The 254,086-nt window shown below is 41.6% G+C and overlaps 5 protein-coding genes across 7 annotated transcripts; 3 read left to right on the top strand and 2 right to left on the bottom strand.

Moving 5' to 3' along the window:
• Positions 1 to 58,259: 58,259 nt before the first annotated feature.
• On the top strand, positions 58,260 to 106,481 carry LOC134542474 (protein ovarian tumor locus). Its single transcript, XM_063386781.1, has 15 exons — positions 58,260 to 58,526; positions 60,707 to 60,907; positions 61,893 to 61,976; positions 69,049 to 69,146; positions 70,384 to 70,538; positions 71,721 to 71,865; positions 74,713 to 74,885; positions 75,953 to 76,109; positions 76,656 to 76,789; positions 78,834 to 78,972; positions 79,547 to 79,869; positions 89,581 to 89,621; positions 103,419 to 103,542; positions 104,318 to 104,497; positions 105,111 to 106,481. Exons 2-15 carry the CDS (start codon positions 60,782 to 60,784, stop codon positions 105,437 to 105,439), a joined length of 2,208 nt encoding a protein of 735 aa, XP_063242851.1. The 5' UTR covers positions 58,260 to 58,526; positions 60,707 to 60,781; the 3' UTR covers positions 105,440 to 106,481.
• Positions 106,482 to 115,943: 9,462 nt separating this feature from the next.
• Positions 115,944 to 119,727, top strand: LOC134542216 (uncharacterized). The gene is made up of 2 exons (XM_063386295.1): positions 115,944 to 116,177; positions 116,674 to 119,727. The coding sequence occupies exon 2, from the start codon at positions 116,674 to 116,676 to the stop codon at positions 119,284 to 119,286; it is 2,613 nt and encodes an 870-aa protein (XP_063242365.1). The 5' UTR covers positions 115,944 to 116,177; the 3' UTR covers positions 119,287 to 119,727.
• Positions 119,728 to 120,395: 668 nt separating this feature from the next.
• On the top strand, positions 120,396 to 144,586 carry LOC134542215 (replication factor C subunit 3). Its single transcript, XM_063386294.1, has 7 exons — positions 120,396 to 121,002; positions 122,043 to 122,180; positions 123,849 to 124,014; positions 124,731 to 124,930; positions 127,532 to 127,650; positions 127,968 to 128,136; positions 144,262 to 144,586. The coding sequence occupies exons 1-7, from the start codon at positions 120,916 to 120,918 to the stop codon at positions 144,460 to 144,462; spliced, it is 1,080 nt and encodes a 359-aa protein (XP_063242364.1). The 5' UTR covers positions 120,396 to 120,915; the 3' UTR covers positions 144,463 to 144,586.
• Positions 144,587 to 150,397: 5,811 nt separating this feature from the next.
• Positions 150,398 to 187,818, bottom strand: LOC134542213 (endothelin-converting enzyme homolog). Of its 3 annotated transcripts, none has more exons than XM_063386289.1 (17): positions 187,595 to 187,818; positions 185,970 to 186,084; positions 185,438 to 185,666; positions 184,283 to 184,384; positions 183,285 to 183,390; positions 178,720 to 178,885; positions 177,839 to 177,982; positions 177,597 to 177,689; positions 176,940 to 177,061; positions 175,870 to 176,221; positions 164,214 to 164,323; positions 164,026 to 164,090; positions 163,774 to 163,890; positions 158,352 to 158,479; positions 155,279 to 155,440; positions 153,778 to 153,854; positions 150,398 to 152,519 (listed from the first exon to the last, which is right to left on the bottom strand). In XM_063386289.1, exons 2-17 carry the CDS (start codon positions 186,063 to 186,065, stop codon positions 152,360 to 152,362), a joined length of 2,229 nt encoding a protein of 742 aa, XP_063242359.1. In that variant the 5' UTR covers positions 186,066 to 186,084; positions 187,595 to 187,818; the 3' UTR covers positions 150,398 to 152,359. The 3 variants fall into 3 exon arrangements, with proteins under 3 accessions (XP_063242359.1, XP_063242362.1, XP_063242360.1); XM_063386292.1 differs by having other exon boundaries at positions 177,003 to 177,061; XM_063386290.1 differs by having other exon boundaries at positions 185,438 to 185,663.
• A 269-nt stretch (positions 187,819 to 188,087) lies between these two features.
• LOC134542214 (plasminogen activator inhibitor 1-like) lies at positions 188,088 to 252,617 on the bottom strand. Its single transcript, XM_063386293.1, has 9 exons — positions 252,560 to 252,617; positions 216,764 to 216,923; positions 208,446 to 208,546; positions 203,573 to 203,746; positions 199,537 to 199,753; positions 197,992 to 198,203; positions 195,078 to 195,263; positions 192,068 to 192,206; positions 188,088 to 191,750 (listed from the first exon to the last, which is right to left on the bottom strand). Exons 2-9 carry the CDS (start codon positions 216,771 to 216,773, stop codon positions 191,620 to 191,622), a joined length of 1,170 nt encoding a protein of 389 aa, XP_063242363.1. The 5' UTR covers positions 216,774 to 216,923; positions 252,560 to 252,617; the 3' UTR covers positions 188,088 to 191,619.
• Positions 252,618 to 254,086: the final 1,469 nt, after the last annotated feature.

The following is a 254,086-nucleotide window of genomic DNA, read 5'->3' as shown; positions in this document are numbered from 1 at the left end:
CTGTCTTACCATCCCATTTACACCTCCATGTAGCTAACTGGAACTTGCCCTGTGGATAGCGAGGATGTGTGTTAGGTTGGTATATTTTTGACAGAGATATTGAAGAAACGATGATTGTGATTGGCCCTCAGATTTTTATTCTATCTTGCTAAACATTAGAGTACCGAAGGCTTTGTGTATTTACATTGTGATGAAAATTTGCCCGGTAATTTGGGAATATAAATAAACACTTGTCATGGAAAAGAGGTTGAGGTAGTTTTAATTAGAATTTCCTTTCTCTTTAAAACAATTCTTGTCAAATAAGGCTACAGCTGTAATTCACACTGTGACCATAGTTTCTGTTTACCAAGTGCAACAAAGGGGGGCAGCAAAACGTGCAAAAAACTAAAGCTCATGTATACGCAAACTAATGCCCTATTATAGTAATGAAACATGATTTTTAAAAAATACCCACCTGGGGACTTAAGTCTTACATGTGTGCAAGCAATAGCACCAACTACTTTTGGAAACTGGGCCATTTCGTAGAAATTTGTCTAAGCATTTCTTATTTCTTGCTCAGTCGATGGCATCCTAATATATGCAGGTCTCAATGAAGCAATTCCAAATGTCACTTGTTTAATTATTCTACAAGCTGTTGCTTTACTGACACCTACAAAATCTCCAACACTGGATAGCATTGTTCCCAGGGCATAAAATTGCAGTGTCAGCAACAGTTTGTTCAGTGGCGAGACTGCATGATTTATGGGGGAAATAAAAGCAACAAGATGACAAACTGTTGTTTACATTTAGGTTAGGACACTGAGGTATGAATACAAATAGGCACTTTGAGAATTCAGAACAGCCAAAATAAAGCACTGACGACGTTAGGGCCGTTCCCGTGGTTCGGAGTCGCTGCCCAGCTGCTCCGGTAGAGAGGGTACGTGCCACGTGGCAAGGGAACTACCCTAACTTAGGTGGATTAAAAGAGTTTTTGACGTTAAGGTGTGTTTAATGCCCACGTCACACACTGTACATGGGCTGTCACGGCTCCCCTCTGTGACAGTCCATCAGGGCGAGGCCCGGCTCCACGCACCTTGAGCGCGACACGACACTACCAGTGACCTGACTGGCGGTGACACGACAGTGACGCGACTGACAGTGGCGTGGATGACGGTGACGTGACTGGCAGTGACGCGATTGACGATGACACGAAAGACTGACGTAACTGCCGACGCGAACGACGGTGACGTGACTTTCGCGTCCGCGCTCTCTCATGCCACTTGGCGACTGACTCGACCCACGCTCCGCGACGTCTCAGCGGCCTCCCCCCTTGCCGCGTGCACATGAATCTCCCCTCTTTCCTTCGTGTGCGAGTGCGTGGAGCCACATGGTCACAGGCGGGGAGACGCGACTCAGTCGCCCGGGAAACACATTTTATCCGTTTTGAACTCAACACAATATCAACACAACAAGACAAATAGATATTCACACCCTTACATAATTACATAAACAAAACCTGTTACACTTTTGCGCACGGGCGCCGGCGCACACGCAAGCCTGAAGCAGCGACGGGCAATAATGGCCTCAGCGAGCCGGAGGAGCACTTGGGACGACGTCAAATGCTCCCCCCTCCCCGAGGTCATTTTGCCTGCTGATGCTACGATCACACGCACTTCACCATTAACACTCGGCACTCGGGTGTTCATATTGGCATCCCATGGGCGGAAGTAGGAGTAACCTGCTGGGTGAGTACCCATGGCCAATAGTCTAGCAGGTAGGAGGGAGGCCTGCGCTGACGAGTGGAATGGCGGGCTATTTCCGGAACCTGGGGATTCGGTGCAGTGTCTGGGTGCATAGGTGGGGATCTGTCCCCTTCCTTCACCTCATCAAGGAGTTCAATGATGACCCCTTCCTCGGGACCACAGGGCCCTTCAGGTGGATAACCTATGTGGTGGTGGTACCCATCCCCGTTTAACCCTTCCATTACTTCCTCGGGGAATACTATTTTAGGGATGGTGTCAATGGTTGGTAACTCAGGGTCCTCTTCATCAGGGATTGGGGTAAGGGATGTGTTAAAGACGGAGTTTTGGGCATCCCTGGAGTCCAGCCTGTCAGCAAGCTCATCCAGGTGGTCCATGGTGAAACCGTTGGGCTCATACCCATATGCTTGTTGGGTGGGCGTAGCTTCTCGGGAAAATACTGGAGCTTTGGGATTTAAAGAAATCTCGCAACCTGCTGGGTTGGTATTGCCAGTGACCATTTCGTCACCGAAGTTCGTCGGCACCAAAGGTGAGTCCGATCTCCTTCCTTCCCTACTGCAGTGGTTTCTTCCAGGGTCGGTGTCTAGGGGCATCGGGTCAGAATTGGCACAATGGCCTCCTCGTGGTGTCTCTGGTTGGTCCCTGGGGCTGTCCTAGTCTGTAAAACTATCTGCGGCTCCTACGGTTGACGGCTGCTGCGGCATCGGGACCGTGGCTAGCCGCAAGGCATCACGGTGTATTTTGGCCATTCGGCCATTCGGCTGCCGCACCAGGTAAGTGGTCATCCCCAAGCGAGCCACCACCTCCCTGGGCTCGGACCACTTGGGCGCGAGGCCCGCGCAAAACCCACGGCCCTTGGCTGACAGATGCTGGAGCCTTACATGCACAAACTGTCCTGGAATGATCTGCGGGGGTGGATTTAGGGACTGGGGTGTTCGATGATCCAAAAACTGGGCCTGATGCCTGCGTGCCCCAGCCCTTAGGTCCTCTACCGGGAAAGGTTCTTCTGTGTGAATGACGCCCAGTTCGGCTGGCAATGCTAAGTTGTGACCATGGAGCAGCTCAGCTGGAGAATATCCCGTTACCTCGTTCGTGCGCCGGCGGAGGCAGTACAAGAGGGTGGGGAGGTGAATGTCCCACTTAGTGTGGTCCTCATCAAGGCGGATACGGAGCTGGGTCTTAATGTCTTGGTTGCGGCGTTCAGTTGGATTTGATCTGGGATGATAGGTAGGGGTGGTGTGATGATGGACCCCCCACCGCCCACATGCCTTCCGCCAGCTGTGACCCGTAAATTGGACTCCATTATCCGTGAGCAGCACTCTCGGATACCCATACCGTGGGAACACCTCTCGGTCCAGTAGGGCGATGATTGTTCCCGCCTTGACATTGGCGACAGCAAACGCCTCGGTCCATCGCGTAAACACATCAGTGACTACAATGATGAACCGCTTTCCCCGGGAGGTGCGTGGGTAGGGGCCCATAATGTCAAGAGCCACCTCGTGGAATGGGTGGTCAGGGCGTCGGGGAACCTGTTGCTCCACGCCATCAGGTCGACGCGCCTTACACTGTTGGCAGCGTTGGCACTCACGCACGAACTGCTTAACGTCGGCCGTGACCTCCGGCCAGTGGAACGTCCTGCGGATTTCTCGCAGGGTCTGTTCAGCCCCAGGGTGCCCCGCCAGCTCATGACTGTGGAAGAACAGTAGGATGGCTGGCCGTGCAGCAGGGGGTGCATGAATACTCCAGCGGCTTCCTCTGCGAGCACCACGGGTCTGAAGCATGCCATCGAGACTACGCTGATAGGGAAATGCTTGGTCGCCACACTCGGCCAGTCGGGCTCGTGTCTGTGGGTCGTCCTGCTGGGCGTCACGCACGCAAGTCACCAGCTCTGCCATGGTGGCGAATTGGGTGGCCGGCTCTGGTGTGCTGGGCCCAGGCAGCATGTACAGTAGGGCATCGTCGGGGGCCGGGTCCGAATAGTTGGTAATCGGAACCGGGGGTAGGAGGTTGTCCCACCCCTGGTCATCGTAGACTATGGTTCTGGGGTCTGGGTGCCGGGAAAGCTCGTCAGCGAGCTCATTTTCCCGGCCGGGAACATGTTCCACCGTGAAGTGGAAGCTCTGGAGGAGAAGGGCCCACCGGGTAAACTTTGACTTGCCCTCCTGCATGGAATCCAGCCATTTGAGGCACTGGCTGTCCGTGCGGAGAATGAAGGGGCGCCCCTCGAGGTAGTGTCGGTATCTTTTTAGTGCCCACACCACAGCGAGGCACTCTTGCTCATTGACATGGTATCGTCTTTCCGCTGGGCCAAACTTGGCACTCGCGTACTCGACGATACGTCTCTGACCTTGGCCGTCCAGCTGGTACAGCACCACCCCCATGCCTTCCTGGCTGGCATCGGTCTGCACGAACAGTGGTTCGTCAGGCACCAGCCGCGACAGGGTGTGGCAGTTGCGGAGCTGTTGTTTTACCTCGCCCAGGGCCTGGTCGGCGGCCTGGGTCCACCGGAATTTGTGCTTAGGTGAAAGCAGGTCGGTCATCGGCGCGGTAATCGAGGCGAAGTGGGGAACAAATGACCTCAACCAATTCAACAGCCCCATGAGTTTCTGGAGCTGCTTCCGTGTCTTGGGTGCCTGCTTGCCCTCAATAATGGACAGCTGTTTGGGCAGCGGGTGGCATCCCTCTGCGTCCACAATATGGCCCAGAAACTCGATCTCCTCCGCCCCAATGTGGCACTTCCTCGGGGCTCACGTCAGCCCGTGCCTGGCGAGCCGCTCAAACACCAAGGCCAGATGGTGTGCGTGTTCCTCCCACGAACATGACCAGATGATCACATCATCCAGGTAGGCTTGGGCAAACTTGCCGATGTAGCCATCCAGGACACGGACCATCATGGTCTGGAAGGTCGCAGGAGCATCCATCAGGCCGAACGGCATCGCACAGAACTGGAAGCGCCTGCCGTCTGGGGCGGTAAAGGCTGTTTTGGGGCGGTCGGCGGGGCATACTGGCACTTGCCAGTACCCCGACTTGAGGTCAAGCTTTGAAAAGATGGTGGCTTTCCCCAAGCCAGCGAGGGCAACCGTGATGTTGATTAATGGTGGTGGTGCCGAAATGGTGAGGTGATTTATTGCTTTGAAATTTACGCAAAATCTCAGCGTTCCATATTTCTTGGTGGCCATTACGATACAACTATTATTAGGTGAATTACTAGGTTCTATGATGCCACTCGCCAGCATCTCCTCGATTTGCGCCTGTATGGCATCCTGTTCACGGGGTCCGAACCCGAACACTTTCTGGAACGGAGGGGTATGGGGCACCAGGGGTATGCTATGCTCTATAATTGTAGTCCTCTGTAACTGGTCCGCAGCTGCAAACACTTGCGAATGAGCCGTTATCACCTCATCGATGTCGGCGTGGTGCTCGGCTGGAACTCCGTGGGTCAGCTCATCCAAACCTACAACTGTGAGAGGTGGGGATGGAATAGGCCGGTGGATACCATAGACAGTCCAACGGCCGCGGGTACCAAGGTACAAGCGCCCGGCACGGACTTCGATTGTGGCATCGACCTGTGCAAGCCAGGGGGCTCCCAGGATAATCTCCTCTCGTAGCTCATGCAACACTATGGCGTCCGTTTGGCTAACATGGTCCCTTATGTGAATTTTTACCAGGGCGCGCCCAGACGTGGGCGCGCAAGCTCCCCTGGTGGCCAGCAGGACTGTCCCAGCCTCAGCTGTCACGTCAGCACCGGCGACGAGGTGAGCGGCAATATAGCTGTGGCTGGCGGCGGTGTCCACCAGCGCCTCCAGTTCCCGGCCGTCCACCCGGACAGGTATGCGCAGTAGACTGCCTTCCTCGGGACCCATGCGCCCGAGCCGGGACAGCGTATCCTCTAGCCCCGCATCTACTGTCGAGGCCCCCAGCGATGTAGGGCGAGCGGCAGAGCTCACCGAAGACTCGGGGCACGGCACATCGGGCCGGTGCGTACCGCCCCCGCCGACGTCAGGTGGGCGGGGCGGTAGCTCACTGGCGCCCTTAGCTGCTGGCGGGGACGCCGATGACATGGGGCGAGCGGCATAGCTCGCCGATGACTTGGGGCACGGCCCGTCGGGCCGGCGCGGACCGCCCCCGCCGACGTCAGGTGGGCGGGGCGGTAGCTCACTGGCACCCGTAGCTGCTGGCGGGGACGTCATGGATGTGGGGCGAGCGGCATAGCTCGCCGAAGACTCGGGGCACGGCCCGTCGGGCCGGCGCGGACCGCCCCCGCCGACGTCAAGTGGGCGGGGTGGTAGCTCACTGGCGCCCGCAGCTGCTGGCGGGGACGCCGACGACATGGGGCGAGCGGCATAGCTCGCCGATGACTCGGGGCACGGCCCGTCGGGCCGGCGCGGACCGCCCCCGCCGACGTCAGGTGGGCGGGGCGGTAGCTCACTGGCGCCCGCAGCTGCTGGCGGGGACGCCGACGATGTGGGGCGAGCGGCATAGCTCGCTGAAGACTCGGGGCACGGCCCGTCGGGCCGGCGCGGACCGCCCCTGCCGACGTCAGGTGGGCGGGGCGGTAGCTCACTGGCGCCCGCAGCTGCTGGCGGGTACGCCGATGATGTGGGGCGAGCGGCATAGCTCGCCGATGACTCGGGGCATGGCCCGTCGGGCCGGCGCGGACCGCCCCCGCCGACGTCAGGTAGGTGGGGCGGCGTGGCTGGTTGGAGTTTCGGAGAGCGGGGCCCAGCTGTCTCATCGCCCTCACCTAGGCGTTTCCCGATGGTGTTGTGTCACCTCCGTTTCCCCCTTCTCCGGCGGCCTAAACGGGGCATTCACAGTGCCAGTGGTACATTTCTGTTGGACAGTACCTGCAGCGGGGAGGCCGCTCTTAGCGGGCTGTCAGGCCTCCGCGTCGCTCCCCTCGGTCAGCCTGCCGCCAGGTCAGCCGCGACTGGCCCTGTGGCTCAAGGTTGCGTCCCCGCAACCCCGGCGACTGGGCGGATCTGGACGGCGGTGCTGGCGGGCCAGTGTACCACACCATCGCTCCAGCATCTTCTGGTGACAGCACCGCCGGGGTGGGGTTGGGCCTCCACGGCATCGTGGTCTCCGTTGCACTCTGTATGGCCTGGATGTCTCTCTCTGTTTCTCTCGCCATGGCTAGGAAATCGTCCACGCTTCTTCCCGCGGCGTTACGCATGAAAGGTCGTAATTCCGGTGACAGTAGCTCTACAATCACTGGCAGTATCTCGGCGACTGAGCCGCTTGTCGTCAGACGTCGGTGGAGGCGTAGCTTTTGATAAATAAAGCCTTCCACGCTTTCCCCGGCCCGCTGTGTTTGACAGTACAGCTGGTACCGACAGCTGGCACGGGAACGCGCGTCATCAAAACGGGATTCGAACCGGGTAACGAATTCGGTCCAAGACATCCGGTATTCGCCTGCCATCGCCCACCAGGCTTGGGCACTGTCCCAGAGCTGTCCACTAACTCTGTCCGTGAACTCGTCCTCGGGCACCGCGTGTCTTGATAGTCTGTCCCAGCATGCTTGCAGAAATGCATGCGGATCTTCATGTGCTCGCCCCGTGAATACAGGTAGTGACACTGCCACGCTTGCATTTCGCGGTACCGGTTCCGGTTGTGCCTCCCCATGGCGCCGCACACCGTCGTTACAGGTTGCGCATTGAAATAGTCCGTCCCTGAAATCAGCGAATTCGCGTGCAGTCGTGCAAATCCGGTGTCTGACAGTGCCGCACACATAGCACCGCGCCGTCTCGCCTGGTCGCCCGGGACAGCCTACCATCGCGCACGTCACGCGCTCCCTTATCACGGCCCACTCTGTGCCATGGTTATATATTTCCTTTTTTACAGTATTTTCCTTAGGGGTACATGAGCACCATAGTGTAGTGCCCTCCCCTCGCAAGCTGCCCTCTCCGTGTGGCTTATGACACACCTGGCAGACCCCGTAGATATTCACGCGCACAGGTGTGTAGCATTCCGCGACCTGCGCGGCTGACCGGCCGTGCGGCGGACCGGGACGTCAGGTGGCGGGGAACAGACAGGCATGGCCCGCCTCCCCCCCTCCACTGTCGGAGGTCCCGTTTCCGCACGCTCTTCGTCCCGCGGAAGTTGACCCGGCGGCGCGGTGATTTTGAATAGTCCGACTCGGCTGTACTCGTCGTCGCTCGGCTGGACTCGGCTCCCGCTCGACCCGAAGGGCGCAATTCGCCTGCGCTCATCCTGCGCGATCCCTTGAAGGGGAAAAGGGGGAAGAGCGAACTCACTCGCGCGGCCGAATAAAACCCGATACCTGTGTGACGCGCTCTTATCTCTTGACGGCGCAATCTCACACCATTTTGGCGCGTCGGCTTCCGCTCCCGCGCCGCTCTTGTCCACGCTCGACTCCCTGCAGCATTCTCGCGGCTCCCGAAAGTTTTGAAAATCCGCACTTTTCATGTCCGTTTATATGTAAAAGCTCATGGTCAGCCACACTAGTTGGGCGCCATTTTGACGACGTTAGGGCCGTTCCCGTGGTTCGGAGTCGCTGCCCAGCTGCTCCGGTAGAGAGGGTACGTGCCACGTGGCAAGGGAACTACCCTAACTTAGGTGGATTAAAAGAGTTTTTGACGTTAAGGTGTGTTTAATGCCCACGTCACACACTGTACATGGGCTGTCACGGCTCCCCTCTGTGACAGTCCATCAGGGCAAGGCCCGGCTCCACGCACCTTGAGCGCGACACGACACTACCAGTGACCTGACTGGCGGTGACACGACAGTGACGCGACTGACAGTGGCGTGGATGACGGTGACGTGACTGGCAGTGACGCGATTGACGATGACACGAAAGACTGACGTAACTGCCGACGCGAACGACGGTGACGTGACTTTCGCGTCCGCGCTCTCTCATGCCACTTCGCGACTGACTCGACCCACGCTCCGCGACGTCTCAGCGGCCTCCCCCCTTGCCGCGTGCACATGAATCTCCCCTCTTTCCTTCGTGTGCGAGTGCGTGGAGCCACATGGTCACAGGCGGGGAGACGCGACTCAGTCGCCCGGGAAACACATTTTATCCGTTTTGAACTCAACACAATATCAACACAACAAGACAAATAGATATTCACACCCTTACATAATTACATAAACAAAACCTGTTACACTTTTACGCACGGGCGCCGGCGCACACGCAAGCCTGAAGCAGCGACGGGCAATAATGGCCTCAGCGAGCCGGAGGAGCACTTGGGACAACGTCAGCACATTCTGAATGTAATTTACAAAATAAAAGCAGGAATATTTTATTGAAGCGATGTTGACAATGTAAACATTATGCACATGTTATGGTCCGATATAACCTATAAACCTATCAGTTTCATTCAATTTTACAGAATATAGAGCATAAGCATACATTTGTAATGTAAAAACGAATGCATTTTTTTGGTAAAAGCAATCACCTGTCTGTTCGCGATCTAATCAGTGGTTCAAACTCTTCCAAGTGCAGAACTGTATCTTTACTTAGCCTGAATCTCGCTGAAAACTCGTTTTTATCGTTCCATTGGTTCAAATGGTCTGTTCTTTCTCTAAAAATACGTGGACCTCTTGCTAAAGCATTGATTACTTCAATGATCTCTTCATCGTCGTCATCGTCTCCAAAAATCTTACAACATTATTGACGACATCGACGAATCCTGCTTCGGTCAATTAGATAAACGAGGGAAGAATATTACAGTCCATGCACCACGTTTTGTCAAATGAACACAATTCAACACATTGCAATAAACGCGCCACGATGTGGCGCACAGATTATATAGTTATCTGCCGGGTAGCGATTTACCCAGAGCTTCAACCTCCCGGTAAAATCGACAATTATTTATCTTCCGGGTACGCCTACTCATAGGTGGTAAGACGCATTTTGTAATTTGCCAAGGAGATAAATTTGACCCGGACCTTGCCAAGGGATGGTAAGACCGGCCCTTGTTAAGCACACTGCCCTATTGACCCGAGAGAGCACTGACAATTGAATTTAAAGTTGACGCCAAACACTAGTGCTCCTCGAATCCGCACAGACCGCTATGGCGCATCACCGCCTCGCCCCGAGCGTGTGCGACGTGAACACACCTGGGTGCAGTGTGGTGCAACGCCTCGAACGTAATCTGCCTTGCCTAATCGACTGTCGCCCGCGCGAAAGTCGACCACGGGGGTACTGTTAGGTGACCTGATTACCTAGACTTTGAAATTAAAATTCAGAACTCTAAAAAACAATATTAATTAAGTAATGACTATGCTTAAATATTAATTGTAATTCTGGACTTTAGCGCGATCAGGCGGCGTGCATGGCCCAGGATTACTTTTGCACACGACACGTTTTCGCGGGAGCGAGGCTGGGCAGTCGTGCGGACGTCACAGCCATCGCCAGTTAATCACCGCCCTCCAAGGAGAATAGTCGCGAGTCGCCCGCGGAGCCTCTCGACCTCCGCCCTTGCCATCTCTACCGGAATTGCGGCAGTTTTCAGCCCATCAGAAACGTGTCCTGTAGAGCGCGGCTCCCAGTAAGCGGGTCATGCACGACGCAGCGCATGTATAGCATGCCTGACAATAAATCACTTTAAATTCAGCCTCTGCATATTTGTCAAAACGCCCGTAGTATAGCGTCCCTGGTGGCTAAAACAGCCGGGGGTAACTCTGACGGAACGACCCTTACTGCCTGCCGGCCACGTGGCGACGTCACGCCCTGAGTCAAGAGTCTCGGCTACGCACTAGCACGTAGCTATTATTGCTAGTTGGCGCCCAGAAGCAACACCACACCCTCAACATCACCTTGGCAGAAGGCAGAAGGCGTCAAAGTACACAATAGCACTCAAAAAAAAATTTCAAAGCAGTCATGAGGACTGCCGACAAAATTGAAAACTTAAAACTATAAACAAACAGTTGTTATTTTCAATTTTCTTGTTCTGTCATCTGAATACATCTTTAACTGACGTCGTCCGGCCGGAGGCCGATTCAAGACCGACTTGCGACCGCCCGCCAGTAAACCCACCTCTTTCCGTTCCGTTTCGGATTCTGTTACGACCCTGGAGGTGTCGCCTTTGAGCCTGAGGCTTAGAGTCCTATCAAAAAATAAACAGGAACATGGATAGAAGACTTCGATCTGAACCCTGCAGTTCCGCAGTTCAATCGTATGGAATATTTTGGTTGGATGAGTTCAGAACTGTCAAATTATTCCTATGTTCACGTTACATTACAGGGGCTGCGCGGCGAGGCGCGCGAGTGGTGGGCCCAGGCGGGCAGCTACGACGCGGACTGGGAGGACTTCGCCCGCCAGCTGGAGGCGCGCTTCAATGACACCCGAGCCCTGAACACATGTTGGAGTGAGATGTTCAGCCGTTGCCAAGGGGACGGGGAGGCGGTGGAGACGTTTGTTTATAACAAGCTCAGACTAAACCGCCGCCTAACACCGGGGGGTCAAACTAGCGACATACTGCCCTTCATAGTGGAGCTAGTGTCCCCCGAACTTCGCCCATTCTTGCGCGAAGCGGTGACTCGCGGGCTGGATGTTTTTCTCGCACGAGCACGAGCCGTAGAGCATGACCTCCAATAAGCTCGCAGCGCCAAGGGCGTCGCGACGCCCCGGTCAGCCCCGTCCACCAAGGGGGCGGCGCGCGCAGAGGACGAACGTGCCGTAGTGCCGTACATGGGCCCGCCGCCGCCGAGGGGCAACTACCGGCCCACCGACCCGTCCCCGATGGGGGAGGGGATGCCCCTACCGGGCCCTCCTCACCGTGGCGCGGTACAGACGCGTCGCGACGACCACCGCGGGGGAACACAGGGCGCCCAGGACAGCCGGCCACCCCGCTGCCGCTACTGCGCGACAGAGCAGTACCACTGGCACACGGTGTGCCCGACCCGCGAAGCAGTCTGGCGAACGCGAGGGGGCGAGGTGAAGCTCCCGGGAAACTCCGTCTAGGGGGCGGTGACGCAGCTGGCCACCACCCCCCAATTAACAGCCCAGCTCCACCGAGAGACGCACCCCGGCGCCGCGGAACCACCCAGCTGCCACCCCGCCCACCTATCACAGCTGGAGGGGGCCCGCCTCACCTGTTCGCGATGTTCGCGGCCTGCCCCAGGTCGCCGGCGAGCGACGCCGTCCACCTGGCGTCGGCGCCGCCCCGGCACGCAGCTGCGGGGGCCACTCAGCTGCCGTCTCACCCACCTGCCGCGGGTGGGGGCGGCCCGCCTCACCCGTTCGCGGCCTGCCCCAGGTCGCCGGCGAGCGACGCCGATCACCTGGCGTCGGCGCCGCCCCTACACGCAGCTGCAGGGGCCACTCAGCTGCCGTCTCACCCACCTGTCGCGGGTGGGGGCGGCCCGCCTCACCTGTTCGCGATGTGCGCGGCCTGCCCCAGGTCGCCGGCGAGCGACGCCGTCCACCTGGCGTCGGCGCCGCCTCCGCACGCAGCTGCCGGGGCCACTCAGCTGCCGTCTCACCCACCTGGCGCGGGTGGGGGCGGTCCGCCCTACCCGTTCGCGGCCTGCCCCAGGTCGCCGGCGAGCGACGCCGATCACCTGGCGTCGGCGCCGCCCCTGCACGCTGCTGCGGGGGCCAATCAGCTGCCGTCTCACCCACCTGGCGCGGGTGGGGGCGGTCCGCCCCACCCGTTCCCGGCCTGCCCCATGTCGCTGGCGAGCGACGCCGATCACCTGGCGTCGGCGCCGCCCCTACACGCAGCTGCGGGGGCCACTCAGCTGCTGTCTCACCCACCTGGCGTGGGTGGGGGCGGCCCGCCCCACCCGTTCGCGGTCTACCCCAGGTCACCGGCGAGCGACGCCGATCACCTGGCGTGAGCGCCGCCCCTGCACGCTGCTGCGGGGGCCAATCAGCTGCCGTCTCACCCACCTGGCGCGGGTGGGGGTGGTTCGCCCCACCCGTTCCCGGCCTGCCCCATGTCGCCGGCGAGCGACGCCGATCACCTGGCGTCGGCGCCGCCCCTACACGCAGCTGCGGGGGCCACTCAGCTGCCGTCTCACCCACCTGGCGCGGGTGGGGGCGGCCCGCCCCACCCGTTCGCGGTCTGCCCCAGGTCGCTGGCGAGCGACGCCGATCACCTGGCATCGGCGCCGCCCCTGCACGCTGCTGCGGGGGCCACCCAGGGCTGTCGGCCCAGGCTGGGCCGAGTGGGGCCCGAGGCTGTTGCGCTGATCCGCATACCGGTGGAGCTGAACGGCCAGCCCATCACCGAGCTGGTGGACACCGCGGCCACGCATACCTACGTCGCTGCCCACCTCATCCCTGAGGCGGACCTGGTGCGGGAGGTCGACATCGTCCAGCTGGCCACCACTGGGGCCAGCACGTTCACGACGGGGCGTGCCCAGGTAAGGGTCGGCGTAAGGGATTTTGTTAGTAGCACCACTGCCCTAGTGGTGCACGACCTCCGCGACGACCTGATCCTGGGGCTGCCCTGGTTGGAGCAGGAGGACGCCACAGTCGAGGTCCGGGGGAAGCGGGTCCATGTGGGGACCAGGGGCCGACGGACGGTATATGGACTCAACTACAGGACCCCACCACCGCGGGGCGAGCCCCTCCACCTGGTGGACCTCCGCCATGGTGTACCCCCCGTACATGTGCCCATGTTTGATGCGGTCTTGGGGCAGCAGCCCCAGGTGTTTGCCGCCGCGGACCTACTGCGCCGCACCACGATCACAGAGCATTGCATACCAACCATACCACACCGGCCCCCTTTCGAGAAGCCCTTTGGGTTTGGACCTCGTGAGCGGCTTGCTATCAGGGATCAAATCACAGAGATGTTAAAGGATGGCGTCATCGAGCCAACAGAATCCCCATACAACTGCCGGATCGTCATGGCTAGCAAAAAGGACGGATCTCTCCGTTTTTGCATTAACTTCAAGCCCGTCAACGACATCACCATTCCAGCACCACCACCCCTCATTAACATCACTGAGGCACTCACCGGGCTGGGGGACGCCCGCATATTTTCGTCTCTCGACCTCAAGTCGGGGTACTGGCAAGTCCCAGTACGTCTCGAGGACCGCCCCAAGACAGCGTTCACGGCCCCCGATGGGCGGCGCTTCCAGTTCTGTGCGATGCCGTTCGGGCTGATGGACGCCCCCGCGACGTTCCAGACCATGATGGTCCGCGTCCTGGACGGGTACATCGGTGAGTTTGCCACCGCGTACCTGGACGACGTGATCATCTGGTCACGGACGTGGGATGACCATGCCCACCATCTCGCGCTGGTCCTCGAACGGCTCGCCACACACGGACTCACGTGCTCGCCGCCCAAGTGTCACATCGGTGCCGCGGAGCTGGAATTCTTGGGGCATATTGTCAGCGCCGAGGGATGCCGGCCCATTCCCGCCCAGCTCAATCTCATCGACAGCAAACAGGCACCCCGCACCAGGAAGCAGCTCCAGAAACTGATGGGGCTGCTCAACTGGTTGCGGTCGTTCATACCCCATTTCGCCACTATCACCGCACCCATGACCGACCTCCTATCGCCCAAGTCAAAGTTCCGGTGGACGACCGCCGCCGAGCAGGCCCTGACCGCGGTGAAGCAGCGATTCAGAGAGTGCCACACCCTATCACGCCTGGACCCAGACGAACCCATCTTCGTCCAGACGGACGCCAGCCAAGAGGGCATGGGGGCGGAGCTCTACCAGGAAGGGGGGGACGGGGAGCGGCGAGTGGCCGAGTATGCCAGCGCCAAGTTCGGCCCTGCAGAACGCCGCTATCATGCAAACGAGCAGGAGTGCCTTGCGGTGGTGTGGGCCCTAGGGCACTATCGGCACCACCTCGAGGGGAGGTCGTTCACCCTGCGCACTGATAGCCAGTGTCTGCGGTGGCTGGACTCCGCCCAGGGGCGGAAGTCCAAATTTACCCGCTGGGAGCTCATGCTCCAGGGCTTCGCATTCCGCGTCGAACACGTCCCTGGGCGGGAGAACCAGCTGGCAGACGAGCTGTCCCGTCACCCTGACCCCACTACTGTCTTCCAGGACCCCCAGGGCTGGGAGGAACTCCTGCCACCACCTCACCCACCAGCCAGCGGCACCACTGCACCCGCACCAGCGGCCCTCTACGCCATCCAGCGGGCGAACCCTACCACCCAGGCAGACACACCAGCCACCCTACTCGCCCTAATGGAGCATTTGAGGCAGGCCCAGGTCGACGACCCCGACACGCAGCGCGACCTGGCCGCGTGTGGGGAAGGGGTTCAGCCCCATCAGCGTAGTCTGGACGGGGTTTTGCAAAATCGGGCCCCAGGTGATATGGACAGCTGGCAGATCCATGTGCCCCCTGCGGCGAGGCAAGGGGTCCTTCAATTTTTTCACGACCATGATCTGGCCGGCCACCCAGGGGCTGAACAGACCCAACATGCACTCCGAAAGCTGTTCCACTGGTCAGGGGTAGCGCGGGATGTCCGCGTGCATGTGCGCAGCTGCCAACAGTGTCAGCAATGCTAGGCGCGCCGTGCGGACGGGGTAGAACAGCAGCGCCCCCGACGACCAGAAGAGCCCTTCCATACTGTGGCCCTCGACGTCATGGGGCCCTACCCCCGCACAACCCGGGGAAAGCGCTTCCTCGTTGTGACCACTGACGTGTTCACGCGATGGTCAGAGGCGTTCGCCGTGTCCAACGCACGCGCAGGGACGGTAGTGGCCCTCCTGGACAGCGAGGTGTTCCCTCGCTATGGGTACCCAAAGACGCTACTAACAGACAACGGTACCCAGTTTACAGGGAGACGTTGGGCAGCAGACTGCCGACGCTGGGGAGTTGAGCATCACACTACCCCGACGTATCACCCGAGGGCGAACCCGACGGAGCGACGCAACCAGGACATCAAAGTTCAGTTGCGCCTCCGCCTGGGGGATGATCACTCGAAATGGGATGTACACCTGCCCAAGTTGCTCTACTGCCTGCGCCGGCGAGTCAATGCCGTTACTGGCCATTCCCCCGAGGAACTGCTCCACAGTCAGAACCTCGCCCTACCGGGCGAGCTGCGGGTCGCTGAGGCAGCAGGGGCAGTCACCCGCCCACCAGCCATTGACCTAAGGGAAGAGGCACGACGGCACCAAGCCCAGTTCCTGGCCACCCGAACCCCGCAGTCAGCCACTCCTCCAACACCACTGGAGCCAGGGCAGATGGTCTATGCCCGGTGTCACCATCTGTCGTCCGGCAGAAAGAACTACTGCGCGGGGCTGAGCCCCAAGTGGGCAGCCCCCCGGGAGGTCTTGCGACGCCTAGGCCCCACCACATACCTCATCAGACTCCCAAATGGTAGGGCCACAAAAATCCACAGGGACGACCTGCACCTCGTTTCCACTGCCGAGGATCCCTCTGAGGGTAGGGAGTGCCCAAGGGCCCCCACCCCAAGCGCACCAGCCTCACGTGCCACGTCACCAGTCGGCCAATCACCCTACCACCAACCCACCACCATGGACACCACATCACCGACATCACCACCCCCATCACCAGCTCCCCATCCTACGCCACCAGCCATGCCACCAGCCACACAACCACCCATCACCTCACCCGCCGACACGCAGGATGTGTGCCGACCCACCATCAGAGCTGACGCACCATCACCGATGTCACTGTTCGCATCACCAGTCACACTCCCCACGTCACCGACCATGTCACCTGTCACGACTTCCCGCCATCTTAGCCGAAGTGCGAGGAGCGAGCTAAGGAGACTTGGGCGTCTAATTGACCGGTTGGACCCAGGGGGCGAATGCCCCAGCGGGCCAACTACCATGACCGCTCAGCCATGCCCCGAGGTATTTTACCCCCCCGACCAGCCTGAGATCAGGCAGTCCCACCGAGCGCGCAGGGCGCCGACAAGAGGATGCTGCGAGGGCAGCAGCCAAGAGGTACCCATTGCTCCCCCCGGCAAGGGGGAGGGTGGTGACCAGACAGCTCCCGGAGTGGGAGGGGGGAACATTAGTGCCGAGGGACCACGACAGTCCACCCGGGTCCGCCAAAATCCAGGGCACCTCAGGGAGTTCATTTGGCGCCCACTACGACCACCAGTAGACCGGAAACCACACCCCAACGTACCCCGCCTCAGTGTCATGTCTCTGCTTCCCCCGTTCGCCCAAAACACAGCAGCCCCGGAACCAATCCCCCAAGACAGTGTTGGCTTCTGTGCAACGAGGCAATGCGTGTGATCGGGGCGTCGATGACCATAGCGGCCTCAGGAAAAGGGGGGCATTTGACGCCAAACATTAGTGCTCCTCGAATCCGCACAGACCGCTATGGCGCATCGCCGCCTCGCCCCGAGCGTGTGCGACGTGAACGCACCTGGGTGCAGGGTGGTGCAACGCCTCGAACGTAAGCTGCCCTGCCTAATCGACTGTCGCCCGCGCAAAAGTCGACCAAGGGGGTACTGTTAGGTGACCTGATTACCTGGACTTTGAAATTAACATTCAGCACTCTAAAAAACAATATTAATTAAGTAATGACTGTGCTTAAATATTAATTGTAATTCTGTACTTTAGCGCGATCAGGCGGCGTGCATGGCCCGGGATTACTTTTGCACACGACACGTTTTCGCGGGAGCGAGGCTGGGGAGTCGTGCGGACGTCACAGCCATCGCCAGTTAATCACCGCCCTCCAAGGAGACGAGACGTGAGTCGTCCGCGGAGCCTCTCGACCTCCGCCCTTGCCATCTCTACCGGAATTGCGTGAGTTTTCAGCACATCAGAAACGTGTCCTGTAGAGCGCGGCTCCCAGTAAGCGGGTCATGCACGACGCAGCGCATGTATAGCGTGCCTGACAATAAACCACTTTGAATCGAGCCCCGCGTATTTGTTACAACTCCCGTAGTATAGCGTCCCTGGTGGCTAAAACAGCCGGGGGTAACTCTGACGGAACGACCCTTACTGCCTGCCGGCCACGTGGCGACGTCACGCCCTGAGTCAAGAGTCTCGGCTACGCACTAGCACGTAGCTATTATTGCTAGTTGGCACCCAGAAGCAACTCCACACCCTCAACATCACCTTGGCAGAAGGTAGAAGGCGTCAACTTATATCAATATAAACATTCCAAACTGTTACAAAATTCCATTTTCATCTAGGCTGTTATGTGTCATGCTGCGCCGCCCCCAGCTACTTGGCGCCCTAGGCGGTTGCCTAGTTCGCCTATATGGACGCGCTGGCCCTGTGGGCAGTGTTTAGTAAAGATTGTTTTTCAAGGGTTATAGTATGAGCGACTCCAAAACGAAGATTTACTAAGATTAATTCTGGAGGGTCTTTGTATTTTTTCTTGTGGAAAGGGCAGCATGGCAAATGGAAGTGCTCCATGAAATACCTAACTAGTACAGTAGTACATATGATTGAAAGCTGTATTTTGACGCCAACCGCTGGTGCTCCCTCTGGTTTGCACAGGCCGTTACGTCCCAACAACACTTACTCGTAAGCAGAAACTCCCGCGGGTCCTCATTGTCTCTCCCTGCAAACACTGGCAACTTGAACTGCGCATTCACGTATCGCACTACCGGCCCCTCAATGTCCGGGGGTCTGTCGCTCTGTTCCCGCTTGCAGCTGTTGTCTGTGCTGTCCATGCCGTCTGCGCTCTCGACCGCGCCACCGGACCCGCACACTACACTTTTCACGTCAACTTTCGCAGAGTCCCCTTCCTCGTACATGTCTGTCTCGAAACTGATCAGGTTGTTTCTGTCCTGTTCTGTCTGTCTCCCCGCCATCCTACACGCCGGCTCTACTGATCCGGAATGCAATCGTAAACTCCCCCAGTAATACAGTCCGATCCTTCCCGTCGTGTTATCTTCAGCCACTGATCCCGCTGCGTCGCTGTCTTGAATTCCCGTTGCTCCCACGTCGCGCTATCTCTTGCCGAAATGTCTCGGGTTCGCGCCGTTCCCGCGCCGCGATATCTCTCGCCGAAACGTCTCGAGTTCGCGCCTTCCTGCGCTACGTTATCTCCCGCCGGCGCGCCGGTGCGACGTCTCGGGTTTGCGTCGCTCTCACGCCTGCGGCCGCACCTCCGTCCTGTCTGTGTGTGTTTACGTGCGCTTACGTGCGCTTCCGTGTGCTTCCGTGTGGTCGTGTGTGTTTACGGCCACACTAGTTGGGCGCCAAATGTCGTCCACCGGCCTATGGTCCCTAATTTCCTGTCTGCGAAAATGTCCTGTTTTGCCCATGTAGCTCTCGTCGGTGAGGAAGTTAGTTCAGGCCAACGTGGCCGGGACCGGAAAATTTGGGACCTGGAGGGAATGTTACGTGGGTAGGAGGAACGGTAGGCAGTTCAAAGGACAAGGCGATGATGTCCGTTTTCACGAGCCCCGTTTTATTTCCGTCTAGAAATCCTGCCGCAGCATGGCCGGCACATTGCGGAACGAGCGTCCTCCCCACCACGACCCGGACTCCCGGAAAATAAGTCTCGTCCTTAGGATGCGACCCGAAACGAACAGAGTAGGTAGCCCCATAGCTAATCGTACTGGTTACGAAAGTTCCGTATAGATACACAGCGCAAATGCGGCCCGTCACGTGAGTGGAAGGTCCAGTGATTACTCGTACTGACTGAGAGTTTCGGCGGTTCGAAGAGGCACTTACACGGCTTGTGACGTATGCAGTTAAAGTCCCGAAAGACACATAAAGCTGAGAGTCCAGCGGAATAACGAACGCTAAAGAAGAGCAGCTCGGCTGCAGACAATCCCGTGACGTTTCACTGACTACGAACTCAGAGCTCAGAAAACGCGTCTCTCGAGCGGAGCGGAGCGGAGCGCACATCTTCTCGCTCTCGCGTCTGGCTCACCACTGCCCTCCTCCGCCCGCTGGCAGGCTGATGCCCGCGGGCCGCGGAGGAGGGGAGGGTAAATCGGCCGGCGTGGGAGAGGCCCGCCTCGCGAAGCGCCAGGCTGCAGTTACATGGCTGACATAACACTTGAACGAATTACAGAATTACTATAACGATATAAAAATAGTCAGTTAATAAAATACAAACACAAATGGCTCAGTTAATAAATTACAGAATAAAGACGAAGTATTTACATAACATTCATAATTCACTAATCCAGACGTAAGTTATATATTTGCGGAGGCTCGTGGTTATTTAAATGTATTAATAGAACATAATTATTTACAACACTCCTGACATCCGCTGACGTATTAGGGCGCACGCGGGTGCGTCCCTGCTCGCCGCACTTCACAGTCGGTGCACTGGGGGGGAAACATATCTCCCTTAGGTCCACGTCGGTGGACAGGTACGGCCTCTGCATCTGTGAGGGTACGACGACTGTCGTCAATATATTGTTGTCATTATATGTTTAACTTCATTCACCATATAAACAGTTGCAGTATATCAACTCCGCGATAATTTGCCGCAGCCTTCGTGTTAGTAATGGTTACAGGATAAGTCATTATACACGAGTTTGCAACCTATCCTGTTCGCGCGCAACATCAATGTGTTGAACCAATCGTGAAGCGACGGTCTGACAACAGACTTGGCCAGGCATTGGACAAACAAGTGTATCAGTCTTAATAAAGCGCAGTATCTATCCAATCGGTTTTACTTTTATTTCCAAGGCATCCTGGGTGGCCTGAACAGCCCAGGTAGTTTAAAATCGCGACACACTCCTGCCTGCAGCCACGAGGTTGAACCCCCTTTTTGCCCCCTGAGATCATTTTTAACTTAATATTCACTAAAATCTTAATCAGGCAGTGGGAGTGGCGTCAATTTATTTATGAATATGCCATCGTGGCCTAGCTACCAGCTGTGTAACTGCTTCATTTGTTTATCTTGTTATAAACACTATTTTTAAACATTCGTTTATTTTTGGACAGAAATTATTTATATTTAGAGCATTTAAGAGCAGTTCATGTAATTACATAACATGTGTTTATATAATTAAAAAACATTTAGGTCTCTGGTGATGTTTCTGAATGGCTTCATGTGATTGGCCATCGCTCCAGCAGTGCAGCACTTCCAACTTAGGGCGCGGTTACACGGGACCCTGAACTACTTCAGGTGAACATGTTTAAGTAAACACGTTTACAAACGCGAAAGTGTACGGTTACACGGTAGTTGCTGAAAAGTGTGTTCAGCTCTAAAACCTATTGTCTACTGTCAACGAATGACTGTTGTTGATCTTCTCTATTTTGTATCCAGAAAACGCGGGATTTTCTCACTTGTTTATACAGTATTATCAGCAGAAATTTAATGTGTTTTCATATTACCTACTCAATATTTTTTTTACAAATCGGGAATTCAAACAACATACACAGTAAATTTTTTTAAACTTATTTTTTATTATTTTTGAGAGAGAGTACCTATCTCAGTTTTAAGATAATTAATGTCAGGATCAATTTTAAAAGAGTAATATAATTACCTGTTTTTTTTTGTTGCATTCGGTAAAATATTACTCTACTTGTGCCAGGATACTTTCCATCTTGGATTTCTGCAAAGGACTGTTTATATTCTAAACAGCCAATCAGAGGCTAATGTAGAAGATATGTCGATCTGAACTACTTTGCCAACCTGTTTAAGTTAAATGGGAAATGGCCTCGAACGAAACATGTTCAGACTGTGTGTAACCGCACTCAACAGCTGAACATGTTCACCTGAAGTAGTTCAGACTCCAGTGTAACCGCGCCCTTACAAACAATTATAATTTTTGAATATTTTAGGCATTCAGTCCATTGCTTTGATGGGATTTATAACACTGCCACAAAAAAATTGTTTGGTCTATCCCAGGTGGGGAGCCTATTGTTATTACTGTATTCAACAATCTTAAATGAAAAAAAAAAATGAAATTTTATCAGTGACCAGATTTGAACCACAGCAGTATCATACATCTGTAGTTGAAAATGCACACATTACTTCAACTTCAACAACTGTTACTGGCCTACATTTCGGTTTGTAGCCATAAGCAAGTCTGGTCTCTGGTGCTCCGAAGATCAAAAATACGGACAACCGAAGATTCACGGACAGCCTAAGTTTCACCCCCATAGATCGACAAGCCCTTCGGGCTGGTTCGTATATGTTCGGGTTTGTTTTTTATTTATTTTTTATCTGTACGTTAAAAACAAACATTGCATTATTGATTAAAAAAAAATTGTTGACTAATGTTATTTTATATTTTTTTAAGAGTAAAACAAATGTACACAAATATTTTCTTGTTATTAATTATGAGATTTTCAGGTAAGTTATTGAGCTATTTCTGTTTGATTTGTTAGGAGATTAGTTTTGTCCGTTTGCAAGTTAACATTGCTTGTGTTATTCTTTGCAAGTAATCATTTCGGTAAATATGTACAGTCGCGGTAGATGCCAAAAAAAAAAATGATAAAAATCTGAAAATACTTTTATTCTGTGCTCTTTCACTTCCTCTTTTCAAATCAACCGGCGGAGGTAAGAAATTCCAAATACTTTAGGAGATATCGAATTTTTTAATTTTCATCACAATACCAGCGTAGTATGCGGCGATCACCATTGTTTCTTGTCATAGATAATAAGGTTTCTTGTTTACGAGTATCATATTTCTTATTGGACAATTTTGTCACGTGACTGTTCCGTGATTGGCCAGTATTCAAATGAACCAATAGGTGATTATTTTTTCCGTGATTGGTCAGTATTCAAATGAACCAATACTTGATTATTTATTCATTTATTGTTCAATACGATGTTTAATTAATCGGTCAACTTCTGCCGTGAACGTCTACATCATTTCCTTTTAGTGGCAAAGGTAATGTACCCGCCTCCAACTTAGGTGAGTTTTTAATGTTTCTAATTTTAAAGTATTATTTTTTTATTTGTATATTGTTGCGCAAGTGATAAGTAAAAAAAAAATTACGTGAGTTGTTAATGTTCATCATTTGTCCGGGTTTTGTTAGGTCAGGTCAGTTACATTATAAATAATTTAAAACTAAAGAACCATTAAATTAAAATCACATTATTTTTAATGTCCACTTAGTTTGAAAGTATTTATAATGTAACTGACCTAACCTAATCGACCATTTTATTTATTACGCATTCACTAACACAAGTCAAAATAAAAAATGGCGACGTTCGAAGGGTTAAACGGGCGTTGTATTGCTAAATTAAAAAATTCGATATCTCATAAAGTATTTGGGTAAATATGTACAGTCGCGGTAGATGCCAAAAAAAATGCTAAAAATCCGAAAACACTTTTATTCTGTGCTCTTTCACTTCCTCTTTTCAAATCAACCGGCGGAGATAAGAAATTCCAACTACTTTCGGAGATATCGAATTTTTTAATTTTCATCACAATACCTGCGTATTCATGCGGAAAAAAATGCTAACAATCCGAAAATACTTTTATTCTATGCTCTTTCACTTCCTCTTTTCAAATCAACCGGCGGAGGCGGCCCGTGCCGTATGCTGAAGAGCGACCCTCCGCACCAGGTGTGGTGCGGGGCGTCTTTACGTCTACGCGGTCGGATTAGGTCCTGAACCGTAAAAAACGGACCGGGCACGCATGGAGAGGTGAATAGAAAAAGGTTTGGTTTATGCTAAATGACTATATTTACCGGACGTTACTTGCGATGAAGACAATGGTTGTGGTCTCTCCGTGGGACATAGGTCCGTCCCGGTCCGCGAGTCGAGTTGAACTGCCGAACTGGCATGACGTCCGGTGGCGCGTCGGCCCCTGCCGCGCCAAGCTTGACCTCATTACGTTAAAAACTAAATGACTGCATCTGGAAGAGATTTTAAGGTCGCAAAATTCGTAATTAATTGTTTGAGGGGGAATGGGTGTGGTTCGTCTCTAGTCCACTCGGATTTAGTGTGCTTTATAATAATAATGTCTGGTTTGGCCGTTCGGCTCGGTGGCTCGCTCGACTCGGGTGGGCCACGGCCAGGGGTGCGTTCCGTTAGCGGGAGAGTATACTGGCGGGTGCAGGTCGGGCTTAGGGATGGTCGTCGGTCGGACGACGTCAAACGCCCCCCCCTCGAGAAGCCCGACCTTGCGCCGCTTATGGTCCCGCCATGTGGTAGCACCCCTAGCTCCGGCAGCCCTGTCCAGTTGCGGTTCGCGGCTCTGCAGCTGATAAGCCCCGCGTTCTGGAGCAGGTGTGGGCGCCCGTGGGTCGGCAGCTGGTAGGGTCGGCGCTCTGGACCTGCTGTGCACGCCACCCCGGCTGCCGCGGTGGTGGACCGGCCGGGGGCGGCGTCGTGGCGCCTGTGGTGGCCAGCGGCTGATAGGGTCAGCGCCCTGGATCTGATGTGCTCGCCACCCCGGCTGCTGCTGTGGCAGGCGGGCCGAGGGGCGGCGTCGTGGTGCCTGTGGAGGCGGGAGTGTTGCCGCCTTAGGGGTGGCAGCACGTCCGAGCTGGCGGGGGCCGTGGCGGCCGCAGCTGGTACACCCTGTCCCTTGCGGATGGGTCGTCATGGGTTGGCGGCCCAGAGTGATGGGTGGTGGTGTTTTGCTTTGTGGGTCTCCCGAGGTCGTACTCAGCCAGATACCTCGGGTGTCGCCGGTCTCTTTGGGGTCTCCCCGTCTGTGGGGTTGGTGGCGCGGGTTCTGTTCCGTGCGTTGAGTGTGTCCTTGAGTCTGCCGGCATGTTCGGTTGGTCGGGCCTCAGTTGTTGGTCCCTGACGTCACCCGCTTGCGACCCACTTGCGTAGGGCTGCCTCCTGCACTCCGGGATACCTGGAGCTTCGCTTGTCTCCGTGTCGTTGGGGTCGAATAGCTGGCGTGGCTCCGGTCCTGGGCGCGGTGCAGGGTTTCCCTCATCGGGTTCGTCTACGAACATCCGGAATGTGGCGTCCGCGAGAGAGGCCGTGTGTCCCCATGCTCCACGTGTCGGGCTTACTAACTGGTCCGCGTCAAGTTCCTCTGGTTCCACTGCGATTGCCCTCACGTCATCCGGTTGCGGTGTTAAGTCCCCAGTCGTCATTTCGGTGATCGTGGCATGTTCGTATTCTGTCGTTCGTCCTGGCTGGTGCGGTGTCATTGCCTCGTGCGGGACTTCTGGCGCGGGTGATAGTAGGTCTTCCGTGTTCTGTGCGTTCGCCTCTAGTGTCGGTGGTGCGTCATCGCGGCCGTCACCTGCGGGTGGTGGACGGTGACCCTCCTCCGGTTCGTCGTATCCTGGTGGTTCGTCAAAGTTCTGGTCTCCTGGGGGAGGTTCCCCGGGAATCGAGGCGAGGCGTAAGTCGTCGCGGTGGATTTTACGCACTCGTCTGCCCCCGAGTCGGACCAGGTATGACGTCCTCCCTAGAGGTTTCTGCACGGTGTAGGGCCCCCCCCAGCGGGGTGCCAGCCCGGCGCAGTAGTTGCGAGGCGCTGCGGACAGTGGATGTACGCGAGCGTATACGCGATCACCTGCTCGCACCGCGGGGGGCTCCCGCGCGGTTTTGGGGGTGATTTCCTGCGTATAGTTCGTTTGGCGCTGTCTGGCGGCCTCGTGCATTGCTGTTAGGCGCCGTGCACGCTCCCTCTCTCCTTCCCCGGTGTGTGGGACGCCGTGAGTGGCCCACTCGCCTGGTAGTGGGAGGTTGATCCCCTGTACCATTTCCGCCGGGATTCGCCCGATCGCGGCGTTTACGCGGCGGCGGGTACAAAACAACGCGTCGGCGACGAGCTGGTCCCACTGGGTGTGGTCGTCGCCGAGTCTGAGGCGGAGTTGGACCTTCAAGTCCTGGTTCCTGCGCTCCGTGGGGTTGGCCCGGGGGTGGTAGGCTGGGGTGGTGTGGTGCTGGATGCTCATCCCGTTACACCACTCCTGCCACTGTTTGCCAAGAAATTGGCTGCCGTTGTCCGTCAACGCTGATTGCGGGTAGCCCCACCGAGGCAGGAACTCGTGAGTCATGAGGTGGATGATGGTGTTGGCCCTCGCGTTGCTACAGGGGTAGGCTTCAGTCCATCGCGTAAACATGTCGGTCACCACGAGCAAAAATCGCTTGCCTCTGGGTGACCTGGGGTAGGGCCCCATCACGTCTAGCACGATGGTCTGGAATGCCTGTGTTGGTTGGCGGGGTTGTTGTTGTTGTTCGCCGTCCCGTCGGCGTGCTTTACGCACTTGACATACTTCGCATTCGCGCATGTATTCCCTGATGTCCCTTGCCATCCCGGGCCAGTGGTGGTGTTGTGAGACCGCTCTCTGGGTTTGGTCTGCCCCCGGGTGGCCTGCAAGGTCGTGGTCGTGCACGAAGCGGAGTACCGCCTCGCGTGCTTCGGGTGGCACATATGTCTTCCAGCCTCCCGCGCCCCCTGGGGCACGATTTAGGATTCGGTTAGCTTCGACCCTCCAATTTGCGTGGGGTTCCTCCAATAGGCGATGTCGCCGTCGGTCGGCCTCAAGAGACTTGTTGGGCTGCTAGTACCCGGAGGTCCAGGTCAGCGGCAGTGTTAGGTGGTGTGTCAGCCCCTTCCTCATCCGTGATTATGCGTGTGCACGTGGCTGGTGAGTGGTGCCAGCTGTCCTTCGGGGAGGGGGGTAGCATCTCCTCCCACCCTTCGGCATCTGTTACTTCGTGCTGATCGCTAGGGTGTCTGGATAGCATGTCTGGCAGTTGGTTTTCCTCTCCGGGTACGTGTTCCACTACGAAATCGAACGACTGGAGAAGGAGGGCCCAACGGATCAGTTTCCCCTTACGCCCCTGCATGGTCTGGAGCCAGGTAAGGCAGCGGTTGTCCGTGCGGAGGGTGAATGTCCGCCCTTCGAGGTGGGGACGGTACTTTTTCACGGCCCATATCACGGCTAAGCATTCTTGTTCATTGCTATGATATTTCCGCTCAGCGTACCCGAATTTCGCGCTGGCGTACTCAATGACCTGCTTGTTCCCCTGGTCATCCGTTTGAAATAGTACCGCTCCTACCCCTAGCGCGCTTGCGTCGGTCTGGAGGATCAACGGGCGTTTGGGGTCAATGCGTGCTAAAGTATGACACCTGGTGAACGGGCCCTTTACCTGTTCAAATGCCTGTTGGGCCCAGGTGTTCCAGCGGTAGCGGGACTGGGGGGACAGTAAATCTGTGAGTGGTGAAATTACGTGGGAGAAGTTTGGTATGTAGTTCCTTAACCAATTCACCAGGCCGATGAATCGCTGCAATTGTTTCCGTGTGCGCGGGGTCTCTGCCGCTGCGATTTTTTGCAGGTGGGATGGTTGCGGGTGGCTCCCTTCCGCATTAACCATGTGCCCTAGGAACTCTACTTCCCGCGTGCCTAGATGACATTTCGCCGGGTTGGCTGTTAGGTGGTGGGTGGCGAGCCGTTCGAGGACTAGGGCAAGATGGCGACAGTGGTCCTCCCACGTCTCCGAGAAGACGATGACGTCATCTAAATATGCGAGAGCGAACTGGCCAAGGTACCCCTCCAGCACTCGGGTCATCATGGCTTGAAAGGTTGCTGGCGCGCATTTTAGGCCAAACGGCATGGCTCGGAATTGGAAACGTCGGCCATCGGGGACCGTGAATGCCGTTTTCTCCCGGTCTTGCTGCCGTATGGGCACTTGCCAGTACCCTGACTTGAGGTCTAGGGTGCTGAATATCCGGGCTCTACCTAGACTGGCTACAGCGGTCTCGACGCTGATCCGTGGGGGTGGTGAACTGATTGTCACAGCATTTAGTGGGCGGAAATCCGCGCAAAAACGTAATGTGCCGTCCTTCTTAGCGGCCAGTACTATGCATGCGTTATATGAGCTGTTGGAGGGCTCTATTACTCCGCTGTGTAGCATCTCCATCACCTGTTCGCGTATTACCCGCTGTTCGCGAAACCCGTACCCGCGAGGTGACTCGTAGATGGGTTGATCGGTGGTGGTGGGGATGGAATGTTCGGCTACCGTGGTGCGCCGTAGGGGCTCGGTGGTCGTGAACACGTCCCGTTGTTCGCGTAAGATCTTGTTCACCGCGGCTTCATATTCTGGGGGAACATTATGACGCAAGTCGGCGAGAGTCACGCATTCATTTGCCGGTGTGGGGGCTCGTCCTATGGCGTAGACTACGAACCTTTCGGACTGACCGACATTCACTTTGGCGGGGCCTAGTTCCAGAACGGCGTCGTGTTCGGCCAACCAGGGCTGACCTAGCACGAGCTCTTCACTTAGGTCACTCACAACGATGGCGGTCACGTTAGTACTTAGCTCTCTTAGGCTTACCTGGACGTCAGCGTACCCCACCATTAGGCCGGCGTGTGTGGCGGTGGCCAGGCGTAGCTCACCCCGGTGTGGGCGGAGGGAGCCGGGGGGTACCAGCGAGTGGTGGATGAACACGTGGCTCGCTCCCGTGTCCACGAGTGCAATGGCTGGTGTGTTGTTGACCTCTACCGGTATGCGGAGCAAGTTGTCCGGTGGTTGGGTCAGCTGCCCGAGTCTTGGGGGTTTGTGCCCCCCGGGGGTCGTGTTGGTCATCGCGTTTGTTGGGTCGGCGCGGTGGTTCGTTACCAGTGCGTTCGTGTGTGCGGTAGTTCCCGCGGCCGTTGTTGTCGCTGGAAGGTGGGTGGTGGTCACTTGGGGGGTTGTGGGACTCTGTTTCAGTTCCCCCTTGGCCCGTTTCCCGCCGGTTGTGTGTCGCGCGGCCCTTGTTGGCGGCTCTCCCTCTGCGTATTCCCCTTCCGTGGGCACTCATTGTGCCAGTGGTAAGTGCCCCTTGGGCACCCCAGTTGTCAGTGAGGCGGTCGGGGGGCTGTGTTGGCGTCCGCTTGAGGCGCCTCCAGCGCGTAGGGCGGGCGTCGGTCGTCGGGGTGTGAGGGCCTGCGTTGTTGGGGCGGTGGTGCCCCTTGGATGGCTAGTGGGCGCCGGTCGTTCGGCGGGTTGGGGTCCTCCCGGTTTGTCCTGCGCGGGTTTCTCCACCAGGCTCTCTGGAAATTTTGTTCCGTGGCTACTGCCAGTTGGACGTAGTCTTCGACGGTGATGGCTCGTCCTATGCGTAGGAAGGGCTGGAGTTCGTCTCTGAGGAGTAGTGTGATGGTGGGTAGTGCCCTGGCTGGTTCTACGAGTGGTGATATCCGGCGGAATAGTTGTAGTTTGTGGGCTATAAAATTTTCCACTGGTTCCCCCTCTCGCTGCGTGCTACTGTAAAATTGTGAGGTGCATTGTACCAGTGTAGCCCCGGCGTTGAAACGGTGGTTGAGGGCCTCTGCAAACTCGGGCCACTCCATGTCGGCCCGTCCCCATAGTTGCCACCAGGCGAGGGTGGGTCCCCGCAACCGTTCGCTGGTCCTCTCAGGCCACTCGTCGACGGTTATCCCGCTGACGGTTATCCCGCTGCGTGCCAGGTGCACTTCGCATTGGTGTGTGTATGCTAGGGGGTCTTCGTGGGGTGCTCCGCTAAACTCTGGTAATTTCGCCATGTAGTTCGCTGTCCGCGTCGTGTAGGTACGTGTGGCCTCGGGTTGGGTGATGGCCCCGCCCTCGGCAGCGGTGTTGGTGCAGGTTGCGTGTCCGCACTCCTGGCGCAGTTGCGGTTTCGTATCGGTTGCGGCGGTTATTGGTACAGGTTGTAGTGGTACGGTTAGCCTTGTCTCTATTTTTCCCTTCCAGATCTGATCCCAATTCACTTCCCATTGTTCGTGTTTCGGGTCGGTCTCCGGTGGTGTTCTGTTCAGTGATCGGCATTGGCAGGTGTTCTGCCAAGGTAATGGTCTCGTTAGTTGGTCCATTGTTCTCGGCCGTTGGCATTGCGCGCAAGTCGCGTGGGCTCCGTGTGACAGCATGGTGCGTGGTTATTGACAGCTGAGCTCTGTTGACGGGGCGGGCGCACGTGTTGTCTGTTCGCCAGCGGCGCAGTCTGTGCTGTTAGGCTGTTCCACGCGCGGGCCGCGCTGGCCGGCTGGATGGGTGCCCGGACAGTCGCACAAAGCGGACGGGTGGAGGATTGAAAGGGGAGGGGAGCTGTCTGGATGGCCGCGCGAAGCGGAGAGTTGTTAGGGGGTGGATGGGTGGGGGTTGAGCGCCCGGATGGCCGCACAAAGCGGAGAGTGAAGAACGAGGGTGGTTAGGTGGGAGGGGGGGAAGAGTACTCTGACCACCGCGCGAAAGTGAAAGCGGGCGGGTGCGGGAGTGACGGTGGGTTGGGGGTGGTGCTGGGCTGTGATGTTGTTCGCCTGCGTCGCACGCTCTGCTGGAATGTCAGCGCTGGGGGTGGGGGTTGATGGATCCTTTGTCCGCCGCTCTTGGCGCGTCCAAAATGGCCGTTTTCTTGCCGTTTGCTCAATTTTCACGTTTTTTGCTTAAAATTTTGCCACACGCAGGGGCGCCATTTGCCGTCGGCTGCGGTCTCGTGTTCGAGTCCGGGCGCGAGTTCTAGCGGGGTGGCTGGTCTGGTTAACGTTTTATGTTCCGGGAGGGCGCCAGGCTAGCTCGGTGTCTAACCAATTGGGGGGGGGGGGTCGTGGTTCGTTGCCCCAGCGTGGTCCGCTAGAACCGTCGGCGGTATTGCCTGGGAAATTACGTTAAAGAAGAATGCGTGGGATTGCCGTAGTAGCGACGTGCCTTTATTCAAGGGGTTGACGTCACACCATACAATTACTGAGCACAGACATGCCCCTGAGGGCTACTTGTCCGTTGCGAGGTGCAGGCCGGTACATGTTCAATGTTTCGTGGCACTGGTTACTCGGGTAACAGTATGCAGGCAAAGTACATTTGATGCATGAGAGGCGCGCACAGATGACGTTGCGCAAAGTTACATTAACAAAGTACACTTAATGAAAATTAGGCGCGCAGAAATGACGTGGCGCAAAGTTACGTTAACAAAGTACACTTAATGAAAATTAGGCGCGCACAAATGACGTGGCGCAAAGTTACGTTAACAAAGTACACTTAATGAAAATTAGGCGCGCCCAAATGACGTGGCGCAAAGTTACGTTAACAAAGTACACTTAATGAAAATTAGGCACGCACAATTGACGTGGCACACAGAGTTTGTGGGTGACTGGAGTCGGCCAGTCCCGTAAGCGATTGTTTCTACGCGGGTGCCGTGCCCACTGGGGTGGTACACGCACCGCCACTAAACTTGGCGAAGTTTCCCTTGCGGGTTTGTGGTCAGCGCGAAGGCGCGTGGCCTTAAGAAAAGTTCTGTGGTTTGCGGGAGGCGGCCCGTGCCGTATGCTGAAGAGCGACCCTGCGCACCAGGTGTGGTGCGGGGCGTCTTTACGTCTACGCGGTTGGATTAGGTCCTGAACCGTAAAAAACGGACCGGGCACGCACGGAGAGGTGAATAGAAAAAGGTTTGGTTTATGCTAAATGACTATATTTACCGGACGTTACTTGCGATGAAGACAATGGTTGTGGTCTCTCCGTGGGACGTAGGTCCGTCCCGGTCCGCGAGTCGAGTTGAACTGCCGAACTGGCATGGCGTCCGGTGGCGCATCGGCCCCTGCCGCGCCAAGCTTGACCTCATTACGTTAAAAACTAAATGACTGCGTCTGGAAGAGACTTTAAGGTCGCAAAATTCGTAATTAATTGTTTGAGGGGGAATGGGTGTGGTTCGTCTCTAGTCCACTCGGATTTAGTGTGCTTTATAATAATAATGTCTGGTTTGGCCGTTCGGCTCGGTGGCTCGCTCGACTCGGGTGGGCCACGGCCAAGGGTGCGTTCCGTTAGCGGGAGAGTATACTGGCGGGTGCAGGTCGGGCTTAGGGATGGTCGTCGGTCGGACGACGTCATTCTGTGATACTGTTTAAAAACGCCAGAGGCACGAATTGGTTTAGTTGAGGAGGCGGACCACACATGTGGTCGCCTCAAGCCTTTACTTAGAACACGGGTGGTTAAAAAGTTCGGAGAGTATAGAAATCACTAATTAAACAGCCTCACCGACCGAGAGAGACCCCGAGGGTGAAGAGAAAACGATTTGAATTAATTAAATGAACAGAACTACTTATCGGTGAGACAACGGTGATGTCCTCGGGGTGTCTGCAGAGACGTCTGCTCTCGGCTGGGGACTGAGACAAGGGCTTGCGGCAGGCAACATGGCGCCCTTTATAAAATTACCAGATACACATCCATGACCAGACTGTCTGTAATAATTACTTATGTGATAAAATATAGTTTGAATAAAGTTATGTGTTGGTTCCGTCGTCGCCCGCTAGGGAGCGTTCGTGGCCGTGCTTGCACATACTTTATTACAAAAATATAACATATTAATAAAACAAAAGGCACTCACTTACTGAATCGTCGTGACACTATTTTGGGGCGAAAGAAAAGGGTTACAATAATTATTAATACATATAGGGGTGCGGCGCACTGCAGCTAAGCGCCCTCTTGCCGGGCTACCAACACACGCACGCACTCGCTGGCGGGAGGTTTGAATATGAACAGAGGATGGAGGTGTTTGGGCAGTGGCATATCGGATTCGAAAGGGGGCCGCAGGCCCGGACGACGTCAAGTGTATTATCAACAAAAGAAAATAATTTTTTTTAAATAACAGTACAGTAGAAACTCGCATATCCGACCATGACGGGACCAGGCCATGGTCGGAACGGCCAAAAGGTCGGATATCGGGAGGAGCAAAAAAAAAACGACTTTCTCAGATAGAAAAACAGCTATATCGTACTGTAATACAACTTTATTGTAAAGTATGTACTTATAAAAATGTTGCAGTATATATTTCAAACATTTACTGTTTTAAATTAAATGAGATCAATAAAATCTAAGCATACCTTATTTAAAGAATTCAGTAATGAACTTTTGTTTTAATTTTGTCAATCTTGACTTTGCAGAAGTGTCCCTCCACTTTTTTGTCCACAATACGTCCATTGGGTTTGCATTTGGATGTTGCTCAATGTATTTCAGCGCAACTTCGAAGGCGTCCTTAGCAGCAGAATGACTCACTACGTTGTCACCGGTGGTTTCGTCTTCATCCGAGTCTATATCTTCTTCCACTGCTTTGATCTGCACAACAGCAATAATTTCGTCGTCAGTTAGTTCTTCATTGGTGTCTTCCGAAACATCAGCTTCAACAAACCACTCTTATACATCATTCATCTGGAGATCATGCTGAAACACTTGTAAATTTTGTAATACTTCTGTGTTGTCTGTCTCAACTTGTGCTTCTGTCTCAGGTTCTTCTTGTTTCAATGATGGCCAAATCTTTTTCCAAGCCTTCTGAAGGGTAGTTTGATTAATTTCGTCCCAGGCTGCAGCAACGGTGTAGATTGCGTCTTTTATGTTGAAACTTTTCATCGCCTCAAAAAGGTTACCTCCTTCTTCTGTTTTGTCCAGCAGAGAGCTTACATATTTTCTTCTGTATCTTCTTTTTAACAACTCGATGACGCCCTGATCCATAGGTTGTATTAAAGGTGTTACATGGGGCGGTAAAAATAAAGCCTTGATGTTTCCTTTATTTAATTCACATTCAGAGGGGTGACTAGGAGCGTTATCTAACAGCAAAACAGCACGAGCAGGTAAGTTTTTAGACTTTAAATGTTTTTTTACTGCGGGGACAAATTCGCCAAAAAACCACTCCTTAAATAAATCGCCATCCATCCAAGCAGATCATTGATTCCGATAGAAAACTGGAAGTGTTGCCATGTTTAGATTTTTGACTGCTCTTGGTTTCTTAGATTTTCCTATGACGAACAGCGGCATTTTGTGGCTTCCCGTGGCATTGCTACAAGTTGCAATTGTGAGCCTGTCTTTAGCCAGCTTTGTTCCTAACACAGGTTCATTTTTAGCAGCTAGAGTGGTTTTTGGAAGCATTTGGTAATTTAGGCCTGTTTCATCTACATTGTACACTTGTTCGGGTACAAGTTTCTGTTCTGTGACCAACTTCTCAAATGTTGCTACAAATTCTGTAGCAGCATTATCATCAGCTGAGATTTTTTCCCCCGCAATAATAAGATTTTGTATGCCATGACGCAACTTCCATTTATGTAGCCCCCCTTCGCTAGCGCTAAATTTTTCTAGATCACCTCCCAGCTTTTCATGCAATTTTATGGCTTTTTCCTTTACGATGGGGCCTGACAATGGTATTCCCTTGAGCCTTTCCTGACAAAACCAAACCCATAATGCTTCATCGACAAGTTCAAGTTTTGGTTTTTTCAACATTTTTCTACTTTTTAAGGCATCTTCTGTCTCAACTGTTGTTGAGTACGTTTCCAGATCTTTACGGGTTTTTTCCAATCTTTTATCGTAGTCACCCCTACACCCAACTCAGAAGCTAATTTAATAACAGACTCTCCATGGTCCAATCGTTGTAAAATCTCAAGTTTTTGTTGCAGAGAAACACAAACACGTTTACGTTTTTAAGTTGCCATTGTCACACACGTAAAGCACTACGTATTGCACACTTTAAATTCTGTAGTCGTGAATAAATAATGGGGAAAAACACAAACAGTATTGACGTTAACAAACACAGAGCTGTACAAGATTATAGTCAGAGCACATTACACATCAAGATTCACGGCTGAACTGACAGTTTTTGATACGAAAACAAAGCATATCGTAGATGAGTCACTCCTTCAAGCCTAACAGGCTCACCAACCGGAAGCGCGTGTGAATCACCGACAGTCGGACACTAGGTCGGATATCGGGAGGAGTCGGTTGTGGGAAGGTCGGATATGCGAGGTTCTACTGTATTTCGATATGAAGGAAAATCTGTATTCTGAAGTTCTTTTATATGTATGGTATCAATCAATGTAAATTAATCAATCTTTGATTAACAAAAATCCCAAAAAATGATTAATAAATAAAAAAAATTATTGCCAACCAGCTCTGGGTTTTGCATGAGGGTTCAACTTCTCTGACTTCTGAGATTACAGACAAGATTTTAATTAATGACACTATTGGCTTCATTACTAGATTATCTTTCAACCTATAATTTATTAATTGAATCAGTTCATTGAACTCAAATATTTGCAGCAATTTGTTTAAATGTTCATGAACTTGGATTATTTAACATACAAATGTAGGTAGGCTTACTAGACCTTTAATGCTAGTAGATTGTAATCACATAGGCCTAATTTCACATTTACAACTTAGTCTTGGAGCTGATTTACATTAATATTTGTGCTAGACTTTGTAATACTTAAAATTTTATTTTCTGCAATGTTCCAAAGAGCATTGCTCTATTTTGGAACAAAACAATTTAATCTGACAGTTTGTTACAACACTATTCTTAATAAAACAATGCACATTAGCCTGTATAATATGAATTATATCTAACATAACAACTACAAACTGCACATTAGCACTTAAAATGATCATCAAACAGTTAGGGAAAGATATTAAACATAACATTTAACTCTTAAATCGTCATACTTCATTTTAGTTATCACACTTACCTATGCTTGTATGTGAACGGGTTTCGATATTAGCACTGCAAATGCACATTTAACACTAATAATTATATCAAACACAAATGATATCAGTAACATCATACTGTACTTCATTTTTGGTGTTACAGTAAGCTTCCGTAAATGTTTCTTTTTCGCAGAACATCAGAAAACCTTTCTTGAATTTAAACATTACAATAAATTTTTAAATAATGATTTGTTACATAGCAAACCTTCAAAATGTGATTTACTTCCAATTTTTGGATAAACGCCATTGAAGTTTTGCATTGTTTGCCATGGAAAACTATGGAAATAAATAAACAAATAAATAATTAAAAATATAAAGACACAATTGAATCAGCTGTAGTTGAACATACAGAACCAGCGAGGGGAATAAAAATATAATAAAATATAATATGTTCACTAAATTTATGCAATGAATGGAGGATGCCCTACATTAATAATAATTAGTAACAGAGAACAAAACAAATTTGTAGAGAAGAGACTTTTAACAGTAGTAGAATAATAAAATTCCGAAAAGGGCTGTTTCAAAAATTGCAAACATTCCTACACATAAGAAGCCCTTTATCTCAAAGACTTCATTCAGTATACTAGTCATTACCTGCTGCTCACGATCTGTAAAGGTAAGGTAATTAAATTAATGGGGGGAAAGGTAAAAAGCATTTGGTTTGTGGTCTTATAAATGTGGTCATTAGAGGCAAACATTAGGTCTCTGTGTTTAAGTGCTCAGTTTCCTGTCACCAATGTGATATGAGTTTGATTCTCAGCAGGTTCATTAATGGATATTTTGATAGTGGGGAACATAGCAAACATTGCAGTTGTTAGTTTGTTTTCTCAGAGTTCTTACTTTACTTCACCCATACATTCTGTCATATCATTAGCATTTTATAGCCCTTCATTTTTTTGTAATGACCTAGAGGTCACCAAGCTGAAAGCTCAATTCATTTCCTTCATTGACAGATATAGGGGTTGAGGATTTGAACCAAGCAAGATAAACATTTTAATGTTGCCTGCTTCGTCTTCTATAGAAAATTAAATATAATATTTTGAATTGCTCGTGTGCTGCACTACTGAGAACGAGTAACCTGCACTTTTTAAGGCATCAAATAAATTGTTATAACCGGTTTCACTGTCTACATATCCCGCAATAGTGTTATATTTATCACTTTTGGTACAATTTTGCAATTTATCTCTTGCTAGCTCAAAAAACGATGTCATTGTTCACGTTCAAAAGCTGTAGCTATAGCGATTTCAATTTTTTTTTCCTAACCTAACTAAAACTAAGTGTATTTTGGAGGGGTCCGGGTTAGGGAGGGACCTAGGTGCGTCTCAGGCCGAAGCCTATACGCCTAGTCATGCTGGGATTAGCCATGCAGGGAGAGGGTCGCATGCATCATGTGCTAGGAGGGGATTGGCCAGCCATGGCAGCGATTGGCGCCATGACTAACTCCCCTCACTCTTAAATCTAGACTATAACTAGAGATAGGTTGGGCCCAGGTAAAACCTGCATAGACACAGAAAACCCTGGGCACATTCATGCGGGATGCAAATTGGCATGCATTATGTGTAGGAATTTACAGGAGACAGAGGATGGTCTGGATGAAGTGTTGGACAGAGTAGAAAAGAGTCTACCATGCGGGGGTTGAGCACTTGGACTCGTGGTCCACTTTGCTAATTGTTCAGTACTGGATTTAGTGACCAGGGACGCAAGCGCCCCTGGTGGTGAGTGGTTGCACTGACCACTCACTCCGCCGCCAGTCAGCACGTAGGTATAGCCCGCGCTTTTCTATTACCGAAGTTACCCGATCGAGCGACGTACTTCGGAACTGTTCGGGCATGTCGATCTAAGAGGGTGAATCTTAGCTTTGAATATATATACTGTATAGAAGTCGCCAGCCCAGGTTAAAATTTCTAATACGGTTTTGAGGTAGTTGGTTAATTCACCGCCGCAATCGCCACCATCTCTAGGGCATCGACTTGTGGTGGTCCCTAGCGGACAAGTGTCGAACTCTTCAAACACCCCTTCCCCCTCCTGTTGAACGAACTTGAGCTGCAGTGAATGATAGGTGGGGGGTGCGGGGAATGACAGCGGGTGACAGCGCTGCGCTCTTACGTGTAAATAACAACTAAGACGATACAGGGCTTTACGGCAGCGCACTGCAGCGGTGAAGTTCCCAAGCTGCCTATCATGCGCTTCTGAAAAAGTAGAGTAAATCCTATCCACTCGCGACTTCTATACAGTTTATATATTCAAAGATCTTAGGCTGTCCCTAAAATACTCCTGGGCAAAGATATCATCGTCACGAGAGAGAAGATGCAGCTACAGCATCACGAGATGCTGCGTGGAGTACGGATGCTGTAATGTTTATATTGACATTCTCAATCAGGAGCACATGGAGTAAACACTGGACCCGTTGTGCTTCGTCGTAATGTAAATAGAACATGCGAGATACGCGAATGGTGCCCATGCAGAAATATGTATCATAAATAAAATTTGTTCACTGGAAGAAATTCATATATAGCTTCATACACCTGTAAGTTCAGGAGTGTCAAGACAGATTCCCTGTTATACGGAGGGTATATTCCGCTTGCGATAAGCTTGTGAAACATTATGTCGCGAGCATGGAGAAGAGGACATTGATACAGAATGTGATTAATATCCTGTTGTTCGTACCCACAATCACATGCTGGAGTATCCAGGAGATGAATTTTGAACAGGTGTTGTTTGTATCGACCATGATTAAGGCGTAACCGTACCATCGTTGTGACAAAACCTCTTTTCCCAATCATTTTACAAAACCATGCTTCCTTCTGCAATTGAGGTTGAACATGCCTGTATGCCCGGCCTGTCGTTGAAGCGTCCCATTCCTTTTCCCACAGCTGTCGAATTTACATTGCAAGAAGATGTTGTAGTTGGGACAGCGTCAAATCCCCAAAAGGGTCTCCAGACAGGGTAGCCATTTTAGCAAAGTTGTCGACGTGCTCGTTGTCGGTTATCCCCATATGACTCGGTATCCATATAAAGCGAAAATCCCCTCCATTCTTACAAATAGTAGATACAAGATATTTGATTCTCAGTATTAGATCCGTATCATCAGTTAGGGATTTCTGGATAGACGTAAGCGCGGAGACTGCACTATATGAGTCAGTACAAAGACAAACACGTACATGCGCTCTGGAGGAGAGGTAGTTCACTGCTTGGTGAATAGCATACATTTCTGCGTAGAATATGCTGCTGTATGGGGTAAGCTTGTAGAGACCAGATACTTTAATATCAGGAATGAAGTAGGCACACCCAACTAGATGACCCACTTTTGATCCATCCGTGTATACGTGCAGATATCCTGGAGTAGCCGCAACATGTATCTTGTGCAGACTGCATACTTCAGTAGCGTGGAGCCGGTGTTTTGCCGCAGGAAACAATTGTGGAGCAGAACATTGAAAGAATGGTACCCCATAAGGTAACATAAAAACGGTAGCGGTATTTTGTACTGGAAAATGTTTAGCACTGGCCCTTAACGTGGGTAAAACGTCTATGCCCACATTATTAATAACGGTGCGAAGTGGACTCTTCAGGTAGTAACTTGCCTTGAGCCAAAGTCGGTTAGATAGTAGTAACCGGCAGAAGTGACATGGCTCAACATTGGCTTCAACATGTATTCCTGAACTTGGAGATGAGTTCATCACTCCGAGACACATACGGAGGCATTGATTTTGTAATACCTGTAGTTCAGATAGCCTGGTTGGGGAGAGAGTCGTCATAAACATGCAGCCGTAATCCATTTTAGCCCTTATAATGGCTTTATAGAATATTAAAAGAGTAAAAGGATCACCACCCCAACGAGTGTTACTAACCATTTTGAGTAGGTTGATAGATTGTAGTAGGTGTAGTTTGAGTCGTTGCGTTTGCTGCTTCCAAGTCAGTGTAGAGTCCACTATCATACCGAGGTATTGGTGGTGTTGCACCACAGGTATTCTGATGTTAAATATGAAAAGATTGATTAAAGTTAGATCTAGGCGTTTTCTCGTAAAAAGTACGATTCGAGTCTTCTGAGGCGAGATGGTAAGATGATTATCCGATGCCCATCGACCCAAGTGGAGAAACGAACCAGCCATACGTTCCACCGCATTTGTGACATTTTCCGCCAGATAATAGAGGAAGATATCATCAGCATATGCCACTGATCGAACATAAGGCCCAATGTGAAATATGAGGTCTTGCGTGTATATAATAAAAAGTAGGGGACTCAACACCCCTCCTTGTGAGGTTCCTTGACACACCCACCTGCCTGATGTGTGACAGTTTCCAACTTTGATATAGGTGGTTCGGCAGGCGATTAACTGATGCATGACGTCAATAAGTAGACTCGGGATACCCAAGGCCCCTAACTTGTACACCAGGCGGGGTATATGGACGGCATCAAATGCAGCAGATAGATCTAGAAAAGTGGTAACGAGAATCTTCTTACTATCCAGAGCCTCCCATATCCAGCGTATTAGAATAGTTATGGCATCAATAGTGGATCTGCCATGATGTAATCCAAACTGTTCCCTGCGGAGAAGATGGTGTACTTCCAACCATCATTCAAGTCTGTTTTTGACAATGCGTTCAAAAGTTTTGGAGATACAGGAAAGGAGTGTTATGGGCCTATAAGAGGCAGCCAGAGTGGGATCTTTGTTAGGCTTTAGAACCATGACAACAATACTCTCTTTCCATTGCAGTGGTATATAGCCATAAGTTAATAGACCGTTAAACAGGTTGCGTAAAAAGTTGTGAGCAGTTTGCGGGAGATTGAAAATATGTAAAAATGGTGATTCCCATCTTTTCCTGAGGAGCTTTTACTAGTGCAAAGTACTGTCGCGGCCTCGTCTCTGGTGAAGATGTGGAGACGGGGTGGATGTCGCTCGGTCGTTCAGTTGTTGTGTTGTTGTGTTGTTTGCCCGGCGCCAGCTCTTGGGTAGAGCAGCCTCACACTCGGAGGCAGGAGTGGACCGTTCGGCCCAGTGCAGCTGACCGAGGACGTGCTGACAAGGAGCAGCTAGCAGGAAGATTGGGTGTAGAAGAGAGGGATGCCCGCGGTCTCACGAAGAGTCGCTAGCGGAAAGGTTGGAAGTTGGAGAGAGGGATGCCCGCGGTCTCACGAAGAGTCGCTAGCGGATGGGTGGGCAGAGAGAGGTAGAATGAGAGAGAGAGAGAAGGAAGCCCGCGGTCTCACTAGGAGTCGCTAGCTGAGGAGAATTGGAGAAAGGTAGAATGAGAGAGAGAGAGAAGGTAGCTTGCGGTCTCACTAAGAGTTGCTAGCTGAGGAAAGGAAAATGAGGAAGGCAAGCCAATAATACCATTTTTGCCTTGTCAATATTTCTTCTCCCAGATTTGCTGGGAGAGGAGAGCTGTCTAGGCTTGTTAGCCCGCACAATTTATACAAGTTTCTTCTAGAACCATTTGTGTTAAAGTTTTACATATTTCTATCTCTTTTGATCTTTTGCATTTTACAATATTATTTCCACATCTACAAAACATACTTCCAATATACACTTAATAATCTACCTAAATATTTACAATAATAACATATATAAAATAACTATAATACATTGTCTCTTTATATTTACAACTGCCATCTGGTGACGAGTGGGGGCACTACCAGGGCCATGGCTGGAGTGTTGCGCCGCGGACAGGATTGTGACCCAGGTTTTTTGTTTAATAAAGAGGAGGTACGACGTCAGTACCAAACTATATTCATCCGCTGTGATAGGTGCAAGTAACATATCGACATCGCTGGAACCTTTTGGTGTAAGGTTTCCCATGATGTTACTGTCAGCGTAAAATCCGACTTCATCAGCTGATGGCACATAGGCAGGTGCCACGGAACGATGAAAATCATAGATCACACCTTCTGATGGCATATGAGTAGTAGACTTTACGGTCCCCTTTTTCAACGTGCAGATGACACGCAAAACGTCAGACGAAGGATCTCTATTCAAAAGTGAGCCACAGTATGTCCGCCAGTGTCGCCGCTTGGTGGTTTTGACTTCCAACTTGAATTTTGGCTGAGCAGATAAATAGAGAAGGAAGTTTGCCTTGTTACTGCATCGTCGATAAGCCTGAAGAGCCTGTTTACGAAGCACATTCAAGTGGTGACAGTCTGCCGTCCACCAGCCGCAGTATGGCCGTCGGAACTTTGAGAGGTGGTTGCACTGGTTTTTGAGAGGTGTACTCACTTTGATGGCCGATGTGATGACCCCCTGCAGAGTATCATAAGCCGCCTGAACATCGTATTTAGAGTCCATTCGAACGTCAGTGAGGTTGTGTTCTATGTAGGTTCGATAATCCTCCCATAGGCATTGCTGATGTTTATAACCGGTGTACCATAGGACAGAAAAGTCAGCTGTGAGCTGTGGTTGGAAAGACCGCAGTGAGTCATTGTTCATTTCTATAGGGAAATGGTCACTCCCCAGTGGATCGCTTAGTAGAGCCCATGTGAAGTCTGCTGCTATGTCTTGCGTGCAGAGAGTAATATCAATGGCAGAGGACCGTAGCTGATGAGTACCCATATAAGTGTGGCTCCCATCATTCATAACCACCTGCTGAGATGCCACAATGTATGCAGCCAGGTTTTTCCCTGCAGAGTCTATTTTCTGGTCGCCCCACATAGTGTGATGAGCATTAAAATCCCCGCCTATAATCGTGGTAGTACGCAGCGATCCAAATAGGCTTTCCCAGTCCGCAGTGATAATGGAATGTTGGAGCCGAGCATAAACAGAGAAGCAATGCAGTTGCTGCCTGTTGTATGTTATAGTAGCACCTGCTATCTCAACATTGGGGCAAGAAGGCAGGAGATGGGCTTCCTGCGACGGCAGTGCAGAATTTACCAGAACAGTGACTCCTCGATGGACAGCGGATGTATTGTGATAGACCTGGTAGCCCGAGAACTGCATATTGTCAGTATAGGTTGTCCAATTGGTTTCTGCAACAAGATGATGTCCACTGGCGTTTTGTACAGATACTCTTGCAGAATCCCTCGTTGAAGAGAGAGCGAGCGACAGTTCCACTGTAGTAGTTTCATACAGGCAGAGAATGGAGAGTAGGAAGTGTTAACTATGCAGGCCAGGTAAGGCACTCCGAAGGAGTAAGGGGATCAATTAGTGGGAGCTGCATTTGATTTGATAGGTTGAAGTGCCTCTTGAATGGCAGGCGTCGTTTCCACCACAGTTTTGTGGACATGAGAAAGGAGGCAAGTAAATCCTGCAATCAATTTGTCAGTCATTCCCAGCATATGTATTATCCACACAAGGGACTGTGACACCCGATCCTGAAGTATTGGCAATGGGTAACGCAAGACCATTACCAGATGTGTCAGTGTCTGGTCTAAATTGTGCATAGAATGACGCAAGGGTTTTTCTGGGACATGGGGACAGTGGTGGTGTGCCATGAGTGGTCCCTCTCTTGTGATGTGTGGGCGATGGGAAGTCTTCATTCAGGCCGGACAGACGGTGCTTCCGCTTGTTTGGCTGAGTGATAGATCGAGCGTAGGAATGTTCATAGATGGTAGTCATCTGCGGTGGATTATCGTGCTGCGTGTTATTCGTAGAGACAACTTGAGTCGCTGTGTTACCAGTACCCAGTGATGGAAAGGTATCCACATATCTATTGGTACCAGGGCATACAGAATCACATAACTGCTGTGGTGCATTATCGCAATGGGTATTGGCAGGTCTGTCAAGCACCACCTGTTTCGCAGCATGATATGAAATGTTGCGGTTGGCCATCACAGTTTTGATTTCTTTCTCAGTCCACCATGCAGGACATTGATCCCGGTCCGTAGATAAATGTGTACCTTGGCAATTTGGGCATCTTAAGTGTGAGGTTTGACAATCCTGGGTATTGTGATTTTCGCCACATCCAGCGCACCGTAGTTGCTTTGAACGGCAATGTTTTGCCGAATGTCCAAAACGCTGACATTTTGAACAAAGGAGAACAGACTGGACTTTGGGTTTTACTATGAATAGCGTCTTATAAATTACGACTTTGTCCGGTAGCAGTTGGCACTTAAATGTAAGACAAATAAGTTTTGTAGGTACATACATGTTCTCGCCCTCATTAATCACTCTTAGAGTCATACGTTCAACTTTAGATATATCATAAGGCGTTTCAATGCCATCACGAATTTCTACCTCTGTGAATTCTAAGGGGATCCCATACACCAATCCCTGTCGTTGGATCATAGAAAGAGGGATAGTGCCTCGTAGGTTATGTGTATTCAGTATGTCCTGTGTCACAAGCTTGTTAGCGGCCGAGGCCGTTTTCATAGTAACCTTGAGCCGGTTGGGTCCCGCCCTACAAATTTCAGTGATGTCATTAGAAAGATTGTGTAATTTTTTTCCCAAGGAAATTGGATGTAAATTCCCGACATTTTTGTCGACGCTCTCCACAAAAACAACATACGGTCCTAAACTAGCTCGACTGTAGACTGAAACGGGCAGATTCGGTGCTTTATTGGAATCCAAGTCATGATCATAGACATTAGCAGGGAATTGCTGAGGTAGTTCCTGCTGTGAAGCTAGTGGATGGTCTTGAGCTAGGGAATGCTCCGGTGGAGAAGTCGTGCCTTCAATGGATTTACATACCTGGACTTCCATGTCGCCTGTTGTATCCCCCATTTTACTGGGGGTTTCAGACCTCTATTGCTAGGTTCCACCTGTCAGATCCATGGTCTCTGGCCGATGTCAATCTGCAGTGTCAGTTGAAACGACGATTTGGTGAATGGATACTCTTGATCACTCGTAGCGAAATTAGACACAACAGTAGATCAAGAAAGGAGCACCAGACTCGCTATATCTGTTCGTACAAACGTCCGAACCCAATCGCGAACTCCGATGGAATGATGCACACATTACATTTGTGCGACCGAGGCTCTGAGGAAATCATGGCAGAGATTCCGTATTATCAAAAATGTAACACCAGTTGTTTTTATTACTATTTTAATGGATACTGGGCATCACGAATGTAGATTTTATTTTTCTGAAGTTCATATATGTTATCAACCACAATTAAATACATCTTCCACATTCATTGTACTCTGTTCTGTAATTGATATGTAAATTAACAGGCCTGTTTAGTACTTGAAAATATAACCACGAGTACCAAACACTAGACTAATTTAACATTTAACAAATAAAAAAAAGCTTCAGCACTTCCTGCGGGATTAATGTAAGTTAAAAAATACGAGGTTGACGAGAATCGGCCATTTTCTACAATTGCAATCTGAACAAGCAATTGCTTGAAACAAGTCTGCAACGATTTTGGAAAAGATGGTTTTATAAGCCACTATGAAACTTGCTTCTATGATAGTGTTCTCAAGCAACGACTATGAGACAGAAAAATGCCCTCTCTGAAATTAGAAATATGGGACTACATAAGAGGTTCTTCATCAAGAAATTATTATTTGCAATCACTTGAGACAATTTCTATGGCACACATGCATATAAGAGATTTTTGATGAAGGTCTTGCTCAAGACATTAATGATGAATACCACCCTAGATATCTATACAACACACTCCAAACATACCTTCAAAACTGTTTCACATGGTTAAACAGGTGGTGGCGGCGGGAAATTATTTGGCAGGCTGCAGTCAGACCTGCTAGTGCGGGGAAGTCAGGCGGCCGAGGCTCATGCAAGGAATGGACACTCACCATTGGAGGACCGAGCATGCTGCATCACTGTGATGTTATCAGACTGCTGTGAGCAAAATTCGAGCATTGTGCAAACTACAATTCTTCTATAAAAGGGACAAAGCCCCCTAATCGTTGGTGAATAAATTAATATATAACTCAATTTATAAGGAACTGTTCAAATATTTTGTTTCTAATCATACAAAGTCCTTAAAAAAATAAAGCTGAAAAATATTCTGAACGACTGTTTTGTAGTTTCGTTTATAGCACTACTTTTAAAATAAACAGTAATTACACATGTATACTACACATGTACACATAGGTACTATGTAAATAATATGTATTTTGCTATATAATTAATAGGACACTCTATAAATGATTCGGAGTATATTAAATTATTAATATGTACTGTTTGTTGTATTGTGTAAATTGTGAAAATTGTAAAATTTGTAAAATTTGTGATTATTTCTTGAGAGTGTAAATTATCAAAATTCATTATAATTGTAAACATGATTATTTTATCGCAATTTTAACTATGTTTAATTTTTGTTTATAATGTGACAAGGCCTATATCCCTTGACCTGTTGGTTCATGTGGGGATCTGCAGGTGGATTGAAAATAAATAAATAAAAATAAATAAATAAGTAAATAAGCAACAATTCGAAATTACTCCAGCAACTTTTGCTGGCCATGCATCAACCATTCTGAATCATTTGTACCTACATAAATTTTAGTTTGCAGTTTTTCCTTTAAATTTCTACCACTACATTGCCGTCGTCCGGGGTCTCAGGTTCGAGTCCCGGTGCGGTTCCTAGCAGGAGTGGCTGTTGCAAATGTAATGAGTCCGGGTGGGCGCCAGACTAGCTCTGGTGCTAGTCGGTAGTTGGGTCGTGGGGTCGATTGCCCTGCGTGGCCCACTAGGACCATCGGCGATGTTGTGTGGGTTTAAGGAATTCCCTACTCGGCGGTGATTGGGGATAGCAGGTTTAAAGAAGCATACGCTGAAATGAGGTAATAAATGACGGGCGTCATTTATTCAGGCGACGGTGGCTCTGGTGTAACTTTGTTGGTTACACGCCACGTCGTACAACAGGTGACGTCACAAGATACAAAAACTACACAATTACACGCAACTAAGTCTGAAAGTTACTTAATTAACGTGGCACAAGTTTACAAAAGGAATGTTACACGAGGTTGCGTTACACAAGTTTACGAATGTTACGTGGAGAGATGCGTCGCACAAGTTTACAAAAGAAATGTTACACGAGGTTGCGTTGCACAAGTTTACAAAGAAATGTTACAAAGTCACTAATTGTTCCGTATTATCGTGTCCCTAGCCGTTTCTGAGCCTGGCTGCTCAACGAGGGGTGAGGGTGATTGGAGGCGGCCAATCCCGTAAATCTGCGTATCGAGGCGGTGCTCGCGTCCACGGCAGTGGAGCGCGGACCGCAGCTAAATTCGCTCAAAAGTTCCCTTACGGGGAGTGTCAGTGCCGGAGCGACTGAGTTTAACCAAAGTTCTGTCCTCGGGAGGCGGCCCGTACCGGATACTAAACCTACCCCGCGGACCAAGTGTGGTGCTGGGGGGGGGGGGGGGTTAGATTTATGCGGCCGGATTAGGTCCTGGACCGAAAAACTGGACCGGGTACACAAGGAGAGATTATTAAAAAGGGGTTTTAAGAATGACTATATTTACCAGAAATGAACTCGGTGTGGACAAAGGATGATGTCTCTCCATGGGACGTGCGTCCGCCCCGGTCCACGAGTCGCGCTGTACTGGCGTCATGTCATGGCGTCCGGCCGAGGCTCGGTGGCCTTCGCGTCAGGGTTGACCTCATTACGTTAGTTTCTGATATGATATGTTAATAAGAGAATTTAATGATGTTAAATTCTTACATTAATTATAAAAGCTGAATCAAGGTCATTCGTCCCTTCTACAAATGAAAGTTATTATATTTAAGAATTATTATGTTTGAATTTTTACGTCACACCAGCGACTGTTCGTCTCTTGTCGGATTGCTCTGGTGGGGTTAATGACGCAACACAAGGTTTGAATAATTATGTCATAAGGTCTGATTGACTGATTCAGGCAGAAGGCCGCCAGGGGAACATTCACACGCGTATTGCTGTAGTTACACACGTGAGTGCCCGGGCACTCCTACGTCGCACTTTCGTTGACCAACTTCAAATAAATACGTAACACTGTTTAATAATCTATGTTTGTTTTTTAACGTGGTTGTTTTTAATGACGGTCTGTTTATTTTGGGGGGGCCGGGTTCTACCTTAGTTGCTGGTGGCTCGCCTGACTCGGGTGGGCCATGGCTAGGGGCGCGTTCCGTTAGCGGGGTTGCATACTGGCGGTTGCAGGTCGGGCTTTAGGGTGGCCTTCGGTCGGACGACGTTAAACGCCCCCCCCTCGAGAAGCCCGACCTTGCGCCGCTATTGACCCCGCTACGTGGGGGCGCCCCTAGCTTCGGCAGCAGCTCCAGCCAGGTGGTGCTCGCGGCGGCCGCAGCTGGTAGGGCCTGCGTGCTGTGTCCAGGTCGTCCCACGTCGAACAGCCGGGTGTCGGTTCGTCGACGTGGTCCGGCAGCTGGTAGGGCCCGCGCTCTGGACCTGGGTGGTCCCGCGTCGGATGTCCAGGGTGGGCCTGCAGCTGGTAGGGCCCGCGCTCTGGACCTGGGGCGTCCCGCGTCGAGTGTCCGAGGTGGTCCGGCAGCTGGTAGGGCCCGCGCTCTGGACCTGGGGCGTCCCGCGTCGAGTGTCCAAGGTGGTCCGGCAGCTGGTAGGGCCCGCGCTCTGGACCTTGGTGGTCCCGCGTCGGATGTCCGGGGTGGGCCGGCAGCCGGTAGGGCCCACGCTCTGGACCTGGGGCGTCCCGCGTCGAGTGTCCGAGGTGGTCCGGCAGCTGGTAGGGCCCGCGCTGTGGACCTGGGGTTTCCCGCGTCGAGTGTCCGAGGTGGTCCGGCAGCTGGTAGGACCCGCGCTCTGGACCTGGGTGGTCCCGTTCGGGAGTCCGGGTGGTGGGACGTTGGCAGAGGCCCGTGGCGCCTTCCCCCGTACGTAGTCGTCCAGGTACCTGGGTGGTCGGCGATTCCTCGGGGGGAGGTTCCCTGGGGCGTCTCCCGGGCCCGGGGGCTCGTGGGGCGATGTGGTGGCGTCTGGCCGTAGGTCGTCCGGGGCTGAAAGTGGGGTAGTGTGGTACGGGCGTCTCTCCCGCTCTGGGATGCCAGGCGGTCCCAGGTCAGTGGCCTCGTCGTCTGGTTCCGTCACCACGGGGATGGTCTCAGCCTCGCCGTCCTCTCCCGGGGTGCTGAGGGGGTCCAAGAGCTCGGTGATTGAGAGTGTCTCGATGCCATCCTCTGGCGGTCTCGGTGTAGTCGTGGGTTCGTCAGTGTCCGGAGGCCACTCGATGAGGGGTCCTTGGGGCTCGTCTTCGAGGGTAGGTGTCCCGCTGGGCTCGTCGGCTACCTCTGGTGCCGGTGTGGCCGTCGTGTCCTCGTACACGAGCGTCTGTGGTCGGCCCTGACCAGTATGTCTTCGTGCCGGGGTGGTCTCGGCGGGCGTGTCCCCCTCAGGCGCTCCCTCGGTGTCCGGTGTAGGTGCTACCTCCTCGTCGGGGGGGGGTTCTCCCCGGGTAGGTGGGCCAGCTGCAGATCGTCGCGGTGTACCTTCCTGTCCCGTCTCCCGCTGGTGCGTATCAGGAAAGTGGTCCTCCCGAGCCGTCGGCGTACGGGGTGGGGACCGCTCCAACTTGGGGCGAGTCCAGCACAATAATTGCAGGGCGCGTTGGAGAGGGGGTGCACGCGGACAAACACCTGGTCGCCTACCCGCACCGCGGGCGGGGGGTGTTCGGTCGTGGGTGTTATTTCCTGGGCGTATCGTCTCTGATGTTGTCGAGCCTCGTCGTGTTCGACGGTGCGCCGTTGATCGTGGTCGGCTGTGTCTTCTGTCGGGTGGGGTGGTCCGTGTGTGGTCCATTCCCCTGGCAGTGGCAGGTTGTGCCCCTGCACCATCTCTGCCGGTGTGCGGCCGGTTACGGCGTTGGTGCGTATCCGGACGCAGAACAGTGCGTCTGGCACGTGGGTATCCCACTGAGTGTGGTCCACCCCCAGTCGTATGTGCAGTTGCGCCTTCAGCTCCTGGTTCCGTCGTTCGGTGGGGTTTGCCCTCGGGTGGTAGGCTGGCGTCGTGTGGTGTTCGACCTCGTGGTCAGTGCACCAGGTCTTCCACTGACGGCCCAGGAACTGGCTGGCGTTGTCTGTTAATATGGACTGGGGGTAGCCCCAACGTGACAGAAACTTGTTGGTCAGGATGTAAAGTAGAGTGGTGGTCCTGATGTTGCTGCACGGGTACGCTTCGGTCCACAGCGTGAACAAGTCTGTCACAACAAGCAGGAAGCGTTTCCCGCGGGGCGTGCGGGGGTAGGGGCCCATCACGTCCAGCGCGATGGTCTGGAAGGCGGTGGTGGACTCCCTAGGTCGTTGTTGCTCCTCCCCGTCCCGTCGGCGTGCCTTTCGTCTCTGACAGACCTCACACTCGCGTACGTATTCACGGACATCGTGGGTCAGACCTGGCCAGTGGTAGTGTCGGCCCACTTCGCGGCGGGTCTGGTCCGTCCCGGGGTGTCCGGCGAGGTCGTGGTCGTGATGGAACCGCAACGTGACCTCTCGCGCCTCTGTGGGGACGTAGGTTCGCCAATCGTCGTGGTTGCCTGGGGTCCGTGTCATGACTACGCCGTCCTGCACGCCCCAGGTACCGTGTTCGGCCGCGGGGATCTGTCGACGCCGGCGGTCGGCGTCGGGTGACGTCCCCTGGGCCTGGCATACGCGTCGATACAGGTCGGCGGCAGTGTTGGGCGGTCCTTCCTCGTCCTGGGCTTCGGCCGTGAGGCGGCTACACGTAGTGTCACCGTGTTCGGGTGGGTTTGGCGTGACTGGGGGTAACATGGCGTCCCAGTCGTCGTCGTCCCGCAGTTCGGTGTTCTGGTCGGGTTCTCGTGATAACAGGTCGGGCAGCTGATTTTCGGTGCCGGGGACATGCTCTACCTCAAAATCAAATGATTGGAGAAACAAGGCCCACCGAATCAGCTTGCCCTTCCTGCCCTGCATTGTGTGCAGCCACGTCAGGCATCGGTTATCCGTCCTAAGTGTGAAATTCTTTCCCTCGAGGTGTGGCCGGTACTTTTTCATGGCCCAGACTACGGCTAGGCACTCCTGCTCGTTGCTGTGATATCGGCGCTCCGCCGAACCGAGCTTTGTGCTAGCGTAGTCTGTGACCTCACGCTCACCGTCTGGGCCTACGTGGTATAGTACCGCGCCCACCCCGAGGTTACTCGCGTCCGTCTGTAGGTAGAGGCGATGTTCTGGGTTTACCCGCGTGAGCGTGTGACACTGTGTGAAGGCGAGTTTAACCTCTTCGAATGCGCGCTGGGCATGGTCGTTCCGCCGGTACCGTGACTGGGGTGACAGGAGGTCCGTCAGGGGGGCTATTGTCCTCGAGAAGTTAGGGACGTAGCACCGGAGCCAGTTGATCAGGCCGATGAAGCGTTGTAGCTGTTTCCGCGTTCGCGGTACCTCGGCTTCAGCGATCTTCGTGAGGTGGCTCGCTTGCGGCCGGTTACCCGCGGCGCTCACGACATGCCCCAGAAACTCGACCTCCTGCGTCCCGATGTGGCACTTGTGGTGCGCGACAGTCAAGTGGTGGGTAGCGAGGTGTTCTAGGACTAGTGTAAAGTGCCGGATGTGTTCCTCCCAAGTCTCCGAGAATACGATTACATCGTCGAGGTACGCTAGTGCGAAGCGATCGACGTAGCCCTCTAGTACGCGCGTCATCATCCCCTGGAACGTCGCGGGGGCACATTTCAGTCAGAATGGCATCGCTCGAAATTGGAATTTGCGGCCGTCGGGAATGGTGAACGCGGTCTTCTCGCGGTCCTCGGTCCGTATGGGAACCTGCCAGTACCCTGATTTAAGATCGAGGGTACTGAACACCGTTGCTCGTCCTAGTCCTGCTACCGCGTTCTCCACGCTGATCTGGGGTGGCGGGGCGCTAACTGTGATAGTGTTCAGTGGCCGGAAGTCCACGCATTACCGCAGTGATCTGTCCTTCTTCGGCGCGAGTACAATGCAGGCGTTGTAGCGACTATTCGACGGTTCAATAACACCATCCCGGAGCATCTCCGCGACCTGTTCCCGGATGGCACGTTGCTCCCGGAAACCGTATCCTCTGGGGGGCTCGTACACCGGTTTGTTGTGGGTGGTCGGTATGTGGTGCTCGGTGACCGTAGTTCGTCTGAGGGGGTCGGACACCGTGAATATTTCCTGTCGCTCTGCTATTACCCGGTCTACGGCGGCGCGGTACTCGGGTGGGACGTCGTGACGTACCTGGTGGAGTGTGACGGTTTCATGAGCCCGTGCGGGTAGTGACCCGACGGCATAGACTACCAGCCGCTCTTGTGTGCCGATGTGTACCCGAGTGGCCTTGGTCTCGATTACGGCATCCTGCTCCGCTAGCCAGAGCTGCCCCAGGACTATCTCCTCGCGGAGGTCCTTGACTACGAGGGCGGTCACGGTGGTGGTGTAGCCCCTTATGCTAACCTGGAGTGTCGCTCGCCCTATGGTCAGGCCTGGCCGGGTGTTCGTGGCTAATTGCAATTCCGTCTGTTGTGGTTGAAGTTTCCCGGGCGGTACCAGGTGGGGGGCTACGAATACGTGACTCGCCCCTGTGTCGACTAGAGCAGCCGCGGCTCGCCCGTCAACCTCCACGAGGATGCGCAGGAGGCTGTCCCGCGGGCGGGTCAGCTGGTACAGTTGGGGGGGTCTTTCCCCTCCCGTGGCAACCGGGAGCGGTGTTTCTAATGCTCCGCCCCCGGGCTGGCGTTTCCCGGCGGTTTGTTCGCGCGAGGAGGTGGTAATGGGCAGTCCTTGTGCCAGTGGCGTGTACCATATGGGCAACCTCGCTGGCACAGTGGTAGCCCCGGTACGTCCTGTGTTGCCGACCTGGTGGGTGTGGCGTTGGTTTGGGACGTGTTTTCGATGGCTCGTCGCCGGGTCGGTGGCTGGGTATCAGCTCCCCCCTGTTGTGATGCCTGACTGAGGCGTCCCCGACTCGTGCCCGGTGTGCCCCGTTGCCAGAGGTCGCGCAGGTTCTGTTCGATGGCCGCTGCTTGTTGCACGTATTCCTCTACCGACTGTGGGCGACAACAACGCATGAAAGGCTGGAGGCCGGTGTGGAGTAACGCTGTAACAGTGGGTAGCGCTGTCGTGGGTCGAGCGTGCGGGTTGACGCGCGCGAAGAGACGTAGTTTCCGTGCTACGAATTGTTCGGCCGTCTCGCCGTCCTTCTGCCGCTCGCCATAGAACTGTGAGGTGCAGTCGACTAATGCCTGTTCAGTGTCGAATCGGCGGGTTAGTGCGCCGGCGAACTCCAACCACGGCATGCCGAACCGTCCCCATATGTCCCACCATTCGTGGGCTGTGCCTCGCAGTTGTCCGCTGGCCTGTCCCGACCACTCGTCTACGGGTATACCTGCTCGGGTCAATCGCACTTCACAGTTTTCTACGAAACTTCATGGGTCCTCATGTGTGAGGCCACCGAATTCAGGTAGTGTGAACTTGCCCTGATAACCTTGGGGGCGGTTGTATGTAACGAGGTTTGGGTCGGCGAGTGGCGTTGGCTGTTGTGCATGGTGTTCCTCTTTCGCGGCGTGTGTGCATGTCGTGCAGGTGGTCGGGCGAGTGCTCACCACGGTGGTGTTAGTTACTGTTTCCGTCTTTACGGTTGGTGCTTGGTTCTTCCCCGGGAACTGTCCGTCCCACGGCTGCACCCATGAGTGGTCGTGTGGGTCCTGACTGTGGGGGGTGCATTGGCAGGTCATGTACAATGGTCTCGATCCCGTCAGTAGATCTGTTCCCCTGGGCAGTAAGCACTGGGCGCATACAACGTCGGAGTTCCGGGTTTGCATGTTGCTCTAGTTATGGTACGTGTTTAGCGGTGTTGGTCTGTGCTTCTAACTCGCGGCTCTGTGTGCGCGGTGCAGGCCTGCGCGCGGGGTCGCGTTCGCCGGCTGGGCAGGTGCCCGGACAGCCGCACAAAACGGAGGCCGAGAATGGCCGCGGCGGAGGTGGTGCGCAGATCGTTGTGCGCAGCGACGGCCGAGAGCGCCCGGACAGCCGCACAAAACGGAGGTCGAAAACTGTCCGCGTTGGGGAGGGGGTACATATGAGCGTGCGAGGCAACGGGCGAGGGCGCCCGGACACTCGCACAAAGCGGAGGCCGATGATGGCCGCTGCGGAGAGGGGGGTCGGGCTGTGACGTAGGCTTCTGCGTCGCGGCTGGCGCTGGAGTGCCGAGCGTGGTGGGGGGGGGTTGAAGCCCCTTTGTCCGCTTGCTTCGTCGCGCCGGCCTGTCTGACCCTAATTACTTTTGCCTGTGCAAAATGGCCGTCCCGTGTCCGTGCTGTGGCTTGGCGTGGCCGGAAAAAAAAAATTATGATTTAATAATGGCTCAAATTTTCCGTGTTTTCGTGAGAGTTCTTGTAATTTTGTGTGGAGAAAATCTTGATTTTTCTATTTCGCCCCACGCAGAGGGCGCCAAATGCAGTCGTCCGGGGTCTCGGGTTCGAGTCCCGGTGCGGTTCCTAGCAGGAGTGGCTGTTGCAAATGTAATGAGTCCGGGTGGGCGCCAGACTAGCTCTGGTGCTAGTCGGTAGTTGGGTCGTGGGGTCGATTGCCCTGCGTGGCCCACTAGGACCGTCGGCGATGTTGCGTGGGTTTAAGGAATTCCCTACTCGGCGGTGATTGGGGACAGCAGGTTTAAAGAAGCATACGCTGAAATGAGGTAATAAATGACGGGCGTCATTTATTCAGGCGACGGTGGCTCTGGTGTAACTTTATTGGTTACACGCCACGTCGTACAGCAGGTGACGTCACAAGATACAAAAACTACACAATTACACGCAACTAAGTCTGAAAGTTACTTAATTAACGTGGCACAAGTTTACAAAAGGAATGTTACACGAGGTTGCGTTACACAAGTTTACGAATGTTACGTGGAGAGATGCGTCGCACAAGCTTACAAAAGAAATGTTACACGAGGTTGCGTTGCACAAGTTTACAAAGAAATGTTACAAAGTCACTAATTGTTCCGTATTATCGTGTCCCTAGGCGTTTCTGAGCCTGGCTGCTCAACGAGGGGTGAGGGTGATTGGAGGCGGCCAATCCCGTAAATCTGCGTATCGAGGCGGTGCTCGCGTCCACGGCAGTGGAGCGCGGACCGCAGCTAAATTCGCTCAAAAGTTCCCTTACGGGGAGTGTCAGTGCCGGAGCGACTGAGTTTAACCAAAGTTCTGTCCTCGGGAGACGGCCCATACCGGATACTAAACCTACCCCGCGGACCAAGTGTGGTGCTGGGGGGGGGGGGGGGTTTAGATTTATGCGGCCGGATTAGGTCCTGGACCGAAAAACTGGACCGGGTACACACGGAGAGATTATTAAAAAGGGGTTTTAAGAATGACTATATTTACCATAAATGAACTCGGTGTGGACAAAGGATGATGTCTCTCCGTGGGACGTGCGTCCGCCCCGGTCCACGAGTCGCGCTGTACTAGCGTCATGTCATGGCGTCCGGCCGAGGCTCGGTGGCCCTCGCGCCAGGGTTGACCTCATTACGTTAGTTTCTGATATGATATGTTAATAAGAGAATTTAATGATGTTAAATTCTTACATTAATTATAAAAGCTGAATCAATGTCATTCGCCCCTTCTACAAATGAAAGTTATTATATTTAAGAATTATTATGTTTGAACGTTTACGTCACACCAGCGACTGTTCGTCTCTTGTCGGATTGCTCTGGTGGGGTTAATGACGCAACACAAGGTTTGAATAATTATGTCATAAGGTCTGATTGACTGATTCAGGCAGAAGGCCGCCAGGGGAACAGTCACACGCGTATTGCTGTAGTTACACACGTGAGTGCCCGGGCACTCCTACGTCGCACTTTCGTTGACCAACTTCAAATAAATACGTAACACTGTTTAATAATCTATGTTTGTTTTTTAACGTGGTTGTTTTTAATGACGGTCTGTTTATTTTGGGGGGGCCGGGTTCTACCTTGGTTGCTGGTGGCTCGCCTGACTCGGGTGGGCCATGGCTAGGGGCGCGTTCCGTTAGCGGGGTTGCATACTGGCGGTTGCAGGTCGGGCTTTAGGGTGGCCTTCGGTCGGACGACGTCAACATACCTTTTAATTGTTTATTATAAAGTGCTGGTTTAGTTTTAATTTTTTCAATAACTCAGTGTATCAATTATTACTGTTAATATTCGTCCAGCGTCACATCCATTAGATTAGTTTGCCGTCGTCCGGTTTCTCGTGTTCGAGTCCGGGCGTGGTTGTGGTTGGAGGGAACCCTGGCTACTAAAATGTTACAGGCCCTGTGCAGCATTGCCATCACCCGGGTTTTTGTGGTCGCAACCCGGGTAGGACCTAGTGTGTAGTGAGTTGTTTCTATGCCGAATTTACCAAGTGGGCGCCAGGCTAGCCCGTGTGTCTAGCCATTGTTGAAGACATGAGGTGGTAGAGCAGGGTGTGGTTCGTTAGCCCCAGCCTGCTAACTAGGTCCGTAGGCGGTGAGTTGGTTTGCAACACACCATATGCGGAGGGTCGGTTGAGGTGATTACTGGTTTGAGTGAAATAATTGATGCAAGATCCGGTTGGTGGATTTTATTACGCTCTGTGCGTGTCACTTAATTTTGCTATGCCGCAAACACTGTTTACAAAGTACACAATTATATTCGATACGTTGCACTAACACTTTACACTGACACGTTAATTAAAATAAAGTACAAGGCAGAGTGCCTACTCTGCTTACGCTAATTGTCCACGTTTCCTAGCGGCAGTTATGTTGTGTTTCGGCTGGTGTCGGCCAGCCCCGTAAATTATAATTAAATTTACACTTCACGTGTTCGCTAATTACTAAAGTTTGTGACCGGCAGGCATTTGCGCGGTTGTATTAGCAAAAGTTCTGTGGTCTGGAGTCGGCCCGGTCCGTTATGCTGTTACTCGCGTGGCGACATGAATGCGTCACGGGAGTGAAATGAAAAGCGGCCGGGTTAAGCCCTGCACCGTAAATGGTCTAGGGACTCGCGGAGGGTGACTGAAAAGGGGTTTGAAGAATTAAATAATTACCAGTATGACGATCAGTGAGACAAAGGTGATGAGACTCCGCGGGACGAACACGTCCGCCCTAGACCGCGAGTCGCGAAGAACTGCCGGGGAAACATGGCGCCAGGGAGGGAGTCATTGTTCCCTCGCGCCAAAATCTAGAATTTACCGTTATACAATATAAACTGGAAAACTTACGTGCTAATTACATGTCACTCTTATTTTAATTAGATTTATGGCTACTCTCAACTGGTTCTGTGTCTATTGAATTTGTGGCCACACAATTAGCCGATAAAACATTCAAAAGTGGGGCTCAAGTTCGCAACTGTTCGCTTATGATTCAGACCCTTCCCTTTGCTGCACATTTTATAATTAATTACGACTATGATGCACTCACGCGGTTTTCCGCTATAATTAAGGCCCCAGGCCGCACGGGAAAGAATTTGCATTAGCGAATTGGGATGCCCTTAGGGGGCCAACACACACACACTAAGACGCACCATTCCCGGCACTTAACTTTGGGTAATTATACCTGATGAGTTTAATGGGGCTTAATTTTCTAGCATCCTTGCTAGGTGAGTATGTTTAAGTTACAGGGTGCTAGGGCTACTTGCAGGAGGGTGCTTCCTTTGACTCGTGTCGGTTCGGCGAGGGGTGAGTTCCACCAGTGGGGGCCAATACTGGCGGGTGGAGGCCGGGCTTTGTGGCCTTCGGCGGTACGACATCAGCATAACATGCTGATTCCTGGCTGGGTTAGGGAGACTCACACAATAACACACACGGATTCGGTTTTGTACTGTCGGTAACACGTCGCGCATGGAGTATGCGGAGTGGACGTTTAATTGGTTCGAACAGTTACAATTGCAGTTTACATTTACACGATGCATTTTGAATTACCCTACGAAATTAAATTAAATTAACACTGGGCGCTGTGAGGCGCCGTCACTAATCTTAACCCTCAAGCCAGTCGAGATTAAGGGGGAAGTCGGTTGGAGGCGGGCAATCCCGACAATTGCAAAAGCGGCAGTACTCGGGTCCATCTGTGTGGACCGCGGCTCGCAGTTAAATGAGTTACAAGTCCTATGCGTCGTTGTTGCCGGTGCCTGTGCACTCGACGATTATCAAAAAGTCATTGGTGGCGGGAGTCGGCCCGTGCCGTATACTGAACTGCCCCGCGTAATTCTTTTGTGCGGGGAGTTTATACTTAAGCGGCTGGGTTAGGCCCTACACCGTAAAAAGGACCGGGTACGCACAGGTAGTTTAAGCAACGAAAAGGATTTGAATAATGACTATAGTTACCAGTAGTGAATTTCAGTGTAAACAAAGAATGAAGACTCACCGTCGAATGCACGTCCGCGAGTCGCTCGGTACTGGCGTTTGCCCTTGGCGCGAGGGGAGGCCTCAGCAGTCTCTTGCGCCAAAGTTTCTTAAGTTCCGTTATTCGGAAATTATTTAATTAATAAGAGGTTGAAAGTGGCTCTAAATTCGTACATTAAATAATAAAGATGAACCTAATTTGGAGATACTCTCTAAGAATTAGATTTAACAAATTTTCATAAATTAAGTTTGAATAATACGAGTCACACCAGAAACTGTTCGTCACTTGTTGACTGCTCCAGTGGCGAGTTATACACAAAAAATGGGGAGGTCATAATTACGTTACACAATACTCTAATTAATTTAGGCTGAAGGCCACAAGGGAGACACTCACAAATGTATTCACGTAATTTCACACGTGTGTGACCTGCGCACTCCTATGTCGCACTTTCCTTGGGCGGGGTCTTTAATAAAGAGTGGTGTTACTATTAATTTGTGTCTGATTTCTAATGAACTGGGGTCGAGGTGGCTGATTAATTAGGGCATGTTCCTTGATTCTACCTGTTGCTCTGGTGCTCGCCTGACTCGGGTGGGCCATGGCTAGGGATCCTTTCCGTTAGCGGGGTCGGATACTGGCGGTTGCAGGTCTCGGGCTTTGGGGTGGCCTTCGGTCGGACGATGTTAAGTTGTCAGACTTACAAGTATATATTTTCAGTGTTATAAAATTAGATCAGAACAAGATCACTTCAGAACTGCTATTCAATTATCAGAGATGGGTACGTGGCCATTCCTCTCCTCTTTGGGGTAGAGCCACGCAGATTCGTTACAACGAAAATAGAAACGTTGTAATTTTTTAATAGCTGTTTGTTTTTCTAACAATGAGTTTTATTATACATTGCGAATGAAAAATCGGTCAAAGTCAGCAGTCTGGAACTATAATGTCTATTTATACCGATTCTTTATTGAAGTGCATATTCTGTCTTGCCATTATAACGAAAAAAGAGCCATCATAATCACAGAGTTAAAATTTTTAGAAAAATACGTGACTTACTTCAGAGTTATTTTTTTACACAATGCTAGAAATAAAAAAAAAAATCAAACATTCAAGAAAATATTTTCATAATGTACAATCTTTACAATTATGAAATACTTTTATCGATTAATCGAATAAAATTTGAAAGTTCACCAGAATTTCAGCCAAAAATATTTTATCATTGTAGCTTCTTGAAAATTACATGACTAATTTTAAATTATGTATGAAAATGTCACAACCAATACTTACAAAACACATGATTGTATAGGTTTTCGTTGTCCTCATTTTTAGCAAATATTGTAATATTTGTTTTTAGTTTTTTGTACGTTGTCACTTCTGTGTAGTTGACCGCAAAGTATTTTAAAATTGGGAGTCAAATGGACCTCGTGGAAATTGTATCGAATTGCGGAATATATTGTAAAGGTAATGATTAGAATTCTAAAAAATGGATGAATCCCATATATAACCGTTATTTTAAGATTTTCTTATGGTCATATAATATATTGTTTGTGACACAAATGTTAGCTAGTATGGCCTGGTACATGTACTGGCTAGCAATACCATGCTAAGCAATTGATGTGAAATATGCTAATGTTCGTAGTGATTACATGACATTAAGTCTTTAGGTATAAATGCTAGTTATCAACTTTTGCATAGTTTCATGTGGATAGCAGGAGCATATTAAATATGTACGAAGTTTCACGTTGAAAATAAAAATTGGGGATCATAGGGGGCTTTCTTCATATAACTTTATTTTTTCCCATTTCTTTCCCACTCCCCCCTATGAAAGTTATTTTACCCATTGTTAGTTTTGGAAGATATCTTGGTAGACATCAGACATTTATCTCATCACAGATACAGTTTAGTTAAAAAGAAGTCATGAATTTTTAAATCTTAGAAAATTAATTCATAGTACAATGGGTCTTTGGTTGCGAATAGGCAATGTTTTTTGTAGGAAGTAGATTTCTAGATTTTATTATCTGGATTGTGTTTATCAACAGTCATTTATTTCATAATTTTTGTATAAAGTACATTTTTTTCTAGATGTATTCAACATTCTCTTGTTTTCTATTAATGACAAAATCCTGACAGTATGAAATGAATCCAGCATTGCTTGTACTGTAATTCAAAAAGTTTAATTTTGTTACTGCTGAGTAATGCATGTTTCACCACAACCAGGGGTGCAACAACAGGGAGGGGGGGGGGGCAAGGGTATTTTGCCCTCCCTCTGAAACCTTGAAGTGGGGGCAAACGGGGGCAAAGAAAGTGTTGTGTAATCAATTTTTAGATAATAAAACTGCTTAAATAGTACCATTTTCCACCAGTGGTGTAGCCAGGATTTGTGTATGGGGGGTGTTAAGAAGCATGCCCCCCCCGTATTAAAGCGGGGGGTCCGGGGGTCCTCCCCCGGGAAAATTTGGGTTTTAAGGTGTAAAATAGTGCTATTTTAGCAGTTTTCGGTTCTTAAATTTAAATATTGTAATGGTAACATTTTTATTAATTTGAATGTGAAATTTTTTTGAGTGATGAATAAGAAATTAATTAAAGATTTGGTGCTAAGGGGGGGGGAGGGGGGTTTGAACCCCTAAAACCCCCCCCCTGGCTTCGCCCCTGTTTTCCACCTTGAAATACAAATTTTCCCGGGGGAGGACCCCCGGACCCCCTGCTTCAATAGGGGGGATCGATGATTCTTTATAAAAAGGTATATTCCCCCCCTCCCTCTTTGGAAATCTAGTTGTTGCACCCCTGACCACAACATTTTTTTTTTTTTAACTAGGAATTTTTTTAAACATTACACTGTACACTGTGTTCAAGTCATTAATTCCTCATTATTATTTTATGCTTACAAAAATTAAATCATACAGTTTTTCTTAGAGTAATTTGTCTGGAAGTGTTTAAACCTTTATTATCTGTGGCAGTGGCGTAGCCAGGATTTGTGTATGGGGGGTGTTAAGAAGCCTGCAAACCCCCCCCCCCCCGTATTAAAGCGGGTGGGTCCGGGGGTCCCCCCCCCCGGGAAAATTTGGATTTTAAGGTGTAAAATAGTGGTATTTAGCTGTTTTCGGTACTGAAATTTAAATATTGTAATGGTAAATTTTTATTAATTGTTAATATGAAATTTGTTTGAGTGATGAATAAGAAATTTAATTAAAATTTGCTGCTAAGGGGGGGTTTGAACCCCTAAAACCCCCCCCTGGCTACGCCCCTGATCTGTGGATACTTTTTGATTGCCACTAAAGTCAGTCATGTAGCTCTTTGCTCTACATTTTGTATATGTATAGGTGATATGTTGTTTTTAGTATGAAGTAACATGTGATAATTCTGTTACCTAATCACTTTCGCAATAGTGAAATACATAAAGTTATTTGAATTGCTGTAATCTCATGTAGAGGTTTCAGCCATACAATTTTATTACTACACTGAAACTGAAAATTGATCAATAATTGGAATAATTTTGAAAGAAAAATTATTTTGGTCTTTATTAGTGTTTGATATGCATTTTTTTTTTTATTTTTTTTTTTTTACCATTTCATTCCATCCATTTTCCAAATTATGAGAGTTTCTCTGAGTAGGTAAATATAAGAATTTTGTTTCTTGTTCAGTTGCACATAAATTAGAAAATTAGAGGCCTAGCAGTTCAGCCCTGAGGTTTCCACGGACAGTCTGTGTTGACGTCAATGAGGCAGAGGAGGATCCACGCAATCACGATGGAGCCAATGGACCAGTGGTTGGAGTCTCAAGGACTGTTCCGCAAGCACACAGCGCGAGATGCATCATGTTTGTTCCGTGCCGTGTCCGAGCAGGTGCGTGGTGATCTCTCCCCCCCGCAATAGCAATGTCCCAAATTGTGTCCGACACTAATTGCTGATTGGTCCACGTGACCCTCTGATGTCATGGATGGATGGATGGTAAGGACAGTGATCCTAATCTCTCTGGTCCAAATGCATTGGTCAACTTGAATGTTTTGTCCAACTCTGTGTCCTTTGGTAGCATAGAATAAGAAAAAGATTTTTTGTGGTTCTCGGTTCCTGTTTAAAAAAAATGTGCTTTAAACGTAAAGGAATGACTAAATATTGTTGAACTCCCACAACTTTCTCAAGTAATTAAAGTGAATACTCAAAACTGAGCTGTATACTCAGTTCCAATCTATGAAAACAATACACAAAAATGATTGCAAAACATTTATTTTGCCACTCTGTATTTACTGCCATCTGGTTACTACTTTAGAAATCAATAGATATGGACATTGCAATAATTTTAGATTGCAGTTTCTTGTGCGACAATGTGGCGTCATTCACATTAGTATAAGGACACAGATGACCCACAATTTCGGACTGTTTTAGACAGGCCTTTAATGAAAAAAATTGTCATACTAATAGATTTGTGGCCCGTTTGACTTGTTAAACTACAGTTATCTTAAACTGAAGTTATTACTTATGTCCAGGCCTGCACATTGTGGTTATAATTGTCAATAAGATGTAATTTAATTAACTGGTTTTCAATAAAATTTTTTATTAGTTTAGAGAATTTGGTGTCTATGCTGAGATTTTTTAAGAATTGGTTCAATAGTCTTCAGTGTTTTTAAATCAACATGTTTGTGTCAAGTAAATTGCTTTAGTTCAACCACAAATATGAATTGTTCTTAATGAGATCAGAGTTGGTGTGTACCCAATTATTGAGCTATCATCTTTAATATATACTGACATAATGTTGCAGCTTTAATTTAACGTATCATCTACTTTTCATTTTCAATGTCATTGTTTTCAAAGAATTTTTTTTATGTTCCAGATATTTCTGACACAGGTTGTTCATGCTAAGGTTAGACAGCTGTGTCTGAATTTCATCAGAGACCACAAGAATCTCTTCCAAGGGGTAAGATACTGTTTTAATTTAAATTTTGGGGTTTGGAACTAAGATTTAGGATAGTACTGTGTTGCTTGGTCAGTTACCCATTTATATATACCGTCTCACGCTTAGATTGCAGTACACTGCTTATAGTGTGTGCTGTTGACAGATCTCGAAGACGTTACGAAGACGTTCAATGTGATGTACTCATTTGTAATTTTGAATGCATGAGAGGCATTTTAAGAATCCATTTTAGTAATGTTTTATACCTGTACCTATTATCATGCTCATTAATTTGCTAAAAACTGCCTCTTCAACTTAAAATAAGAAACAATTCACACACATTCATTGATGTGAATTCATAGGAAAATTGTAATGTTCACGTGATAAATAAATAAATAAACAATATCCAATACCTTCAATTGCAAAAACCTATTATAATTGGCAACAGCGCGCACAGAATCAAGGACAGTGATTATGGCAGTCGGTGTGTTGGAAAGAGAGAGAAAGTGCCCATTTACTTCCACACTGCAATCTAAGAGTGGGATGCTGAATAGCATAGAAGTTAGTAGGTAAGCCAGTTGAGCAAAGTTGGCTTAAAAAGTTTGGTAAATAAGTAAGTAGTAGGGATTTTATTTCATTGAAAGTATTTTATCATTGCACTGCCATGTTTACTTAGTATGTTAATTTTTTAAATGTTCCTTTATCATCATCAGCTGCACTGTAAAAGCTTACCACATACGTGCAGTCGCATTGGTCTGGTCTGTCTGACCGTGATGTCCCACCATCCTGTCTGATTCGTTTTCTGTAGCAGCATGCCACATTCATATGTCTGGTGCATCTGGTTCACATGATCATTCATAGAGGGCAGCACTGTTGACTTTACTTGAGAGATATTTTTACAAAATAGAGATTAAATGAAATCAGCAAGGTATTAATGGAATTGAGATACATTTTCTGAACAGTTCTTTGATTTTAATGTGATTTTGGGCCCAACCTGTTAACTTTATGTGTACACACTTTTTTTTTATGTTTTCAGGTACCTACTTAATTTTTTGTTGTAAATCAACTTAACAGAAAAATAAATGCAACAAAATGGTGACAAGATAAAATTATTAAAACCTAAAATGTTTGTGTACTGTTATCTTATGCTAGGAAAGGAAATGACACAGATCAGTAGTACTTCACTAGGCCGTTCAGCCATCTTGTTTATTTACTGGCTTTCCCGCCTTTACATCCTTCCTCTCAAGCAGTCCCTTATATGAAACAATACTCTTTACAATTAACCTGATACATATTAACCTGATACATTACTTAGCTTTTATTTACTGGCTTTCCCGCCTTTACATCCTTCCTCTCAAGCAGTCCCTTATATGACACAATACTCTTTACAATTAACCTGATACATTACTTAGCTGTCCAGACTGTTCTCTCCTTTCCAATGAAAATTACTCAACCAACTGGGTGGCTTCCTCTGTCTTTTTGATGTCCTTGCATCCGTCTCCCTTAACTCTATCCCTCCAGAATTATCCTCTATTAACCCCCTTGCATGATTCTGTGAATTTCTGGGTGGCTCATATTTCTCACCCTGTAGCCCCTGCAAGTCCTCCTCCCCAAATCCTCTAAACTCCTCTTCTCCTTCCCTCTCGTCCCTCCTGCTGGATTTATCTTGCTCTTGTACTACGTCCCTATGATTTTCCTTGAACTCTATGTTCGACCCCCCTTCTGGTACCTCTTGCTCTTGTACTACTTCCCTATGATTTTCCTTGAACTCTATGTTCGGCCCCTGATTTTCCTTGAACTCTATGTTCGACCCCCCTTCTCGTCCCTTCTCTGCCTGTGTAATTTTCCCTGGGAATGGTGCTGGCACTAAAATCCTTCTGTTTCGCCTATACTTTCGCTGGCCTAATTTCACTATGTAAGACCTGGGTTCCTGCCCCACTGCTTCAATTTCCCCATACTCTCTGCGATCCGAAACCCAAACCCTCTCTCCTACTACTAGGTCCGGTAATTTTCTAGCCTTGTGCCTGTAGTTATAACTGTCCGCCTGTTGGATTTGTCTCTGTTTTTCTTTCTGTACCACCTGCTCATGGTTGATCTGCCTAGATAGCTTAGATGGCATCATCGGAAGGGTAGATCGCAAGCGCCGTCCCATGAGTAATTCGCCTGGGCTGAATCCATTAGCTAACGGCGTTGTACGGTACACCAACAGTGCCAAAGTAAGATCCTCATTCTTCTTTATTAATTGCTTGGCCACTTTCACCGCCGACTCCACTTCCCCATTAGACTGGTGATAGTTTGGAGATGATGTGATGATACTAAAGTTATATGAGGAGCTGAATTTTCTGAATTTCTCTGAGAGAAATTGTGATGCACTGTCCGCTCTAACGACGTTCGAGATACCAAACCTTGCAAAGACTTCCGCGAGACTCTTGATGACCAATTCATCCCCCAATGAAGACATAGGTATGATTTCAAAGTAACGCGAGTAGTAGTCAGTAACTATCATGTACCATCGCTGCTGCTTAAAGAAGTCAATCCCCACTTTCTCCCATGCCCTGGACGGAAACTGCTCCTGCAATAATGGTTCCCTTGGGTTCACCCTTTCCTCTATGCATCTAGGGCAACTTCTTATCAGTTCCTCTAGCTGCGTGGACAATCCTATCCACCACACCGACATTTTGGCCCTTTCCCGACATTTTGTTATTCCCTGATGTCCTGCATGTATGAATTGTAAACATTTCTGCTGAAGAGGGAGTGGTATAACCAGACGGGTACCTTTCACTAATAACTCCTCTTCTACCGTAATCTCATGCCTGAACTGATAATATGACCTCATTTCTTCCGATACTTCCCTCTTCTCCGGCCATCCTGTCTCAGCATATTGCCATAGTTTTCTACAGGTGGGGTTCCGTCCTTGTTCTTGTCTGATAACCTGCAAAAATTCGTCCTTTACCGGACACGCCTCTATCATGTACCTTACAAAACCCTCTACCTCATTTGTCAGTTTTTGCTCTTGTTCCCTCTGGGATGAATTCCCCGGATTACGGGATAAGGAGTCAGCTACCACTAAATTTTTTCCTGGCACATACTGGACTGTGTTGTCATACCGCATTAAGCGGATCCGAAAACGCTGCAATCTAAGTGACAACTCATCTAAGGGTTTCGTATGCAAGATTTGTAATAACGGCTTGTGGTCAGTTTCCAAAATAATGGGTATGCCTGTCAGGTACTGCCTGAACTTTTCCGCCCCCCAAGTCAAAGCTAGAGCCTCCTTTTCTATCTGCGAGTACCGTTTTTCTGTTGCTGTGAGTGTACGCGAACCATACGCTATAACCTGGCGTAAATCTCCCGATTGCTGAAGAACACAGCACCCCAGCCCAAAAGAGCTGGCATCTGCGCTCAAGATGATCTGCATGTTGGGATTAAAAAAGGCCAAGGTGGGTGCATTGGAAAGCATTTGCTTGATTTTGCTAAATGACGTTTTCTGGGCTTCTTCCCACACAAAATCCACATCTTTTTTTAGAAGTACGAACAATGGCTCTAACACCTGCAATTTGTTTGAAAGAAACTGCGCTGAAAAATTTACTAGCCCTAAAAACTGCTGAAGTTCGTTCTTTGTAGTAGGTTGAGGGAAGTTACTTATACCCTCGACTCTTTCAGAGTCTATTTGAATACCCTCCGCCGACAACGAAAATCCTAAATACTTTACCTTAGTGACCCCGAAACAACTCTTGCTGGTATTTAGCGTGATTCCTTCTGTCTCCAGCCTCCCCAAAACCTGTCTCAAAATGTTATCGTGTTCCCTTATAGTTGCCGCGAATACCAATATGTCATCCATGTGAAAGACCACCCCAGCTATACCCTCTAACACCTGAGCAATTTTTAGAGAAAAGTTTTCCGGTGCACTTGTAAGCCCGAATGGGAGCCTCTTGAACATATACCTTCCGAATGGCGTGATGAAAGTTGTTAAAGGCTGACTTTCTTTGTCTAGCGCCATTTGGTAGAACCCGGAGTTGCAATCAATTTTTGAGAAAAACCTTGCCCCTTTGAGTTGTGCTAGCTTGATTTCTACCCCTGTTATTGGAAAATGAGGACGACTGACATTTATTTAATTCTGAATAATGACCACAAATGCGCACTGAGTCACCCTTGGGAACAACCACAATAGGAGCCACCCAATCAGTTGGCTCAGTTACTTGTTCTATGATGTCTAATTTATTCAGTCTGTCCAGCTCCTTTTTGAGTTTATCAAATAGGGGCAAAGCCACCACCCTTGGTAGTGACTGTACAAAAGGTTGAGCATTCTTTTTTACTGCTAACTTCACTTCCCCCTTCATTTTCCCTAGTCCCTTGATCACTCCTGGAAACTCCCTAAACACCTGTACTTCAGTGTATACTGCTTTATCGGGTGCCGATATTTGTGATAACATGCATTGCTTACCCGTGAACTGAACAATTTCAAGACTTATCAAAGACCTTCTTCCTAAGATAGGTGTTTTTAACCCCTCTATTACGTAAACCTCTGACATACATTTTTTACTGCTACATTGTAGTTCCAGAACCAACCACCCCAGAACCGACAACATACTGCCATCCGGTCCTGATAGAGTTTTCGTGCACTGTTTCAACCGTTTTCTGAACTCTTCTGGAACTGTTTCTGGAGGAACACAGGTTATGTCTGCCCCCGTGTCAATTAGGAATTCTACTGTGGACTTAAAATTAGTGATGCTAACCGAGGCAGTCCACTTGTTGGTGCCCCCAGACCCAAGTACTAAACTACCCAAGAAACATTCTTTCTCCATTTCCGGTACTGTGCCTGTCTCTGACACCAGACGCACTTGAGAACTGCCACCTGGCTTGCTTGCTTTACATACCACCGCCCAGTGACCGCCTTTATCACACTTAAAGCACTTGACATTTCTTTCTGGACACTTAGAACGCTCATGGTCTTTCAAACCGCAAAACTGGCACTGACCTGAGGGCCGGATCTCACCCCTGGCTGTTGACTGATGCTTAAAGGAAATGGGCTGTTGATGTCTATTGTCCTCTTGGCGATGTCTATTGTCCACTTGAACTCGGTGAACCTCCCCACGACGATTCTGCTGTTCCTTGTATAACACCGCAGAATGGCTACTCTGCAGTTCCGCTTGCTTTGCTGCTAGAATCGCTTGCTCCAGTGTTAAATCTGGCCTCAGCTGTAACTGCTCACTTGTTTTGGTATCCGCCATACCCACGACTATTCTGTCCCTTATTAATTCTGGTTTCAACTGGCCATAGTTACAATTGTCTGCCAACTTGTGTAATGCGGTGATGAAATCTGCTACTGTCTCTCCTGGCATTTGTGACCTCGAATTGAACTGAAAACGCTCAAAGATAATGTTTCTCCTGGGATTAAAATACATTTCAAATGCCTTTAACACCTGATCATATGTTGTAGGTTGAGGTTGGAACTGCGCCCATATTTCCTCTGCTCGGTCACCCATGATGTAAAGCAACAGATCAATTTTTTCGTCATCCTTTTTTTGACTATGGCCTGCCACCGACATGTATCTAGAAAATCTTCTCTCCCAAGCTTCCCACGCCGCAGGCACTGCAAAATCCAACGCTGGGGGTGGATGGAGGTTAGGCGTTCGCCCAGCCTGCTGGTCTCCCCCTTCTCTTTCCATTCTTTAAGTGTTCTCCACGATTCTGGTTGCTACAATGACGTGTTCCTTACTCGTCTTTAGGTCCGAAGAACTACCGCTGCCACCATGTACTGTTATCTTATGCTAGGAAAGGAAATAACACAGATCAGTAGTACTTCACTATGCCGTTCAGCCATCTTGTTTATTTACTGGCTTTCCCGCCTTTACAGTTTGTGTGGAAATTATTATTTTTGCGCTATCTTACACTTTGTTTGCCTTTATCATACTTCTCATTGGTGAATATTGTTCATGATGTCAGATGCAGATGCTGTCTGACCTGTCGGACCTCGAAGTTCAAGTTGGCCGGCTCTGGTTAGACAGATCCATTCTGTGGGATTATACCATCAGTATATGATGCAACAAGTAATAAGTTATGTTTAACAATCAAAGGCCATACCCGCATATGCACCATCAGCTCTGACACATCAGAATACACATGACTGTGAATGTGGGAGGCCCTGAAAGGTACAAGATCACCAAGTCTGAGTCAGTGATATATTGTCACTGAGAATTCCTCCTTTCCTGTCACTAGTATATTATTCCTCTCAATATTTTCATTTTTATATTGCACATATTTAGGCCTAAGCTTATCAAATTTTGATGGATGTTCAGACCAGTATAACATTACATAAACATGTAAGTAAATCTTCCCATTTGAAAAGTATTGTTTAAGTGGTTAGTCATTGCTTGTGGTATGTTAATAGGATGGCAATTTTAAACATTTGAACTCTAAATGCAATTCATGTCATAAAATACCTACTTCAATAATATTTCTGGTTTTACTATATAATTTTTTGTTTACCTTTTAAAAGAAAGAAATAGAGAACGAAATTATGCCTATGTGAATAATGTTCAGTATTAAAGGTGAGATTATCTGTTTACACACATGCACTATACAAGAATTAATCACTTAATTTTTGAAGAGGAATTTTTGTGTCAAACATTTATTATTTTCTGTTTAATTGTTTCATGAAGTTTGTGACCAACATTCAATTTGTCACCATTTTTTTTCTATCTGCATGAGTGACAAGAGGTAATAGAAGAGGACACATTTACAAAAGATTTCTATAATTTAATTTGCAGTGTGAAATTGCTGCAAGATACACAGACTATGCTTATACAAATATGTTCAACACAACAAAATATAGTATTACGTGATCAATCCCTTGGTGGGGTTGCACCACTGTCAATGTTTGCCTTGACAGTGCTTGCTGAAAAGCTGAGAACCACATAGTGACATGGGATTTACGAGATTTCTGTGGTGGAAGAATCCACAATGAATACACTTCCTTAAAACCATAAAAATTGAGTATATATGTACTTGTATAAAATCCAGTTTATACACAGATCAGATGCTATTGCATTACCCATGGTATTAGCATGTAATATTTTATGCACATTTATTTTTCCAGCTAACTAGTGAAATGCTGGATGCTCATTTAGAGCGAATGAAAAACCAAAACGAGTGTGGTGACATGGTGGAACTGAGTGCAATATCAATCATGTACAGGTAAATTCCTGAGATTCATGCATTACAGTCCTTTTGGCCCCCTTGCTGTGTATTTTTGTGTGTGCAAATGTCTTGCGTAGAGTCATTCAGTACAGGTCATTGTGAGTCTTGTGGAAGAATATAGTTGTGTATATTTTCAGTACTCTTTGTTAGTTAAGTGCTGGTTTATGACTAAGCTAGGTGGCTCAAAGGTGCATCAATCTACTGTAGACTTCCAATAATCTGGCACGTTTGCAACACTGCAGGTGCCATATTACAGAAAATGCCAGATTATCTTGCTGTATTTTTCGCAGTCTCTAAACGTTATGTTTTTGAGCAAATATAATTGTAAAATGGTGTTTGGCACCAATGTATTATCAGGAATATAAGGATAAATACCTATTTCAACATTAATACGGGGCAAAAGTAAATTTGCTGTCATCAACTGCCGAATTCTGCTGAGGAAACAACTAAGTGCACAGATAATTTCTGAACGCTTCGAAACCGTGCCAAGCGCTCCCAGCTAAGTCTCGTGTTACGCAGAAAGCTTCCAACTACTACTTATGCGTGCATTGCAAAAGCATTTTTGTACCTTGGCTAAAAAATGATAGGTTTTCAACTTAAGTTTCCGTAGTTGACTCATGTCCTTGCATTCCTCACTGGAGCCAGAACATATGACATTCCGGACTCTTGGATGCCAGGTTATCTGAAGTTTACTGTACTCTTTTATGAAGAACACAGTCACAATATAGTCTGGACTTTCAAAATTAATTTATTGCCAGGATGATTCCTTATTGAAAGAGATCTCTAGTTAAGAAATTAAAAAAAAAAAAAAAATCACGAATAATAAATTCTGTAGACACATATGTGCTTTGGTCAGTGTGATTATTAGTCTTTCACTGTTGGTTTTGGGTTTTGATATGGTGAGCGAGTTTTACTGTTTTTGTTAAGGAAAAAATATTGCAAGAGAGGTTACTTTAGTTTGGAAATCAGTTTTTTTTATGAATTTTTGATTTAATGTTCTTTAAGGGCAATTTTTTTTAAAACGGGTAATTTCTATATCATTTATGTATTTTTTTTTATTAATTCTGTTCATTCCAAAAATTATCATATTTTAAACATATATATATCAAAGAGGTTTGGTTTACTGAAGGTTTATAATGTCATAGTAGTTGTAAGGATAAAATTGTGATATTTTCTTTGTTTTTCATAAAGCAATACCAGTACTAGGCTTATACATTTTATTTTTTCCTTTTAGGTGCAAGATTCTTCTGTTTAAGGATGTGGATAGAAATCCGGAAGTGATCACAAGTGACTGTTGTGACCGCACAATCATGCTGTGCCTGTTTTGCAGTGACCACTACGACTCTGTGTACACGAAACAGTGTGTGGCCAACACAGCCTTCTGTCAGTGTGAGTCTTTGTTAGTCTCTGCATGAAGCTGGGCATGAGGGCCACGAGTTAAGTAGTTGTGTGTATTCATTGTACAAGTTCTAGATTACTTTCATTTAGTTTGCACCGTACTGGGATCAAACCAGGGTCCCAATATGTTGCAAGTCATGCTAAGAATGCAACTGGATCTAATTTAACAACCTCACAAAGAGCCTCTATTCTGGAATAGGGAGCAGAGAGGGACGGTTGGTGTATACAAGGAAAAAATACTATTGGGGACCACATTTCAGTACTCGTATATTCTGAATGTGGCCCACAAAATATATTTAAACGTTAAGTAACAGCGAAAAAAAAAAGTATTGAAATTTAATCTTCAAAAAGACATTATGATGGGCCCCACAAACATAGCAGAATGTAGCTAAGGGCTCAGATTTAATGCCATGAAGTAAAGGGTGCAGCATTGAAACTACCTTATTTTGAAAATTAACAACATAAACAGTATAGGAGATATCTGTTACATTCCTTTTTGAAAATCATGTCCAAAGCTTGGGTTTAGTATTGTTTCAAGTCTTTTTCGCTTTTATGGGAGCTATTTCATTATATAGTGTAAAATTTTGCTCTGTAAATTGAATTAATTGATACTTGACGTAGTTGCTCCGACAGTGAATTCTGCATCAGGTGTGGAAACTGCGTGTGATTCACGTCCAGAAATGTAATTGAAAACCCAATTTTCGTATATTTATCTCTCACGAAATTATTTTTTATTTTGAGAATTTTATTTTTATTTTAGTGTCTTAGTTATGTATTTTAAGTGTATTTGCAACATGAGAACGCATGAATTTTCTTGTTACAGAGGTTATATGTAAACACATCTTTGGCGAGTATTGAAAGACTCACTCACATTTTTTTTTAGGGACATTGACTGGAATAATTAGGCACAGTTGGCTGATTTTGGTTAGGCTTCAAGGCACTTCAAATTACAGCAGTGACTATGTTAGAACTAAATTGTTCATTTTCTACCTTGTTCACCTCGCAAGGCACTAGTGCATAATTTGTCAGATGCAGTACTTAAAATTTATAAGCGTCAATTTTGCACTTATGATATTAGCAGTTTTATGTTCTATTTGCTTGAGTTGCAAATGATGTAGGAGTACCTTTGGCGTTGGCTTTCTTTACCGTTGTTTGCTGCACGTGTTTTGACAGCCATTGTTTACGGGTTGCTGTACGAGGAAGTGTTCCGCATGCAGGACGTTGCGTTTGCGGTGGAGACGATGCTGCACAGCAAGACGTACCGAATGCGACGAGACAGCTGTTTCAGCACACGCGATAACTTTCTGCATTGTGGATGGTCAGTGTAATTTCTGTTCTGCAAGTTGTTTGTAGACACTTTCTCATGAGCTTGAGCATAATTGCATTTACTTTTTTAATTTGTGTGCCGTTAATACACTGTTCCCATTTTAAATTTTATTTTGGGCTATCAAGTATAGAAAATTTCCTAAAGTGAGTTATCTGGGGAGGTCAGGAGTTTCTCTTCTAAGAAAATTATGTATGTTTGCGTGAATGTGTGATTATTTTTGTTTATGTTGCTCCTATTTTTTTTTTCAAATTTAGCCATGAATTTACTATGAATTTACTAAAGTAATTATTACCTAATATGATCTAGGCCTAGAACGATTTGCTATGCCAAAAGAATGAATACCATTGTAGTCTGTGATTTAACACATGTACTACCTATCGCTGTTCCATTTATATCTTGGGAATGTTTTGGAGGGGTAATGTGATGATTTAGTGTAGGAAGGTTGGTGTTTGCAATTGTGTGTGTTTTTGTTTGTGTGTGTTTTTATTGTGTGTTTTGGTGTTTTTTTTGTATAATTTTTTTTTGTGTTTGTGTGAACTATGGATGTTGAAAGGAGACACGTAACAATGGCAACGAGGTGTTTATTTTTGATGGTAAATATTATATTATGATAAAATTGCATTGTTTGGCTGTATTGAAGATTTGATGAATGAACAATCTGATGATTTTGTCTCATTTGATGTGATTAGGACATAACTCTGATGCTAACTTGGTACCGCAAAAAAAAAAAAAAACCAAGTGGCAGTGTTACTATCTGTGTTTGAGAAACGTGCGTTTGGAGTCATTATATGGGATTTAGTGACTCAGAACGATCCTGACACTGAAAGTTTCTGTCAGTTTGAAGAAGTACTTAAAAACCATTACAGGCCTATACATTGCATGGGCTGGAGAAATTAGCATCCAATCTATAAATTAGCATCTATTATGTATTGTGAAATTAGCATTTTCAAGGCAACTTATTTAAAATTCAATATTTGCATTCTGAATGTTTGTAAACTAATTATTATATATACAAATAACCCACAAGTGACCTTCAATTTTAGATTTTTACAAAAAAACTTTTTTTCATGCCTTTGTAGATAAAAAAAAATAAGAAAATTTAAATGCTTATTCAACTAAAAAATTAGTATTGAGATATGCTAGCAAATATTTTGTCGCAGGTTTAATTAATATAATAATGCACACATCAACTGGATTAATTGAGTAGGGCTTATATTTTGAAGTTATTTAGCATAGGTGAATATAACTGGGCTGCATCACAGACATGGCAATATCATGTCTCATGCTGGTCATGAAAACTAGTGTAGAGAACAATCACCAGAAAATCACCTCATGGCTTTGTGAAACATTAGGAAGAATGCCATGTACCCATTGTTCTGCTGTGGTTTACTTCACACCCGAACAAGAGCAAAATTCAAGAAAGTGCAGCGTCTTTACTGAGGGTGGGAAGACGTGGCGGACGTTGCTCCGTGGTCGGTGATGTTCTGGTTTGCCCGGCGCCAGCTCTCAGGAGAGCAGCCTCCCTAGAAAGGTGGAGGGTGGACCGATGGCCCCTGTGACCGCTGGACACGTGACTGCAGCGGGAGAGACTAGAATAGCAGACACCTGGCCATGTTCAGGCCCGTGGACACACCTCTTCACACGTCTCTCGCACACACGTGGACAGGACAAGAAAAACAGATAGATTCATTATGCTGTTCAGTGGCGATGTTACTGGTCATTTTATTGTAGCACCGGGCACTCGTCAATGCCTGTACAGTCAGCACACACAACCATTCGCAGGGAAATTTGGAACTTTCGTGCGAAAGATAGAGGGTTCAGCATGTGTCTGTGTCCGATACTTAACTAACAAATACTCTGGGTCAGCCGGTCCTGTACACACAGTCTGGCCATGTGCCAGACGTTGCAAGCTGCCACACGGAGGGTGGGAGGTGCCCGGGGAGCTTGGTTAAGAATAGTTACGTTAAGAAAAAAATGAACTATGCCATTAAGTATGGTGAAGAATTAGAGATGCTGGAGTACCCCTTGTCAGATTTAAATCCTGATGGTGGCCCGAGTTGGACTGCATGCAAGGACTCCATGGAGTCACTTCCTTATACACGGAGCAGAAGTGATGTCATGAACATAACTTAAAAAATCTGGAGGCCAGTCTGTTTTAAACATAAGTTGAAAAACACGCACACAATTTACACTTAGAGAACATCTCAGTCTTTCTTTCATTTAAAGTAACAATGTAACATATAACAAGTCCTAAAGAACCTTGAGTTAATTGTTGGTCCAGCTATCCTGAATTTTTTTTTTTTTTGTGGATTCCTGAAAACTTTCTAAGCAAATACTGGGTGAATTTATTTACTATTAGAGATATTGATGGCTCATTTTTCAGTATCTCTTTGTGTCATTGTGTATTGCCTTTTGTTAAAACCTTGTCGATGAGATCTAAAGCCTAGCTTAACAAAAAATCATAGCAACCAAGGATGTACAAGTTAATAAGGTCTGTAATGAGTAAAAAGTGCATAGAAAAATATCTGAATTATAACATACATTTTAAATGGAATTGAAGACAGTTATAGTAGTTTTTCTCTCTTTTTATCTTTCTGTTCTCTCTCTCTCTTCCTTAGTGTACAAAGAGTTGTTTGAATCAGTTTATCACGTGATAAAGGTGAGTGAGGTGCCACCATATTACGTATACCCCAATAAAAAAATATATTAGTTTTCACAGCCTTGTTTTGTTACCAGTAATAAAATTTAAGAACCTAGTTATTTTCTTACCATTTAGGGTACTAAAATAATTTACCTGTGCTGAGCTGCATTTGTATGGATTTTGATGGGATTTCCAAGGTTCGGCTCCCTGCACGTGTCTGAATGTGAGCGGGATGTTGACGATGGGAACGTGGACGTGCGAGGTTTGCTGAGCATGGGCTGCACTCCGTTCCCCTACAAGGTGGCCAAGGCACTCGACCCCGACATCTACCGCAACATAGAGTTCGACGCTTGGAACGATGTGCGCAGAGGTGCATACAATAGTGAACTATATGGAATTTTTGAACATGTTCATTAATGAGAACATTTTATTATGCTGAGAAAAGGTGCATTTTGTAGGTATTAAATTGTTTTGTAAATTGTGGGTAGCATATATATGTGTATATATATATATATATATATATATATATATTTATGAATTACTGTGTTTTTCAGTAAAGGGCAATTAATGATCTTGCCAAAAAACACAAGCTATTATAATGAAGTTCTGACACTAATGCTTTTCATTTGTATTTTCTGTTTTCTATTTATGAAGGTTTTTTTGATAGTAAACTTGGCGGCATTGTTCATAGTGTGTGTGCATCTTGCTTCCTAGAATTAAATTTGAAACAACAGGATCTGCTGAAAATTTTTTTTTAATTTGAGATTTAAGGAAACTGTAGAAGTACTTGGACAGTTATCTTTGAAAGATTTGTGCAGTGGGAGTGCATGACTTGATGTAAGCTTTTAGACATACACCATTGCTAAGCACATGTATGTCTGTAGAAGAAAACTACAAAAAACCCAAAAGACAAAAACACAAATTAAGCAAAAAATTGCTGTTGTCAACAGGATATAAACACCACATAATATTCCATAACAGGAATATGGTCAACATACAAAGAAAAACAAAGAAAATTGGACTAAGAGAACGAAAAAACCCCACAAATAATGACGGCACAAAAATATTGAACCCAAAAAAAAAAATTCAGCACAGCAGTTGAAACGAGACAAAAACATGACAAAACGAATAGACGAAACAAACACAATAGTTTTCCAAAACTGAAACAAGCGACGTTTCGGGAACTGCCATCTGCTTCCGTCCTCAGGCACACACACATTTCAGTGTGGTGGGTCGAATTTGGTGGTTACGGAATTGATAATCATGAAATGTTTGCAGGTAAAGCGGTTTTACATTTTCACTCCAATGTTGCAACTGGTTTCCCACAAAAAAATTTTTTTTATATATACAAAGGTGGTGTTTAATCTGTAAGCAATGTTTAGTATCAAGTTTTCCCCTGTCGGGTCGATGACGGGTCTGAGCGACGTGGTGTTGCAGAGCTGCGGCTGGGGCTTTACGACCCCAGCGAGCTGCGCGTCGGGGTGAAGTGTCTGGTGAAGCTGTCCACGGTCAACAAGCAGTGCTACGCCCACATCCAGGAGATGGCTCCCGATCGTGGGCCGGTCCTCATCTTCGTCGAGGATTTAGGAGAAAAGTCAGTAGCAGGCTTATGTTTCAGTTTGATGTTTTTTTTTTTTTTCAATGTAAATAAATGTGTTAATAATATTTTAAGGTTAATTGATTTTGATATTATGCTTTGTAATTTTATTGCTTAAAATAACTTATGTATATCAAAAAATTTCTTCATACATTGTGGCCATGTCAGAAGTAGCTATAATCAGTAGTCAAAGAAAAGTCTCAGTACTTAAGAAACTATAAACACTTTGTATAGTTTCACTTCTGCAGATACCTACTCCATTTACTATTAAAAATATTTCAAAATCTATGAAAATCAATAATATTAATATTCAAATAATTTATCAATCTACGCAAAAAATAATTATGTTTAGTATTTAAAGTATTCAATTACTTCAAAACTTTTGAAACAAAACTTGAAAAGAAAAAAAAGCTTTGATTTGAATTTGAATGTATATGTTGCATGTTACACAGACAGTTAAGTTGACAGGGAAGTGACAGGACCTCGCATAGTGCAGGAAATGATTGTGCATGGTGCGTGCATGTGCGCCTGTGTTGTGAGAAGGTGCACAGTGCCGTACGAGTCCCTGGAGCCTCTGGCTAAGGACAGCAGCAAATGTCAGTGGGCCCCAGCCTTCCGAAACCGATGCAGAGGGCTGGCCAACGCTCGCCGTGTCTCCATATCCATGTCAGATAGCGGTGGGTATTCCTATACTCCCACAAGATGGTATTCATGAAAATAGGTGTAGGGGAGGGGATGGATAATACTATTATTATTAGGCTATTTATTTATTTTGATTGTTTTTAAAAAGAATTATAAGAATATCACTGCAAATTTGAGGGTTATTCAAATATAAACAGGAGTATTTTTATAAAAATTTATTTGTGATTTAAGAAAATACAAATGAAATGCCTTATTCTTCTATTAGTCTTTTCAACAGAAATACATACAGTTTTTTCATCGGATAGGAAGCTATTTGATCCTTTTATGAAAAAATAAATAAAATGGTTGCTCCAGTCGCCAATTGCGTTTGTGCTGTTCGACTGCAGTGCCTTCTTCAAATATTTCCCCTCCAAACGCCTGTTTCAGTGGCCGAAATATATGTTAGTCACATGGCCTGAATATTGTCTTCATTGACGCTGGTCGCCAGATGCCGTTTATTGCTTTGATTTTCTCCTTTATCACACCATTTGGAAATACTTGGGTTTTGCTCAGAGTAGCATCACCAAACTGTGCTTGGCATTTCTTCATATTTTCATTTGATTTCACACCTTCATTGTTGAGAAAACAAATAACGCATTGCACAACTGATGCTGGTACATTTTGTTCACTCGTAGTGATACTGTATTTACCTTAAGAATGGTTGCCCCTTCGTTTGGGTTGCAGCACCATATATTTGTCTTCACTAGAGTTTGTTGATTCAGGTAAAGTGTTCCCTTTATCAGCTTATTGGGGCGTAAGAAATACAATTCTGGTGGACCTTTGGCTCGGAGAGAGAAGAGGAGGCAAGCTACTCTTGGTCAGTTCCATCTATAAAAACTAGCATGCATTGTTTTCACACGCTTTTCGGTGTTAGTATTTTGGTTTTATCTCAATTCACCATATAATCTTGTTCCTAGGCTTTTATGCTCATTTTTCTATATACAGTAAAACCCCTTATTTGCACTTTTCAGGGAACCCCAAGGAAAAAGTGTAAATTGCGGGAAAGTGTAAATTGTGGGAAAGCACTTTTATTGGCAGTTAATGCTAAATTTTAGCTTAAAAAAATGTATCAGCATTTACTGGTGCTACAAGACAAACAATAGTTGTTTACAACACATTTAGGGCACTGCAAAAATATAATTTTCTTAAATATAAAAAACAATTCAACATAAAGCCTACATTAAATTTTCTCTAGTACTGTTTTATAGGTATAGTATAAATTCAACGCATTGGGCAGCATTTGCTTCAATAGAACACCTATTTTTAATTATTGTGTTTAAAGTACTAACAGGAATATTCAGTTCCTTGGCCAAAACCACTCGGGTACCCACATGCTTGTCAAACTTCTCAATAATTTTAATTTTATCTTCAATAGATAAAGTATTTCGTGGAACTTTATACCTATCCATCTTCAATCAAAATCTTGCCATAAATAATATTGTGAACGATAAAAAAACACGTGCTAACCAAAACGGACGTTGACTAATGTAAACAATGAAAGCCATCATAGATATGTACTGTACATAATGCAGCACTACTAAATATACGTACTGTGTATGAGCGCTTTCCGGTAGTATCGATAGCTCAGCGCTTCGGACTATGCTCTGCTACGAGAGTGCTCTATGACACCATAAATAAAACCGTTTGTGGTTCTGCTACGAAAGTTCTCTATGGCAGCAAAGATTAAAACGTTAGTAGAGGAGAGGCACCATAGAACTTGTCGATACATCAAAACGAAAGGTTACAGACAATAGGCGAACTACTTCAAACCTTTCACATCTATGACTAACGTGACGAGTATTTACATTTTTACCGTGTTTTGAAACGTACATTCCGGGTTTTTTGGTTATGTAGCGGTGTAATTTCAGGGAAAATGCAACACGAAAGTTAATGTACAATAAAACGGACCTACATAAAATGACGTTATTTGCGGGAAAACGTAAATAACGAGAACGTAAATACGAGGTTTTACTGTATGTACACATCTGATCATGAAGCGAGCTTGTTGGTAATTGGCGGCATGTGTGTTTTAATGTAAAGGAGAGCGATGGAAGCGAATAAGGGCTGGACGGCTTCGCAAGTCCAGGGCTGGGCAGCCAGTGGCAGACGCCTTGGAATTGTGTGGAGGCAGCCCCAAGAGCGAAGCCCCAAGGTCGTACGTACGTTCGCTCAGTGCAAGGTGAGCTGTCAGGTGTGTTTGTTATAGTGCAGTAAATTAGTACGTTATGGTAGCAGCTCTAAAAATCTATTTTGAATACTGCAAAATAAATCGTGTTTTTCAAAGTGAAAATTTTTTTCAACTTTTATTTTAGACTATTTCAAAGCGATGATGTAATCATAGTGTAACACTTAGAGCGCAAATAAAGTTTAGTGATCAGGAGAGGCTTTACACCAAACCATATGTCCACAGTATAATGAAACATATTTAGTATGGATTTTGTCCTGAGATGCAGTGGTGAGATACAGAACTTGCATTATAAAGGATCCGTGTTTGATTCCCAGTATGGCTATTGTGATTTTTGTTTTACATGGTCTAACAAAATTACTTTTGGTAAATTTTGGAATGTTTCTGTACAATAGGCCAAAACCAACTCCTTTCTTAACATATTGGTCGATGGCTTTAACTATGTTTTTGCCATCTGCAATGGCCATGTCATGTAATTTATCTAAAATAAAATAAAATAATTTTGAGATGGTCTGGGTCCGACTATAACCTCGAGACCCACCCTAAGTCGTGTGCACGTTAATTGAAGGTTTGCGGAAGAGCAGGAGGATCGTGGCAAGGCCGCAACCGCCCCAGTGATCTTGGAGCGGCCCAGCCCCTCCCCGCCCCCGCAGCCAGATTCCTCTACACCCGGGACCTACGCGGAGCCCCACGTCGCCCCCGGTCACCCCGACGGGCCGCAGCCCATGCTGACATACCCCGCGTACCTGCCGCCAGCCGCCCCGATGAGGCCCGTCCAGTACCTGGGAGGCCGGGCCCCGGGGGACTCCCAGGGCAGCCTCGTGTACCAGGAGGTGAACCTGCTTGCCCGGAAGTCTCTTCACTTGGATGGCAGTGATCTGCCCCTGGCAGGTAGGTGCATTCCATGGATGCTCATTTTTCATGACATTAGTGTTGTACAAATGCTGTTGTTCTGTGATGAAATTAAAATTAAATATTTATTCAATTTTCCTCCTGAAAATAAAATGCAAAATCAATTTATTCATTGATGTTCACTTGCATTATGATTGAAAATGGTTTACAGAACTAGGAGGCTCATCAATGCGAATATTAAAATAAATGTAGTTATATCTTATATCATAGGAACAGTATTTACATTTAAAAATTGTTACTGTTAGTTTCTATTTGAATACTTTAATTTTGATTTTAGAAAATAATTTCATTTATGAATTTCTAACAATTATTTATAAGAATTTCTTATCAGTGTTATTAATGAATGTTCAGATTTTTGCTACATCTACTGATAAAGTGATAATGAAAGTTTACACAAACCTAGAGGTTACTGCTTACTTGGAGGGCGAAACCCATTTCCAACATGCAATTATCATATTGGAGTTAAGCTAACCTGATAGGAAAATTTGCCTGCTTTGCTAGACTGTGTGGATAGCAAGAGTGAAAGAAATACAGTCAAACCTCTCTGAAACGACACCTCATGGTTCCCAGGAATAGGGCCGTAATAGAGGGGGGGTGGGGGTCGTAATAGATGTTTTCCGAAATTTTCAGTTCATTTCAAACCCCCCCCCCCCCCCTTCCTTTTCCCAAACCGCTACTCGCTAAGAAACCAGCCGTACATTGGCAGGATGCTGTCACTCACAATGCTAGATGGCTTTGCTTTAAACCCACTTCAACTTTCATGACAAGTCCGTCGCCCTACAGGCCACATCTAAAGAAAATATGTCAAAAGACAGTTTATTTTTACTGGTTAGTTTACATGTACATAAATTTGTGCTTGCCGTAGTTAAATACACTAGAACCCCGATGTCACGAACCCCGGATTTAACGAAGCAGTGATTTTACGAATACATTCTCGGGAACCGTCAAAAAATTGGACATTTTGACCAAAATGTGAAAATCTGAAAAGAAAAAAAAGAAATAAATAAAAGATCATTAAAATCTGTTAATTTTAACACACAGCGTATTTTTGTGTCGGCTTTAATACAGTAGAATCCTGCCGATGCGACCCCCGTCTGATTCATCCATTCCGTTTATACAACCGTTTTTTGAGAAACCGTGAAAAATTTGAGCAGAGAAATTCGAAAATTTGAGTAAAATCGGCTGAAAAACAAGTCTGTTACACTTTGTTGGGCGCTATGTGTTCACGTTTATCTTGGCGAGCGCTGTACTGTAAGCAGGCAGGCATACAAAAGGCGGCTAAAAATAGATACCACCCCTCTAGACTTTCCACGCTAGCCAATACGGGTAAACTGCGCGCATCACCTGATAGCATCTACACGCGCGTCTATTGCCGTCGCGGTCCCGTGCCGTCGCGGTCCCGTGCCTTTGTCTTGCGACTGGTTAGTGATCTTGCTCACTTGTGGATATGCTACTCTCGCTTGTTGATTCGGATTTCTCTTGATTTTTATTAGTGATTGTTGACGACTTATTAAGCATTGTTTCTTGAACGCCGATTTGGTTATACTACTGGTTAGGTTTTGTGAATAATTGTTGATGACACACGCATTTGTTTTTGGATTTTGATTTGGTAACATTGTTGGCTTGATTCTATGAACAATCGTTGACGACACACGCAGTTTTACACTGATTTTGATTTGCTTACAATTTTGGCTTGATTTTGCAAAGCATTGTTGACGATTGTGACTCGTTTTTGAATTTACTCGGACTCGTGGATTCGTGAAAATGAGTGTAAAGCGAGCCAGCTTGTCGCTAATGAAAAAATATGAGATTATCCAGCAATTGGATAAGAAGACAATTTCCAAGACGAAGATACACAGCAATATGGCGATAGCGCGAAATAAAAATCCGCTTAACACGAGGTGAGAGTAAAATTTTTGGTATAAAACTGCTGCCGCGGGGTGTCGCCGCATCGTCGGATACATCGTGTGAATGCCGCTCGGGCAGTGTCTAGCTGAGCTCGGCGCGTCCACTATCGCACGAAAAGCCGTCTCAGCTGTCATGTTATCTTACCCGCCCGCACGAAAAGCCGCTGTGGTAGCTTCTGTGAGAGCGTAAGAAACTCGTCCGGCCAGGCTGGTGGTAGCGGCGGCTGTCAATACGTGACGTGACGCTTACCTCTCCATCTCCTACTAATTCTTCAAGGCTCATCCCTCCCAGAGCCACAAACCATGTAAAATCACCCCCCACCCTTTTCCAACTAACATTTCAACACATTCCCTCCCTGATTTCAACCTTCTGCGTGAGAAACTGTGAGCATCCTCTTCCTCTCCCACACCGCGTGCTACAAAAGCCAGGTTGTATAGTCCATTCTCAGTAAAATAAATATTTTTATGGGCTTATACGACTGTCCTTCGCCGTTAATAAATACTTTATATGTTATTATGGTACAATTTGTTTATTAGTCACACAGCAGTTTCTGCTGAAAAATCACTAATACCTCGAATTTTATTGAATAGAAAAATTTAGCAGGGCCGTAAATATATTTATTTTACTGCATAGTTACTTTTCCATCTGCATTCCCACGTGATTTTTGTTTCTTTTTCTTTTTTTCTACGCTGCGAAGGGACGTGGAAAAGATAATTGCTTGAGCTGTCAAAATAAACATCGCTGACGGCAAGGGCGGGAGCGCATCATGTCGGTCTGTCGTGATTATCTACTCCAAAAACATGTCACAGCATTTCAGGTTAGCATTGTTCTTATATCTTTCGTTAATAGCCGAATGTTTTCTACCTGATCCACACAAGTTCCTTCGCCACGTTTTGAACGAAAATAACCACCAGCCGGCTAGCATAGCCGAACTCGCGTGACACGAATTCCTTTAGCGTGAGTATTTATCGGAACCCATTGTTCGGGGTATGCGAGTCCGAGGTGTAATATGAATTTAAAATTTGTCTTTTTTACACCATAGACTATTTGAATATGAAATCTATGCAAACAAAGCAATTTTTTTATATATTTAGATATATTTGGGGGGGGGGGGGGGGGGGGGTAAAAATTGGCCCGAATTCTCTATTACGACCATTCCGTTTATAAGTCCGTTTTTCCGGCAACCGTGAGGGGTCGCATCAGCGGGATTCTACTGTACTTCCAATAATGTTCATGTAAGAATAACAAAAAAATAATGGGACATTTCCTTAAAAATATGGCAGCTGTAGGTTCTGCAACGCGAGTGGGCGCACACGAAGCTTGCCCGGCTGGCTGGCGGAAGTGGCTTCATGATGCCCTCCCCTCTGTAACATTCTTCAAGGCTCATCCCTCCCAGACACACAAACCATCTAGTGTCCTCCCTTATAACACCCCAACTTCGCTTCCTTTGAAAAACCGTCAGTGAGAAAATGCTCATTTCACCCTCCCTTCTCCCGTAAAATTGGGCTATTTATTATGAATGGGGTACTTAAGCGGTGAGAGAGGGGTCAAAATATGTCACTTTTCACACCAAGTTCGAGTTCAGTCATCTTTGGCAAGGAATTTACAAGCTTTCAAACTTAAATATAAATGTATTTTAATAGCAAGGGTCCTATGAAAAGGAATATACCGAATAAAATCAAGCTGCTGTCACCAAACAAAGCATAAAACGGCCCAATACGTGGTCGCTTCGTTATTGCTCGCGCGAGAGGTGAGACGTGGAATGTTAGAAGAAAGATAAATGTGGGGGAGACAGATGGCAGCCAGTGTGTTTCCTGCTTGGGAATAAGTGGCGTAGCCTTTTTTTTTATGCTGGGTGAAGCGACCTTTTTCTGTCAACCCACGGGAAAAGATAATTGCTTGAGCTGTCAAAATAAACATCGCTGCGGCAGTTAAAACAAGTCGAGGTGGGCGTGCATCCAGTGTCACTGTGTATTGCAGACCTGCCAACTCTCACGATTTTGGAGTGAGGCTCACGATTTTAAGGTCCATCTCTCGCCCTCACGCCAAAATAGTGTTTCCTCACGATTTTTTGGGGCCTCAAGATTTTGTTTGTAAAAGTTACAAAACAAGTTTTACGAAAGCTTACAGTAACGAGTTGTCATCAATACTCGAGTCACGTAAAGGAAGCAATTTTGCGTTTTGTAGCGTGTGCCATGCTGATTTTTCTATCTCGCATAGTGGAAGAGGAGACACTGTGAAACATGTCACTACAAAAAAACACAACTAACACGTGAAGTGTATTGCTTCCAATAAAAAAAATTAATTTTGCTGTGAACAGTGATAATAATGTTACCCGAGCAGAATGTTATTTTACATCTTTTTTAGTTGCGGCCCTGCAGGATCACTACACGACAGCGCTAAATTATGTTCAACTAAATTAAATCTGCAACCTATAATTTGTTGAAATAAATTTTGAAGCAGAGACCATGTAACATATGTACAGGTATGTCACTTAAATTTAAAGATTCTCATTTGTTGTTTTTTATATCTAACCTGTATTTATGGGCCTGAAAATTTTTATCGAGGACCTGATGATTTTTTAAATTTGAATGTTGGCAGGTCTGGTATTGTCAACTGATAGTAATCAAAATCAAGAGAAACCCAGCAGGTAGCTTTGCCTTAACTGCATACCACACTAGACACTCGCAAAAAGCTAAACATAAACACGTTGCCACAAAAACGTGGAATGGGGGTTGTTAAGCGCTGACAGCGGTCGACAGGAAGTGGTATCTATTTTTAGATATGCGCTGCGGCAGTACAGCACTCGGCAAGAGAAACGCAGTAACACACTACTCACCACAAGAAACTTATTTTCTGTCCGATTTTCTTCGGATTTTCGGCAATTTTTTCACGGTTCCTCGAAATCGGGTTGTAATAGAGAGGTGGTCGCAATAAATGGGGTCGCAACAAAAAGGTTTTACTGTATAGAGTAAAAATTGGTACACTGTCTGACTCTTTGATAAACCCAGTCTTTAGGTATGGATGTTGTGTAGTTTATAATTAGGCTCAAGATTATATGGTGAATTGAATAAAAACTAAATAACACCAAAAAGCATGTTTAATACACCATCTAACACTGAAATGCAACTGAAAACACAAAAACCTATTTCTTTTTATATATTGAACTCTATAAATGTAACACATTTAGCATGAAAGTGTACCAAATTGATGTATTAACTAGATTAAATTTCTTTTTCTTTTCTATCTATTAACTGTTATTAGTAGGTTACTTTTATGTACCCGTTACACGCACTGTGTGCATTACGCGGAACATTGGTTACACAGGTTATCTGACGAATTGTCCGCCATGATGCCAGCTGTTGACTAATGAACCATAGACAACACAACACTCTCAGCCTTACCAACCGAGCTGACAGTACATAACAGTCCTTCCATCCAAGTGATTTTTACCCTAAGCACTTGTACATATTGGTTATACACAATGGAGAACGTAGTCACTCAAGTTTATTGGTGTTTTCTTGACTCGTGTGGATCGCTCCCTCACCCTCGTTGGCAAGTTACTCAGCTCCTGGGGTTGTCCCTGGGTCTCCTGCAGTGAGAACTCCAAGGTTCCAGCAAGCTCCTCAGATGTTTGCTGCCCTGGACGAACATGGACTGCAGCTGTGGAACCTCAGTCACTAGGAAACCCCAAAAATGGTAGCTCGGAGTCCCCCAACACTAGGGAACCGGCCACTCGCTGGAGGGGCATCTCGCTGCGTCTCATCCTCGTACCAGATGATTCTGGTCGTGTCGCTGTACTGCTTAGAGGACTTGGTGGTTGCTGCTGAATCTCTGGTCTCCCCCGATGGACAGCTTACTGGAGTGATTCTCCTTGCTCTCGAGGCCTTGCTCTCGAGGCCTCCAAGGCAGTCCCATTATCAGACACCACAACATCCGGAATACCATGGTTACTAAACATACTCCTCAGCTCCTGCTCCACTACAGCCGATGACATTGACGGCACCATCCGTACCTCTGGCCATTTTGAAAAGGCATCCATGACAACCAGAAATGTTTTCCCTTGAAAGGGCCCCGCAAAATCAACATGCAGATGGGACCATGGTCTCTGGGGCGTGCTCCATGACACCTGGGTCTTTGCTGGTGCCCTGCGTTCGGCCTGACATATCTGGTAATGGCTGACAATCTCCTCAATGTCTTCGTCCAGTTTTGGCCACCAGATGTAGCTTCGAGCTATGGCCTTTGGGCGCACCATTCCATCACATGATGCATGTAACATTCCTAGTAGGCTACTTCGCAGCTGCTGCGGAACTACCACCCGAGTTCCCCATAGCACACAATCACGGTAGACTGACAGTTCTAACCGGCGGTTCCAGTAGGGTCGAACCTCCTCACTTGGTAGTTCGTGGCCATCCATGCAACACGAAATGCTTCACCCTCTTCAACACAGAATCCTCGCTCACACATCGTGCCACGGTCTGGGCGTCCAAAATCAGGATATCTGCCACTGCCGGGACTTCCCTTGGTGATGTCGGCTGTGGCAACCTGCTCAAGGAGTCTGCATGTCCAATCCGAACCCCTGGCTTATGCATGATGGTGTTAGTCATACATGCCCAGCAATAGACTCCACCGTAACATGCGAGGTGACAGTATGTCCGGGGTTGGGCGCTTGGGATCCAAAAGTCGTAAAATGGCTTGTAGTCTGTCACCACTGTAAATGATCTGCCTGCCAAATATTGACGAAATTTAGCTATCCCAAATATCACCGCGAGGGCCTCTTGTCGATCTGCGCATAGTTCCGCTCACATTTTTGCAGTGTCTTTGACCCAAACGCCACTGGTCTCTCCTCACCATCATCCATGACGTGTGCCAACACTGCACCCACGCCATACTCTGAGGCGTCGTATGTTAGCACCAGAGGTTTTGTGGTGTCATAATGGACCAGCACACAGTCTTTTTGTAGCAATTCCTTGGCCTTGGTAAATGCAGCTGCATGCTGTGTCTCCCATTTCTAGACAGCGTTTCCATCAAGCAGTCGGTGTAGTGGCTCCATCACACTAGCTTTATCTCTCAAGAACCGCTCATAGAAATTGAGCAAGCCCATAAAAGACTGCAGGTCTTTCTTGTTTTGGGGCACTGGTACCCTACGGATTGCTTCCACTTTGTTGTGTGTGGGATGTATCCCTTCCGCATCTATCCTATAACCTAGAAAATTCACCACTGCGGATGCAAAAACACACTTGGACTTCTTCAACCGTAACCCAGCCTTGTCTATCCTCGCCACTACCTCTGCTACACGTGTCCAGTGCTCTTCTTCATTTGGGCCCACTATTAACACATCGTCCAGTAGAACTACCACCCCTTCTACTCCTGCTAAGAGTGTTTCCATGAGCCTCTAGAACACGGCAGGGCCACTACTCCAAACTGTAATTGGTGGACCTTAAAAAGTCCCTTGATGGTATTGACAGTCAACAAATCTGCCGTTCCCTCGTCGACTCCAACCTGCATGTAGGCATCCTCCAAGTCCAGCTTCCTGATGCCAGAGCTTCGTTGATGGTCGGCAACGGTTAACACTCGGTCTTACATGCTGGATTGATTATGCCCTTGTAGTCAGCACATATGCGAATGGACCCATCTGATTTCATAATAGACACAGGTGTCCCCACGATGAATACGGCACTGCCTCATAAGCTCCTCGCATCACCAGCTTGTCTATTGCATCCCCTACCTTGTCCCTTATTGCAAACGGCACTGGTCTGCATTTCCTAAATACTGGTGTGGCTCCCTCTTTAAGCGCGAGGGATACCGGTGGACCCTTATACTGTCCTAAACAACTGCTGTCAAATACTTTTGGATACTTGACTACCAGTTCTTCCACCCATCAGCTCTTCTGCACAACACTCGGTTCCTTGCAACTCTCTACCACGAAAATGCCCTCCACAGATATCCTAAGGGGCTCCAACCAGTTCCTCCCCATCAAACTTGGCCCTTTCCCAGCCGCCACTAACACCGGAAGCGGTACTGCCTCACTTCCCCTTGTTTTTACCAAGACTGTTTTAACGCCCTTAACCCGCAACTGTTCCTGGGACCATGTACGCAATGCGATGTTACACATGTCCAATGGTGGCTGTTCGGGCCACAGGGCCTTGTATGATTCCCCACTAATAACAGAAAAACTTGCGCCTGTTTCTATTTCCATGCAGTGTTTGTTGCCATCCAACCAAACGTCCATGACAAAGGGGGCCTTACTTTTCAACGCTTGCAGGTTATTCAAACTGTACATTGCTTCATTCTGTTCTCCCTCTTGCTCCCTTACTGTATCTGACAACATGTGAGTAAGTCCAGAGTTAGACTTATTCCCCACATTTCCCTGTAGAGCTCCACCAATAGGCCTACCTTGTTTTTGTTTCGTAATACAGGCTTTATCTATGTGGCCCTGTTTGGAACAAAACCGGCACACAGTTGTCACATGCTGACACTCTTCCGCAACATGATTCCCTGTACATCGCCAACACTGTTGTTTCCGTTTGTTCTCCTGGGGGCCCATCATTTGTTTACGTATTCCCGTGTCCATGTTTGCCTGAATACCGTCCGGACGTCTGCCGGTATTGCTTCTGCCCGCCACCGCAAACATTGGATGTTCGTCAACACGCCTTGGACTTATCTCGTCTCCTTTTCAACGTAAGTCCAATATGTTCTTCCCTGTTGCCTCAGCCGCCATAGCAATATCCACTGCCTCTTTGAAGCTCAGTGGATCCTTAGACAGCAACGCGTGCTGAACCGATCCATCCCGCACACCACACTCCAGTCTGTCTCTCAACATCTTCTCCAAATTGGGGAAGTTACAATGCGTGCTCAATCGCCGGAGTTCCGCCAGATAGACTGCTATTGTTTCATCCGCTAGCTGGTCAGGTTTCAAAAATTTGTATGTCTCCACAATCTCGCTGGGTTTCGGTTGGAAATGTGCGGAAAGCTTGCTGAATACCTTGGCGATGGGTATCTCATCGATAGCCTGTGGAGCTAACAACGATGAAACTAAGTTGTAGAGTTCCGCCCCGCAGACAGTGAAAAATACAGCGCCTTTTGCTTCGTCGTTTTCAATTTTATTAACTATAAAATAAAACTGCATCCTTTCGCGGTAACTTTTCCACGTGTCCCGACCCGACACAAACTCTCCCATAACCCCAATCACCGCCATCATCGCCCGCACACCACTCCACATGCATGAACCGATCCGGAATTCCTCGTCGCCACTTTTATGTACCCATTACATGCACTGTGTGTGTATTACGCGATACATTGTTTACACAGGTTATCTGACGAACTGTCCGTTATGATGCCAGCTGCTGACTAACGAACCATAGACAACACAACATTCTCAGGTCTCAGCCTTACCAACCGAGCTGACAGTACATAACGGTTACTTAATTTTTACATTACAGCATTAGTAAATTTTGAAACACACAATTACTTGCAGATTTATTTTTATTGTTCAGAGTAGTTATATGTGCTTCTTACAAATTATTATCTTGTAAAAGACTATTATGTATCTGTCACAGTAAACTGTTTTGATTAATTAAGTATTATAAAACATTATGTGTCACATTTGTTTAATAATGTGCTATATTTATGAATAAACATAGTTCATAAAAAAATAATACAATAAAATTTGTCCCTACTTATAATTTAAAAAACCAAAATTGACTCTTTCAATCTTTTAAATTTTTCTGTGTTGCCATGTCTTTACATTGACACTAATGGATTTGTTTTTGGTATTTTTAGATATGGCAACTCTGAGATACTTTTACAACCTGGGTCTTGATGTAAGTATTACTATGAATGTGGACACTTCATTAATGTACTATCTGTTAAAAGGTGACAACATAATGTCTTCACCTGAGGCTGGATTGGAAGGGTTGGCTGCATAGTGGTTGTCCCAGCCGAGACATACGTGTTGTTTCTAGCCAGTCTATCAACTGGTTGTTGTGATATGATAATTGTCCGAGCGCAAAGTACACAAGGAAACCAATGATCTCATGCCCAATTCATGTAGTACATACCTGAAGCTGGATCTGCAGGAAATCTGATCCAGAATTTTTTTTTGTGGGAGATGAATAATGTCACCACCATGCTTCTGATGTTGATGAAATTTACATAAAGTGTTTTGAGTTTGTAGTGTAGTTTTAACACTTAGCCTGTACACTCAGGATAGCTATAATCTAAGCTATGGGATTTTTAATTTTTGCACACCTTTTAAAAAAATGTACAACTAGAAACCAATATGTTCAGTTGTTTTATTGGGTTTCAGTAGTTTCTGTTGGAAAAAATTGGTCATGAAACAAAAAAAAAATTACAGTGTATTCTGTTGGTTTCTGTTGTCAAAGCACATTGGATTAATAGTTTTTTTAATTGGATTCTGTTGTAAACTAATTTTGAACAGAATTGGTTGGATTTTGAAGTTTTCAGTTGTGAAACATAATGTTAGTTTTTATTGTGTTTTTTGTGATTAGAAGTTGGCAGACATGAAGGCGAGCAGTATTCATGTAATGGCGGACCTTTAAGAGATCATAACTGGAACGTGTTATTATGTCTTGTAAGCAATAGTGAATAATAAAGAAATAAAACATGGCGCAGTCGGTAGGATCGCCTACAGGTGTTCAAAATATCTGTACCTAGCCAGCGGTGGGCCATGTGGCGCTAGTGGAACAAACTAGTTTGAACAGTCTCTGTGTGCGTGTGTGTCGGGCGGGTTAGACAATGGAGTCGTTCAAACTGCCACCGTGTCTAGCTCTCGATGGCAATTTGTGTGAAAATTATCGCAAGTTCAGGCAGAGTTTTGACATTTTCATGCTGGCGACAGGCTATGAATCGAAGTCGTCGGCAGTCAAGGTTGCCATGTGGCTCAATATAATCGGAGACGAAGCTGTGGAGCTATACAACACGTTTGACGAAGACAAGACGGATTTTACAAAAGTAACAGCAGCGTTTGAGGCCTACTGTAACCCGAAAAAGAACATCGTCGTGGAACGCTTTAAGTTCAACTGTCGTTCGCAAGAAGAGGGTGAGTTGTTTGACTCATTTTTGAGGGATCTAAAGAAACTTGTGAAAAGCTGTGACTTCAAAGATCAGGCAGATAGTGTGGTTAGGGATCGCATAGTGCTTTGAATTCGAGATAAAGGCCTACAAGAAAGATTGTTAAGAGAGCCTGATCTTAGCCTAGGCAAGGCAGTTGAACAATGCCGAGTGGCAGAATTAGGCAAACAGCGTGTACGTGTTGTACAGAGCAAGGTGGTTACTCCAGTGCAACACCATGTCGAAACAATGAAGGAGGAGTCCCACAGTGAACAGGGGGTCGACACAGTTTGGAGGACATCAAAACAACAGAGACAACCTCATCTACAGCAGGCGCTCAGAGGAGGCTTTCGGTGTCGACGGTGTAGAAGAGAGCACAAGAAAAATGAGTGCCCAGCATTTGGAAAAGAGTGCTACAAGTGTAAAAAATTCAATCACTTTGCAGTTGCATGTACTAGTCAGGTGCAAGAGGTTAGGGTAACTGAGTCGACATGTGGGCCAGAGGACTTCTTTGTAAGTACGCTGCAAGTTGTAGGATCAGGCGAATGCCGTGCTATCATAGAGAGTGTCAAACAGTGTCGTAAGGAGTGGGTCCAGGATGTGTGTGTGCGAGACCAGAGTGTACAATTTAAGTTGGACACGGGGTCGGAAGTAAATATACTGTCACAGTCTCTCGTAAAGCAGGTTGACGGCACAACTGAGCTAAAGCAACCTAACGTAACCCTGGAAGGGAAGCCAGTGGGGGTGGTTGCATTTCTTTGTTGCACACGTGGACAGAGGAAACACAGTGCGCGAGTGTTGTTGGAATTTGTTGTGGTCAAGGACAATGATTGTAGGATGCCAATCCTGGGACTCCCAGGGTAAGTCCTGTTGGGACTCGTCTCTCGCAGTGTGGTTCACAGTGTGAGCAGTAAGCCAGCTGGTATTGCATCTGGTATCTCATACGCCGAGTTTACAACAGAGTTCGCGTATCTGTTCGAAGGAACAGGGTGCATGCCTAACAAGTGCAGCTTGACATTGGACAAGTCAATACAGCCAGTTGCGAAACCCCCTAAAAGAGTGCCTCTGGCACTTCGAGACAGGCTAAAGCAGAAGTTGGAGGTGCTGGTAAACGTAGGGATCATTGCAAAGGTCGATCAGCCTTCTGGGTGGGTCAGTCAATTAACAATCGTGGAGAAGACAGATAAGTCACTTCGGCTGTGTTTAGACTCAGTGGAATTAAACACAGCAATCAGAAGGGAATATCATATGATACCAACGCTGGAAGAATTAAGTTGTCAACTTAGCAATAAGGCAGTCTTCACGGTGTTGGATCTGAAAGACGGGTTCTATCAAATTGAGCTAGATGAACAGTCAAGTCGTTACTGCACGTTTAGCACACCATTTGGGTGCTACAGGTTTAGAAGACTCCCATTTGGTTTATCCAGTGCACCAGAAATATTTCTACGTGTGAATGTGAAGAACTTTGGCCACATTCCAGGGGTAATAGTATATTATGATGATTTGTTGATTGCAGCAGCTGATGAGCAGGAACATGACAAGATCGTATTGCAGGTAGCACAGAGAGCTAAGGACCTTAATGTAAATTTCAAAAAAGCCAAGATTCAGTTCAAACAACCTGAAGTGAAGTATTTTGGACATGTCTTTTCCAAGAACGGTATGCAACCAGATCCAGAACAGGTGCAGGCAGTGCTCGCGCTACAGGCACCCACCAACAAGGTAGAACTTCAACGCGTACTGGGTTTCATAAGCTATCTACGAAAATTTTTGCCTAGCCTAGCCACCATCATTGCACCCCTGCATGAATTACTGAAAACTAGTGTTGAGTTGCAATGGCTGCCGGTACACGACGAAGCATGGAGGCACGTCAAAGAGTTGGTCAGGACGACTCCAGTGTTAGGTCTGTTCGACACCAACAAGCCGCTGTCGATGCAGTGTGATGCCTCCAAGGATGGCCTGGGGTGTTGTTTGATGTGTGGGGATCAACCCATCGCCTATGCGTCTCAGAGTTTGTCTCCAGCAGAGAAAAACTACGCACAGGTAGAGAAGGAAATGCTAAGTATAGTGTTTGCGGCACGAAAATTTCATCAATTCATATATGGGTGTACACAGATCACAAACCTCTTGTGCCCGTATTCAAGAAAAATGTGGGAGAGGTCTACTCAGTACGACTGCAGCGTATGAAACTTAAGTTGCTGCGTTACACACTGTCAGTGGAGTACATTCCGGGCAAACTGATGCATGTAGCGGATCTGTTGTCACGGTCTTATATACGAGAGTGTGACGATGGAGAGGCTGAGCTGACCAACGAGATGGTTCACACCGTCGGTGTGTGTGACAGTGTTCAGATGTCAGAAGAGCGAAAGGCTGAGTTCAGACAGGCAACGTCAGGTGATGAAGTACTAAGTGAGGTGATGCAATACTGTCAAACAGAGTGGCCAGAACATAAAAATTGAGTCAGTCAACAGGCACAAGCATATTTTGTTCAGAGACATAACTTGCATGCCGACAACGGTCTCCTATTTCTAAATAACCGTGTAGTGGTACCAGGAACGCTGCGTCCGCAAATGCTACTCCGTCTGCACGTAGGACACCTAGGCATCGAGAGAGCCAAAGCTCGTGCCAGACAGCTGTTGTACTGGCCGAACATGTCAGTGGACATCGAAGCAACGGTTACTAGGTGTTTTGTGTGTCAGAAATTCAGAAACAGGAACACAGCAGAGCCACTAATTAGTCATGAGGTACCAATGCTACCGTTTGAAAAAGTTGGTGTTGATTTGTGTGACTTTGGAGGGAAGAGTTACTTGGTCTTGGTGGACTACTTTTCCAAGTGGATGGAAGTGGTACTAGTTGAAAACAAACAAGTTAGAGGTGTAACGACAGCACTGTTGACCGTGTTTGCAACACACGGTGTCCCTAAAGTGATCGTGTCTGACAACATGCCGTTTAATTCATACAAGTGCATTCAATTTGCAGCATGTTGGGATTTTGAAGTTGTGACAACAAGCCCAGGTTAAAGTCGCCGCACGGTAAGTTCATACTTTTAGGAAGCCCTGCTTCAAGCTGGGATCTATTTTCAAGGTGACTATGTATCCTTCGGCCAAATATCAACAATAACATTGCCATGTGGAAAACCATGTGACTACCACATGGCAATGTTTTGGTTGGGTAACTGTCAAATAGGGATGTAATTAATGGATAATAAAATTACACTGCAATTTTTATAATTGGTTAAATGTCAGTAGAAAATGTCATAACACCATGTTTAATAATTCAAATATTAAATATAAAAAAATCTAAGCAAATTTTTATAGTTTAGAGTTTAAACCCAGCGTGGTGCTGTGTCTTCACATAATATCTATAAAAATTGATGTTAAGTTTTACTAAAGAAATTTTGCTGCTTCGAGATTACTATATCACAAAGTGCTATGGTTGAAAGCATGAAAATTATGTCAGTATCATTTATGAAGAATTTAACTTTAAGAAATTATTCAGTATGAGGTAGCTATGTAAACTGTTAGTTTCCTAAAGCCGTGAGTGCCAGGCACATCACTGCCATTACATCGAGAGGTCATTTGTGAATAGAAAATAACAAGTTAGTAACACTTTTCTGGCACTACGAACAGAGTCAAGTATCGGTTAAAGGTTATGGCTAACCAACATGTGTTTTGTAATTAGAGGCATTATTTTCTATCAAGCAGAATAAATTTTAAATTCAAATTCTAAGTTATACATTAAACATTTCTGTAAGTGTGTATTTTTATGTGTCTATGTGGTTTGTCTCATATAAAAACTATATCACTTAAGTATGTACAATGCAGAAAAGAAATTGTTGCCATAAAAAACTTAACTTAAGAATCTGTAATAAAATAAATATATTAAATAAATCGAAACTCAGCAATAAATTATCACTTCCATCAATATTATGTTAGATCCTGTAATGAAACTAATGTTTAAGAATCACATATAAACACAGCAGAGAAATTACATATCACTAAACACGTTATCCAGAACACCTGTAATTAAAAAGCATACATTAGCACATTTACCCTGAGCATATATTCAAATGCTGTATCTTTTTATGGTTACAGGTGTTAACAAAAACTCATGACAACAACCTACGTAGAGTTGAATTTCTACTCACGTTTTTTAAAATGCATTCTAATTATTGACAATTATGTTTCCTAACCTAACCAAAATTTACCAAACCTAATTTCATGTAAATAAACCTCATTTGGGTTGGGTTAGGTTACATTATGTTGGTTGAGGATAGGTTATGTTAGGTTAGTATCTGTGTACATGCCCTTACATTTAATATGTTTTGCTTGTGGGACATTACCTAATATATAACCGAAAATATAAGAACGTGTCTGTTTGTAATTTGCCCGACATTCAAAACAAGAAAGCTACGAGGAAGGTACTTTTACACTATTTTACAAACACGCCCCAACCTAACGGAACATTTTCACGCACATACTTTCATAACGTGTTAATTAGTCACTCACTTTTTCACGGTCATGACGCCCAGATCTAGAAGAAATGCTGTCATTTCTGCGACATCACCCTGTTCCAGTTGACCTGTATTCATTAACATCGTAACTCTTTGTGCCACGTTGATAATATCTTGCTGTCTCCTTCTTCTTTACATTCATTTTAATAACCTAACAAACCGTAATAACTAACACAAAGTTACACTGTAAAAGCAATAGTTCACTACAAGTTACAATTAAGACAACCCTTTAAAATTAGAAAATTAATTAGTACACAAATACACTGGATGTTTTCGGAAAATCAGAAGTCGTTTTGAGCAAACAAGCGTTCAACATGGCTTGGGCCGACACACAGTTACGTAGGTGATTCATCGGCAACAGCTTGCAACGTCATCTGTAAACAAAATAACTTAACTTTAGTATATATTAAACAATATTACTCCAGGATCTGGAAGTAAACATATGTGAAACATTTTAAGCAATATTTATCGTTATTTCAGCTGTTCAAAATTACATACTAAGGAACTATTTCTTCAAGTGTGTAGCCAACATACCGATAAATATCGTTGCCACACGTGTTTAAAAACTTACATATAAAATTAACAAATACAAATTATTTCAGTATTCATACACATGTACGGAAACGTAATAGCTTGATAAATTATGTCGTCCTATTTTGTTTATTTATTTGTCAAACAAATTGCACAATAGTAAACCAAATATTCTTAGTTCCATTTTTCAACAGTTCTTCCCAAAAGTACGAACTTACCGTGCGGCGACTATATCCGAGGTGTAATGGGCAAGCAGAGCGGGCGGTGCAAGTTGCAAAGAACATGCTCAGAAGATGCCTGGATCTGAAAAATGACTTGTCAGTCATGCTACTTGAGTATAGAAATACTCCCCTGTCAGGAGTGGGAGTGTCACCAGCACAGCTACTCATGAGCCGGTGAGTGCAGACCAAGTTGCCAGTCAGCAAGAAACTGTTAAAACCTCAAGTACACACCAAAGTAACTCAGGCGTTACAGGACAGGCAAGATAAAAGCAAGCAATGGCACGATAAAAGGGCGAAAATGAAAAGAGGGTTCAACCAGCAGGACCGAATGTTGCTATATAGAGACAGACAATGGGAACCTGCAGAAGTAGTGCGAGAAGCGGGGACACCAAGATCGTATGTGGTCAGGGATCAAGAGGGTCGGCAGATCAGAAGAAACTCTGTACATCTGAGACCGTCGGCTTTGCCTGTGGAGAAGCATGGTAGACGGTCCAGCCTAGACTTCAACTTCAGAGGGTTTACACCAGAAGAAGTAGCAAGGGGCCAGGGAGAAGACCAGTCGACCGGAGGACAAGGAAAAGTCAGCCAGCAGGGAGATGCTGCTGTGGAGCTGTGGAGCGGAGGACAAGAAAAAGTCAGCCAGCAGGGAGAGGCTGCTGTGAGTGGGCGTGAGAACAAGGGTGCAATTGTGGGGTGTCCGGTGCGCACAAAGAGTGGTCGGGAAATCAGATTGCCCGCAAGATTGAGAGACTAGTTTGTCAAACGTTGTGACAGTGCATTATTCGTTAGGGGATGTTGTTGTGATAAGAAGTTGGCAGACATGAAGGCGAGCAGTATTCATGTAATGGCGGACCTTTAATAGATCATAACTGGAACGTGTTATTATGTCTTGTAAGCAATAGTGAATAATAAAGAAATAAAACAGTGTTTGAGGGTTTTACATTGCATTTGTTAGGTTTTGTTAGTTTCTGTTACATTTTATTGATTTCATTTGTAAGGAATTCTGGTGTTGCCTATTGTATTTAGAAGTACATATTTAGTGATTTCTATTTTATTCTGTTGTGTTTGGATTGTTTCTGTTGTTTTCGATTGTAATTTACTGACTTCCATTGTTTTCTGTTGAATTCTGTTGAAAGGCACTCTGTTGGGGTGTGTTGCAAAACCATTTTTTTTTGTTTTTTTTTTTAGCATTTTCCATTGGATTGAGTGTTTTTTTTTAAAAAAAGTTTCTGTTGTATGAATTGCTGTTGGTGTTGTGATATGTGATGTTGGCATCTATGAGAGTTGGTATCTATGAAAGGAAGTGGTAGAGCGGGCAGTGGATCGTGATGTAATGGTGGAGAGTGAATGTAACATAATGAGTAGAGCGATTTTGAATAAATATGTGATAGTCGTACAGTGTAATGAGTTGATGTCCATTTAAACAAGGTGAAAACACAACATGGCGCAGTCGGTAGTAAATCGCATAGTGTTCGCAACGTGACCTTAGTGGTGTTGTTTCGTTGTTGTGCCACGTGGAGATAGAGGTTATACAGGTTTCGGCGCGATGGAATCGTTTAAGCCACCGCCGGCGCTGCTTCTAGATGGAAATCTGTGTGAACACTTTCGGCGGTTCAAACAGAGCTTTGATATTTTTATGCTGGCGACTGGATATGAGTCCAAACCATCGGCAGTCAAGGCGGCGATGTGGTTAAACCTCATAGGAGACGAGGCTGTTGAGTTGTTCAACACATTCGATCTTCCAGCGGAAGACCGTAGGGATTTTGAAAAGGTGTTGCGAGCATTTGAACATTATTGTAACCCTGTAAAAAATATCGTAGTTGAGCGGTACAAGTTTAATTGCCGATCTCAGGAAGAGGGAGAGCCGTTTGACTCGTTTGTGAGAGATTTAAAAAAGCTGGTTCAAAGTTGTGACTTCAAGGACCAGACAGACAGTGTTGTGCGGGACAGAATAGTTTTGGGCATTCGGGACAAAGGGCTGCAGGAACGTTTGTTGCGTGAACCGGATCTCAGCTTGTCACGGGCAATGGAACAGTGTAGGGTGGCTGAGCTAGGCAAGCAACGTGCCGACGCTATACAAACCAAAGCTGTCAATCCTGTTAATCGGCGTGAGGATTCGTCGGATGATGAAATTCACCCGAGAGGAGGCACAGTTGAAACTGTGTGGCGAAATAGAAGAAAGCAGAAATCAACTGAACAGCAGCAGGTACCATACAAAGGGGGGGGCTGAACAGAAGCATGTGCAACAAGGAAGTCCTAAGTGCCGAAGGTGCGGGAGGGTACATAGGAAGAATGAGTGCCCTGCCTTTGGAAAAAAATGTTACAAGTGCATGAAGTTCAATCATTTTGCAACCGTGTGCACCAACCAAGTTGAAGAGGTTAGGTTAACGGGAGGTGAGATGGAAGAGTTCTTTGTCAGCACATTAGAAGTGGCAGAAGCAACGACCGGGGTGGAGGATGCCAAGCCAGGCCGAAAGGAGTGGATCCAAGAAATGTGGGTTGAAGGTAAGACTGTATATTTCAAGCTTGATACGGGCTCAGAGGTAAATATCATATCACAGAGTATTGTGAAGCAGCTGGCTCGCCCAACCCAGTTGAAATGGTCACACATAACACTCGAAGGGTTCGGCGGCAAAAAAGTGAAACCAGTGGGTGTCATTAAGCTAATGTGTGGAGTAAATACAGCAGATGGTGCTCAGGAGTGCCTGGAGTTTGTTGTTGTTGAAGATGGTAGCTGCAGAATGCCCATTCTTGGACTGCCAGGATGCGTGTGTTTGAAGTTAGTTTCTCGCAGTTTTGTCCACACCTTACACAGTAGCGTTTTATCGGAAGATAAGTTCCTCTCAGAATTTGCAGATGTATTTCAGGGAGTCGGGTGTATTCCGAACAAGTGCACATTGGTAGTAGATAAATCTGTTCAGCCAGTTGCTAAACCACCTCGAAGAGTGCCCTTTGCCTTAAGAGATAGATTAAAAATCAAGTTGGACGAGCTTGTTAAGCTAGGAATTGTTGCCAAGGTTGATCAGCCAACTGGATGGGTTAGCAACCTAACTGTTGTTGAAAAGGGCGACAAAAGTCTCAGACTCTGTCTAGATCCAGTAGACCTGAATAAGGCGATTTGCAGGGAGTATCACATGATACCAACATTAGAGGAGTTGAGCTGCCAGCTGAACAATAAGTCCATTTTCACAGTGTTGGACCTGAAAGATGGGTTTTACCAGGTGGAACTAGATGAGGAATCAAGTATGTACTGCACTTTCAGCACACCATTTGGATGTTATAAATTTCTCAGGCTCCCATTTGGGTTATCGAGTGCACCTGAAATTTTTCAACGAATAAACATGCAAAACTTTGGTGATATTCCAGGGGTACTAGTATACTTTGATGACCTCTTGATTGCTGCTGCAAATGAAGTTGAGCACGATCAAATATTGTTACAGGTAGCACAGAGAGCGAGAGCGCTAAATGTGAAGTTCAATGTACGCAAGATTCAGTTCAAAAAGAAGGAGGCAAGGTATTTTGGGCATGTGTTCTCCTCAAATGGTATGCAGCCAGATCCCGACCAGGTGCGAGCTATTCTAACACTACAAACACCCACCAACAAAGTTGAGCTGCAAAGAGTGTTGGGTTTCATCAGCTACTTAAGGAAGTTTTTACCTAACTTAGCTAGCATCATAGCTCCACTGAGGGAACTCCTGAAGAACGATACTGAGTGGCAGTGGTTACCAGTGCACACTGATGTGTTGCAGCAAGTCAAGGAGTTGGTCAGCAAGGCACCAGTACTCGGCTTGTATGACCCCAACAAAAAACTGTCCATTCAGTGTGATGCCTCAAAAGATGGACTGGGATGTTGTTTAATGTGTGATGATCAGCCAATCAGCTATGCTTCCCGAAGTTTGTCCTCAGCAGAAAAGAATTATGCACAAGTCGAGAAGGAAATGCTCAGTATTGTGTTTGCAGCGAGAAAGTTTCATCACTACATATATGGAAGGCATGTCATAGTACACACAGATCACAAACCATTAGTTCCAGTGTTTAAGAAAAGTATAGCAGATGTGTATTCTGTTAGACTTCAACGGATGAAAATCAGGCTGCTACGGTACACGCTGTCGGTAGAGTATCTTCCAGGCAAACTCATGCATGTAGCAGACTTACTGTCAAGGGCGTATTTGCCAGAAGTGGAACATGCAGATGAAGATTTGTCTGCAGAAATGGTTCACCTTGTGAGTGTGAGTGATACAAGTCAGGTGTCGACTACTAGAAAGGATGAGTTCAGGCGGGAAACTGCTAAGGATACAGCACTGTGTGAGGTTATGAGGTACTGTCAAAATGGGTGGCCAGAACACAAACATCAAGTCAGCCAGCAAGCTCAAATGTACTTTGTCCAAAGGAATTGCTTGCATCTCGACAAGGGTCTAGTGTTCTTAAATGATCGCATTGTAGTGCCAGTGGCATTGAGGCAGCAGATGCTACTCTTACTCCATGAGGGCCACTTAGGCATAGAAAGAACCAAAGCATGAGCCAGGCAAGTACTGTATTGGCCAAAAATGGCAGAAGACATTGAGATATTGGTAAATAGGTGTTTCACATGCCAAAAATTCAGAAGCCAGAATAAAGCAGAACCACTCATATCTCACAACATTCCAGAATTACCGTTTGAGAAACTTGGTATTGATCTTTGTGACAATGGGGGCAACAGCTATATGGTTGTCATTGACTACTATTCCAAGTGGATTGAAATAGTACCAGTAGCAAATAAACAAGCCAATGAAGTCATAAGAGGACTGAAATCTGTGTTTGCTACTCATGGTGTGCCAAAGCTCATTATTTCAGACAATATGCCATTTAACTCCTATAAATACAGGCAGTTCGCAATGAGTTGGGACTTCGAAGTAGTGACAGCAAGTCCTCACTACCCAAAGTCGAATGGGCTTGCAGAACGAGCAGTGCAGATTGCTAAGAACATGTTGAGGAGGTGTTCGGATTCGTCTAGTGATCTACCTGTCATGTTACTAGAGTACAGAAACACTCCTCTGACTGCTGTAGGCCTGTCACCAGCACAGTTGCTAATGAGTCGCCGGGTAAGGACGAAACTACCAATGAGGCAGCAGTTACTACAACCGGAAGTGCAGGGAAAGGTAGCAGAAGAACTACGTAACAGGCAAGCGAAGATCAAACAGTGGTATGATCAACGGGCAAGAAAGGCAACCGAGTTCGAGCACCAAGATAGGGTCTTGTTAAATAGAAACAATCAGTGGGAACCAGCAGAAATTGTACACAAGTCTTCGACTCCGAGATCATACGTTGTCCGTGATCAGGATGGCCAGCACGTGCGGAGGAACTCCCATCACTTGAGACCATCCAGCCTTGCTCCTGAGTTGCATAGGAGAAGGTCCAGCCTGGACTCTGATGATGAGTTCCGGGGGTTCCCAGCAGAAGACGAGGCAGGAGGAGAGTCGCAGGGAGCAGGGTCAAGAGTGCGGCAGGGAGAGTGCCCACGAGCACTGATGAGTGGTAAGGAAAAGGTCAATGTGTCGAGACGTACAAAAAGTGGACGTGAGGTGAAAGTGCTAGCAAGATACAAAGACTAGTGAGTACCAAATAATATGATTCCCCAAACTGATGACTGTTTTAACTTTTGCTCTGTTTCTGGATTGTAGTAATATGTCAAGAGTGTGGATGTATTTGCTATAAAAGGGAAGGTGTTGTGATATGTGATGTTGGCATCTATGAGAGTTGGTATCTATGAAAGGAAGTGGTAGAGTGGGCAGTGGATCGTGATGTAATGGTGGAGAGTGAATGTAACATAATGAGTAGAGCTATTTTGAATAAATATGTGATAGTCGTACAGTGTAATGAGTTGATGTCCATTTAAACAAGGTGAAAACACAACAGTTGGGTTATGCAGTTTATTTGTGGGTTATATTGATATTTACTGTTCTTGTTGGTATCTTATCCATTCAATTTTTACAGTACTTTCTAATATGCTAAAATAAAACAAAACAAATTTCTGTATAACAACGTATAAACCAGAAAATTCTTACTGAATCTAGTTGAAAACCTAATAAATTAACAAAACATAACGAAAACTAAGAAAAAATACTAGAAAACAAAACTACAAAACCCAACATATACAAAGCAAACCAAGTAGAAATACCCAGTATCAAATTAATCCCATAGAATTTTATCAAATGAATTAATGCAACAGAATGTTTTTTTACAACATAAACCAAAATAATCTAATGGGAATACAAGAATCCAACAAAAACAACAAAAACTCAACTGATTCAATGGAAAACACTTGAAAATAGGAGAGAGTAATGTAACACAATAGTAAATAAAAACTTACAGAATAGATACAATGGAAAACAGTAGAAAACTTCAGACCCAACATAGTACAATACAACAGAAACAAACAGAATTTAATTGTAAACATTATAAAACTACAGACCCAAAATAGTACCTTACATCAGAAACAAAAAAAAAAAAAAAAAAAAAAATTCAATGGAAAGCATTAGAAAACAACAGACCACAACAAAGTGACTTGTAAAAGAAACCAACAAAAACATTTAATGAAAAACACTTTAAAACAGCATACAGCAAATGATTACAAAAGAAAAAAAAAACAGTACAATGAAAAACACTCAAATACAACATACACTAATATACTGCCTTACAACAGAAAACAATGATAAACACTAGAAAACATTGCAGGCCACCCCAACAGAGTGTCTTAGAACAGAAATCAACAGACACCACTGAAATACGCTCAGAAGTATAACAGAAACCAACAAAAAGAAGTGAATTCCCGCATTGAATACAACAAAAATCTGGTTGTTTTCCTATTGTATTTGTTTTGGTTTCTTTTGTAATAATCTTTTGTATTTTCTGGTTTTTCTGTTGTAAAGTTTTGATAGGGTAGCATATTTTCATTCACATTGACATTTACATGTCCTTTTTTTAATTCAGTACGTTGTACCTCGTATGTGGTATAGAGTATTTGATAAGCTGCTGGCCCAATGTATTATTATATTAATATTTTAATTTTTATACTATTATAATTTCCTTGATATCTGTGTATAAACTTAAACCAAAATTACACACATTTGACGAGGGTTGTAGGTCTAATGCTAATCCTAAGCATTACTTAAGTCTACATGTCAGTACTTAAGTGTTTCAGACCCCACTAAAAATCTTTGTTGTCCCTTTGCCTTAAGCCTTTCTGTGCACAACAGTGTTATACAAACACCTCCTAATATCTTTTTGTGTGTGTTTTTGTGTGTCAGTACCATCACATGAGCAGGACCCAAGTGATGGGCATGCCCCTTCAGGCAGTCCCTGTTCCCACAGTACCTTCCTGCCAAGCAGAGGAGCAGTACAGCGGGAGTTCTCAGAAGCAGCCGTTACCAGGTATTGTGTGCAATCACTATGTTGGTTTCTGTACAAGTTGTCTTAAATGAGCAGATTCTGTACTCACAAGAGTTTCCTAGTCTGACAATGCACTGTTGTATGTTAGTCATGAAGGAATCTAAGAGCTCAATTCCATTAAGCGCTGAAAACTACTGTATGTGAACTAGTGCACCCAGGGCCGCAACTAGAGTCTCTGGCACCCGGGGCATGAATGTATTCATGCGGCCCCCCCCCCCCCTCTTTTTTTGCACATACCACACCAATAAAGCTGGGGGTCCGGGGGCCCTCTCACGGAAAAATGGTGCTATTTAAGCATTTTCCATACCTACATGTAACAGTTTCTGTGCTACTGTACCTTCCATGCTTGAACCCACGATGTCCATAAAGTAGTCCGTATAATCACTAGACTTGTTCATTAAATATGTTGAGACGTTATATTGTAAATCAGATTAGACATTCCTGGCATGCAAGTTAAAAAAACATTTTACCAGTTACCAGTTGTAATAGGAATTACAATGCAAGCGATTTCGGCGCCCCCACAGCTTTGCGCCCGGGGCGTATGCCCCGCTTGCTCCCCCCTAGTTGCGGCCCTGAGTGCACCTAAAAATGTTGTTGATAACAGGATGGTAATTTTACCTAAAACTGTATTTACAAATAAACTGCATTTATATTAAATAATTCCTTGTATAGCTTTTATCAGAGGTATTGCTTGAAACTGCTTCCACAATCTGTTAAATTGATCACCTTGAAGCATGTAAGTCGCATGTTGCTGCAGACTCCACGACCTGCTCGGATGAAGAGATATACCAACCCAGCGAGCAGCGCTCTGTTGCAGCATCGCCGGTACCCCCGCCACCTGACAGCGAGGGTGTGCCGGGATGGTCCCGGGACTACAAGGTCATGACCACTGTGCCAGGCATACAGCCCCCAAGGCTGCAGTGCCCCGGCGAGAACGGTACGGACCCCTCAGGGCTTCTTGTGGGCATTGCTTCTTTGCTATCTCCTCAGCTTTTGTTTGACATTGTTACTCGTTGCGATAAAATAAGATTATCAAATATAAATAATAGTTAAGGGTACCCTTTAATTAATTAAGGGTCTGCAACTGAAACTATTACAAATACAAGCTTGCAAACATCTCATTTTTATTTTAAAACCAGGATTGCTTCCATTACAGTTCCATTACCAAACATTAATAGTATTATCTCATTCAGACCATATGAACAGCCAGATTATGGAAACACTCAAATAATTAAAATTAAAACTCAAATTGTCAACTATACTGTAGCCTTCGTTAGTAGTTAAAAATGCAGGGTATGGAGGTATTACATAAAAAAAAACTCAGATTGTTGACTATATCATGGCCTTCATCAAGAAAGAAAACACACAAAATACTTGCCCTCAGATAATGCTACTAATCTTAAAATATAGGAGGATAAAAAAAACAGAATTATGTAGTTAAAACTTAAAACATCACTAAAAAAAATTGTAATATGGTTACTTGATAATGGACAAGCGTTAATTTTTACAAAATGAAGTGTGTGCACTACCGTGGCGGGGCGTGTCTGCAGCTGCCAGGAGCCCCGCGGACTGCCAGAGGGCGGCTCCCTATGCCTGCCGCCCTCCAGCTGTGCCGTACTACTACACCGTGGAGCCAGGGCTGCTCCCGGTGGCCCCTCAGTGCTACCAGCAGTACGTGGCAGGGCCGTCCCTCTCCTACGCCGCCACGGACGGCCAGGGCTACGGCCAGGTGGTAGAGCCCCACGGAGTGGAGGGGGGCTACGTGGCCACGTACCCCGGCATGGTGTACCCGCAGGCCCCCGCGGTGTACGCTCCTCACTGGGTGCAGGTTGCGTCCCAGCCGCAAGGCCCGGCCAGCTACTCTCCTGTGCCTGGCTAGTCGGCACCACCGGGCCCACGAGGAAAAGGTTTCCAGAACCTTCTGCATTGTTAACCTGTGTGCGCTGTCTCAAGGTTCATGAATTTTGTCGTATCAAGCTTCTCTGCGGAAATAATTTTGTAGTAAACATTTTATCAATGTTTTTGCAACCACCTATGTAGATAATTTGCAGTATGTAAACTTGTACAGTATCAAGTGCCTTAAAGATTTTTTGGGATTAGTGTATGTATAACTTACCTGATGCAGTTTGTCTTTTGTTCTTTGTTTCTCGGTACTTGCGACAATAAAAATAACCTGTGAAGTTATTGGGGGCAAAATCTGTACGAATTGTGTGCTAATAGAAACTGGTTAGTATGTTAATGTTTGTTTTGTAATTACTAGTTTCTTTTTACATCCATTTAGTATGTAACTATTCTTTGTATTGGTTTAGTGAGCGTTTTTTTTAAAAGTTTTTTCTCTCTTTAGTTTCATAATCTGTGTATTTATTTAGTTAGTTTTTAAGTTTTAGTAGAGGCTTTAGAACTTGGCCCTAATTTTTTCTTGACTGCTGATCTGTAAAGGAATGGATGTTACAGACTATTTAATTTTTGTAGGTAATACTAATACAAATTGTGTTGTTTAAAGTTTCATGGTACTGTATGCATTCTTTGCCCATTTTCATTGTGATAGTTATGAACTGTTGTTATTTTATATGGTAGGTTATTTTTCATTGTACCTGAGTGAAAATGAATTGTTTTGATCTCACATTAATTATTTAATTCACATGCTCAATTTTGGATGATCTTGGAATCACTTTTGTGTTACGTGCTATTTCCTTTAGATTGTGTACCTAAATAGAAATCTTGTTAGTAGCGTGTGAAAAGATATTTTTCAGTATTTCAGATGGACAGGAACTCCATCCTTTATCACGGATGATGGAGTTTTACAGCATTTATTTTGTTGTTAGAACATTTCATTGTCCGACAGGGTGTTTTTTTGCCCATCGTGTAATGTTGTAACTATCTTGTTATTGTTTTTGAAAATAAAATTTATTTAAGCATTTTTGAGTTTATTTTATTACTTAGTAACTTAAAGGAATCATCTAGTACAGCACGAATATGTGCTCACATCTTTCCCTTTTTATTTATTTATTTATTTATTTATTTATTTATTTAGAAAAAAACACTCAATTTTGCTTGCTATAAGAATATATTAACTACTGAATTTTAAAAATGGCTGCAACCAGAATGTAATTTTTGGAGAACTCATTATAGATAAGAATGTAATTTTAATGCTGCGGCAATTGAAGTAACGGTTAGGCACATTACATTTTTAAGTTATCATTCGACATTTTAATCATTTACATTCTTCTAAACTCCAAAAGTTGCATAAAAAGTAGTGACTTAAACACATGAAAGTTTCAGCTTCAAACTGCTTGTTAGAAAATTAGGAATGTTTGAGAAATACGGGCGAGTTGTTTTAGCCCATTCTCTGGGTGGTGTCGTAAGTGCAGTCAACACCAGGGTGATTACAGCCGTAATACCCCTGCGCAGTATGATTCTGCGTTGGTTTGCATTGCCTTCGGCGGATGAAGGTGAAAGGGACATCACAAATACCCAGTCCTGAACCCGGGGAGAAGGTTTAAAAAATTACTCCCTGGTCGGGAGTCGAACCTTGGCCCCCTGGCCCAACAGCAAGACACGCCAGCCACTAGACCAAGTGGGCAGACTTGAATTGATAAATACGTATGGTGAAAAATGATACTGATAGGCTCTACAATGTAAGTACTGATTTATGTAAAAAAAATTAGTAAAAACCTCATTAGATTAATTTGAAGTGCTGATATGATTATATTTTACCTTTCATAATCGAAATAAGTAGTTTTATAATAATACTAAATTTACTTAGAACATCCATATGTTAAAATGATGAAACAGCTGAGTGTAGATTAATCATTGGATTAACATGAAACCTTGTAAATATCAGGACCAGAATATCCAACAGCATATATGATGTACAGTAAGTCCCACATTTGTTCCCCCCCCCCCCCCCCCCCCTTCGCCTCAGAAAATTAGATGTACATGTATTTATTAATTGAAACAAAACATTTTTTATATACTTTTGATCAATTTGGATACATTTGTAGATACTACAAATTATTCAAAAAAGTGGTCTTTAAAATAACTGAGAAAGCAATCTGAAAATTCTGTAAGCTCCAACTGACTTGGAACACAATGTTTAAGAGAACAGAATATCTTAGGTTGGCATCATCTTAAGTTGTCTTTAACCCGTCATTGGTCGCATTGTAAAATGTTACACCAGTGGTCGCGCATGAGCATTTTGCTCACAGACTTAATTTTACGATTAGAGTCGTGCTTAACCACTTTTAAAAGGCCAAATATTTTTACTTATTACAAATGAAACAACTCTGCTTGTTTAAATTATATTTTATATTATTATCACATAATTTTTAATTTTTTTTTTACATAAATCATCATCACAATAAACTATTTGGCTGTATAGTGAGTTTCCTTTGTCCGGCCTACAAATACATCAACAATAAATGCAGTAGAGTTGGATGCAACAGAAAATCACACATTATTCACAATTTCATCATTTTTTAGCACAAAATTATTAAATCTACTGAGTCTTTTGAGGGTACACTAATTTATGTTATACATTTGAGACAATGACTAATATAACACACATTATGCAATAGAGATTTTCTACATCAAAATTAACTGCTTTCATGGAAATTTACATTTTCTAACACCTAAAATCAACAATTTTGTGACAAAATGTTAATATTTACTATAATTGATGTTAATTGATGTTTTATCTAATATATGTTTTTTTTTGTATTTTCAAAAAAATATTGACAATTATAACATAACTTACCTGTTATAAAACATTCAGCGATTTGTTGAAGATCCAAAGCCACAATTTTCTTCCCCTGATTCATTTCAATAAGTAATACCACGAAACATTAGATTTAGTCTCACGAGAATATATTCCACGACTAAACACAGCACTTTGCAAACCGAACAGTCGTCACAAGTGTAGCAACGCGACTGGTCGCACTGTGAGCAAACTGCTCATGCAACGTGCATGCCTGTAAGCGATATCTTATATCAAGGCCAAGTATCAGTTACATCCTGTCAGCCACCTAGTGACTTAATAAGGAAGGTTCAAAACTCAGCTAGAAAAAAGGACACCTCCAAGCAGCAATAAAAACAATAACAGTAAAACCATATTTCTGAGGGTGAGCAAAATGCTCATAGCGCGACCAATGACGAGTTAAGTTCAGTGAAGAAGACTCACTCACAGTAGGCGCATTATATCTAGAAGCCTGAGTGACCGTTACGGCCAGGGCAAGGAGGCGCTTGGAGGGGGTTAACCTTGTGACTGCGCATGCGCAGAGTGCTTGCGAGGGGCTTGATCATGTGACCGCGCATGCGCAGAGCACTTGGGTTTGGCTCATACTATCGGACCAGAAAATATAAACCTCTTTCTGTAGTTTCTGTGCAGGATTCAGCCAGATTGGACTGTCCTATTTTGTTTGCTCTTCGAGTCATCTGAATTCGCTACATTATGTGCTTTTGGTGTTGTGATTAATTTATATTAAACATGGTTTTACTGTAATCGGTCCGGACTTTAATGCACTTTGTCTTATAATAATTGTTACTAGTGTTAATTTCGTCTTGTGAATACGTGTGTTATGAAACACTTTCGAGTGCGTGGTTAAATAAATTAATTTGTTGTGGGTTTTGTTATCACGATGCCACCGGTATTATCGACGGTGAAGAGGAAGAAACTGCATTCGCAAGCCCGTGAAATAATTTATAATGTATTGTCATTTATGGAGAATGAAGCTAAAACTATAGAACCATCTATTCCAAAAGAAAAGGCACAGTTAAGGACAGCTGCAGCTACTGGTGTGTCTCGTAGCGCAGTGCAGAAAATAAAAGGGGAAGCAAAAATGTGGAGCATCGGAGAATGATGTTCTTTCGTTACATCTGATAAGAATAGACAGAAGACATGTAAATACGACCTAGATAATTTTGACCAAGCAGTACTTCGCAGAACTGTATATAATTTTTATGTAACTGAAAAATGTGTCCCCACAGTGAAAAAAATACGAATAAAACTGCAACAGGACATTAATTTCCAAGGTTGCAATGCAACTTTACGGAAAATTTTAAAAAAGTATGGTTTTCGGTGGCGAAAAACTAAGTCGCAAAGTCTCATTTTGATTGAAAAGTCTGATATACGACAGAAGCGAATCGAGTATTTGAGAAATATACGACGTTTCAGAAACGGAAAATCGTAATATTGTGTACATGGATGAGTCTTATGTTTTGTCGTCCAATGTGCAACAGAAATCCTGGAGTGATGACTCGACCCACGGCCTGTTGACACCTGTTTCTAAAGGACAAAGACTAATAATGGTTCATGCTGGCGGTGAAAATGGTTTTGTCGTTAATGCCTTAGTGATGTGGAAATCTCAACAGGCTACAGGAGACTACCATCACAACATGAATCAACAAAACTACGAAAAGTGGATAAAAGAAAAACTTATACCCAATATTCCTGCTAATACTGTTGTTGTTTTAGACAATGCACCGTATCACAACGTCAAGATAAATAAGTCACCAACATCTAACTCGACTAAACACGACATGCAACAATGGTTGCGAGAGCATGGCATTCCTTTTGCAGATTACATGCTCAAGCCAACACTTTACGCAATTATTAAGCAGCATAAGCCGAAGCAAACCCTTTATTCTGTCGATGAAATTTTGAAATGTTACGGGCATACAACACTGCGTTTGCCACCATATCACCCTGACTTAAATCCCATCGAAAATAAATGGGCAAAAGTGAAAGGCAAAGTTGCATTGCACAATGTAATGTGTAATTTACAAGACGTAAAACAGCTCTGCGAAGAAACATTTAATAGTATGAGGGCAGACGACTGGAGACCATACTGTGAGCACGTGAAAAAACTTGATAACGAGTACTACGACCAGGATGCACGTTTTGACATAGAAATTGATCCCAATATTATTAACCTAGGAGGTGTGGACAGTGACAGCGGCAGTGGTAGTAGTGATGACTGTAATACGGGTTATTCAAGCGACGAAATGGAAGGCATTACTCCATTGCCAGCGAGCAGCGAATAGGTCAGGTGAGAAGTCAATGTTTTTAGTTACAATATAGACTCGATGGTTGCCTTGTTCCCTCCCTCCTTTGTCACACCCCCCACCCCTCCCTATTGTAAATCTGTGACATGTCCCAAGCTTCTAGATATCCTGCGCCTACTCTACTTGAGTTGCCACTGGCTAATTCACTGTATTACTTGGATACTGGAGATCTTTACTTCATTTTCTTTGATTTCCATCCCATAGAACTGGAAAATAAATGAATAACACGTGAAAAAGTATTTGTCATATAAGTATTGTTTAAGATCATTTTAACGACACATTCCTAACGAGAAAATAGTCTCGAATATAATTATGTAAGCTAATCACAAAAGCTAAAACCCACTCATTCACTGATTGATTACTGTAAATCTAATTACAGAAATATCTTAATAATATAAGCAAATAGGTTTATAGTAGGTCATAGATCAGCACTAGAAAAGGATATTTTCGTCATCCTTCATCTATACAAACAACTCACATTCCATGTAAATTACAATTACTATTCTTAAAGAATAATGTATAGAGTCAGACAACTGTAAAATTCTTTGCAGATTTTTGTAGCCATGTTAAAATTGTGAGCATTTATTCGTAGCATTTTTCACTTTTATATTTTATGTATTTCTTTAATGCAGTCCTGTGAGATTTAACATTACAATTTCAATTCAAGTTCATAATAAGTTAATTGGTATATTAATATTTCCTTTTTGATAGCATACCATCTGTGTATAGAACAGTGTGAGTGTGTTATGCCTGTAGGCTTCGGTAGTGTAGCTAGTTCATTAAATAATGTAAACGTAAATAATTAAAATTTTGATAAAAATATTGACATTTCCTAAGATAAATTAGCAAAACCAACTTTGAAATTAAGTTCCAGGTTGTCTCAAAATGTTAAAGAGTTAATTTTCCAAATTTATTAATTTTTTTGGAAGTGATACTAAATCCCTCAGACTTCCTCAGTTTAAAATCTTTCCAAATTATTAGGGCCCTGCAAAGTCCAGGACTGTTACTGTCTGCAACCCATGCTTCAAGGGATTATATAAGCCTAAGCCACAATAAAGAACCAACATACATACATTTTGTAAGAACTGTTGAATAACTTTACATGCTGTAGATAAATTACTTCTTTATACTTTCAGGCTTGAAAACTCTCTCTCTCTCTCTCTCTCTCTCTCTCTCTCTATATATATATATATATATATATATATATATATATATATATAGGGAGAGAGAGAGAGAGAGAGAGAGAGAGAGAGAGAGAGAGAGAGAGAGACAGACACACACAAATATTTTAGTTCCACTTAACTGCATATTATTCAAATCTTTAATTGCAACATATATAACCAATATACCTAATTATTGCATGCTGTAGTATGAACTATTGATAGTTGTCAATGAGCAAAATTTAAGTATTACTGGGAATGGAAGAAAGCTAAAACAATAAAATTCTAAAATAAAATGTACCATATTGTGTTGCTTGCTAAATTCAACTATGCTATAAAATAAGATAATTAAATATCAATTGGAGATAGGCATTTTGTCTCTGCCAGTTCAGCAAAATTAAGTCAATTTACTGATGCAAATATTTAATATCTACAGATGTTACTGATAAAATAGGAAACATGTGACAGGGAACAAATAAGATTGGTGCAGCAGTAAACACATAGGCAGGGGGTTTGTCATCCCCTGAAGAGCAATATTAAACTATATACAAGTTTTGAAACACCAGTCCTCTATTTTGCTCCGGTGTTTTGAACATATGATGATGTATATATATTTTTTAATTTGAAGTTTCCTAGCCTGAAATTCTGGCACAAAAAATATAAAGAAGTAATTTATCTACAGCAAGTACAGTTATTCAGCAGTGCTTTTAAATATGTATATATGTTGGTTCTTTATTGTGGCCACAGTCTTTCACTTGCACAGATTATAATTCCAGAGGAAAATCACAAAAGGATGGCGTGTATGACTAATATTGTCATGAATTAAGAATACTATACATATTTTCAAATGCCTTTCCCGGGTCTCGAACTCAAAGACCTTCACAGTTCGCACCGTAAATCGGTGTGCAACCGACTACGCTTAGAGGTGGGTCGAAAAGTATCAACCTGATACTTTGTCACTGATACGCGCCTGTATCAGGAACGGCAAACGAGTACACTTGAAAAGTATCAGAGACTTTAGTATCAGTTCAGAATTCACCTGGAACAACACCACGGCCAATGAGCGCAGTACCCGATCGCAGATGACGGTCACTTGGGCGGAGCTTGTGAAAGGGGAGGGAGCAGGAACGACGAATAAGGGATAAAGAAGGGAAAGAATGTAGGGGAGGAAGCGCAGGGGAAGGAGTTGAAGCCTTGAAGGAGAGGCGCAAAGCGATATTGTTACAAGCAGGGCTGCCACTCATGGGTTTTTCCACCAGATCTGGGTTTTTCCAATGGTGTTTGGGTTTCTGGGTTTTTAAATAATGAATTCCAACAATTCTAGGTTTTTTATAATTTTAATTATTTTTATACCTAAAACAATAATAAAGGTAGTAGCTACTGTATCTGTTGCAATATCTGTTTGATAAATGCAAACAAGTCTATGTGTTTCACACACAAAAATACATATAAACACAAAACTAGTTTTCAAGAAGCTAAGTCGAATATTAAATTAGACACATTCTTCAAAGAGGCTTGCAGAACACAAAACCAATGCAACAATTAACCAGGGCCGGAACTAGGAGATTCGTTAGGGGGGGCAAAGCTTAATTTGCCGCCCCCTCCTTACCAACATTATAAAATACCCTTTTTCGTTAGAAGCGGTGGTTGAAATGATACCATTCTCTTATCCATAATTGAGAACTTAAATTTATCAAGTACACTAATTGGAAAACTAATTAAATTACATTTTTTACTATAATGAAGTAGACTGTTATCAAACTATTGTTTATTGTTTGCACAGCAGTGAAAATTAATGTCTTACCAATAAGTTTATTAAGTAGGCTACTAAAATTACATAAGGAACATGTGATTCTGAATTAAGTATAATATTGTATTGATAACCATACAAAGAAATTCAATTCAAAATTTAATTTTTCGAGCATGATTAGCTGCAAAAGTGTTAATAATATCATCAAAATTTATCAAAGCAGCTCGTTTGTGTTCAATAGATATAATACTTAGAATTGTTAATCTCTGCTGGCCCATCGTGCTTCTCAAATAGCTTTTAATAGGTTTAAGTTTACTAAAACTTCTTTCGCCTGACGCAATTGTAACTGGAAGGGTGAGAAACATTTTCAGAGCAGTACTAATGTTAGAATGTGCCTCTTCCAGTTTATTTTTGTAGATAAGGCTCAACATTGTTCATGCTGTAGCATCTTTTAATTCATAGTCTACTGTTAATGCATGGTGCTTAAAACTTTCAATTTCAAATACGAATTCTTCTTTGTTAAGATCGGCACTGTGTTTCCTAATTCTGCTGCTTTGACTTTTAAATCTTCTACTTCCATTTTATGAATTTGAACACCACTTAAAAATCCAAACTTATTGTTAATGTTCTCCAAAGCCTTAAACCAGTTACTCAGTTCCATAATTAATCTGTCAATGACTTCCAACATTACTTGATGTCAGTTTTTTGGACATACGCCATTGCTAAGCACTTTTTCTGTAGAAGAAAAATAAAAAAAAATAAAAAAATAAGTAAAAATAACCAAAAGACAAAAAGCACAAATTAAGCAAAAAATTGCTGTTGTCAACAGGATATAAACACCACAAAATATTCCGTAACAGGAATATGGTCAACAAACAAAGAAAAATGTACTAAGAGAACGAAAAAAACCCACAAATGATGACGACACAAAAATTTTGAACCCAAAAAAATTCAGCACAATGGTTGAAACGAGACAATAACACGACAAAACGAAAAGATGAAACAAACACAATAGTTTTCCAAAACAGAATAGAACGATAGAAACCCCACAAATGATGACAGCACAAAAATATTGAACCCAAAAAAATTCAGCACAACAGTTGAAACGAGACAATAACACGACAAAACGAAAAGACGAAACAAACACAATAGTTTTCCAAAACAGAATAGAACGATAAAAACCCCACAAATGATGACAGCACAAAAATATTGAACCCAAAAAAATTCAGCACAACAGTTGAAACGAGACAATAACACGACAAAACGAAAAGACGAAACAAACACAATAGTTTTTCTAAAACAGAAACAAGCGACGTTTCGGGAACTGCTATCTGCTCCCGTCCTCAGGCAGAGACGCACATGGTACGAAAACACAGGAGCGACTGAGTAGGGGCTGGAAAAATGAGGGTATTTATCAGAGAAAGGGCTACATCTTGCTCAGCCAAGTGATCACCCGCGCAACGGGTCCTTGAGATGCCAACTCTCATCGCAGTGGTTTTACTCACTCCAGACCACGAATTATGGAAATAATTGTTTCTTAGAGTGAAGTAACGCATTTGAAGTATGAATATATTTACAAATTATGCATAGTCAAGTTAAATAGAATTTCTTAATTTCTTGGCTAACTTATTGTTTGCGATATGTACACTTTCAAAACTTTTTTTAATGACTAGTTTAATTTTGTTTTAGTGAACCACTTTTCATATTTTGCCGCCCCCTGATATTTGCCGCCCGGGGCATATGCCCCCCATGCCCCCCCTTAGTTCCGGCCCTGCAATTAACCTTCAAACCAATCTTCTAGAATCAGACTCTGAATAAAGACTAACGTACATGATGCAGTTTTATAAAAACATTTACCGGTTTAAAGAATGCAGTGATGGTGTTTGTTTTGTCATGTATATATTTGTAGGTTTTTTTATGATATGTGCTGGTCCAAGAATTACTTATACAGCCATTTTGCTGCAGTGTAATTTTCTTGTATTGGTTGTATTTAACCGTTTTCAGTCTTGTAAGGTAATTAATTGTTTTATATTAAAACCAGTTATGTTTATATTTTTGAATTAGTACGCAAACATTTTCAACGATAGCATTTTAGACGCATCTGGGTTTTTTACCCATGTGTCTGGGTTTTTTTTTTTAGGTTATCTAGGTTTTTCATGAATATCAGAGTGGCAGCCCTGGTTACAAGTCGTTTTGTTTATTGTCCTACTTCAAAGTACGCTCAGTGCGCAGTGCGTGCACCGTCTCGTTCAATAATAAAACTAATGAAATTTTAATATTAAAAAGTACATTAATACAAGATATAATATTTATATTTGTGCACCTAACAGCTATGAAAATGCAAATAAATTCTCAGTTGACACTAATAACAGATGTAATCAACATATGGACTTTCTTTTTTCGAAAACAATTAGGGTGATTGTACCAATTACTGAACACGTACCATTGAATGAACCTCTGGGATTATCTTTAAAAAATAAGATATCTTTGGATTGTATAGTTCCATCAATTTTTTGTAGTTTTCTTGTAAACATATAGATGGCAGTGCAGTCATTTCAAGTGACACAGTGCCACCATTTTCTTTACAGCTCAAATGGTAATAGTGATGATGTGGATATGGCCACCTGAATGCCTCAGCTGTTAAGGTGAGGATTATTTCATAATTTTAGGCTTAGCAATTTTTATTCTAACAGTCAAATAAAGTAACTTGATTAATGTCTGTAGATTAAAGCAGCATTTAAATAGCAAATTCCTTACTAAACTGACATAATTTGCTCCTTAGTTTTGTTTATTTCAAGGAGTTCAGTTACTGGTTGCCAAAACATTGAAAATCTAGTCAATGAAAAAGTGTTCATTTACTGGGTAGCAGTGAAAATATTTTTTTTCCTTGCTTTGCTTCCTGTATGGCTGTGCCTACAAGTCTAAGTAGACATTAGGTCTAACCTCAAACTTGGAGAGCATGTATTCAGTAAATGAACAGCAAAACTAGGTGGTGTTCATTCACTAGAAAAGCTGCTTTTGTAAATGAACACTTATCATTTATTTAACCAAGACCACTTCAGAATGTGTTTTTATGTTGTTACTGTACTTAAGATTGCCAAAATTTATATATAAAGTAAGATATTGCTCATTTCTTTCCAGATGGATGATAATTCGGAAATGACAGCGAGCCAGGGAAAGAAATATGAACGTTTTAAGTATAGCGAAGAAGACCTCACTTCAGCTTTAGAAGATATTAAGGCAGGAAACCTTAGTTTGAATAGTGCTGCTAAAAAATATGGTGTTCCTAAGGGAACACTTCATAATAAAATTATGGGCAAAGTTCCTATTCAACGAAAAATGGGACCAGATACTGTGCTGACAACAAAAGAAGAACAGAAGTTAGAAATGTGGATACTAAGCAAGGCAAAATTGGGATTTCCAATGCACCCGGATGTAGTTCAAGATGCTGTACAGACAGTTTTAAATAGTGGTGGACGGAAGACTCTGTTCAAAGACAATAGGCCGGGAAGGAAGTGGTTGGATTTGTTCCTTAAAAGACACCCTACTATTGGGAAAAGAAATGCTGAAATAATTTCCAAGGGTCGTGCTTCTGTGACGCAAGAACAAATTAGCAACTGGTTTTATGATCTCAGGACTCATTTGCAAGAGGAGGGGTGTGAAGATGTTTTACAAGATGGTGCAAGAATCATAAACTGTGATGAAACTGGAATGCAGCTTTGCCCTAAGACTGGTAAAGTTTTAGGACCTACAGACTTAAAGAATTTCTACGAAATAGCAGGTGGGCAAGAGAAAGAATCCATTACAGTGTTGTGCAGCTTTTCTGCAAACGGGAGTATTATTCCACCCATGATAATTTACCCATACAAGCGGCTGCCAAAAAACATTGCTCATACTATTCCTGAAGAGTGGGGTTTTGGGAGATCGGACTCTGGGTGGATGGTTTCGAGTACATTTTATGAGTACATAGCAAACATTTTCTGGCCATGGTTATCACGCAATGGAGTAGTGTTTCCAGTGATATTGTTCTTAGATGGTCACAAATCTCATTTGAGTTTGGAAGTGTCGGAATTATGTGCTGAAAAGAAAATTATCCTCTACTGCCTGCCTCCCAATGCAACTCACATACTGCAACCATGTGATGTGACAGTGTTCCGGGCTTTAAAAGTAATGTGGAGAAAAGTGTATCACTCTCACAAACAGTCCTGCGGAAATATTACAAAAGCAAATTTTGCTCATATATTTAAAGAAGCTTTCGATGCTGCGATTAAACCAGATGTAATAATTAGTGGTTTCAGAGCTTGTGGTTTGTTCCCCTGTAATCCTGAAAATGTTGACTACACAAAATGTATCTCTCACAGGCGACAGGAGCTGAAAAAAGAAAGATGCCAAGAAGAGCAGACCGTACCAACAAAGAATGACTTCAAAATAGCTGTGAAAGTTATTGAATACTTGATCGGACCAAACAAAACAGAACAATTTTTGCAGACAGAAGAAAATACTTCTTTGCCAGTTTCAAATAGTAGTCTATTCAAAGTCTGGAAAGCCTGCAGAGAGCAAGTCAATGAGAAAAGTCAAGTTGGCCATGACAGACAAGCTACTCAGAATGCCAACAATCAAGACGAATGTGAATTGTTGAATGCCACAGACATTCCTGGTATTGACGACATTACTTTAACAACCGAGACTGACTTGTTAGATATTGGTTCCCTTCCAATTGAAATTGATGGTATTGTTTTTCATGGTATGGATGACACAAACATCACATATGGAACCAGAGAAAATTTGTACATTGCTGAGGTAGAGGAAGAAGCAACTGTACTGTCATGTAATGATGGTTTCAGAAAAGAAATTAGTATGAACATCCCAAGTGGAACCAGAAAAAATTTGAATGTTATTGAAGTAGAGGAAGAAGAAGAAACTGGAATGCTGTGTAATGATGAAGGATACACAAACAAAAGTAAAAGTACTGAAGAAATCTGTGTAAGAGACATTGTGGAAGATGTCATGAGCATGATACTTGAAGAAGTGGAAAATAAGTTGCGAACTGATTGTAAAGATCCAAAAGAAAATGGAAACCAGCACTGTAATGAAGATAATGCAACTGAAAAGGAGATTGAGAAAACAAGTGACCAAGAAATAGATTTGTGGGAGCAGCACTTGCACTGGCCACGAGTTAATGAGAAAAAAGCAATAAAAAGAGTACAGAAAGAAAAACAAATATATGCAATATCTTCAAACAAATGGCGTGAATTGCAGGTTAAGAAGGAAGACGAAAAGAAGGCAAAACAGAAAATCCAGCAAGAGAAAAAAGAAAATCGAAAGAAAAGACTACACGCAACAGTGAATAATAGACCGGCTATTAAACGAAGAAAGACTAAAGACAAAGTTGGTGAAACAACTACTGTTACTAGTAGGCCTCCTGAGACACAAGCAGAATTTCAGAAAGACTATGAGAGAAAAGATGTTATCCCTGGCACATATATTTTAGTTAAGTTTAAGTCAGGAGCAAAGAAGAATGTAGGACAGTACTACAAGTATGTATGTGTGACACAGGAGGTGCAAGGGGAAGAAATTAAAGTTGTAGGATTGAAGTCGACAGAAAACAATAGAACATTTCGTGTTGTTGATAGTGATGTTTCACACATAAGTTTTAGTGATATTGTTGCAATTTTGCCACAACCACTTATTGAAAGTGCAGGAGACAGGATAAAATATATTTTTAGAAATGATATTGAAATCAAAGAAAATTGATGCACGTAGAATACAAATCAATGTTACCTTGCAGCATCAAAACATGTATCTAAATTCCGTAACTTTGTGTTTCATGTAGCCTACTTAACTTTTTAAGCATGTAGGCCTAAGGTCTGCTAATGATTTGACTTCGTATTTCTTTACTTCATAGGCCTATTAGTGGCCTATCTTGCATTGCTCAGTACTTGTTCATTCATTGGGAAGTGTGTGTTCAGTATTTGGAATGAAGTGTTCAGTCACTGGTGTTTTTGCACTATTTGTATAAATTAGTTATTTTTATATTATGTTCATTGTTGAAGTAGTTCATATTTTTTTTACTTCAGTGCAGATGTTTAATAATCCAAAAAAACCTACCATAACATTCAGAAAAATAATTTCATACTAATAAAGAATTTTTATATCAGGATTTGCCTTAAATGTTCATTAATTGGTACAATCACCCTAGTAACTAGTGTTTTTATACATTAAAAATTCACGATTTTATCAAAAATAAAAAATAAAAAAACAGATAGGTACATTAGTGAGCATACTATATCAATGTTTACGTTTCAAACGTTTCTTCAGATTAGTCGATGATTTATAACTCAGTTTTTGTTTACACAAATTACAATTAGCAAACTCATTATTTTCCGTGAAAAAATTCCACACAAATGAAGTCTTTTTGGTGCACTTATCCATTCCTTATTTCACTATAAAAATACTAACTACAAAGCATGACAGCCCGCAACATACACGGCAACGAGCATACAATCATACACGGCCAGGACGAACGACGAACTGCAGTGAATGTTGAACTGATTGATACTGGTTGTATCAGGCGGGCATGAGAGTATCAGAGTTAGAGAATTACCAGGCGTGATAAATAATGTATCAGATTCTCCTTCCGGTCGCACGGTCTGCGTACGCGGAGCTTTGTTGCCTCCTGGGACCGTATGATACAGAAGTATCAGATACTTGTAACATGGTACAATGCTGTATCAGTATCAGGTTGGGACAGATACCGAAAATTGCTGTAACAACCCACCTCTAACTACGCTACGGAGCACGAAGGTCAACTCCCCGTTTTGAAAAGTCTGTCATGGTCATGGTAGTATTCCCGCGTGCACTCTGCACTGTAGCCAACAAGGTATACAACACACAACATAGTAGTCTAAAATATTTATCGTGTTAACTTCAAACGAAATGATAAACTTATCAAAATAAATAAAATAAAAGAAAATAGATAAACTCTTAAATTTACAAAAAATTGGATTACAGTGATTAATAAATATGCCTAATCAAGTAACTAAAATAACGTTTCTGAAAGGAAATGATAAACTTATCAAAATCAGAAACGTTATTTTAGTTACTTGATTACTCATATTTATTAATCACTGTAATCCAATTTTTTGTAAATTTAAGAGTTCATCTATTTTTTTTTGTTAATTTTATTTATTTTGTTTTGTCGGACTTTACGAAATCATGGGGGAAATTGCATTTGTTTTTATTGTTTTCCCTCGCAAACGAGTTAAACAGTAAATAATTCGTCCTGACATTTGGGTAGCTAAATCGTTTATTTATAGAGTTTATTTTTACCTCGTTAAATAAAATCACAATAATTTGGTGACAAAAGTATAATCAGCAATAAAAATGAGTTTGTGGGTTGATAAACACCGTCCGACGTCTTTGTCTAAGTTAGATTTTCATAAGGCTCAAGCCCAGCGACTAAAAAATTTGGTACGTATTCACAATGACGTATTGAATACATTTTTTGAGGTACAAAATAAAATTTCTTGAAGGGTCTGTTGCCATTCCCGTATGTAACTGAAATTGCTAATGAACCCTAACCTAGAATGAATTTTTATTATGGTTTCTTTATGAATTACGCGGCTGAGAAAAAATTAATTTTTTTTTTTTTGGTAAATATGTAGAGTTTTTTTTCGCAAATACCGCTACTCTAAATGTTCAAAATTAAAAAATTCGATATCTCCTAAAGTATTTGGAATTTCTTATCTCCGCCGGTTGATTTGAAAAGAGGAAGTGAAAGAGCACAGAATAAAAGTGCTCGGATTTTTAGCATTTTTTTTTCGCATATACCGCTACTCTACATATTTACCTTTTTTTTAGTACCTAACTTTTCGTAGTAAAACAGGCACGATAGTGATCTGAAATTTACAGCTAGTTTAGTTTTCTAGTATGGCACACATTTATTTTCTCATAATGTCAAAGGTTATGTAATGGCTACATTTTCATGAAAGTTTGTTTGACAAACATTGGGTTGCTACAGGACATAATATTAAAAACGGGCAGAGGGAGACTAGAAAGAAGTGATCCGGAAAAAAAACCCAGTGGCTAGCACGTGGCATTGATCGAGGTTAGGGATGGGAGGCAGAGATAAATGTAACAGTTAAAACGGTTGTCTGTTAATGTCTTCGCTTATCCTTCAAATATCTATTCTTGCCAGAGATGGTCTCTGTGTTCATGTGTTGATGGACTGTGACGACATACATATATTGTACACTTAGTGTTTCGACCATTCATTTTGTCACGAGTCACACACTGTACCATGATAAACCTGCGCACTGTCTGACGCCTTGCCCTTGCGGCATACATGTATCGTCACACAAATAATCTCATGGCCTACTAGCTTAAGGTTACCTAATCACTCACCTGTGCGTCGTGTGTCAACCCATTGTTTTGAAACATTCTGCTGTGTTGTTTTCAAACAAGTTGAGATACGTGGGTGTGTCATTTTGCCAATCTCTCAATTCCTGCAGGTTCAGCAAGGTGACTTCCCACATCTGCTGGTGTTTGGGCCGTCAGGCGCCGGCAAGAAAACGAGAGTCCTGTGTATCTTGCGAGAACTGTATGGAGCGGGTGTGGAGAGATTGCGGATGGAGAATACATCATTTACGGTGTGTTTCATTTCTTCAAGTTAGTTGTATAGTCAAATGCTTAAGAGAGCTGGTAGCTGTGTATTGATTCCTCATATGAGGGAAACTATTTGTATTAACAAAAAAAAAATTGGTTGTCTGTAAAGTCGGTTTACGGACAATAGTTTAACGTGACAACGTAATAACAAAACATTGATGAAATGATTGATCCAGAAGAAAAGGTAATATCATATTCGGTCAGAGACTGAGCCGTAATAGGTTTTTGCAAACAAACCATTTAGGCATTAAAAATATTATATTCTTTAAGGAAGAATTTTTTTAATTTTTCTATCTTTTGTATGATAAAATCTACCTCTGCATACTTTTATGAAAAAAATTGAATCAATTTTATTGAATTATCACTATTTTGTATGGATACAAAGAAAGAGTGAAATGAAATGTACAATTTAATTAATAAATTTACTTTTATTTGCATTAATTAATTAAAATATATTTATTACTTTTGAAGTGTAAGCGCGTCATATTTATTTTTACAAGTACAAAAAATTTTTTTCGCTTCGGCCGGGATTCGAACCGTCATCCTGTGGGTTGGCAGTATTCATATTCGTATTCAAGAGTTTTTATTTACATAAAGTACCCTTTACAGTGTTTTATACAATAGAAACTATTGTTTCAGATGTTATAAATTTATCATATTCCACGCACAATATTTGTTTGAATTTCTTTTAACTAGCATATTCTCTGTTGGACGAAATATTTACAGGCTCGTGGGCTTATAACTATAATACGGTGTGTGATTTAGTTGATCAAATAATAACTCATGACAAATAATTACCAATGTCAAACTAAAGCGTGAAAAGTATCATACCAGCAATAAATATTTAGTTACACAGCTAAAACAATACTCATACAACACTGTTTAAATATACTGATTTACACTAGTAATTAAAATAATACATACTTTTAAGAACGCCATTTCCTTTTGAATATACTCCCGTGGCGCGGTGCACAATAACCTCGAACCCCGCTATGTTGTCGTCTGCCCCAAGCCGTGTGTGGCGACATGCGCAGGCGTGATCCAACCGGCGCGACCCGCCTATCCCTGCAGCATGGCGGGGTGAAACCTGAGCAGTACGCCGCCACGTGCCGGCCGAGTTCTCTGTACCGTCCGCAACATACCAGAGAGATGCCACGCATGCGTAAACACATCCGTAGTGGGACAATTTTTCGTGCGTGCAGCCAGCGTTCATCGATTTATTAGACGTCACGTCAAAAAATCACACACACAACCGTGATAGTAATAATTTGGCTTAAATTTGCTAATCAGGCATTACAAATCAACCTTAAAAAAATCCCTGCCCGTAAGTAGACAATGTGTTTGGGTACAGACTGGTTGATTGCTAGATTGACAGCCAAAAAGAAAAATATTATGTGGTTTCATTGTACAAAACTAAAAACAGTGAATTTTTGGTGTACTTTACAATCTGATCAAATTAAAAAAGTGTGATTTTAAAGTTTCCTGAGCATTTAACCACAAACCAAGGGTTGATGTAAACTTGGTTTCTCTCAGGGAGAAAGTATTTTTTGCTTGAGAGATCTTAAACCTCTGTTTCGTGTTGTAGACTCCATACTCTGACCTCTGTTTCATTTTGTTGTAGACTCCATACTGTGATGTGCGTTTTGTTGTAGACTCCGTCCAATAAGAAAGTGGAGCTGATGATCATCAGCAGCAACTACCATATGGAGGTGAATCCCAGCGATGTGAACATTTATGATCGGGTCGTGGTCCAAGAATTGCTGAAAACAGTTGCCCAGACCCACCAGTTTGATTCCACCGGCCAGCGAGAATTTAAAGGTGTGTAACAAGCCTAATCATCCGATCATCTTTTGGTATTCCCGTGGTTTATTTTCTGTTTGCTTTGTAATATTGATGCTGACTGTGTTTGGAGGAAAAAAGAATTACCATTTAAGAGTTTTTTTTTTGGTGTCATTGATTTTAGGTCCATAATCAGTTTGTACAGATAGTCGCTGAAAGACTCATCACCTTACCTTTTTTGACAATGAATCAGTCCTAAACGTGGTTAAAGCAAACAGTATTTAGTTTGGCTTTGCTAGGAACTTGCTCATTATGTGGCCTCCAAAGTGTATCTATCCACTGGGATGCAGGCAACACACAAAAACATTGTCTTAGTAGGCAACGATCACTCCAGCCTTATGTAAACAATAAACCCTCTCCATTCATGGTTATAGCACCTTTTTATATTGTTCTCTAGGACTGTGTTTGAGAAGAGAATTTCTAACACAGCTTGTCAGGAGTGAATACAGCATTAAAAATTCCCACAATTTGATGGTAGGAATGATAGAATTTTTTAGGATTTGGGAGGTATATGTCTCCCCCTCCCCCGGTATATGTCCCTGCAACTTGTAGTCGCACAGCTGTTCATTCAAGTTTTGAATTCTTATAGTATCTTTATCGCACCAGCAATAAAATTAAAATGAACATGTTAGTTTATGGGAGCCATTTCCACCAGGCGAGTGTCCGAGTCGATGTGGTTGTGGTGTTGCGAGCAGTGATTGTGGTGACGTCTGCCGACCAGTTGACGAAAGATGCGCAGCACGCCCTCCGGCGGACCATGGAGAAGTACATGGCAACCTGTCGCCTCATCCTGGTCGCGAACTCCGCCTCCAAGGTGATCGCCCCAATACGGAGCCGCTGCCTGGGCGTGCGTGTCCCGGCTCCTACCACTGAAGAAATTGCTGCCATCGTCACTGTAAGTATCTCTGTTTTTAACTCTTATTGAAATTCCATTGTATGTATTCTGGTTAAGTTGAGTAGAGGCCTGTTATTGTAACACTAGGAATTTGTAAGGCCCCGTAGGCGCCCGTTGAAGGAAAATTTTCACTGAAAATTCAATTTCTTTTAATATTGTGCAAATGAATATTATTTCTGATATTATGTCTATTTACAGGGATGGTGATTTTTCGTTTTCGCGAAATAGATGCGAAAATATGCTAAATTATACTTCTTCCGCTATAAAATGCGAAATCTAGACTATTCCGAAATAAATGCGAAATCAAGGTAAAAAACGTAGATTCGTCTTCACTCTACACAATTTATTTACATTTTGTATTTCGTTTCAGTTCAGTATCAAAAGAAACCATCATTTTATGGCGTATTCAGCACAAGTATCTTATTGTCACGTCATTCACAACACTATTGTTCGTAAATATTGAATGAAAAATGGCCATCCATGCCTCGCGATTGTAAACAAAGCAAAGAACAACTAGCTGGAAGAGTGTCCGTCATCTTGCAGAGTAAAGTTTTTAGGCCGCCATATAGCGACATCTCTGCTTCGCCGCGCTTACAATTCCCATTTTCTGGCTGTATTTCACGTGAAAGCCGCGTTCTTGTGTAATCTGTGGAAGGTGGTGTGTTTACAAATACATGCATACTCTTGAATGTGTTGTATACTGTTATTTCTCATGGTAAAAATGGGACGAATCATAATTTCCATTTGCGATCGCATAAATGAATACAAAAGTGAACAGTTCTACGAAAGTGATACGAATATTTTAATGCGCAATTTATGTAATCGCCGTCTGGAGTGAAAAAAAAAAGATGTACTTGAAAAGCACATTAAATCTGAGGGACATCAGGCTGCAAAAAAAAAAAAAGATTCACCGACAAATTGGATGAAGAAAAAAAGTCGGTAAAACGGTAAGCAACGGTTTCTGGCATGATCGAAAACCAAAAGAAGGCGAAAATTGAAAAAAATTATTGAAAAAACGAGTTTCAATAAAATTATTTGTGCACTCTACATCAACTATGGCCATTAACACGGCTAAAAAATATTAATTGTAATTTTAAGTATTCAATTTATTGCACTCATAAGTGCTAAAAAGTTGTTTGGAAACCTGCCAACATAGGCTATCTTTGTAGTTGTGCTAGATCTTTATTTCTGTGGTTGTTAATAATTAATATGTGTATTATTTAATGCTTTTTAAAAATATACTTTTCTTCGGTAATGTAAAATGAGAGAATTGGCTAAATCTTGTTTTTAAAAATGCTACAAAATGCTAAATTTCAAGTTCAAAATGCTAAATGTTATTATTTTAAATGCTATAAATCACCATCTCTAATTATGTTTATTTATAGTAATATAAAATAATGACACCTGTAACATGGGTTTAGAATTTAGTGCACAATGTTAGACTCTAGTAGCCATTTACTTTGAAATGATTATTCCTTCAATTACCTGGTGTTTGTTCTCAGCCCCTCAATTATTCTTTGAATGGAAGTGGTGTTACAGAGGGTATGAAATAATAAAAAAATATTTGATGTGTGAGTGTACGCATGCACACATGCACATGCACACTCACAGACACACACGTACGGACACACAGAGAGTGCATCTGTGCGATTTACCAAAAATTTTAGCAGCCAGAAATTAAGTGACCACAAAAGAAGAATATAATATAAAAATTCAAAAGGGCGTAACTACAAAAGCAGATCTGTTAAAAATAAACTTTTGGCCATACAAACTTATACATAAAATACCAAAATACCAATGTTTTTTTTTTTATAAAATTGTAAACATAAAAGATATAAGCACATTTAAAAAATAAAAAAATAAAAATTTTCCTAAGGAAATAAGTACAAAATTAAAAATATTATCTTAAGATTTCCAGTGGTCAAACTTATATCCAGTAAAAGGAAAAAGTTTTCACAGTTTTTCTTTTAGAGCTAAACTTTCTGAGATTTAATTAAGCATTTTAATAATTATAAATATGTATAGTTATTTGTAAGGTGCCTAAGGCACCCATTGAAAAATTATGAATATAACAACTTTCATTTAATATAATAACTTTAATTTAATAATGAGAGTACTATTATGAATATAACAACTTTAATTTAATATAATAACTTAAATTTAATAATAAGAGTACTTTTTCAGGTTCTTAACTCTGGTTTTCAAATCCTGTCATTTGTAATATGTTTCAATTTATGCATAGTGACTTCACAGGCAGGGAGAATCATAGGTCATGTCCTCACCAATAATTATATAATGTAAAAAAAAAAAAAATTTTCCAATTAAGGTTTTGAAATGTATTTGTTACAATGATGAAATTCTTTGTAAGAAGGTTCTAATTAATGCTGTTCTGTAAAGGAAATGTAGAGTTTAAATTAATTTACAGTGGCTGTTTTAATAATTTTAGGTTATTAAGGGGAAAAATTAATAATTCAGTTTTATAGCTTTGAAAATGCTGTTCGAAGTTGTGGACAGGTTGGAAACTCAATTTTTGACTGGTTTGAAGTCTGAGCTGCAGAGACTGGCAGACTGTTGTGTTGTCACGAGGTGTGTGCATTGCAGAGTGTCGGGAAGAAGGAGAGCACGCTGGTGCCCCCGGAGTTGGCCAAGCGCATCGCGGAGAGCTCCAACAGGAACCTCAGGCTGGCGCTCCTGTCACTCCAGGCGGCCAGGGTGCAACAGTGAGTGCACAGTTCTTACGTCCGGTGGGATGCCCCTGGGTTTCTTCGTGGGCTGTTGTAGTGATGATGTCAGAGCCCAATGGCTACAGACAAGATTTCATGGTTTTATCTTCAGGCCAGTTTAGTTTTTAAAACAGGAGATTTCAGTGTTATATTTATATTTTTTTATGGAGTCTGTTTTTTTTTTAAGTGATAGTGTGTCACTGGACAAATATGACACTTAAATGTACCATGATACTAATTTCTACTGAACAGTGTCATTTTTACTGATGTATGCTTCACTTTTACAGTAAGGGAAGATGTTGTTTTTGCTTCAGGTACCCATTCACACCAGACCAAGCAGTGCCGGCGCAGGATTGGCTGACGTACTTGCAGGAGACTGCAAACATGATCGTCAAGGAGCAGAGCCCGCAGATGCTGTTCCAAGTGCGAGAGAGGCTGTACGAGCTGCTCACTCGCGGCATTCCCCCAGGTCTTATCTTCAAGGTTTGAGCGCATTTCCCGTACTTTTTTTTTTTTGCAGAAATACAGTGTCTATGATCTGCATCCCTCCTCGTTCACAGTTTTGAGCATTTATTTCATGCAAGTGATTTTATAAAATTTCAGTGCTTTTCTCCAATATTGTTTTGGAATCAAATTTCCCTTAACAGGGCTTTACTGCATGTTCATTGTTTCATATGTGCAGTTATTAACACTTTGAGTACCATGGTAATGTATGCATTTATCTGTGATCAGACCAGCCTATTTTAGTATTTTTTTAAAAATTTTGGCATCTTCAAATAAAAAAATTAGCCAGATATAAAATTTTATTAACACATTTTTATGCTTTTACAATTCAGGGGAAAAAAACCAAAAACACTGTTATAAATATTATTATTTTTATTTTTATTACAATAAGTCATGTTTATGCTATTTGAAAAAAGTCAGATGGCCCATCTATTATTTTTAGAATTATGCATATATTCATGAATTACATTTAATTTATTTCTAAAATTACCTTTAATTATATTCTAAAATGTTTTAAATATAAAATTATTATAATATTCAGAAATAAATAATTATATAATACATGGTATTTATATGCATGCAAGCATAGACATTTTACACACTCTTTTTTATTTATCAAATAACATATATTTTTGAAAACCATATTTTTGATTACCTACAGCCATTTTGGTTTAGTCATTTCAATTCAATTTTTTAAAATTATGTTCTGAAAATTATGTCCATACAAAAATAAATTTTACTTATAAATAAACAAATTTACAACCTACAGGAATCAAACAATAAATTTCAACTTTCCATTAGATAATATGAGTATAGATATTACCCAGCATGTTATGTTCAACCAAGATTCATGAAAATTCATATAAATAACTAGTAGGCCTATATGCATATATAATTACATGTTTATCTACAAAGTTATATAACCGATACTTATACTGTTTGTCTATCGGCCTTTACAAAAATATTTCATTTCTCACAACAAAAATTGTTTTAGGTAAAATAAAACATGTGCTTCAAACGTGAACATTGACATTTTCTTATACTTAGTTAGAGATAAATTATGCATAATTTGCTTTGGTGTGATAGTCGCGAAAGCATTCAGGCAAACACAGAGGCAGTTCACATGTGGGACACCACCAAGTTGTTTCCTTTCTTCCTGTTTTGCCAGTGGATGCTTTAGTTTTTTCGGAACACACCTTGCAAACTCGTGTTGGGTTCATCTTCTTTTCTGTGGCTGGAATCTTTTCCGGGAAATGTCTTCCTGTCAGTCTGTTTGTCGCAACATTTTGAACAGTTTCACTATGCGACATAATGCTACCTTTGGCGGCAAAAGCTTCTCCAACTTCTCTAATAAAGTTGGAAAGATGGCAGTTTTTTTTCTCTTCGCCATTTCTCGTTTTCTTGTACAGGATAAACGCATTTGTTACTGCCATCAGAAGCATGTGAAAAAATAGCTTCTTCCACCATTTCAACTGTTTTCGTGTGAAGGGATAGTAAGCAATCATCTGATCACTTCGATCAACACCTGTCTTGTGAATGTTATAATCTAAAATAGCTTGAGGTTTTGTTTTCGTCACTTTACCATTTTTTGACTTGACATCAACTTCGGATGTTGTAGCCTTATGCAAAGTAGTGAGTGCCAAAACATCTCTGGTGTCTTTCCACTTCAAACATAATAAGTGCTCACGTCGCATGAAAACCATTTCATTTTTCTGAATTCTTGCTTTTACTATTTCTTTTGGTAGCTGTTTTCTGTTGGTCATACATGTACCTACAGCTAAAGTTTTCTTGCTCCACAAAAAATCAAAGAGTGCTGGAGAACTGTAAAATCTGTCCATGTAGACCACATGACCTTTGTCAAAATTATCCGATAAAAGTCTTTGGACAATAGACATAACGCTGTTATCCACATTCGTTTTCCCGCAGTAAACTTCCATTTTTAGTACATAACCGGTAGATGAATCACATACAATATAAAGTTTCATGCCATATTTTTGCGGCTTATTTTTCATGTAAACACGAAACTGAATACGGCCACGAAAGCCACACATGCCTTCATCTATTGTCAGATTACAATAAGGCGCAAATGAATGGGAAAACTTTTGAACTAGATGATCAAAAAATGGCCGAATTTTGTGCAAAGGATCATGATTTGGCTGTCCCCTTTGTATGTAAGTATTATTATCATTCAAGTGAAAATTTGACAGAATAGAAAAGAAACGATTTCTACTCATTGTCATTATAGATGCTGGGAAAGGAGTAGACAAAAAATCGTTAGTTGACCAGTACTGCTTGAGATCACTCTTCTTCACCAGACACATATGAAAAACAACTGCTAAAAAGTGATAAATTTCACATAGTTTTACTGGCTTCCATTTAGAAAGCAGACTGTTAGGTTTCAATTGTTTTGTACGCCTCAGTTTATCGACAACAGCAGCAGCGTATCCATTTGTTTCAGTTTTCATGTGTTTGATCATTGAATCAGGAAGAAAAATTGAAAAGCAATCAAATGCAGTAGAAGATCTGTCAATATTAGCAGTCACTCTTGTATGTTCTTGAAACACTGGGAGCTGTGGTTGTGTGTCTTCATGTGTCCAACCAAGAGCAGTGTCACTCTGACAGTCACTTGACTTTTTGGATATTTTTGTTGGCGGGCCAGAAGCAGACTCACCTAAAGAAAAATTATGAGGTTCAGTTTCTGACTCACTGTCATCCGAGTCCTCACATTCTGCATCTATAACAAAATATAAAAGTTATTGGGTACATTTTCAAAGTTACAAAAATGCATTGAAGGAAAATAGTAACTATTTATTTTTATATCTTGTAGTAAATATTTAGAAACGTAAACTAAACTTGTAAATATAATTTACAAACCTGTTCTTGGCGGTAAAAAATCCGGGTCTAAATCCGAGTCGTTTGCATCACCTTCAGAACCAGAGTCGATAAAGTTTTCATTTAGTATTTCGCTTTTAGCACTCATATCCGTTTTTCCGTTTCTTACAGAAAAAACATATCATTACATCACATGCGTGCTGAAACCCCGCGCTTAAAAACTGCAAAAAGTATTTTACACGAAAAAACTGCAACAAGTATTTTACACAAAAGTAAATACATAGATAGCGCACGTCGCGCGCACTGCAAAGTGAATGCTGGCGCAACCTTCTGACAGCGCAATAAACGAATGTCCAGTTAGTTCTCAAAACAGCCACAAGATAGTAGCACCAGTCTGTAACAAGTAGGGATGGGTCGATTCGATTCTCCGATTCCTCGATACCACCGATTATTAAAAAATTTGGGTACTCAGTATCGGGTACTAAAAAAGGGCAAGGTAGGTTAGGAATCGGTTAAGTTAAGAAAATACAGTAGTAATATATTTTCGTCTGAACTTTACTTACTTATTTTAATATATCTTGCCTGCCGTATGCGCATAAAATTCCTAATAATGCTCATTATTATTAAATATTAATTTTATATGAATAAAAATAAATAAAAACAATGTTACCGGGCATGTTTAACCTCTAATTAAAACTCCACGATCGAAGAACATTATTCCTCACTCATGTATTAGACGTAAATAAATTGTAAAAAGACTTATTAATTTTATTTGCAGTTAAGAAAAGTCCATTGTTTTTTGTGAAGAAAGTGACGGTTATGAAACGAGACCACATCACGTGTCGTCACCATTTTAGTTGTGAGCCATTCAAGGATGATGGCCTCCACAAAATCTCTGGTGGCCATAAAATATAAAGTCAAGTCGAAACGTATCGATTCGTTGCGTACGGGACAAATTGTATAATGAAAGCAACAATCGATTTTAAAGAATTCTCTGGCCATACCGCCAACAGAGGCTCGTGTTTATTTCTTGCAAAGGAAAACCGTAATAATTACTAGAAAAACACTTGAAAATAGTTTTAGCAAAACAATATTTGTGCCAAATAAATAGCATAAATGCGCAACAATTCACAGTAACCTCAATAGCACGACGGTGAATTACGGAAAATAATTTTAGCAAAACAATATTTGTGCCAAATATATAGCATAAATGCGAAACAATTCACAGTAACCTCAATAGCACGACGGTGAATTACGGCGTAATTCACCGTCGTGCTATTGAGGTTACTGTGAATTGTTGCGCATTTATGCTATTTATTTGGCACAAATATTGTTTTGCTAAAACTATTTTCAAGTGTTTTGCTAGTTTGTTAGTAAAAAAAATGTTCGCCGACTGTCGTTTCAAATTACGATGCGAATGGTCTGATATTGTATCAACATGTCTAAAGTTTGGGAACATTTACGCATCAATAGTGAAAATGACAAATATGCAATTTGTAATCATGGTAGTGCGCAAATTTCACGGAGCGGTACTTACAAATCTACAACCAATTTAATGAAGCATTTGAAATCCCGGCACACATTACTACCAGAAAAAATAGTCTTTGAAGAAAAACAAACTTTTGTTTACAGCACTGTCACCAACTAAGTCAAAAGGTACCACAGAAAAAAGTAGTGCTACCTTTGAACCCATTTTGAACAAAGATGTTATGTTATCGGCGTTATCGTCTGTTAAAGAACCCTGTCTAAATGTTGAACTTCTTTGTGCACAGCCTAGTACTTACTAGCAAACAAACTTTATGTGAAGATGTTTCTTCACGAGAAATTGAAAAAAAAACCCTCAACATTTAATCCTAAGTTTATAATTATCCTTTATACATGTTATTATCATTATGTAATGCATTCAATTCTTAAGTAGTTTTAATTATGTGACCAGAATTACCAGGAATCGAAAACTGGAATGACTCGGAATCGAGAATCGAAATTTAGGAATCGGTACCGGTATCGGAATCGATAAAAATGTGTACTCAACCCATCCCTAGTAACAAGCCAACAAGAGTTTAACGGCAATTACCCAGGTACCAAACCCGAGATATACTTGTTGGTTGACTAGCAAAAATCATGTAAATGGCAGCCCGAGTTACGCTCGGGCTTGGTCTAACAGTTATTCATGTGATGCCCGAGCTATACTCGGGCATGGTACTCAAAGTGTTAAAGCTCTTGGGAAGGAGGGGGGTGGGTGACTGACAGATCTGTGCAGAACAGGGTAGACATGCAGTGCTTTGCCAGAGTTTCCACAGACGGGAAATCTGGAACAAAAGGGAAATAGCAGGGAATTGAAAAGGTGTGTTATAACCGGGAAAGTATAAATATATAAAATTTTAATTTTCAAATCGTCAGCAAATAATAGACGAGTGGAAAGATTTTAGATTTATAACCAATTTTATATCATTTATTTAAAAAAATCAAATAAGAGAGGGAACAATGTCCACCTTGAGGTACCCCAGATGAGCAATATGCAAAAAAGAACAATTCATATACACAATTGTTCTTCAGTTACTTCAAAACTAATTTTTTTTTTATCAGAGGCATTTTGATACAAACTGCATCAATTCTGGTTGTTTGGCTAGGTTGAACTGACACAAATATATGTTTATTAATTGCAATGAAAAAAAAAAAACCACATCTTTCCTTAGAGGTAAGGACTGGATTTCGGTTGCATCTGAAAATATCTGTAAAATAGTGGAGTTAATACTATTGTCAACCAAGTTTTGGTAAGACAGGTAATATCATATTGGGTATGAATGAAATTTTCCAGAAATTCATTCAATGTAGTTCTCAAACGCGTGGTGCATTTCACATTTGTGAAATTACTGCTGCTTCTAGCAACATGGTAAACAAAGAGTTTGTGGTTTTAGAAGGTTAAGGCTGACTAATAAGTAAGCCTGTGCGAATATCAGTTTTTTTAGTTCGAATCGAATTTGAATACGAATACCAAATTATTCTCGAATACGAATATTGAGTTCGAATAATTGTAATGAGAATTGAAATCCCATAAAACATGTTATATCACATCACATTACAATATGATAACAGGTACATATTTACTGATACAATGTATGTAGAATAAAAAAACTGACAGTACTTAAAATTTTAAGGTTCTCCAATTTTATAACTAGTTCGTATTAAAAAAGTCTTGTCACATCACTACATATTAGCTAATTTAATTTTTTGTGGAGAAACACAAGCTGCTCTACATTTTCGGGAAGTAGACTCTCTCTTCTACACGTCACAATGTTGCCAGCTGTTGAGAAAAGTCTCTCACTACACACTTGTGTGGCATGTATAGGCAAGTACTTTCTTGCTACCATAGCTATGTTTCCGAAATAAGTGCGCCCCTTCTCTGACCAGAAACTGAAAGGATTTTCATTCTTTGGGATTAAGGGTGCTGCCTGATATTCGTTTACTTCTCCTTGGATAGTTTCTTCGTAGCTTGCAAGCGTAGACTGAGCTGCAGTTGAAGGTTTCACGTAGGCCCACAAAGATGACTTCTTAATAGGCATTTCACTTGTAGCCTCACTTGTCTCAGTTATAGTTAGAGTCAAGATTTTGTGGTGTTATTTTAAGACAAATTTCGGTGTAAATAAATAAATATTTCGGTGTTATATTGTCACGTCTCACTTTCAGAGGGGGGAGAGAATCGTAGCTCTTTTGTCACTCGCTTGGCTTCAACTAGTCTTAACTTCATAAAATACTTTACTGTACCTATGATCATAGGTTCGTCATCCCGTACAGGATGTCTGGTGAGAGCTGAACTAAGGAGATTTTGCAAAATAACATAATACTAAATTAAAATGATTTTATTCTTAACGTCAAATAATCAACATCATTTTTAAAGAACATTTAAATAGCGGGATTACAATTTAAAACAATAATCTCTTCATTACAGTAGAGCACCCTGTATCCGGAATGGTCGGGACTTAGACTATTCCGGATAGTAGAAAATACCGGAAAGTAGAAATTCACTATAAGGCCCCCGAATTGAAAAAAAAAATTGCTCCCGAAGTTTGTGAACATCCTGTAGCTGTAGATGAGGACGGCAAGGGGGGTGGGGGTAGGGTGATGACAGCTACCTCCGGTGGTGTGACCTTGCCACGGGCACGCTTATCAGACCTTGCCTAGAAGCACGCTACAGCTACGTGACTGTACCATGATGTCCGCGTGAAGCAAGCAGACGTAGGCGAGACGTTTGACATTCAATGAATTGTGTTACAATTACGTAATTTACATACAGTTTGTACAGTGATTTGGTGTATCCACATGTTGCATAAATAAAATATAAAATAATAACACATGGTACAGTTAGGTACGGTACATTACAAATAAAAAAACACTTACCATGACTCACTGTAGGCTACACATGTCCCGCGAATAAAAAATAATGTCCTAGAACTTAGATAAACTGCATTGAAATAATCACTGTATACGGCCCCACTTGTCTGTGTGTAAGAAACATTGTTTAACAGTCACATTAATTTAAATTTAAAAAGCTAAACAACAAATTACCTAAATCGTCACACATTGTGAAAGACAGGAGAAGTTAAAGTTAATCACTGTCACTGTCACTCTGAACATAACTGTTTACGTTTGTACCACTGGTGCCAAGTGTTGGATCGTCAATGTTCTCACTCGTAGTTGAAGCAGGTGTGGAAACAGGAGCTTTTTTGAACATGTCACTAATGCGTTGTTGCCGCACACGTTTGTGCTTCTCTTCAGTCAGCTGTTTTTGAAGCATATACAAATGCATAATTTGCTGGTCGATATAACTTCGTTGCTCTAGGCCAGCTATTAATCGTTCAATGTGGTGAAGGTACTCATCTTGCGAGATTTTCTCCTGTGGTTCATCTTCATCGCTACTGCTTTCATTGTTTCCGTCGTCTTTGTTACACTTAACAGAGTCTAATATCTCCTTATCTGAAAAGTGATGCACAACGGGAACATTATCATCAACACAAAACCATTCCACAATGTTTTGTTCTTGCAATTGTAAGTCTTCTAGTTCTGGATTTGTTATGTTCTTGGCATACTCCAGCAGTTCGTTCACGTTTTTTTGTTCAAAACCTTTGAAGTCGGCTTCATTTCCCTTGTCATGAACCTCGTCACGATAAACCAAAGTCGGCCACAATTTAAACCATGCCTTGTGAAATGTTGACGCAGGCATACCTTCCCATGCACGAGCTAGTGACCATATGACATCCTTTATGGTGTAGTCCTTTTTAATTTCTGAGATTGTTTTGCCGCCATTCAGATCAGATAAAAAGTGCTTCATGAACTCCGTGCGATAACGACATTTTAGGGAGCGTAATATTCTCTGATCTTGCGGTTGGATTAGTGCAGTGCAGTTAGGGGGCAGATACATGACAGAAACATTATCCCTGTCTAGTGTTTCAGCTGCAGGATGCGCGGAGAAGTTGTCTAGCACAAGGACAATCTTGCAGTGCGGGTCTAAGCCTATCTTGTTACAGTGTTGCCGGCTCTGGCGCACAAAACTGTCAAACCATTCTGTGGTTATTGCAGATGTTATCCACGCGGTTTTTGTAGCTCGGTATTCAACGGGTAACACTTTAACACCTTTTAGCACCCTTGGGCGCAAGCTTTTGCCAATTACGAGTAGCTTCAGCTTGTGGGTACCGGCAGCATTTGAACAACCAAGCACGGTCAATCTGTCTTTAGAATCTTTCATCCCGCTGTGAGGATTATCTGCAGTGCACAGCGTGCTTCGAGGCATACAACGCCAGTACAAAGCAGTCTCGTCCGCATTGTAAACTTGGTCTGCTGTCCAACACATATTCTGCGAACTCAACAACAAACTTTTCCGCCGCCGCTGTATCTGCAGAAAGCTTTTCACCGCTTAGTTTGAAAAAAGAAATTCCATGGCGTTTTTTGAATTTATGAAGCCACCCTAACGAATAGTCACAATCGTATGTTATATTCAGTTCGGCATGAAACATTTTTGCCTGTTCTATCAGCATCTGTCCAGAAATGCTAACACCTTCACTTCGCCGCAAACGAAACCATTGAGAAAGAGCATTATCAAGGTCACTACATTTACTACCCTGCATTGTTTTTCTGTTTTCAATTTCTCTCTTCGTATCACTGTCCGAATACAATTTACACAGTTCATTCTTTTGTTTCTTTATGTCGTAAATCATCGAAATGCCGACATCATACGATTGGCTGAGATTTTTAACAGAAGTCCCAGCATCTAGTTTCTTGAGAATCTCAACCTTTTCTTTAATGGTAAGAAGTTTTTACCTTCGTTTACTACTCTTTTCCTCATCACCAGGAAGTTTATGTTTTGAAAACATCACGTGTCTGCAGGAACGTACATACTAGCGATCGCGCACCACAAGCAAGACTGACATTGAACGCACACAATACACCACTCCCCCTCCCCTACAACGCGTTATCACGGCGCGCTCACGTGTAGGCGGGGCCGCTGCCGCCAATTCCTGATATGCGCTCGACGCCCGTGCACTGCAGTCGCGAGACCGGAAGCCTTGGCTTCCATCATAACTCGCTGAGTGTTTATAAAATCAAGTGCACCCTGACTGACTTGACGGGGCGTGAACTGCGCAAACAATCGGTATTTACTTCCGCGGGAATAATATATATTAATATATATTATAATTCATTAAAAAATATATATATTTTTTTAAATTTTGTAAATTTTTTTTAACTCTCGGAAATCATCCGGATAGTAGAAATTCCGGTAAGTAGAATTACGGATACAGGATGCTCTACTGTACTTCCTTAACTATTGAACGACCTTACAAGAGAGAAAGAGAGAACTTCACTAAACTCTTCCCTAATCCTTCCGAATACATCAAATCATAATTAATACTCAAAATTAAAACAAAGATAAGTCCATACTCACATTTTCCGAAAAGACTTTCTTGATCTATTACTTAAAACTAACGTAGGGGCCTCTCCTGCCCTTGAAAACCCGAACGAACATTACATTTTAAAAATTAGAACTAAACGACTAGTGACGAGGGCCATAGCCTCCGCCCGAAAGCTTGAAGACGACTACATTATGACCTAACTTGAATTACTTTACGACCTAAGTAACTCGTTGCCTCTGGCGTCAGCCATAGCTTCCGCCAGAGTGAGCCCCGAGCTACCAATCACTTGCGCTTAAATTTGCGCGCCCTGCCGCACCTAGCATAACAAATCGCTCGTTATTGAAGCCAAATTTACTAAACAACTAACTAGAACATCTGGAAAGACTACCCCCCTCTACCCCGACGTGCAGGCCACACCGCGCGGCTTGTTACGACAGCGCGCCCCAGTAACTGCGGCCCGTGGCTGCGCCAGCGCGCGGCCGAACAAACAAACAAACAAAATTCTGCAAGCCCGCAGCGCGCCGCGCCGGCCCCGTGCCCCAATTACATGGTCACGCCACTTGCGCTGACGAGTGAACAGAGCAGCCAGCCCAGAGTCCCGTCAGTTAAGTCCCTAAATTTGATTTCAACAACCCTGCAAAATTTTAACCCGCGACAATATGGTTTTATTTTTTTGCTCAAAATACCCACGGCAAAATTTTCTTGCATTTCTGTACGACATGCAAATTTATTTAAACAAATATTAATAAACACTAAAACCTCATGATCTAATTACAATTAAGTTCATTTGAAAATTCATAGATAATTAAGTTCATTTGCAAATTCATAAATTCAAACTTTTAAATAACTACTAAAAATTTCACGACTTAATTACAATCACATACACTACAAAATTACACAATTAAGCACTTCCAAAGTTACTATTGAGACGGTTTTATTGAAATGCTATCATAGTTAAATTTTTCCCATTTTCTGGAGTGAGACGTTGTCTTCTGTCACTAACTACCAGCGAGTACCTGGAAAATGAACGTTCTGCATCAACATTTGATGTTGGGAACCAGATTACCCTTAAACTGGCTTGAGCAAATTCACTGTAGTCCCCTTTAAGGGAGCAAAGTACCTTTGCAACATCAATTTGGCTTGTTTCTGGCAATGAAAGTTCTTCCTCAATAATTTTTTGAAAGCAACATAGCCATGTATGAATGTATCAATGGGAAGACGGGAAACAGAAGGCAAGTTATGCAGAGACTTCTATAGGTTTGCATCTTCTATGCTAACCCTACTCACATTTCTTGGGTTGAACAGCAAATTAATGGCATTAAAGACTCTTAGACAAGGATGTCGTTTAACAGATGAGTTTTGCCTCAAACATGTTTCACAAGCGTATCGCGTCTCTCGTAGTCTAGCCTGCAGTTACAGAATTTGCACATTAACATTTTATCACTGAAATAAAATCCTTCGCTGGAAAATTATTTCGATCGGTCACTGGCAGAAACCTTCGTTTTAGGCATTATCAAAAAATTTTTAATCACATAGGAAGAATTTAACCTCTTAATACGCAAAAACTTGCCGTGCTGGAAAGATCAAAGCAATGGAGAATAGATGCGAATACAAACGCATACCGAATACCAACCTACGTACGTGAAAATTAATACCGACATAAACATGTACTATTTATTATTTACAATCGTTACGTTAAGCAGGGTTAATTTTATTTTCGTACCCTACGTACTTTATTTTAAATAAACAGTAAAAGCAATGCGCTTTAGTGTGTAATATTTTAATGATTAAAAACGTAATCTTAGAAAAAAATATTTTGGATGTTTGTTATTTTTGTATTTACAGAAAGTGAACGGCGGCCATTGTATCATAGTTATCAACATTTTAAATAATTATGGTACACAAGATTACCGTTTAAAGAAAATATTACGTTAATTCCGAGACTTCATTTTAAAATCTATAATGAATCACCGTCGCATATAATATATATGGCTGCTAGTTACTGTCAGAAATATTTGATTCTGCTGAAGATAGTGAATTGTCCTTACAGAATGGGAAAAAAAACGTAAATAATCAGGATAGACGAAATTTGGCGACATATCGCAGATTTCGCACAATTTCGTTTTATTTCGTGTTTTCAAGCGGTTTTCGGTGTTATTTCGTTTTATCGCGCATTACCATATAATCGTGCCTCTAGTTATAGTTTCAGCTACTGTGTTCAGCTTACACAGCTTACATACCTCCCTGCACAAATTTTCAACCCATATTTTTTTTTTTTTCATCCTCAATTAGTGAAGCTTTGAACCGTGGATCTACCATCATAGAAAACACATTTACTTAACAATCTTGGTACACCATGAAATGTGATCGCAAGCTTTTAAGTAAGTTCTTGGCAAGAGTTACTGCTTGCTCTTCATCAGAAGTATAATTTGCCAGCATCTTCTCCATGCAGAAGAGAATGGGAAAAATTAGCGAACTAGTAGGGAAACTATCTGAACTGACCTCTTTAGTAGCTTCTGCAAGAGGTTCCAAAACATCAACAACAGCCTTACAGAGATTCCATTCATTCTGAGTGAATGAGTCCAAATTAGTTCCTTGTAGAGCTGCCCCAACTGATTCTCTAACCAAAATAAGTCTGGCCAGCATGTCACGTTCCGAATTCCACCTTGTTTCAATATCTTGAATTAATTAAAGAACAGGTTCCCCTAATCTCTTTTGCTTTTCATGAAGCCTATCTCTTGCTGAAGTGCTTCGTGAGAAGTACCCCACTATGGACCTTGCTTTCTGGCACATATTTCTGATGTTCACTGCACAAGTACTTATAAGTAATGGCTATGTATGCCACCTTACTATTGCACAAATGATAAAATCTCAGCAGTCAATGTTACTATAAGACACACTCGCAAGGTACTGTGTGTGTACAGCAACTACACTTCATAAATACGCTGTGTGGGAATGGAATTTCATTTCCTGTAGTTCGGGCTGGGAAATAATTATTTCTCATGGGAATCAAAATAGGATCTGAAAAAAAATGAACTTTAATAAACACCCTCCTAGTGTAACCTTTTTTTTTTTTGACGCGCGGGACAGGATAATTGCTTGAGATGTCACTACGCGAGGAATTTGGGAAGGGTGGGAAGGGTTTGAAAGGAGGAGGGGGGGGGGGTGGCCACCTGCATCCAGTCGTTTACTGTGTATTATCTTATTGAAAAACATTGACATTGACGTAGCATGTTAGGCTTTTGGAGTCTTTGCTGTGAGTATGTGGCCAGATGTTTTCCACATGGTCTGTACAATTTTCTTTCTCTTCGCCGTTACGTTCGGAAAGAAATTACAGTGCCGACAAATCATGTTTCACTCTCTAATCTGAAAACTGTCACCTATAACACTCCGGTTGTGTGGATTTTACAGACACGTATTTATCTTTATCAGTATGCTGACAGTAAATATCTATTTTAAACGACCTGAAGACATTCTTCTACATAAAATACGTTAGTTATCGCTCCGAATTACTGTGTTCAAACGGGCTTTACGTGGCCAGATGTAGTGGAATAACTCCACGTACATAACTCTAAAACATTAAGGCCTTTTCACAATACCGCAATGCGATCTGGCGACGCGATGTAGCGAAGACAGCGACATAAATATATGTCGCCAGCTAGTGCACTTCATAATATCGCGACGCGATCGCCATGCAGCTGGCGAAAAAAATATAAACCAGCCTGCACTCTGCTGGGGATATTTTACAACATGGTTGAAAACAAAAGTTTTTGGCGGTAATATTCAGATTGTTGTTATTATATTTGTACACTGACTTACTGGTAGAAGCATTTAATTATGGATAGGAATCGCGAAGCCCGTAATATTCACAGACGGAGAGTACTAGCTGTGTCGTTATTGTTATTACTATATAATAACAAACGATGGGACATTGGGCATTCAAGCTATTTGCGATTTCTTGGCAAGCATTATTTTTCTCCGTCTGATTACAATATTTGTTACTAGAAAAATCGTACAAACACGGCCTTTTCTGAACTTCATTAATCAGACGCTCTTCAAAACTCATTTCAATTGAACAAAATCCACGTGTTGTTTACTAACATTACTTAGATGCATCAATACATCGTTTCTTACCTCTTGTTTCAGTTCTTCTTCTTTACCACAATCTTGTTTCTGATTGGCTGTTATTTCTGACGTCATTAGCGACATCGCCGAAGCGACGAAACAGCCTCGTCACCAAGTGAGCTGTCACGCATCGCGGGCGATGTAGTTGTGATTGGCTGGTTTGGTATGACGTCACGTCACATCGCGTCGCGTCGCGGTATTGTGAAAAGGGCTTTACGAAAATCCCGCGGAACTTTTGCCCCCCGCCCAACGAGAGAAACCTCCGTGATCCCGAAATGTTTCCCGGTTTCAGTGATCCGGCTCAGCCTTTTTCGTAAATGACTGAATATTCGTTTTTTCGAAGTGTAAGTACGTATTGGAAATCGAATCGAATACGAATAATAAACTATTCGTTTTGATATTTGAAAATTAGAATATTCGCACAGGCCTACTAATAAGGCTTGCATTTACAGATTCAGAATTGGACAAATTAGGGGCGATTTGCTTAGGATGCAGTTTGCAGAAGAAAGTGTTTATAAGGTTCCCATTAAGCCAGCAAACAATGTTATTAATCCTGTTAAATACATTTTCAAGAACTGTGATATGAAATTTTATTAATTTATACTCAAGAACTGTGATATGAAATTTTATTAATTTATACTGAGCTTAACTACTTGTACTTGGGAGAGATGGAGTTTATTATATAAATGACTTCCTGTTCTTCAACAGTCGGATCAGAACGAGTTACGAAGAGTGCTTTTGTATTCTTATAAACTGGTTTAGTGACTGTTTTCAATGTGGAAATGTTTCTGATTCTAACTTGCATCTGAGTTTTTTTTTTTTTTTTACTTTTGTTGGGATAAGATTTAATACGTATGTTTTTTTAGTCTTAAGTGAGTTTCACCACTGTAAAACTTTGTTTGTCAAAACACTGATTGTTTTGTGTACTGATGGTGCAATTCTCGCTGCATCATACGTAGGTCACTGGTTGATCTTTTGTCATCTGAAGTTTGATCTGCAGAATCTTGCCATTCAACTCTCGTATTACCTGCAGACTTTTTATGAACTTAACTAAATGTTTTTCTGAATTATTCTTCATATGGAGGTCCTGCTTGAGTTGATTTTATTCATGTACTATTAGGGATGTTTTAGTACTAGAGTCAATTACCAGAGTCTTGGGAATCAACTCTAACGTACAAGAATTTAACAAGCATACCGTGTAGGGGTGCGATTTTTATGCGGAAAAAGGATTTTTTGTTAGGTAAAGTTGTCTATAAAAACAAAACCTATTCATGGAAAGTACTTTCATTTAAAACGTAGGAGTATACGAAAACACACCAAACAATTTAAATTAATAAGTCATACATCAAAATTATTTTGTTTAACTTTAAATAGAAAAACAAAAACAGAGATCAAAACGTGAGTCAGAACTAATGAATAACTATCGTCATAGTACCATGAAAGAGTGCAGGCTATCAAGTGTAGTTAACTCTGCACCAGACAGAGTGCGTGCTTTGCATGCAATCAGGGAGCTATCTTTATCAATATTCAATTACGTGCACACATTCTATATGGGAATCAACATAACCAAACATGAATGATGCCAACTAGTGCTGGCTACATTTTTATAAGCATACACAGCGGTGACAAATAAAAAACAGATAAAGGTTATAACATAACATTTGAAAATGTCTGTCGTATTTCTGTTACTTAAATAATTAAGTGGTAATATCCAAATGAATATTAGATTTAAACTTTAAAATAGAAATTTTTACACGGGAAAATTACCTTAAAAAAAGCGCTCTGAATTTAACAGCGGGACCAAAAACATTATACAACATTTATGCAATAATTTTTTTTCTTACAAATTTTGACGTCCTAAAATAATGGTGCGATGATTATGCGCATACGATTATGTACGTGCGACGATTATGCACATGCAATAAAACACAGTAATTAGTACATCAAATTTCAAGGTATCAGTGATAATTTCCTTTTTCCCGGTTCCTTAGTTACCATCTTTTTAGGCGATAATTTGAAACCATTCATGGAGCCCTCTTGAGTTAATGCAAGAGTAACATTAGCATCATGGGGCAAAAATCAGGCTGATCAACAATCGATGAATACAAATAGAAGGAACATGCGACGGATGCTGTAAAGTTACGAGGAGTTTATGCGTTCGCCAGCCACGGACTCGTGGCGATGCAGGGAATATTGTGGGAAACTGGGTGAAGTAAGGGAGTGGGGCCCTCACTGTGCACAGCTGCTGACGGTGGAGCTGGTGCGCAACTGCTACGATGCGCAGCTCAAGATGAAGGTGGTGGGACGCGCTGCCACGCTGGACCACCGCCTGCAGCAGGGCAGCAAGGCCGTGTTCCACCTGGAGGCCTTCGTGGCTCAGTTCATGAGCCTGTACCGCCGCTTCTTGGAGGAGAACTTCGCAGACATTCCCGACATGATGTGAACTGCCAGCTGCCGCCTGTTACTTGAACTGAGCGATGGAAAACACATGTGTACAGTGGTGGATGCTAGGCTCTGTGAATTTTTTTTTTCCATTAAAATAAAATTTCCAATCAAATATCAAATTATTCACTAATGTTGAGTATTTATTGAATTGCATCCAAACATACATTTTAAACTTTTTTATACCCAATGTTACAAATTATGTTAAAATTTAAAAGCGAGAAACATATATGGAACTATATAAGTGCGTTGTAAAATAAAAATAAAAAATCTTGGTAGTGCATTATTTTAAACCAGGAAAGTTTTAAGGTTGAAATTGGTTTTGTTTATCTAACTGATAGTATAAAAAATAATTTATAATAAAAAAATAATGTGAAATTTTGAATCAAATATCAAATTATTCACAAATATTGAATATTTTTATATACACATAGACCCCTAGTTAATGCAGAAAGGGAAGTGGAAGGGTTGGGTGTCATCCTAGGTTCTGGATAAAATATTTTATTCCACCAGGGGCTGTGGTGGTTGAATGGTCAGGTCACAATAGGAGAGGATAACCACATCGCCCACAGTGTTTATAGAAACCCAACCCACACGACAGGTATCTACAGGCGAGTTCACACCACCCTCCATCTTAGAAGAGAACAGTCATTTGAACTTTGGTCATATATTTATTTTTTCACCTTATTTTGACTTAATATCGAAAAAGCACCTTAATTTTCAATCGAAAATTCTCCGTCAAAATATCAGCTTTTTTAAAAACGTTGTTTGGCTTTTTGTTCGTTGTAATATCTACTTTCTGATGGTGTAAAAAAAAAATACATTACTATGGTAAATGTTCTCAGAAAATGCAAAGAAACGAAAAAAACTCGAATCCAAAATTTTGTTTTAAATTTTAATTATTATGTACAATTTTGAGCTATGTATTAAAATTTACACTTAAATTACTCGAAAAACATAAGATTCCATGGTACATTGATAAACAAAAAAATTGAAAATTGAAATATACTATTATAATTAACAACCAAAATTAATTACTCGAAAAACATAAGATTCCATGGTACATTGATAAACAAAAAAATTGAAAATTGAAATATACTATTATAATTAACAACCAAATAAGTTATTAAAGTTAATATTTAATAAGACATCTACAATATTTTGAGAAAGTTGTAGAATCTTCTTTAAATTATATGTGTAGATTCCTATTTATTGCTATTTTAAGATAACTTCTTATATACCTGAGTGACCCACGGAAAATTTATTTTCTCAAGTCAGGTTCTGGAAATGTAAAAGATCTATTTTTCACGTCTAATAGTTTCAAATATGAATCCTTCAAAAATATTGTTTAATTTCTGCATTGTTTTTCTGGTTGCGATACAACATCTGGATTTTCCGGGAAAGGAAAGAAAAGTATTGTAAATTTATTATTAGACAATAAAAATTTGTAAAATTTGGCCAATATTTTTTATAAAAAAGATGCAAGCAAAGAAGATATCGAAATAATGGATTACAATTAATCAAATCTATTTATGAATGTAAAAATGATAATATAACACTGAATCAATTAAGATTTAGAAAATATCAATTGGCAAAAATTAAAAATCATCTTTCATATTGGCAAATCTCCCACCCACAGAAGGTGAAGCAGAACATCATTGTAACGAGGCATATTATCAGCTTCAAACTTGGTTGGGTAATGAACTGACAGCAACAGATTGGGGCTGGAAGCAACATCAACGTGGCATTATGCCCAAATTTACAGAAAAGGAATTAATTCCGGAAATATTGCTCATAACTACTTGCTGCAGCTGTGAAACTGGATGTAACAGTTTAAAATGTGGCTGCCGGAAACATGGTTTAAAATGCACAAATTTTTGCTCAAATTGTCATGGTTCTGAAAAATGCTCCAATGTGGAAGAAAAAACCTATGAGGAAGTTAATGATTCAGATGAAATTGTGGATGAAGAACCAATGCAGACTAAAAATAATATTGGAGACGAAGACGGTGATGGTCTTGAAGATTTCGAAAATCTGCTAGAATCGGGAAGGTTTGTCGAATCTAACCTTGAAGAAATGCCATCAAAGAGACAAAAACTAATGGATGAGTGATTAGAATTCAAGATAAGGTATTTAATTCATAAATAACAAGATTAATGTATTTAAAAATAGGGTCACATTCCATATGAAATCAACCAGAGGCCTTAACCTCTACACCTTAGATTTTCATGTTTTTTTGTATATTGGTAATATCAACTAAATACATTATAAATCTATTTTTTTCTAAAAATTTTTTTGAGTAGTTTTTTTTGTATAAATTTTTGAAAATTGCAAAAATAGCCAATTTTAGCAATGTTTTGGATCACTCAAATACTTGTAGGTTCCCAACCAATGGTGCTAGAAGGCTGTTTGACAGTTAATTTTAAAGGTCATTGAATGGGCTTCAATTTTATATGTAACATGACCAACTTCAGAAAAAAAATATTTTTAATTGTTTTGAAAACTTTTAATATTGAATTTCTAAAAAACACCATTTTCGATTTTTTTTAAAAAAAGTATGTTATTCCTACATATATTGATTAGATTTGTGCCAAATTTCAAGGTGGAGAATCGATGGGATCATGAGTAAATAAAAACGAGATGTTTAGATAAATAAAGATGGTAGATAAATAAATGCTTTAAGCGTCAGTTGGACGTTCTAGGTTTTTGGATGACAACATTGAAAAACTACAAAACAACAAACCTACATAATGTTATTTGCCAACTTTATTAGCAGACGTCCCAAAATGACAATTCTCGAGCGTTGTTTCTTCCGCAGCAATTAAATGTTCGAAATTACCAAGGCAGAAGTTTTGGCTTCAAGTAACCTTCAGTTTTTAATTTATGCATTTAGTTCTGGTTTAGATACCATGCCGCCTTAAGAAATAGTTGCAGCAGGGAAAGGGAGCATAATTTTACATCAAATTTTGACTTAGTAAAGTATTATAATTTTATTGTTATAGACAAAAAATTTTTTTTCAAATTATAAAACACGGATAACAAATCTTACCTTACATTCATCCAGTGTTCTTTGATTAAACATTTGATCAATATGATAATACAAAGCACGTGATCTTGCTGAACAGATGTAGCCTAAGTTCAAAGCACATGATCTTGCTGAAAGGATGTAGCCTAAGTTATAACTGACAAAACATGTTACTTTGATACATATGATAACTTTTGGTGGCTTGCATGTATATTGGCAAACAGTAATGAGTATAATGAAGTTAAAGTCAGTTTTTTACATCCCAAAGAACCTGCTGCTTCCTTTTTTTTATCCAACACCAAGAGCCGATATACTAGACATTAGAAATGAAGATCTTCTTAAAAAGGTTGAACCTTGTACAGCAACTGGGAGAACTTATACACTTACTAAAGAAGAGATTGTAGAGACATCACGCCTGCTTGAACGAAGTATGCCACAACCTAAGTGAAAACTGTAAATAATTAAATATATACTAAACAGATTTTTTTCATGAGCAATTATATGTTGTTTCAGCTAAAATTGGCTGGTTTGGCATTTTTCAAATTTTAATACAAAAAAACTACTCAAGATATAAATTTAAAAAAAAATGGATTTATAATGTATTAAATAAATTCTTATTATCAAAATACAAAAAATCATATAAATCTGAAACATGAAGTTTCTAAATTAATTTTTCATTGGTTGATTTGATATGGAATTACTCAATATTATAATGAATAACGTAATCAGTATAAAGTATCTAAATTCAATAGTACGTTTTACATGCATATTTATATATTATGTGATTTTCTATGACATAAATGTAATTAGAATTTAATAAATCAACTTTTTTATTGAAAAAAATTGCAGCAGTCACATTTTTTTTTAGTTGAAATCCCCTTTAAATCCCCTCTTTAATATTTAGAACAACTATTTTCACATGTTTTTTGGAATCTTTATGTTTTATGGATTTGTAATTTTTTTTTATCAATGTAACATGGAATCTTACGTTTTTTGAGTAATTAAAGTGTAAATTTTAATAAATAGCTCAAAATTGTACATAATGATTAAAAAAGATTTTGGATTCGAGTTTTTTTTCTCCTTTATTTGCATTTTCTGAGAACATTTACCATAGTAATGTATATTTTTTTACACCATCAGAAAGTAGAGATTACAACGAACAAAACGCCCACCGACTTTTTTTTAAAAAGCTGATATTTTAATGGGAGAATTTTGATTGAAAATTAAGGTGCTTTTCCGATATTAAGTCAAAATAAGGTGAAAAAATAAATATTTTAAATAAAAAAAATTACAGTGGGTTTGGGACATAAAAAAAGAAAGTTTTCACCAAATTTTGTGAAAAAAAAAAAAAAGTTTTTGTAAAAGATTAAAATAAAAAACAAAAAATTTGGTTATTTGAATTTTTCACAAATTTTGAGGTTATGTGGAAAACGTGTAATAACAAAAGCTGTAGATATTTTTATTACCTACAACTTTGCCATTTAATTTTTTTCCACAGGACTGGTAGTTTTGCCAGAATTCAAGATAAACAGTTTTTTACCCTTAAATACTCACCCCCTTCCACTTCCCGACTTAAGATTTCCCGTAAATTATTTTTCCTTTCATTTTTGTTATGGTCTCTTCCTTTTCCAGTTGGTTTCATCCTACTATTATTTTTTTTTCACTTTTTACCATTTTCAAAGGCTTCAGCCCTGGTCTATAAGCCTTCATTCCTTATGTCAAAGGAATTTCAGACTAAGTGGCAAGAATTCTTAGGAAGCATGAATTTCATACATTTCTCAAACCTAGTAAACAAGATTGAGGGGGTCTCTGACATCTTTGAAGGACAAAAACCTAGCTGGTGTGTACAAGATTCCATGTTCTTGTGGCAAGGTATATTAAGGACAAACTGGCAGACGAATAATCCCAAGGGTTAAAAAAACACATCGGTGACTATAAACAAGAAAAACCCACAATCAGCTATAGCAGAACCCTCTTCGGAAACCACGCACATTATTGATTTCAACCAATTCCACACCACGTAGCTAACATCCGACAATACAAGAAAAGATGCATTCAAGAATCAGTAGAAATATTAAAGCACCCAGCAAACATAAATAGATAAGATGGCTACAAATTAAGCAGGATGTGGGATCCACTCTTCAGAAAACCTCAGAACCTAGCTCTGCATCTAACAAAAGACAGGTTGCCTCTGGTTGGCCAAACAGCCTAGCCAATCAGAAGAGAAGAGGCCTCTGATTTGCCAGCACCCCCAGGCAATGGCAGAAGCCCAGCTCCGATTGGCCAAACCAACAGGCTAACCAGACGAAAGGAAGGCTATGATTGGCCCACAGCTGCAGCAAATGGGGAAACACTCCTGTCAGGCAAGAGTATTAAAGGCAGAAGAACTTGTAATAACCTCAGTAGGTAACTCTACCCTGATGGCGACTGCAATGTCGACCAAAACTTTGGTGCATTGGTGATTTATTCGCCTTGGACGCGGCTATAACCCAGAAGCCAAGCTACTTGACAATACAAAATATTTGTCATTTGAGTTAAATTTTGTCAAATTTCTAATTATTTTCATGGTTTTTGTAACATTTTGGTGCTAAGTGGTATATTAACTTGCATTTTGTTGTTATGTGGTGTATTGACATGCTTTGTGGCTTTGTGGTGTTATGTGGTGTACCGACATGCTTTGTGGTGTTATGTGGTGTACTGACATGCTTTGTGGCTTTGTGGTGTTATGTGGTGTACTGACATGCTTTGTGGTGTTATGTGGTGTACTGACATGCTTTGTGGCTTTGTGGTGTTATGTGGTGTACTGACATGCTTTGTGGCTTTGTGGTGTACTGACATGCTTTTTGGCTTTGTGGTGTTATGTGGTGTACTGACATGCTTTGTGGCTTTGTGGTGTTATGTGGTGTACTGACATGCTTTGTGGCTTTGTGGTGTTATGTGATGTACTGACATGCTTTGTGGCTTTGTGGTGTTATGTGGTGTACTGACATGCTTTGTGGTGTTATGTGGTGTACTGACATGCACTCACGATGCAAATTTGTCCCTAGCTATTGTTATGCAACGGGCTGCATGGGCGCCTGTGCACACGGCTTTCCCTCCCCCTCATTCCCTCCATTAACATTTGCTTGAAACCCCTCCCCTCCCGCTCCCCTCTTTTCGTTTCTTCGGTCGGCGGCTGACGACGCTAGCGCCACCTGGGTAGTTTTTATAAGGGCTTGTTTCCCCTTCCTCTGCCTGTTTCGACGCTGGGACTCCGACCGATCAACACTCTTTTGCTCTCGCTGATAAGGTACGGTTGATATTGACTTTGAGTGATTTCTGATGGGGCGCGGTGGCCGCCCCCAGTATTTAACGTAAATGTTTTAAATTTTCCTTACTAGTTTTTTTTAAATCATTGTCTCGGCTGTCACTCTCTAAATTCTGTTTTGAGTAATTCTTAAGAGCTTTTCCTCCCTTAGTCAACCGTGACTCGCGATATGTATTTGTGGGTCGCGCACTGCGAGACAATTTTCGTAAGGGCTCTGTAATTTACCCGCTAGGATAGGAATGTTGGTCCCAGCGTTGGCAGCGAATCTTATCATTTTTTATTCTTTGTGTAATTAATGTGCGCACATTCTCTGTTTGTTCTTTACCAAGTCTTTCCCTTTCTTTTGTAACTATTTAGAGTGCAAATTTATGATGTACGGCATGTTAACCACCTTTGTATGTTTGTGCCTTGAGGATCATTTAAGATGGCTCGCTTTGTGTAATATGGGGCTTTCTGCCGCGAGTGTCCAATGAGACTGAGTGTGATTCTCACATTTGTAACCCTCAATATTTAGTGTGAATTTCTAATCTGTATTGATAAAGGAACATATTTAACAACGAGGGACAGTAACGTGTTAATAAAATAAGAAATAACTTTACACATGCTTGAGATTATGATGGAGTATGCTCTTGTCAATAACTTGGAAAGCATATTAATGTGAAATTCCCACGTTTGAACATGTGTAATGAACTTTGGCAGTTGTTGATCGCCCTGGATAAATTATTTAATAAATTGTTCTGGTAACAGTCGTTTTTGGAAATCCCTCGTTTACTTGTTTGCACTGTTGTTTATCCCTTTTGCTACGGCAATCAGATTAACCATTCTGAGAGAACCCCTCCCAGAAGGGGCCTATAATATTAAAGAAATACTGTTAAAACTCGCGTGGGCGCAGTTAGATAAAACAATCTTTTTTTTTTTTTTTCTCAATTGTTTTATTGAAAGAGGAACATTGATTTTCAAGACTAGCTGTGTATGATCATAGGTCAATTGGCTACTCAATGGTGATTAAGCAGAATAGTCTCAATTTAATTACAGCCTAATATTATTCGGAATAGATGCTCTACATATTTATTCACTCTAAAGTGCATACATGTTCATAAAATAATTTTTGATTGCATAGATGCAATATAATTATTGCTTAGAGAAAGGAAGCTGTGCAACTATCAAGAGTTATGGCAATACAGGTGTCTTTCATGAAAGGGTACCAGATTATTACTCTTACTAAACCTAGGTAATTAGGTACGTAATTCTAGGCAGCTGTGTAAAGTTACGAAGGTATCTAAGAATCATGTATATCCTCATTTTATTTTTTTCGTGAATGACTAACAACTTATGTAGTGGTTAAGAAAATTTGTAATTTCTTGTGTTTAATTTTAAATACATATTTATTATTTTATACTTTGTATTTACACTTTCCTGCAGTGTTTCTGCATGAAATGCAAGGAATAATTTGCTGTAGATGATAATGCTGTAGAGTTCCTTCCCCACCCCCTCCTACAATATGTGTGCTTGTACTAAATAAACAAAGATTATTGTTATCGGGAGCTAGATATGTTTTGCAGTTTGTCAGTTAGTGGGAATAATGAGTGTGTGTTGCATGTTCATGCTGCCACAGCCCTCTGGGAAAGTTGGACATATATCTTCTTCAGGTGGTTTCATGCCTGATCCCAAAGAGCAGCCAAATGCTTTGGAGAAGGCCTCTGATTGGCTGAATAGTAAATTAATTCTGCAAAAAGAAAATTAAAAATTACTTTTAAAAAAAGATTCCATACAAAACACTTTATTTTCAGCACTCTCAGAAACCCTTAGCTGTAAGCTGAGAGTGTATTTTAATGTTTGTCATGTGTTGTTTATACTTGTAGCAACCTGGACCAGACACCCAGTTTATCATTTTGATCAACCTCCAACCTCGCAACAGAAGAAGAATTGTGTTTTTTTTTTTAGGGATTTAACAAGTTAGATAGCCTAAGCTGTTAAGAACCCAACCTACCTACCTTGGCACAAATTCAGTATGTATGCAAAACTTTAGAAAAATAACCATTTGAAAGTGATTTGAAAACTGTTCAAGATATTAGAGTTATGTCGGTTGACACAAAAAAAAAACTTTTAAGAATACGCTGAGGGTGGATTACTAGTTCTGGTTCATATTTTGTTTTTAAACATTATTTATAAAGAAGATTGAAAATGGCGAAAATTCATGTTTTCAGAATTATTTTTAGACATGAAAGACCTGGTACATATTCCTGAAAGCACTTGAGGGACTTGCATTACACTTTTATCTTAGATTCTCCGACATACAATTTTATGGTTACTGCCTAAATCTCATAGTTGCCTTATGCAGGACATAAAGTCCACCGTCTTACGCTCAGAGGCAACACCGTGCTAGAAGCATCAGTGAGCTTGGCACTTATCCACCCGCCTCACTAAAATATACACCTCTGCTTAGGCGGGCTCTTAAATCACTTGTTGAATTGGAGCACATTTCCAAGAAACCTATGTTGGTGCTTTGCATTTTGGTACTGCTGTGGGGTCCGGAGCCATTTGGTGGGAATTTACTTTTTGTCTCTTTATAAATGTGTGAGATTCCATATTTATACTTGTACTCGCTGGTTTTGGGAAAAATCGTTTCTGTGACAGAATAATACTTTATCTGAATTAAAGCGTGAACATCATCATACATTACCAGAAGCTCGTCAGAGTTTTATATGTTATTCAGAAATCCATTCCTACTATATGACTATGTTATTTCATTATTAAAATAAGGATACATGATTAGTACACTAACTTCTGTATATTATAACAATGATAACATATTTAGTTGGAAGTTTTTTAATTTAGAATACACGTAATTGTATTTAGACAAAACAGCTATGACGGAATTGTATTTTAAGGCAAAAAATGTCTTTTCTTACAAGGTTTGGTTTAATAGTTTCTAAGAAATAATTTAGTTTTATGGACAGATAAGTAAGTGTATTTTATTTTACCTGGCAGATGGTGGCAGCATTATACGTTGATACACAGGTGCTGGACTGTCCCATGTAGTGGTTTTAGTGCAAGACGTCTGGAACAAACAGTGCTGAATTGCTGTGATTCACATCAGTGTGAGCAATTACAAGAATTACAGTTTATAAATGGTAATGATTCTCAAGCTGGAACAGTATGCATTTGTGTTTCTATGGCCGATACTCAACAGGAGATGCTCAAAGCACAATTGTTAGGTCATTTGATATTATAAGAGTAACTGTTTCAGAGGGTTTGTATAGTAAAGGCTACTTATAGCTGTTGTTGCCATGGTGCGACATCTGGAAAATTTCTAACTAGATTAGGTTTCATGGTTCCTAGATCCGAAAATATTGTTAGGCCTGTGCAAAGCTTCGACCAAGCAAATCAATCGAAGCTCTTTTTAATATTCTATTGGACTTTTTCAAGAAATTGGCTGTTCAATTTATTTGAAGCTTTGCATCTGATTCAAAGCTTCACATTTGTTGCTAAACTTTAAAACATTGGAAGCCTAAGATTCGCTGATTAATTTTTTTTATTATGTGTTGCTTGAGCAATATGGTTACTTGAAAAATTCAAAATAAGGTCCTCCATTTGCTTTACTGAATGCTCAATATTAATATTATGATTTTTATTGAACCTGTTAATCACTTAATCAGTTTTAAACTTAATTAAACATTAAACTATTATTTATTTTACTTCAATCCTGTATTTTATAAAATAAATGTATTACAGCTTCACAGAGAACAATATTTGCAATTAGATTCATCATTAATATTTAATTGTTTGATATTCGCTTTGCATCAAAAAGCTAGTATTCGCACAGGCCTAACTATTGTCAACTCAAATTTTATAAAGCACTGAAACTACCTTAGTATGAAAAATATTGCATCTTTTTAGAGTTATACCTCCTAAGAGTGGCACCAAAAAACTTTGAAATTGAAATTTCCTTATAATATTAGCAAAAAATTCTATGCTATGTAATTACAGTACAAAATAAAAGATAATATTGTAAGTAAGGTGGCTGGCAGATGGAAAAAAATTTTACTCAAGTTAGTTGCTGCCACAAGGAAATTTCTGCGGCTGGAGAATGTGAAGCAAGATAAAGAGAGGGGCGAGGCGATTGCCCAGTGCCTGAAAACAGGATTGGTGCGGATATGACTGATAAGTAAGGTAATGAATTTTTTGCAAAAAATTGTGAATGTTTATTAGACTGCCAGCGGTTTCTTCCTTCTGATTGGTGACCATCTGCAAGAGAAGCACGTGCATTTTTGACCAGGCCATGCAGAATGCATTTGCTTTCACGCTGAGTGGCTGTGATTCGTGTACCAACAGTAAAAAATGCACTTGAAATAAACTCAACCAATCACGAAACACAGACAATGCTACAGTGTTTTAACTCTCAGCAAGTCTCGAAATCTTTTCACAAAAAAATTCATGCCCTTACTGATAAGAATAGATGCTGCACTTGAGGTCACATTTTACCTGAGCTACAGCGAGGAAAAATAGTTGAAGTCCTTTCTGCTCCCAGGAGCTGTCCTCCAAAACTTTTTGTATAGTCCTGTTGTCTGTTTTGAATGCCTCGAGAGCCACGTTGAGGGCTATTTGTTCAGCAATGACATCCATCACTGTCTGCTGGACGTCTCTCTGTGAGCAGTCACAAACAGAACAGCTAGGTTTTGACATCGTCCGGGCCTGCGCCCCTTTTAAGTCCGATATCACCGCCCAAACACCATCCACCCTCCATTCAAACCTCCCGCCTACCCGTGCGTACGTGTGCGTGCGTGTGTGCTCGCCCGGGAAGAGGGCGCTGTCGAGCCAGTGCGCCGCACCCCTAAAAACATAAGTAAATATAATTGTGTTGTTGTTTTTATATTCCCTAAGTGCAACGTGACGGCAGATCGGCCGGGAGGGTTTTATGTACCTACTTTTATTTTAAAATAATGTATTAAAATATCATAGCGTTTCCGGACATTCCCAAGGAAACCCGAAGCCAGACAATAATTAAATTTAAATCTTAATAATTATAATTTGTACAATCTTTTCTCTCTGTTCAAAAATTGTCACAATTTTTAAGGCGTTCTTGTCATGCTAATTTAGTTTCCCGTGGCACGAATTCGCAAATATCTTTTAACGGCAATTGTTTCGGCGGGAGGACGCCATGTTAGTCGAGCGAGCCATGATCTCATCCCCAGTCTTCCGCCATCAACGACCGAGAGCAGACGCTTCAGCACTCCGGGGACCTCACCGCTTGTTTTCTCTGCCAAGTAATTCTGTTAACTTTAATTTCGTCTCAATCACTTTCTTTCAGTCCTCGGAGCTACTCTCGGTCGGGGGACTGCTTCATTAATTAGTTTACGGCCAGTCTCGGTCTTTTTCCTCGTACTACGTAATTTAATATGTGACCACGTGGTGGCTCATTACCCCTAAACCGATTCGCGGGCATTTTGTACAGTTTCAACCGTGTACGTGTGTGAGCTGAATTAGCGGAATAAATCAGGCGTGCGAATTTAACGTATCATTCTTTTATTTTCAATCTGTGTGACCACGTGGAGTGTGACGGCGTGTGGGACGCCTGAGAGCCCACTGCGTAGATAAAAGCGTGCCTGACGCTGAGAGCGGGCAGGAATTAGTGCTAGATGTTTTCAAGGGGGAATATCACGTCTCACATGGGCGACGTCACGCCCTGAGTTAGGAGTCTCACCGGGTCCACGTGCCGCACCACGTGGTGGCGCCCACTAACCTTCCACCTTAAAGCCGACCGATCGACCCCCCGCTTACAAGTGTCGCCACGAGTGGCCCAACAACAGTTTCAATGAATGTGTGTGTGAACAAGGCTCTTTTTGTTTATATGAGCTCTTTCTGTAATCAATAGGGACAAGATTATGATAAAACTGAAGTACCCTAACACTGAAAAGCATGTCAGACACTCGACACTGTATAACACTGAAATGCAAGTGTGTACACCATAAAGCACTAAAAGCAGCTAAAATCGTGAAATTAATCAGCATTTATAATAATAACTCAACTTGGATAAAACAAATTAATAAATTTAATTTAATTTAATGAACTTACAAATTTGAACAAATTGTGCTGAATAAATAGATTGAAAAAAAAAGGTTACTTTTTTTTTTCATGCAACTGTTACTACGTAGTAACACATTTTTACATATTATATGGGGACATTTTCAAATCACACAAATAATTGCAGATTAATTTTTGTTGTTCCAAGTAGTTAGACATGCTTATTAAATATTGTAAAAGTATCATTTATCAATCAAAATGACACTTTTTTGGTGAAATAGTTATGAAACATTTGTCATATTTTTTTAGTCATATGCTATCTTTATAAAATAAGAGCACGTGTAACTCAGTACCTACACATGATTCAAACATCATCTCGTAAGTGCCATCTTTATATCTCTTTGGCATCAGAAAGGTTTCAAAACAATGTTTCACAAAAACGTTGCATTAAAACTGTAATTGAAATTTTACTCTCATCGTGCTCAAAGAAGTTTCACTTCAGTAAATTAGTTTTTGATTACATTTTATATTGGGTATTTGTTAGATTTGATCAAGCATCTTCGTAGACTAATTTTGTAGATCTGCAAATGTCACCTTATCATGGAGATATAGTGCAACAGATTCTGCCAATAGGCTACATAGACAACAGCAATGCATCATAGGCCTTGATTATGTTCTGCCATGGAATGAATGAACAATGACATGTCCGCTACCTACTCTGCAATTCTTAAACTAAATGGCACGGACCTACCTCACGGTAATTTTTTACATCGTAACCACATTGACACAAAGTTAAAATGTAAACAATTAATATTCCATGCACTGGATTTATTTAAACTTTTTTAAACTAACATATTCTTAGTTGGACTTAACATATTTACACGCTTGTGGGCTCATAATGATAATACGCTGTGTGATTTAGTTAATCAAATAGTAATCAAATAGTAGTTTATTTAAAGGATAAGTTTGAATACTGTTGTCACTTCTGGTATGTGCAATTTTGACTGAGCAGAACTTAGCTCTATCCGGCCACCCGGGACAGAGTGCTTGGGACAACAACAGCCTAAATCATTCCACGCAAATACGGAAATTTCCAACCAAGTTTTAATATTTTTACAAGAGGATGAGCAGTCATAACGTTAGAGCAGTTACAAGGTGACCTACATACACATGCTTACTATAAATAAAAATTAAATTTGCTGTGTGAACCATCGTACAGGTTGTCCCAGGGCCTCTGAAAGCCCCCAAAGTGTTGTTTTCATGGAGTATTTCACAAACATAATTTTTTTTTCGTTTGTTGTCCCAAGCACTCTGTTCCAGGCGGCCGGATAGAGCCGGCGGATAGAGCTAAGTTTACTCAGTCAATTTTGTTAGTGTTTATCATCCTGATGTTCATAAATGTGTGCATTAATTTTATGTGGTATTAAATATTAGTGATACTTTAGTATATGGTTAGAAATTATGTACTTGAAGTGTTTTATTATATTTTTTATATTTATTGTGTTGAAAGTTTAGTTCCTTTAAAAATACTCACCCTATGCTTGATGACAGCTCTGTCAAGTTTGGAAACTTGCTTCCAAACACATTCTTTCAAGGACGAGTATTTCTTGGCTTGGTCTTCCGACAGGATGCCATCGACGCCGTTTGCTGTGCGATTAATACCTAGAAGAATCAGTTGTGCTGGTTTCAGTTTAATTGTGTCAGTCTTTAATGTCACATTGTAGCTAACAGATGTGTGGTGTAGTGGTGGTTTTAGAACTAAATTGCTAAATTGGGAGGAGGGGTGGGAGGAGGCACTGTCAAATTAAGGGCTCCGCCTACCGGGGCACACATACTGTGTGCAGAGCTTCAAGAAAAATAACGCGATTTGAAAACTACTCAACATATCTGAGTGGTATCAGTTTACGAAAAGCATTTAAGAATTTTCCGAGTGCCAAAACGAGTTTTGACTCCGGATTAAGTTTTGAAACTCTATTTTTAGAAGAGTTAAAATGGCTAAAAGGCATGTTTTCAAAGTAATTTTTAGGCATAAAAAAACAGTACAGATTCTTGAAAGCACTTAAGGGACCTATAATACACCATCTTCTTTTCTATGCCATATAATGTTATAGTCACCACTCAGATTTCACAGTTGCCCTATGCAGGAAGAGAAGACTGCGCGCCAGTTCAGAGCCTTGTGCTTAGAGGCGACACCGCGCTAGAAGCACCAGCGAGTGTCGCACTTATTGACCCGCCTCACCAACACAAATACAGTCCTGACCAGAAGGACCACGGTCAGTGTTTTTCTATACCGTGTGTGATGGTACTGGTTCTAGACAGCCAACTGTTTCTCAATAAGTGGTCACTTCGAGATGTGTTGTAATGCAGGGGTGCCCACAAGGGGGGCTAACGACGCAGACTGCGTCATTAAAATTTCAGGGGGGGGGGGGGTTGTTAAAAGACGAGAAAAAAAATATATTATTTACATACTTATAGCTTCTAATGTGAAAATACGTTCCTGGTGCTTTGATAATTGAAAGGGATCTTGTAAATCTAATTGGCAACCCCGCACTTTCCTCAACAAAAGCAGTTTGGCATCTGTCGGTTCAGGATGGTCCCTATCCCCGCTTATACAATAAGCGCACACACTCAAAAGTAAAAAAAAAAAAAAAAGCTTCGCGCCTGCGCAGACCGTGCAACTGAAAGAATCTGATGCATTCTATCAGGCTTGGAAATTCTATACCTCTGTTCAGCTCATGCCCGCCTGATAGTTGAGACCATATTTCCGATTATTCCCCACACTTTCTTTACAAGCCAAAAAAGTGGACAGAAGCATTTTTATAAAGCTAAGCACAATTTAGAAATGAGGAAAAGAATAATTGAGGTGAAGTACAGTGATAGTTCTGCGTGGAAACCTTATGTTGAGGGAACATCGACATCTACTGCTATTTGTGAACCAGAACGAGAAAGGTAAATGTAAAATATAATAAGCAATACAAATGTACATATCGGTATCAGACACTTATTACGGGGCCCGTCTACATACCAGAAAATCGCGCTGCAGCGTGTTAGAACACGTTTTTATACCGAAACTATGTAAATGTGTGTTCACGCCATTTATCTACGAAAATAACACATATTTCAAACGACTGCCCTTGCTTAAGGCGCTCGCCTACCTAGCAAGTGAACAGTGTTACATAGTGTTTAAAATACACGTTTAAACAGAATACTACAGAAAATTTTAGAAATCGGATTCGGTATGAAAAGAACTCAAACTTTAGGCAAGAACTAAAATATATTTTCAAAATGAACTGTACATAAAAACAATATTTTATTACCCCTGAACATGGCCAAAAATGGGTTTTTCAGGCTTCTGTATCTTACTAACTATTCACGGGATGTATGTGGCACTAATATAAGGGAATGCGCTGGACCTTTCTACAAACTATGCAGAAATAAAATTATTAGGTCACCGCATTGTATGCGACGGACGTAGCGTCGGATCAACAAGAAAGGGGGGTGGGGGAGGGAGGGAGAGAGAGAGAGAGAGAGAATTGCACGCGGTATCAATCATCTTTCTTTCCGCCATAAGACAGAAGTATTGGAGGTTTGGAAACACCCTATTACGGTTGTGACAATTCTTGGAAGGGGGGAAATGAATGACACTCCCGCCGCGGGAACGCGGCTGCAGCCTAGTTCCAGCACCGACCGCTGTCGCCCGCGAAGGCTGCTTAGATAGCGAGTGAAAGTTCTGGATGCGCTCCCAGGTAGGCGGGTGCCTTAAGTACGTTCAAGACAACACGCATATTAGAAACACCTTTTTTAGGCCACGAGGTGGGCCCCTTCAGGGCATTTTCTAGTGTGTGTGTAAATTTATTATGCAATTATTACATGTTTTTTAGGCCATTAAAATAGGCATTTCAAAATATTCCCAATCCTGCAAAGTATATATATATATATTAGGAATAATGTCACACAAAATGGAGAGGAATATTCAGATATTCTGCAGGGCCCGTCAACAATTTATCCTGATACTTCTGGAAATTCTCAATGAAGTGGCGGAAGTACAAACTTCCTGATGGCACGGTAAAAGATAGAAATTGGTTTACAGTAAACGGAATGATTCTGCGTATTGTTTGCATTGCCTTCTGTTTGCACTACCCAACCATCATTCTACTTGGTCATCTGGTAACGGCTATCAAGGATGGCGCACAGGTAATGCACAAAGAGATATTGAGGTTCACGAAACTTCTAAAAAACACTTAGGTTGCCAAATTGCGAGGGTCCAATGGATTGCAGGAAAACATGTTACCAGTACATTTTGTGAAAAAGAAAATGAGAACATTCGACACCAAAGATAATTTCTCTCCGTCGTCATTGATTGTTGCAGGTACTTGGTTGAGGAAATGCTAGCATTCAGCAAAAACACTGTAGTTGAAGGAAAGCTGCCGAAGTTGTTTAAACTTCTAGCTAAACACAACACTGATGCCAGAATGTATCTCGAAAAAATTGAAATGCAAGGATGAACAAACAAAAACTGGGATCAAATTTTCTAAGCTACAGAAATATATCAGACTTGATTTCCAGTTTGACTGGAATGGTAACCCAAAGGATAGTTGACAGTATATAGGAAAGTAACAAGTTTTCTGTCATTTTGGATTCAACACAAGATGTCGCTAAGAAAGAAGCAACTACGGTTCTTCTGACATATGTAGAAAATTCAGGAGTATCTGCAAAACCATGCGAGCGACTAATAAAGGTATTCACATCTGCTGATGTCACTATAGCATATCTGAAGTCAAAGTTGGTAGACACTTTGAAGGAAGTAGGACTCAACCCCTTAAATATGATTGGTCAAAGTATGGATGGTGCTGGCAATATGAGGGGCAATTTCTCAGGACTTAAAACTTTAATTCAAAATGAGTATGACACTGCCTTCTATGTTTGGTGTAGTTCGCAGAGATTCGCCCTCGTTCTTGAGAAATAAATTGATTTTTGCCCCCAGATTCGAGAACTGTTTTCAGTGCTGGAAGAATTTTATCGCTTGTTTAACTCTGGACATAAAAGGCATGATGTTTTTGTTGAGATAATGGATTTGAGAACAAAGTTGAGCGACAAGAGGAAGCGACTGAAGAGGGTGCAAACAACAAGATGGTCAAACAAAGCCGAAGCAATAAGAGTTATAATATTGTGCTTCGAGGAGATAACGTCAGCTTTAGAGGATTTGCAGGACAGCAAAAAATTTGACAGAGAAACCGTGACTCTTGCGAAAGGGCTATTGAGCAAGCTAAACTCTTTTAATGTAATCACTGCTCTTCATGTCGCCCAATCTGTATTCACTGTAATGAATCCTGTGACAGTTAGTCTTAAAGGTGTAGTTATAGATTATGGGACTGTTCAAACAATCATTAACAGTGTTAAGACTAAAATCAAGAACCTCCGAAGTGACGAAGGTTGGTCTTAAGTCTTCAAAAAATCGGAATACTTTGCGAAAAAACACGACATTCATCCACTTGTACCAGTACCTGGAAGAATAAGGTTTAGGAAGAGGGCAATGGACGAGATTGGAGTTGACGAGCCCATAATAGTCCTAAATCGTAGACTTAAAATTGAAATGTATTTTAAGCTCTTAGATTCTCTGCATCGTCAGCTCGAGGATAGATTTTCCGATCATTCCTTAAAAATGGTTATGCAAATGAGCCACTTTTCTCACACAGGAGTTCTTAATGCAGAGAAAGATAATGTTAAATCTGAAGATATCAAAGAGTTGTGTGATTTCTACAAGTGGGATTGTGACTCAGTGGCTGAAGAACTGAACAGCTTCAGTGATCTATACCTTGCCACACATCCAAATATCTCACTATCCGATGTGGTAAAAGAAAGCCCAAGAATATCAAGAAAGGAAGATGAAGAGACTGAAGTGGCTAATGAAAACCTGGTAGATACAGAAGAAATCGATGGTGATGAAGAGGAAAAGGAAGATGAGGGAGATAAACAGAAAAATGTTTTGTGGAAAACCCAAGGGTTTCTAAAACCTTATCGATGCCTCAATAACTTTTCTGGGTTTAAAGCTATTAAATTGTTTATGCAACTTTACTCTCATTGGCAGTAACAAGTTGTTCCGCAGAAAGAGCAATGAGTAAGTTACGTATAGTGAAAAACAGGATGATATCGTGCATGGGTTACAGATGGCTGTCAAATCTAATGGTTCTGTGTTCGGAAAAAGATGTGCTTGCATCCATTTCAAATGATGAAATCGTCGAGACTTCTCTCGATCTACATCTTCAAGGAAGAAGCTTTTGTCAAGGATATAAATCAGCGTTAATTTTTAATAATGCAATTTTTTTGCTAGTGAAAGTTATTGCAAGGAGACACAAATTCAATTTGAGCTAGATTTTCAAACAGGTAGTTATCTGTATTACTTTTGTTTGTTATGATAAGATATATATATATATATATATATATATATATATAATATCTAAATGCTAACTGTTTTTAATATGTCTAATTCAGAATTTTTAAAATTTCCATTGTACTACTGAACTATTGTGAGTGATGCTGCGATACTATTTCATCTCATTTTTAAGCTATTAAGGTAACAATCAAGGATTGAAAAGAACATTGTCACATGTCATAGTATGCTTAAATTATATTAAAGATTACCTGATATAACCAAAATTATTACTAGAAAATCAGTTTTAATTAATGCAAAATGTGACAAAATATAATACTAAAAAAGTATAATATTATAAAATTATTTAGTAAATCATTGAGAAAATGGCACAAAAAATTTCGGGGGGGGGGGGGAGCCGCATCATTAGGTTAGGGGGGGTGAGTCATAATGTTTGGGGGGGGGGGGGGTGGGCACCTCTGTGTAACGTATCACTTAGGGCCACTCTGTTGTGAAACATACTTTTTAATCATTTATACTGTCACACTTTTACCAACAATAGTAGAGAGTAACTTTTTGTAGGTACCGGTAGAGTCAAAATGATGTCCAATCATTTTAGCCAGTATCATTCCAACCTCTGCTATTTTAAATTGTGGCATTACTTCTCCAAGTCTTCCATCTGGTAATGTGGCATACTGCACAACTAGTAACAGAAGAATTCACACAAACTGAATGTAAGTTATATTTAACTATTCTGGTTCACATAACTGTAAGTTATTACCTCAGTAGTACAATTTAATATTGTATCGTCTGTTGTGAGCAAAAAAAAAAAACTTACCAATTTGTTCACCTTTGTAATCAATGGGTTCTGTGGTGTCTAATGTATTTGCAAAGTACGTCCACCTAAAAATATTAAAAAAAATCTTGGTACGTACAACATCAAAATATTACTTAAAATTTTTTTTCCAGAAATGTGTTGTAAAATGGTTATGTTACAGAGTGCACATGCTGATAAAATAAACTCACGTTTGTTCTGATCCAGAGGTCTTCTTGGTGTAAAGCGCGTATGTTAACTTCCTGTTCCTTCTAAGCAGATGGATAGAGTTTCTGAGGAATTCATTCTCATTCATGCTGTACTAAAACAAAATGGAAAATTACTATATAAAGGAAAGGGTAACTTTCATGAAAGGCATATATACACACAAACACACACATATATTTATACACACATACATATATATAGCACAGAAGTAAAAACTTCTAAATCTCTATACTTAGTGCCAATTTTAGTTCAGTTTTGTAATTTTGTGGATAAACTTGGGGTAAAACAGTTACATAGTCAAATCTATTTCGCCATAATTATTTGTTGTTTCATTCATTTGCTTTAAGTTTATTTCAAAGAATTTTAGCTTCTAGTTCAAGACTCATTTTAATTTAAGAAGTCTATTTACTGTACAACATGACTATTGATATTTGTGCATTAGTTATGCATATTTTACTAAACCTACAGTGCTGCCTGATATATTTTTGGGCAAAGATTGTATATATTGTTAACCTTTTTTTTCTTGTTGGCTTAAACCTTAAATGTACTTGTGATTATCAGGGCTTATCTTAATGTGGCTCTCTACTCGTCGCCACAGTTCCTCTTTCTGTGTCCTAAACCACTTACTCTACTTTTATTTTTCCCAAATTTAAATGAGTTTATCTATGAAAACTAAACTACTATCTATGACATCATTGACTATGAGTAGTTTAGTCACGAAAGGTGTATCTTAGAATCACGTAAATTCAGAAAATATAGGATAGGTACTACCAATTGTTCATACAAAAGTATTTTTAGAAATGAGTACATAAAATTTGTTCATAACTAAAGTCTAAGTATGCCAAACAGTTCTAGCCTAATTCCTAAGAACTGATCTACTTTAGTTACAGAGGAATTTACATTCAGTAGAAGCTCAATTAACGGAGCTAATGTGGACTGCAGCAACCTCTGATAAGCAAAATTTCGGATAACACTGATATGAGAAGAAAATAGTCATGGTTTTCAGTTTGCATAGTGGTATAATTTTTAAGGGTCATATTTAACCGGTTTTTTTTAGTGTTAATTCTTAAGTCACTCCATGTAATTGGCATCTTTGAGAACATTTTCTTTAGGTTTTCAACATCCTAGGTCCTAAAGCCAATGTTTCAACAGTATTTGCAAGTAATGGCTCAGATGATATGGAACCTAAGTTGATCGAGGCACTACCGTGACTGACTGGGATATCACCAGAAAACACTTAAAGGTGGGTTTACGATTGAAAATTAAGAATTAAGACTTAAGACTTAGTCGTGTACTTACCATATGACTCTATGTAAACTAGTGGAATGGTTTATGATTGTCGTGTGTGAATTTGACAGGGGCGTGTGCGAACCATATGATGACTGAGACTTAACAGAAATGGTTATATTTTATATTTTTCGTTAAGACTTAACGGAAGCGACCAATCACGACAAACCGGAACCTTTCAACCGGAAGTTTATGTATTATTATTGGACCGAGCGAGGCAGTATTTTGGGTTAGAATTCGTATATTTGTCATTTGTTATCATCATCCATTTCAGTAGTATATAATAGGGGCGCCGAGGACAGGCTTCAGGCTGTGGAGCCGAGAGCCGAGCCACATCTCTGACGTCTCGTCCATCTCTGACGTCACGGCGGCCATCTTGTATGAGCGTAACGGGACACAGCGTAACGGGACATAACGTAACGGGACAAGTAGATCACGGCGGCCATCTTGGATCCGCCATTTTGGATGACGTCATTGTGTTCTCGAAAATTCCGGCATTTTGTTTTACGCCATTTTGAATTATGACGTCACCGTAGCAATTTTCGTTACGGCCGCCATCTTTAAAATCTTTATTTATTATCCGATTTTAATGAAAAAAATTTAAAAATTTTAAAAAAATTAAATAATAAAATTTAATAAAGTTTTTATAAAAAACAAACATTTACGACACAGAGCTCGGAGTCCTCGGTACGAACCTGGTGAGGGTAAAAAAAAAAATGGCGACCGATCCTTCCCTCGTGGTGGATGCTGGCAGACTGACTCCCACCACTTTTTTTCAAAGCATATATATCGCCATTGAGCATGACGCCACGTCCGCCATCATGAAATTTGGACGCCATCTTGAAAATCCGCAATTTTTATGTTAGAAAATCGGGATAGATTCCAAAATTCATCAAAAAATTAACTTATACGAATTATGATTGATTATATCGATCACCGTCCTCGGTTCGAACCCGGTGAGTGCAAAAAAAAACTAAAAATGGCGACAGGCTCCATCCTCAATTGTGGATGCAGGCAGACTAACTCCTACCACTTTTTTTCAAAGCATATATATCGTCAGCTGGTATGACACGTCCGCCATCTTGTCTTCGTCCGCTGGAGATCACCATCTTGTTTTCGTCTGCTAGAGTGTGCTGATACCATGTTAGTACAATTATCTGATCACCACACCTTTGACCTTGACCTTGAACTTTGACCTTGACCTTGAAATTTGACCTTGAAATTTGACCTTGACCTTGAAATTTGACTTTGTCCTTGTCGACCATCATGGATCCGACATTTTATGTTCAGTACATGCTACCAGGAGCCACCACCTGCCGGAGTACGCCATCCTGTGTGTACTTGTATTATAGAGTACATTTCCATCTGGATAATTTTATTCTAACCCGCTACAGTGCAGTAATCATTTATTATGGAGGTGCCCCCCGCCATCTTGAGATTCGGCAGCCATCTTGAAATCATGTAAAATTGTAGCTAGAAAAGCGGGAAAAAATCCAAAATTCATTAAATAAATCACTCATTAATTTACATATTGATTCGATCGATTCCCGTCCTCGGTTCGATACCCGATCGATGCAATAATGTTTAATTTTATAAAAAAATAATAATTTCAATAAACCATGTTAAACTTTCGTAAAGAGACTTTAAATCCTCTACTACCATCATCCTATAAGACATCAAGACCACCATCTTGACATCATGTAATAATGTAGCTATAAAAGCGGGAAAAAATCCAAAATTCATTAAATAAATTTGTAATCCATATAATGATTGATTGGATCGACTAAGGTCCTTGGTTCGATCCCAGGCCGATACAAAACAACTTCAATTAAAAAAATACTAAAAAAGTGTTAGGTTTGAGAAAATAAAAACACCACAAGTTATTTTAAAAAAATTTTATTACATAAATTCAATACACTACTACAAGTACAAAAAAAACACTGACAAATTACCAAAGCCTTTTGGATTCCTCGTTTCAAACAGTCTTCTTATTGTACGGACTAAGCCTTTTACATGACTTTAAATGTCTATCCAATCCGTTCATTACCGCAGCCAGAGACGGACATATCGCCAGGATCTCACTTATATAGACTCATCAGTCGGTACAACACATGAGTCAAAACAAGAACCATGTTCATTATACTCACACTTAACTTTCTCGGAGCATTTTTTATAATGAAGATGTAAGCTATCAAGACGTGAAATTAGTTTTTTGCACTTATTGCACAGAAATTGTATTCTTTAAACATTATTAGAACAACTGCTTCTTTCATGTCTGCGAGCATTTGAAGTGATAGTAAATGATGCGTCACAGAATTTGCACTGACGCAATGTACACTCTTCATTAGTTGAAGAATCCATTGCTGACGATGAAACTTCGGATGATGGTGGTATCACATCTGTTGAAATCTCCTCCAATGTTGACGCCGTCGTTGCCAACGGGATCTGCACCTTCTCCATCGTAGCTGTCGTCAAGGTTCCCGTAGACAATGGTACAACCTCCGAGTTCGACGTTAAAGACGGTAAAGATGCCATCGAGGTCTCAAGAACAGCTAATTGACACGACTTATGCACCAGAAGAAACAAAATAGGTGATCCTTACACCGCCGACGTCAGTAACAAACTGAGCGTCCTGCTGTCTAGGACTCGCTTATATACATGCACCGTATGGAATAATACGCTAGTCAAATCAAGAACCATTTACAATAATACTAGAGTCAAATCTACAAATTAAAAAAGAGGATCATTTGATCGAAAAAAAAAAATTCGATCTCTCCAATATACGCCAGGCTCCAAGAGCTACAATTCACGACATCAGATCCATCTACATCTTGCTCCTATGCTTCAATTGACCATTAGCTGCAAGTGCTCCAACAGCTCCATCAGCTCCAACACGTAATGTACGCAATGTACGCGCAATACATGCAATTTACACGCAATAAATGTAATGATTACACAGTACACACAGGAAACGGAACGTACACACAGTACACACACACAGGAAACGGAACGTACACACAGTACACACACACAGGAAACGGAATGTACACACAGTTCACACAGGAAACTAAACGGACACACAGTACACACAGGAAACGGAACGTACACACAGTACACACAGGAAACGGAACGTACACACAGTACACACAGGAAACTAAACGTACACACAGTACACACAGGAAACTAAACGCACACACAGTACACACAGGAAACGAAACGTACACACAGTACACACAGGAAACTGAACGTACACACAGTACACACAGGAAACGGAACGTACACACAGTACACACAGGAAACGGAACGTACACACAGTACACACAGGAAACGGAACGTACACACAGTACACACAGGAAACGTAATGATCACACATACAGTAGCGGAAACACACACAGGCTTAGTTGGAAATCAGAATACAAGAAATAAAAACATTAAATTTTTACTTTCAATATTTTATTACTTCTCAACATTACACAAATACAAGTAAAAGAAGCCATTATTGTATGTAGCCAGCTTTCCTCAGTTCTTTGAGTATGAAGCATATTTCTTTGATGCACGGATAGTTTCCTGCACAAAGCGAGCCATGTAGAAGTCTTAGCCGGTCAACCAATATGTTTTGATCTTTCCATGATGTGTAATCAATCTCTTCTACCACCATCTTACTTGCTTGTTTATTATAAATACTTTTAATATCACAATCGTCCCAGTGATCATAATAAGCATTATCAGATTTATTTATTATAACACGACGTTTCCATCGTTTCGGTCTCAGGACATCGCCACATTCTTCGATCTTGTCAGCTCTAGGTGCTTCATCACAGTCTATGCCTTTGTCAACAGCCTCAGAGTCACTGTAACAATCACTGTAGAAGACATCCTCTTCACCCAGATTACCGTATGAATTCGTTATCGATGATGTCGAAGTGTCTTCATCGTCTTCATGCTTCCTTTTTAGGAGTCCATCATTTTTACAAAGAATGGAGGATCTACTGAATATAGGCTTGAATGTATTCTCACTTTTCACGGTGTTGATACTTCCATTAGTTTCAGTCTTCCCGAAGCCATTAGCATCCTTCAATTTATGTTCTTCCTCACGATCGGGTGAGCTAATACCATCACGCTCAGGACAAGGAAAATTATTGTCATAATGCAGATCACTCTTCTTTAGTCTAGTGGATCCATCGGTGTCCTCTATGCCGTAAGTACTCTTGACTTTACATGTTGTACCATGTCTTTTTAAGCTGTCAATTCGTGTTAACAACCTGCTACAACGATTACAGCTTAACATGTTGCGTAGTGGGTTTCTAGCACAATCATTCTTCTCATGACGTCTAGCATTCCTTCTCATGACAAAATCCTTGCCACAGTATCTACAGCGCCTTCCTTCCGATTCAGCTATAGATAACAAACCACGATCCATGGTAGCTTCTGTGACTAATGTTAGATACAAACTGTCAGTTTTCTCCAATTGGAACCATTTCTTAAATAGAGTTTTTGAAATATTTCATCAGCGAGAGTTAAGTTATCTAATGCAAAGCAAATTGATGCAAGTAGTTCCGGCTGTCGTCAACAGATGGCGCCACGTGTTGCTTGCAGGTAAATAATATATATTTCATTAATGTGGGATGCGGAACGCTCACTATCGATCGCAAAGGGAGGTTGGCTTCGATAGTATCCAAGGAGAAACAAGTTCGTCCTTCCTGCTAGTGCTTCTCAGATTTCTCACGGTCCGCCATCTTGGATTACGACGTCATGGCGGCCATTTTGTATGGGTGTGACCTTGACCTTTGACCGAAACCGCAGGAATGATCGCAAGCACACGGATTAACCATCAAAATATTGATAAGAATAATCAGGAGCACACGGAGAAAATAATCATAATATTGGCAAGAATAATCAGGAGCACACGGAGAAAACCGCCACAAGTTTTCTTTGATATCATTAAAATACAAAAAAAATTAATAACAAATTAAAAATAAAAACGAAAAAAAATTCAAACATTCTGCTAGCTAGTGAACTTCTCATTTTTGAGGAAAGATAGAGTTCTAGTACAAGCCAGAATGTTTGAGTTTTTTTTCGTTTTTATTTTTAATTTTTTTTTTGTATTTTAATGATATCAAAGAAAACTTGTGGCGGTTTTCTCCGTGTGCTCCTGATTATTCTTGCCAATATTATGATTATTTTCTCCGTGTGCTCCTGATTATTCTTATCAATATTTTGATGGTTAATCCGTGTGCTTGCGATCATTCCTGCGGTTTCGGTCAAAGGTCAAGGTCACACCCATACAAGATGGCCGCCGTGACGTCGTAATCCAAGATGGCGGACCGTGAGAAATCTGAGAAGCACTAGCAGGAAGGACGAACTTTTTTCTCCTTGGATACTATCGAAGCCAACCTCCCTTTGCGATCGATAGTGAGCGTTCCGCATCCCACATTAATGAAATATATATTATTTACCTGCAAGCAACACGTGGCGCCATCTGTTGACGACAGCCGGTACTACTTGCATCAATTTGCTTTGCATTAGATAACTTAACTCTCGCTGATGAAATATTTCAAAAACTCTATTTAAGAAATGGTTCCAATTGGAGAAAACTGACAGTTTGTATCTAACATTAGTCACAGAAGCTACCATGGATCGTGGTTTGTTATCTATAGCTGAATCGGAAGGAAGCCGCTGTAGATACTGTGGCAAGGATTTTGTCATGAGAAGGAATGCTAGACGTCATGAGAAGAATGATTGTGCTAGAAACCCACTACGCAACATGTTAAGCTGTAATCGTTGTAGCAGGTTGTTAACACGAATTGACAGCTTAAAAAGACATGGTAGAACATGTAAAGTCAAGAGTACTTACGGCATAGAGGACACCGATGGATCCACTAGACTAAAGAAGAGTGATCTGCATTATGACAATAATTTTCCTTGTCCTGAGCGTGATGGTATTAGCTCACCCGATCGTGAGGAAGAACATAAATTGAAGGATGATAATGGCTTCGGGAAGACTGAAACTAATGGAAGTATCAACACCGTGAAAAGTGAGAATACATTCAAGCCTATATTCAGTAGATCCTCCATTCTTTGTAAAAATGATGGACTCCTAAAAAGGAAGCATGAAGACGATGAAGACACTTCGACATCATCGATAACGAATTCATACGGTAATCTGGGTGAAGAGGATGTCTTCTACAGTGATTGTTACAGTGACTCTGAGGCTGTTGACAAAGGCATAGACTGTGATGAAGCACCTAGAGCTGACAAGATCGAAGAATGTGGCGATGTCCTGAGACCGAAACGATGAAAACGTCGTGTTATAATAAATAAATCTGATAATGCTTATTATGATCACTGGGACGATTGTGATATTAAAAGTATTTATAATAAACAAGCAAGTAAGATGGTGGTAGAAGAGATTGATTACACATCATGGAAAGATCAAAACATATTGGTTGACCGGCTAAGACTTCTACATGGCTCGCTTTGTGCAGGAAACTATCCGTGCATCAAAGAAATATGCTTCATACTCAAAGAACTGAGGAAAGCTGGCTACATACAATAATGGCTTCTTTTACTTGTATTTGTGTAATGTTGAGAAGTAATAAAATATTGAAAGTAAAAATTTAATGTTTTTATTTCTTGTATTCTGATTTCCAACTAAGCCTGTGTGTGTTTCCGCTACTGTATGTGTGATCATTACGTTTCCTGTGTGTACTGTGTGTACGTTCCGTTTCCTGTGTGTACTGTGTGTACGTTCCGTTTCCTGTGTGTACTGTGTGTACGTTCCGTTTCCTGTGTGTACTGTGTGTACGTTCCGTTTCCTGTGTGTACTGTGTGTACGTTCAGTTTCCTGTGTGTACTGTGTGAACGTTCCGTTTCCTGTGTGTACTGTGTGTGCGTTTAGTTTCCTGTGTGTACTGTGTGTACGTTCAGTTTCCTGTGTGTTCTGTGTGTACGTTCAGTTTCCTGTGTGTACTGTGTGTACGTTCAGTTTCCTGTGTGTACTGTGTGTACGTTCCGTTTCCTGTGTGTACTGTGTGTCCGTTTAGTTTCCTGTGTGTACTGTGTGTACATTCCGTTTCCTGTGTGTACAGTGTGTACGTTCCGTTTCCTGTGTGTGTACTGTGTGTACGTTCCGTTTCCTGTGTGTGTGTACTGTGTGTACGTTCCATTTCCTGTGTGTACTGTGTAATCATTACATTTATTGCGTGTAAATTGAATGTTTTGCGCGTACATTGCGTACATTACGTGTTGGAGCTGATGGAGTTGTTGGAGCACTTGCAGCTAATGGTCAATTGAAGCATAGGAGCAAGATGTAGATGGATCTGATGTCGTGAATTGTAGCTCTTGGAGCCTGGCGTATATTGGAGAGATCGAATTTTTTTTCGATCAAATGATCCTCTTTTTAATTTATAGATTTGACTCTAGTATTATTGTAAATGGTTCTTGATTTGACTAGCGTATTATTCCATATGGTGCATGTATATAAGCGAGTCCTAGACAGCAGGACGCTCAGTTTGTTACTGACGTCGGCGGTGTAAGGATCACCTATTTTGTTTCTTCTGGTGCATAAGTCGTGTCAATTAGCTGTTCTTGAGACCTCGATGGCATCTTTACCGTCTTTAACGTCGAACTCGGAGGTTGTACCATTGTCTACGGGAACCTTGACGACAGCTACGATGGAGAAGGTGCAGATCCCGTTGGCAACGACGGCGTCAACATTGGAGGAGATTTCAACAGATGTGATACCACTATCATCCGAAGTTTCTTCGTCAGCAATGGATTCTTCAACTAATGAAGAGCGTACATTGCGTCAGTGAAAATTCTGTGACGCATCATTTACTATCACTTCAAATGCTTGCAGACATGAAAGAAGCAGTTGTTCTAATAATGTTTAAAGAATACAATTTCTGTGCAATAAGTGCAAAAAACTAATTTCACGTCTTGATAGCTTACATCTTCATTATAAAAAATGCTTCGAGAAAGTTAAGTGTGAGTATAATGAACATGGTTCTTGTTTTGACTCATGTGTTGTACCGACTGATGAGTCTATATAAGTGAGACCCTGGTGATATGGACTTCAGTCCGTCTCTGGCTGCGGTAATGAACGGATCGGATAGACATTTAAAGTATGAAAAAGGCTTAGTCCGTACAATAAGAAGACTGTTTGAAACGAGGAATCCAAAAGGCTTTGGTAATTTGTCAGTGTTTTTTTTTGTACTTGTAGTAGTGTATTGAATTTATGTAATAAAATTTTTTTAAAATAACTTGTGGTGTTTTTATTTTCTCAAACCTAACACTTTTTTAGTATTTTTTTAATTGAAGTTTATTTTGTATCGGCCTGGGATCGAACCAAGGACCTTAGTCGATCCAATCAATCATTATATGGATTACAAATTTATTTAATGAATTTTGGATTTTTTCCCGCTTTTATAGCTACATTATTACATGATTTCAAGATGGTGGTCTTGATGTCTGATAGGATGATGGTAGTAAAGGATTTAAAGTCTCTTTACGAAAGTTTAACATGGTTTATTGAAATTATTATTTTTTTATAAAATTAAACATTATTGCATCGATCGGGTATCGAACCGAGGACGGGAATCGATCGAATCAATATGTAAATTAATGAGTGATTTATTTAATGAATTTTGGATTTTTTTCCGCTTTTCTAGCTACATTATTACATGATTTCAAGATGGCTGCCGAATCTCAAGATGGCGGGGGGCATCTCCATAATAAATGATTACTGCACTGTAGCGGGTTAGAATAAAATTATCCAGATGGAAATGTACTCTATTATACAAGTACACACACACAGGATGGCGTACTCCAGCAGGTGGTGGCTCCTGGTAGCATGTACTGAACATAAAATGTCGGATCCATGATGGTCGACAAGGACAAAGTCAAATTTCAAGGATAAAGTCAAATTTCAAGGTCAAGGTCAAATTTCAAGGTCAAGGTCAAAGTCAAAGTTCAAGGTCAATGTTAAAGGTGTGGTGATCAGATAGTTATACTAATATGGTATCGGTACACTCTAGCAGACGAAAACAAGATGGTGGTCTCCAGCGGATGAAGACAAGATGGCGTACATGACGTCATACCGGCTGACGATATATGAACCTTGGTATTGGTGACGGTAGATCGGTCTGTAGGTGGCTTCTGTGGAGGAAGGATCTGATGTTTTTTTTTTTTGCACTCACCGGTTTCGAACCAAGGACTGAAATCGTTTAAGTAACTAAACATTTGAAGTAGTCAATTTAAAAAAAAAATGAATTTTTTTGGAACTTCTATCATTAAAATTACGGAATTTCAAGATGGTGGCCGTAAAGATAATTGCAACAGTTACGTCTTAATACGAGAAGGCGGATCTGTCTCGAACATGTAGTGCTATTATTACTAAAAATTTAAAAAAAAAAATCAAGTCCCGATATGCATGTTATTTTTTTATATACCTTATTTTATTCTCAGTCTGGTTAATGTCACGATAGCCGAGCGGTTAAAGGCGTATGTTTTCCATCCTAGAGATCAGAGCTGCGCTGGTTCGAATCACAGCGCTTCCAATGTATTTTGCATAAAAAAATAAATTTGATATGTCGATAAGGACCATAATAGCTCTGATAGGTAATGGAACATCGACCTTATGTGTTGAGACAGAGCGACGCTGGCGCTATTTAGGAACAAACAACAGAAACAAAGTCGACGGTATCCAAGATGGCGGCCTCCAGTGGAACAGAAAAAAAAATCAAGAGCGACGCTGGCTCTATCTAGGAACAAACAACAGAATTAGAGTCGACGGTATCCAAGATGGAGGCCTCCAGCGGAACAGAAAAAATAAATATGGCGACAGAGACGAAAATTTCATCATGAGTGGGGCGCTCGATTTAAAGATGGCTGATTTTAAAGATGGCGATCGTGACCTACTTGTCCCGTTATACTGTGTACCGTTACGCCGTGTCCAGTTACGGCGTGTCCCGTTACGGCGTGTCCCGTTACGGCGTGTCCCGTTACGCTCATCAAAGATGGCCGCCGTGACGTCAGAGATGGACGAGACGTCAGAGATGTGTCTCGGCTCTCGGCTCCACAGCCTGAAGCCTGTCCCCGGCGCCCCTATTATATACTACTCATTTCGAAAAATAGATATCCCATTTGTCAATAACCTATTTCAAACCTGCTTCTCCGTTTCGAACAATGGCCGACCATGTGTTTTGTGCTGTGATTGGGTAGAATTAACAACTTCTATGTCAATCATAAACTGGAAAATGTAGTTTTGACTTAATCGTGTGCTCGATGTTAAGTTATAATTCTTAAGGAAATCAATCGTAAAGCCAGCTTAAGGGTCGTGGTGAGAGTGCTCACGTCCTCCATCCGCCGGTCCAGCACGCGAGCGTCTGCCAGCAGCTCTGCGCCTCCGCCGGCGACCACCCCCAGGGCTCTCAGCCTCTCCAGGGCAGCCCGCCGGGACGGCTCGTCCAGCCAGCCGGAGCGGGCCACCTGCGCCTCCAGAGCCCTCTTCACCTGGCCGAACACGTCGCGCACCTGCGTCGCCACGTGGTCGCCGAACGTCCGCAGGTAGAGCGCGGCTGACACGTCGGGCAGCAAGGTCTTGGTGACGACGAGGCAGTACCGGTCCCGGTCGCCCCCGTCGTGGTCAATCACGTCGGAGTACATTCCCGTCACGAACATCGCCAGCAAGGAGTTGTGCAGCAACCTGTCCCAAGGGAACAATTCAGCTTCGCACTTGTCGAGGGCCACACACACTTCAATAGTGATTTTTTAAATGTAATATTCGTGAAGTAACCAATAATTACATTACGTGGTATGTCACAAAGTAATGAAAAATTATTATTTTAAACATATAACCTATTTACAAAAAAAATCTAGACAAACCTAATGTAAATGGAATTACCGTGAAACAAATTACAAAAAAAAAATATTCAGTTTTTTTCTGTCTTCATAACAGTGTTGTGGCAACTTATTGTACATATAGACAAGTGAAGATGGCTAATACATGATAGTGACCTAAATATATTTTATTGGGAGATTTTTTAAGAGGACTGCACGAAACGATGCCTCGAACCTTATCCTTTCGCGGGCCGCCAGTGGTCTTCATTGGTGTAGTGCGAGCGGTCAAGCATGCCTTTCGTTGTTCTTATATTTATGTTTACATAAAGTTTTTTTTGCACAGTTTTACATTTAAACCTATGAGATATGAGATTTAAGTGGGACTTTGAACCACTTGAGTTTTGAGTCTGTCCTCACAAATATGTATTGTTCAAAACAAAAAAGGGGTAATAACCATCATATTTTGCCTCACCACATTAATGAGATTCACATTTTAAAGACTATGGCCACAGAGTACCACTCTACTGGCTACATATTTACCATAGAGTACCTACTCAAAAAAGTTTTTAATCTACAGCTTTTACCTTGTTTCCACTTCAGATAAATGACGGAACAACATAGTGAAGTAGTATTCAAAGTAGACTTGCACTTTTGTATCTGCGGGGACTTGGTGCACAATGCTATTTAACAGTTTCATCCAGTTTATCTGCCAGAGAAAAAAAATGGAATCACAGCAGTGAAACTTTACAACCAGAAAATATATAACATAATATTTTAACAATTTTTTTTAATGGGTAGATCACATTTATGAAATAAATATCTGCGCTGTATCTCGCATGATTTAGAATGTTAGTGAGTGAATACTACAACAGTGTACATGATTTGCTTTAATGTACATTTATTTTACAATAATACGTTTCTTAGATGTTATAATTTAGGATGTAAGTTAAATAAGTTTTCGAAGAATGGACATAAACATACCTAAAAATTAAAATTTTTCTTATAACTAAGCAATTTTTTTGTGACTTGTATTTAATTTTGTTTTTTGACAGCACTCGGTGCCCTCTAGGTATGGTAATTTTTTTTTTTTAAGTAATACACCAGAAATTCAAAACTCTAAACCATATTCACAGGTTTACTTTGGGAATGTGGAAATAACTTCTAGGTTCTGTATACCAAAATAATGAATTTCGTCCAGGAAGGGAAAATATGTACCCCAAACAGTGCTTTTAGACTCTTACCAGCGGGAATTTGTCTTGAAGTTCTGTAATGTTCATGTAGTTGTAGTTTTTCATAGCTAAGTCTCTGCGAACATCAGACTCGAAAGGTGTGTACTAAAAAAAATAAATTGATTAATTATATCTGGCAAACACTGCTAGTAATAAACGAGTCTTAGGTAGCATAGTCTCATAACACTGCATTGAGGACCCTCGTCTTCACTTGGTATAATCCGAGTAATGCATAAACAGAGAGAGTAACACACCTTTTCAATGATATTTATGATGTCCTGGAGGCAGTAGATAGTGGCCTGGAAGTCATTGGCTGATACGTCGGCGCTGTCAGCGGGGAAGATATTCACAGCTTGGAGGGCCTCTGCCACACTCGCAATGAAGTTGAGATCATTTCTCTGAGGGAAGAAAAAAGTTTTAGATGTTTTATTTTTTTTAAATTTACCTTAATATCTTGTCAACGGCGATCCATGTAAAACGTAAATTTCGATGGCCGTACCAGGATTTTAACCCAGATCCTCTGGAGTGCCAAAACCAGTGTATTGCACTGCTCGATTTTAAATTTTTATTATACATTAGTCGATGCAGCCGTACTTCGCTACGGCAGTGTACAGGCAGAACTCTGCTCATTATCATTCTAGGTAGGTATATATACACACATACACACTACTTGTAGAAAAAAAATATATTCTTTCCTTATTGAATCTTCCATTTTTTAATACTTTTTTTCCAGCAATGGATAAATGTTTCTTTAAAAAAAATCACATTTTTTTCATTATAAAAATTAATTTTTAATTTTTTTTTACCATTTAGTTTTAATAAAACTATAGTGATAGTTCTTAGTTTAAATAGCTTACTTTTAACAATTAGTAATGTAATTTTTTTATTTATTAATTTTAGGTATTTTTAAATTAAGTATAAAACAGCTTTGCTGAGAAAAAATATTCGTTATTTGATTCAACTTTGCGAATATTTTTATCATTCAATTCAGTATTCGCCTCGCATTGAAAAACCAGTATTCGCACTAGCTGGAGACAAACACTCTTTTTTATTAGTTTTATTCATACATACATACACAAAGACTCGGATGCACACACACACACATATTAAGGGGTTCTTTGTCCTGGTCTCGCACCTGCCTGCACTCGGTGTAGACGTGCTGGCTGGAAGGCTGTTGCTTCGCGAGGCACGCATCAGTGTCGGGAAGCAAGAGGGACCTCCGCATGGGCGCGACCAGCTTCAGGTCGAACCTCGTGGGGTCTTCGTCGCTGACGTCGAGCTGGATGTCGAAAAGAGTTGTGCTGGAGGAAAAACAGCACTGTGCAGCGAGTTCCCGTTATTCCAGGGAGTCGGCTCCCATCACTGTATTCTTTGGCACCTACGAGGTAGGGAGATTCAAGGCAAATCATGTTTTCTTGTTGATATTTTAATATTTTAAACTATGGTTTTATAGAGTGCATGGTTTTGCACATATAAGTTTATAGATTTCAGTGTGAATTTAGTTATGGGCAATAAGGATAAAAAATGATACTGATCCAAATACAGATACAGTAGACTCGCGATAATCCGAGATGTAAGAAAAAAAAGCTTGAAGTGAGCCAAGTCACCCAAACAAGCGGTGTTCGATAATCTAGAGCTGGCTATTGATGGGTTGGCAACACTACGTCCAAGTAGTCGGCGGCAGTCAGTCTGCTTGTGCTGTGACCGGTTTGCGCTCATTTGTGTTGTTCAGTACAGTGTGTTACTACAGTAGGCATGATGTAATTTGAAACCTGATTTTATTGTTCTTTCGTGGGTTATATTTTGCAAAAATGAGTGTAAAGGCCAAGAAAGTTTGTTCCTATTAAAGAGAAACTAGAAGCATTGAAGAGAATTGATCAAGTTTAAGTACTAAAGGATATTGCAGCCGACTATGGTGTTGGCGAAACAACAGTAGGAGATTGGCGCCGATACAGAAGCAAAATTGAAAAGTTTTCTTCTGTTGAATATGTTAACATTTTGTCATCTAACAGGAAATTAATGAAAAATCTGATTATGAAAGAACTAGTGAAGCAATTTTCCTTTGGTTTAGTCAACAGTGTCAAAAAGGAAGTCATATTTCAGGTCCCATTTTCAAGAAAAGGCTCTGTTTTTCCGTAATGAGCTGGAAGAAGGTGCGAGTACAGGATGGTTGGACCTATGGAAAAAACGATACGGCAGCAGGCTACTTGAAATCTGTGGTGAAAAACTGTCTGCACTCTGAAGCTGTAGATAAGTTTTGCGAGAATTTTCAAAATATTATTACAGAAGAAAATCTTACGTTAGATCAGGTTTATAACTTTGACGAAACAGGACTAAATAATAAGATGTTACCTTCTAAGAACCTTGCCTTTAAAGAAGAAAAGACAGCACCAGGTCTTAAAAAATCAAAAGAGAGGGTAACAGTGCTTGCTGCAGCGAACGCAAGTGGTGACCACGAACTGAAGTTAATGGTTAAAACCTTGGCTTTAAAAAACATTACCAAATCTACATTGCATGTTGTTTATACCAATCAGAAATCAGCGTGGATGAAAAAAAAAACATTTTTAAAAAATTGGTTTCTTGAAGAGTTTGTGCCCCCGAAACAAAAAAAAAATTGAAGAAAAATTTGCCTATGAAAGCAATTTTGACACTAGACATCGCAGGTGGTCACCCTGATGAAGATGAATTCACTTGTTACGGAATCCGAGATCTATTTTTGCCACCAAATGTCACTAGCCTGGTACAGGCCATGGACCAAGGCATATTGGAAACTATGAAGAAAAAAAAGTATTGGCGTCGTCTGCTACAGTCATATGCTGCAAGCAACGGAAGGTGAAGTGACAGTAAACCATTTTCTTAAGAAAACTACGATGAAAGATGTTGTTTATTGGATAGCCGAATCTTGGGATGAAGTGAGGGCTGAAACCGTGAACAAATCTTGGAACAAAATTTTAAAACCTAGAAGTGAACAAGACGATCCAGATGACGTTTTGCCCTTATAAGAACTCATAAAAAATATTCCTGGTTGTGAGAACACGGACATCAATGAAGTTGCTAAGTGGTTGAACAATGATGAGAAATTTTAAGTGACTGATTCTGCTATCATCGAAATGGTGTCTGAGCCAAATGAAGGAAGCGATGTAGATAGTTGTGCTGCGACTGTACCAGTGATGACTCACACAGATGGACTGACGGCATTGGAGGCATCGCTTAAGTTCAGCAACAACCATAGGCTACGCCAAGCGATACCCTTCTACTCAGACGATGGTGTGACATCACTGCTGTAAAGAGGTTCTCTACTTTGATGCAGAATACCTTGGACAGTTTTTAAAGTTGTAAATGCTTATGTCTTTCTTCTAACACTGAAGCTAGGTGGAAGTGGGAGATCGATGTAACTTCAACAGGTTAAGTGGGAACCAATGGTGTACCATTCCAGTATGATACAACAGCAGTTGTAAAAATGTTGTTATATTAGAAAAAAAATGAAAGTAGAAAAAAATATATTTTATTCATTAAACAAAAATGATAATGTATTAAGGTACAAATAGATATAACAAATGTGCAAACAACACCCATTAATCGTTATGGTTTTTACAAACATGAGTATAAAACAGATGCTTGAAAAGAGAGCATCATGAACAATTTGCGCAATGAAATATGCGCCTGACGTAACGCGTATTTAAGTACTGCGCATAAGGAAAATTCTCTTAATTAATGTACATTTAAAAGACCTTAGCAGGCAGACAAAAATCATATAAAAGTCTCACGCAGAGCAAATTCGTTATCAAGCAATTAAGTATAAATATTAAGGCTTTAAATTATGCATTAAGTTTACACGCAACATAAGTTTTCATGGCAAATTTAAATGGGAATCGCGAACCCCAGCTAAAAGACAAAAATATTACGACAGGGAGGAAGCCCAATGCGCAAAACAAATAATCAAGCAAACACTCATGTAAATTAAGGTCGGTGGTAAATGGAGCATCCAACAAAATTAGGTACAAGACCCATCTAGACCACTCTATCAAGAGCAGAAGGCTCGTAAGAAAGAAGTTAAACTTGAGCAAACAGACCATTAATGCCCGCGGAAATTACAAGGCAGAGATCCATAGTGGATTTAGAGCGAAGCTTCTAACATAACTAATCAACCATGAGCATGAGTAGCGCGGCCTCCTCCCAGCGGACTGCCTACGAGCGAGAGTGACTGAAGACAGTTCCGGCCGCCGCTTTTCATCACTGGGGCGAAGCCCCTCAGCGCGGGGGAGGTACAAGCCTTTTGAGGGGCTCTTGTCCTCCCTTTTTGGCATCATACAGTGGCGTGAGGGTGAGAGAGGGAAAGGCCCCCTCCTCCTCTCGTCTGTCAATTGTCTTTCTGAGCCTGCAGCGCAAACCCAGCCGTCATCTCGAAGGAGAGGAGTGTCGCCACTCCTCTCCTTGGTAACAGTGCCGGCCTAAGCAAACTCGCGGCCTTATATACAGGCGAACTGTCTTTCGAGAACAATAGAGAAAAGCGGCGGAGGGGAAGGTTCGAGAAAAGAGGAGAAGGGAAGACGGGAAGCCTCGGGAAAGGAGGGGAAGTGCGGAGGGGAAGGCTGGGGCAAGGTGGTGAAGGGGAGAGGATGGAGGGGAAGGGAGCGCTCTGCTAGCCCGGGAGGCGGCAACTGCTGCAACACTCTTACTGTACATATGTAGTATTTATCTATAATTTTAATATTTACACATTAAATTTTATTTTGTTTTACATATGTAGTTGAAAATTCCGTTATTTTCCTTTTCTTCGTGTAATCCGACCCGAGTAACCATCAGCCCCAATTACTTCGGATTATCGCAACTCTACTGTACCTTTATTTAATGGAAACAATAACCAGTGCATAACCAATTCTATAGTTTTTGTAAATTATAACAGTGAAAATCTCCAGAAATTAAGTATTTGTAAGTAATAAGTTTGAACTTTAATAACACACTTTATTAGAATGTTTTTGGTACATGATAAAAAAGTATTCTACTGCATAAAATTTGTGCATAGCACAATTCACATCATCATGCTTTTGGCTAATTAACAAACACAACATTCAAGTACAGCCTGAAATTACAGAAAAATTGTGATAAAAGATGCCTGCTGAACCATGTAGTACAGGTAAATAGAAAAGATGGGTGACACCTGAATGGATGAAATTGTACTTTTTTTTCCTTCATATGTATCAGTTTTTTAAGTATCAGCTGGAAACTATTGCATCAGATATCCAGAAAATTGGTAATATCGGCATATAGGTACCATTACTAAAACGATTACAACAGTACATCACTGTCCATAAACTGAATCATTACAGAGGTGGTATATAAGCTGACAGCACCACTGTTGCAGTCGCACAGCTCTAATATTGTAGTAAATACCTGTTAAATTTTATTTCCCTGACTACAATGTTGAAGGCTTCAAGTAAAATATAAAAAGTAATTGCTACAGGCAACTGTGTGTGTGGTTTATTTTTTTTGTGCTTTGCTGCAAACATTAATTTGTATGTACAACAGTGAATCCGCTTTTAACTATACGTACGGTAACAGCAATTTGGTTCATATGGGTATAATCAATCTATTTATGAAGAGGTGGGAAAGTGTACTGTGTGTGTGAAAGTGCAGTAATAAGCTGTAGCAGACAGTTGGAGAATTACGGGTTGGTCGTACAGCACGTAGCAGCCATACCTGCCAACTGCTAGAAGATTCGCAAGGAGGTCGGTGAGGTCTGAACTGTTTGCGGTCCAGGAATCCTTGCTGTGAAACACGCCGACAGTAGCCACGACCGAGCGAGCTGTGGAAATATTATTGAACATCTACTTTCCTGAAGTTTGAGAAGGCAGATTTTTAGACCACACACTTAAACATAGGCGATGGAAACTTCAAGATACTTTTAGCCACTTGAATTCAGTGCCAGTAAATGTGAGCAGAGCCGGGAGTTGGATTGATCTCACTATCCCAGCAACACCTATAGTCACTGCCACCGAACAACTCCATGCTTAATCCACCCAGCAGTCGATGAGTCATTGTCTCGTGTGAATGTTCAGGATAGATGGTACATTTTATTTACATTACCGGTCAGTGTAATGTACCAGCTGAGATGTAACTAATGCATTAAGAATGTATCAAAATACAAAATAATTTTTGAACAAGTATTTAAATAAAATAAAATAAAAACAAAGAAAACAAAAAAAACATTACCAAGCCCCTAGGAAACCTTGTGAAACATTGAAAAAAATGAAACTTATTGTGTTACATGAACAGAGTATTTTTTTAATATTATTTAAGAATAAAATAATTAAATTAAAAATTAATATTTTCAACTGTATATTCTTCTCATATATTTATTCTTTGGTTGTTCTTTTTCTAAAATATTTTTAAAAATAAATTGATGTTAATATGTATAGCACCCTTTTAGTACTGTATAGTTTAATATAGGTTATTAAAAATATTTACAGGCTGCTGTACGTAGATACGTAAGAGATGATGTTATCAAAAGTGTGGTTTTGTAGACAACCCCAAAGTTATTAAATAGAGATTTTGGATTTATTTGGTTGAAATTTTTGGCTGTTTTATTGTTCATAAATTCTTTATTACTTTTCAGAATTCTTGATAATCATACTGGATTGTTGTTATTGTTGCAATTACTAAGAAAATTATTAATTACAATACTTTGCTTAACCCACCTTCACCCTCATTCTGGACTTTTTCAAATGATTTGCAGCTGTCGTAAAACTTTTTCAGCTGCACGAAAGATCTTGGGCTTGTTTTAATCTGCTCAATTTGACCTGTAAAAAACATAGACCACTGCAGTTGTGAGTGTTGTTCCTTTAATAAACACTTCAGTGTTTTTTTAAAGCTTGCTTAATTCAGCATGTATTAATGTTGTTTGTACCACTATTAGTTTGTGTATTGTTTTGAAGACATAGTATGTAGTTTGGATTATATACCAGCATTGTACCAGCATTAGGGGCCATGAGCTATTGCAGACATTAACACGAGACCATATCCATTCCTGTTCTAACCTCATGGTTAATTAAAAATCACATGCATGTAAGAGAGTGTTGGTATGAATATAAATAAATAAAAAAACTGAAGAAGAAATGCATGCCCTGTCGATTTTAGTATCAATCTCATCAGAGTTTCCTTCTGCTTTAAGACCATCGGCGCCATTCATGGACTGTGAACTGAAGCATCGGAGAGAGGGTTTCCCACGAGCCACTTGTTTATTTTTCGTCATTTTATTTGTGCTGGATATTCAAACAAGAAGACCTAACTTTTTACGCTCCCCAGATTCAAGGTGGAGACTTTCTCATATTCACAGGAAGACAACGGACCCTAATTCTAAGTCTCGCTTGGACATCGTCTATTCGCACTGTATCCAGAGTAGTAATATTCTTGCGAGTCACATTCACTCGCCCCCCTACCTAGGCAATCCAGATTCAATTTCCAGAACGGTTTAACATATATACATATTTTTAAATTTTTAAACTATGATGGCTGTTTCCATGGACACAGTCATTTCCTAAATATCACATCCACATCTCATCACTCTCATCGTCTCTAATAAGTGGCGGAAGTTATAAAAAAATTGTGAGATCTTGGTGAAGGCACTGTGTTACAACACCTGGACCTCTAAACCCCACAGAAAGTGAAGCATGTTGAGATGCATAATGTTTTCTGAACACACAGATTCTAATTTATTTTTTCTTAATTTTTTTTTTAAAATATACCTCCAGAAAAATATTATTGTATCCGCCACTGCCTCTCGTGATCCCGATGTCGAGACGTTGAGCTACATACAATCCATCTGTACATTCGTGTTTTGAATGTAGCTGCACCTCCCAGTCTCCGGTCGACCTCTCCGTCGGGGTCTCGCTCCAGCATCTCCGGGCTGCTCCGCAGACCGCCGCAAGCGTGCCGGTAGAAGTCCTCGCACGGCCCCGCCGTGTGGTCCATGAGGCCGAGGATCTGGCTGCTCAGGTTCTGGCACTGCTTCGAGGGGCAGACCGTCTCGTTCAGCAGGGAGCTCGCCAGGAACACGCCGTCCGCGTCCGAGTATCCGCTCTGCTGTGAACGACAACCGCGGATCAGGGCCGCAGCCAGGATTTTGGGAAGGAGCAGGTCCAGTCCCTGTCTTTTATCATTAATTTTCCAAAATAATCGAATTTTAAATGAAAATTGATTGTCACACTGAATTTTAGGTGATAATAGACTCCGTTCCGTGATATTGTAGGACGGGCCTTATGGTAACTAAAAATGACTTCAAGTGAAAGCTGGATTGGTGGATTTCTAGAGGACATGGCCAGTTCCTTTTCCCAAGTTGTAACATTTTTTTTATGAAGGGAAGCATTTTGTGAGGTGGCTTCTCACCCGGGCTGCAGTCGTTTGTGACGCGGACAGTGTCACCACAAGTAGTTTGACCCAAGGATGCAGCCATGCCTGCCCCATGCGCTCGGTCCGGCTCATGACATCAGCGTCCCACTTCCTGCAAATTGATCCCCGACACCGACGAACGACAGTCAAGTTGCAACACTAGCCGCTCCTGCCAGACTATGAATTAATTTAAGAAAAACCTCCTTTGTTCATTGTATCGCTAACTAAAATTGTTGAATTTTATAAAGAGTGACGAGAATAATTTCCCTATACAACAAAGTCATTGCCATTCAAACTTTACTGGCCCCTTGTACACTTTATTTGCAGTAAAATGCTACTTGCATAAAGTTTCTCTCATGACTCATAATGATTGAATTGAGATAGCAAATATAACAAGAATAAAACAAAAAACAACATATAAGGAAAAGTAGTGCAGTACCATACTTTGTCCTTCCGTATGAAAGAAAACATTAAAATAATTTTTAAATGCTCAGTTAAAATGGAGCCATATTTTTATTACTCTCTTCCCTCAAAGTTTTACCGCCACAAAAAAAATCCGTTTCCTTAAGTTAGTGTCTATAGCAAACAGTTTCTTCAAATTAAAATTTGTTTAGTAAGTGAGAAGTGGTCGAGGGGGGGGGGGGGGAGTTATATCTTAGGGGCCCGAGCACTAAAGCCTTTGTTGAGTTTCAGAATATTTGTTATGCTTTTGTTTACCCTGATTGTTGAACAAAAGTTATAACTCTATTCTTCTAATAAAACTCATTGGAAACCTTACTAGTCATGTTTAAAGTTATGACCATGTTTTTTTTAAATTAAAAAAAAAAAACCTGTGGGGTTTGAATAATTGTACTTAAAGTAATGGTTAATTTTACTCAATGGCCCTGCAAGGATTTTAGGCCTGCACTTTGTTAGTGTCGGGGTAACACGCAACACAGTAAAATGCTTTTTTTTTTTATGTGGGGCCATGCGACTGCCTTTTCATCCCATGTCGTGACATTGAGTGATGATCTAAAATGCAGCCATGACAGAACGCTAAAGGGTGAGAAAACTGGAGTAGGTTTACCTTACTTTGTGCAGTAGACTTGTAGCAAAGCTAATCACTTTTCACAATTAATTGGAATTCCAATCCAACAAACTAAGATTGTTGCTTTTGATGATTAGCAAGAAACATTTTCATTACCACATCGTTATTGACATTTTAACTACGCAAAAGTGGTTATATGGGGATATATACATAACCCCCTCCCGAAGAAAATATGCGACAACTTAGTGAAGGCAGGGTGATGCAAGGTGAGCTGTTAACACATGTAATCGTAAACCACAACGGCAGTGATGCATGTTGAGAATGATAATGTAACTGTCTAAACTCCTTGTTATTGACTTAAGTTTTTTTAATACAAAAAATTCTTATTTTATTATTTTCTTATATCTCCTCTCAATATAAATTCCTGTTATCCGCCACAGTATGCAGTAAAATGTCACATAAGATTTCTCTCTATGATGAAAATAAGATAGCTGATAGCACTATGAGCACTATGTAACCAGTCTCTTTTGAAACAACCATAACAGATTTCCTGGTTCGAAAAGTTTTCAGATCGCAATACTGAAACGAGGCGTACCTGTATCACTCCAACCAAGTGCAGAGATGGGTTTCTTATCCAATACTCTTGATGTGTGTTGTGTGTTTGCGTCTATAATGACCTCATCGTCAATGAGAAGCAAGGCTTCAAATAAAAATTTATACAATTTATTAAGGTTTTGCCTGTAACCAGTTGCCTTGAGCAGTAGAAGAAGTACCTCGTCTGGTTTCCAGAGTGCTTGGAGCTCGAGCCAGCTGGAGGCAGGCAACGCTATCGCTGAACCGTATTTAATTAGCAGGCAGAGTGCTTATCCAACCAACATTCTGATAAACAAATGTTCATTAACGTCTGATAAAAGTGTACTTCCTGCTGGGTTTTTTTATAACCTTACCATTGCCTTTTCTTTCAAATGTTAAAGTGAAATATGTGCACTGAATATTATTATTATTTTTTAATGTCAAAAAGGTTTTTTTTAAATCCAAACAACTTTCATTGATTACCTTTTGCACAATTCATGTAGATAACATAATCATAATTTGTACTACTTTATTTTAGTAAAAACTTGTAGGTGTAGTATACAAAACATTTGCAACAGATTTTTGGAAAGCATATCTATAATATTACAGTAAAAACATTTTGTGTTAATTTCCCTCCCTTTAACCATCTTGAATTGCTCATTAGTCACAATTTAGTTTGTAGATGAACAATTGTTTGTTAACAGCATACAATTACTGTTGGCACAGACATGTTTATCACCAGCATTTATGAATATCGCCTGCAATACAGAAAATAACTCGTGCACTGCTTGGTTCATTGGGTCTTGGCATCTCAGAGTGCATTATATATAAGTGCAATAACATAGGTATTTACATTAGTGATGGCCCGATATTCGATATCCGATATCGGAGATCGGTAATATCGGCACATTTTTCAATATCGGACATCGGTAAATACTTGCGATATTTTGATAACCGATGTTTGCTCTCGCCAATAATACTTCTCACATAACCTCAACTGTAATTCCAAGCTTATTTTCCGCGGGCGTAATTTATCTTTCTTCACGTCACCATATTACATAGTAATTCCAAGCATATTTCCACTGAAACAATAACAAGCCTATTTCTTCTTTCTGATACTGCAATGCATCCCGACGGTACAATTCTTCCATGTGTACACAAATCCCAGTCATTAGTGCATATTTATTCGTTTCAGATTTACGCAAAATGTTTTCGCTTGATGAATTTTCGAAGTTCACTAAGTGTACATAAATTGAAAACATAAACGAAAATAATTACGATATTTAATTTAATAAGTGGTGTAGCCGCAAGTAAACATTGGGAAGAATAAAGTTGCTGCTTGATATGACCATAGAGTAGGATATAACAGGCATTTTCTTTCCGTGTCGTTTCATGGTCGCCAACTGCTGTTCTATACAAAGACGTTACGTAAGTTTTACAAAAGCTAAAATATGAAACGTATTTAAGTAGGGCAAGTTGCAGCAAAGGTATTATGTTGGCTATATTGAGTGCATTGCCAATAAGAGAATAACATAAATAAAGATGTGTGGTTTTATAAACTCTTCAGTACGTTTCAAAGTTGTATTGAAATTACTTTTCACGTATTTTTAACGTGTTTTCGCACCAATAAATGGAGTGATACACTTGAACAATGGTCACAAAATTTGCTAATTGAAGACCTTCCTTTCTTGCGTGTCGTTTACCGTGAGGAAATTTTACAATGGGTACAAAAGTTGGTAAAGTTTGATGTTTTTCAGACTGTATTTTTCGTAGATTACAGTTGAGACACTGGACTAAGTACATGCAGTGACTTGTGAATTTGAATTTAGAGAGCTTATTTGTAGGCCATTATGATAATTTCGTTATTAGCTTTCATTTAATGTGAATTTACAATATTTTACAATTAATAAAAATAATATACATTCACATAAGTATGTTTTATTAATATTTAACATTTTTCATTATTGTCTCTAACAATACTCCAGAACCACAATTTTATAGAATCAGTATTAGAAATGAGATAGGCCTATTATCGGAATATCGGGTATCGGGTATCGGATCGGTAAATTTGGAAATATCGGAATCGGTATCGGTATCGGGTTTTTGGATATCGGGCCATCACTAAATTAAATCATCGTTATCTACATGGTAATAACTAGAACCAACCACCTATTCATTCTGAATGCATTCTGAACCCATGTAGTTCTGAGATAAGTCATTTTGTGGTATGCAAAACTACAGCTATTCTTGTCCTTTTATGTCATCATTACACCACACTGTGTAGTCATTTTAATCTAAAGTAATATTTTTTTTTTCATGGAGTGTAGGAATATGGGGTACAGTCTAATTGTACACACACGCAAAAATTTTTAAAATATATATTTTGTAGTTTTTGGTTTGTATTTACAAATTAGATTTACACTTTCATTTGAATACATTCATACTTTATAAAAACATTATTCATTAAATTGTATTACAAAAGTATAGTGTATAAATGTGTAAAATAAATTTTGGTAAAATGTATGCACATACCTTATATTTCAGAGAGAAAGAAAGTAAGGAAGCACTATGAATAGCACCACAAAACATATTTTTTTTTTAAAAATTCTGGTCATTGATGAACACAAACATTTCATCTACACATTTCTAGTCATATTCATTAGTGGTTACCCACTTTTTCTTACATGATTATTAGATAAACAGTTTGTTGCGAAAAATAATAAAAAAAATTACTTTTGTATGAAAATTGACACAAACCTTCGTACTTTAATTTTCAAAAAGAAATAACTACTATTAAAAAAAATAATATTCTGATAGATTAAAATTTAATTTGTGTCCATGATATAAGATAAATTGTGAGATTCAGTTACACATCATGCAATTACAAACATAAATGCTGAAGACAAGTGCACCAAATTCTAGTGAGCTACGATTAAATATATTTACCAACCGTGCTCGTAGATGTATTGCACAGGGATGGGATCAAACAATCTTACGTGCAACGTACCCAATATAAGTAAATTGTGTCAGTCATTTATCACGTTTTTGAAAACTGCATATGTGAAATATAAAACAAAATTACAGCTAGTACACAAAAAATTCAAATTTTTTTATTCTTATTAGTATGCCAGAATTGCAGATAGTAGGTAAAAGAATAAGGTACTTATTTTGTATATTTCATCCATTATTGGAGATAATTAAAGTAATACTCAACCGAACTAATATGGCATGTGATAGCATAAAACATCTCATTGGTAGTCTACAGTTACCTACTCAAAGGCCGCCATACATGTACAAGAATACAAGGAAAAAGCTTCCGGGGATTTACAAAAGAATCCTCGCCCACACAGCGAGATGATTTTTCTGAGGAAATCCTCAAGGTCGGCTGTCGTCAACGCAATACACGCCGCGTCTGACCGACTAGTTCTGGCCTCAAGTTGGAAAAGAGAGTTATTTTTTTTTGTTCGGGATTCCGGGAGCTACACAGTCCACAAGTGGCCTCAAAGTCGCCTCCAAACACGACGGGTAAATGCCTCCTGTTCTGGACTGCTCAGTCCAAACTTCAAGTATTTCCTGTTCATGTTTGGCTACCTCGACAACGACATGCGGCGGGACTTAACGCTTGCACCCGCATCTCCTAGGCAGATGGTGTAACCGTACAAGGTTATTACTAGAGACCCGGAAATTTCGCGGATTCATTTAGTCGCAAGCTAGAATGCAAACCTTCACACTCTCGCACTGTGTTCATGATTGGACCGCAGTTGTTTGGACACGCCCCACTACGACCGTGAACCAATGATGCCCAGCTAGGAGAGAAGTAAGCGAATCAGGTAGTGCCAAATAACAAGGATAAAAATGTTCTCGCTAAGAAATAAACCAATGGGAAAGTAAACATGGGCCGAGCACACCTATAACTTTGAATTTTATCCTGAGGCCAGAGGAATCCGCGAAATTTCCGGGTCTCTAGTTATTACACAGTTTCATAACTTAACACGCCAGTAAGGACGAGAAGGCCGTGTTGCGGTCCGTGCTGAGCCCTGGCGGAGGTCACGTGCGCGAAGGGTCGACGACCGCGCACACGAACAAGGGCAGCCTCTGCGCCTTGTCCACCACCGCGGCGAGGAAGGGCCGGTCCGCGGCCAGGCGCCTCACGTAGCTGCGAGGCTCCAGCTCGAACCCTGCACAGTTCCGGCAAACGGGAACCCTACACCACCACCTCCCGATACCAGCATGGTCAACTATTACAAGCACTGCAAATTAATTACATCGGACAAAAAGTAGTTTTTGTGGCAGTGGGATGGATAATGCGGGTCTAGAACAAAAAAAAAAAATTAAATACAAACAACAAATTTCTGAATTTTTTTTAAACAGGTTGGTTCTCGGTATTTTAAACACTTTGAAAGAAATTAATTACAAAAACAGATACTGCATCATCTATGAGAAGCCGCATACGAATAGTTGCTACATTGCTAATGGTGAATGCAACTAGTGTCACCTGTCGCTGCGGCAGCTAGCCCGCCCGCCTCGTCTATCTGCATTTCCACCCTCTGTACGGCTTTGGAGACCACCAGCTTCTTCTTGGAGATACCAGACAGGTTCGACAGGTCATCGTCGAAGATGTCTTTGATGCCAAGCTACAGAGAGAACAATAGCCCGTTAAGCTGTAGATTGAAGTTGTTGCATTAATCAATATCCAGCTACAACCTAAATATAAAAAATTTTATTATTTGGTATTTATTACATCTTTATAAGAATCTATGTAAGAAATTGGTGGTAAAATTAATTTTCATTTAAGACCCTGATGATCAGGGTAGCAACACCATCAAGGTAAAGTAACACACATAACTGTTAGACATATAGCACCAACAGTTTAGAAAGATAAAATAACTTTCAGATATGTGCCTCCTATAAATAAAAATAAATTAACGAAATATCTGGAGCAAAATGCAACAAACATAAAGAACTCCAAGTCTTAAGACCTTACATATTTTGTTTCAATACGAACGAGTTTTTTAATGTGGTAAATAGCAAGTTTTTTTTTCTGCCCGCTGTGGTAAGAGAGGGATGTATATCACGCAAGGTTGTCAGGAGACGAATCATTATGTCGGTCCCCCTCCCGATTTATAAACATTTACAATCTATACTAATAATAAAATATTTCAATTTAAAAAGTCTATACAAGTCAAATTTTTAAGAAAAAATTTATTGGAAATTACTACTAACATTATTCGAAACTCAAAAATATAGTTTAGTTTATAGAATTTTTTTCTGTGCATTTGTTTGTTCTGGCATCACTCGAAAACTACTTGACGGAGTTTGATGAAACTCTTTATTAGTAAGGTGTTTGGCTAAATTAAACAGTAGGCTACATATAATTAAATAATTCCACCCCTAAAAGGGTGAAAATGGGATGAAAATGCTTTTAAGATAATTATATCTCTGAAGCTAATAAAACTTAAGAAAATATATTTGTACCAATAATAAACACACCAAAATAAAAACCACAATTTAACCATTTTGCAAAATTTAAACCATAAGAGGTGTAAAAAGGATAAGTATAGTTTAAAAATGAAAAATGAAAACTTATGATTCAATTAGAACTACAGGTAAGAAACTAAGAAAGAACAACTTGGTTGTAGAGTTAGGTATTGTGTTTTTTATTTATCAAAATTAGTTTTTTAGGAGGTTGAAAAGAAGTAAGTTTTGTTTCGTCATAAAAAAAACTTATCTCCATAGAAAATAAAGCTGGATGTAAGAAACTGAGCTAGAATAACTTACATTATACTTTTTCACAGAATGTTTTCTTACCTTTACCACTTTTCTGTATTCGACTGCAAAAGGGGTAAAAAGGCGGTCAGATTTGTTGTATTATAAAAGTCATACCTTTAAAGCTAATCAAGCGGATTATAAGTTATAGGGTATTATTTATAAACTGCAAAATCTTCCAACTCATTTTTACTTCTTGCTAAAATTCAATTTCTTAAAGGGTGAAGGATTGTAAACACGGTTATAAATTAAAAAAAAAAATATTTATCTTCCGATTAAAACAAAATTAATTTAAGATATTGGCAATGATTAATAAACATGCTGTTATAAGGACAGTAGATGAAGGCATAGGTAGGCCCACTCGCCTGGGTGCGGCCATTACCGTTATAACTCCTAATCGGATTAGTACTGGTGCCTCGCAAGCACCTATACCCCCTAAATACCCCATTCTTCAAGGATTCTGGAGGGTTGGGCACGTTCCCAGGCACCATCTAACTGAAGTGGCATAACTAGAACGCCATTTTCCTGGGAGCTCCGGGTGTCGCGTAGACCATGACGATGCAACACTTAAAAGGGTTGCGAGACCATTCCAGAAGGGGCTGAGGGGTATAAAAAGGCGACGCCAGCCTATGAGGCAAGAAAGTGAAGAGGGCAAATGTCCCCTTGGTGAGCGACGGGCCTCGTGTGCAGAGACTGGTGCATCCAGGACTGTGTTGTGTGCGGCGGACGAGTGAGTAGTGAGGCAGTGTGTTGGGACATATGTGAGCTGCAAGAGACGAGCAGTATACAGAGCCACTGTCGAGCCGAGCTCCAGTGAGGAGAGAAAACTGAGGACTAAGAGTGATTAATTGTGAACCGTCATTTTTAATGATGTCATTTAATTTATTTAATAGTGTTAACAGTAGTAATAAATAACATTGTATTTAGTTAATTTGGCTATCCTTTATGAGCCTGTTTTCCCAACTCGTAACAATACCTTATACTAACTTCTTAAATTCAACATTTACCGACATATCATCTCTTAAGTTGTAACAGGGGTGAATATATTATTTTTTAATTAAAAATATTTATGGATCCACGAGATCAGTATTTGTTAGGTAAATTGAAATTCTATATAAATGTAAGTCATAAAATTATTTTGTATTTCACATCTGCCGTAAAAAGTAACGAAACGAGTATCATTTTATTTGGTTTACGGATATTGCCATATTTACAAAATCGGTAGTTCTGAATTTTCGCATAGGCGTCCCTGTAAGAAAAAAGGAGAGGGGTGAAAATTTTGGGAATTTGGTTTAAGTATTATTAAGTATAACTAAGAACCAACTAATACTTTCGAGAGAGAAAAAAAAAGTAATACCTACCTTCTACATTTAAAATAAAAATGCGAATGTTTCAAAATTTTTTAAATAATGTAATGAAGTAAAATTATTTAATTGCTTTAATCATACCTATAAACAAAATAAATAAGGCTTATCCATTACCACCTTATAGAAGATCAATCTTAAACGGTTTTTGTCATGAATCAAATTTATAATACATATCAATTTATTATGTATATTTCTTTAGTAAAAATGTTTGTAATTAAACATATACGTGTCTTGAAAAAAGTAAAATATCAGCCATAGGCTGAGATTGCGCGAGCGAAACCGCGGGTTATTGGCTAGTCTGAAAATGAACCTGAAGACGTAAACGTGACCTGCGAGGTCACCTGACTTGAGTCAGGCGAGGGGAGCACTCACGCGCTGCAACGGTGGGATGAGGTCCGTCCTGGAGCTGAGCGCGAAGCGCGGGAGGGCCACCTGCAGCTCCTCGCGACGGCCGCCGGAGATCACGCCCGCGAGGTCGGCGGCGGAGATGTTGCGGACCAGCTGGGGCAGCCCTATCCGCTCTCTCGGCACGACCACGACCAGGGAGTACTGCCCTCCCTGCCGGTGGACAGCTCAGACAGCACTCCTTGGGCGTTCAAGGCCAAGTTTACAAACCACGCTACAAAGCAACACGCGACCGACGCCAAGAAAACCACGGTCGTTTACAAAGCACGAAAGTCGCAAAACGTCACCAACCCTACATTTTAAAATTGTACAACAGAAGAAAAGGCACCCTTTGTTAATGTTTTTTTTTTAAATAAACACAAATAAATTTATCAGTAATTTTGTACATATAGTGTTATAGTGTTATTTTCTTCCATTGTGTAAAAATGTAAAAGAAAAAAACATTATTTATATAATAAAAACCACATCGTTGCCTTCCAAGCACACATCATCCACATCTTTAATTTTTTTTTTTTTTTCGGATTATTTCCCTCCTGATATGGACGGCGGGAACGCAAGCCGAAATGCAAGAAGTTTGAAGTTGGCCGATGCTTGCGTTGGATGGTTGCGTCTTGCGTAGTTTACAAACTGTTTTATTTGACAACGTCGTTGTTGGACTCTCTTGCGCTTCACTGCATAGTTTATGATCTCGGCTTAATCTAGTCTTGTTAACATCGAGTTCATCAGAGACACTGAAGCGTGGCTCAAAATAGACATATTGTGGAAGGAATTAAGGCCACAATTTGCCTTGAGGGATTTATGGAAACCACGAAAGAAAGAAAAAAAAAACACCGAAAGACGCAATTCGGGTCCGAACCGTAGATTTTTCGTGAAAACGTCTGACTTGCGTTTTCTATATAATTCCTCCGAGCATAATTACGAGTCATACGAGTCATCTTGAATTATTTAGTAATTTTCAATTTAATACCGATTTTCACTTATATTAAGCGAATATATTTGTTGTCTCTCTTTGGGACCTAGAACTAGCTACACGCGTTTCCACGCTACACCAATTCAGGACCCGGATTCAAACCTGGATACAATTTTGACGTTCTTACTATCAGTTTTGGTAAAGTGAATTTATGTACTTTATTTGCTGATTTGCTTTATTTGCTTATCCAGTTTTTTTAATCTATACTAATATTATAAAGCTGAAGAGTTTGTTTGCTTGTTTGTTTGTTTGAACGCGCTAATCTCAGGAACCACTGGTCCGATTTGAAAAATTCTTTCAGTGTTAGATAGTACATTTATGGAGGAAGGCTATAGGCTATATTATATTATCAATAACATTAGGGATCCTTACTAAAAGTCCAATTTAGAATCAATTGCGTTGGAGGGGGTTAGATACAACATGCAGTACACGTACGAAGTGTGTGTTGACAATGCCACAGGCGCATAGAAGTTTATTTCCTATTGCCTATTAACATTGTTGCCACGCACTAGATGCCTTATTCTTAATTTTCCCATACAAGTAAATGACACCCGTGTGATATTAACAACGAAGCAATCAGTACCCTCATAAGAGTACAATTAGTATTTAAATACTTTTTATCACTTTAAATCGCAAACCTAAACTATCGTTTTTGTTTCCTCTCTCTGTGTTTAATTTGTTTTTTTATTGCCCTTTTTTACAAGTATATATAATTTACAGACTTGAAACTTCACAGTAATGTTCCTTATGTTACCCAGGATGACATTTTCCGAAAATTAGATCCCATGGGTGGTTAAAACCAGGCAACAGTGGGTACTTTGTCTGCATGAGAACAGGATTTTGCATTGTTCATGCCTTCTGCGTCTCCATGGCAACGGGCATCGCGCGGCAGTGGCGTACCCACAAGGAGGGGCATGTATAATGAGCGGCGCAAGAGTGATCTACCTGTAGACTGCCGTAGCGAAGTACGGGTACATCAGTTGTACGTTGCGTGCACGAGTCGGGAAACCATCGGTGCTATTCATTTTCTCTCCGGTACATTATACAGAATTGTAATAAATTTTCACTGAATATTTTTATTTACCATTACTGTAAATGGGAGATGTGGCTTAATTTTTTCCCATTAGTATAGCCGTGCGAAGCCGGGTCGGGCAGCTAGTCTTACATAAATTGAGCACTTACTGCCTTAGGATATCACCCAGGAATTAAGTCAGAAATACCTTTTTTGGAGTCTCAACCTTTTACATCTGGGGTTTGCTATAATTACATAAAATAAAATTTTAATCGTACACATTACTTAAAATACTAATCTTGGAAAAAGAATTACACTTAACTACAACTCAATATTTACTTACTAAAAATTGTTAGTAATTAAGTTTTATCCTAGTGTGTTGGTATAAAAATGCAGTCTTAGTTACACCGTAACAAGCAAATATAAACTGATTGGGTGAAAATAGAATTATACTGATATTTTCCAATTAAAAGGTAAATCGCATACAGTAAATTGCAGGAATTTAAGTAAATATAATTTCACATTTAGTGGAAATATTAGAGGTAGTGTACCCTTTTACTATGAACTCTAAAAAAATAGACATTAAAGCTATGATGATTCAGATGGTTTATAAAACTTTGGACCAAACTTGGGCTATGTCCCTGCTACCTACAGATTGAATTAAATTTTATTTTGTCATTATATGCCATTGCCATTAATATTAAAACTCAATTAATATTCAGGATATAAACTAAAATATACTAAATTAAGACTAGAACCAACTACCTAACCACATTTCTATTGGAGATAGACTCAAAACTGTTTTACTTACATGATCCTCAGACACACTAACATAAAATTAATTTTCGTTACAAATGCCATAATCACACAATCATCAGCATATGTGGAAGTCTACTTACAAGAAACAGAAGCTCAAACCACGACGCGTTGAGATGCGGCAGTTCGCCGACATTGAAGAACTCTCTCTTGTTCATGAACGGCGCGGAGACACTATAGCCATCCAGCAGATGAAAAGCCTCCTCCGAGGTGGAAGACGTTTTGAAAGGCTTCAACCACGGGCTTTGGAAGAACATGGCGTTCACCAGCACCATGGCGGTTTCCGACGATAAAACTAGAACAGTATCACATCAGCTAGGTTTCACATATTTTTCCTTTGCAGAAATTGCCATTTCTTGCCAACGTTTGGAGGAAGAGTAGAGAAAGTGGAAGTCTGTAAACACAAACTTATTTTTATTAATGAAATTAAAATACCTACTCGCTACTCGAGGATAAAAATTTTAAGGTTTATTAAATCATTGCAAATTTAAGTAACTCCTCAAATTACAAATTATAATTTTTTTTCAGTTTGTTGAAGTTGTCCATTAAAAAAATGTCTACAAGTGTAACCATTTTAAACGTAAAAATAAAATAATGACCTGGAACGGGAACCCCCCCCCCCTTAACTGTTATACACCTTGCGGACGACTGCAGTATGTCCATAAAAGAATGTTCCAGTTATAAAATGTAATAGTATCAACTGTAGTATTGTTGTATGTTGGTTCAAGGTCACAATCAAAGAGTAACGCATACAGTTATAGATAAGCGCGTGCGCGGGTACTGCTTTGTTATTTTCTCGCTTGCAGCGCGAAAGAAAGGTTCTTTCTTCAATTAGTAGATGATGAACCTTTTAACTTCTGTACTCTTCTCTCAAAATAATAAGTGATTTTAACTGCATCGCAAACAAGGAAAATAAGGAAATTCAGGCTCATGTATGGTGCCAAGGCATCCGAGACACTTCCGTGATCACGTGCTCGAGTCATCCCTCGACACACGCGCCCCGCCCTCCCATCCAAGAGACCCTACAAGTGCAGGACGAGTCAAAGAACAACGTGCACAGACCGAGTTGTAGATATTCCTGTTCTCTCGCACGCTGGCGGTGTGATGGATCGGCGGACTATGGTCACTCGCCCGAAATAAGCCCCGAAAGATAAGAAATTGGAGCTGTCGGGAAGTCGCGCCAGCCAAAGATAAGTATTAACCTACTTTTGGGAATTGTTTGTGTGAGTCGTGAAAGTAACCTTTTAAAGTCATTAAATGGGCTGCAGTAAGGTCATGACACAATGCCAAATTTGTATGTCGGGCCGGGACTTAAAAATAAAAAAAAGTCAGTCCATAATATGAAGTTTTACTTGGATAAATCTCTCTCGCCCGACTCAATAGTAAATAACACCGTGAATAACTTAAAAATTTTACTCAGAAAGAGGACTTGGTTGTTCGGAAGTTTAATTACTTTCGAGTGACTAAAGATTTTTTACACAGAAACATTGCTTACAAGGTTAAAATAAGGGAGTGTAACTTTTTTATTTTATCGATTTGCGAGTTTGCCAGTAGGTAGCACCGTGGTGATGACACGAAGCGACAATGCCGCACGCCGAGAGGCCATGACGGAGGGGCGGGGGAGTTACCCGGGTCGACGACGGCGTCGACGCGGCCGCGCGTGGCGTTGCGCACCCAGGCGTTGACGGCGGAGCCGCCCTCGCCGCGGCCGAACTCCACCCGCCGCGCGCCGGACAGGTAGGTGGCGCGCAGCAGCCGCAGGTAGCGCGGCCTCACGGCGAGCGCGCGCGACACGAACACGTGGTTGGCCGCCTCCAGCTGCGTGCCGGGGTGGCGCGGCGCCTCCTGCAGGAGAGGGGGGGAGCCATGCCAGTGCTGACTCATTTCCACTCTGTCCAACTCTTCATCCAGACCATCCTCTGTCTCCTGCATTCTCCTACACTTAGTGCATGCAAATTTGCACCCCGCATGACAAGTGCCCAGGGCTTTTCCGTGTGTCTATGCAGGTTTTACCCGGGACCAACATATCTCTTGTTATAGTATAGATTTAAGAGTGAGGGGAGTTAGTCATGGCATCAATCGCTGCCATGGCTGGCCAATCCCCTCCTAGCACACGATGCATGCGACCATCTCCCTGTATGGTTAATCCCAGCATGTCTAGGCGTATAGGCTTCGGCCTGAGACGCACCTAGGTCCCTCCCCTAACCCTGACGCCACCAAAATACACTTAGTTTTAGTTAAGATAGGAAAAAAAAAATTCCAGCCTTCCCGTCGCGCACTGGGCGACTGCGAGACATGAGCGCTGACCGTAACACTACGGCGAAGAGTTGAAGATGAAGGTCCCTCGAGACCTCCAAGAGTCTTTGCCTGGTGTTTCATGCCCAAAAGATTATTCTGAAACCACGTCTCTATGCCATTTCACTCTCCTAAAATAAAACAAATCCAAAACGAAATCCGGGAATAGAACTACATCAGCCCTCAGCGTATTCTTAAAAGCTTTTTGAAAATAGGTACCACTGGATATCTTGAGCAGTTTTCAAATCGTGTGATCTATTCTGAAGCTCTGCATACCGTATGTGTGCCCGGATAGGCAGTGAATTTAAGGCTCCGTCACACACGCCATTTTGATTATTGTTTTTCGTTTTATCGTTATTACTTTTATTTAAGGTCTATTTTTTTTTTTAGATAATCCTATACCCCACCCTGTTGTCCTACCAAAAATATTTTTAACATATATTCACTAGTGTAAAATCATGTGTGTAATAAATATAGTTTAAAAAACTAAAAAACATGCTTTTAAAGAATATCAAACTAAAAAGTAAAAAATAATTTTAAAATTAAATTTATGACAATAGTATATAAGCAATACTAGTATAAATGAGAAAAAAGCTTGAGGCGCTTTGTGCCATATTTTTTGAATATTAAGCGCCCCATGCTTTTTTCTCATTTATACTAGTATTGCTTATATACTATTGTCATAAATTTAATTTTAAAATTATTTTTTACTTTTTAGTTTGATATTCTTTAAAAGCATGTTTTTTAGTTTTTTAAACTATATTTATTTTTAACTTTTTAGTTTGATATTCTTTAAAAGCATGTTTTTTTAGTTTTTTAAACTATATTTATGTATAATTATCATAGGGAAATGAGTTACCGACACTACCTATTACCATCTGAGATAACTATTTGGAGTTGCAACGTCACAAAGAAATGGTAAAGTCTCTACGAATCATTTGCAGTTAGATGTATGGATATAATATTAGAATTTACCGGGAAAAAAAAAACATTTTTTTTTTTCGGCGTGGCCGGGAGTAGAACCCACGATCGCTGAATCCGAAAGCTGACGTCACAGCTAACGAACGTAATGAAATGGGTGGGACATTTTACAGTGATGAGTCACTCACTCTTAGTCGAAAGAGTTACAGACGGACAGACAGAGTTACAGACGGACAGACAAACATACAGGTGAAGCTAATATAAAGCATGTAAAAAGTAGCGAAAGTCTTAGTAATTATCCATGGAGCTATGGGAATTGTCAAGAGACTGTGTGCTGTAACGTAGTTGAAGCCACTTTTTTTTTTTACCTCGCCATCGCCATGTTGTCACGCCCAAAACATTGCGGAAATGGTGCTTGACCACGTTGGGAGATAGTAAGTATGAATTAAAATCTCCGTCAAACACAGACATTTCCATGAAATAATGTCATTTAAAACGGTTTTCACAATGCAGCACTACACTTCAGCCAATTTTATTTTTGCATACAACCAACATGGAGCAGGCAATGAGCTGCAAAAAAAAAAATCGAGTTACTGTGTAATCATGCAGACTTGACCACCCCCTGTAATCATCAATTGCGCGCCTTTTAACATTCATGATATTACACTAAGTTACAAAATGTTTGTTGGAGAACAACAGATTAAAAAGTATCTCGCTAAAAATAAAAAAATAGCCCTTAAACATGCCGAAAAAACGAAGGAAAAAAAATTAACATGTATGGCATGTGAGACCGATACATAATTACTTGCAGATACACAGCCACGCGACAAGATTCCTTATTGTCGGGTTGATGGGTAGTTCGTCTCTGTACGCGTGCCAGCCAGTAAATAAAAACTGGGAACAAGACTACGTAAGAAAATGAGGCGGATGGCACGCCTCATGACTTGTGTTTTGTCTAAATATTAATTCTTAATTTTATTTTTTACTTCAAGGTATACTTGTTTTGGCACAATGTATTTTTAGTAATTTATTGTCTTTACTTATAATTATTGGACTGTGCTTATTTTCTTCCCAAAATGATTGTCATTTTTAACGGAAATATTTTTGTAAATTTTTTTTATAATTTTTAGTAATAGAGCAGGGGTGCCACTAACGCAGGAACCGAGTACCAGAATGTGTACGAGAAGTGTGTGCGTGGGTGTGCCACCCTGTGCTGGGACTCATACCAGAATTCCGGTGCTTTTTTTTTTCTTTTTTTTTTCGGGATGCGTTAGTGGCGCACTCTACGCATGCGCGGCGCCTGAGTGTGGAGCTGATCGTCGCAGACGCAGAAGAGTCTGCATCGTGACGCCTGGTGGTGTGCACTTGTCGGAGAGTGGGGCGCTCAACGCCTTCATAGGCCGGAAAAGCTAGTGCAGAGAGACTGCGTGACCGCCAGAGCGACGAACGCCGCCTGGACTCTGGCTGCAACTCCTCAACTGCCGAAGTTAAGACCCGCCCAGTATTTTGGCCTCAATGGTGACGGAACAGTTTCCCGAATTTAAGTTTTCCCTGGAAGAAGTGCCTTTCCAGTTTGCTAGTGCAGAGAGTCATAGAACTAACATTGTTTGATGCGGCACTTTTTTTTTTTTTTTTGGAAAATATATCTTAGAACTAATCTGCCAGTTTTTCACAGCTCCGCGACTACTTACTTAATTGTAGTTTTGGAACTGGTGTTAAAGCGTGACTTGTGTTACGTTTGCGCCTCCATCACAAGACAATTTTATGGTAAGCAGTGCGCGAGAGTGCGCTAGCCGCGCGCATTGGACTGTGAGCGTGCGGTAGCCACCTGTGTGTCTGGAGTGGGTGGAGGAGGACGTGGGGGAGTTAACAGGTTCGCTTTTTGCTTTATTTTTTCTTTTTGTTGGTAGAAATGATAAGATTTTTTTAATATATATTTTTTTAAACTCGGGGGCTTCCCACTTGCTGCGTTTGGCTAACTCTGCACACGGCTGCCGCCTGCTTCCCGCCGAGGGTTTGAACGCCGATGCGGGGTGATAGCGCGTCCTCTGTCGCCTAATGCGCGCTACTGTTCGTGCCTGTGACTTTGCAGGATTGGCGTTTCCGAACGTAGTTCCTAAAAAAATGCTTGTTTTGCATTATCTGTGACCCATTAAATGTAGTATGTCCAACAAATTACGATCTTCCGAAAATTATTTTTTTAGCAGTACATTTAACAACAGGAAAATAATAATGGTTCGAACGAGACATGAATAAAATGACATAGGATTTCATGAAGATATATAAGTTACAACCAAGGTGATAACTCAAGGAAGGTTTAAGAAGTGAGAAGGGGGGGGGGGCACAATTATTTTTTCCTTAACCTAACTAAAAACTAGTGTGTGTTGCGCATGGTTTCTCCTCCCCTTAGAGTGTCCGCTACGTGGTTCCCTCGGCTGACGGCGGTACCTTGAGGCGGTGCGACAGGCGGCCGTACAGCACACGGGCCTTCCTGCGGTTGAGGTGGATGGCGGCCTCTATCTGCTTGGCGGAGTCGCCCTGGGCGCCCTGGTCCAGCATGGCGAGCAGCGTGGACACGCTGACCGGCGACACCACCAGGTTGCGCGGCTCCGCGAACACGTCCTGCGCACATCCACATCCCAGTTCCCGCTCTCAGTCAGGTCACTCCAGATTCATTATAGTGTTCAACGCCATTAGGTTGAGCGATCGCCATCTGGAAATGCTACCACTAAAGAATTATATATATTCTTGTCAATAGTAGTATCTATAGCTATGTTTATAACAGTCGTACTGTGCAGTAGCGGTGACGGAAGCGGTCACCACCTTCCCCCTCCCATATATGACGTAGACCTCATAAAATAAAATCTACTCAAGAACGCGCCTGATTTTCTTCTAATATATATATATATATATATATATATATAAATCTCGTGTCACAATGTTTGTCCTCAATGGACTCCTAAACCACTTAACCGATTTCGATGAAAATTGGCATTTATGTGTAATTTTTTCCAACTTGAGAGATAGGATAGTTTTTATTTCGATTAATGGTCTTAATCTGATAATTTTAGAGTTTTCTAATGTGAAAATCACCACGGCAACGGCTGTAGCATTGTTGATGCTTCATTCGTCTCCATGGCAACGACTATTTCATTGTTAGTGTAGTCCTCATCACTCATTAAATACAGACCACCAATTTTTAGATATATACAGGTAAATAACTATACACTGGTAGAAAAAAGTCGGTCGGGATTTGAAAGTGATATAAATTATTCAAATTAAGAAGACAATTACTAACTACATCTGATTTCTAAAAAGGTCCAGTGAACTCTTTACCAAGTCAACCGATTTCGATGAAAATTGGCATTTATGTGTAATTGTTTCCAACTTGAGAGATAGGGTAGTTTTTATTTCGATTAATAGTCTTAATAATTTATAATTAATAATAAACTGATTATCAATGTTGATTGGTGTTTAAGCCCGGGAAACAGTGGGTACTTCGTTTCCATGACAACGTTGCGTGCTTGAGAGTCGGGAAACCATCGGTGCTATTCGTTTTTTCTTCGGTACATTACAAAGCATTGTATTAAGTTTTTGTCAAAATTAGTTAATTTTCATTTTATTTCATTTATTATAACTGTAAATAGGAGATTTGGTCTCATTTTCCCCCCCCATAAATACAACCGTGCGAAGCCGGGTCGGGCAGCTAGTAATATATATTACGTGTTGAGTGCTTCTGTACTGTTACATTAAAAGAAAATAAAACCGCATAATTTTTATATGGTAATTACTTAAAACATGTAAAAATATTATTTGAGGAGATATATCTTTCAGAATTTTTGACATTTAATTGCGAGCTATTCTAGGCCGTACTTTCCCCCTCCCCCCCTCCACCCAGGACTCTCACCCACATTGAACTACCTGGCTACCTCATATTTTCAAATTCCCTCGCTCTATCTTCAATATCCTCGCCGTCGAAGAGCAGTGAAATCATGCAAATTTATGATGAAGGTCAGCGCATGTCAAAATCTTGGCATGTCATGAATACACATTCTTTGACTATGCATATTTACTTCACCTAATTCTTTGTTAACTTCTACTGTGCTTTAAAAAATCTTTTAAACGTGACGTGATCAGCTGAATAAAAATTTAGCTCCAGAATATAAGACGTAATACAGGTGGTGAAAGCGTTGCTAATATAGGACGAGATGCAGGTACTTAAAAGTGTCAACGTGTGAGACAGCTGCAAGTTTTCGAAGTGTAATGCTGCAAACTGCGCGTTTCACCGAGCCTAAATAGTATAGTTTGTCAACTGTGATAAAGGAAGTTCAACAATGTCTAAGTTCTCTGCATTTATTTGGACAGAACACATTTATGACCAAGTTGGTGTGGCTATCTTTAACTCTGCTTGTTCAGAACCCGCTCACGAATGAAAATTAATTTGAAAAGTTTAAAGAAATATCTCCTATTCCATTCTTGTAGACGCTACCTCAGACGGGAAACTATATGTGTATTTTCCTTTTTTCTCAACACTTCCCAAGACTAGATATCGGCCATTAAGTCGCAAAATTATATTTCAGTTTAATTTTTTCCCTCGTTTTAAATATTTCCGTTAAGTTTTCCGGTTGAATTCAAGCGCGTACGTCCTCTTTGTTTACTACTTACACTCAAACCAGCGCGCGGTAGTTATTCAGTGTCCCTATGCGAACATGAGCGCACAAAATAAAAGGAACATTTTCCGTACCTGCATGCTGCAGCCAAGCGCCAACGTAAACAGCTAACTTAGTATCGAGTTGAACTTACCTCTACCCAAACACAATGCGGGATGTCTGTACTATAGCTTTTCGTTTTGCTCGTGTCCTTGATTTAAATTTGTTTCGGATTTTTTTTAGTCACAAAATAAACAATTATAATATTTTGAGTAGCCTTTATATGCATTTCTACGATTGTCTAAAACCAGCATTGTGATAGCAGCCTTGTGCGAAGTCAAGGTAGTTCACCGACGACTATCCAACTACGGTTGTTTACCTTCAACCAACAATGGACCAGTTTCTAACTGCAGATAAGTTATAATCATGTACTGTCTTTTAGTTGTTAAGGCTACTTAGTTAGTCCTTATTTTATTGGAAAGGTTACTTACGTCATTAATGTTTAACCGATCTCGATAAAAATTTGAAAGAGTAAGTCTATATAAGTACTAGTTGAAAACACATGTGAGATTTAACCCCTAGGGGGGTTTTTAATGGGGGTAATTTTGTTTTATTAAAAGCCATATGAAGTAAGATATTGGGTGGGAATAATTAACACAAAAACTACCATCGTAATTTCACCGTTTTCAGAAATTTCACACCAAAGGGAATGAAAATAGCATTAATATGATATTTTAAATAAAATAAAAATATATGTCTAAAGCAAATTTACCTTAATTTATGATAATGAGGTCTGGTTTTATTTATACAACAATCTCCTTTAAACAACTTTCCAAAAATCCACTCCATGGGGGTGGAAATTGATTATGTTTGGTTTTAAATAAAGGAAAATTCGTATCACATAATATTATAAATGGGAAAGTGAGAAACTGGACATAAACATGCACAAATAGTTATCTTTATTTTTACATTTATATTAATTTGATTACTAAATGAGTAAAACAGTGGTAAGTTTGGTTTTATATGAAAAAAATTCTTATCTCTGAAAGCTAATCAAGCTGTAAGTAATTTATTGAATAGTATTACACAAAAACTGCCAACTCTCTTTTAATAAATCATTTGCCCTTTAAATTGTAAATAGGCAGTTCATTTAGTGGCATTTTCAATGACGATACATGAATCGTCACTGACTGGCGGGGATATTTTTGTGCGCTCCATGCTTTTCACATCGCCAACTATATATTGTCTGTTTGTGAGTGTCGAGAGCTCCAAATGAGTTTTTTTTTAAAAGTAATTTAACAATTAATTTAACATACTATATCGAGTTAAAAACTCCTGGAAAATTCGTGGAAGGAAAGCAATGGGCTGTAATAATTTATACCACGCGAACGAAGTAGCGGTCAAAATCTAGTATCTGTTCTTGTAATAATGTTTCTATTACTTATATTTGGTGGGGAAAGCAGTACTTTATCAGCGCATAGTTCCTTTCACTTGCGAAGATTTTTTTTGGCGCCTTGCAAGTCTTGAAAAATTAAATCAAAAACTTTCCAGGTAAGTACTTTGCCATAGTTTACAACGCAGCGAGCTGGCGATAGTGATTGTTTTAACTCGCTTTAGTGTCCCTAATCTATCTATGTTATGTCTGCTGTTATCTTTCGGACGCAAACGGAAACATGCTTATTTCCGCCCAGCTCTAAAGCTGGCAATGAAGGCCACGTTTCACAGTTCTTACTAACGTGGGACAGTACTGTAAAATTTTTATAGAAAATATAATTCGCCAAGGAAACGTCCCTAGGGAACACAAACCATTATTCTGGTCTAATAAAATAGTCGGGCTTACTAAGTTAATATAACTGCACAAAAATACCATTAATTTTAATTGATATTATTGTATTATTACGATGATATTTTTAAGAGATTATTTTTTTTAACCAGTTTTTATAGGTAAATAAAATTTGTGTAAGATCTATGTTAAGCTGCTAGAAATGTCAAAGTGTTCAACTAATATGTGAATGTGTGTTTAGAATACTAAAAACTTCAAAAGAAAAATGAAATTACAAAAATAATTAGGTAAAAAAATTTGGTTTTGAAAAAGACTCACGTAAAACATATTTAAGCACCGCGAAGATACCGTGTTAGATGTAACACAAAAGACCACACTGATGCACTTCCACGGTACAAGTCCTTCAGTGAATTTACGTAGACACTGTTATCAAGACAAACTTAGTTTTCCACGAAATACAACACTTTGATCGCCAAAAACAAAAAAATAAACTTAAGGTGAAATGATAGTTTTAAACCCTAAAGTGAAATGATTTCTAATGATTACCAAAACTATTTTTCTGAATCATTTTTGAATTTCTTTTAGTACTAAATTTTTTTTATCCGGATGCATTTAAGGCAATAAATTCCTTCTCTGCAACTGAAGTTAAAATTTTAAAATATTTTGCAGATAGGCTATATTTTATATATGTATTACTATAATTAGTCTTTTGCCCAGGTGAACTTTTAAATTGATAATATTTCAAAAGCAAGAAATTCTACCAAAATACGTAAAACCTAGTAGTATTACAGGCTAATGTGGGTTCATGCTCTTCACGATAGACACGGGCGCGCACGTAGCGTGCAAGTTGCTTCGTCTGAATGCACCAAACAAGGACAGGTGAGCTGACCTTGAGAAGGTCGACGGAGAACTCGTCGACGGCCTCGTGCAGTCTGCCGCCGGCGAGGACAGAGGCGCCGAGCGCCGCCACCAGCACCGCGACCGCCGCTCCTGCGACAAGCCGCCGGCCTCCGCCAATCACACATACACGCAGCTGCAGTGCCAGACTGTCTCTCTTTGCAGATCATGACAAGGGATACCACAGCACACAGGATTACAATACACAATTAAATATACATAACATGGGGAAAATTATATTTTAAAACAACCCGTACCACCTCCAGCGGGGCAGCCGCGAACCATGACCCAGGAATCACAGCAGCCCGGTCACACTGTCCACACATTTGTCTCCAACATATTTGAAAACAGAGTTAGAGTATTGGACGGAAAATATCAACCATATCTGGACAGATAACCTCAAGCTCGTTTTAAATCAGGTCAAACAAATAAAACTTTTTTTTCGGTCTGAGCTATCTCAAACTATTTCAATTTTCTTTCCCTCAGTTCTGAAATTAAATTATGTATCACAGTGCTGGACGGAATTTTCTTTTTAACTTATTGTGTTTGTGCATTTAAAAATAATTTCAACATGAACAAATTTAAATCACAATATTAGTTATATAATAAAATTAATTTTCAGAGATTTTGTTAAGTTATATAAACATAATTTCATTTTTTGCGCATAAAATGATTTCGCATACGACATTCATATTAACATTATTTATGTTAAAGTTTTTTTTTAACCTCTTTGATCGGCCATGTGCTCTTCGCCATTTTAAAGAACCGTCGAGACGGAAACGGATGTCATTTCCGTTTTCACTAGGCACGATTTTGATTGGCCGATCGCATCCAACATCCAACTTATTTTATAACGCGTACTATATGCAAAATATTTTATTGAATCTCAAGTCATCCATCTTGTCAAACAAACATGGCTGCGCTAGTGACGTTTTAGGTGACGTCATAACCCTACAACTTTATTTAACACAACATGTTGGAAGGTGTTGGAAGCAAAAATTTGCTACAGGGCTTTACCCAATCATTTTCAAAACATCTTTAATGTCAAATAAAAAATGGTGGATGCCCGACCGATTAGAAAAATAATTATATTTTCCTCGCGTTCCAGACGCAACGATAGGTACGTACTGAAAAAAAAAATCCAGAAGTTTGTTATTTAATAAAGTTATCTATGAATCTCAGAACTGTGTTCACGCACAACGATAATTCCAAATGAATATTAAATTTTAACTAAACATATTTCAAACATGGTCGATTAAAAATAAAACTGCAAACATTGATGACGGCTGTACTTATTGTGTGTATGTAAAGGCCAGAAACGCTTTTTTTTATTGTTCGTTTTTGTTCGTCGCGCCGATAAATACAGCATGTTCACATAACGCGTCATGTTCACATTGCCGTCGCATAGCTTTCTTTATGTCGCGCAGTCGTGTTATTGCGATTCCGGCATGACGCTGTATATAAAAAAAATTTCAAGGCCTTATTTATTTATTTATTTATTCAATACTTTCCGTAGATGCTTTTTGATATGTTAGAAACCATAAGGCTATCGAACAAGTTAATATTGCATGGAATCATTGTAGTATTTACAAATTGCATAGCAAATAAAAACACTCAAAATTATTATAAGACATTAAGGAACTGAAATGAACATTTAAAACAAAATATTACTTAGGATTTTTTTTTAAAATTTAAAAGGTAACCAGATTAAGATATTGTTACATTCTTCTTGTACAGCTCCTTTAAACTATTTTACGATACCCATACGTAATAAATTTTATGTATGGTTTTTAATGGAAAGTGTATACACTCAAAGCTAAAACAATTCTGATATGATAATTATTACGAAATTTTGAAGATAAAATTTGAGCAGGATCACGGATATCGATAATGACACAATAAATAATGTCAACCTGTACATAAATAAAAAAAACAACCATTATTACCAATTATTATGCATATTCAGTGGTATTATCCCAAAAATTCTTCTCCCTTTGTGTCGCGTGGTGTTCCAGGTGTATCTGGCAACAAGACCAGCGCTATCAGATCGTGCAGCGGAAAGAAAGAGTAGATGCCTAGTAGATGGAGTGAACACCGCACAACTAAGGCTGAAGAGGCGCTCCAGAATATGACCGCAGCGTTGCGATGGGACGCCCATGTCGTATCGCCGGCCAGATAAGGCGACCCCTCGACGCGACGAGGGACCCGTGCCCCCCCCCCCCCCCCCCAAGGGGTGGAGCAGCGGGCAGTCAACGACTTCAGCGACCCACTTCGCGCCGCGCCGTCCGGCTCGCACTTGTCGCTCAGCCAGGCAACGCCGCCAGGCTGCAACTGTGCCGTCACAGCCACCGCGGGCCGTGAAGAGCTCCAGGCCTCAGATGGCCGCCCACCGCCGCTGCTAGGCTTCAATGCTGATGTTAGTAAAGGATGTTTGGTTGACCCCGAGGCGTGTGAGAGTTGGATAATCTGGCAGGGGTTGCATCCGGGACTCAAACCCGCGCCGTGCTGAGGGCGATTACAAAAGCATGGCGGGAGAAAATATAGATGAAAGAGATTCGGGGCCGCACCGCCCGGTGCGCTACGTTAGTTTGCTTCTATGATTTCGTGTTTTCGCTCATTTTAACTAATACATCATATAGCTATCGTTTAAAAAGGTGCAACTCTGTAGAGTTAGCAACGGGGGTGCCGCGGAAATTTACAAGGGAAAAAGGGGGGGGGGGGTGGGGAGCGGAGCTGCCCAAGAGTTTTGCACTTGTGGTTAACCGACAAGTCATCTCTGGATACGGTGCTTATGTGTTGTACATATACTGCCTATATTTGGGGGTTACGTGCATGCAATAAGCAGAAAACTTTAAGATGAACAGAAATTTTTCCGTATGACATAGTTATGACATCAAACACGTTTCACAGTCACGCTTTAGCAAATGCAGGCAGAGATCCCCCTCGGTGAGAGGCTTCTTAATTCCAGGAGGGCAAGGCTCCCCTCCCCCCTTCTCCCTGGATCAATGCCGATGGCGCTTGTACCGTTTATAAGCGGTTTTATCAATTTAATATCTGTTTATTTAATGTTTTTATACAAACCTAAAAATCATTTTATGTTTCAACCCTAACATGATCTAAGGATAGGTACGTAATCGCGTTGAATACAAATTTAATTTCATCTTTTGTGTGCACATCCCTCGTCATATAATCTCTATTTTTATAAAAAAAAATCATATTTTTTTCCCCGCAAAATACTTCTAACCTGACTGTTTTTAGGTGAAGGGGTTCACAGGAAATAGAAAAATTCGCAATTTGCAGACTCTTCATCGTAACCGTACGCACTCCTGCTTCTGAAGTTCTCAACACTACGCGGATTATGTTGTCAAGCCCTTTTACCGCGTAGGAAATTTGTATTTTACGAGAAAAAGATTGTGTGTTCTCATAACTTTATAGTTTTACACGTGCAAGACCTCTGCATTGATGAAAAGCATAGTCATGTGTGAATGACTAAGACGGTGCGCAATATGACAAGAAAAAATTACCTGGGAATCCAACTGTAAATTAGAAATGTTTTTTTCCTAGCTATCGTTGACTTAGCAATCATTAAATAACAAAACTCTCCAGAAAATAAGTATAAAAAACTAGTTCTGAATAAATGAACAAATTTCGCGAACGAATTTAACAGAATTCACTAAGGCAGCGGTGGCATGGGGAGATTTTATTAGCTTTCCATAGTCAAAATAAATTGTTTACTGCAGTGAGCATATGGCCACTACATAGCTTACAGAGCAAATAAAGCTCGCTTACTTGCACAAACTTTGTTTTTCACTAGTTCACGGTTTTCACATTTTAAACTAAGCGAAACAATGATGCCTACTATTTACTTTAAACATAATTGTCTCTCAGTGGCGTTACAGGGATTTATTTCGGGAGGGGTTCTGAACAAAAAATAAATAAAATAAGAATATTTTATTAAAAAAACTTACATCAACAACATGGGGGTTGGCCAGTTACATTAGGTACATGCCTTTGTGATAACATGTGTTTTAACAGCTCACCTTGAATTACCAAAAAATAACATAGGGTATACCGGGGGAAATCGGGTCACGGGGTAAACCGGGTCATCATAACAAGATCTGCTATCTTGCGGCGAAAGAATGAACTGGAGTCTACGGAACCTACCGAAGAGTGCTGCTATCTTTCTATACAACCGTCCACTACAAGGCGAATATCGCCTGTGACAACATTCTGGTAGTCTGTGCGACATTAACCCGAACCTGTGCAGTCCTGAAGTGGAAAATTCTTAACAATGAAAGTTTTATTTTGTGTTACGTAAGCCTTTACGTTCGCATTTCGAAATAGTATTGTAGTTTAAGTAATGGAGTACGAAAATATGTACCCAATTAACATTCTTCTGCATTACTGAAGCTCTATATGTTTGACAGAATTTATAATATTTTTCTTTTTTTTTAAAGTGTGAAATGGGGTAACTCGGGTCGCTGCCGTTGGGGTAAAACGAGTCACTGCATACAGTGGGGAAATCGGGTTGCTTCATATATTTGCTATATATTGTGAAGCACTTTATTCTTCTTTCTCAATTTTTAAGTTAAGGCCTATTCTAAATAAGTGGAAAAAATGAATTTAAGGCACATGACTTCAACTTTAGTTAAAATTAGTAAGTACTTATAATAATATTGAAGTTTAGGACATGTTAAAATAATAAAAATATTATCCATGTAAATATAGAATTACGAGTTCACTGCCAAATGTGTAAGTGGAAGGAGCACCACAGAAGAAGTGAGAGGCCTGTTACCAACACCGGAAAAATTAACACCAAAGAGAATATAGGTGAACGAAAAACTGTTGCTTCTCTAAGGTTACTGTCAAAAGAGAATCGCACATTGTTGGAATCCAGGAAATTGAAAAGAAAGAAGCAGGTGTTAAATTAAGTTCAAAGCAAAGCAAAATTGAACCTCTGAAGACGAAGAAGCGAACAAAACCTAAAAACATATCCGAGTTGGAAATTTCGGAAGAAGGCCAGGATGATGAGGAAGATGTTCTCTGCAACATGTGCAAAATTGCATACAAAGACATCAGAAGCTGCACTGCTGGAGATTGGATTCAGTGCCAGTCTTGCAAAATGTGGTACCATGAGCGCTGTGTCAATGCTTTTCAGTGTAAACAGTTTGTATTCGGAATGTGTCTGTCAAAACAGTAAAGAAAATCTGTTGACCCGATTTGCCCCACTTGTGATCCGATTTACCCCACTTCTGTCCAAATCGGGTCAAAACATTTCATTTTCCTTTTATCAAGTTTAATGTCAATTCGTAAGGAAGATTGGCTAATGTTTGTATGTAAATATGTACATAAATGTATGACTGACATTACTGTAGATTATTTTATGGTAAATTAATATTGTTTTTATACTTATTCAGGAATTTCAAAAAAATTGACCCGATTTCCCCCGGTCTACCCTACTGGCTTCACACAGATCTCGCATATTCATAACTTATTAAAGCTCCCCCCCCCCTCCTTATTTTTTCCGCGAATGAATGTCTTTCAACTGTTCGTAATCGGTGCCCAATAAAACCCAACTATGGCAAGCAGGCAGCCAGATAGAATAACATAATGCGCGTTTTGGTAGCAACGAGTGGATACGCAGCACGCCGGTCTTATAGCGAGTGAGTTCACAGGTTGAGTGGCTAGCAAGTTAGCTTTAGCTAGTTTACAAGCTACTAGCCACGCGTTGTAAACAAACACGTTCAACTCTATCAAGCCGATTAGTAAACTCGCAAATGATGTTCTAGACGGGTCTATTTGGCTTTTCGCCTGTCATTGGTCAGATTCGATTGGTCGTCAATACTGATAAACGGAATCAATTTAAAAAAGTTAGTATTTTTATTCAATTTGAAACAAAATTATGGTCAAATAAAACACAAATTGTAATTTAACGTAATGCGAATGTAAAAAAAAATGGTTGTCTGTAAAGTCGGTTTACAAACGATAGTTTAACTTGACGTCATAACAAAACATTGCGTACTTTTATGAATAAAATTGAATCTTTTTTATTAAAAAATCACTATTTTGTATGGATACAAAGAAGGAGTGAAATGAAATCTACAATTTAATTGATAAATTTACTTTTAATTGCACTCATTAATTCAAATATGTTTATTACTTTAACGAAGAGATTATTTTAACTAAAACTTTTGTACATGTTTGCTATTTAACTTCTTCCAATCTGTGTTATTCTGTTAAGGATAGGACGATGATAGGAAAAGAAGGAAACGAATGGGAGTGAAAAAGTCAAATCGATGGTTGTTCCAATCGAGTGGAAGAGAGATAGATGCGGCGCAAGCGTACAATGAGCGTAACGGGACACAGCGTAACGGGAAAATGTGCGTTACGGGACACTTTTTCGTGCATGCAGCCGGCGTTCATCGATTTATTAGACGTTGTTACGTCAAAAACGCAACATCCAAGAAGCTACTTGTGAGTAATTAAAAGGTTTTTACTAGCCCTGAATGAGCTCACATGCTCACCAATGTATTTTTTACATGCTTTATATTAGCTTCACCTGTATGTTTGTCTGTCCGTCTGTAACTCTTTCGACTAAGTTTTCTTTTCTTGCAAAGCACATACTTTTACCAGTTTCAATTGTTCCTTCCTCTGTGCTAGCCTTTCAGCTTGCTTAACTATTTTTACATGTTACATGTTACATGCTTTATATTAGCTTCACCTGTATGTTGTTTGTCTGTCCGTCTGTAACTCTTTCGACTAAGAGTGAGTGGCCCATCACTGTAAAGTGTCCCACCAATTTCATTACGTTCGTTAGCCGAGTGGTCTAAGGCGCGCGATTTCTGTGTAGTCAACTTTCGGATTCAGTGATCGTGGGCTCTACTCCCGGCCACGCCGAAAAAAAAAAAAGATTTTTTTTTTTTTTCGGTAAATTCTAAGATTATATCCATACATCTAACTGTAAATGTTTCTAGAGACTTTACTATTTCTTTGTGACGTTGCAACTCCAAATAGTTATCTCAGATGGTAATAGGTAGTGTCGGTAACTCATTTCCCTATGATAATTATACATAAATATAGTTTAAAAAACTAAAAAAAACATGCTTTTAAAGAAAATCAAACTAAAAAGTTAAAAATAAATATAGTTTAAAAAACTAAAAAAACATGCTTTTAAAGAATATCAAACTAAAAAGTTAAAAATAAATATAGTTTAAAAAACTAAAGAAACATGCTTTTAAAGAATATCAAACTAAAAAGGAAAAAATAATTTTAAAATTTAATTTATGACAATAGTATATAAGCAATACTAGTATAAATGAGAAAAAAGCATGGGGCGCTTAATATACAAAAAATATTGCACAAAGCGCCTCAAGCTTTTTTCTCATTTATACTAGTATTGCTTATATACTATTGTCATAAATTAAATTTTAAAATTATTTTTTCCTTTTTAGTTTGATAATATTTAAAAGCATGTTTCTTTAGTTTTTTAAACTATATTTATTTTTCTTTTGCTGACAAGTAGTTGACGGGCATGTCCAGCGTAAACTCTGCGTCACGTATGTAATTCATCTGGCAACAGCCCCACGCCTACCCGGGTACACACATGGTGAGCAGAACTTCAGAAGAAACAACCCGTTTTGAAAACAGCTCAAGATCTCCGAGTGGTGGTCTGTCTGTTTACGAAAAAAAAAAAAAAAAAAAAAAAAAAATCTAACAATATGCTGAGTGCGGATAAGAAGTTCTGTTTTCCTTATTTTATTTCTGAACTGTATTTTTAGAAGAGTGAAAATGCCTGAAACGCGTGTTTTCAGAACATTTTTTAGGCATGAACCATCCGGTACAGATTATCATTGAAAGCACTCGAAGGATTTGCATTACACATTTATCTTCCTTTTGTCGCCATTTAATTTTGCGGATACCGCAGAAAATTCATAGCTGCCTTATGCACTATGCCCTATGCCCTATGCCTTGCTCTTGAAGAGGCGATAAGCGAGCGTCGCACTTATCACCCCGCGTCACTAATACAAATACACCGCTGACAAGGCGGGGGCCCTTTTCAGTCCAACATAAATATATATAAATATTTTTTAATTGGTTGAATGGTTATTGGCTTCCGCCCACTACCAAAACTATATGTCTTTCCTTAGTCGAAGCCTTTTTTTATTATCATATCGGCAATCAAATATCCGTACGTAGATTAACACCCATGCCTTATCCGGGACTCGAACCCAGAACCCCTCGCACCGTAAGCCGGTGTACGTCCGACTACGCTACGGAGGTCAATCTTAAATAATAAAATGAATAACTCACCCGCCCGCATGTTCGCTGGTGCCAGAGGGATCCGCAGTGACCGCTTCCCCGCGACTCTCGCCAGTGATTGGCTGGCACTGGCGGCTCCCGGCCGAGATAACCCAGCCGAAGCCTCGCGTGTGACGTCACCGGGCTGCGCGCGCAGCCGCCGTAAAACAGCCTGGCAATGCACACGAGTCATTCACTCGTTTGAGCGCTCCGACAGCAGCGCCACTTGAACCGTAATTCATCGCGAGCGGCCTTCACAGTCGCGGAGGATGGGGTGCGGCTGGGTTTTGCCCGATGACGTGTCGCGTCGTGTTTCCGAGGATGGGAGGCTCTTTGCAAAATCTCCTAATCGTAGGCTTTCGTGGCTGGATTCCAACCAATTCTTGGCATTCGAGTTGAGCATGACTCGCAATGATCCGCCGTATCCGTCCGTCCGACAATCACGTGACCTGCAGTCAATCAGACGGCCCGAAATATGCCGTCCGTCCGTGCGTGTAAAACATTACCACGCTTTCACTATCAAGAAGGCATTGCCTTTATTTTAATTTCTTTAGTTTGTTTATTTGTTTAGCTGCATCAGTGATTTTAAATTGCTTTTGAACACTTTTTTAAAGTTTGATATTTGGAAAACTAAAATTGACCGAGGCATAAAAGTTCGAATAATACCTTATAGTAACTCGAAAAAAAATATATGAAAATGAATATTAGAGCGGAAAAAAATATTAATAATGTATAAATGCTTAGTGTACATTATCGTCAAACTAAAATGAAAATTTGATAGAAATTGTCTAAAAAATTAAAGCATTTTAAGCAGTTGGCAACAACCAAGTGAGAAAAAATATTATGAAGGACGTAAGGATCATTGTGTATCCTCTTGTTGACGGACAGACGGAAGACGGACATACGGACGGACGGATCATTGAGAGTCCAACTTTAAGACCACGTCCGAGTAAACGATGATGTGACCAACAAGGATGTAAATTGTTCTACATAATCACTTTGCCAGAACCTGGCCTTCAGTTATTTAAACGCCCCTGAAGATGGCTGCAATACGGCTAGCAGAAACGTTGGGCACATCATTATTTCCTCGGTCTGAAGAAATAATATGTAGCCACGAAACCATACGTTCAAGAATGGGACAACAATAATTAATGAGAAAAGAGTAGAAATCATTTTTTTATAATAATTTTTGACAGTGAATATTCGAGTAAAAAACATCCGATGAAATAGATTTAAATATTCGCAGAATTAAAAATATAGTCCTAATTATGAACAAAGGCCTGTGTCACTCAGTACACATTATAGAAGTGAAACTGTTTTGGCAATTCAAACCTCAACTCTTAGGTACCTATAACGTTAGTGGTAAATTTGTAGAGAGAAAGAGGTGAGGGTGGATAGAGAAGGGGAGGGAGAGAGAGAAAAGACAAGTTTCTAAAAAATAACACAGCACGGGGTTTTTTGGCTTTCATTTCTTTTTCAAGTACTTAAATATTTTAAACTTTTTTATTTATTATAAATTTGATTAAATTTAAAATAAATTAATAAACATGAACAGATAAAAATTGAAAAAAAAACAAAAAAACAACGGCTATACAGAGACGCACAGGTGAACCCAGCGATGTGAATAAACAGTGATGACAGCACAGACGAACACCGTAAGCAACAGTTGAGCGAAAAAACAGATATTTTGAAAACCACAACGATGATAGCGCAGACTAACACAGTATATGATTCCTAAGAGAACAGTTTCGGCGTTTCGGGAAAGAGATATATTCCCTTCTTAGGGCACAAACCGACTGAGGTTTGTCATGACATACAGTGTCAGTATGAGTAATAGTGTATGTCCGAAACTACATCCTGAATTAATTTACCTATTATTTAAAATGTTGTTTCTCGGTTGAAATTTTATTCAAAAAACTACACTGTTTTTTAATTCACTTAGATACTGACTTTCTTTAAACAGATTTGTGTTTTGTTTGTTTTATGTGTATATTTGTTTACACTTCTGTTAAAAAGGCACAGGCATTAATACAGAGAAGCTCATTCAAAAGAGGAACCTGTTTCTGTAACAATAAGTGTCAAGAGAGTAGTAAAATAAGGTGGGGGGGGGGGGGGGGAAGTAGGGTTGCCAGATTTATTTAGACCAAGAAATTTATTTTACAAAAATTACAATGGCAGGAATTTCAAAAAGTACTTAAGGGATCGTCAACTGACCTAAAAAAGTATTTTCAAGCATTATCTTTGTAAAAGAGTTTCCGTAGGAGAGACTGGCTTCTGCCCTCCCCTTCCACAAATACTGTCTACACCCATGGAAAATGTGTAAACAAAATCACATGTAGTTACACGCACTAGTACACGATATACTTAAAATACGTGAATTAAAATTATGGAGACCGTAATTTTTGATAATTGTACTTATAATATTAGATGTCAATAATGCTTCAATACATGTGATGATAGCCTACATAGTCTGAAACTATGTATTTTTACTGTTATGCAATAATCGTACACTCATGCCTGCAGCATAAGGAATCACTACAAGACAATCTGAATATGAGAAAAAATACACCATCGAAGTTTATGGACCGAGTCGTAAGACACTATATTCGTATTCCAGAGAACATAGGTTCAAATCCCGACTGGGTACCATAAAACGTCTGACAAAAAGGTCTCTATCTTCTTGCTTTAACATTTACCTAATTATATAGGCTTCGGCCTGAGACGCACTTAAGTCTTCCTTACCTAGACCTCCCAAATACACTTAGTTTTAATTTAGGTTCGGAAAATAATTTCTGTTCAGTGTAGCTCACGACTCAGATGTTATAGCGCGGTGATTCGTGTGTTTGCGTATATAGAATGGACAACACTGGGCAATACAGATTGTACGTTCACCAAAAAAACATTAATATTTATATTATGCCTTCGGTATCTCATTTATAATATCACAGGAAAATGTTCAACAGAATCTTCGTCGAATATTAATTGAAATGAATAGTAAGCTACCATTTAGTGTCTGTTTTGAATTAAATTTTTAGTACGTAAATTTCTCGTTTTTATTGTTTTTATTTTAAACCACCGGCCGCGAGTCTCGATACAGCCCCACCGATTTTTTCTAGTTAATTGGTAGGATGTTTCCGTACTGTATGTCATGGCTTATTCTTTTCACATTGTCGCTCTACTGTGGCGTCGAGTTTTGCCATTTGCATTGACCTCGCTGTTAATATGTTTACGGTCAAGCAAGCATTTCAGAATAAGAAGAAAATTAATATCGGAAATAGGCTATTCTCCTGGTAAACATACATAAAAATGATTTAAAGGCTTTCATAAATTAATATTTTGAAATGTTTTCACTTAACCAGCTCATTACAGTAATTCAAAATTATTTCTTAGTCAGTAATGCACAACTACTTAATCGGTAAAACTTCAACAGCAAACGTAAATCGTTTTCAAGTAACGTAGATATAACAAATTTTCTGTATTCACAGTTCACAGGTTGGAAATGCTGTAATTGTTTATATCTATTCTTAATGGCAATTGGTTTTTTTCTGTTAAAATACTCTTCTAATTGTTTTCAAAGCACATGCTAAAAACGTAATGCTGGAATCACAATAGCCTGTAACATCGCCAACATGACATAAACAACACCACAGCCATTAATAAGTAAGGTAGTAGTGAAGTCAGCCCACGAAAAGTGAACCCCAATAGCCCATCAGAAACATAATGTGGGTATTATTAATGATGTAATGATGTAAAAAGATTTTTTTTTTGTGAAATCATTAAAGGCTAAGTTTATTTTATTGTTCTTTTGATAGACATTACATAAAATAAACTCAATTGAATTGCCACCTCAGTAGTATAGATGACTATACGCCCGTGGTGATAATCTGTCATGGAATTTTAAACATATGATATAAATAATGCAATATTTTAATTACTTAACCGTCGGTTGTCAAGGAATTGTGATTTTCGGTCACTAGATTGCATTTCATTTCAACTAGTGGCCTGGAGTTAAAACATTAATTAGAATCACAAGACTTTGTATGGTGCTTATTTATACAAATTCTTTCTAAAATAATAGACATAATTGACTCATGTCGTTCGAGTATTAGGACTGTATGGTCACGTTTTAACTTATGGTAGTTTTCCGTCGCCCCCAGGCGGAATTCTTGCATTATGGTAGTCTTCCAGTATGGCAGTCTTCCGTCCCCCCCTCCCCCCGGCAAAACAGGAGGAATAGTGCCATAATTGAAAACTACCATATTTTTATTTTTACAGTTCGCGGTTATAAGTATACAGTGCTGCTTTATATAACCAGTTTTTGGAAAAAATTGTTTCTATTAGTGAGCGATCTGTTGAGTGGATATATGACTGGAACTACAGAAAGTAACCGTCATAAGCGCTATCTGTTAACCTAAGAAACAGCTAGGGGGTTAACAGTGCTACCTAGCGACGTATTCTATACACTACTTCAAGAGCAAAGCAGCTGTACTCATTCAATGGCGTGAATAAGGAAATATGGTAGAATTCCGCCTCGTCCTTTGAATTTATGGCAGATTTATTTTATAGTACTTTTCCGCCTTTTTCGAAGAGGCCAGGCGGAATTCTTTTATTATGGTAGTCTTCCGATATGGTATTCTTCCGCGCTCCCCTCAACAGCGCTCTCTATGCTGCTGGATGAACAAAGAACACGAGCGCGCTGATAGAAAACAAAGTTCAAGCCATTCACACTTGACTATATAGGATACCTATATCTATTTTATGAAACAAGCGCATGCGCACTCTCTCTGTCATTATTTTGTTCATCTATATCCCTCAGTTCTGTTTTTGTTGGACGAGGGACGAATCACTGCACAAAGAGGAGAACACAAACAAGCTCAGCAAAATATCTAGCTTAGTGCTCTCTTTATATCTCTTCGGCCAAGTACCTACATATTCTCTGTCCTTTAAGAGTCAGAAAAATTTCACAACGTTTCACGAAAACGTTGCATTAAAATTCGGCCTTGAAATTTTACTCTCATCGCGCCCAAACAAGTTTCGCTTTAATAATTATTATTATTATTACTATCAGGCAAGAGGCGGGAACTTGGACATTGCTTTTGTTTTGGACGGTACTGGATTTATTTTTTTTGGTGGGGGGGGGGGGGGGCTATTATCACGTGGATGACTAAGGTTCGATTAGATATGTTGCCTGGGAGGCTCCTCGACCAAGCGATAACCGGAACAGGCGAGTGACTCACTTTCGAATCCACTGACGGACGGTATCTCTGCGGAGGAAGACAGATTTCTCAGAGTGATTTTCTGTGTCGGAGATAACGGCGATCAGCAGCAAACAGCGACTCACTATCGCGTGGTTTTCTGTTATCAGCCTGTTATTATGCGTCGTCGTCCGGGAGATCCTCCAATCTGTTTAGCCGATAACACGACGGAAGTTCGTTAACTTATATAAGTAGTGTGTAATAGCCGGTCCTGAAACAGGCTTCAGGCTGTGGTGCTTGGTGCCGGGTCAATGACCGACCTCTTTGACGCCACGGCGGCCATCTTGGACACAAAACTTCCTCAAAATTCCTCAAAAATGACTCAAAATGACTCAAAAATTACCATTTTGAGGAAAAATTTCCCGTTTTAGAACATAAAAATACCAGAGGCTGAAAATGTCCATATAGAGGCTTAAGCATCCATGTATACAGCCTCCTATAATCCTCTGAAGTCATTATGGATTATGATGTCACCGTTGCAAATACCGGTACGGCCGCCATCTTTAAAATCTTTATTTATTATCCGATTTTAATGAAAAAAATTAAAATTTATAAAAAAAAAATCAATTAATAAAATTTAAATATAAAAATTAAAAAAAATAAACATTTACGGCACGGAGCTCGGAGTCCTCGGTTCGAACCCGGTGAGGGCAAAAAAATAAAAATGGCGACCAATCCTTCCCTCACTGTGGCTGCTGGCAGACTGACCCCCGCCACTTGTTTCATAGCATATATTTCATAACCTAGTATGATGTCATGTCCACCATCTTGAAATTTAAACGCCATCTTGAAAATCATATTTAATATACGAATTTGATTAAAAAAAAACCAAAATTCATCAAAAAATTAACTTATTATAATTCTGATTGATTAGATTAATTTCCGTCCTTGGTTCGAAACCGCTAAGAGCAAAAAAAAAAAACATAAGATCCTTTCTCCACAGAAGCCACCTACAGACTGACCTAACACCACCTATACCAAGGTATATATCGTCAGCTGGTATGACGTCATGTCCGCCATCTTGTCATCATCCACTGGAGACCGTCATCTTGTTTTCGTCTGCTAGAGTGTGCTGGCGACATGTATTTATAATTTTCTGTTCACCATACCTTTAACCTCGACTGTTGGCATTGAACTTTGAAATTGACCTTGAACTTTGACCTTGACCTTGACCTTTGACCTAGACCTTGAAAATTAACGTTGACCTTGAAATTTTATCTTTGACCTTGAAATTTGACCTTAACCTGGAAATTTTACCTTGACCTTGAAACTTGACCTTGACCTTGAAATTTGACCTTAACCTTGATATTAAACTTTGAAATTGACGACCATAATGGATACGACATTTAATGTTTAGAACATGCTACCAGGAGCTACCACCTGTAGTGGTCATTGCCACCATCTGGTTTTCGTCTGCTGGAGAACACCATCTTGTGTGTGTATTCGTCTTACCATCATGCTAGTTTTATTCTAACCCGCTACAGTGCAGTTATCATTTATTATTACTGAAGTGCCGGCCATCTTTCAATTTGGGCGCCATCTTGAAATCTTGTAATTATTTAGCTAGAAATGCTGGAAAAAATCCAAAATTCATTAAATAAATAGCTCATTAATTAACATATTGAACCCATGGATTCCTGTCCTCGGTCCGATTCTTGACCAGTGACAGGTGTAACTAAATATTAAATATATGTAATATTTTATTTTCCATTACCTTTCGTGGAATTTATTAATCATTCACTCTACGAAAAACAACTCAATACAATGTACCTGACCAACGAATTAAATACAGTACCGCTATGCCTTACATAAAAGTCTAATTTTTCGATAATCTAAATAACCTATAAATCGTCCATGTACAAAGCCGCGCGTACAGGCCAAGTGTCTCCAAACCAAGAGACCGAGTCATGACAATATCAGACGTATAGGCTAGTCATTTCAGGACCACATAACCTTGTCTTTAGCTAATTACAGTCAATTAGACCATTGTGAAATTTTTATACATACTAAAGGACCACGTGACCTTGAAAAATATTTTAGTAACACCAAGAGGTTTTGAACTAGTAAATATTCAGTCACTACATATTTTACTACGCGCAATCAACAAAAAGGAAGCACCATCAACAAAAAGGCAGCACATTGTGGAAGCACACTAAAAAAAGGCAGCACATTTGAAAGCACCGTCAACGAAAAGGCAGCACATTTTGGAAGCATAGTCAATAAGGCAGCACATTTGGAAGCACAATCAGAAAGGCAGCACATTTGGAAGCACAATCAAAAAGGCAGCACATTTGGAAGCACCGTCAACGAAATAGCAGCACATTTGAAGCACCATCAACAAAAAGGCAGCACATTTGGAAGCACCACCAACAAAAAGGAACCACCATCAAAGAAAGGGCAGCTCATTAAGAAGCACAATAAACAAAAAGAAAGAACATTTTGGGAACACCATCAAAAAAAGAAGCACATTTTGGAAGCACCATCAACAAAAAGGCAGCACATTTTGGAAGCACCATCCACAAAAATGCAGCACATATTGGAAGCACCATCAAAAAAAGTAGCACATTTGGAAACACCATCAACAAAAAGGCAGCACATTTTGGAAGCACCATCAAAAAAGGAAGCACATTTGGAAGCACCATCAAAAAAGGCAGCACATTGGAAGCACCATCAAAAAAGGAAGAACATTTTGGAAGCACAAGTTACAAGAACTAAGTCTTAGTTAGAAATCAGAATACAGGAAATAAAAACATTAAATTTTACTTTCAATATTTAATTAATTCTCAACATTATACAAATGCAAGTAAAACAAGCCATTATTGTATGTAGCCAGCTTTCCTCAGTTCTTTGAGTATAAAGGATATTTCTTTGATGCACGAATAGTTTCCTACACAAAGTGAGCCATGTAGAAGTTTTAGCTGGTCAACCAATATGTTTGGATTTTTCCTTGATGAGTAATCAATCTCTTCTACCACCATTTTACTTGCTAGTTTATTATAAATACTTTTAATATCACAATCGTGCCAGTGATCAAAATATGCGTTATCAGATTTATTTATTATAACACGTCGTTTCCATCGTTTCTGTCTCAGGACACCGCCACATTCTTCGATCTTGTCAGCTTTAGGTGCTTCATCACAGTCTATGCCTTTGTCAACAGCCTCAGAGTACTGTAACAATCACTGTACTTAATGTACTTGTAAGTAGTTCTGATTTTCAATAAGTACCTTTGCATGAGATAACTTAACTCTCGCTGACGAAATATTTAAAAAATTATATTTAAGTAATGGTTCCAATTGGAAAACTTTCAGATTGTATCTAACATTAGCCACAGTAACTAATATGAATCCTGAGTTGGTGTCTGTCGCTGTATCGAAAGGACACAGGTGTAAATTTTGCAGCAAAGATATTACTTGAGAATGAATTGAAGACAACACGAGAAGAATGACTGTGTTAAAAACCCACTACGCAATATGATAAGTTGTGTTCGATGTAGCAAGTCGTTTACGCGGAGAGAGAGCTTACAAAGACATGACAGAACTTGTAACGACAAGCCTGCGTATAAGCTAGAGGACAACGATGGAACTACTAGACTAAGGAAGAGTGATCTGCATTACGACAATAATTTTCCTTGTCTTGGGAGAGATTATGTTCGTGGCTCTTCCGATCTCGATGAAGAACTTAAATTAAAGGACTTTGATGATTTATGGATGAATGAAGACAATGGAAAAATCCTTAACATGAAAAGTGAGAATACATTCCAGCCGAATTCAAGTAGATATTTCCTTCTTTGTAAAAATAATGGACTCCTAAAAAGGAAGCATGAAGACGATAATGACACTTCGACATTATCGATATCGAATTCATACGGTAATCTGGGTAAAGAGAATTGACTTTTACAGTGATTGTTACAGTGACTCTGAGGCTGTTGACAAAGGTATAGACTGTGATGAAGCACCTAAATCTGACAAGATCGAAGAATATGGCGGTACCTGAGACAGAAACGATGGAAACGACTTGTTATAATAAATAAATCTGATAACGCTTATTATGATCACTGGCACTCTTGTGATATTAAAAGTATTTACAATAAACTGGCAAGTAAAATGGTGGTAGAAGAGATTGATTACTCATCAAGGAAAGATCCAAACATATTCTACACATTCTACATGGCTCGCTTCGTGAAGGAAACTATTCGTGCATCAAAGAAATATCCTTTATACTCAAAGAACTGAGGAAAGCTGGCTACATACAATAATGGCTTGTTTTACTTGCATTTGTATAATGTTGAGAAATAATTAAATATTGAAAGTAAAATTTAATAGTAGTATATAATAGGGGCTACTGGATCAGGATGCAGGATGTGGATTGTGATTGTCGGTCCGCCATCTTGGATTCTGACGTCACGGCGGCCATCTTGGATTGTGACGTCACGGCGGCCATCTTGGATGAGCGTAACGGGACACAGCGTAACGTGACATAATGTAACGGGACAAGTAGATCATGGCGGCCATCTTGGATCCGCCATCTTTAAATCTAGCGCCCCACTCATTATGATGGAAAATTCGTCTCCATCGCCATATTGACTTTTTTATGTTCCACTGGAGGCCGCCATCTTGGATATCGTCGACTTTGTTTCTGCTGTATGTTCCTAGATAGCGCCAACGGCGCTCATGTTTTTTTCTGTTCCGCCGCAGGCCGCCATCTTGGATACTGTCGACTTTGTTTCTGTCGTTTGTTCCTAGAGAGCGCCAGCTTCGCCCTGTCTCATCACATAAGGTCGATGTTCCATTACCTACCATAGCTATTATGAACCTTATCGACATTTTAAATTTAATTTTTTATGAAAAATATATTGGAAACGCTGTGATTCGAACCATCGCAGCTCTGATCTCTAGGTTGGAAAACATACGCCTTTAACCGCTCGGCCATCGAGACATTTACCAGATTGAAAATTAAATAAGGTATATATAAAAATTACATGCAGATTTGGACTTGTAATTTTTTTTAATTTAAAGTAATAATAGCACCACCTGTTCGAGACAGAAGCACCATCATGGATTATGAGGTCACCGTTGCAATTACCGTTATGGTCGCCATCTTTGAAATCCGTAATTTTAATGCTAGAGATTCGGGAAAAAGTTCAAAATTCATTAAATAAATTTGTAATCTATATACTGATTGAATAGATCGACTAAGGTCCTTGGTTCGATCCCTGACCGATACCAAACAACTTTAATACTTTAAAAAAGTACCACTAAAGTGACAGGTTTGAGAAAATAAAAACACAGCAAGTTCCTTTAAAAAAACTTTTATTACATACTACGCTACTACAAGTACAAAAAAAATACACAGACAAATTACTAAAGTTTTGTGGATTTTTCGACGTCTGCATCTGCCACCCACGTATTAAAGCGAGGTGGAAAGCCCCACCACTTGACGTAGGACAGTCCATTTCTTCGTTTTATAATCTTCTCAACCAAGTACGTATCGGGATACAACGTTGGCTGAATCTCTTCGGCATAGAAGCCGCCATGGATAGGTTTGTGGTCCAAATCTTCGAGGTAGTAGGTCCTAGGCTCTAATTCACGAACATGTGTCACACGGAAAAGTTCGGGACTCCAGTTCGCAGTGAAACCTTTCTCGAAGATACCTTTCTGCTTGGAGATTCGCACAATGTCACCGACGTTAGCTTTACGCTTTCGTGGATCTTTCTTCTTCGTGTTGGAAAACACTGTTTGAAGCAGGCGATTGTCCGTTACGTCCTTTGGCTTCATTTTCGTGGTAGAATGCACCGTGGAATTATACTCGCTTATTAGTTTCGGCAAGATGTCAAGCCACTTGTAATTTCCGTTAGCCGTGAACTGCCGCCACATCTTGGAACGCAAAGTTCTGTTAAACCTTTCGACAACGGAGGCTTTTACGTTACTAAATGTAGAGTAGTGTTTGATGCCATACTTCTTCATCAAAGTCTTGAAGGTCGCATTGTAGAATTCTTTCCCGAGGTCCGTTTTCAGGTGCGACGGTACACGTCCATCACGCAAAATATTGTTCATGGCCTTGGCTACTTCAGTTGCAGTCTTTGATTTGACAGGTCTCGCCCAAGCGAACTTGCTATAAACATCGATGACTGTCAACATGTACTTGAAACCTTTATTCAATCGGGAATACGGTATCATCTCAACAAGGTCTGCCTGGAATAAATCGTCAATTCCACGAACTATGACTTTGCGACGAAGGTATTTCCGTCTAGCAGGAGCATGAAGTTCGCGAGCGATTCCGGTTCGACTCATTGTATGTAGCCGGCTTCCCTCAGTTCTTCAAGTATGGAGACTATTTCGTTGATGTGCGAATAGTTTCCTACACTAAGCGAAGCATGTAGAATTCTAAGGCGATCAACTAATTCATTAGGGTCGTCCCAATATACATAGTCAAATATCTGACCACTTTCTAGCTTTTTTAAACCTTCGCCATGTATTGTTAGTTCACTGAAGAGATTAGCGAGAATGTCCATTTTTTCATGATCTACGTCTTTATATACACCACTAACTGGATCGTTATCGCGAAAATGTGCACTGGTTAGCTCTAGCAGTTTTTTGTACTCTTGTAAGTCTTTGTGAGAATATCCTTTAGGCTCCCTGCGAAACAGCAATTCGTACAGACCCGGAGTCCCGCGCGTTTTGAACTCTGCTACGCGCACGATGTTTCCTGGTAGAAAGTCTATTTCTTTAGCACCGAGGAACCACTTATTATGTTTTCTGTACACTCCGTAGGTCGTGTCATTATTCCGGCTCGTAAACGATATCAGGTATGGTCGGACCATTGCATTAACTTGATGTCCCTTTTTCGGTATTTTTTTCTTGTGCATGGACTCTGTACTTGTTAAGTCCTCTTCTCGATCCGGTTCATACTTTCTCTTCTTTACAGTTGGCATTTCATCTTCAACTTCTGTCTTCACAATGAAGGCTGGTTCTTCCTTGTTTTTAAGTTCGTCGAGGCGACTAGTGATTGGTTTAAATATCTCCTCATTTTCCATCTCACGTGCAAGTCTGGTTCGTCTAGCAAATATATATTTTTCGCGAACAGACTGTATAGCTCGATGAAGGTCACTGGCCAGGTCCGACATTGTACTGGCTGAAAACTTATTGCAAGACCTCCTTATATACCTTTTTATTCGTTCGCAGAAACTTCTTTCTTGTGTTTGGCTGAATCTGAATTTGTCGACAAGTGAGATAGTGATGCTTTCAGACTACTTTGAAAAGTCCTCAGATCGTCACGTCTTTGTGCATTCGATACTTCGATCATGTCGCGAATGCGAGAATCCGAAGCTTCCACGCGCTGGTCTATGGCTACGAGGTACTCAAGTAATTCCTTTTTCACACTGTCTACTTTTTGAGCCAGTAGCGAAATGTATTTGCGGATATCGCCGTCATGAGACTTGAGAGCAGTACGTAAGTCTCGACTGCTACGGCCGAATTTCGAAATGCTATGACTCATGTTTGGCAATAAACTGATCGAAACCTCGTCTGTACCTGCCCTTATATAGAGGCCAGTCTTTGACTATAACTAGGAATCCGTGTTCTTCTTTTCAACACAAGGAGCACATGTCTTTGAATTCCTGGAATGTCATGTCGGTGTTTACGTGATCGTCATAAGCGTGGCGTAAATTAAGTTCGTCCATGCGAAACAAAACTATGACATTCGCGTTGTCTCGTAGGAGATGTTTTGGAATACGACCGTACGTCTGACACAGGTAAACGCAGTCTACCTTGGCGTGTCTGCCCATGGAAAAGTACTCTTGTATTATGCCTTGTTTCTCGCACATTACATCGTCGAACACAAACACGGAATTAGGCTTTGCTTCGTTTGGAGGTACAACATCGGTATTATCGCTAAACGGAAAATACTCCAGACCATCCACAGATTGTAGAACAGTTGCTAGGCGCTGGTACTTTGGCTGTTGCAACGACTTGGAATACAAGTAAACGTTCTCGAACCGAAGACCGTTTGGCTCCTCCAGTAAACTCAGTAAAACACACGTCTTGCCACAGTTGGACGGACCCGCCATTATGCATCGTACGGCAGAAGGCAACAGTAAGCCATGTCGTGATTCACGCGCACTAAATACATCGTCTTGCGTAATGCGCACAGGCAAACACACGTCTTGCTTGACGACCTGCATTGTATTAAAGTAATTGTATAAAATCAAACACATTTATACTTTATGGTCAGTTGTGCGTAATGACTCGAAGAGGTTTAGAACAAAAAACACATCGGTGCGGGACTCGTAAACTCGCTGATAAACAATCTACCATTCGAGCTACACATTCCCGGCTACAGATTCTGCGGCCCCGGGACTAAACTAGCGAAAATGTTAGCTCGCGGTGACGTGGGAATTAATTCTCTGGACGAAAAGTGCAAGCAGCACGATATCGCATATTCATTAAGCAAGGATCTGGAATCTAGGCACCGTGCCGACGAGATATTGACACAGGAAGCCGAAGATATAAGTAAATCGTCGAACGCGGGACTTGGAGAGAAAATCGCAGCGTGGGGCGTTTCCAAAATCATGAAGGCAAAGACGAAATTAGGACTGGGCGCTCGTCGAGCCGACTCCATCAAGTCAAAGACTAACTCGCGCAAGACCAAACGCAAGACTGGTGCAGGCGTGCAAAAAGCCAAGCAAAAATTACAGACTCTCGACAAGAAGATTATAGGAGGATTTCTTCCTTTGCTTTTGCCTGCATTGGGTGTTCTCGGCGGCCTCATCGGTGCAACGAGCGGTATAGTGCGGGCAGTCAACACTTCGAAGAATGAACGCAAGCAGTTAAAAGAAGCACAGCGACATAATGCCAGCATGGAAGCCATTGCCATCGGTAAAAAAAACGGCGCAGGACTGTACTTACGGCCGCACAAATCAGGCCGAGGCATGAAAAAGAAACGAATGAAAAAATCCTAAGTTCCCTACCGAAACGACCGCTCACCAATATAGATTTAATAAAGTACGCACGCAAACTTCAAATACCAAATTTCCGCGGCGTGTTTATGCGAGACACTTTGCCCAGCAAGCCAAAAACGCACGAACGTGCCATCATTAATTTAGACACGTCGGCGGGTCGCGGCACGCACTGGGTGGCCTATGTAAAGACTGGAAACATGGCCGAGTACTACGATAGTTTTGGAAATTTACGGCCTCCGCCCGAACTGCGACAGTACCTGGGTTGGACCACTACGTTGTTTTACAATTACGAAACGGAACAGAGGCCTAATCAAACAAACTGCGGACACTTGTGTCTTCGCTTTTTAACAAACAAAAATTAGCTGACCAATAAAAATTGCTACTTAAAGGTTGTGCAGTGACGATAATTTATTAGTCATGTCGATAACACTTACCTTGACAGGTCACGCATCTGAGCTGCGGGCGGTTCATTTCCCGCCTCTGGATTTAGACGGAGAATGGTGTATCGGACTCGTAGATTTTCAAACGTATAATGCCATACCTAATATCGACGAGGAAAATTGCAAGATCTGCTTCCTGAAAAGCGATGGGACCGCTCATGAAATACAGTTACCTGTTGGCTCTTACGAAATAGATGACATTGCAAATTACATCAGGGATATGTTACCACAGGATGCAGACTTTCAACTGCGTGGAAATCCAAACACTCAAAAAAGCATTCTAACATGCAGTGAAAATGTCGACTTTACGAAACCTGGGACCATAGGTACGATGCTCGGATTCGAATCAAAGGTGTATGGTACAGGAAGAACGTACGAATCTACGCGCGCAGTAAACATTTTGCCTGTGAATGTCATAAGAATAAACTGTAATTTGGCAAGTGGAACGTATCTCAACGGAAGACTAAGCAACATGCTGCACGAGTTTTCGCCGATGGTCCCGCCAGGATATAAACTGGTAGAAGTACCGCAAAGTATCATTTACATTCCAGTCGTCGTGAAGTACGCACACGAAGTCGTCGTCCGAATCGTTGACCAGCGAGGACGATTGGTGAATTTTCAAGACGAGGAAATTACATTACGTCTGCACTTGAAGCGATGGGCATAAAGTTCGTAACACCGACCAATTATAAAAGAAATCGTATTGTCGTGAATAAGAACAGTTCTCTACCAGACATCGGTGCGTTAACACCTGACAACATAAAGTATCTCCTTAGTATTGAACAAGTGCCGAATAAATATGGAAGACGAAATCCTCAACGTGGAAGATCCGGTCATTTTTGATGACAGCATTACGAAAATGGAATTGCACGAGTACCAGCCTTTCCTGCTCGGACCGTACGCACTACCATCGGAAGTACGCATTGCTGTACAGCACCAAGATATTTGTACTTTACCTTCGCAGTCATTTCTACGTATAAGAGGCACGCTTACAAAAGCGGATGGTACGCACCCGACAACGACATCAATATCCTGCAATGGTATTCTTCACCTAATCGAGCGCATTACTTATGTACTCAATGGTGTCGAGGTAGACCAGACGAGAGATGTAGGCATAACATCTGCTATGAAAAATTACCTTTCGTTCACGCCAAATGAACTGTCTGCTGCAAAGATGGCCGGTTGGGCTCTCGAGGATGAATATAAGCTTCCGGTTTATGCCGAAGGGAAGTTCGAAGTTTGTGTTCCTCTGCCCATGCTTCTTGGATTCGCTGAGGACTACAAGCATATAATCATTAATTCGAAACAAGAGCTCGTACTGCTTCTAGCCAACACGCACATTAATGCAATTGTCGCCGCTGCAGAAAACCCTCAAGATGTCTCGCTAACACTACAGTCTATCGAGTGGATGCTGCCCCACATCCAAGTGAGCACTGTTGAGCGAGTCAAGATGTTGAAGAACATAGAAAATGGCAAGAACTTCGATGTGCCATTCCGATCCTGGAGCCTGGAAACTTATCCTGGCTTGCCTCATAGTCAGCGTATCAATTGGATAGTAAAGTCCAGCTTCGCTACGGAAAAACCAAGATACATCATCGTCGGACTTCAGACCGGAAGACAGCTCAATGCAGGAGTAAGTCGCTCCGTATTCGATAACTGTCAAATACGTAATGTAAAAATATTTTTAAACAGCGAAAGTTATCCGTACGTTGACATGAACATGGATTTTGAAAGTGGAAGATTTCTTCTAGCATATCAAATGTACGCCAAGTTTCAGCAAGCTTACTATGGGCGGATACAGTCACCGACACTGAGTCCCGACAGTTTCAAGAACAAGGCTTCGTTAATGGTGTTTGACGTTTCCAAACAGGATGATCGAATAAATTCAAACATCATCGACTGTAGGATCGAGATAACGACTAGCGGAAATATTCCGCCAAACACCTATGCTTTTTGTCTGATACTTCACGATCGGCTTGCTTCGTACAATTGTCGAGACAAACTTGTGAAAATTCTGACATAAATACCGTTTCGTTTTCTATGATAATTTAGTTACGACCGAGCATTGCTAGCGACAAGATGTACTGCAACCTGCAAGGTTTCCAGAGCCAAAATGGATTCGTGCTCAAGGAAATTGCCGTCACCTCAGGAGACAAGACTCGAACCCGCAGCTTCCGACCCCCGTATCCGTGGAAACTACTAGACGAAAAAAGTAAACGGTCGAATGAATGGCTATGTAAATATTATCATGGACTAGAGTGGGACGAAGGAAAAATTCCGTACCACCAAGTGAAAAACACTATTGAAGATTTACTACTGCAAAACGAAATAATCTACGTTGCCGGACCTGAACAGAAGAAATGGCTACGAGAACTGTGTGACGTCGGAGCAGCTGAAATTGTAGATATACAGACCGACTACGGCTGTCCTTCCCTGCGCAAGCTTAGTGCAATATACGCCGTGCAGCTACGTGACAAGTTTGAACGTGTCTGTGCCTGTACAAACTCGCAGTTAATGCAGAAATGGCACACTCAATGTTAGTAGGAGCCTGCATATATATAAATGGCGTACCTACGTACGTGCCTTCAGTTGACGTTCGGCCTGCAAGAAGATGTTTACGTTTCATCCTGCTAACGTGTACGTGTGCGCAAGACCTAGCTTCAGCACTGTCGAGTACAGCTACTGGGATTCCGGGTATCTACGTACATATACAGAAACCTGTGATGGAGGCGCTCAGCATTGGCGGTTTGCGCACTTTCCTGTGTCCTACGAACCGACTCAGCAGCTGGTAGATTGTTGCGAACCTGGAAACTGCACCGTCTATCACATGAGACCACACACAATCCTTCCTGCTAGCATCGCTGAGGTAGTCGCCTCGTCTGCATGTGCAACACCAAACATGAACGTGTTGCAACCTGTTGCGACCTGTGATGCTTCTACGCAGACGTCCAAACGGTGTGTGTCTCGTCGTCGCAGTTCAGGCAGTGAATCTGTCCCAACTAGCACTGAGCCAAAGCCCAGGCGTAGACGTGGTCACAGACGTCACCGACCATGTCTTGTCGGAGTTGTCGACGTTGCAGAAGATGACCAGCTGGAAACCTGTGTTCCTGATCGCGTGACCGGCGAACCAGTTGGAACCGGAGTCAACAAACCAGTTGGAACCGAAGTCGACGAGTCAGTTCGTGCGGCATTAAAGACTTTGCTTGTGAAAATGCTTGATTCCTTAACCTAATATGTATTTGTGTACTTTTTATAAATAAATGTGTAAAACTTGAACTCGTGTGTTTTTTATTTCTACAATTTTTAGGTACCTAATAAAAATTTTTTCAAAACAGTCAATATTTTGACTCATGTAGTATAGGTACCAGTAGACCATGGGTATATAAGCGAGGTTCAGACGACTGGACCCGCAGTTCACCTCTGGCCGCGGTGCAGTACGGACGTGCTCTCTCCATTAAGTTTCGTGAGATTTAGTTATGTCGACCGGAATAGAATGTTTACCGACAGAAGCGGGGACCTCGATGGCAGCAACGATGATGGAGACGGAGATCCCGATACCATTTGCAGAGGAGACCGCGACAGCGGTGGAGATCCCGATACCGACTGCAGAGGAGACAACGATACGTGCTGTTCCACCATCAGCTGAAGTTTCACCATCTGCATTCCAGACTTCATTTCATGAAGAGCGTACAGCGCATCAATGCAAATATTGTGACGCATCATTTACTAGAACTTCAAGCGCTCGCAGACATGAAAGAAGCAGTTGTCCGAATAATTTACTGAAACGAATACAATTTCAGTGCAATAAGTGTAAAAAACTAATTTCACGCCTCGACAGCTTACATCGTCATTATATAAAATGCTCCGAGAAAGTTAAGTGCGAGTATAATGAACATGGTTATTGTTTTGACTCATGTGTTGAACAAGCAAATGAGACTATATAAGTGAGACCCTGGTGATATGTACTTTAGTCCGTCTCTGACTGCGGTGATGAACGGATCGGATAGTTAGACTTGTATAACATAATAGACCGGTATCTAGCTGTTCTTGAGAACTCGATGGCATCATTACCACTATCTACACCAACCTGGATTGAAGGTCTACCATCATCAGTGCAGAGCACGATGACATCGATGTCTACAGCTACACCTGCTCTCTCAGCACAGCAGGAGATTTCGACGCGTGCAACATCTTCTGCAGAGCAGACCTCAACGGCTTCAGAAGTTAACATGTCAGCAGTGTTACAATGGTTGTCAACAATTCCAGTGTCATTGATGAAGGAAGGAGCATCCAGCGGTGTTCCATCACCCGACTGCACGTACTGTGAGAAGATCAAAAACTTGAAATTACGGGATTATGTAATACACAATTGTAGTAATGACTCTGAACGCATTAAATATAAGTGCAACAGGTGTTTAAGCAAGTTTGTACAATATGGAAGATTAAAACGGCACCTCAGGAATTGTGATAGACTGGCTGTACATTCATCGGAATCAAGCTGTATATTTTGTAACAAAACATTAGCAAATATTCAAAGTGCACAACGACACGAAATATATCACTGTCCTTTTAATGAAGTCGATAATTCGTCTTTGTGTGAAAATTGTGGTGTACCAATATGTCGACCTGATAAACTGAATAGACATTTCAAGTCATGTAAAGGACTTGGTCCATACAACAAAAAGACTGTTAGAATCGAGAAATCCACAAAACTTTAGTAATTTGTCTGTGTATTTTTTTTGTGCTTGTAGTAGCGTAGTATGTAATAAAAGTTTTTTTAAAGGTACTTGCTGTGTTTTTATTTTCTCAAACCTGTCACTTTAGTGGTACTTTTTTAAAGTATTAAAGTTGTTTGGTATCGGTCAGGGATCGAACCAAGGACCTTAGTCGATCTATTCAATCAGTATATAGATTACAAATTTATTTAATGAATTTTGAACTTTTTCCCGAATCTCTAGCATTAAAATTACGGATTTCAAAGATGGCGACCATAACGGTAATTGCAACGGTGACCTTATAATCCATGATGGTGCTTCTGTCTCGAACAGGTGGTGCAATTATTACTTTAAATTAAAAAAAATTACAAGTCCAAATATGCATGTAATTTTTATATATACCTTATTTAATTTTCAATCTGGTAAATTTCTCGATGGCCGAGCGGTTAAAGGCGTATGTTTTCCAACCTAGAGATCAGAGCTGCGATGGTTCGAATCACAGCGTTTCCAATATATTTTTCATAAAAAATTAAATTTAAAATGTCGATAAGGTTCATAATAGCTATGGTAGGTAATGGAACATCGACCTTATGTGATGAGACAGGGCGAAGCTGGCGCTCTCTAGGAACAAACGACAGAAACAAAGTCGACAGTATCCAAGATGGCGGCCTGCGGCGGAACAGAAAAAAACATGAGCGCCGTTGGCGCTATCTAGGAACATACAGCAGAAACAAAGTCAACGATATCCATGATGGCGGCCTCCAGTGGAACAGAAAAAAGTCAATATGGCGACGGAGACGAATTTTCCATCATAATGAGTGGGGCGCTCGATTTAAAGATGGCGGATCCAAGATGGCCGCCATGATCTACTTACCCCGTTACGTTATGTCCCGTTACACTGTGTCCCGTTACGCCGGCTGCATGCACGAAAAAGTGTCACGTTATGCTGTGTCCCGTTACGCCGGGTGCATGCACGAAAAAGTGTCACGTTACACTGTGTCCCGTTACGCTCATCCAAGATGGCCGCAGTGACGTCACAATCCAAGATGGCCGCCGTGACGTCAGAATCCAAGATGGCGGACCGACAATCACAATCCACATCCTGCATCCTGATCCAGTAGCCCCTATTATATACTACTTTTAATATTTTTATTTCTTGTATTCTGATTTCTAAGACTTAGTTCTTGTAACTTGTGCTTCCAAAATGTTCTTCCTTTTTTGATGGTGCTTCCAAAATGTGCTGCCTTTTTTGATGGTGCTTCCAAATGTGCTTCCTTTTTTGATGGTGCTTCCAAATGTGCTTCCTTTTTGATGGTGCTTCCAAAATGTGCTGCCTTTTTGTTGATGGTGCTTCCAAATGTGCTACTTTTTTTGATGGTGTTTCCAATATGTGCTGCATTTTTGTTGATGGTGCTTCCAAAATGTGCTGCCTTTTTGTTGATGGTGCTTCCAAAATGTGCTTCTTTTTTTGATGGTGTTCCCAAAATGTTCTTTCTTTTTGTTTATGGTGCTTCTTAATGAGTTTCCCATTCTTTGATGGTGGTTCCTTTTTGTTGATGGTGCTTCCAAATGTGCTGCCCTTTTGTTGATGGTGCTTCCAAATGTGCTTCCTTTTCATTGACGGTGCTTCCAAATGTGCTGCTATTTCGTTGACGGTGCTTCCAAATGTGCTGCCTTTTTGATTGTGCTTCCAAATGTGCTGCCTTTCTGATAGTGCTTCCAAATGTGCTGCCTTATTGATTATGCTTCAAAAATGTGCTGCCTTTTCGTTGACGGTGCTTTCAAATGTGCTGCCTTTTTTTAGTGTGCTTCCACAATGTGCTGCCTTTTTGTTGATGGTGCTTCCTTTTTGTTGATTGCGCGTAGTAAAATATGTAGTGACTGAATATTTACTAGTTCAAAACCTCTTGGTGTTACTAAAATATTTTTCAAGGTCACTTGGTCCTATAGTATGTATAAAAATTTCACGATGGTCTAATTGACTGTAATTAGCTAAAGACGAAGGTTATGAGGTCCTGAAATGACTAGCCTATACGTCTGATATTGTCATGACTCGGTCTCTTGGTTTGGAGACACTTGGCCTGTACGTGCGGCTTTGTACATGGACGATTTATAGGTTATTTAGATTATCGAAAAATTAGACTTTTATGTAAGGCATAGCGGTACTGTATTTAATTCGTTGGTCAGGTACATTGTATTGAGTTGTTTTTCGTAGAGTGAATGATTAATAAATTCCACGAAAGGTAATGGAAAATAAAATATTACATATATTTAATATTTAGTTACACCTGTCACTGGTCAAGAATCGGACCGAGGACAGGAATCCATGGGTTCAATATGTTAATTAATGAGCTATTTATTTAATGAATTTTGGATTTTTTCCAGCATTTCTAGCTAAATAATTACAAGATTTCAAGATGGCGCCCAAATTGAAAGATGGCCGGCACTTCAGTAATAATAAATGATAACTGCACTGTAGCGGGTTAGAATAAAACTAGCATGATGGTAAGACGAATACACACACAATATGGTGTCCTCCAGCAGATAAAAACAAGATGGTGGCAATGACCACTAGCAGGCAGTAGCTCCTGGTAGCATGTACTGAACATTAAATGTCGGATCAATGATGGTCGTCATTTTCAAAGTTTAATATCAAGGTTAAGGTAAATTTCAAGGTCAAGGTCAAATTTTAAAGTTAAAGTCAAATTTCAAGGTCAATGTTAAATTTGAAGGTTAACGTTAATTTTCAAGGTTAATGTCAAAGTTCAAGGTCAATGTCAAAGTTCAATGCCAACAGTCGAGGTTAAAGGTATGGTGAACACATAATTATTATACTAACATGTCGCCAATTCTCTCTATCAGACGAAAACAAGATGACAGTCTCCAGCGGACGAAGACAAGATGGCGGACATGACATCATACCAGCTGACGATATATACCTTGGTATTGGTGGTGGTAGGTCTGTCTGTAGTTGGCCTCTGTGGAGGAAGGATCTGATTTTTTTTTGCTCTTAGCAGTTTCGAACCAAGTATGTAAATTGATCTAATCAATCATTATTCTAGTAAGTTAATTTTTTGATGAAGTTTAAATTTTTTTTCATTAAAATCTGATAATAATTAAAGATTTTCAAGATGGCGTATAAATTTTAAGATGGTGGACATGACGTCGTACTAGGTGATGATATATATGCTATGAAACAAGTGGTGGGGGTCAGTCTGCCAGCAGCCACAGTGAGGGAAGGCTTGGTCGCCATTTTTATTTTTTTGCCCTCACCGGGTTCGAACCGAGAACTCCGAGCTTCGTGCCGTAAATGTAATTTTTTTAAAATTTTATATTAAAGTTTAATTAATTGATTTTTTTTATAAATTTTAATTTTTTTTACCATTAAAATCGGATAATAAATAAAGATTTTAAAGATGGCGGCCGTAACGGTATTTGCAACGGTGACGTCATAATCAATAATGACGTCAGAGGCTTATCGGAGACTGTAGACATGGATGCTTAAGCCTCTATATGGACTTTTTCAGCCTCTGGTATTTTTATGGACTAAAACAGGAAATTTTTCCTCAAAATGGTAATTTTTGAGTCATTTTGAGTCATTTTTAAGGAATATTGAGGAATTTTTGAGTCCAAGATGGCCGCCGTGACGTCAAAGAGGTCGGTCATTGACCCGGCACCAAGCACCACAGCCTGAAGCCTGTTTCAGTACCGGCTATTACACACTACTTATATTCGTTAGTTTTTTTTTTCTTCCTTAAGATTGTCGTTGAATTTTTTTCTAGGCTGAATTTTTTTCATTTGACGTTGAATTTTTCTATACTTCCTTATGCTAGTATTTTATGTATCTAGTATGGCAGAACATTCATTTAATTAAATTTAACGATATTATTTTTTTTTTAGCCAGTTTAACGTTTGCCAATTCCATCTTCAACATGGCATGCATATAGTTTTTTTAAAGCTAAGGGAAAAAAATGCATAATAACATTTCTAACTCGCATTTCAAATCGATTAAGGGCCTTGCCTACCTAGGCCTTGCCTACCTAGGCACACGGAGAAAACCACCATAACATTGACAAGAGTAATCGGAAGCACACGGAGAAAACCGCCTCAAGTTTTCTTTAATGACATGAAATTACAGAAAAAATTAATAAAGAAATAACAATAAAAACGAAAAAATACAAAGGATTCTGGCTTGTACTAGAACTCTAACTTTGCACAACAATGACAAGTTCACAAGCTAGCAGAATCTTTTGTATTTTTTCGTTTTTATTTTTATTTTTTTATTAATTTTTTCTGTAATTTCATGTCATTAAAGAAAACTTGAGGCGGTTTTCTCCATGTGCTTCCGATTACTCTTGTCAATGTTATGGTGGTTTCCTCCGTGTGCTACTGATTATTCTTGTCAATATTATGGTGGTTTTCTCCGTGTGCTCCTGATTATTCTTGTCAATATAATGGTGGTTTTCTCCGTGTGTTCCTGATTATTCTTGACAATATTTTGATGGTTTTCTCCGTGTGCTACTGATTATTCTTGTCAATATAATGGTGGTTCGCTTTTAGTGCTTCTCATAATTCCTGACTAGACATCTGATGGTTTTCTCCGAGTGCTTCTGGTTACAGATGAGAAATTGATCTCCGCATGAAGGACTTTTTACCTAATGAGTTATGTCATTTTATCCTGTGATGCAAATAAATTGTTAATTTCTGGTACTTTATCAGAACTGACATTTTTTTATAAGGTGGATTTCAAAAAATAAAAAAAAACATTACTCAGTCCAAAAATATCTGATAAGACGGAAGAGAAGCACTATCACGAAGGACGGAACTTTCTTCTCCTTGATGTCTAGCGAAGCCTTCCTTCTTTTGCGATCATTAGTGAGCATCCCGCATACCACATAAAATAAATAATATTTACCTGCAAGCAAAAATGTGTCTTCATCTGTTGTTGACAAGCAGAACTACTTGCATCAATTTGCTTTGCATTAGATAACTTAACTTTCGTTGATGAAATATTAAAAAAATTCTATTTAAAAAATGGTTCCAATTGAAAATCTGTCAGTTTGTATCTAACATTAGTCACAGAAGCTACCATGGATCATGGTTTGTTATCTGCAGCTGAATCGGAAGGAATCCGCTGTAGATACTGTGGCAGGGATTTTGACATGAGAAGGAATGCTAGACGTCATGAGAGGAATGATTGTGCTAAAAACCCACTACACTAAATGTTAAGCTGTAATCGGTGTAGCAGGTTGTTAACACGAATTAACAGCTTAAACAGACATGATAGAACATATAAAGCCAAGCCTACTTACGGCATAGAGGACATCGATGGATCCACTAGACTAAAGAAGAGTGATCTGCATTACGACAATAATTTTCCTTGTCCTGAGCCTGATGGTATTAGCTCACCCGATCGTGACGAAGAACATAAATTGAAGGATGCTGATGGCTTCGGGAAGACTGAAACTAATGGAAGTATCAACACCGTGAAAAGCGAGAATACATTAAAGCCTATATTCAGTAGATCCTCCATTCTTTGTAAAAATGATGGACTCCTAAAAAGGAAGCAAGAAGCCGATAAAGACACTTCGACATCATCGATAACGAATTCATACGGTAATCTGGGTGAAGAGGATGTCTTCTGCAGTGATTGTTACAGTGACTCTGAGGCTGTTGACAAAGGCATAGACTGTGATGAAGCACCTAAAGCTGACAAGATCGAAGAATGTGGCGGTGTCCTGAGACCGAAACCATGGAAACGACGTTTTATAATAAATTATTTGATAATGCTTATTATGATCACTGGAACGATTGTGATATTAAAAGTATGTGTAATAAACAAGCAAGTAAGATGATGGTAGAAGAGATTGATTACACATCATGGAAAGATCCAAACATATTGGTTGACCGGCTAAGACTTCTTCATGGCTCGCTTTGTGCAGGAAACTATTCGTGCATCAAAGAAATATCCTTTATACTCAAAGAACTGAGGAAAGCTGGCTACATACAATAATGGCTTCTTTTACTTGTATTTGTGTAATGTTGAGAGATAAATTAAATATTGAAAGTAAAAATTTAATGGTTTTATTTCTTGTATTCTGATTTCCAACTAAGCCTGTGTTTCCGCTACTGTATGTGTGTACGTTCCGTTTCCTGTGTGTACTGTTTGTACATTCCGTTTCCTGTGTGTACTGTGTGTACGTTCCGTTTCCTGTGAGTACTGTGTGTACGTTCCGTTTCTTGTGTGTACTATGGGTACGTTCCGTTTCCTGTGTGTACTGTGTGTACGTTCCGTTTTCTGTGTGTACGTTCCGTTTTCTGTGTGTACTGTGTGTACGTTCCGTTTCCTGTGTGTGTACTGTGTGTACGTTCCGTTTCCTGTGTGTGTACTGTGTGTACGTTCCGTTTCCTGTGTGTACTGTGTGTACGTTCCGTTTCCTGTGTGTACTGTGTGTATATGTTCGGTTTCCTGTGTGTACTGTGTAATCATTACGTTTATTGCGTGTCAATTGCATGTATTGCGCGTACATTGCTTACATTTCGTTTTGGAGCCGAGTAGACTTATATCCTTTTAGCTTCTAGACGTGTAGTTTCCTAGCCATGCGGTCTTTTAGTCATGCAGTCTCGCAGCCATGTATAACTCGGAACTAGCTAGATCCTTTAAGACTCGTAGCCTTGTAGCCTCGTAGTCTCTTAGACTCGTAGCATTGTAGCCCAATATCATTGGAGCTGTTGAAAGAAAAGGCAGTAGGAGCATTTGGAGCTGTTGGAGCTGTTGGAGCTGTTGAAGCTGTTGGAGCATTTTGAGCTGTTGGAGCTAAGAAGTAGTCGTTGCACGTCTATGCAGGACTAAATGTTTATAAGATTCTGGCTTTCGCAAGTGATCCTGTAGTAGGATAGAAATTGTGTAGTAAATATTATGTTTGTAAAAGAATTTGTGGTGTTTTATTTCTCGAACCTTACACATTTCTGGTATTTAAATTAAATTTATTTAAGCTTCGTCCAGGATCGTGCCAAGGACCTTTGTCGACCTAGTTAATCAGTATATTGTTTGCAAATTTATTTAATGAATTTTTAACTTTTTCCTGAATTTCTAGGTTAATTATTACGAATTTTCCAAGATGTTGGTCTTGATGTCTGGTAGGATGATGGTAGTAGAGGATTTAAAGTCTCTTTAAGAATGTTGAACATGGTTTATTGAAATTATTATTTTTTTCATAAAATTAAACATTATTGCATCGATCGAGTATCGAACCAAGGACTGGAGCGGATCGAATCAATATGTAAATGAATGAGTGATTTTTTTGATGAATTTTGGATTTTTTTCCCGCTTTTCTAGCTACATTATTACACGATTTCAAGATGGCGCCCAAATTTCAAGATGGCGGGGGCACCTCGGTAATAAATGATTACTGCACTGTAGCGGGTTAGAATAAAATTATCCAGATGAAAATGTACTCTATAATACGAGTATACACACAAGATGGTGTACTCCAGCAGGTGGTAGCTCCTGGTAGCATGTACTGAACATAAAATGTCGGATCCATGATGGTCGACAAGGAAAAGGTCAAATTTCAAGGACAAAGTCAAATTTCAAGGTCAAGGTCAAAATTCAAGGTCAAGGTCAAAGTTCAAGGTCAACGGCAAACAATCTTGAATGTCTTCATCTAGCTGCAGGTACGCCGGTAGGAACTTGTACACGTATCTTATCTCGTGAGGAGCGTATACCAGGAGAAACTCTTTAGGTAAGTACGACAACTCCGTCTCCTTATCCATTGCTGCAAGCGTGCGCACTTTACCATAAGCTAAGATGGTCGACAAGATCTTTGCTCCGCTCGCACAACACGTAAACATCGTCTTTACTTCAGGCTGGGAGATACTGCAAAACTGAAGGCTCCCGGGTCCGGCAGCCGGTATTTATACCCTAAAACAAATTAGGGGTGATAGGGGTAGGGGTGGGAATGAGGGTAAAGAGAGGGAGGGAGGGGAAAAACTAGAGTAGTAGTGGAGGGTGGTTTTTACGATAAAAAATAAATTAAAAAGGGTTGGTGGGGGAGGGGTGGATCGTCATGTGCGATAAATAATAATAATTTAGGAGAGGGGAGAGAGTGGTTGGGTAGGGGAGGGGGGAGGGGGTGTTTGTAATTTCGTATATGTGCAAGGTAAAAGTGGTGGGGGTCAGTCTGCCAGCAGCCACTACGGGGGAAGGATCGGTCACCATTTTTATTTTTTTTGCCCTCACCGGGTTCGAACCGCGTACTCCGAGCTCCGTGTCGTTAATGTTTGTTTTTAAAATTTTTTTTTAAAATTTCATTAATTGAATATTTTTATAAATTTTAAAAAAATTTTCGTTAAAATCGGTTAGTAAAAAAATGATTTTAAAGACGGCGGCCGTAACGGAAATTGCAACTATGACGTCATAATTCGAAATGGCGGAAAAATAAATTCCTGAATGTTCGAGAAAACAAAATTACGTCATCCAAAATGGTAGATCCAAGATGGCGGATCCAAAATGGCCGCCGGGGTCAAGGTAAAGGTTAAAGGTCAAGGACACGTACATCTAAGATGGCCGCCGTGACTTCACAATCCAATATGGCGGTCGGCTCCTCGGCTCCTCCGCCTGGAGCCTGTGCCCGAACATACATTTACATACTACTACTAACAATTTTCCTTTTAAATATGTCATTAAAAATAATTATATATATATATATATTACACTAGATCGTCTTCTTCACAAAATCCTGGCTACGGGGCCCTGTTGAATTACTCCTCCAGTTTCCTTGAATTGTGTCGTTGAGTTTGTTCGTCTTCATGACCTTGCTGTCGAAGAAACGTTAGACTCGAGTAAAACAGTAAATAAACAGAAGGCCCCATTTTTCCTCCAGAAGCTCTGACGCAATGGGGAAACCGGGAGATGCGCACATCTCCGAAGTATCTCCGGACGCACCCAGCCGCGCCAGTATCGCAGACACCAACAAGAGTCGCTATCGACGGTCGGAAAAAAAAAAACCCTCTCGCGTCGGGCGGAAATGAAAAGGACCATCTGTCCTCTTCGCAGTTTTCAGATTATTATTTTTTATTATTACTGCTGTGGGAGTGGCATTTAATGGCCCCGCCTAGTCAGGGGTGTATTTTGTGTTGGTGAGGCGGGATGATAAGCGCGACGCTCACTGGTGCTTCTAGCGCGGTGTCGCCTCTGAGCTGGCGCGCTGTTTTCTCGTAGTGCGCGGGGCAACTGAGATATTTGAGCGCAAGTTCGTCTAGTGCTTTCAAGAATTTGTACCGGGTGTTTCATGCCTAAAAACTACTCGTTTTAACACCATTTTCTCTCTTTCAAAACTACAATTTAAAACAAACGAAATACGTGAACAGAATTACTCATACGCCCTCAGAGTATCTTTAAAAAAGTCTTTTCGTGAACAGACACCACTCGGATATCTGGAGCAGTTTCCAAATCGCGTGGTTTCTGCATGGAGATCATCTGAAATCTCCGTGTGCCCACAGTTACGACTGTCTTTACGGTGCTCGGGCGTGGAGTCTATTTTATATTTTATAAATGTCTCATTTTATTATATTGAAGTAAAAACACTTACTCTATTAGTGCAAATAGATATATTCAAGGCAATAAATGCGATATTATTAAAATGTAATTAAAATATAAAGTCTTAAAATTTTGATTAGCGTTTAAAATCTAATTTTATTTAATCGTTGGCTCAATTCATCCATGTTTTTTGAGACTGTTTTACAATAAAAATTAATGTATTAGTTAGCTTAGTATTTAATTAGATACACTCAACTCTTCTTTTACTGTTATCATAGTTATGCATGAATATTATTTTATTTATTCTTTTATGATAACTGAAACTGTGTAAGTACGTACAAAAAAGGCGTTTGTCACCGTTAATCGCGCGGACGAAATTGCGGTGCTCTGATTGGCTGTTCAAAATGCTGCTGTTTCTGCTCGGCGCGATTTCCGCACGCGTGAATCGTATAATACTCACTTGTATATGCAAGGTTTCTCGTGAAACGTGCGTAGCATTAGAAACTGCCAAAGATTACATGGCCTGTTCGAACCGCAAGTTTGTCATATCCCGAAATTTAAGTAGCAATGAATCACGTAATAGGTCGAATAAAATTTAAGAGTTCTTAAACACTGTTTCTTTAAAATCACTAAAATACTATTGTATATTATTAAATCCGAACGTCACTGATATATCAGTGTTTTTTTATTAATAAACATTATTACACTGTCTTGATACACTCCCATACTCCCATTCCATTCCCTTACTTAGCCACAATGGTCATGAGTGTTAACCGGAAAAGAGGAGAGGGGGGTTATCATCAAGTAAACACTTATGATCTGCTGATTTCAATGTTTTACAGTGGAACTCGATTTTACATTTCTACAATAAATCTTGTGGCAGCGTGATTAGATGCTGCGTTTGAGGAGCACATTTATAAAAACTGTTGTGGAAGTTGTTGTGCTACTCAGATGTAAGTTTAAGTAATTATTTGAATTTAAGTATTCATATGGATATTCGTATGTTGTGTTGTGTATTCTTGTATTTTTGTCCTACTATTTATTTTGTTCTTGTAATTGTTTTGTTCTAGTATTTGTTATGTTCTAGTATTAATAATGTTACTGTATTTGTTTTGTACTTGTCCTAAATGTTGTGCCCACCGTTGGAGCCTTGTGCTGTTGGTGTGGCATGTTACAAATCCAATAAAAAAATAAAAAAATAAATAAAATAAATTATACGCATCAAATTATCACTGGACACACCAATAAACGATACGTATGTATGTATGTGAGGATACATACATACATACATACATACATACATACATACATACATACATACATACATACATACATATTTGTGTAACTATTCCTACTAAGATTATAATTCCAAAAGTAAGTCTTTCTAACTGTTCCAGTTTAATGGCTCGACTGGTTTAACAAGCTCCACAAAATTTTGATTTCATATTGCTTGTGATATGGTAATGAACTTAAAATTGTTTTTATTGCAGTAGATCATGAAATTTCCCAGGAATGCAATAATTGTTCACAAAGCTTAAGGGCAAGTGCTTATTTCAGTTAATATTTACAGCATCAAAAGGAAGTGTGAGAGAATTAAAATTATGGCAAATTTTTTATTCACAGTTCTATCAATAATGCATTCCGAAATGAGCATTAATATTTTTGATCAATTATTAGTTACTTAAATGGTGGTAGACTTTGGAAATCTGTTTATAGTATGAGCTATTTATACCAAGCTAATTTTAACATACTGTATTTCTAATTGGGAATTTTTTAATATCATTACATATCATTTAGGTAAAATTTTGTTTCATCTTATTTAATAAGCGAGAGGTATGTGTTAAATGAAAACAAATTATACCACGTGGGAGGAACAGCAAGGCTAAGTTAGTATGTGTATGTGTCTAAAAAATAATTTTCATGTATTTTAATGCTGTTAAATCTATTTCAAGGCAGAGAATTTCTATAAAGATTTAAATAATTGTCAGAAAAAAATTATCTGCAAAGGAAAAAAGGAGAAAATTTTGACACTTTAACATAATTAAATTTATTCCATCCAACAGATTCCTTTATTAAACAGTTTGTAACAAATATTTGAAAATACGAAATCAAACTGAAAACACTGCATCACTCTATGTATATGTATGTGTGTATATAATATATAGTGTATGTATGCACATACATATATGTACATAAGGGAATCAAAATTTGTGAAAGTTGAAATGGGGTTTCAGTTCAATAAATTTCACCACTTTTGTGTACAATGAATTTCTTTATATCAGTTATTAAAATCTTGTCAGAGCTTCTTGGCTATAAATAGCGTTTAAATACATAAAATTAATTTATCATTAATTTTTATATTAGTATATTCAAATTTCCCGTCACATATTTGAAAGTCCCGACGGGCCGTAGTTGGCGCAGTTAGTTCATTTAGCTACCGCTATAATGCGCTTCAGAGATTGTTTGACCATACAGTAGATGGCAGCAAAGTCGCGCGTTTTAATCTGGGTACAAAGAAAGAGCATTAACTTACCAGTCTTCCTCTTGTATAGTCTTTGGTGAGCTCTGAAACGGATGCGGGCTCTATCCAATGAAAGTAAAATTTTGTGAGTTTTTCTAAAAACTACTATTTCAGGCAGACAATTGTTTTAATTTGTATGCATATTCATAATCAGCACGCATTTTCAATTCGATTTTAATATATAACACTAGTATTCGCACATTTAGTTCAGGGATAAAACTTGTAAACATGGCCGAGTTTGTACCGCATCGAGTTCCCTAATTCGGATCGGTTCATTTTTTATTCGAAAAATTAATTCTTATTTTGAAACAAACAATAAAATATACTCATAAGTGTAAACGAGTTCCTTTTAAGGGTGTTTGCTTATAACTTGGTATAAATTACTTTGTCGTGGTTGCTAGTCGCTGCCCTCTTCTTTTTAACCCCCCTTCCCCCCCAAAACCCTTTGTACTTGTACCCCTAAATGGTCCGCCGTCGAACATCCGTGTGCTGCGGGTGGAAATCTTCCAGGCAAATTCTCGTTGGCAGAAGCAGTGGAGTGTTAGGGGTGACCCCGTTACCGCTCACGTGACAACCACCCCTCTTTCAGATGTGAAAACCGAGCACAGAAAGTGCAGGCGGAAGGAGCACGGAGCACACCTCCACGAACGTCGTCTTTCCACCGCACAGCCGCGCCACCAGGAACGTCACTATGCCCGAGCACGCACCGAACATCGAAAGTGGACTTAGTTTCTGGGACTGGTAAGCTCGACTTGCATGTTACTTTGGAAATCGGACTTAGCCCAGTCTTCGAGGAGGCATCCGAAACTTTTCTGCGGAGAGCAACTTAGCGAAGAAGGTAATCTTCTGCATTTAATGCGTCAACGTCAACTCGTGGACCGAGTTGTGAACTCGTCGGGCAAAAATTGTGAAAAGTCACTACCAATTTGGGACCTATGGAATTTTGACAGTAGCACCTAAAGTGTGTGTGTGTTGATGTGCGTGTGAGGGTGTGTGTGGGGAAAGTATGTGTGTGGGGTGTGTGTGTGTGGGTGTGTTTTAGTGACTTTGTTTATTATTGTATCAAGATGTTTAAGATATGAATCAATATCTTCAAGGTGGTCTATACTACACAATATAACATATCTGGCATATGCAAGTTTGATTCCTACAACTGAAGATCAAACAATTTTGTTTCCTTACTTAGCAAGACTAGGTCCTTCCTATTCTCTGTTAATTCAAAAAAAAATATGAATGTAGATGCAACTGCCTCCATGAGTTAGTTCAGTTCTACTATAATTTGATAAAATAATGCAATTTGGTATAGGGTATAATATAAATGCATCATTATTCAACCAATGTTCAGTAATGCTTATAGTATTTGGTTTATGTAGTAAGTACGCGTTTTAACAGAATAGTGTTTATCAATATGGCGAGGAAATGTGTTTATTTCGAGTTACTGCATATTTTGTTCTAAGAGAAATAAATAATGTAAAAAATTTATATAACAATTATAATTGATACCACAAACCATAATCTGCAAGGCTAGTATTATATATTGCGTTGTTAATACTCACTGAACACATATTTCCTGTGAAGCTTTATGTTTGTTTGCGTTTAAATTAACAGTTTTTGGACCAACACTTTTAGTATCCTGCCGCATCATCTCTGAATATATTTGTCGCCGTTAAGCGAATTATTCGTTTGCGCTAAGTGAAGTAAAACAAATTAATTTTTTTTTAAAAGGCATTAATTATTAAAACATAGCTAATTATATAAAACGTTCTGGCATGGAATTTTTTTTCTAATATGCTGCTAACCTACCTACGTGTGTTCAAAACAATAAACACGTTCGTTCATTCGTCCCCTGTTTAAGGGCAAAGATAAATTATTTCGACGGTTGGTTTTAAAAAACATCCAGATCAGCATAATGTATCGTAGAGACAAGAGCAATGGCTGTCATCCCGTGGCAATGTAGGCGAGTGGTTCGCTGCCATCCAGTGGCAAATTCGGTGAGTGGTTCGCTGCCATCCCGTGGCAAGGGGGTAGGTGGTTCGCTGCCATCCAGTGGAAATGGGGGTGAGTGACTGACTGCTATCCCGTGGCAATGAGGGTGAGTGGTTCGCTGCCATCCAGTGACAATGTGGGTGAGTGGTTAGCTGCCATCCCGTAGGAATGGGGGTGAATGGTTCGCTGCCATCCAGTGTTAATGGGGGTGAGTGGCTCGCTGCCATCCCGTGGCAATGAGGGTGAGTGGTTCGCTGCCATCCAGTGATAAGGGGGTAAGTGGTTCGCTGCCATCCGGTGGCGATGGGGGTGAGTGGTTCACTGACATCCAGTGTCAATGTGGGTGGGTGGTTCGCTTTCATCCAGTGGCAATGGGGTTGAGTGGTTCGCTGCCATCCAGTGGCAATGGGGGTGAGTGGTTCGCTAACATCCCGTGGCAATGCGGGTGAGTGGTTCGTTTCCATTCAGTGACAATGTGGGTGAGTGGTTCGCTGCCATCCAGTGTCAATGGGGGTGAGTGGTTCGCTGCCATCCCGTGGCAATGGGGGTGAGTGGTTCGTTTCCATCCAGTGACAATGTGGGTGAGTGGTTCGCTGACATCCCGTAGGAATGGGGGTGAGTAGTTTGCTGCCATCCCGTTGCAATGAGGGTGAGTGTTTACCGCCATTCAGTGGCAATGTGGGTGACTGATTCGCTGCCATCCCGTGGCAATGGGGGCGAGTAGTTAGCTGCCACCCAGTGATAAAAGGGTTAGTGGTTCGCTGCCATCCCGTAGGAATGGGGGTGAGTGATTCGCTGCCATCCCGTGTCAATGGGGGTGAGTGGTTCGCTGCCATCCCGTGGCAATGGGGGTGTGTGGTTCGTTTCCATCCAGTGACAATGTGGGTGAGTGGTTCGCTGCCATCCCGTAGGAATGGGGGTGAGTAGTTCGCTGCCATCCCATGGCAATGAGGGTGAGTGTTTACTGCCATTCAGTGGCAATGTGGGTGACTGATTCGCTGCCATCCCGTGGCAATGAGGGTGAGTGTTTCACTGCCATTCAGTATCAATGTGGGGGACTGATTCGCTGCCATCCAGTGTCAATGGGGGAGAGTGGTTCGCTGCCATCCAGTGTCAATGGGGGGAATGGTTTTCTGTCATCCCGTGGAAAAGGGGGTGAGTGGTTCGTTTCCATCCAGTGACAATGGGGGTGAGTGGTTCGTTTCCATCCAGTGACAATGTGGATGAGTGGTTCGCTACCATCCAGTGGCAATGAGGGTGAGTGGTTCGCTGCCATCCAGTGTCAATGGGGGTGAGTGATTCGTTTCCATCCAGTGACAATGGGGGTGAGTGGTTCGTTTCCATCCAGTGACAATGTGGGTGAGTGGTTTGCTGCCATCCCGTGGCAATGGGAGTGAGTGGTTCGCTGCCATCCAGTGTCAATGGGGGTGAGTGGTCCGCTGCCATCCTGTTGCAATGGGGTCGAGTGGTTCGCTGCTATCCCGTGGCAGTGGGGGTGAGTGGTTCGCTACCATCTGAGGGCGACGCGAGGAGAAGCTCGCGACGAACAGCGTAGCGCTGGCATAGTCCAGTGGGGCGGCGACGACAGAAAACACATTAATCATTATTCCCGCCCGAGCGACCAGCTGACGGGCCTCTGGACCGCGGCGATACGGCGTCCTACGCGCGTCCCTGCGGAAAATGGCCGGCGCTTCAGGCTTCGCGGCGCTCGGTTCATTTTTCCCTTGGCTCCTCCACTCCCCCCCCCCCTTCCCAGACAAAAAAAAACGTTAGGCAGGGTTTATAAACTACGCAAGATCCAAAAAGTTAAATAGAAGCAATTTGAAATTCGCACTTATAAATTACGAAAAACGCAAAAAATAAAACAAATAAAAAATAAACGCAAGCATCCAGCTTCAACTTCTTGCGTTTCGTCTTGCGTTTCCATCAACAATGTTTTACGTGAAATGTTCCAAAATTTTAAAAGAGAAAGACGTCACGCATAAGGTTACGAATGTATTATTTCACACACATCACTTTTTCAGTCATTAAACTTTAACAAAATGAAAGCAAATGTTGCTTTGAAATAACTATTAATAATTTCACGAATTTTCCCTAGAAAAAATTTATGAAATGAGGCTTGATGAAGAAATTCTTTTTCGTTATTTTTTAACAGTTCAAGTCGTAGGGTTGGCGATGTATTGCGACTTTCATTTTTTCTAAAGTACCGTATTTATCTTACGTTTCGTTTTTTTTCTTGCTTGTTACGTCGTTGTACTCTTACGTTTCTCGCGAAGTTTATAAACCCAGCCTTAGGCCATTTCCTCTTCACCGGAATTTCAAACGAGCGTCGTGTCGCCAAACCAAAACCACACAGAACACTAGCTCGACTCGCGAGGTGGTATCGGATACCTTCGCTCCACTGGGTCCGTGAAGGGTCGCGGGCTCTTCCTGGAAATGGCGCGCCAGTCCCGCCGGTGACTTTTTCCTCGCAGCCCGCCGCGTCGACGCCACAAACGAGTTCACCAAGTCCACGGCTTCATCAAACACAGTTGCATCAGCAGCCAAGTGCAACACGCGCAACAAACAGCAAACTCCATCGCAGGAAGGTCAAAATTGTTACATTTACACAGAATCGCGTTTACAGAGCAGCGGAGTGTCTTCTTATTGCCACAATGCCATGATGCTGCAACATTTAGACTTCACTGAACAGTCACATAAAATACCATTAGCTGATTCACGATAAGAAGTTTATGTTATGAATTTAATTTATAGCTATGTAAGTGTTGTTTTTTTTTTAAATTTCGAATTCTTCATTTAAATGTTTGTATATTTGATCAAACATTAGTAAAAATTAACTAATGCAGAAGAGTAATAATTATTTTTACGTCGTTACTGTTACAGAACCACTTTAATATCTGCAGTTAATTATGTTTTGAATTAAGTATTGCATTAGCAGTAACTCACACACTGCAAAGTTTAAAAAAATTAATTCAATGTTTTGAAATTAATTACATAAATCCTTTTGACAGGCTGTTTTACAATGCTTTCTTACAACTGTAAGTCTGTGGGAAAATTATTGGGCGTCCTTTGCAGATGAACATGGTACAAATTCAGTAAATAGTTATTATAATGCAAATAATAATTGCATGAATAAATTGAACTAATTATTTGTAGAATTTTTTTTTCAAATATTCAGCCATGAAAAAAATTGATTGCTTATTTAGATCAATTTTAACAGTACGTTGTCAATTTGGATTCACGTAAAGAGAAGTATGCGACCTAAAATTTTATTAATAAGCTACTTAGCACCAATTATATCCAAACGAAACGTCGACGAAAGTGGTAAATTACCACCCTGATACGTTTTATTATTTGTTTCAAGTCTATGTTTAAATTAATTTGTTAGTTTTATGTACCTATAGGATGAACTATTATTAAATTTTACACCGTTCGAGAAACGTTATGCACTCCCTGGTTTTATTTACAAACATGTGACTAACAGTCAAAGAATCACACATTTCATCACACCAAAACACACACACTACTGTAAAAACCTAACCAAAACAAAGCCACAAAGCTGGAAGTCTTGCATATCATAGCAAACTTGAAATATAACTTGGTGGTGCCATATATGTTGTTTAATAGGGCCTGTACTATTTCAATATTTCTGATGACTAAATGTAAGTTTTAAAATGGATAATCATTTAAGGGTAATTGAAAATAACTGCAATTTTAACAAGCAGAATTGAAATAAATAATTGAATACGGAATTGAAAGCTTTTATATTTTTGTTTTGCAGGAATGAAACCTTTAATGCGATCTGCCACACATCGGCAGTAGAGCCTCCAGTCACTCGGAAAGCAATCCGACCGCGACTACGGACGCCTGGATGCCAGGCGGGGTCCTCCCCCCTCCCTTACCACTCCGCCCGCTAAC

The sequence above is a fragment of the Bacillus rossius genome, assembly GCF_032445375.1.
Source record: "Bacillus rossius redtenbacheri isolate Brsri chromosome 4 unlocalized genomic scaffold, Brsri_v3 Brsri_v3_scf4_2, whole genome shotgun sequence".
Lineage (NCBI taxonomy): Eukaryota > Metazoa > Arthropoda > Insecta > Phasmatodea > Bacillidae > Bacillus > Bacillus rossius.
The sequence above is the reverse complement of the archived record's forward strand: the minus strand, read 5'-3'. Positions and strand labels throughout refer to the sequence as shown.

What these genes read in the sequence shown, in the direction of transcription:
- LOC134542474 (XM_063386781.1), top strand. Translation starts at nt 60,782, where the DNA reads ATGAGGCAGAGGAGGATCCACGCAATCACGATGGAGCCAATGGACCAG. An exon ending in AACTTTCTGCATTGTGGATG is followed by an intron (nt 71,866 to 74,712) that starts GTCAGTGTAATT and finishes GGGATTTCCAAG; the next exon opens with GTTCGGCTCCCTGCACGTGT. An exon ending in GCAGTGCCCCGGCGAGAACG is followed by an intron (nt 104,498 to 105,110) that starts GTACGGACCCCT and finishes GCGTGTCTGCAG; the next exon opens with CTGCCAGGAGCCCCGCGGAC.
- LOC134542216 (XM_063386295.1), top strand. Translation starts at nt 116,674, where the DNA reads ATGGATGATAATTCGGAAATGACAGCGAGCCAGGGAAAGAAATATGAA.
- LOC134542215 (XM_063386294.1), top strand. Translation starts at nt 120,916, where the DNA reads ATGAGTTTGTGGGTTGATAAACACCGTCCGACGTCTTTGTCTAAGTTA. An exon ending in AAATTGCTGCCATCGTCACT is followed by an intron (nt 124,931 to 127,531) that starts GTAAGTATCTCT and finishes TGTGCATTGCAG; the next exon opens with AGTGTCGGGAAGAAGGAGAG. An exon ending in CAGGCGGCCAGGGTGCAACA is followed by an intron (nt 127,651 to 127,967) that starts GTGAGTGCACAG and finishes TTTTTGCTTCAG; the next exon opens with GTACCCATTCACACCAGACC.
- LOC134542213 (XM_063386289.1), bottom strand. Translation starts at nt 186,065, where the DNA reads ATGAGCCGGACCGAGCGCATGGGGCAGGCATGGCTGCATCCTTGGGTC. An exon ending in AGTCCAGAATGAGGGTGAAG is followed by an intron (nt 183,391 to 184,282) that starts GTGGGTTAAGCA and finishes ATATTTCCACAG; the next exon opens with CTCGCTCGGTCGTGGCTACT. An exon ending in TCTACACCGAGTGCAGGCAG is followed by an intron (nt 177,983 to 178,719) that starts GTGCGAGACCAG and finishes TTCTTCCCTCAG; the next exon opens with AGAAATGATCTCAACTTCAT.
- LOC134542214 (XM_063386293.1), bottom strand. An exon ending in TCTCCGTCGACCTTCTCAAG is followed by an intron (nt 203,747 to 208,445) that starts GTCAGCTCACCT and finishes GGATGTGCGCAG; the next exon opens with GACGTGTTCGCGGAGCCGCG. An exon ending in GGTTTGAGCTTCTGTTTCTT is followed by an intron (nt 195,264 to 197,991) that starts GTAAGTAGACTT and finishes GTCCACCGGCAG; the next exon opens with GGAGGGCAGTACTCCCTGGT.